The sequence below is a fragment of the Cricetulus griseus genome, chromosome 4 (genome assembly GCF_003668045.3).
Source record: "Cricetulus griseus strain 17A/GY chromosome 4, alternate assembly CriGri-PICRH-1.0, whole genome shotgun sequence".
In the NCBI taxonomy this organism is placed as follows: Eukaryota; Metazoa; Chordata; class Mammalia; order Rodentia; family Cricetidae; genus Cricetulus; species Cricetulus griseus.
In genome coordinates this window covers 194,314,561-194,602,918 of record NC_048597.1, presented here as the reverse complement: position 1 = coordinate 194,602,918, position 288,358 = coordinate 194,314,561, and the positions used below count along the sequence as shown (strand labels likewise).

General features: G+C 40.0%; 1 protein-coding gene and 1 non-coding gene across 7 annotated transcripts; both read right to left on the bottom strand.

Moving 5' to 3' along the window:
- Positions 1-40,789: 40,789 nt before the first annotated feature.
- Positions 40,790-40,947, bottom strand: LOC113835228. Its single transcript, XR_003484606.1, has one exon. It is a non-coding gene; the product is annotated as a U1 spliceosomal RNA (small nuclear RNA).
- A 48,972-nt stretch (positions 40,948-89,919) lies between these two features.
- On the bottom strand, positions 89,920-267,712 carry Bckdhb (branched chain keto acid dehydrogenase E1 subunit beta). 6 transcript variants are annotated; one of them, XM_027411032.2, is made up of 12 exons: positions 267,484-267,712; positions 257,862-257,939; positions 256,641-256,709; positions 221,198-221,331; positions 220,818-220,973; positions 218,592-218,700; positions 204,676-204,773; positions 202,459-202,569; positions 147,081-147,167; positions 97,220-97,312; positions 95,460-95,608; positions 89,920-90,818 (listed from the first exon to the last, which is right to left on the bottom strand). In XM_027411032.2, the coding sequence occupies exons 1-11, from the start codon at positions 267,671-267,673 to the stop codon at positions 95,468-95,470; spliced, it is 1,266 nt and encodes a 421-aa protein (XP_027266833.1). In that variant the 5' UTR covers positions 267,674-267,712; the 3' UTR covers positions 89,920-90,818; positions 95,460-95,467. The 6 variants fall into 6 exon arrangements, with proteins under 6 accessions (XP_027266833.1, XP_027266832.1, XP_027266831.1 ...); XM_027411031.2 differs by lacking the exon at positions 89,920-90,818 and adding an exon at positions 92,113-92,527; XM_027411030.2 differs by lacking the exon at positions 89,920-90,818 and adding an exon at positions 93,622-93,893.
- Positions 267,713-288,358: the final 20,646 nt, after the last annotated feature.

Below are 288,358 nucleotides of genomic sequence, written 5' to 3'. Positions count from 1 at the left end.
ACCATGCTTTATCAGAGCTGTTTTTAATGATGTTGCTCAGAATGGTTTCCTCCCAGATGATGACTGAGAAGCTAATTAAAAAAAAAATGCTGCCAAGTACCACAAAAGTAACAGAACTGCGCTGTTTTCTGGGATTTTGTTTTTTTACTTTTTTGTTGTTGCTGTTTCTTTGTTTTTTTGTTTTTGTTTTGTTTTTTTGTTTTTTGTTTTTTGCTTTTTAAATGGAATGTGCTGGATGTCTCTACAATTTTGTTAAAATGACTGCAGAACCTGGAAAAGCTGTTGCTGCTATTGATGCATATATATATATATATATATATATATATTATATATATATATATGTATAGTGCTATATATATATATATATATATATATATATATGCTAATTGAAACTCAAATATGTGATGAATCCAAGGTGTTTCAGTGAGTGCTCACCTGTGCATGCAAATTTGATTTCATCTTTAGTAAGTAGTAAAGTTATATGCTTGCCAAAAAAAAAATGACACACTGGAAGACAAATGTCACACAATTTCAATTTTATGTGTAACCTAGAAATGATGAACTTATGGGAACAGAGAACAGAATTGTGGCTATTAGGCTTCAATGTGGGTCTTTTAACAATGGGGAAACGATTGGTTTAAGGATATAAAACTGCAGTTGGACAAGAGGCATGGACTCTGTGAAGTCTTGAGGTCTACTGAGAGCATGATAAATATGGTTGATAACAATATGCTATATTTTAAAAGTTGTGAGATAGTATACTTTAAGTGTTCTCAAAACAAAAATGATGAATATGTGTGATATAACATGTTAATTGGTTTAATTTAGCCATTCATTGTGAACATACTGTATTGGGTATCATAATTGTGCATGACTTTATTTATGGGCTAAATAAATGAATGAAAAAAAAAGAAGGGACTTTGAGAGCCCATCCCACGTGAAGGGATGCTCTCATCTGGGACACATGGGGGAGGGCCTAGGCCTGGCCCAGGATGATGTTGTGGAATTTGGGGATCCCCCGTGGAGGGCTCTACCCTCTATGGGGAGTGGAGGGGGGAAGGAGATGGTGGGGGATTGGGGGGAGGGGGAGAGGGAGAAGGGATTGACATGTGAAATTATAATTTGTAAAAATTAAATAAAAAAAGAAAAAAATGAACAAAAAAAGAAAAGAAAAAAAGAAACCATAATAATATCTTAATATGTGGCGCCAATGGCAGATGTCACTATGTCTAAAATAGGTATAAAAATGTGGTCCTGACCCCTCTGGAACATGAATTCTGTGTATCTTGTACAGATAATGTATGTTTTACTAAACTCACATATGTTTAATACATAAGTGAACAGATGACCCTGTGTTAGTGCAGCACTGTCACTTCCCTGTACCTTCTGAGAATCACATAAAATGGTCTCACTGCACTGTGCTCTCCCTGATCATCCGCACCTTACCCCAATCCAGGAAACCACAACTCATTTAAGTATCTTTCCAGTTTTGCCTTTTCCAGAGCGTCACATAACTGGAATTTTCTGATGCAGCCTTTTCCATGGCATCTTTAGCTTGGTAACACACACTTAGGTGTCTTCCAGGTCTTTCCACTAGCTTGATAGTGTGTCTCCTTTTCATGTTGAATAATATTCCATTGCCTGAATGTACCATTGTTCCTTTCACCATTTGGCTACCATTGTGTTCTTGGTTGTTTCAAACATGTTATTGAGAATTAATGAAGATGCTATAAAATTCGGGTGATAAAATTTCATTTATATAAATACCAAGCAATGTAAGAGTTTCAAAAGACTGCATTGATATTCCAAAGTGATCATATACTGTATTCCTACAGAAATGAATGGTGTTCTAAACCTAAACTGTATCCAGTGTTTGCCAGTCCAGTAAGTATGCAGTGGTGTGTTATTGCTGCTTTGAAACCCTAATGGTATGATTTTCAGTAACTTTTCAAAATTTGGTTTGCCATCTAAATGTGTTCTTTGGCAAGGCAGCTATTTTCAATGTTTTATTCATTTTTAAGTAAGGTTGTATTTGTTCTAGTGTTTTACATTTTAGCTTTCATTTTTTAATACTATATAGAAAATACCTACAAAATCCCATTCATTGTGCCACCATTTAATCCAACCTAAATATTACTTTTAAAATTCTTTAGGTAAAATAAATCACATATTTACTTCCTTAATACTATAAATTCACTAACCAAAGTTCTCACTAAGTAATTCATTGGGAAGGTATTTCCTTATAACAACCCTTTTCATGGGATTCATGCAACAGTCTATAAACTCATTTAAAGGTTCTTTATAACCTAATTTACTGATTTTATTAGAACCTTTAAGACATTGATACAAGAGTTGAAGTTTCATATCACAAACTAACAATATTACATAGAATTGAATTAATTTCCAAAACCAAACAAAGGTTAGGAAGTATTACAAGGCAAAGGACAAACTACATTTTGTACATCTGTGCTTCTTTCTACATCATCTTAAAAAGAGCTCTCGAATTTATAAGTGGAAGTTGGGAAGAAGTGGTTGCAATTGCATGTTGATTTAGAATCATTTTGATATGTCAAGAATTGACAATTTTAAGTACCTAATTCTTTGTTGTGGGAAGATCATACATGGCCATCTGGCAGTAAACCCCAGATCATGAAATTCCTATATGATCCCTTTCCTTGTTGTGACAAAGTTTCCAGACACTGCCAAACACTGGGAATGAAGCCAATATTTGATTGTACTAAAAGCTAATTTCTCCTCCTAGGTAATAAAAGGTTTGGGGGGATTTGTTGTTGTTCAGTTTTTGAGAAGAGATAACAAGGAATATATACCATACATTTTATCTTTTATTCTATATAAGGCAAAAAAATAACATGAACTGCATAAAGAGTAACCAGTTGCATATAAATCTATTACTGTGTTCAAAAGACTGATCATGACAAATGTCAGTGAAAAAAATGTGCATTTTGTGGGTTTTCATAATCACTGTCTCAGAAGCACAGGAGAGGAGCATAAATCACACAATAGAGTCTATCACTGCTGAGCAGCACAGAACAAAATGGATCTTACAGCCAAACAAAAACGATGCTTCTCAAATCTCATCTGTTCCTTCCAGTTCCTTAAATGCATTCATTCTTAAGCTTTTGATGTTTATCCCTTTACCATTATTTTATTACTCAATGGAGTGCATTACAAGGGTGTTTCTGAGGACACTGCATTAGAGTAGATGGAAAGGCACAAGTTGGTGACTGGAAATTCAGGTCTGAATCCAAAGTTTGACTAGATCCTTGGATGTCATCTTCCCTCACATCTGGTTCTTTTCCTCTGCTTGGAAGAAGATAATACTGCATGGAAGGATGCATTGTGGTCTCCAGAGAACAAGAACCATGTGCAATAGGATTTGCTCATTGAGTAAGGAGGCTGAAGAGTCCACAATCAGCTGGAACAGGAAGGGGGAGGGCGATGGCATCGTTACAATTTCTGGAGTCCAAAGGCCCAAGAAACAAAGGTCTACATTATCAAGGTCAATCACATCACTGGATCAACTAATGCAAATATAATCTCAACTATCTCACAGACACACCCAGAAACACCTTCTAACCAACTAGGAAGTCATCCCTTGGCCCAGTCAATTTAATTTACGGTAATTTAACCACTACAATGGACATGATCTAGTGTTGCCTTAAAGAATTAAGTGTCCATTCACTTAACTAAAAAAATCTATCAAGAATCCATTGGTCACGTAACACTGTTCTTCTCACGAAATTTACGGGACAGTAGCAGATATTTGCAAGTAAGTAAGAATATAAGAAATAAATGAGAGTTTCAAATGAAGATGATAGAACAAGGTAAAATCCCAGGAAAGGAAGACCAGGTTGTGATATGTGTTCAGCCTCTGGTATTAGGTAGACCTATCTCTTGGAGACTACTAGCTGGATGCCTGACTTTGGATACATTTCTCTGCTTTCGATGATTCTGTATAAGTAACCAAATGAAATAAAAGGAGGAGGACATGACTACTCCTAAAGTATAGAGAATTATTGTACTGTAGATATAAGGGAAAAAGCAGGCAGAGGGAAGAGTCCAGGCTGAACATGGCTGGCAGACCAATCTGGAACATGAGAAGAGAGAGGGGGAGGAATGAGAAGAGAGGGGAAGGAGAGCTAAAGAGGTGGCCTGGGTCAAAATGGCTGAATTATATAGGGATCAGGCTAGGGGAAGGGAAGCAGAGCCCATTCCCCAAGAGGGAGAGGGGGAGGCAGGGTGAGCAGTGCTGGGAGGAGCCACAGGTACTGAGTGAGACTTGTCTTAGGTTTGAGACCTAACAGTAACAATAAGATGAAATAAACTCAGAAAATTGATACCACACAATAAAAGCTATTTTGATCACTGCATTAAAAAATTTATGTAGTTCATAGTGTAAGGTTTGAGTATTACCAGTCTCAATGCTTTGGTGCAGTGCTTAAAGTCCCAATCTCAAGAAACCAACAGTAGACTGAACCAAGAATTACACTTTTGATGCTGTGTTTAGCAGGGCTTGTTTCTAAAACTACACAGAATGCGACAATAACATTTACCACCAACCCCCCTAGTTGTTCTTAAGAGTTGGCAGACACCTTGACAAGCCCCAGAGCTTATAGCTCATTTCTTTTTTTTTCCTTTTTTTTTTTTGAAATTTATGTTAGAAACAAACTTGTTTTATAGGTCAATCCCAGTTCCCTCTCCCTCCCCTCTTCCCCTGGCCCCCACCAACTCCCTATCCCATCCCCTTTCTGCCCCCCAAGGAAGATGAAGCCTTCCATGGGGGATCTTTAAGGTCTGTCTTATCATTTGGAGCAGGGCCTAGGCCCTCCCCCATGTGTCTAGGCTGAGAGAATATCCCTCTATGTGGAATGGGCTCCCAAAGTCCATTCGTATAATAGGGATAAATAAATGTAGCTCATTTCTTGAGCATGTTTTAATTATTGTTGAATGAACCAAGAAGCCACTGAAGGTATATTTTCTACTGTTTTATTTAAGGCACCATTTCATTTTTTTTTCTAATTTTCTCTCCTTTTCCCTATTCCTTGCTACATACATCTTGTAAATAAAACAGACATAATTTGAAAGTAGACTGAACAGGTCTCTATTTATGTCCTAAAAATAATATACTTTAATGCAAAACCAGACATGTTTTCTAACGATTTCCAGACCCTACCAACTATGGTATAATGTGGCCAGTAAGGAGAAAAGACTTGAGTGGTATAGAAATCACAAGATGAATACAAATTATAAATGCAAAATCAGAATTTTAACACCATTCTCATAAAATAAAAAGAATATAGACAAGCTGTTCTGTGAGAATATATAGTATATATTGTTTTATACCAAAGAATTATTGTTAGAAATAGCACCCAACTGGGGTTAGTTAAGGATCTGAAGAACCATTGGTTCATCACTTTCAACAACCTCTTGTAATTTCATTAATTTAATTAATTAAATTTTAATACCTAAAGCATTCTAGGAAAATCCTTGCTTCAATAGTTTTTAAAAATACTGAGAATGGACAGTTTACCACATGTCCAGTACTCTTCTAAGTACCTTATATTACTTAACCACAGGCTAGATGCTGCTAGTATGACCTTCATTTTATACCTGAGAGCATGAAATAACAAATAACTTGGGTTGACACAACTACATAGTCATGGAAAGAAGACCTAAAACCTGAGTGTTTTGATTCCAGCATCCACCAAGTCAGCCCCTGTACTACTGTGCCTCAAAAAAGTAAACAATCTGCTTCAAGTCTCAGTGGTTTTTGAGCCACATGACTTTCCAAACTGGTAATAATATTGAAACGTGGGTCTGCAAAATCTCTAAAAACAACTCATACAATTTTACCAATTTATTACTTTCATAAACAATGTAGCAAGTCTCTAAATATGAATATTTCTAGACCCTCAAAAATATCTTATATATGGCCACAATTTTCCTTTGTGTTTTGTTTGGTTTTGGCACCGCCTTAGTGTAAACAAATTGCTTGCTACCATAAATGAGCCACCTTAGGAGAATTTCACAGTGGCCTTTAATAGAAGCTCCACACCAGTGCGTTGTCAGTATTTTTGTTACCTGCTAGTGCATGGGATCCCTGGCCTGGGAGAGAAGGAAAGAGGTGAAGTCAGCAGGAATATGATAGAAGAGAAAGTGAAATTCACCAGTGATTACAAAACCAGACACTTCCTTCAACACACATAAGAAGGAGACGGATCTGTTGCTGTGAAGTTAGTATTAGGGAAGGGATATAAAAAGACAGTTCACAGAAATAAGAGAAACTGAGAAATGACTATGAGGGAGTCAGGAAATAGGGGCTGTTTTTCGTTCCAGATTCACCATGCTTGATCATGTGTGTCTTCAAAGCCCTTGAGATCAACATAAAGAATGAGCGATGGTCAGTTTCCTCACTGTTGCCCTCCACCCAGTCATTATGTTTTATGAACACTTGGGCTGTGGAAAGGATGGAATGGCAGTACATCGTTTCAACAAATCCTTTTCAGTGTTTCTGGGGAAAACAGATACATTGGCGCACTTTGCTAAAAATGATCATTTTTTTTTTTTTTTTTTGCGTAAGTACTTTAGGAAAAGGGACATAAATTGGTCGGTTTGAAGAATATTCTGCATAAAGCAGCAAATTTTTATGTTATGCAAATATCACTGAGGGGAAAGATTTGTGCTGAAAGTGGACTGATTCTGATGACTTTGGAATAAAAGCACATTTACCTTTGAAAAATGTACTATGAAGTTAACTGCTAAGAATCCCACCGTTATTTGAGATGTTACCCTCCTCGTGGTTTGAAGAAATATCCAGGTTGAAATTTCCAGCTCAGTTAGAAGAAGAAAAAATAATGAAGCTGGGAACAAGTAAATATTGTATATTCCAAAGGAAGACGGCATTCTTCTCTGGAAATGGAACCCTTTTTGCTTGGGCATGTGATCTCTGTCCCATGCAACTTCACACTCTGATGGGTTGTGATTTTAACCATAGTCAATCTATAGATTTCAGATTTCCTAAAGGGAATTCCAAACCCTGAAGGTACCAAACCCCACTCTTCTCTAGATCTTTCATCATTTTATTCTGTTTCTGTTTACCGTACTTCTACAAAGAATGAAAAGCTACAAGAAAGCTGTTAGGCATGCTCAGTAGATCAGAACTAAAATTAGCTTTTTCCCTCCACCCTCACTTATTGTGTTTGTCTTTACTTTGGTGAGATGAAACAACATGAAAACTCAGAGTGAAATTTCCTACACCAGCTAAATCTCTTGGTATTGATTTAATGGTATCTCATGATCTTCCAGTGGGGATTCTTTGTTTATTTCTGATATTTTACTTTAGCAAACACTGTAGTGGATATTATGTATTTATTCTATACATAAGAATTCTAGATAGGAGGGAAAATGTTTATGTGTGTTCATTCTATAATCCATTGTATTTTATTAATGCATTCATATGCATTAGTGAATATCAAATTATCAAATATTTTTCAAAAGGATATAATAAGTATATCTGGAACATTTGTCTCTAGTGTTCTCACATAAGAGAGAACATGCAGAGTGTTCTTCACTACACAGTTTTCTGTTACTAGTGTAAGAAAACTTAATCTTCTTGATCTCATTGACAAATGTTTATCGGAGTTTTTATTTATTTTTTTAAGATTTTATTTATTTATTATGTATACAACATTCTGCTTCCATGTATATCTGCACACCAGAAGAGGGCACCAGGTCTCATAATGGATGGTTGTGAGCCACCATGTGGTTGCTGGGAATTGAACTCAGGACCTCTGGAAAAGCAGTCAGTGCTCTTAACTTCTGAGCCATCTCTCCAGCCCAGGAGTTTTTATTTTTAAAAATCTATTTTGCAAATCCAAAATGTTTCAAAGCTAGGATGATAACTACTGTCACTGATAACTTTTTTCTGGAATTAAGATAGTCTTTAATTTGTATTTGAGTCTTCTTTTAAGTCGTAAAGGCTTCTCTCTAAGTCTTCAGGTTCAGGCTCAGTTATGAACTCTGAACTTTGGAGTCCACTCTCTGACCTCATCATCTTTCCTCGTGTCCCTTATTACCGTATCATTTTGGTTCACATTCCTAGTTCCAAAAAATCATTTTATATTAGTAACTCAAAATTTTAACCCTCTCCATTCTGATCTATATTGCTTCCAAAATAAGTGTTGGATTCCTATATATTAATTCTAGTCTCGCTTCTTCAGTTTTCAGAAACTCTTCCCTATGTTAAATAGTAAATATGCCATTTCCAGAACCACACAAACAGCCTAGTCGAAGCTTTACCATTGCCTCATTGTACAAATATGAGAAGAAAATTTGGCTCTAAAGCTTATTGAAGCTGATAAAAATGGTACCTCCCTGACATGTCTATTGCAAGGAAGAAATGATGTAATGTTTGGAGAAGGGCATAGTCTCACACCTACCATGCAGCAGCCAGTTAGCAAAGCTAACAATGTTGACATTGTTACTATCAAATGTATTTTTACATTTCAGGGTGGAAGGTTTCTCCTTCTAGTTCTGCTGAAGAATATAGAATGCAACATAGTGGTTCTTTAATGGTTTTATTATTGTTGTTGTTGTTTCAAATTTATTTGGTTACAGAATACAAAAGACTGAATAATTCTGGCCTCTGTCTAAAGCATTTCTACCTCACCACTTCAGTGTGTTCAACTTGGGGTAAAATAGGAATTCACATTCTACACCACAGAATTCATTCTTGAAGAAGATGATCTGCGACCTCCACCACAATCATTAGGTGAGCACAAAGCTTCAAATAAATTAAAACAAACCTTTCTACCAAAATGAATTCCATAGAGTTGTAAATCATGGACTTCAGGACATACAAAAGGTTACCCAGGCATTCTTATTAGAGTACACAAGAATGTGTTATTTTGTTAATTAGCACTTATTCAGTACTCACCACAAGCCAACTGCTGAGTGAGATACCTGATGTCCTGGCTGTTTCAAGAGACACCTCTTTCCTGGTCTTTCTTGGTGGCATCAAACCACTTACCTGGTCACCAAAAAAAACTAACTGAGCCACTTAGAATTTCTTATATGATGAATCTCTATACACAACACACTATATGTATTTCTTGTCAGAGGGAAGGCTATCATCATGCAGTGAGTTTATTGATAACACACAGTAGAAAAGAACAACAGGAGACTAAGAGAAACAAAGCAGGGACTGGTAAGATGGCACTTCCACCAAGCCTGACAACCTGAGTTGGATCCCCAGAGCCCACATGGTGGAAGGGCAAAGGCAATTCCTGCAAGTTGTCCCCTGACCACATTCACACAATGGCATATCTGTGCCCACACACAGGATAAAAATAAGTCAAAATGTACTTTTATAAAAAGAAGAAAAACAACATGCTCTTCTGGAACTTGGCAAGCATAGCCTTCCTTACTTTTGAGTGACAGGAAGAGGTGAAAGTGGGGAAGTAAAACAGAACAAATTATAGTGTGCCATGTGGGATTTAAGGACTTACAAAGTGGTGAGGGCTGTAACAATGATAAAAAACAGAATATACCACAAGACAATATTTTCAAAGCCTAAAAGCATTCTAAATGTAACTGATGTCCAAAAATAAATTAAGTTTGCCTTGATTCTGATTTGAACACTATAAAAGCTTGAAAGAAAAACCCATGGACACCTTCTAAAAACCACAAAGCCTTTTATGCAGCATCTCTTCTACTAAGTCCATAGGCAAATCGGTAAGTAAAGAAGAATGGGAGAATGTCTGAGGGTAAAATGTGTGAAAATCTATCACAGCAAGATTGAACAATCTTACAGGACAGCTATACTATATACGAACATTTTTTTGTGGGGGCGTTCGAGACAGGGTTTCTCTGTGTAGCTTTAGAGCCTATCCTGGCACTTGCTCTGGAGACCAGGCTTGCCTCGAACTCACAGAGATCCATCTGCCTCTGCATCCCAAGTGCTGGGATTAAAGGCGTGTGCCACCAATGCCCAGCTATGTACGAACTTTTAAATGCTCACAAGGGAACTGAGATCAGACTGGATGTCAGAGCCAACATGTCTTATAAAACTTTTAGTCTGATTCCTTTATTTTGCAGATAGAGATTCTGAAGGAGTGCTTATGATAAAGTATTTTCCTAAGATCCTTGCCTTTGTCAATGGACCAGGACATTACACATCTGCTGGAGAATATTAGTTTAAGATGTGTTGTATTTGTTTATGCTGTGGAATATTTGTTTAATGATACAAATATGTGGTGCAGTCTTTTATGTTGCATTTGTTTAACTCTGTTACTTTGCCTAAAACCCTGATTGGTCTAATAAAGAGCTAAACAGCCAATAGCTAGACAGGAGAGAGAAACAGTTGGGGCTGGAAGGTGGAGAGAATAAATAAAAGAAAAAGAGAGAAAGAGGGAAGAGTGAGAAAGGAGAAGGAGAGGAGGATACCAGGAGCCAGCCACACAGCCATGCAGCCAGTCATAGAGTAAGAAGGAAAGAAAGATATATATAATAGAGAAATGTAAATGCCCGGAGGCAAAAGGTAGACAGAATAATTTAAGTTTTTTAAAAAGCTGGTTATAAATAAGCCAAGCTAGCCAGGTGGTGGTGGCACATGCCTTCAATCCCAGCACACGGGAGGCAGAGGCAGGCGGATCTCTGTGAGTTGGAGACCAGCCTGGTCTACAAGAGCTAGTTCCAGGACAGCCTCCAAAGCCACAGAGAAACCCTGTCTCGAAAAACCAAGAAAAAGAAAAAGAAATAAGCCAAGCTAAGGCTGGATATTCATAAGTAAGACTAAGCCTTCATATATTTATTTGGAAGCTGGGTGGCAAACTCCAAAGAGTAATAATAACCAACCTCACATAGTTTCAAGACAACCAACTGTAGGCTATACTTCAAACCACTGAACAAATACACACTTAATATTTGAGGGCATACTTGACTCATTACATATAAATGATTTATGATCAAACACTTCAGCAAAATCACTACAACCAGCTCCTGAGTTCAAGTGGGACTATAAAGAAGGACTTTCAGAAGAAATAGTACATTTTGATGGTTGGGTTAGAGTTTCAGGACCTTTGCTAAATAAACAGATGAAGCCAGTAAGTTGCAACTTATATGTGAGCCGTCTCGAGCTTGGATTTCTCCCCTGTCATTGAAATTGTAAAATGTTAACTGACAAGGGATGTCCTTATGTATATATGTTTTTCTTATTGGTTGATGAATAAAATACTGATTGGCCAGTAGTCAGGCAGGAAACATAGGCAGGGCGACCAGACCAGGAGAAGGCTGGGGAGAGGAAGGTAAAGAGAGGAGCTGTCAGAGAGAGATGCCATGTAGTAACTGGGAATATAGGGTGTACTGGGAGTTCTCTGGTAAGATAAGACCATGTGGAAATACTTAGATGAATAGATTAAAAAAGAGCTAGCCAGTAAGGATCCCTAGCCATTGGCCAAACAGTTTACAATTTATAAATGTCTCTGTGTGTTTATTTGGGACTAATTGGCTGTGGGACCAGCAGGGGCCAGTGACTTCTTCTGTCCTACACAGACACCTGCAAACATGTGGCCTATGTATACACAGTCAGACAAATATACATAAACTTTGTGGTGGTTTATGAGAATGCCCCTCTCATAGGGGGCATTCATATATTTGAAAGCTTGGCTCCCAAGTTGGTGGAACTGTTTGGGAAGGATTAGCAGAAGTGTCTTTGTTGAAGGGGGCATGTCCTTCCCATTTAAGTGTGTTCTCTCTGCTTCCTGATTGTGGATCACATGTAAGCTCTTATCTGGTGCTCCAATACCATGCCTGCCTGCTACCATGCATCCTACCATGATGGTCATGGATTCACCCTCTGAAACAGTAAGCCTCAAGCAAATTCTTTCTTCTGTAAGTTGCCTTGGTTTGGTATTTTGTCACAGAATTTAAAAGTAACTAAGGAGTTGATATTTGTAAGTAAGCTATTGCTGTGAAAGGCCTGACCATACTGCATTTTTTGAGGAACATAGAAGACTTTGGGACATTGGACTAGGAAAGTGCTCTAAGTGGGACTGGACAAACCATCCTAGTAGGATCTGGAAGATGTAGTACTGCAAACCATGTGGACTTTCGAGGCCCAGCTCAAGAAGTCTGAGAGAGTAACAATATCAGCAACTGGGGTAGAGACATGATATTTTAGTAAATAATGTGCCTGGTGTTTGACTTGTTTTAAAAAAAATCTACCTGAGACTAAATTGAAGACTTTTTAATTAATTTCATTGGCAGAGTAGATTTTAATAGATCCTAATATTGACTCTGTTGTATGGTTATTAGTAATCAGTCATGTCAGTCTGCAATGAAAAAAAAAGAGCAAGCAAAGCAAGAAGAAATACAAAAGATACAGTTTGAGGAGAAAAAAATAGCACCAGAAAATTTAATGTTGAAGCCACAGGTATGCTGAAAGACATGAATGGCTTGATGTAGAATGGAATAAAGGGAGTGGTACCCTTGAGGTAAAACCCAGATTCCTAAGCTTCCAACTTGTAAAAAGAAAATGCTTAAGTAATTATCTGGTCCTTTAAAAAGCATAAACAAGCCAAAGCTTATACAAAGGTAATTCAAACAGGGGGACAGATTCTATGCCTACCTGCCAGGCACACAGTTCTGGTTTTAGAGTCAAGAAGGGTACACAAGCAAACGAGTTGTGGACTCTTTCTCTGAGGTTAAGAAAGGCCAACTGGGCCAGGTATGTGGCAGGGGGGTTCTGCACAGAGGCCCAGAAAGACTATTGTGAAAAGCTATGACGGTGAATCCTGAATCGCATTGGAGGGTGTTGGAAGTACCAGAGCCATGAAATATCTTCCAAGTAGAGATAGCTGCAGACAGGGAGTAGAAACCACTCAAGAGAAAGAAGAATATTGCAGTTAGCAAAGCAGGAAGAGAAGAGCCATCTAAACCCTTTAACATGAGACTTAGAATTACATGATTTGGAGTTTCCCTGCTGTTTTGTTCATTTGTTTGTTTGTTTGTTTGTTTATTTTGGAATTGCTTTGGATGGATTTCATTACTATGCTCCCTATTCCTCCCTTTTGAAATGGTAATTGTGCTGGCTGATTTTATGTCAAATTAACATAGCTATAGTCATCAGAAAGGAGAGAGTATCAGTTGAGAAAATATCTACGTAAGATCAAACTTTAGACAAGTGTGTAGGACATTTTTAAATTAGTGATTGATGTGTGACGGCTCAGGCCATTGTGGATGGGCTCACTCCTAAGCTTCTGGTCCTGGGTTGTAGAAAAAAGCAGCCATGAGGAACAAGCCAGTATACAGCACTCTTCTACAGCCTGTGTGTCAGCTCCTGCCTTCATTGAGTTCCTGTTGTGACTTCCTTCAGTGATAAACAGTGTTGTGGAAGTTTAAACTAATTAAATCCTTTATTCTCCAAGTTGCTTTGGTCATGGTATTTCATCACAGCAATAGCAACCCAAACTAAGACAATATATCATGTGCCATTGTACGTTGAAAGTATGCAATCTGCTTTTTCACTTTACTGGAGTTACAAGTAAGAGATTGCCTTGATTCTCAGAAAAAACTTTGGACTTTGGGTTTCTAAACTATGTTGAGACTGTGAAAGACTATGGGGACTTTTGAAGTTGTACAAAATGCATTTTGCCTATGATATAGCCACAAGCCTATGGGGGTCAGGGAGTAGAATGTGGTGGTTTTAGTGAGAATGCCTGTCATAGGTTCATATATTTGAATGCTTGGTTTCCAGTTGGTAGAACTGTTTGGAAAGAATTAGGAGGTATGGCCTTGTTGGAGGAGGTGTCACACCACTGGTGGACATTGAGGTTTCAAAAGCATGAGCCGTTCCTGGTTAGTTCATGTTCTGCTTTGTGCTTATAGATTAGGATGTGAGCTCTCAGCTACTACTCCAGCCCCATGCCTGCCTGCCTGCCTGCCTGCCTGCCATGATATTCATGGATTCACCCTTGGGAAATGTTGCTTTGCTTATGGTGTCTTATCACAACAATAAGAAAATAACTAAGTCATACATAAAATAATTTAAAGAAGTAAGTCTAAATAAAAGAGCTAGTTATAGAAAAAAAATTCCTCATGACCCTGTGGTCTTCATTTCTCCTCAAATTTATTTTCCCCAAATTACTGACCATCATCCAGCAGACTGTCTACAGTACTTGTTGCATAATATGTCTCTTTCCAACTCATATCACCATATTTGAGTATACAAGTCAAATATTTTAATGAACTAGTGAATAAATGACTTTCTAACGATCTTGTATATGTATGAGCCTTTTATTCCATCATCCTTCAGAAGGTTGTTCATGAATATTCATTGATATGAGATGAATCTTCAAAGATGTGATATAGTATGAATAAAGGATTTCTCCAAATATACCTTTGTACATAGTCATATCACTTTATAAAGTACTGGGTATAGCCACACTATATAATCACACCATGATACTAAATCTTCACAGGAGAGAAAACTTCTACTTACAAGAAAAAACACATAGCTTAAAAGACATTTCTTCTAGTGTTTTTTCACATTTGACTCCTCTTGGAAGTTCAACCATCTATCTTCCAATTAAGATGCAATTGCCCAACCTATGACTTTATTCTTTGTTCATATGCTAAACCTAGCATTAGCCTAGAAATCTCGAAGTATGTTGGAAGAGATGGGACATGCAGAACTCCTTATGACAACACACAGCACACAGTGTTTCTTCATGCTTTGCCAACTCAAGTCCACAATGAGAAAACAGGAAGAAAAGAACCACTTCTAAAAATAATGTCATTCATTCTAAATGTCCATTCATTCTCCTTATTCATGCTAGAATTTGTTTCAAAGCACACTGTTATTTTGATTCACGGGAAATTTAATATGTTAGGACTCAGAAGATTAAATTTTCTCATGGTACTCCACCCCAGGCTTCAAGGTTTTGTCACAAATGCCCAAGCTTTGCTACCAGTGAAACCTACAACATAAAGGAAGGCTGTTGTTCTCCAGCTGGTTCTAAGTGAGTCACACCAGCAACCAAACTACTCAGATGTCATTACCTTTCTTTCTTTCCTTAATTTTGCTTTTATTATTTTCTTCTATAAAACACTCATGACAAGATCTTTCTGAGCAGTAAAAAGCAGCCAAGAATACACTATTGCTGAACTTTTCCTCCTTTAATTCTCTATTATGAAAACACTGCTCTTCTCTTATGTAAAGGGGAAAGCTTACTGTCCCATTTCATGAAATATGGTTCAGAGCTCAGAAATTCTCAGACATGATGAACAGTGTTATGGTTTGGATCTTACATCCCACCACCCTCCCTGCTCCTTACACACTCTGGTGCAGCAGAGTTCAGAGGTGGGGCTCCTGGGAAGTAATTGAATTACAAGGAGCTTGATTCATGAATGGAATAATCATCTATATATTCATAGGTTAATGAGCTTCAGGGGAAGGCTTTTCTATAGAAATCTCTCTATATATCTCTTCTCTCTCCATCCCTCCCTCTTGCTCCCTGTCAGCCATGAGGTCAGCAACAATAATCATTGCTCCTCCACCACATACCCCCTTCCATGTTTTTCCGTTAACAAGACATCCAAGAAACCATGGAATGAAAATTCTGAGACTGGAGCCAAAAGAAATCTTTCCTTCTCTAAGCTGATTTCCTTAGGCATTCTATCCCAGTGATGGAAAGCTGTTTAACACAGTTTTATGAAACAGAGAAAAAAATCATCAGGTTCTTGACTGAGATGGCATAGATAGGATTGAGTGAGGTCTGAATGAAGAGCAATTAGAGTCAATTTTGTGCTGCTGTGCAATGATGTCTATTGCAGACATCTGCATATATGTCTGTGCTGGGTAAATGGGCACAAGAACACTGCAATAAGAGCCAAGCCTCCTCTACACAAAAGAATGAAATGAAAACAGGTAACTTTATCAGGTTCTGGATTGACAAAGCAAAGCAGTTTATACACATGGTCATATTGTCTTCATATGATCTCTTGAAACAGGAACTGTTGTTTATTTTGTAAGTGTAGTTTATGTTAATCTCCAAAGTCTGCTTTAAAAGCATGCTACAAAATCGGTGACATAAAATAAAAGAAATCAGATCCTTCCTAATTCTAAAGACTAGAAGTCTGAAATCCAGCAGACATTTCTTGCTGGAGGTCATTAGTGGGGTTCTACTTCCCCTCTTTCCCAACTTTCCATCTCTCTCAGTAGTCTTTGGCATGCTGACCTCTAAGAGTAGTCAGACTGCTGTTGTCTTTAAAGAGAATTGTCCTTTTGTGTTGTGTGTGCATGACATCTGTGATGGCTATTCTTGGTTGCCAATTTGACTACATCTGAAATTAACTAAAACCCTAAAATGGAGAGCACACCTGTGAGGGATTTTTGCTTTATTTGAAGTGGGAAGATCTACATCTAATCCAGATCTTTGAGGTAAGAAAACACACCTTTAATCAAGATCTTTTGAGCTGGGAAAACCCACCTCTACCATGGACCACACCTTCTACCAGAAGCCTATATAGACATGGAAAAAGGAAGTTTTGCTCAATGCCTGCTTGCTCTTGCCTGGCTAGCATGCCCTGCCCTGCACTGGTATTAGAGCCTGCCTACTTCTTTGGAATTCTGACATATCTTAAAGATCATCTGAGACATGCAACCTCATGGACTGAACTACTGTACTCTTGGACCTTCCATTCACAGGCAGCCATTGTTGGATTAGTTGGGTCACAGCCTGGAAGTCATTCTAATAAGCCCCTTTATATAGAGAGTGAGATTCATCCTATAAGTTCTGTTACTCTAGAGAACACTAATTCAACATGCCTCTGTGTGCTTACCATAAAGTCATCATTCACATTAGATTTAGGTCTCATATTTGCTAGCATGGCTTGAATTCATCTTAACTAGGTGTATCCATGAAATTCTATGTTCAAATAACTGTCATATTCTGAGATTCCAAGAAATGTGTGATTCTGGTGGAAGAAGAGACTAGACAGCTCTACCTTAGGCAGTATAAGATTACTGAGACAACACAGACTTCAGGTATTTATTTTTAATTTGAAAACATATATAACAAATAAATGTGTGGTTTAATATACAATTACAGAACATGAGACTACTAAAAACCTGATGAGTTAGTCTTAAAAAGCAAAAGTATGAAACATAAGAATAAAACTATAATAACAAGTAAAGTATACTATTCACAATGTATTAGATATAATGAAATATTAAATTAACAAGTTACAACATGTAACTTAAAGTTTCTAGAATTTAGTACCTGTAAGTAGATAACGAAATATAAGATAAAAAGTCTATCAGACAATACTGAAGACAAGTATAACATCTCTTAAATGTATACTTAAAAAAGAAAATCAAAGGAATGGAAAAACATAGTAAATTACAGGTAACAATGACAATGCCTCACCCACAGTGAAGCTCTTAGGGACTGAAAGAGTAGCTTCATTATGCTAACAGGATATGATGTCAACCCAGAATCATTGGTGATAGGAGAAGTACTTCTGTGTATATTTATCTTATTGATTGTTGAATAAAATACTGTTTGGCCAATGAGACAGCAAGTTAGACGGACTAGAAGTCAAAGAGGATTCTGGGAAATGTAGTAGAGAAGTGGTGATTCAGGAAGGAAGTGACATAGCAAGGAGACTCATATTTAAGCGAAGGAGAAACGGGAAGGGCCCCTCTTTCCTGTTCGCCTCCTCCAGCGGCAGTCTGTGAGCTACCAGCAAGGAGGGACACTGATAAGATAAGTCTTATAAAATATATAGGTTTATGATAGTTAAGACTGAGCTAACAGATGTGCAATCTTAGTCATTGGCCAAGCAGCTTTGTACCTAATATGTCTCTGTATTATTTTGTCCATCCATGCGGAGGGCAGAACTCTGGCTGCTGGCAGAGACTACCCACGTGGCTGTAGGTCTCGGGCGGCTTTTGGTGGAAAGATTTATCGTAACACATCGGTCTTTACATGTTATGTATTTTTCTATTATTTTCTCTTCGACTTCGGTGTTCATGTTTCAGATGTAATTTTTAAAACAACAAACAGTTGAGTGCTACATTTCTCTCCAGCGTATTACTCTCCATTCCTCAGAACATTTCAACTTCTGCTTTTGTTTTTGTTTTCTGGTAGCTCTGAAGATTGAAGGCAGAACTTCGTACATGCTAATAAGGCACTTTCCTGATGAGACCCCCCAATCCCACTCTCACAAGCCCCAGCTTCTATTCCTTTCTCTAGGAAATGTCAGCACTGCTATGATTCATTTTATATTGCATTCCTGCTTGTTTGCATTTGTTTCACGTGCCTGCACTCATCTTTCGATTCCTTCTTTCCTTCAGATTAGCAAAATGTTTCCCATTTTCTTTCCCCTAGTATCTTATAGGTAGTACAATCATTCCTATTTCTTTACTGGATACCACAAACTCTACAATTTTCATATCCTCAAGCAAGGACACTAACAAAGGCTCTACCCAACTTTTCAGCACTAAGAACCTCCAAAGAAAGCACTGGGTGGCATTTGGCTAACCTCAGTTCAGCCTCTATGGGCCTCAGGTCTCACAGCTTGGCTGCCTGGGTACCTTGCCAATGCCTTCAACCACACTTCATATTTTCCCCAGCTCTGTGGTTTGTTCTCAGAATAAAGATTGATCTCATACAGGCTAATCTAAATTTCTAGAAACAAAGCCTTCCATTTCAAGTTGAATCCTAATAAAATTTTAGTTTTAAAAGATTGAGATTTAGAGAGTGGTAAACAAAAACCAGAGAGCAATGACTTTAGCAGAACATTGTAAAGTAAGTGTTATCAGTGGAGGAAAGGGTTTTCCTTCCAGACTCAGAGAGATTAAACAAAATTGAATGAGAAAAATATTTTAGTATATTTTAAAAGGCAATAGAGGCTTTAAAAAGAAATGCAGTAGAAGAAACATATTAAAAGAAAAATTTTAATGTTACAAATAAATTCCAATTTATCAACAACAACCACAAAATTAAATGTATCATTTGAACGAAAATGGTTCACTAGATCTTTCATGGCTCACACACAGACTATGGGAGTAGTAAAAGTGCAGGAAAAGAGACTGTACTCAACAAAGTAAAATAAAGTGGGAATGAACACATTTGAATCGGTCAAAATGGACTCAAGGTGAAGGCATTAAGCTAGATAAAATATCATTATGTAACAATAGAAGGTAACATTTGCCAGGAAAATGACACTCTTCTGTAGTTATATGCACCAACTAATATAAAAAGAAAAAAGTAGTAGAAATTCAAGAAGAAATGTAAAAAATTCATTTCACCACAGAATAGTTTTTTGGCCTTTTGGCAGTCTCTAGTTTAAACAGATAAAACACTGAAGACACAGAACACTATACTCGTCGGGTTGTGTGAATTTACAATGCAGAAACAAATAGGCCTTAAAATTGCAAGGATGATTCAATACAAGCTTGTTTCTCATCCGTCAGTCAGCAAGGATCAGAGATTATTGGGATCCCATAGAGTGTACTGGGCCTTCTTCATTCAGCTTCCCAAAAGGAGATGAGAGAAAAGGAATAAACTTCATGATAGCATAACTGTCACAGGCACAATTAATAAACTCAAAAAAAATGGGTAAATATAAGACCCTTCACTAAGAAGGAGGGAAAAATTCTTTGGAATTTAAACGGCCTTTGAAGGTCATTTAAGACATCTAGAATATGTAATCGCATCTCAAAAGTTTTCAAAATGCCATATAAATTAAATTAGAAATTAATGATAAAAACACAAAAAAAACACTCCAAACTCTTATAATTAATAAATAAATTCCTAAATATTCCATGCTGAAAATAAAAAAGTCAGCATCAAGGAAATTAAAAAATTTCAAAGAAAGAATTACCAATGCCAGTACTACCATAATATGACAATAGCATTCTTAGAAATAAACATATAACCTTAAATGCATAATAAAAGCATACATCTGCCTTCAGATGTTAGAAAATGACCAAAAATACTCTCAAATACCCCAAAAGATAATAAAGGAAATAGTAAATAATGAAGGAAAAAGTAAAATGGTGAAATTAATGGCCCAACCTACACAAATGTGTTTCTCCACAAGACTATTAAAACTGACAAGATTCTGGAAATGCTGATGAAGAAAAGGGAACACACATGTACACACACAAATGGGTTTTCCAGTCTACCAGAGAAGGTTTCAGATCATATACTCCTGGGTTCCTATCAGAATTTATAGGGGAAACTCATACAATGTAGACTAACAAGGAGTACCTCACCTTCCTTGCAGTAGGAACCCTGCTCTTCCAAGTGAAATACTATAAAGCAACAGTGATGGTATCTGAAGTACGACAGTGAAGAAAGCCTGGCACAAGCTTCTTGGGGTTGTGTCCTTAAAAACCAAGTTAGTGTCACTGTTCCATTACCCCAGGAACCTCATCTACAGCAGAGTCTGTGCTTATTCATACCAAATACAGATCAATTTACCCTTAGAATCCATACTCACCAGGTCTAGATGGCCTTCCAAGACCCACAGTTCATGGATGCTATGATAACTTTCCAAAGGGATGCTAGAACAATTGGATCTACAGCTAAGAAAAATGAAACTCAATGTTTAGCCCATAACACTCACATACAACACATGCACACATACACATTGCAGGTGAAGACTTCACTATAAAAAGTGAAGACAAAAACTCATCATCAGTTTTACCCAGCTGTGAGCCCCAACAGCTACAATAATAACTGACTTGGCAAAATGTGTCTATCAGTGCAGATAGCAGCATGGGTACTATGGGAGTAACCAGCCAATTTCTGGTTTGATTTAAAGCCCCTATACAAAACAGAACTCATACCTATCATATTAACTGGGCCAAAAACCTTTGGGTCTAAGCTCATAACTTATGGACTGATGTTGTCCCAATGACTGTTCTTATGGGACATATCTGCATGCTTTAAACACCTAGAATAAACTCCTCTCAAGTTCCTTGAAATCCACATCACTGGCTTCAGTTTGCCACACTTACATTCATTTAAGCTTGGAATCACATAATTAAATGTTATAGTGGGAGAGGTGCTAGGGGTTTAATATGAGTTTTGTCTCCCAAGGATAGATATATTAAAGCTTTGGTTTCCAGCATGGTGGTAATGGGACGTGTGGACCTTTGAGAGGTGTAACTTGAGAGAATATTGTAAAAGAGTTGGAGGATGGGAAGAAGTGTCATGAAAAGGCTGCCATCCAGATATGACATAGCATTATAATCATGAACACAAAGTAGCAATGGATGCAACATTGGGCATGCAACATTTCCTTGTAGAGAGAAAATGTGCCACTGAGGTGCCACCCCTCCTGGAGAGTTATAGACTACTAATAGCTGCTAAAGAAAGGGGTGTCATTTTAGTTGATGGTGTAGCCTCTGAGTTGTTAGTAAAGTAAAATGGTTCATAAGGAAAGTAATGGAATAACATAGGATAGTGGAGGATGAATATAATAAGGATGCATTGGACACATGTACGAAACTGTCAAATATTTTAAAAAGTAAAAGACAAAATGACATAGGTCCCAATGGGAGATCGTTAGATCCTTGGCAGCATGTCCTTGGAAGAAATTGTAGGATCTTGCCCATAATCTCTCTCTCTCTCTCTCTCTCTCTCTCTCTCTCTCTCTCTCTCTCTCTCTCTCTCTCTGCTTTTCTTCAGGATTCTGCCACTTAACTCAAATGCACTCATAATGATGCAACACCCTCACCAAAGACCACATAAATTAAGACACCTTTCTTGAACATAAACCTCCAAAACTGTGAACCAAATAAGTTTTCCTTTGTAATAGTTGTCTCAAGTTTTTCCTTATAGTACCACACAGCTGATGAATAAATAAAGCCAGTGATGTAGTTTCCTCTCTTGAAAATAACTTTCCTCACTGTTCCCACATTTCTAGTCTTGCTTACCATGCAGGTCCTAGAGCTAATTCTAACTCACTTATAGAGCTCTTCCTACTGCCCACATGCCAATAGCTACTAGACCTCCTGAACACTGGTTACAGATGAACCATTCTCACTGTCTATTATTTAAATTAGATTTCATAGTTAGCACTTGCAAGAATTTGTGTCATGTATTTGTTGTGCCTTCATGGCCTACCTAAGTGCACAAAACATGCACCGAAAGTGTTTTTAAAAATAATACATAAATATACACATGTCATCCCACCCTTAAGGGATAAATCTATGCCATAGTTACCTTTGTATCTTGATCTAAGTGTTGAAGGAATTAATGGAGTCCAGTTGCCCTCATCTTTAATTCTACAGAGATTACATGGTTTGCCCTGAAATTACAGCATCATATATTCACTAACAGTCACTCTCAGCTCCAACAGTTGCTGTATAATTTTTCTTTTTTTCCTTACCCTCCCCAACTCCATGCTTAACAGCATGCTTGCTAAGTAACAAGTTCAGCATCTCACTACAAAAGGGAAAAATTAAGGCATCAAGTCTACTTGATGACAGGTTCACTGAGAACATACATTTGGATGAGGTGACTCATACAAAGTACAATTTCCATGAGTGATCAGAAGCCTAGTGTCTTATTGGTAGAGAAAATTAGATTTTAATGGACAGTGAATATGTTACATAGAAAAATTATGGAACAAACATGACCCTAAAGTGCCCTGACCTTTAAAATCTGAGCAAGACACTTCTAAGCATAGTTCAAAAAATATAACATTTCTCGGTTCATTAGTTGATAAGTCAGTTTGAGAAACATTAGCACATGTATTTCTGAAGCTGATCCAAGAAAGAAATTGAAGTTTCCATGGCTACAGAGTTCAGTGGGAAAATGAAAAGGCCATTAGATACTTTGCAGGCAAAATATCACTTCTGAAGTCTAATTTTCTTTGTCACCAAAGAGAGTGTTCCTATGGGGAGATATTCAATAGCAACAGAAAAGAACCTGTGTGTCCCCTGGACTGCATTCCTGAAAAGTAGATTTTGAAAGTTGGAATAGAGATTATTTAATTTTCCAGCTTTATTGAGGCATGATTGACAAATAAGAATTACATGTATTTAAGACTTTACAGTGTATTTTGAAAGAATGTACACACTGTGAAATTATTTTCACAATAAATTCACAATAATAAGGACATATCCCTTACCTCTTATGTCACACTTGTGTGAACTTGTATGATAGGAACCCAGGAGATACATTTTTTTGAGAAGAGGTCTCTTGCTGTGTAGCAAGCTGGTCTGGAAACTGTGAGATCAAATCACCTCTCCAATGCCAGCCTAACTAACAAATTCCTGGATTAAAAGGCATACAGCACAATAGCTAGCTTTATGATACATGTATTGTCAACTACAGTTCATAGGAGAGGCTTCATTTACCTCTTCTAGCAGTGTCTAAAACTTGAAAGCTCCCAAATTTAGTTTGTGCATTCTCATAAAATTCCAAGCAATGGCATGTCTTTTTCCTACTTTTTTCCAAAATCCCATTGTAAATAATACATATAGAGAAAAAACCAGTGAAATGCAAATATATGTATGACTAATTAAAGGTAAATACATGTATATGTGGGAGAGAGAGAGAGAGAGAGAGAGAGAGAGAGAGAGAGAGAGAGGGAGAGGAAGAGGGAGAGGGAGAGGGAGAGAGAGAGCCACACATTGCTCTTGCTCTTTCTGGAACTCACCCTGTGCCTTGAAAGAGAAAGCAGAAATGATCTACTTGGAGAAACATATTTCACAAAATGTCAGCTCTGCAATGTGTATCAAAGGACCTCTAACTTAAATCATATATATTTTTAAAACTCCTTCTCTATCTTCCTGGTTCATTTCCATTGTCCCTTCAGTTCCATCCACAAAGTCAGGTTGATAAAGTTGTGGCAGCTGGAGCAATGGACACCCTTCATTTCCAGTCCCCCAGGTCAGGCTTCTGTGTCTGGTTTGGCTAGTGTACTATGAACTGAACTTGCCTTATTGCTTCCTCTATATCCCTCTCCACTTCACCATCATGAAATCTAACATTTACTGCACAAATATATCAGCAAACCAGAAAGTAAAGAGGGTCATTTGCCATATCTATACACCCCCTAAATGTGTAATTTGTGCCAGAGTATGTCCTTGCCACTACTGAGCAGATGGCTGATACATGCATGTGATGGAGCCTTCCTGTGTAAGGAAGGGGGCATAGAATCAGAGACAGCTCTGGTATTCTAAATTCAACCAAAATGAGTAAAAGTATTGGTGCTTCTGAAAATAGAAATGATGAAAACCAGAAATGGGAAAGCTCTCGATGAAAAAGTACTACATCTATTAGACTTCAGACATGTTGAACAGTGTTTGGTGTGCCAGCGTTTTGTCCAACAGAAGACAAAATTCTGGTATTTGGATCTGTTTCTTCATCATGGGTAAGGCCAAGAGGTTGGAGATTTGAAAAGAGAAATAAAAGATTGGCACAGAGTAAAACTACGTCAATGGGATCCACATGCCCATTCAGTGTCTCTCGGCCTTATCTGGTTGGGCCTTCTTCCTGTAGACATCCACCAAAGCAGCAGAAGGATTGTGCAGGACAATACAGTCATCCTTTTGAACCATTCTCATCCTTCCTTTTTCTTTTACATTTAGCAAGTTGTCTTCCTACATAGTGTTAAGGGGCTACCAAACAACCTGGATGAGCCACACTGAAATACAGAGTAGTTGTCTCCCCTTGATGTTATCTTGAACAAAATATGAGAGGAGGAGAAATTTAACAGACCAATGTCATTTCTCTCATCTTCTGGGGTATGCTGCCTAAACATGTGCTATGTGGTCTCGTGTAGGCAGCTACCAAATAGTAGGTAGTGTCTTTCAGCACCTCTTCACCAAAAAAAAATGCCTTCGATAAAGTTTTTACCATCAGTGGTTGTTGTTTATTCCTGATCATGACCCTTTCCTCTCGTACTGACTACCCATGGTATACCACCCTAAAAGAGTACTAGTACTTAATTCTACCCAAGGCACTATCTTCTTGATGACAGCTAGACCCACTAAAGCAATATGGAATATGATTATAAAGTCTAATGGATAGTATGAGACAAAGTTCTTCAGATACTATGTTATTGGAGTAGGATGGAGGCAACGTGAGAGCAAGGGATAGTGGTCTCCTTCCACTCATCCCAGAATAACCTCCATTCAGCAGTACTGGGGAATATAACTATTATGGGAGACTGCAATTTTCTTCTGTTTGCAAGAGAGCAATCATCCTTATCTTAAGGCAGTGCTAATTTATTGCTTTTTAACTTAGCAAATACTGTGGAGTCACTGGAGATGCAAAGTTGACAAAGCTCCAGCTGTGAACTGCAGCTAACAGTCTGGATGGTGAGCCAGACTAGAGAGAGATGCAGTCATGTATGCCTGATGGAGGCTGACTCCAGAGCATGCGAAGGCACCCAACTAAGCTATCAATAGAAAAATGGGGAAAGCCTCTTGAGAGAGATGAGTTTTAAATGGCATAGGAGATACCTAAATAGAGTAGGGGTGGCAAGAATCTTCTATAAAGAGGAAGGTACTACCAGGCAAATATTCCAGACAGACAATAGCAGACAGACAGAGACTGAAGCTTGCTAACTGTGCACTTTTGCTCACATCATTTTATCTGAGTTTCATCTGTGGTGTATAATTTCCAGGTAACCATCGTTCTTCTCTAAGCCTTGAGAGCTGCCAAACAACATTCTCTCTGCTATTTATAGATAGGACCTGGAGTAAACAACAATGGGGTTTGGAAAATGTAATAACTTTCAGATTTTTCAAACGCAAATATACTCAGATTATGACATGATAAAAATTCTCAAGGCTTTTGGTTAAAGTTGGGCCATACATGCCCTTTAAACACTGCATGTCTTCCTTATTTTGAGATGAGCCTTCTGTTCATCCTTTAGGTTCAGAATGCATCCATATCTGCATTCTGAGGACAAGTCTATTTGAAATCATACGAATCACATATCCTTTTTATTGCCAATGGAAAAGATGCTGTCAAACTCCAACACAGCTTGAGCTCAGATGGAATAGCCTTTCAGCTCTGAGCAATTTTTCAGTTTGACTGGAAAGACTCATATCCCCCCTCAAAATCCAATGTTTTCCAAGGAGAAAAATGCAGCAAACATGTCTCTTTTTTACTTCACACATAAGGATGAGACAAAATGGCTGTTTAATAACAAAACCATAATTCACACCAGATTACTCCAAATATGCTTGCACATATTTAAAGCCTACAGATAAATCTAATTTGCAAAAGTATGTGATTTGCTGTCCATCCCTTACTCATCCTTCTTTGTTTTAGTTGTAGGTGGGTGTCACTCCCAGCCCTCTTAGGAGTCCTGTAGAATTCAGAAAGGGCTGGCTCCAAGGCAGTTGACAAATCCTATTTCTCATGCAATAACTGCGGGATGGAGACCTGAGAAGACACTTGTGGTGTTCTCATAGCACTCTACAATCTTTACAGGCTCCTGGCAGAACTACAGACAAATCATCTCAGGGTGCATGTGGAAGAAGAGACTTTATGGAATGATCGAGTCCTCTTGGCAATCTGTAGTCACTGACAACCCCGATTTGATTCCCACAAATGGGAAGCATTAGGCCCAGCACTCTAGATTCCACATGCCTTCCCCAAAGCTGTGAATGTGGAGTTAAACATTTCCAGGACTTCAAATACCATAGGCGCACAAGGTCTCCAAGAATACTGAAAAACCCTCCATTCTACTTTAGAAATACATAGAAAAGACTCTTGGAACAACTGTGAACTTTGGAACACCAATTTTCAAATATCCCTGGTTGATTACCCACCAACTACCTCCATGAACAGAATAGGAGTAGAGGGTATATCATCTATAGAGAGCTGATCAGTCTCATCTGGCTATGAGTGGTTCTAAAATAAAACAAGATCATTGGCTTCCCTTTGAGTTTTTAATTAGACAGAAAAATAGTTTATTCTAATATTTATTTGTCAAATGCCAACAATGTAACAAATGCTGAAGAAGATACTAGGAACAAGATGTTGAAAATACATAATCCCTATCCTTAAATAGCTCTCAGTTGGGATGTGGAAGACTAACTGTGTTTACATAAATCCTATGAACTATAAACATATCAGGTGTTATTCTGCTAAGAAATGAGGTACATGTGAACCAAATCTTAAAAGATAAAGAAAAGGTTTTCAAAGCAAATGCCCTCTCAGCTCCAAGGATGGGAGTGAAACGGCAGATAAATAAGCAAAAAATTGCCTCACACAGAGGAAAGAACATATGCAATGTCACAAGGGACAAATAAGGGAATGGCCAGTTTAACAGCTAAGAATTCCAATACAATGGTTGGGTAGAGTGTAAGAAATAGGGCAAGAAACGAAGCTATAGAGAGTCTGAGAGCAGAACAAAGGAATCACAGTGTCCAGGGTATTTTATTCTGTGATCATATGTTTGAACTTTATAAGGATAAAATAAACTTTCAAAGGCTCTTAATCAGGTGAAATGAATGGTTGCATGTGTACTTCATAAAACTTTGGAACATAGAAGGAGCCAGAGAAAACACTTAGTAGTCTGGAGCAATGACTGAAAAAAAAGACACATGTTATGATGTTATGGTTTGAATCTGTAACACAGGTTTTAGGATGTTTTATTTTTAGGATGTTTAGTGAACTGTGGGTAGCAGAGCCTAACTAGAGAAAGTTGGTGGCTAAGGCTGGTCCTTCAGACTTGGTGATAATTAGTTATTGATTGGCATGCCATGCCTTCCCAGCCTCAAACTCTAAGCCAAAATAAAACCTCCCTTCATTAGGCTGCTATTGCCATGTATTTTGTCATAGCCAAGTGAACATGGACTGAATGCTCTACAACTGTTAGTCCAAATAAATCCTTCCTCCTTTAAATTTTCTGTCAGATTTTTTCAGTGATTCAAAAGTCTTGTGTGTGTGTGTGTGTGTGTGTGTGTGTGTGTGTGTGTGTGTGTGTGTGTGTGTGTGTACCTGAGCTATGACACTGACAATTAACATGGACAGCCATTCACAAACAGGACAGATGACTAGAACATTAAGAATTAAAGATCATTTGTAAAGAATAATAAAGACAAAAGAATCAAGAAAGAGGCCTAGGATTTAAATTAAGCAACTAAATGGTGCTTTTCATTGGTGCAGGAGATCAGGAGAAGCAAAGCAGAAAATAATGAGTTTGTTTTACATGTTAATTTGATGTGCCAAAAAGGTACCATTTTTTTTAATATAATAAGTTGTAAATACTGATTTTTAACCCCCATAAATATAGATGTCAGTGATTCTTCGATAATTAGGTGAAATCACGGAGGTCCATTTGTGCTGTGTAACAGGATCATGACAAAATGCAGAAAGGCCAACTACTGAGTGATCAGTCAGTAAATTGGAGCTATCAAACATCAGAGTAGAAAATTTACCCAAGAGAGGAAAAATCCCAGAAGCCAAGAGTTTCCCAGAGAAGGGTTCAGGCCATGATGCCAAAATGCTGCAGGGCAGTCAAGTGAGATAAGGTCTAAGAAGTGTCCATTTGACTCAGGGTTGTTTCTGGCCAAGATGACAAGTCCTTTTCCAAAGCTTCATCTCAGCCGACTTCGATTCTATCTGGAACACAGCTCATCAACTTTCCACATTAGCAACCAATGCATCGGGTCACTTGTTAGAACTGAGGCAGACTGTCAGGTCACACAGCTACAAGTCTCGTTGACATTAATGTTTTGAAGATAAACCTGAAAACTGAACTTTTCTGAACAAAAAGAGCTTGGGATATTTTCATTTTCCTTTGCTGTCATATAGTGAGCCAGTGCTTGGGCATTCTTCACTCAGAGATGTAATAAATTCATCTACTGTTTAGGGTGGGGTATTCCAGCAATCTCTCTTGCTACATGTCCTTGCAGGGAAGTTCAAATAGAGATCTCTGGGAACTATGACTTAGGCAAAAACTTCCACGCTAATAATTTTATTAGTATTTACATACTATGTTTTAATAAAGGAAATTCTTAGCCAAGTTTGCTTTTGAGATCTGCATGTACAATTTTATGATTAGCTAAAGCATGTGAACTTTGATGCAGAACTGTGTGAGGCATAATCATATTGGTGATAACTAAATTGGAAAATTAGAACATGTTTTTTTCCAATAAGTTCAAAGTTTTTTCTCTGTGCATCTTGGCACTTAATGTACGTAACACAGACAAGGGATAATTATAGTTTTCAACTTTTCACACACAGAAGCCATTAATGTAAGGCATTATTCCCTCTAATTCAATATGAATCTGTCCTCAAAAACAAAAAAATGGGAGCACATAGGAAAATGTGTCTCCTGCCAATTTTTTTTCATCTTGCATTCCAGTTCTACTGACAGTAGATGATCTTTATCTATTTGGGATGGCATAGGAAATGTCTTATGGATCCAAGTTGTCACAATTAATTGGAGTCACTCAACTCATCAAGGAATTCCATGAAGTTACATAAGCTTGCACTTCGGCCTTTGCAAAAGAATTAAGAATATTAGTTACATATTTGAAAATAAATGTGATGCCATAATTCTGTCTCCACAAACCCCCATTTTGCCATCTTTCCACACAAGTATTGTCAATGGTCCAAAATCCCTTAAGTTATAATGTATACTTAGTTGAATTTATTTAGTTTACAGTAATAAAGTTATTGTTGGAATAAATTATCTACTTTATCTACTTTGATGTCTGCCGCCTTGTTTTTAAGCACACAACATTTATGGCAAGCGATTGCTGCATAGTGGACCTCAAGGCTTGCCTTTCTCCACTTTTACCCATTGAATTGGAAAGCTCTATTCTCCTTAGCCCCTTACAGACACCATCTGATGCTCCAAATCCATGAATTAGACTGTCATACTAACCCAAGTGAAACTATGAAGTATTAGTGTCTTGGTGACTGGCACCATATTCTCAGAGTCCATCCACTCTGCTACAAATTTAAGAATCCCTTTTGTAAGTCTGAATAATACTGCAGCTTACTTCTAGGCCACATTTTCTTGTGTCCATCCATAACTGGCAGGCATTCTCAGTGTTTTCACATTGTGGCTGCGGTGAAATAGTGCTGAAAGAACATAAGTGCTCGTATCTACTGGAAACCCTTCCAGTTGAGGCTGCTTGATCACATGGAAATTTCGCTTTTCCTTTTTTGAGAAATCACTGTGCTGCCTTCCACAGCAGCTGGTATTCCTAGCAATGGTGCACCTGCATTGCACTTCACTCACACTCCATTGTTTGCTCTTCTTGGTGCTACTCATCCTGGAAGGTATGAGATAATAACAAGCTATCATTTTTTACTTGCATTTCTCCAACAATTAGTGACACTAATTGTGGTACTTTGAAATGGAATGCCCCCACATAGGCTCATATATTTGAATCCTCGGTCATGGGAGGGGGTGAGACTGTCTAGAATTAGGAGATGTGGCCTTGTTGAGGTATGTGTGGTCCTGTTGGAGGAAGTTTGTAACTGGGGGTTGAGGGGGGCTTTGAGGGTTCAGAAACCCAAGCCAGGCCCAGATCTCTCTTTCTCTTTCTTTCTCTCTCTCTTTCTCTCTCTCTCTCTCTCTCTCTCTCTCTCTCTCTCTCTCTCTCTCTCTCTCTCTCTCTGGGTGTGTGTGTGTGTGTCTCACTCTTCCTACTGCCTGAGGATCCAGAGGTAGAACTCTGAGATGCTTCTCTAGCACCATGTCTGCCTGAGTGCCCACCAGGCTAACAATGGACTAAACCTCTGAATCTGTAAACAAGCCCCAGTTAAATGGTTTCATTTATAAGAATTGCCATGGCCTTGGTGTCACTTCAAAGCAATAGAACACTGACTAAGATGAATTTTTAGCTCAGTTTTTTTTTTTTTTAATGAGAGTTTAGTGGCTTTCTGCTTTTCTCTCCCAGTGAACTACTTGAGACTTCTGGATATGGGAACAAATGAACACAAAGGCATGAGCAATTTGTTCACCTTCATTGCCACATTTAACCAAACACTATCAATAACAGTAGATGTCATTTATTGATTATGATGTACCAGTTGACCTTGTTTATTAGTAACTACAACCAAAAATGGACTTTCTACCACAAATTTTTGATATATGAAACACCCAAAGTTTAAAAGGGTTAAAAAATATACTTCCAGTTCACTCATCAAGCATCCTACCTTGAACGGCACAGGTCATACTATCTTACATGGCATTATACTGCTGTCTCCATAGGAATCTTGATCCTTTTCTGTCCACTAAAAAGTAACTGTCAAATGAAGACATTCACAAGCATGCTTAAATTTACATGAAATACTCAGCTTCTGTTCAATGCCAGGTGCCCACAAATGCTTTTTCTTCAAAACTTCATTCTGGCTATTTGCTCAGCCCATGATGTGAAATTAGGTTACTGCAGAGGGACTTATTATAACATCGTTCCCATCCAAGAATAAGAGAAGCTTTCTTTGATGTTGTAAAAGTGTGTGGAACAAATTAACACGACTGGCAAATCAGCGCTTCCTTCAACACAGTTGGCTTTTCCATGGGAGCATGCCCCATTCATTCTTTCAGCAAGCCCTGCCAAGTGCCAATAACTGAACCTACACTAGCTCCGGGGAAAACCAGAAAGAGGGTGAAGACTGCATCTTTGCTCTTTAAAAAGACAGTTCGTCATCTGGAAAGGGAATCAACTTACCTAAAACCAGTGTCCATGTATGAGCTAAATGCAATGCTTTTCAAACTACTCATAAATGCTAAGAATAGCAGAGAGGAGAAGGAACTGCCCACATTCCAAGATGTGCAAGATATTTGTTTCTCATCTTAAGACAAGATGAGAGGGGAAGCGCTGGCCTTTGATTTCCTGAATGCTAGCACTTCCGAATCTTCACAGTTTGTAGAGTCAGAAATGGGCCACAAATAGCAGAAGGAGACAGAGTAGGTAGCAATGTTTAGTTGCCCTGGTAACTGTGACAGGTCCCAGCCTTCAGCCAATGGTAACTAGAGTTTTATAGTCTTCTGCAGAACTTTACACAATTAGACATCAATTTAAGTGACTGCATTAGCTGAGTTGTTCCAAAGAAAGAATGAGTGAGCCAGTAGCTATAGCTGGCAGACAGAGGGGGGAAAATGTGTTCTGTATACTCAGTGAGTCACCATGCAGACATAACGGAGAGGGTGCCAATTTTGCCTGACAGTGTGCCAGAGTCCCAGCTCTGAGCAGGGGCAGGATTTACATAGGACTTAAAGTCTGCTGCCATTCAAGAGTCACCCAGCAGTGTCAGATAAGTGGTTAGGATTCCTTCCACTTGTGTCAAGGATTAAATTCTCATGATCCAGAGGTTCTATCTCTGACCTCCAAAATGCACAAGTCTGCAGTCCCACATTGGTGGCTGACTATCAGAGTTCCCATTCAGATGTTCCAAACTCACACTAGCACAGTGATATTCCATATTTCTCATTGAAGTCACATTTCAGCTGGGATCCCTTGGTGGCTCATTTCGTCTTATGGCTTAACATGCTACCAGATTCATCTATTTGCTTCTTGTTTACTCACTATTGAAGTCAAGGAGTGTGGGAAATAGGTTTATAGTATGTGTGGTTGGTCCATGAATCAGCATGTAGTAAATAAGTCTAGCTGAGTTATCCCCCAAAACAACAGAGTAATTTGTTGTGGAAAACATAGAAACCAAATGGGAAAGTGTATGTCTGCCGCCATAGCATAACAAACTCATCCTTTGCCCCACAAGAAAGCAGGTAGATTGTGACAGAAGACATAGCTGTCCCAAGAAAGGAAGAATCCTTTCTTTTCTAAAAACAAATAGGAAATGAACGTATGTACACTACATCTTTCATACTTTTAAGCATAAAATCTGCTAAGAATGCATCAAGAATCAAATAATCTTCACAAGGGCTGGAGAGAGGTGGCTCAACAGGTAAGAGTGCTAACCGGTCTCCCAGAGAACCCAAATTTGTTTCCCAGAACCCACATCAAGCAGATCACAGCCACCTGTAACTCCAGCTCCAGGAGATTCAACACCTTCTTCCAGTCTCTCTGAATGCACACACACATGGCATATACTCATACAGACACATACACACAAGTAAAAACAAATCTTTAAAAAGAATCTTCACAGATTCAAATTCAAAAAGAACTTGCATCTTATTTATTTGTATTTATGTGTATGTGTCAAGAGCTGTCTACCTTATCTTTTGGTATGAGGACCTTCACTGGAGCCTGGACTCATAGATTAGTCTAGGCTGGTTGTCGAGAAAAACCCAGGAATCCACCTGTCTCTGCCTCCCCAACACTTGGATTAAATATACATGCTACAATATCTGGCCTTTTACACTGGTGCTGTGGATTGAATATAGGTCCTAAAATTTGCATAATGAGCAATTTGCTGACTGAGTCATCCCTCCACTCCCAAGAGTATATACATTTTAAACAAGTGTTCAAAGTGCCACTGTCTTACTGTTCATTAGGAAATGTGGGATGTAGCATTTATGGAACAATGAACTGCCAAAGTATCTTCATACAGTACCATGTACACGTTTTTTGTTTGTTTGTGGGTTTTGTTTGTTTGTTTGTGGTTCTCTCTTTTCTGGTGGGTAATAAGGGAATAGAATGTTATGTATGCTTTAGTCCATTGTATTAGAGATATTGACAAATGAGTGAATGACAATCACCTAACAGCAGTCTACTACAGTTATGAAAGTGGAGGCCAGGAAAGGGGGGTGGGTGAGGTAGTACACAACCGAGGAGGTCCAAAAACAAAAGCTTTCCAACAACAAATCAAAAACAAACAAGAATAAGCACTCAATGGTCCTTAATTTCCCTTGATATTAATAGTCTTAAGTCACCTATAAAAAGACACAGGCTAACAGAATGAATATGAAGAGAATCCATCCTTCTGCTGCATAGAAGAAACACGCCTCAACTTCAAAGACAGACAGTACCACAGAGTAAAGGGATGGGATAAGATATTCCAATCAAATGGACCCAAAAAACAAGCTGGGATAGCTATCCTACTATCTAACAAATTAGACTTCTAACTAAAATCAATCAAAAGAGATGAAGAAGGTCATTTCATATTCATCACAGGAAAAATCCATCAGGAAAAAGTCTCAATTCTAAACATCTATGCCCCAAATACAAAGGCATCAATGTTCATAAAATAAACATAATTAAAACTCAAATCATAAATAAGACCTCACACAGTTATAGTGGGAGACTTCAACACACCACTCTCACCACTGGACAGGACCACAAGATAGAAACTTAACAAAGAGACAAAGGAACTAACAGAAGTTATGACCTGGGATTAACAGATATCTATAGAACATTCCATCCAACCACAGAAGAATATACCTTCTTTTCAGCACCACATGGAACATTCTCTAAAATAGACCACATACTCGGCAACATAGCAAACCTCAACAGGTAAAAAAAAAAAAAATGAAATAACCCCCTGTGTCTTATCAGACCACCATGCTTTAAAGTAAGAACTCAAGAACAACACAAAATGCAGAAAACCTACCAACCCATGGAAATTGAACTGCACCATTCCTGGGTCAATGAAAAAATAAAGAAAGAAATTAAAGACTTCTTAGAATTCACTGAAAATGAGGACACAACATACCCAAACTTATGGGACACTTTGAAAGCAGTACTAGTAGGAAAGTTCATAGCTCTAAGTGTTCACATGAAGAAACTAGAGAACAGTCACACCAGAGTTGGCATTACAACTGAAAGCTCTAGAACAAATGGAAGCAAATTTACCCCAGAGGAGTAGACACCAGGAAATAATCAAACTGAGGGCAGAAATCAATAAAGTAAAAACAAAGAAAACAATTCAAAGAATCAATGAAACAAAGAGGTGGTTCTTTGAGAAAATCAACAACATAGACAAACCTTTATCCAAACTAACCAAAAGGGAGAGAGAGAGCATGCAAATTAACAAAATCAGAAATGAAAAGGGGGACATAACAACAGACACCAGAGAATAATCAGGTCATACTTTGAAAACCTGTACTCCACAAAATTGGAAAATTTAAAGAAAATGGACAATTTTCTGGACAGATACCAAAATTGAATCAAGAACAGATAAGCTACTTAAACAGACCTATAACCCATAAGGAAATAGAAGCAGTCATCAAAAGTCTCCCAACCAAAAAAAGCCCAGGGCCAGATGGCTTCAGTGCAGAATTCTACCAGAAATTCAAAGAAGAGCTAATACCAATACTCCTCAAATTGTTCCACACAATAGAAGCAGAAAGTTCATTGCCAAACTCTTTTTACAAGTCTACAATTACCTTGGTACCAAAGCCACACAAAGACACAACTAAGAAAGAGAACTACAGGCCAATATCCCTCCAAAATACTCAATAAAATACTGGCCAACCAAGTCCAAGAACATATCAGAAAAATCATCCACCATGATCAAGTAGGTTTCATCCCCAGGTTGCAGGGATGGTTCAACATACAAAAATCTATCAATGTAATTTGAAGAAGAAAAAACACATGGTCATCTCACTAGATGCTGAAAAAGCCTTTGACAAAATCCAACACCCCTTCATGATGAAGGTCCTGGCGAGATCAAGGATAACAGGAACATATCTGAACATAATAAAAAAACTATATACATTAAACCAACAGCCAACATCAAACTAAGTGGAGAGAAATCCAACGTGATTCCTCTAAAATCAGTAACAAAACAAGCCTGTTCACTCTCTCCATATCTCTTCAATATTGTACTTGAAATGCTAGCTAGAGCAATAAGACAACAAAAGGAGATCAAGCAGATACAAATTGGAAAGGAAGAAGTCAAACTTTCACCGTTTGCAGATGATATGATAGTTTACATTAGTGACCCAAAAACTCTACCAGAGAGCTCCTACAGCTGATAAACACCTTCAGCAAAGTGGCAGGATACAAGATTAACTCAAAAAAATCAGTAGCCCTACTATATACCAATGACACATTGGTGGAGAAAGAAATCAGAGAAAAGTCACCTTTTACAATAGCCACAAATAACATAAAATATCTTGGGGTAACACTAACCAAACAAGTGAAAGAACTGTATAGCAAGAACTTTGAATCTTTAAAGAAAGAAATTATAGAAGATAACAGAAAATAGAAAGCTCTCCCATGCTCTTGGATAGGTAGGATCAATATAGTAAAATTGGCAATTTTGCAAAAAACAATCTACAGATTCAATGCAATCCCCATCAAAATTTCAGCACAATTCTTCTCAGACCTTGAAAGAACAATACTCAACTTTATTTGGAGAAACAAAAGACCCAGGATAGCCAAAACAACCCTGTACAATAAAGGAACTTCTGGAGGCATCACCGCCCCTGACTTCAAGCTCTATTATAGATCTATAGTCCTGAAAACAGCTTGGTACTGGCACAAAAATAGACAGTAGACCAATGGAATCCAATTGTAGAGCCTGATATTAACTCACATACCTACAAACAACTGATTTTTTACAAAGAAGCTAAAGATATACAATGAAATAAAGAAAGCATCTTCAACAAATGGTGATGACATAACTGGATGCTGGCATGTAGAAGACTGCAGATAGATCCATGTCTATCACCATGCACAAAACTTAAGTCCAAATGGATGAAAGACCACAACATAAATCCAGCCACACTGAACGTCTTAGAAGAGAAAGTGGGAAGTACCCTTGAACAAATTGGTACAGGAGACCGCTTCCTGAATATTACACCTGTGTAGCACAGACACTGAGATCGGCAATTAATAAATGGGACCTCCTGAAACTGAGAAGCTTCTATAAGGAAAAGGACACAGTCAGCAAGACAAAAACGGCAGCCCACAGACTGGGAAAAAATATTCACCAACCCCACATCCCACAGAGGGCTGATCTCCAAAATTTACAAAGAACTCAAGAAGCTAGTCTCCAAAACACCAAATAATCCAATTAAAAAGTGGGGTACAGAACTAAATAGAGAATTCCAAATACAGGAATCTAAAATGGCTGAAAGACACATAAGACACATAAGAAAGTGTTCAACATCCTTAGCCATCAGGGAAATGCAAATCAAAACAACTCTGAGATACCATCTTACTCCTGTCAGAATGGCTAAAATCAAAAACAACAATGACAGTTTGTGCTGGAGAGGATGTGGAGAAGGGGAACACTCCTCCACTGCTGGTTGGAGTGCCAACTCATATCAGTATGGTGATTCCTCTGGTAAATGGGAATCAGTCTACCACAAGATCCAGCAATTCCACTCTTAGGCACATACCCAAAAGAAGCACATTCATATAACAAGGACATCTGTTCAACGATGTTCATCACAGCATTATTTGTAATAGCAAGAATCTGGAAGCAACCTAGATGCCCCTCAACTGAAGAATGGATAGAGAAAATGTGGTACATTTACACAATGGAGTACTACTCAGTGAAATAAAAAAACAATGGAATCTTGAAATTTGCAGGAAAAATGGATGGAACTAGAAGAAAATATTCTGATCAAGGTAACCCAGTCACAAAAAGACAAATATGGTATGTACTCACTCATATAAGGATTTTAGACATAGAGCAAAGGATTACCAGTCAACACTCCACACCACCAGAGAAGCTAGGATACAAGGAGGACTCTAAGAGAGACATACATGGTCCCCCAGAAAACAGGAAAGGGACAAGATCTCTGAGCAAATTGAGAGCATGGGGGGAGAGGAGAGGGAGCTAAGAGAATAGGAAGGGGAGATGAGGAGGGGTGAGGAGGACATAAGGGAGCAGGAAGGTTGTGTAGAGGGAAGAATATAGGAGAGAAAAACAGATACCATAATAGAGGGAGCCATTATAGGTTTAAAGAGAAATCAGGCACTAGGGAAATGTCCAGAAATCTACAAGGATTTCTAACCATCTAACCAACTAACCATCTAAGCAACAGTGGAGAGGCTACTTTAAATGCCCTCCCCTGATAATGAGATTGATGACTAACTTATATGCCATCCTAGAGCCTTCATCCAGCAGCTGATGGAAGTAGAAGCAGACACCCACAGCTAAACACTGAACTGAATTGGAATCCAGTTGCAGAGAAGGAGGAGTGATGAGCAAAGGGGTCAAGATCAAGCTGGTGAAACCCACAGAAACAGCTGACCTAAACAAGGAGGATCTGTCTTCGTCCCCAGACTGATAGCTGGGAAACCAGCTATGGGACTAATCCAGACCCCATGAACATGGGTGTCATTGACAAGGCCTCAGAAATCTATGGGGCCTCTTGTAGTAGATCAGTACTTATCCCTAGCATAGGAATGGACTTTGGGAGCTCATTCCACATAGAGGGATACTCCCTGAGCCTCCGCACATGGGGGAGAGCCTAGGCCCTATCCCAAAGGATATGACAGACTCTGAAGACCCCCCATGGAAGACTTCACCCTCCCTGGGGAGCAGAAAGGGTATGTGATATGCAGGGTGTTAGTGGGTGTCAGGGAAGGTGGGGAGGGAGAGGGAACTGGGATTGGCATGGTAAAACAATCTTGTTTCTAATTTAAATTTTAAAATGGAGAAAAAAAGAAAGTGAATAACTATGATTATAAAGTTGTAAGACTCCAAGAATTTATAGCACTCTTGGGGGTGACCATGAACTCCCCAAAGGATGAGAGACAATGGTATCTCTTTCAGCAGATGAGATAACCTTAGCTTACAACTGAAATCCATAAAAGTACTTTTGCATCCATGTACTTCCCCTCCCACCTCCCACACAAACAATCCTGGTCTTGAAGTCCTTTATTCATGAGAGAATAGGAACACAATGTATGCTCATAATGTTAAAAAGCAACATGTTTATATGCGCATGAAGCAAATGCAAGAAGAAATAGGTGGATGAAAACTTATATAGACAGACAGAAGATGGGTGGATAGATGGATGGATGAATGGATGGATGGGCCCTTCCCAACAGGCATGATTAGAAATGATATACAAATTGAGACCCTCCCCCACGCTCAATTCTGCAGGACAACTAAAATCAGAATGATTTGTTGAAATTAAAAGGCATGTATGAGTAAGACTTGGAAGCTCAAATCATAATAGAGAGTCAAGGATATATACCTGGGGCACAGATAAAGAAGCACAATCCAGGGACAGACTGAAGATGGACTGCAAATATCCCTAAAAGCATGGGATGCTCTGAGTCAACACTGGAGGACCTGGCCTGAAACTGCAGGGTGGGGCTACTGCTTCTGTGTGGTCTCACAAATCTACACACATATTCCAAGGGTCTCCGGGCTTCACCTTCTGAGAACCCATCTGGAAAGTTAGTTATAGCATCCAGACTTGCAAATAACACTCAGCTCCATCCAGGTCTCTGTGGAAGATTAGAGGTCATGAGGTCTGTAGTCCTGACTTCTGCTATTTACCAGACTTACTGTGCTTCAGCCCATTTACCAAAAAAAGCTTTAAGCCTAAAATTCCCACAGCTTCCCTAAACACAAAGTGCAATTTTCAAGAGGAAAGTGGATCACACATGAGTAACAATGCCTTCCAGATCAATGAATTACCAGGCCTTGGCGGTGTGTGGCCAATGCTTCTGTCAGGCCACCAAAGGGGGGGGGGCAAGTGTGACTAATTGCAATTAGAGAGAACAATAGCCCAGGAACACCCTTGTTGTGAGGGAGATAACTCATGTTGAGGTTTTGTCTCGAGAGTCATGTTCAGTCTCTTCAGTCATGTTCTGTGCTTCAGACTTAGTGGGGCCCTGCTTCTTGAATTCTCTGTGTTTGGGTGGCTGTTCTTTCCTTTCTTGTGCTCACAAAGCTGCCTCTATGACATCCTGTGCACTCATTTCTGATCCCCAAACTACCTTCCAAATAAAAGAAAGGAAGGTGGATCTGATGGCCTGTGAAGCAGACTCTTAAATATGACATATAAACTCGTTTCTCTAGAGCAGTGGTCCTCATCCTTCCTAGTACTGCTACCCTCATGGTGTTCTGAACCCCAACCATAAAATTAATTTCCTTGCTACTTCATAACTGCAATTTTGCTACTCTAATGAATTGTAATATACATTTTTTTGGAGATAGAGTTTTGGCAAAGGGGTCTCAATCCACAGGTGGAGAATTCTAAAAATTGTCACACTGTAACAGAGCACCACATAAAGAAAAGAAGAAATTCCAAGAAGAGCCTTACTTCAAGTTCTGTTTTTGGGAAGCAAGACAGCAGTGTGGAACTGATCAAACTGGTATCCTGTTACCTCAGAGCCTTGCTTTTTGTTCAGAGTCAAGCAGACTATCCAACTAAGCTGTTCTCTGTTTTCAGGAAGCCTCGACCATGGAGCCACAACGTTGGTCTTTAACACCATCAACCAAAGCCAAATTTTTCTGAGACATGCAATGCAGTAAGACTGCACTTCCATGCCACTTGTTTGTTTGTATCATACCCCTTGAGTTTCTCATATGATTACCTTAGTTCATGAAAAATGAGAAATGTCATTCACAACTCAGGCAGGGACTTTCAGAGTAAACATATCTTCCCACCTTGTCTTTACTGCTCACATCACAGTAAATCTTGGGTTGCAGTGTGGCTAGAGGCAGTGAACAGATGAGGAGCAGAGCATCCTCCTCTGCTTATCCATATCAGAAATAAGCAGGAAAAGGAAATACACCTGTTCTCTTTCTAACCATTGAGATTTCAAGGAGCTTTGTTCCTGTAGCCTAAGTTGGTCTGTCTAAATGCCTCCACAGATTTCTTACAATACTAACTATCTTAGTTGCTTTTCTTTTATCCCTTTCTTGACTTTTTATTTTGGCTGGAGGTGGGGAGCTTGAACTCAGTCCCCCAACTATCACAAATTATGCAGTCAATTTTCTTGAATTTGGGAAAAACACAGAGTTCAACACATCTGGAACTCAATCGATAAGCCTAGCCTGGGGAAACCACCTCCATGATCATGACACCCTGCCAGGTAAGTATCTTAGTTTATTTTCTATCGCTATGCTAAAACACCATGAACATGGAAACTTATAAAAGAAAGCATTCAATTGGGCTCACAGTTTTAGAGGGATAGAGTCCATGATGGTGGAGCACAGGCATGGTATGGGGAGCATGTGAAGCTCTGAGTGAATGTGTGTTGTAGACAGGAGCCCACAATGTCAAGGACCCCAACCTAGCTTCAGACCCATAGGAAAACAGCAAAGCCTTCCCCCTGGGGTGCGACTCAGCAATGGCAAAGCCTTTCTCTGGCCTGTGTACAGATGTTGATGGTATACACAGAAAATTTCTACCATAGGTCTCTCCCCTTTCCCCCTTGATATTTATGGCCTGAAAACTATTTTTTTCCTACAGAGACTGCTCCCACTGAGATTAGCGAAACCTGCCCCCTCAATTCAGTTGTATGACATAAACCCCCTACCTCTTTGTTCGGCTCTTTGCACTAAGCTCACCTCCCTATTTGAATGTATGATATACACACCTGAGCTTCCTGGATGTTGAAGTCTCTCCATCAGAGAGTACAGTCCACCCAATCCCAGGTTTTTTTATGTGTATGTGTCTATGTTTGTCCCTTTCCCACTCCAATAAGGTCCATCTCTAGAGCCATGCTGGGCATGGCAGCAGGAATATCTAAGAGGTCATATATTTATCTCCTAAAACAGGCACAGGGGATGGTGGGACATTTTTAAAACCTTAAGCTTGCTGCCAGTGACACACTTCCTCCAACAAGGTCACATTCTCCTAGTCCTTCCCAAATGGTCATTGACTGAGAACCAAGTATTCAAATGCCTAAGACTTATGGGAGATACCAAGTTACTGCATTACACTCCCTGACTCTCATGGTCATATCATGAAACAATATGCATTCAGGTCTTCATAGTCTTTCACAGTCTCATCACTATTTAAAAGTCTGAAGACTTTTCTGACACTCCAGGCAATCTCTTTTCTGTAACCCCCTGCAAAATCAAAGGGCAAATCACATACCTCCAGCATACAATGGCACAGAATATACATTTCCATTCCAAAAGAAAAGCCAGGGAAATATGAAGAAAGACAGAAACCCTACAGGGCAAACTACAAATCCCGTAGCTCTATGTTCAAGGTCAAAGGACGTCTCTGCCCTTTTAGCTTTGTTGCCTGAAAGACCCATCACTCTCTCAGGCTTGTCATGATGTCTGTATGAGGCTGTCCTTGGTAGACATTCCACAGCTCTAGCATGTCCAACATTTTGGGATCTCCAACTCAATCCAGGTTCATTCAATGGCATTTCAGGGACTCTTGCCTCATCAAGGCCTTCATGCAGAAATGTCCCTGCCACACATTGCCTGGCCTCAGAAGTTCTTCTTTGTGTCCTTCATGACTGTAAAGCCAGAACCACATGAATAATGTTACCAAGATTGGCTGCCCTCTTGGGATGGAGCCTGCCCCCCTTGAACCATAGTTACAGTGGCTTTCTTTTGTTGTTCTAGGAACAGTTGGAAGCTTGGATGGGTGGGATCTTGTGCTGATAGCACCCTTGTTTTAGTCCATTGTAGGTCAGGTCTCTCCTCAATTTCTTATCTTTTTCTGCACAAGACAAGTCTCCAGCATTATGCTTCCTAATTTCTCTCTTCAAACAGTGTTTTGTATTTCTTGCTGTCCCCTTTGTATTTCCTTTAGTCAGTCCTTAGTAGATTTAAGTGCCAGATAGGCAATTGTAGTTTTGAGGCATAAATAAAATTATGAAAATACATTTAAATGTAACTTAAGGTTGCTTTTACATGATAAAACCCTAGAAATAAGTGGGTGTATTAGATTACTATTGCTATAATAAAGTACAACAACCAAAAGCAACATGGGGAGGAAAGGATTTATTTCATCTTACATTTACGTATCTCAGTTCATCACCCAAGGATGTCAGGGCAGGAGCTCAAGATAGGAGCCTGGAAGTGGGGACTGAAGCATAAGGCATGGAATATGCTGTTTACTGGCTTGTTAAGCCTTCTCTCTTATTCCATCCATGACCACCTGCCCAGGGTGGCACTGCTCACAGTGAGCTGGGCTCTCCTACGTCAATCATTAATCCAGAAAATGTCCTACAGGCTTGCCTACAGAATAATCATCTGGAGGCATTTTTTTCAATTAAAATTCTCAATTCCTGAATATGTATGTCTAGGTTTGTGGCAGGTTAACAGAAGTCACCCAGCACAGCAGGTATTATTGTTAATCGCTCAATGATCAAATGAGCAATATGTTCTTCATAGTTTTTACTCTATATTCTCAGTATATTTGTTTCTCAGATTTCTTTAATATGTGTGTAAACATATATGTGCATATGTTTTTAGGGATAAATATCTACATATGTGGAGACTTCAAATATTTTCATTGACTTTGATTATCTTCTTTGACTGCTTTCCATCTTATGTGTTGAGGTAGGCTCTATTCCTAAACTCACAGTCCACTGTTGTGGCTAGTCTACAAGGGCAAGGGGGCAGGAGGACCCCTGGGTCTCTGCTACATACATGCTGTGACCACACACCCACTAGGCTTTTGCTTGGGTTCCTGGGATCAAACTCCAGTCCCACATGACAAGCATTTACAGACTAATACAGTGTCTTTTCGCCTTCATGTCTGAATTCAAAGGACTAAGAATGGCTGTTCCAGGTGAATGCTTATATTCAAGACAAAAGAAAGGGTTAAGTGTAGCCCTAGCTACATTTCATACCTTACAGAAATGTAAATATCCTTAAACAAAAGTTCTCCTAGAAAATCCCAATTACATCTCATTGAACAATGGTTCAACAAAGATCTACCTCAGCCTGTAAAGAAGAGAATGGCAAGGATGGGGGAAGCTGTGATGGAGCTGGGGTTTTTTTTCTGTCCTTTCTTTGTGATTCCAAAGGTTCTGAAAATGCTGTCTAAAGTGTTATGGTACACATATTTTATTAAAATCATTTTTGTATTGTGAGCAACTTTAGCTTTCTTTTTTATCTTTCTTCCCCTGAATCCTTTCAGAGATCCATGACTGTGCTGAACATATGCCTGCTGTGTTACCTAGTTGTATGTCATCTCCACACACGCTAGCATCAGCAGAGACGAGGGAGCCTCAGTTGAGAAAATGCCTCCATAAAATCCATCTGTAGACAAGACTGTAGGACATTTTCTTAATTAGGGATTGATGTGGGAGGGCCCAGCCCATTATGGGTAGTGCCATCCCCAAGCTGGTAGCCCTAAGTTGTTTAAGAAAGCAGGCTGAGCAAGCAGAGAGGAGCAAGCCAGTAAGCATCATTCTTCCATGGTCTGTGCATCATCTCCTGCCTCTAGGTTCCTACCCCACTTGAGTTCCTTGCCCTCACTGCCTTTGATGATACTGTTATATAGAACCGTGAGTGAAATAAACCCTTTCCACCCTAAGTTGCTTTGGTCACAGTGTTTCATTATAGCAATAGTAACACTAAGTTTAATAATGAGCTTGCCCTTCAGGCACTGGGACAATAGGAGCTGCAAGTTGACTCTTACTCAGCTAAACGCTTCAGCAGAACGGGCAGAAGCACTCTTGCCATGTGTTGGTACCCCACAAAGCACACTGGGAAATAACTTTTGAGTGTAAGCTTCATTTAATTTTGTAAAATTAATCATACTTCCAATGCTTGCAGGTGAGAAAAAGAAGGTTTGGGAATTATTTTATTTGACTTGGTGACTATGCTCATTTAAAATATTTGATGTGATATAAGTGAATTTTTGAGATTTATTTATTTTGTATATATGCATGTATGTATGTATGTATGCAAACATGAGTTTCGTGTGCATTACTTTGATATAGATATTCATAGAGATCAAAGGGCATCAGATATCCTGGAACTGGAGCTATAAGAGTTTGTGGGCCACCTGACATGGTTGCTGGGAATCTTAACCACTTGCACATCTCTTGAGACACTGCAACTGAGCTCTTAAAAGTGTGTACCCCACTATCTCTGAGCTGTCTGTGTCATAGCCTGCCCTGAATAAAATCTTTTAAAATCACTTTAGGATATGAGCCTGTGGTAGTTGGAATGAGAATGATCCCTGCAGGCTCATATTTTTAAATACCTGGTCCCAAGTTGGTGGAATAATTTGGTAAGGATTAGGAGATGGGGCATGGAGTTTGAGGACTTGTGTCTAGGACCACCTTTGAGGTTTCAAAAGTCACAGCTCTCTCTCTCTCTCTCTCTCTCTCTCTCTCTCTCTCTCTCTCTCTCTCTCTCTCTCTCTCTCTCTGTCTCATGTTTATTGTCTCAAAATGGAGGCTCTCAGCTACTAGTGCAGTGTCATGTCACCTGCCTGTGGTAATGCTCCTAGCCATGATGCTCACTGCTCACTGACTAATCCTGTGAAACAAAGTCCCTCTGAAGTCTTTCTTCTATAAGTTGCCATGATCGTGGTGTCTTAGAATAGCAACAGAAAAGGAACTAAGACAGAGCCTTGTGCTTCAAGGGTGACATTCTCAGACACTGCTAGGAAACCTGATGTTACCTTCTGTTCTAGAACAATCTCCCAGCCATAGACACTGCTCTCAGCCCAGACGCTGAAGCCCACAGATTCCTTCATAATCCCCAAATTTACCGGTAAAAAAGCTGCACAAGTCCCACATGTTCTTGAAGACTTCCATGACGAGTCATATTTTACACTCGGATTTGGCTTTCTTTCTGACCCTGTGCTTTCCTTCTAGATCAAGGCTGATTTCTTTGAAGCCCAGGGCTTCAAAGTGGTAAATCCCACAGCCTCACCCGAATCTTGAAGACTCCTATGGTGGAAAGATTTATAGCAAACGGCTTTGGGATTCTTAATGTAATGTGTTGTTTGAATCAAGAAGTCATGGGACATACTTAAGGAGTCAAAAAAGAGCAAAGTGTACAGAATTGAAAAATGATAGTCCCCTTCACTATTGTTCTCTGCTGCACATCAATCACTCTTTGCTTTCCAGAAGAGCCTTGGAGCGTGGTCTCCTATGGTTGCCATACACACACACACACACACACACACACACACACACACACACACTTATACTCATGTGGATGCACTTATTGCTTATTGCACTACAGATGATAGAGGGGTGAAACTCATTATATCTGGGTCAACATCTGGCTTCCATTATATGTTGGATGCTGCAACAAATGAAGGAATTCAAAGATGAAATTGCACTCTTATCTCAGCCGTGCTTTCTTCCTCTGATCACACACTTAGAGTATCACATGGGAATGCATACACATTGTTCACTTAAATGGATCGTGATCATAAAACAAAACAATTACCTTTGTTCTGTAACTTTTTTATTACAGCCTAATTTTTCTCATATCTGAACATTCCACCACCTTATCCTTAATGAAGATGTCACAGAGTGGCTGCTTCTATAATTTATGAAGCCATTCCTATGTTGATCAATACTTAGCTTCTTTATGGCAGTCCCTATCAATGTAAGTATTTACAGTTCATATATTTTTGCATATATGTGTCATATATATGAAACTAATTTCAAGCAGTGGAAGCCAAAAGTCATATGTTTTTGTTTTCAATAGATAGCACCAATTAATTTTAATAAGACCTTAGCAGTTACTTTCCACACTGTACAAAAGACTCCAAGATACCAGTTTCACCAGCCATGAAAAATAAATCAAAAGAAAACAGGCATGTTAAAATATGCATTTGGTGTTTGCTCCTCCAATTAGTGAAGTCATATTTTAAATTCTACTACCTGATGAAATTTTGAAACCACAAAAACTTAAATACAACAAGCACACATCAAAGGTTAACTGGGATTATACTTGTGCTCTTTACATTGATAGACAAATTCCTCTTACAAAAAAAAAAAGAAGAAGAAGCAAAAATCCTCATGGGTTGGTTAATTTTGTCTTCGTTTGTCTGTTTTAAGGCAAGGTCTTGCTGAGCAGCCTGGAATGGCCTCAAACTCAAAATCCTCCTGCCGTAGCCACCCAAAGTCTTGAATCAAAGGTGAGTACCACCACTCCTGGCTGGATCAATGAACCCTGGAATTCTCTATGTATCTTCTCACATAACAGAATGGAAATGTATAGTTTGAATGGATGAGGCAGATCTGTGATGTGCAGTAATTCCAAGACTCAGATTCCTTCGAGCTGACTATTATATTCTGGAACACAAATAAAGCTATATCCAGACAGAATATTGAAGAGTTTTGCCTGAGCTTGATATTCAGACCCAGATAAGTTACTTCTACTCCCATTCTATGAATAAGAACTTAAGCAGTTATCTGCAAGGGAGGCTGGAAGGGAGGGTCTAGTTCATAGATCTGTATACAACTACAACTCTGGGTCCAGGAGAAAAGGCAGAACAGATTCAGGTGAAACTATCACTCTTACTAATTAAATCCCAAAATATTACAGTGTGATTCATATGATTAGACAAAACTAAGAAGATGGCATTTCTTAAAATTAAGTCAAGGAGAAGATAAAATTTCTTCTTAATACAATTTTTAATGAGATGGAAAGCTGGTGCAACGGTTAAGAGCATTTACTGAACCTGAGTTCAGCTCCCAGCAGCCACATTGGACAGCTTGTAACTCCTGTCACTCCAATTCCAAGAAGATCCGATGCCTCTGTCCTCTCCCACTGGAATCCACACTTGTGTGTGTGCACATATGTTGATGAGCTCACACATGCATGCACATGCACAATTAAAAGATAAAAATAAAATTTTAGAATATTTTTACATAAATTACATAGAATTCTTCAAACAGTGCTTCTTAATTGTGTTTACTACTATTGTGTGCACCTTGACTATACACATAACTAACCAGTTCTCCTAAGCTGTGTAAATGAATGTGGCAATGACTTAGAACAGAGTTGTCATGACAGACTACTGATTATAACTCTTTCTCCTATTTGTGTCAGATTCATCCTGTGATTTTTTTCAACTTTAGGTCAACTTTTCAAAAAGACTAAACAAAAACAAATTTGTGATTGCTTAGGATTTTGAAATCAAGAACATATAAGCTTAAGAGAAGTCTGGTATCTATAAATAAAAATTAACCAAATATGTGCTCTGCAGTAGGGAGAAGTCAATTCCAAAACCTGGGGTGGAGAATAGAGAAAGCCATAATCCTCTCTAGTTGGACATCAGCCTGGACTGTAAGGCATGCCTGACTCCTGTCTTGTTGGCACAATGAACGAATTTAACTAAAGCAACACAAAGGGGCCTTTGTTGTCTTCTGGAAGATGATAAGACCAGCCAAATAGTTTAATGCCGTTTCTGGCACTGGGATATGGAGCATTGGCAAGTTAAAGAGAGTAATAAAATGGCCACGTGAAACAGACACTTTGGAAATATAGTAAAATGATAGAAATACAAGACATAATGTGGTCAAGATTCACTGCTGGAGATGTTACCATAGCTCCAGACCTTTTGTCCCTCTCTCCTGGGGCTGGGGTGATAGTGCCACATGAGCAGAGTGCCCACTATTAAATGTTGGTGAAGGTAATGTCAGCATTCAGCCTGCAGCCTACTTCATTCTGCTCTTTTAAGCACAGTAGACTATGAGATGCACTCATGAGCCAAGGGCTGTGTAGAAGGTCTAAATGACTAAATACTCAACAGGAAACAGAGAGATGCAGGTACTTTAACTCTAGCAGCTGGCTTCTTTAAACACAGTCATAATAAGTGAAAGTCATATAAAAAGAACCAAAGGATAAGAGTGAGTGGATGGCTTCGTTAGTATGTATTTTTGAGAGCTTGATGTTTTACAGAAACTTTGCTCATTTTCCCAGAGATGGTTGTACCTCTCTCCCAGCACCCCTTTGGGTCTACACTGATCTGACTCTTCCATCAGTGGTTCTCTACCTTCCTAAAACTGTGACCCTTTCATATAGTTCCCCATGCTATGATGACCCCAGCCATAAAATTACTTTCATGGCTACTTCACAACTGTAATTTTGTTTCTGTGATGAATCATAATGTTAATATCAGTGTTTTCCTATGGTCTTATGTGACTCCTATGAAAGGGTCATTCAACCTCCAAAGGCTAAGGAACACTGTTTTTCCTTGCTCAAAGAAGACTACATACCTAGGGCTCTTACCTACAGATAGTATTTATTGCTACTGTTAGCTTGCTACTTTTGGCTTGCTAAGGTTTGTCCCGTAGGCTAATTTTTTTTCCTTTCAGCAGACTGTCACTTACCTATCACCAAGGGCTCATTTGTTACTTAATGAGAACTGTAGGAGAAGAAAAATATGTCCAGACCAACTGTCTGTCACAGGGCCTGGCTTCTTGTCATATCTTCCTAGTTTTTGATATGAGCTTGATAGTTCATTACAGATTACTGATTCATGAATCTAGTTGAGGGTCAGTGCAGAGAAGCAGGATTCAAATGGACAGTCCCAGAAGCATGTGGGACTCAGTCCATGCTGCAGTCCAGGTTGATGGCTTTGGAAGGCAGCCGGTGACTCTGCAGCTACACCTGTTCATCTGACACACCCTTTCCTGAACGCAAAAGGTCTGTTTCCTTTGAAATATTTACGGTGCTGAAACTAAAGGTCATTCAGTTTTTGTCTCTAATATCATATGATGACAAAAACAGCCACTTCAAATAATGAAATCACTTAAGGGAACAGTATTAATATTCAGGCATGTGTCCTGTGTGTCGTGAGAGAAATAAAGTGAGCATCTGGTATCTGAAAGATCAATAATCATTCAATTTTAAATGTTTGCTTTAAATATTCACACAGTCTTGTTTATGCAGCCTCATCAATGACTCCACATGGCCAACCTGAACACATTGTCTAACTGTATTAGGTATATATCTTTTGGGCTGCCAAGACTATGAAGATCTCCGAATAAGTTTGTTTACAAAACTGTAAGAGTATCTGTCCCTTGCAAAAGTCTCCCTGACCTGATTCTCAGAGACACATCAGTGGTCAAATTAATAAAACCATTTTTGGAATCTTTTACCCAATGCTTAGGTTTAAACAGTATATTTCTTAGTTTAAAAGGAAGAAGGAATAAAGCATAAAAGGAATTTGTCATTTTGAAGCACAGTTAGTGACTGTCCTGTTTTCTCCATGCCTTTTGCCATCTTTATCAGCTGAGATTTCTGTCTCACACTGAGCACAATGTCCTCACATTCATGGTCTTTGCTATTAGACCGAAGGGGCATTTCTCAGTCCCTGACATGCTAGACCTCTACCTACAAAGTATCAGGCTATACTTACTCAAAGCCAGGACAAACACTGAAATTCCAAGTCCCTGAACTAGTGGAGTTGACTGTAAGACCCAGAAATAATTCTTTGAAAATACTTGCAAGTAATTGTACAAAGAATAAATGTAGTCTGCAGTGAAGACCCAAAGTTGAAAAATGTAATTTGGTTGATGATGCCAGGGAAGTTTATCTGAGAAAATGATTTCAAGTTTAATATTTAAGCCATGTTTATTAACTAAAAAAAAATGATATACAACAATGTAGGTAACAGCTTCCATTCAATCAAAAACATGAACTAACCAGTATGCTCACAGATACAGTCCACAGTGAAATTAATATTTGAACTTTTCATTACATTTTGCTTATTTATTTTATGTGTGCATGCGTATGCATAGCAATCTCTATAACAATATGAGCTAATCTGCTAGTTAGCTTGTGTTGCTAACTACCAGAGTGGAGTGGTACAGTGACTATAACAGCAGACATCCTTTAGCTACCAAATTGTCATGCTAACCATGTAGACTGGCCTCAGCTGAGAAGTTTTGACCTCAGCCTATCTCACTAGATCTCAGGAGTATAAAGCAAGCACAGTGTCTGATACTAAATAGCTTTGGTGTACAGGGAGGCCCATTCCAAGTGATGTTCTGTATAAGAATAACCACCTTCTCTCTCATTCTGTAGGGTGCCAGCTTCAGACCTACTCACATGATAGACAAAGAGGTCCCAAAATGTGAATAGAAGACCAGAAGGTCTTTGGAGCCTGTCCTGGAACTCGCTCTTGTAGACCAGGCTGGTCTCAAACTCACAGAGATCTGACTGCCTCTGCTTCCCAAGTGCTGGGATTCAAGGCCGGCGCCACCACCACCTGGTGACCAGAAAGTCTTTAATGACCAGCTCAGGACACACAACTCCCCATTCTTTACCTCTGCCCTCCACCCTCCTACCATCACACATCCACCAGCTCAGGACATACTGCCTCACTCTTACCACCTGAGCCAGTCACAGGGGAATCTGATCTTGATGAGTAAAGGAATGGAGTCCTCTGATGAGACATTCTTTGGGGTCACATTTCAAGATCATTAGGAAAGTAGAAGAAATCACAATCATTTTCCACAAGAAGTAGTATGATTGGTTTCTATTTTACAAATGACAAACCAAGACTGAAAAATAGCACACAGTGTCCATCACGTTATAAAAATAAAAGAATAAAGTCATGGATTGGACAACTAATGTATATTTATATGGAGTTTTGATTCAGGCCTAGATTACTTGTGTCCATGGACAGATGATTTCACATTATTTTATTAGCTCCTAAATATAAACTCAGGCAGCAAATAAAAGTTGATGAATACCAGTTCAAAGTTATTAATCTGATTATGCCTAGCTGGCCTCTCCTGTTTCTGGCCTTGAAAGATCTATGAATGACGTGATAGCTTTAAGACATGTATAACCGTCTGTACAATTTAGGGCCTAGAAATAGTTTCCAGCTTATAGTGCTGAGAAATACCAAAGAGACTTGTTAGTCTTCCTAGGTGAGTATTAGAGTACAAAAAAAGACAAGACAACTACAATTTAGAGTCAAAAATTCTGAAAAGGAAAATTTGTATAGAACTGAGCATCCCAGAACTTGGAGGCAGACAGGAGGATGGCAAGTTCAAAATAAATGAACATGTAAAAGGTTGCACAGAAAGCAATTTCTGAATATCTATATAAAATACACTTTTATGTTTCAGACAACATATTTTGTGAATACATTTTTAAAAAATCCAGAGCAATAAGCACTGAAAAGCAGTAGAATGAACAAGTAGTAGAACAGAAGTAGGGCTAAGAGTCCATATTCCCACCAGCACTCTCATGTTGGTAGTAACCAACAACTGCTAAGTGGGTCTTAAGGCCCACTTAACAGAAGGGAAACTATGCCTAGTTCTACAAACCTAGCCATCTTTTCAGGGTTAGGGAGGCCCTGGCTCTTAGAAGAGATTCTCCCACTGACCAGCATAATTTCTTACTACATTCTAAATTTTGTTCTTATTCCTGCAGATAAGTGTAGCGACCATGCCTCATCAAAGAAACTTCTCTTTACACCAAGGGAAACCATCATGGAAACCACACTCGACACCATGCAGAGATCAACAGATCCTGGGAAACCCGTCCCAGTGGACACATCTGTAGCATGGCTCATGGCACATGAAAGAAGAGGAAGAAAAGATTGTAAGAGCCAGAATACCAGGAGGTCTGCTGTGAGACTGCTTCTCTTAGAAATGGCTGATTGGAGACCTGGACAATGCAATATCAATAGACATGATAGCAAAAGAAATATATATTCAATATGTTTATGCTATATAATTTAAGAAAAAGTTAATGGGGCCAGAAATGGAATTTTCAGGGAATAATTAGATGGTGAAAACAGTAAATATATGGGAAAAGGTATAATTCTTTTGATAATATTTTCTCACTGATGAAGCTCTTAAAAAGAAAATATTAATACAAAATCAGTAATAATGTAGTAGAAGTAAAGTGTCTGAGCAGGATAAGAAAACACTGGGAGGAAGAAGGTGAAAGGATACTTTTATAGTATCCTTTCATTTGGGGCCACAAAAGTGCCAATACATCTTTAGAAAACTGTTCACAAAAAACACAAAAATCTTAAGAAAACAAAACTCAAAATTAGTGTCGAGATTAATTTTTAAAACCCCCAAATACTTGGAAATTTATAAAGCATGCCTCTAAATTCCCAAAGGACCAAAATAGAAATCACAATAGAATTTTAATACATTTAATTTAACTAAAATTTAAGTATAGCATAGTAATCTTTGTGGGATGCAGCTACCAAATTATTAGAGGGAAATTCATAGCATTACACTTATATTCAAAAGAAGTTCTCAAATAAAATCAATTGTCTAAGCTTTCACCTTAATAAACTTGAAAGAGAATAATAAAAGTAAGCTGAAATTCAATAGAAAAAGTACAGTAACAAATGTTATAGGAGACATAAACAGAAAAACATAGAAGTGAGTGAAAGTCAAGCTCTCAGTTTCAGATATGATTGCATCCAGCTCACAGCAAAATGAATAAATTCTACAGACATGTTATCAAGTCATCTTCATGCAACATTCACTAATTACCAAGAGGTACTCTCAGGTAATGTTCTCCCTGTTTGTCTTTATTTGTAAGAGAAAATGACATTTTTCTTCTTGTTTAAAGGAAAAACCAGCACCAAAAAGAAGTCTGTATCCCATATATCCAACTGAAAAGTAGAGCACTCTGCAAACAGGACCTTTCTGTGGGATATATATTTAGATTTCTGTGCTAAATATGGCTTGGCAGGAAAAGGCTAAGCCATTAGGAACAGTGTAGGTGATGTCTTTGCTTGGAAAGTCTGAAATGAAGCAGGAGATTGGTTCTGTATTCCATCTGAAAGCAACTTTCTCCCAGTCTCCATGTGTGCAACTAAAGTAGTCTCACTTTAAGAAATGTTCGGATGAACCATTTTACCACTTAGAAGACCCTGCATCATAGGCATTATTGTTTTAAAAAGGAAACATGACTGCAGCCCAAACACCAAGGTGGTGGTCATTAAAACATTCATGGATGCTTGTAGTGAGCTGGTCCATTTTCTTAAGTTTCCCTGTCTCAGCTGCTAAGTGACTAAGCACCCAAGGATGTTAGGTCCTTGAGAACAAAAGATCCTATCCCAACACACACTATTTTAAGATCTTCCATGTATGATTATGAAATGCTTTTTATTTTCAGACACTCCAGCTGGAAACCTCCACTGACCACACAGTGGTTCACTCTGAAAAAACGCTGTCAAGAGCAAATTCCTTGAATCTATATTTCTTCGGTCGACAAGACCGAGTTGTTATGATTTTCTCAGTGATGTGTGGCAGCTGCATCTGTACCAAGTCATAACCAGAGGAAACTCACGTAGCTCAGTGGTTGCACAGTTTATACTTAACCATTGAGTAAGTTAAGCATTTTGGTCTTGAATTCCAGTGTGGCCTACGGAACGTTAGCTGTCTCTTTTTCCAAATCTGTGGCGTATATACAACCCAGTCGGAGTCCCTTACACTGGGCTTACTCACTATTTCCCATGTATTTGGAGAATGTTTCGTGTGTGGCAATTTGGTAAGCTCATCGTTGTTTGGCTTCTTCCATGCTGTGCTCTGTTAAGTTCCATATCAGTGAGTGGCTCCACTTCTTCTGTCTGGGAAAAGTCTTTCTCAGACAGCCATCTGTAACCTTGGCTATCCTTTTTATTTGCATAAATACAACCTAATTAGTAATAAACACCACAGGGACTGCATCCATACTCAACAGCTTCAAACAAAGAAAGAGCTTCCCTGGACTTGCTGTCCACTCCAGATATCTATCACAGAGCCATGAGAGGGACTCAGCCTTTAACTCCTTGGTTATGAAGTTCTCTTTGAACATGCTAAATAACCTAATAGCTTCCAAGACCTCCAGACATTTATTGAACTTACTGGAAACAATGTTTGCCATACCTCTTCTCACCAACAATGAATCCCTATTTCAAACGGGAGACTGATGGAAATCATGGTGTTTCCTCCAGAACAAGCCTTCTATACTAGCAAGTAAGAAACAAGAGATATCCCATCTTGAAATGTAGCCTTCAGTTAAACACAACAAGGAATATGCCCAGGACTTCTCTCTGTTGCTTGTTGGCATAATACAAATCTCTTTTAGAACATTATACCTCTGTCTTGTTTATAACTCAATTCTAATGAATAAAATTCCAGCTGGTAGGATAAGAATGAAATTCATTATTTTTATATTATGCTTAAATATCCATAGCATGCAACTCTTCTTTTTGTTCTATGAATTTGAGTCCTCTGGATACCCCATGTAAGTGAATAATGCAATATTTGCCTTTTTTTGGACAGGCATATGCTTTTCAGCATAATGTAAGTTTTCACCCATATTACACCATCTGCCATGGTTCCCATTCTTTTTAAGGATGAACATTTCTTGTAGACCATATGCATTTGGTTTGTGTATTTATCAGTGATAACATGAGTTGTAAAAAATTCCTTTAATTATCTTACTGTTGGTGGACTTACAAATGAGGTTTTCTGCTATATAGTGAAACTACCCAGAAGCTTCTAAAAATATGAAGTCCTACAATCAAACTCAGAACTACTCAGTAGGGAGTCATATAGTAGATAGAGTCAACCATCTGTATTTTCAGAAAACCAGTGTGGCATGTCTTTGCATAGGTTTCAGGCAATTGAACCTGTCTGGGATGGTGAGAGAATGAAGAAAAGACAGATACAGGCAAAAAAAAAATGTGGGATCAGATGATGTGGGCTTTCGGCTGGAGAGACCGTAGCAGCCTAGAAGCTCAGCATATAATAAGCTCTATATAAGAGTTGGACAAGGAAGAGGAGTATTATATAAACTGAACGGCAAAGCAAGGTCATTACATACAGATAAAGGAGGCAGTCTAGCTAATCTCCGAAGATTGGTCTTTGTCAGGGAGCAGTCTTCAAGTCATAAACATCCAAATGAGAAAGCTCTGGTGGACATTTTCTACACACACTGTCAACATACAAACATGGACCAGACAAGACGGCTTTGCCCTTTCCCTCTGAGCCTCATTCTGAGGAAAAGGCTTTGCCATTTTCTCTATAGGTCTGAGGCTCCGGGTTCCTTGCCATGTCAATAGCACACATTTATTCAGGACTTCACTTACCCAGCACTTCTGATCCCTACCTCAGTGGTCCAAGTCCACACTAACAAGCAACTGTATTGCTGTCATTCTCCTTAACGAGGGCACTATTAGTGAGACGACCTAAGCACTAGTCACTGAAACACCAATACATGTTTGGCCACATGTCTTAGTTAGGGTTTCTATTGCTGTGAAGAGACACCATGACCATGGCAACTCTTATAAAGAAAACACTTAATTGTGGTGGCTCCCTTACAGTTTCAGTGGTCCGGTCCATTATCATCATGACAGGGAGCATGGCAGATGCAGGCAGACATGGTACTGGAGAAGTAGTTGAGGGTCCTCCATCTTGCAGGCAACAGGAAGTCGACTGAGACCTTGGGCGGTATCCTGAGCATAGGAAACCTCAAAGCCCACCTTCACAGTGGCACACTTCCTCCATTCAGGCCATAACCACTCCAACAAATCCACCCCTCCTAATAGTGCCACTTCCTATGAGATTATGGTGACCAACTACATTCAAACTACCATACCATGGGAAATTGCATCATAAAGAATGAAACAGGAGCTGGGCGTTGGTGGTGCACGCCTTTAATCCTAGCACTTGGGAGGCAGAGGCAGGCGGATCTTTGTGAGTTCGATGCCAGCCTGGTCTCCAGAGCGAGTGCCAGGATAGGCTCCAAAGCTACACAGAGAAACCCTGTCTCAAAAAACAAAAAAGAAGAAGAAGAAGAAGAAGAAGAAGAAGAAGAAGAAGAAGAAGAAGAAGAAGAAGAAGAAGAAGAAGAAGAAGAAGAAGAAGAAGGAAACAGGGCATGAAAGGGGGCATGTGTGAAGAAAGTGCCCACTAGTTCTGAAGCACTGTAGCTGACATGGGAATAAGAAAAGTCTGGTAGCACAGATGTTAGAACACCAGGGTTTCACAGCATTTCATACATTTGTTTATGTTACTAAAGGCCCAAATAATGCCAGAAGGTGAGAATTGCTCCTTAATACCTCTGGTAAGATTTTGAGTGTAAAATAAGAAGAGAATCAGCACAGCCAACTAAAAATAACCACAAAGATCTTGTGTCAGCAACCTCTCTGCTGAATAATGTATTCTTCTTCAAAGATAAATGGAAACAAGTTTCCCATAGAATGTCACATAATGCAAGGGGAACTGGTGATCATAGCAAAGAATAAGATGGTACTCAGGGACAATGAGAGAAAATTGACCACCTCAAAATGATGCCAAAGACATAGATTTTTAAGTCAGAAGCCCCAAAGCATAATAAACAGATTATGAATGTTAATTACAGCACTACTCTATGACAAATTAACCCAACACATTTCAGGGGATCAAGAAAGTGAATTAAGCTGGGCTGTGGTAGCACATGCCTTTAATCCCAGCACTCCAGAGGCAGAGGCAGGTGGATCTCTGTGAGTTTAAGGACTGCTTGGGCTACAAAGCTACGCAGAGAAACCCTGTCTCAAAAAACAAAAACAAAAACAAAAAAGAATTAGAAGAAAGTGAATTACTTCTCTGGCCTGTGACTCTGAAACAGAAGTTTCTAATTAACACACATTTCTCCTTCACCAGGTCATTCAGAGAACCATAACCCACTACTGTCACCTCACAGTTGCCATAGCATGAGGAACACAAGAGGAGCATGTTTTATGAGCTAGGTCTGGAGACGACTTGAACTGATTCTTTGAATATTCCATTGGCAGACATTGACTTATGGAAATATCCAACTTTGAAGAGGACTGAAAAAAACATTGTCTCCTTGGTCTAAGAGAAAGGTAAAACAGATTGGAGAACACATAGTGTCTAGGAGACTGAGTTAAAGTCACAGGACTTTGAAGTACAATAACTCAGAGACAATAAATGAGTGAGATAAGGAAGAATGGGTGAAGATAAAAACAGAAGAATGTAATTGGGATGCCTCATACTTCCCATGACACTGAAGAAAGGCAAAGGGCCTAGAAAGTGATGAAAGAGATCGGGATCAGGAACTAAGGAAGGGTAATGTGTGGGGATGGAAAGGCAGTATGGGGTTTGTGAGAAGTTTTAGGTGTGAGGTATTATATTGTACTGTGTGTATGTAGGTGTCTGTGCATGCATTGTGTATTTGTATGTGTGTGTGCTATAGGGGTTTTGAGGGTTTAAAGAGATGGTGTGTTCCTGTGAGTGTATTGTGGTATGGGTGTGGATTGGTGTATGAGTATGGTTTGTGTGCTGTGTATATATGTGTACAGGGTGTGGGGGTATGTGTGGCATGAGTATGGTATGATATGGTGTGTCTACTGTACGGGCAAGAATATACAGATGTAGAAGCCCATGTCGGCATGCGGAAGTTGGGGGAGGAAGTTAGTGTCCTGCTCTATGCTACTTCACCTCTTTACCTTGAAACAGGGTCTCACTGAACCTTTTCTAAAATCGACCACATACTTGGCAACATAGCAAACCTCAACAGTTACAAAAAAATTGAAATAATCCCCTGTATCTTATCAGACCACCATGCTTTAAAGTTAGAATTCAACAACAAAACAAATCACAGAAAACATACAAACTCATGGAAATTAAGTAACACCCAATTGCACAATTCCTGGGTCGAGGAAGAAATAACAAAAGAAATTAAAGATATCCTAGAATTCAATGAGAATGCAGACACAACACACCCAAACCTATGGAACACTTTGAAAGCAGTGCTAAGAGGAAAGTTCATAGTGCTAAGTGCCCACATGAAGAAACAAGAGAATAATCACACTAGAGAAATAACAGCACAACTGTAAGCTTTAAAACACAAAGAAGCCAATACACTCCGGAGGAGCAGATGCCAGGAAATAATCAAATTGAGGGCTGAAATCAATAAAATGGAAGCTAGGAGTATAATACTAAGAATCAATATAACAAAGAGTTGGTTCTTTGAGAAATTCAACAAGATAGACAAACCTTTATCCAAACTTACCAAACAGCAGAGAGTGGACATGCAAACTAATAAAATCAGGAATGAAAAGGGGGACATAATAACAGACACAGAGGAAATCCAGAGAATCATCATGTCATACTTTGAAAACCTATATGCCTCAAAATTTGAAAATCTAAAGGAAATGGACAATTTTCTGGACAGATTTCACTTACCAAAATTAAATCAAGAACAGATAAGCAACTTAAATAGACCTATAACCTCTAATGAATTTGAAGCAGTCATTAGAAGTCTCCCAACCAAAAAAAGCTCAGGGCCAGATGGCGTCAGTGCAGAATTCTACCAGAAATTCAAAGTACAGCTAATACCAATTCTCCTCAAAGTATTCCACACAATAGAAGCAAAAGGGTCATTACCAAACTCTTTTTATGAGGCTTCAATAACCTTGATCCCAAGCCACACAAAGGAACAACTAAGAAAGAGAACTACAGACCAATATTCCTCATTAACATTGATGCAAAAATTCTCAATAAAATACTGGCAAATCGAATCCAAGAACACATCAGAGAAATCATCCACCATGATCAAGCAGGCTTCATCCCAGGGATGCAAGGATGGTTCAACATATGAAAATCTATCAATATAATCCACCATATAAACAGACTGAGAAAAAAAAACACATGATCATCTCACTAGATGCCCAAAAAGCCTTTGATAAAATCCAACACCCCTTCATGATAAAGGTCTAGGAGAAATCATGGATAACATGAACATACTTCAACATAATAAAAGCAATATACAGCAAGCCAACAGCCAACATCAAATTAAATGGAGAGAAACTCAATGCAATTCCTCTAAAATTGGGGACAAGACAAGGCTGTCCACTCTCTTCATACCTCTTCAATATTGTCCTTGAAGTTCTAGCTAGAGCAATAAGACAACAAAAGGAGATCAAGAGGATACAAATGGGAAAGGAAGAAGTCAAACTCTCACTATTTGCAGATGATATGATAGTATACATAAGTGACCCGAAAGACTCTACCAGGGAACTCCTACAGCTGATAAACACCTTCAGCAAAGTGACAGGATACAAGATTAACTCAAAAAAATCTGTAGCCCTGCTATATACCAATGACACATTTGTGGAGAAAGAAATCAGACAAACATCACCCTTTACAATTGCCACAAACAACATAAAATACCTTGGGATAACACTAACCAAAAAAGTGAAAGACCTGTACTGTAAGAATTTTGAGTCTCTAAAGAAAGAAATTAAAGAAGATACCAGAAAATGGAAAGATCTCCCATGCTCTTGGATAGGCAGGATCAACATAGCAAAAATGACAATCTTGCCGAAAGCAATCTACAGATTCAATGCAATCCCCATCAAAATCCCAGCACAATTCTTCTCAGACCTTGAAAGAACAATACTCAACTTTATTTGGAGAAACAAAAGACCAGGATAACTAAAACAACCCTGTACAATAAAGGAACTTCTGTAGGCATCACCATCCCTGACTTCAAGCTCTATTATAGAGCTATAGTCCTAAAAACAGCTTGGAATTGGCACAAAAATAGACAGGTAGACCAAAGGAATAGAGTTGAAAACACTGATATTAACACAGACACCTACGAACACCTGATTTTTGACAAGCAATCCCAATTTATACGATGGAACAAAGGGAAAATGTTCAACAAATGGTGCTGGCATAACTGGATGCGGACATGTAGAAGACTGCAGATAGACCTAAGCCTATTGCCATGCACAAAACTTAAGTCAAAATGGATCAAAGACCTCAACATAAGTCCAACCACACTGAACCTATTAGAAGACAAAGTGGGAAATACCCTTAAATTAATTGGTACAGGAGATTGCTTCCTGAACATTACACCAGTAGCACAGACAATGAGATCAACAATTGATAAATGCGACCTCCTGAAACTGAGAAGCTTCTGTAAGGCAAAGGGTACAGTCAGCAAAACAAAATGGCAGCCCACAGAATGGGAAAAGATATTCACCAACCCCACATCCCACAGAGGGCTGATCTCCAAAATATACAAAGAACTCAAGAAGCTAGGCTCCAAAACACCAAACAATCCAATTAAGAAGTGGGGTATAGAACTAAATAGACAATTCTCAATAGATGAACCTAAAAGGGCTGAAAGACACATAAGAAAGTGTTCAGCATCCTTAGCCATCAGGGAAATGCAAATCAAAACAACTCTGAGATACCATCTTACTCCTGTCAGAATGGCCAAAATCAAAAACATCAATGACAGTTTATGCTGGAAAAGATGTGGAGAAAGGGGAACACTTCTCCACTGCTGGCGGGAGTGCCAATTTGTACAGCCACTTTGGAAATCAGCATGACAAGTCCTCAAGAAAATGGGAATCAGTCTACCACAAGATTCAGCAATTCCACTTTTAGGCATATACTCAAAAGAAGCACATTCATACAACAAGGACATCTGTTCAACGATGTTCATAGCAGCACTCTTTGTAATAGCCAGAAACTGGAAGCAGCCTATGGATAGCCTCACTATCCAGGGGGAGCAGAAAGGATATGTGATAGGTAGAGTTTTAGCTGGGGGGGGGGTGCGTGGTAGGGGAGGAGAGGAGGGAGAAGGGAATTGGGATTGTCATGTAAAACAATCTTGTTTCTAATTCAAATTTAAAAAATCTGCAAAAAGAGAAAAAAATATATCATTCTAACAAACATTTCTTCCTCTACAACATGATATGGGAACAGGTAATGGGGTAACATTTTATTTGAAGAAAAATTTTACAAAAAGAATCAACTTATGGGGATGGAGAGATGGCTCAGCAGATAAGAGCATTTTCTGCTTTTCTAGAGGCCCTGGTTCAGTTCTTAGGTCCATATGATGGTTCACAACCACCTGTAACTCCAGTTCCAGGGTATCTGTTGCTCCATCTGGTCTCTTTAGGTGTCTGTATGCATGTGTTATACATACATATACATAGGCACACATATGTAAGCATAAAAATAAAAATTGAATGATTTAAAACAGAATCAACTTATCACTCATATGAATCAAAAGATTAAAATCCTCAGATATGCCAGAATTCAGAAATATTTGACTCAAGTAGAATGTCACAAAAGGAAATAAAGAGCAAAATAAATTTTCTTTATGTATTATATAGCTTAATGATTTGCTAAGATTTCAAAGCTTGCTAAAATGTTACCACAGCTAACTAGTCATGGTAATCATCATCATCATCATCACTCCACCACCATCATCATTATCATAGCCCCCAGCATCATTATCTCTATCATCAGCATCAGCATCATCACAACCACTATCATCAACATCATCATCATAAGGAATGAGAGGAATTTTTACATGTAATGGATATTGCAGTAATACTTTCAGAAATAGTTACATCTAAATTTACCATATTACATACAGTAAAAGTACACTGACTTTGTGTTAGTCATATGTTAATGCCATGATGCTTTCAAAAAAAGAAACCTCCAAAATTTCTCACTTCACAGCATATTCTATATAAAAGGGAATAAATCAATATTCTTGAGAGTAGGAGAGTAGGAGTCTTGTAAATAAAACTAGTGCTTAAAAATCAATATTGACACATGAATCACAAAGGAGTTTTAATGTAAATGTTTATCATATCGAATGCAAATGTCAAAAAATAATTATTAACCTATAGTAGTAGAAGATAATCACAGGGATAAGAAACATGATGGGATACAAATAAGTGTGTTTGGTCTTAACATTAGGAAAAATATCTGAGAATTATAGACTTAGAAGTCTTTACTAAATTAACATTTTTTATGATTGAAACACTTGTAACCTTAGGAAACACAATGTCTTCTCCTGACTCATCTGTACATTAGGCAATAATCAATCAATCCTTCTGACACTTTGAATCTTGTTGTTTTTTGTACAGTAGTTCTGTTCACAATTCTTTCTTCTACAAGATTCTCACTTCATTATTATTAATTATATTCTCCCTATTGTGCTATACACCAGACTTCATTCAGCCCAACTAATGGAACATAGTATCCATTAACCAACTCCTCCTAGCTCTCCTCTATCCAATTTACCACAGTGTCTGGTTGAAGTTTAAAGTTAACCACAAGAATATTTACTAATGGGACATAAATTTGGGCTCTAAGGGAATCCAGATGGCAATCCACCATCATCTTAGCTCAGCTTCTCACTAACAGCTGCAGAAGAAAAATGAAAATTCTCAATAGAATAGAAAAGACTGGACGACATCAGCAATGTAAAAAGAATGAGCACTAGCTAAAGGCAGTTCGTAGAGCTGTAGTTTCTGATATGCTAACTTTGCTTCATGCAAGAGAATTGCTAACAATTAGTAGAAAGAATAACAGAATTGTTACAAACCAGGAAACTGAATTATCTGTCTCTTCTAGAGCAAAACATTTTCTAAATCTGAGTATACTTTTTCTAACTCCAGATACTGCACACTTCTGAGAGACAACCAGGCACAAAACAAAAGTTAATTGCTGGGCACAGCACATCCTTAAGGGCAGATAGAATTCTTATCTGAAGTATTTGGTAGGGAAGAACAAAGGAGCCATAAATCAGTATCTACTACTTTAAGTTCACATGAAAAAGAAACAAATTACTATGACAAAGAGGAAGAAAACCCAGAAGAGAAGAGAATACAAATAATATGGAGCAATTGTTTACAGGGGACTAGCCAGCCTGGAAGCAGTGAGAAGACAGTGGGGTGACTTTGTGACCTAATTGGCTTCACCAAGTTACACAATGTAAGAGGAAGAATATACTAAGACAAAGGACCTGATGATGTTAGCCATTTCAGGGAGGTAGGTGCTTTTTGTCTAACATTTTAACACATAAAAATTACTGATAAGGTAGCTACTGCCATCAAATTCAAAGTGCATTACTGAGTTGGTAGTATAGAAATCAATTTTAATTATGCAATGGCACACACATACACAAATGAAGGCTCATTAAGGAATAAAATATGACATGTAAATTATGAAAATAGCATAGCATACAGGAGAATATAAGATATAAAATTCTAGAGTTTTTTTTACTCTGCAAACAAAATTAAATCATCAACTTAAAGTAGGATTTTATAGCTATGAAATGTTTTATGTAAAACTAATGGAAGCCACTGAGTGAGACCAAAAAACAATAAAGAGAAAGGAACTCAAAGCATACCACTACAAAAACAGAAAGGTAGAAAGAAAGAACAAGAGAGAGAGGGGGAGAAAGAGAAAAGAAATGTTACGATAAATCTTTCCACCAAAAGCCACCTGAGCCCCACTGCCACGTGTGAGCTTTATGCCAGCCGCCTGCCCTTATGAGTTAGGGACCAAATGAATACACAGAACTTGTATTAGGTTCAAAGCTGCTTGGCCAATGACTAGGATTCTCATCTGTTAGCTCAGTTTTAACTATCATAAACCTATATATTTTATAAGACTTATCTTATCGGACGCCTTATTGGTGTCCCTCCTTGTCAGTGGATCACATTGTGCCACTGGAGCAGGAACGAAGGGGAAAAGAGAGCCCTTCCTGTTTCTCCTTCGCTTAAATATGAGTCTCCTTGCTATATCACTTCCTGCCTGGATCAGCACTTCTCTACTACATTTCCCAGAATCCTCTTTGACTCCTAGTCCGGTCTACTTGTTGTCTCATTGGCCAAACAGTATTTTACTTAACAATCAATAAGATAAACATACATAGTACATTCCCCATCAAAGAAATAAAAAACAGGAACTAAAAATTGGCATCTCTATCAGTAACCATTTTAAATATAAGTGGCTCAAGGCTTCAAGAAAACATATTATTTTACAATTCTATTTTTTAAAATGTTTTTTAATTGAGATAGAATTATATCCTTTCCCTCCACTTTTTCCTCTCTCAACTCCCTCTATGAACCCTCCACTTTCAAAATGATAGTCTCTTTCATTTAATATATATATATGCACATATATATGCATACATGCATATAGATACAACCTGCTGAATCCACTTTGTTGTCTGTGTGTGATTTCAAGGCTGACTGCTCTGCACTGAACAACCAATAGCAGAGCTCATCCCTGAGAGAGGCTATTTATCCTTCTCCCAGAAGTCAAGAGTTGCCTGCAGTTCTTTGTCTAGGGTGGGACCCCATGAAATTTTTCCCATTTCACATTAACACTGCAATTTTTATTTCCACATTCCAATATTCCACACTGATAATGCAATTGTTCTGTCCTAGTTCTTGCAGCCATTTCTAGGAGAGAGAGTTTCCCAGCAGACTTCCTGTTATTCTGTCTCCTTCAGTCTTTCTCCAGTGATGTTCCCTGAGCCAATAAACAATAGAAGTGAACAAAATGAGTTTATCTTTTTAAAGAGATAAGTAAAAGTGGAAAGCCTTCATCTAACTAAATGGAAAAAATCAATATATTTGTAAATCGAATGGTTAAGATACACAGATTCCACAGAAACAGAGGCATCATGAGACTATTGTGAACAATTATATCTCGATAAATTAAATTACCTAGAAGAAATGAATTTTTAGAAGCATACATGATATGACTGAAGATATAGGAAAGTGAATGGACCACCAACAAATAACTGATTCAATCAGTATGAAAAAAAAAATCACCCACCAGAGGAAGACCTACGACCTGATGATGTCACTGCTAAATTCTCTCCCACACTCTTCTACAAATAATTAAGAGGAGCAGCCACCTTTAAATACCTAACACCAGGCCAGCATTACTGTGATACCACAGCCAAATGATGACTTTATGAGACATGAAAATTAAAGGCCAATACCACACATGAACACAAATGTAAGTATTCCCAAGAAAACATGAATAAGCCAAATACAACAATGTATTTATAAAAATCATACACCATAAGGAAGCATGATTTATCTCTCAGGAGCAAGAATGGCTCAATATACACATAAATTAATCCTAAAGGATGGGCATAGTGCAGTAATTGAGTACTAGCCTGTCATATACAAGGCTCTAAATCTAACCCCCAGCACTACTATGTACCATAAATCAATAAACATGGCAGGCAATATTAACAGGAGGGAAGACAACTACTATGCTGTCATCTTGAATAATGTATACAAGGAATATGACAAAATTCAACATCCCTACAGGGCAACAAATCTCAAAAATTAAGGACTGACAGAAGAGATGTACATCACAAAATGATTGTAGCCATATGTAAGGTACCCACAGCTCACATCATAAGTGATGGGGAAGGGTTGAAAGTCTTCCCTCAAGGACCACATAGACAGTGATGCCTGCTGCTGTTCCTACTCAGTGCCATACCAGAAGTTCCAGCCGGAGCACTTGGCCCCAAAAATCAAATTAAAAGTTTTGGAACAGAAAAATAAAATAAAAATAAAATAAAAATAGCATAATCTTATATACAGAAGCCTCTAACAATTAAAAAAAAATCAGTGACCAGATTGGTGCCTGGCCCAATTGTCATCAGAGAGGCACCATGCAGCAAATGATGGGGGCAAATGCAGATACTCATAGCCAAACATTAGGAGGAGTTTGGGGATCCAAGGAGGAGGAGAAGAAAGGATTGCAGGAGCCAGAGGGGTCAAGGACTCCACGGGAAGTTCATACAATCAACTAACCTGGGCAGAGTCTGAATCAACAACCAGAGAGCCTCCATGGAACTGACCTAGGCATTCTACATACATGCTACAGTTGTGTAGCTTGGTCCTCTTGTGGAAGCAGGGGTTGCCTCCAACTCTTTTACTGGATTTTGGGAATCTACTCCTTATACTGGGTTGCATTGCCCAGCCTCAATACATGAGGATCGGCTTAGTCTTGCTGCAATTTGATATGCCATGTTTTACTGGTACTCATGGGAATCCTGCCTTTTCCTGGATGGAGACTGAAGAGGACGGGATTGGAGAGTAAGAGTGGAAGGAAGGAATGGGGGGGATGGAGAGGAGGGGGAAGACTGTGGCCAGGATACAAAATAAATAGATGAAGAAAAAAATAAGTAAATTAATTTAAAATTCTGGTAGAGCTAAGGATAGAGGTAAATTTCGGGGTAAAAAGTCAACTGACAAAAAGTTTTATTTCCATATGTATGAAAAAGAAGTTAGGGCCAACAACATGGCACAGTAGGTAAAAGTGCATGTATCACAGGCCTGACTTGCTTTAATTGCCAAACGCAAGTGGAAGGAGAGAACCAGTGTAGTCTTCTGAGGGTGGCCTACTGAACTTCACATATGCACTATGGCATGTACACATGTGCACACTCACACACACTCATACACACACACTCTCACACACGCACATAAGTAATGAATTAAATTTTAAATGCTTCACACTTTAAAAAATTAATAAAACTGCCCCACTCAAAATAGCATCCAAAAGTTAGTTACTGGGTATAAACTTAATTAAGGAGGTAAATCATTTTTAAATTTAAAAAGTAGAAAACAATTAAAGTTGACACATATAAATGGATTGATACACAAGGCTCATGTGTTAAAATAATGGTATGGCTAAAACTATTCATGCAAATCAAGGCAACATGCAAATGCACTGCAATTTCCATCAAAATAGGGGAATAAAAGCAATTCTAAGATTCATATGAAACCACAGGAAGATCTCAAATAAACAAGATAAGGATGCATAAGAAAAAAAAAATCACTGAAGACTCCTCATTTTCAAAAAAAAAAAAAAATTAAACTACAAACAACCCAGGAAGTCTGGTATTGTACTTTAGAAGAAAAACACATAGTCCAGTGGAATTGAAAGGGACCCTGAAATAAGACAATGCATATATGGTTAACCAGTCTCTGAGAAAAGAATAAAACATTGGCAATGGAAAAAATAGTCTATTCAATAAACATTGTTGGCAGACCTGGATATCCACATGCTAATAAGGAAAAATATGGACACTTATACCATGCCCAAAAAAAGTCAAAATAGACAAAATTTTAAATGTAAAACTAGAAACCATAAAACCCCTAAAAGAAAACAGGGAAGATGTTCCCTCACATTGGTCTTGTAATTAGGGGCAAAGGGGTCATAGGTCATAACACCAAAAAAAAAAGAAAAAAAAAAAAAAAAAAAACAGGTAACAATGGGAAAATGAGGAGTGAAAAAACCCGTGTGTGTACGTCTGTGTGTGTGTGTGTGTGTGTGTGTGTGTCTGTGTGTGTCTGTGTGTGTGTGTCTGTGTGTGTGTCTGTGTGTGTGTCTGTGTGTGTGTCTGTGTGTCTGTGTGTCTGTGTGCACATGCATGCATGCACACTAACATGGCTCACTGGATGACAAAAAGTAATCAACAAGGAAGAAGCACATCCTGAGAATTTTTTTTTAATACCACAGCATGGGAAAAGGCTGTGTTTCCCTTAAAAAAAAAAAGAGTAGATAATAAGAATGTCCAGAGAACACTGGACATTAATTAATAAGTTAACTCTGAGTTTTTATAGCTTGAGATTGACTATTCTGACTCTAAGGTAGAGAGAGCGTTACTCTTCTTACCAGGACCACAAAACAGCTGTAACAAACTAGATAGCCTCAGTGGCTTAGAACCAAGGACATCTTTCTCTCATGACTATGGAGGCCAGGAGTCCAGAGCTAAGGTCTCCACTGAACTGCATCACCAGCAGAGGAATCCATTCATTGCCTTTTGCTCACTGATGACAGCTGCCTCCAAGCCTGAAAGGAACAGGAAAGTGGCCACATCCTCCAAACTCAGCAAATCTCTCACCTTTATCTTCAATGTTCATCAAAACTCCTGCTGCTACTCTAAGAAAACACCTAGAAAATTCTGGATTACTTCTTCCCGTTCAGATTCTCAACTGAATTTCACATTCATATGCTTTGCCACTTAAGATAGGGCCATTTCTGGGATTGCTCTGCAGACATATCCTGTATGCTACAATTCACCCATTATACATACATCTTTTGTTTGCTTAGGAAAAAAATCCAAAGAATGAAAAACTTACTTCCAGATGTTAAATGGATAACTCATGAATGAAAATAATAATAAATGTATAAAAGTATTGAATAAAGTATTGGCAAATAAAATGTTTTCTAAATACTTTTTTAAAAATACATTCTTATTCAGCTAAATGCAGAATAATAATTCTTAGTATAAGGATGACAAAGAAAACTACACTGCGCTCACATCGGCTTACAAAGGTTAGCTATTGGGTGGGGCATTTAGAATGAAGAGATGAGCTATGTTCCCTGGGAGGTGGCTCTGTCCCAGGACTAGCCCCCTTTATGGTATGTGATATAAGGCACAGGAGGAAAAATGCCAGAATTTTCCACCTTTTGATTTTTGAAGTGTGTTATGAATGTACAAACTGGTCAAAATCATTAGATTATTTTTCAAAAGAAGGACTATAAGAGATACATTGGGGGGGTCTTATATACATAATGTCATAAACGAAAGGTTTAAATGCACCAAATCTGTAAGCATAAAAGCTTAAGCTAGCAAACATTTAATGGGGAGTTGATGAATTTGCACTATGCACAATAGCATCTGTACCATAGGCATGTGGAGAATCCTTGAAGCATTTATGTAATAGCTATTTGTGTAATGGCTTCTAGAAGAGCTTAGATTCCAACCCAAAAAGCACGACCATCTCCTGATAGCACTTAATGTGTCTTACATCTGGACTTTGAATAATGTTCATGCTCCAGTAATTGAAACAGCATGGTACCGGCATACAAAGGAAGACAGCAGAGCAGTGTACCATTTGAGAGAGCTTAGAAATAAGCCTCCAATTTCATACCATCAACTGATTTTCAACGAATATGCAAAGAACACGACTGAAAGAAGGAACTGACTTCTGAGTAAGTGGTGCTGTGAAAGTGGATATTTTCATTCAGGAGAGGGAAACCAGGTCCTTAGCTCTCATCACAAATTCAACTCTAAGCAGACTAAAGACTCAAAGGTAAAACTTGAACCTGTAAAATTCCTGGAAGAAAGCATAAGGAAAATGCTTTAGAACAGAAAATTAAGGCAATCAAGAATGGTAGCATAAAGGAAACAAGAGTCAAAGCAAAGAGATGACCAACAGAATGGAAGAAAATACTTGACAACAGTATACATGACAAAGGGTTAAAACCCAGAACTCTGAAAAGCTGAGAGCAGTAGATAATAAATAAATAAATAAATAAATAAATAAATAAATAAATAAATAAAATGGCCTCTTATAAAAATGGGCAATGGGGCTCAACTTCCCTCAACAGAAGGCATGCCAATAGCAGGTGTTTGTGTAATATGCTCTGTATCACTCAACATCAGGCAAACAGCAAACAGCTGTTTTGGTCAAAACCAAAGTAATAAATCATTTTCAACCAGTAAGAATTTTTTTAACCAAAAAGAAACACAGAAGTGATAGCAAGTACTACTGAGGTTGTGGAGCAAAGGAAACCCTAGCACAGTGTTGGTGGGAATACAAATTAGTGCACTCATTATGCGAAATATCACTCTGGGGCCTCATAATATGTGAAATAGAACTACCATGTGAGCCTACAATCCAACTGTTGATATAATATAAAAGAAATGAAATTAACACATGAATAAGATATCTGTACTCCCATGCATATTGAGACAATATCCACAATTTTCAAGAAATAGGAATAGATAAAGTGTCCATTACCCTGTAAGTAGATAAAGAAATGTATGCATACAAAATGGAATACTGGAAAGCCACAAAAGAAGTGAAATCCTGGGATTGGCACGATGGCTCAGCCATTAAGAAGGCTTAATGTTCTTGTAGAGGACCCAGGTTCAATTCCCAGCATCTGCTTTGAGCAGCTCACAGCCACTTGAAACTCCAGCGTAAGCCCCCTCAGGCTCCTGCACACACATGGTACATGTAAGTTCCTTATGGCATGCATGCGTACACACAAACTTAAAAGTAAATCCTTTTACTTTGCTGGTTTCTACAGTAACTAACTCTGTTTTTCTTCTCACATCTGAAGATTTGGAGCTAGGAACTGTAGATGAGAGAGAACATGTGGTGTTTGTCTTTATGCTTCTGGGTTACCTCACTTAATATAATATTTTGTAGGTTCACCCATTTACCTTTTCATAATCAAAGCAAAGGAGGCTTGATATGAAAGGAGGTATGGGACAAGTTGGACAGAGGGAACATGGAAGGGGCTAGAACATTAAAATAGTGAAATTATTAGGAATAAATTTCCCAAAGAAGGGAAAATATAGTTTAAACACTGCAAAACACTAAGACAAAAGCTAAGTAAGGAACAAAGTAGTGGAAAATTCCCATGTACATGGACCTCTAGACTTAACCTTGTTAAAACGGAGCACTCTTCAAATTGAGATACAGTCCACGTCAACATCCCAGCTAATTGCTTTGGGAAAATGACAAGCTCATCCTAAAATCTGATTGTATTGCAAGAGGCTCAGAATAATCTTTTAATTTTTTACATTTATTTTAGGGGTGGGGGGTAGAGACCCATGAAACTTACGATGCTGATATAAGGATTTGATATAGAACAGCTACTCTTCAAAGTTTGTAAGCCCCTGCCTAACTGAGTATACCCCAAGTCTGCATTGCTCCTCATAATCACGTCTTTGCAACTGGCATATGTTTTCAAAGCTGAAGAAATGTGAAATGATGTACAGAATCATCAAACAGAATCATAGCCCAGGCCTTCAGGGGACAATAGCATGTCACATCCCCACCTCCAGAGCCAGTTGGTGTTTGACAAGTGTGCCCAGTGGTAGACGATACCGTGGTGGTCACTCAAGAGCTACTCACAGTAGAGGGCAGTCTCATTCTACAGCCTCGCATATTACACAAAGATTAACTCAAAGTGCACTCAAGGTGAAGAGGGAAGCGCTAAATTAAAACTTTCAGAAGAAAAAAGAGAGAGAAATAGTGTATGACCTCATTCTAGCAAAGGATTCGTCTGACATCAAAAACTAAGTAATGAAATAACGTATAAATTAGACTTTCAAAAATGATTTTATACTTCAGAGAATACCATAAGAATGGGTGTGTCAACAGCCAACCATGGATGGAGAAGGGGCTTAGGTAGCCGCACCCCTCCTTGTTTTTTACTACTGATAGATTCAGGAAGAGGGGGTACCATTGCCTTTCAATTGTGTTTCTACTAGTGACTCACCAAGCTGTAATGGAGATGGCGCTGCTTATACTAAGCGGATCACAAGACCAAACAAAAAGTCATGAATCTGGGAAAGGGGCTGATAGATATAACAATGGAGTTAAGAGGGATAGGAGGGAGAATAGAGAGTGTGTGGATGGAAGAGTCATCAGAAAACATTGTATATATGTGTGAAATTGTCCAACAATAAGACCAACTAATTAAAATGCTAAAATGAAAATATTTTACATGATAAAAGGCTTCTATCTACAGAGCTTTTCTATTGTTCAATGTTGGAAAACAAATGCACAGTTAAAACACGGAAGGCACAAGTGTACTTCTCCTATTCCTTCAGCATCTCATTCCATCTCAGAAGTAATTTCTTAAAGACAAGTTACTCTTCGAAGTTTGTAAGCCCCTGAGTAACTGAGTATGCCCCAAGTCGTCATTGCTCCTCATAGTCTTGTCTTTGCAACTGGCATGTGTTTTCAAAGCTAAAGAAATGTGAAATTATGCACAGAAACATCAATATCTGAAGCTTCTTGCATATTTTATCTTGCAAAGGCCCTCAGAATAAATGTGGTCCTCATCACGTTCCCCAAAAGAAAAGCAGTTCAAGCCTCCTCTCACCTCCTCTCCCTCTCGCTGTTCCTCTACCTCTTCCCTTCCTCTTCCTCTCCCTCTCCAGCCTTCTCTCTCTTGCTCCTGCTCTCCCACTCACTGTCTCTCACTATGCAGGACTCTAGTTTCTTCCTTCTCTAAATTGCTCTCTTTTGCAAAGCTACATATTATGCTGTGTCTTCCTTTAATTACTTATATGCATATACTCTTGTTACCTCAAAACGATTTATCTTTTGAAAGTAGGAGCTGCTCATTTTACTTCTGCTTTAAACTCACAGTGTCAAGTGCATCAAATAAATGAAAGTAATTTTTGATTGATCAATATACTACATTTTTGGCTTTGATGTTGTCCAATGTAATGTCACTGAACTGTTAGTAGTAAATGAAATAGTGCTACAAAGGAGATCACTTTTGAATTACATTATTACTATAATTGTCACTTCCTTAAAATGTAGAAAAGTCTGGAATCAAGTTTTATTTAAAAACAGTATTTTTGTTTCTACCAGAGAGCAGCTAGATGGAGAAGTTCGTTGTGGATTCTAAGCTGAATTTCATTTCTTGGATATAACACTTTCTGAGCCACTCAGGCAGGGTATGCTATTTTGGTATGTCTTTGGATTTATATTACAAGCAGTCCACTGTTTTCAGTGCCTGGGCCATCTGAATAAGGAAAATTCTTTGGTGTTGCAGGCAGTTAGTGACTGGATGAGCCTAGTCAGCCAAGAAAGCAGTGTTTGTGTTTCCATAATGCCAAGCCTAAAACAAAGATTTTCGAACTTGTCCTGGGAGGTGATCCCCAAAGAATAATCAACTTGAACCTCACTTGAATGCAATCCAAATAGCACCCTGAGGCATACAATTCCCTAAGCCCCTATTTTTCTTTATAAACTATTTGTCTTTATTTTTTGTCACTGCTGTTTTTATTACCCTTTCGGTTTTCCTAGTTCCTAGTTTAAATTGAAAGTGCCAGAAAAATACCACAAATACTGCCACCATACTTATGGTTTAACCAGAAGTAGTAAGCAGTAGAAATATCAAGACACCATAATTAAAGTCTGTCAACTTACAGTTCCTGCAAGATACAAACAAGGCAGTAGCCAACGTGGCCTTGACACGGACTGAGTGTAAGGCTCTTGGTTAAGGTTTTTGGGAGATATATATATATATATTTGGGAATGATTGAAAGGAATCCATTAGCTACTGATATCAGTGTTTTTCCTTTCAAAAGTTTTGGTTAGTGTTGGGTAGAAGTGGAGTTCAGTTTCACTCTCATTCCCTGCCTCTGTCCAGTATCTTAAAGATTATAATAAACCAATAATTTCAAAACATATGATCAGGGCCTGGAGAGATGACTCAATGGAAGCACTTGTTCTTCAAGAGGACGCAAGTTCGGTTGCCAGTATGCCTATCCAGCTCCAGGGTATCTGATGCCCTCTACTGCCCTCTATAGGCACCTGTACTCATGTAGATAACCCTGCACTCTCTGTGTCTCTCTCAAAAACAATAAAAAAATCTGTTTTAAAAAGGTATGGCCAATGAGATAGGGTATGGGAAATTTACAACTAAGATGAATTCTGGATTAAGTAAGGGTGAATTCTTGACATTTGTGACTCCAGGAAGAGTTTCAGTATGGTCAATAAACAAGTGCTCACTGAGCAGTTATTGTGTCCTCAACATCCTGCTGTCTGTGACCCCAGGGACAGAGAATTTTGGTTCCAGAAACTAAACCAAGAAGAACAGATTTAGGAGGAAAATGGCAAGTTTTATTTCCAATCTGGTATGTATTAAAATATGTTCAACATGCAATAAGATCGCCAGAGCCTGGGGAAACCCTGGGAGCAAGATGGGTGTTAATTTACTCTATAAAGGTAAGTGAAATCTAGGAGGGAAAGATGCCGATAGAGCTACACATGGCAGTTGTTGGGTGGATGGGGTGAAACTAAGCAGCCACAGTGAGTGAGTTCAGAGCCAGCTCCGTGAGTGTGTGAACCGCTACCTTGAAAAGCTCTGTGCTAGGAGGGCTCTACTATTCTGCTATACTTTGGATGTCCCCCAACGGTATATATGTTAAAGATCATTGGAGGGTGAGAGCGGAACCTATAAGGGGACCTTAGGACATTGGGACCACACTCTTAATTAGTTCAATAGGATAAGGTGTACACACACACACACACACACACACTTTTTTTTTTTTCTTTTTGCCTCTGGCTGGTAAGAGGAGTGTCTTTTCCCCCCAGAACACATGCCTTCCATATGTTGTTCCTCCAGGGGCCCAAAACAGTGAGATTGCTTGACTACACAGACTGGAACCTGTGGAATCATGATCTGAGGTAAGCCTTTTTTTATTGAAAGTTTATAACTGCAAGTATTTTGTTATAGTAATGGTAAACTGACTAATACACAAAGCAGGTAGCACATATCGGGATCATTGCTGGAACTATGATCCTTGTTGATATGGAGAAGTCTTTGGTTGTAAGGAAGGACTAGAAAAAGCCTAAAATGTAGTGAGCTGAAATCAATGGGTGACTCTGTTTGGGCCACAGGCAATTAGAATGCTATTAAGAATATGGGGAGTAAAGACTGTATGTACTCACACCGCTTACAATTAAATGAGACATCTACTAGGAATTAGACTAGAATGTCACTCTGGTTACACCCTAGCAATGTTTGGCAGCATCTTGTTCATTTGTTCATGGCTAGTTTATCTGACAGCAAAAAATTTCAAGGCAGTAAAACATCCTGCTGTTGCATGGGTATTACTGAGTGCTTTGGCCAAATTTACTTGTGACAGTTGGGAACAGTGAACACAGCAGAAAATTCTGAAATTTTGCAGAATTGCTGGATCTTATAAAGTTGCAGCCACAGAGGGTGTAGTTGTTAGTACCAATAAATAGAAGCCAAGTGCTTCAGATAGAAAAGATACCTGGAGGTCATCTTAAAATTTTTCCCAGCCCTGAGGTCCACTGAAGATTTCCTAGTACAGAAATGCAAATCTATGCCACAGAATTTACAGAGAACTGTTTGGGGGGAAAGCCCCAGGGTGCCCCAGATATCCAGGACTGTGGGTTTCTCTAAGGCCTATGCTTCCCATGTTGAATAGGCAAAGCAATGAGAAGCTATCGAGTCATCATTTGAGAAAGCCCAGATACAAGTGGAATCTCATGGCACTGTCCAAGTCATGAGGGTTTGCAGTCATGAGAACCACAAGATTTGGGGGTCTTGGAAGCTTCCAGAGGAAATGTGCTGTCATGTCAGAATCCCTGCAAACTGCCAAAGATACAGTGGAGACCCTGGGAAAGAAAGGGTACCAGAAACACACCACGCTCACAAAGGCAAGTATAGACAGCAGACAGAACAATCTCAAGCCAGTTACATGTTCTGTGTCTCTAGGGCTGTAAAGCAGAGCTACCCAAGCCTCTGGGAGCCCACATCTGCCACAGTGTGTCCAGATGCTGGACGTGGAACTGTAGAATGTAATCTGCCTTGCTGTTTCAGTCTTGCTGTGAGCTAATTCTATTCTTCCTTTTTGCACCGTGCTGTCATTGACTTTTATAAGCATTCAGCATCCTTCCATATCTTCACAAAGGCCCTCCGCTGAGTCCCCTCAAATCTTAGACAGATGGCAGCTAGACTGTTGAGAGATGCTGGAGCATTTAGTAGTTGGGTAACTCTTAGAAATGTGATGAGCGCACTTTACACTATAATGTAAACTTGAACCTCCAGGGCGGGGGGTTGGGGGGTGGAGGTGGTAGTGGCACACTATAATGAGAGAGCCCCAATTTTTATGTATTAAAGGTGTGGTGGCTGAGTGGAATTACTAGGGCAGAGTAGAACATCTGAGATAAGACCTCTGGGGGTCTCACCCTCCTTGGAGAGCAGAAAGGGTATGGGATAGGTAGGGTGTTAGTTGGGGGAGCAGGGGAGGAGGGGAGGGAGAGGGAATTGGAATTGACATGTAAAACAATCTTGTTTCTAATACAAATAAAAAATAGAGAAAAAATATATGGTATGAAAAAAATTTAAATAAAAATAAACAGTGGGGAGGTGGAGGTGAACATATTGAATCCCAGCACTTGAGAGGCAGAGGCAGGTGACTCTGAGTTTGAGGCCAGCCTGGTCTTTAAAGTGAGTTCTAGGACAGTCAGGGCTACACAGAGAAACCCTGTTTAAAAAAAATTAAATTAATTAAAGTAAATAAACCAAAAAAAAAGACCTCTCTAAAAGGTCCCTATTCATTGGAGGGGTACTTTCACAAGGTATTGTGGTTCTCAAGAACTTATGCATGCTGCATTTTGCTGCCTAGTTGATGAGGTAAGCCGTGTTTTCTTGGCCACCACTCCCTCTAGGAACTGCTGCCTTGAAACAGGACAAAAGCAAAGTCTCTTGATCATGAACTAGAACCTTCAGAACTGTGACCCCAAATAAGCTTCTTCTTCTTATCAGTTAAGCATCTTGTGCATTTTGTAGAGTGATGGGAAGCTAGCTAACATGATGGTTCCAAATATAGAAATTCTGAATAACTTTATCTTTGAGTCCATGCTTTGTAGGTAAAATTGCATGATGTGTTGATTAGAACACAGTCATTTCTAAGAGAAAAATGACAAGGAAACCAAAGATTCTTAAATGAGTTCTTTCTTTGTAGTAGCAAAACACTTAGAAAGAGATGGTAATGGCAGGGCAGTCCCAGGTTCTCTTCCTCCTGATGTTACATACTCATCAATAAGCTAGCTGCAATGTTGGTTGTATGTGTGCATATCAACTCACACATGTGTAATATATGCAGACGAACAGCACAACACAACATGTTTTGCAGTGGCCCCCTGTTCTTGGAGGAATAGAATACACCGACTTTGAGAGGTACACAGCAACAGCTTTCTGAGTTAAATAGTTTAACACTTGAATTTGAAGTTGGCATTGTAATGTAAAGATATAATTCCAAGCCCATGCTAATAATTTGCAATTTTAATTGTTTTCTTACTTAGATGGATATTAAATAACAAATAAAAAGTTGCCAAGACACATTGAGAAAGCAAGAAGGAGAGGGCTTTATATGTACATTATTTTTAGTGGTCACTTTTAACACATTTTGAGCAAAAGTACTTTCGTTTCTAATTTACTCTGGGCTCCCAATCATGGAGCCAGTCCAGAGAGAGTTATTAGCACAGACTGTGCAAATACAGTTCCATTTCTGAAGTAGGGGGGCAGGACTTTCCATGTTTGCCCTCCCAAGTGGCAGAGGACCAGGACTCCAAGGGACATTGTTCACTTCCCAAGTCTGCTCTTCTTGATGTCTGTCCGAAGACTGAGGATTGAAGACAGATGTTGAATGTGCAGGTTGAGTGGGCACTGATTATTTTGAAGAAAGTAGTATGTGGAGAGTCGCTAGTGGGAAGCCAGATTTTAGAAGGCCAGGGAATGAGCAAAGAGATGGTTAATTCCTCAAGGGTAATTTACAGGGTCCAAATCTGATGGGAGGATTGCTGAAGTGATGTGTTTCTACTCTGTCTACAGTAGGAAATGTGAAATGGGGAGATTGTCAGAAAAGAGAACTCAGGCTGGGGGTAGATGGTTCAGTGGTAGAGCACCAGCCTAGCATGCACAAGGCCCTGGGTTTCAGTTCCATTACCACAAAACAAAAAAGACACATGAAAACCAAGACTAATACTTAAAATCTTGGGCAAATCAATCTGTGCAGAACAAAACATCTCTTTTAGGTTGGATAGTACACTTGAGCAGAAGCTTTTACATTGTTTTCTTTCTTTTTTTATTTTTGTTTAGAATTTTCTTTGTCATCAAGAAAAAATGCTTCCAAATATGTCAATGAACACCACAGCAGGCTGCTCTTGGCACTATGGCATCTTTGGTCTTCTTTTTTTCCAAGTGTAGCTGTAGGCTTCGATACACTAAACACTCTCAGCCTTTCCTCCAGATCATATTGTATCCCATGATAGACATCTGCCTGTTGCTGCCTAGAAATGGAAATTTCAACTGTGTCTTGAGAAATTTTCTCTTAACAGGGGTCCAACTGGCCCACAGGGGACTTGGCTCTACAACCATTGCTTCATTAGCAGGTAATGAGTAAAAGCTCGGGGCCAGAGAGAAGGGAAATTCCTGCCTTCATGATTTGAGGTTCAAGGTTAAGGCATTAGTCTAGAGAGTAAAATTGGCCTGCAGAAAACCAAAACACACGCTGCACTAATAAAAACACAAACTGCACATACCATGAGACATCTTTGAGTGATTATACCTAAAAACTAATACCGTTTATATGGAGCTCATTAGATTTTCAAGTGTTTCCCAGAGTGTCATATTATAGCCTCCTACTCAGAACTTATTCCTGGATGAGGCTTTGCCTTTCAGCAGGTTTACTGATCGGACAGGCAAAGCCAGAGCAGGAGCAAATTTGTTTCTATGAATTGCCAGCACTGGCTGCCACCATTAGGAGGCTATTTCTACAGTGTGAACAAGTTGGGATTTCATCTCAGCCATAAGCCACAGAATTTGACACTCTTGACAAATGAATCAGCTTATTCACTCTAGTATAAGTGGTTGGAGCCAAAAGATTTGAAGAAAAAATAGTGGGGGAAAGGTTGTTATTTACATATGAGATAGGCTGGGAAACTCATTTGGCATGCACAATAATACTTGGCTCACAGTTACTTGAAAAATCAGAGAATCAGGCACGGTTGCTTGCACCTGTAATGCCAGCCCTTAGAATGTAGAGGCAGGGGGATGAGATGTTGAAGGTCATCTTTGGCTACATAGTAAGTTTGAAAGCAGCCTGGACTATGTGTCTACAAGTACGTATGAACTGTTGCTGATGTTTATGTCACCACCTGTCTCCCTATCCATGGAATAAAAAATATCAGTAGCCAGGCACAGCAGCACACACCTTTAATCACAACACTCAGAAGGCAGAGGCGGGTGGATCTCTGTAAGTTTGGCCAGCCTGGTCCACATATCAAATTCCAGTCCAGCCAGGGTCATCTCAGAAAAACAGAAGTGAGATTGTCTTTAGGAACAGTGTCAAACCACAAAATCTCCAGCAAACTAGGGGTTGTGCAAGTGGACCATTCATAAGCTACTAAACAATTTCCCACATTAATATAGAACTTATACTGCTAATCAATACTTTTAGTGTGGATCTCCTCAGATGTAAGAGAATCAAGACCACTTTACAAGAAAATGTTAAAATTTCACTGTGCTTCCATCTCACTGGACTGTGGCTTGAGAAGCATAAACAGTCTATATTTCTGTAATCTCATTGGTCCCTGGTCCAGTGTGATGCTTATATTGATAAAATCCACACAATATTCCTAGAATGGGCTCAGATTTTCTGACTTCACAGATTTTAGCATAGGGATAGTTTCTACACAGGAAGCCTGAACAATTCAAATTTTTGTGTGTATGAGAGAACAGGAATGAGAAGGCTTTGATGTTCTATATTAATCTATTTAAAAAGACATGGAAGTGAGTATCTGATAATGAAATATTCTTGAAAACACTGTTGCCTGCAGTAGGAAATATTAACTTTCAGGACGGGGTGCTAAGTGCAGCCTTCCAGAGATGCTCATATCAAGATGCTCACAATCAAATTCTCGCCAAAGATGGATGGAGCAGAAAGGGCAGAACCGTTTGTGCTCAGATTGAGGAACATTCCCTGTTTTCTTTGCTAATTTTTTCAAGTGCCATCAGACTGAGAACTGGGGGCATCTTGTTTGGTTTTGGGTAGAGAGTAATTACCAACTGCAAATGTGAGTTAGCCTGCACAGAAATAAGCCACCCGAGTCCATGACGAACATCAAAATTGTAGACATAAGGAGCAGAGCAGAAAATTGCAGCGTGACAAAATAGCTACATTTAATTATGTGAAATTACATAGAATTTTCATCTTCTGGAGAGGTACTTTATTTAAACTTACATCTAAAGGCACGTCTTCTGGGTAACACAACTTTCATTGGAAGTGAGGCAGTTGATGGGAAGGAGCAGGACTCCTTGACTTTACAATCTACATTACAGTTCCAAATGCTTAACCCTGCTTCAAAGTCACCCCTGCTCTCTGGGAGGGAAATGTTTAAAACTGCAAGCCACCTGGTAGCATTTTCTTGCTGTGTATTTCCCAGCCTGTAGAGGGCTTCTGTTCTTTCCTGCGGAATAAATGTCCATCTTGGGTTCTAACATCTGCTCAAAACTTTCATGCCTGGGGAACATCCTAGGAGAAGGCCTAGACCTTCCCCCATGTGTCTAGGCTGAGAGAATGTCCCTCTATGTGGAGAGGGCTCCCAAAGTCCATTTGTGAACTAGGGGTAAATACTGATCCACTACCAGTGGTCCCATAGATTGTCCAGACCTCCAAACTGACCTCCTTATTCAGGGGTTCTGGAACAGTCCTATGCTGGTTTCTCAGCTATCAGTCTGGGGTCCATGGGCAACCCCTTGTTCAGGTCATCTGTTTCTGTGGGGGTAAAAAACTTTCTTAAGAAACAATTTCCTCTTTCAGAGAAAGTGACTTGACAAGCATACTGTGTGGAGATGCCATCTTTCCCCAGTCTTCCATATGCAATATATCTGCATCTATTTCTGGTTCCAGCTGTGGTCCAGGACAAGGAGCCTGAACTAAGCTGGGCCCATTTTTCTCACTCTGGGAAACTTGGAATTAGATAGACAAATAATGAGTTTATTTGCGATGTGAGTCAAAGAAAGAAAGCCATTCTTCAAGGAGCAGAGTGCAAGGTGATTAGTGACTTGAGAAGCAGTCGGCAGAAGGACAAGAATGAAGTTGACTTGCAATGCAGAGGAGACATGGAGGGTCCAAGAGCTGGAGGGAAGGCCAGAAAGGGAGAGAGCAGAAAGACTACATGGTGAGTTTCTCCTTTCTTAGGCTTAAAGTTCTTCATAAAATTGGGTTTTTTAAGCCAGGCGTTGGTGGTGCATGCCTTTAATCTCAGCACTCGGGAGGCAGAGGCAGGTGGACTTCTGTGTTTGAGGCCAGCCTCGTCTCCAGAGCGAGTGCCAGGGTAGGCTCCAAAGCTACAAAGAGAAACCCTGTCTCGAAAAACCAATAAAAAAAATGGGTTTTTTAGAATAAATCCCACCTTCCTTTAACCAACACGAATGGGTTTGTCACCGTGAAAAGTTGGAGGACTCACCCATTTCTTCTAATAAAAATGGGATGACTCAAGAGCAAGGTATAAACATCAGGGTGTTAGCTTTAGTCACAGCTGACCGTCAGCTCTAAGATTGATTTACCAACTTGTTTTTATTTCATTCAAATCATAATCATTCTCACAGGAAGTCCCCATGTTGCACATTTTGCCCACAGTGATGAGTATATCAGGATGTCTTCCTGCAGGGAATGGATGACGCAGAAGATGATGACAGTATCATGTGAAAAATTTGTTCCAAAGGCACAGGCTCTTTAAGAGAGGCTTCAGGAGACACGATGTCATTTAACTTTCACTTTAAGTAATCAATGCAATATTTTAACTATGGAGCCACACAGGCTTATCTCCTCGGCTTCCTGAGGAGATTTGATGACGACGACGACGATGGAGAAAAAGGTTGCTTTTAAGTAGAAATCCCAATGACAAAACAGTGGAACACTCAAGTGTATATATCAGAAGTTAACAAAGAACTGTTTTAGGGGAGGAAATCCCAGTCTGTGACAGAAGGGGTGGTGGAGCAACCAGGGAGAGGGATTGGGAGCAGGTGTGTATTATTCTGCCAAACCTTCTTCGAGGCTGACTGCATCCTTGAGGGAATGGATGAAGAGCAAAGGAAAGCACGCTGTCTATCTGCCCCATGGAAGGCTATCCTGGCCCACCGGAGGAGCGAGTGGAGCCATAGGGTCAGGGAAGCCAAGTTCAGACAAATGGAGAACCCCAAACCATGCTAGGCCCCACAGCTGTGCAGGGCTTAATGGCCTAGCCTACTACCCAGCGAAGGGAGACTAGGTAAGATATTTTCTTTTGCAACAGTCCCAAAGGAAGTCCTCTCACTGAAAACATTGGGGCTATCTTGGAGGGCAAGGCTGGCTGCAAAATACTTGTGAGAACAAATAAAAGACTGAGACAAACGAAGGGTGTGGTATGAGAAACAAAACCCCAAAGCCCCAAGAATCCTGAGACAAAAAAATCATATAGGTTTCTTAGCCAAAGTATTGCTCAAGAACTACAGTCAGGTCTTACTGACATGAACTATTTCCCAGGACACTGTAAAGAATCTACTGTGTGCTCCAGCACAGTGACACATTAAGTGGAGGCACAGCAAGCAGCCACAAGCTCTAGCCAAAGCTGCTGAGTCCCACACTGATGGCACAGTTGGATACATCTTTGCTTGTTTTTTGTTTTTTCATTAAGAATGGGAACTGAGAGCCAGACATTGATGGTGCATGCCTTTAATCCCAGCACTCGGGATGCAGAGGCAGGTGGATCTCTGTGAGTTTGAGGCCAGTCTGGTCTCCAGAGCGAGTGCCAGGATAGGCTCCAAAGCTACACAGAGAAACCCTGTCTCGAAACAAACAAACAAACAAAAGAATGGGAACTGAGAACCAATGAACAAAGAGCTATAGAAGATCCTGCTGGCAACTTCCTCCAGCAGAACAGACCTGCCCAGGACAAGGGACATCGAGAAGGATCCACAGGCCAGTGAAATGATTCTGCTAATAAAGCCTGACAGCCTGAGTTCGATTCCTGGGCCCCACTTAATGGAAGGAAAGCACCAACTCCCACAAGCCGTCCTTTGTTCAATACAGGTGCACTGTGGCACATGACCCCCTCCAATTTAAATATAATTAGAGAATTAAAATGATCCATGGTATCCAGCAGGCTTCGAATAGTGAGCCTGTGGTTGAACAGGTACTGAAATCTGCCATGCCCTGTTTATTCTCCATTTACCCTTCAAATTCATCTCTATCCTGCCCAGCCCTGTTCCCAGAGGGGCTGGCATCTAGGAACCAAAGCACCAGGATCCATGGTTTCCCTGTGCAGGCAGGTTAGGCTGATGGGAAGCACTGGCACCTTCGAGGAATTAAGAGGGAGGACCAGTGACATGGATCCTCTTTGCCCAGGCTGTTTCCTCAGCTGTACCTTGTCTCATTGGTCACATCTCATCTGGCAGCTCTTCCCTCTTCCAGAGTCCAGAAAAACAAAACAAAACAAAACAAAACAAAAACAAAAACAATCCTGGCTCCAGCTAAGGTGCTCATTCCTGGGTGCCCCACCTTTCCATTCCAGTTCCTTTAACCTGATTATTATGCGTTTCTCAAAGGCCCTTTATTACGATCCATTCCATTAAAAACTATGAGTGTAGCCAGGCGTTGGCAGTGCATGCCTTGAGTACCAGTACTCGGGAGGCAGAGGCAGGTGGATCGCCATGAGTTCAAAGCCAGCTTGGTCTACAGAGTGAGTGCCAGGATAGACTCCAAAGCTACACAAAGAAACCCTGTCTCAAAAAACCAAAAACCAAACCAAAACAAAACAAAAAACAAACAAAAAACTATGAGTGTGACCTTTTCTGCGTGCACTGATCTCAAATAGTAAACATCTGCATCTGAATAAAATGGATTAAACTTACACCGCCTAGCTTAGTATTTGTAAAAGGTGAATTCTTTTCTTGGATTTTCCTTTCTGAGTCTATCTAGCAGAGCTCTTGTGGGTACATGTATGCATATGAGAGAGAGTAGGAGTAAGGAAACGGTTGTATTTTATTTCTTGTTTTTGAAGTAATCACATAGAAAACAAAAAGATGCCCTGGTGCTGATGTCCACTGAGAGTTCCTTTGAAGAACAGCAAAGCTATGGAATGGTAACTTTGGCAATGTTGTGTACAGTATATATCGGGAGGTACTTCGCTCTGTGAGTAACATAAACACTAACAATGGAATTACGTCTTCGTGTGGAATTGCTCATGATATGTACCCTAGCACAGCTGCTGTGCTCTTGTGACTCCTTTACAAGGAAAATCATAAGTAATAATCACTGTAATCACAAGAAATAGTAGTTCCAATCATAATATACATATAATTTTGAACCCTGATTTTTTCCACTTAAAGATACATAATGACCTTGGTTTCCATGTTTCCATATAATTTTCATAATCATTACTTGCAAATTCTGCATTGTATCTAACCATGTGACTACACCATGAATCACAGATCACCACTGTTCCAGTTTTCTCCTAGGCAGTTTCCCCATTATCTATATGAGATTTTACTGTGTACAAAACATGAAATAACCTGAATAGGCTTTCAGGTTCTTTCCTTATGGGAGTATGCTAAGTTGGGTCTTAGTTTGCTGTAGGACCACGCTGGCCTCTAGGATGGTGAAGTTACTTCTCAGAGGAAAGGGAGCCGGAACATTATGCTGAGCCCTGTAACAGTATCTGTGCCTCAGACAGAGACAGAGGTTCTGATATAATAATTGACAAGCTACTTGATGGTCATGACATACAACTCTATGAGTCAATAGAGGTGAGATTTAGGGGTAACAGTAGCTCACTGTTTGAGAGCCAACTGTCTCCACGGGAAAATAATTGATTCTTCTGTTCTGGAGAGATCCGAAAACCCACTGAGAACTAGTGTCAATCAAGCTCATCCTGTAAGCAGTTTGGAGGGCTGCTTCAGGCACAGCTACAGTGGTCCTTGTGGCAGGAGTGACATGAGGTATCTGCCCCTGCAGCTTCAAACTGTATATTTCTGCAGGCTGTCGGAACCAGAGGGAAGTATGAACTCTGTGCGTGTTCTCAGGCGCCAGGGTTTGAAATTCCCCCAAATAACTGTGGAAAAACCCTTGAGGAATTAGCCAGCTTTGGGGACAGATCTCACTGGGGACAAACTCGTGAAGCTAGCTAGCTGTCAGGACAGAATTTTTTTAAGTACTACTTATTTCTAGCAATCGGGTCTTAACTTCTTACTGGGTAAAGGAGGGCTGGGAAGATAAATCGTACTGTATAAGTTTTAGACTAGGTGCTAGGAACACAGAAACTTCATTGTTCTCTAACTTTTTAAAATCTTCATGTAAAAAAATAAAGAAACTGCGGTGAGAATAAACACTCCGTTCAGACAAAGGAGGGTGAATCGGGGCTTACACAAAGTTTATTAAAAATGTCATGCTAAACTGGCAACATCAACATTCTTTGTAAAACAAAATTTCCTAGGTCTGTGTTTGAATTCTCTGGTTAAGGTTAGTGACAGTGCTAAGAGCTCATGACTTCGGTGAGGAACATCATGGTAACAAGTCACCAATCAACAAGGTCTCCAGAGGACAGCTGCTGTGGAGCTACACTTGGGGGCGGGGTGGAGATGACAGTATGCAGTATTCAAGCTCACTCTGAGTTCACTTATTTTATGGCTAAGACTTTCAGCATTAACACAGTATCTGCAGCTAATTTGTGTGTCACAGATACAAAAAGAAAATTTAAGCACAAGACCAAACTAATCCCAACAGTGAAGGATTTCCTCAAATGTACATTATTGAAAACACGTGGGCTTCACTCTTCGGTTTCAATGTGTGCTGAATTACTGGGATGGTTGAATCAGGATGCTCTTGGTTGCAAGCTGCAGAAGCCCAACTTGAATGAAGGTAATGACGACTTATTACAAAGACCTTGAAGTGAACACTCAGAAAATGTAAGCATGGAACTCGGGAGGGTGACCCTAGCAGAAAGAAGCCAGCCTGGAGTGTGACAGCTGTCCCCTTACCCTGTCCCTCTCCTTCACAACAGTACAGGTTTCACCCCAAGGCAACTTATGGAAGAAGGGGTTTATTTGGCTTATGGTTCCAGGGTCAGGAAATGAAGGCATGGTGGCAGAAGCAGGAAGCTGAGAGCTCACACCTCCAACCACAAGCAGGAAGCAGAGAGTGCAAACTAGAAATGGCTTGTCTTTAAACTCTCAAGTCTTTCTCCAACAAAGCCACACCTCCTTGGCCTCCACACACAGCATTACCAACTGGGAACCAAGTGCTCAAAGGCCTAAAATAATGGGGGACATCTTATTCCAGCCACCACAAGCCTCTTACCAGAACAGTTTTGAATGAGCACTATATTCTATTTTGTCCACATATGTACGCACTTTTAACACACACTGTTGTCTCAGAGCCCTTTAACAAATACATTTCTAAATCTATCTGACAAAACAGACCTGAAACATAGAGACACAGTGCCCATCTCCTGGCGATTTCCAAGGCAGCATCTCTGAGGGGCTGAAGGAGACTATGGCTCCGCAGCAGATGGAATCTGGTGCCACACTGTTGAGATAACCTAAACACGTGCTGTTCACGGTATTAATGTCACATCGGATCTCTATCGTTTCTGTTCCAATAATAAGTTATGGCTCAAAGCATTTATAAATTTAGAGTCAGCAAAGACGGTGAGGCCACATGTGCATGGGCTGTTCTGGGTCCTGGTGCCTTTGCTTTTTGAGAGCTATGTGGACACAGTTGTTTATTGCCTAGACCACCAAAAAATATCATGCAAATTACCTTTAGGCTTTGCATATGAGGTACACATGAAATATAAATGAACACTGTGTTTCAACTTGTGTTCTCTGCCCTAAGATATCTCCTATTTCAAAGCTTTAAAATCCTAAGCTCTTAGGGTCTCAGCCTTCCAAAATGAGAAACCAAGAGCCTCATTATTCTGATGGAATCAATGGCAAAAGAAACGATGTTAAAACATGATCTTGAACTGGGACATTAAGTACAGCAAATGAAGTGCTACTTGGGAGCAGGCTTGCATTTCGACTCCTATTCAGCCAGGAACACAACCTGGCATCGTTCTAGGCTATTCTAGGCTCTGTGGAACCACCAGCAGCAAGGTCAAACTGCCCTTCTGGAACCCATAAAACTCCTGGGTCTGGAGGAAAAGGACAAATTCAACAGTAAGAAAAAGTAAGTGTGTGTGTGTGTGTGTGTGTGTGTGTGTGTGTGTGTGTGTGTGTAGGTCAGAGGTCAAACTTGGATTTTATTCCTCAGGAGTTTGACACAAGTTCAGTAGGCTAGTTTGGCAGGCAGATGAACCTGGGCAACCCATCTCCTCCACAGTGAAATTCCACCCTATGCCACCATGCCAGACTTCAGTTTTACAAAGATTTCGAATCCCCTTGCTTACACAGAAAGCATGATATAAAGTGAGCTGTCCCCTGCCCCAACCCCAAGAAAACAGTCCTGAAATAATTATTTTCTTTGTAGTATAGTCACTGACTCTGATGAGAGCTATTAGAACAAGAAGACCTCCATTAAGGAATTAAAAGATTTTCAGCAAACCAAGGCCCTGGTAAGTCATTTAATTTAAGCAGTAAGATATGGATACAAACTTGTCTGGCAATGCTAGGAGCCAAAACTATTCAATTTTGTAAAAGTATTCCCTGACTGCTAAAGAAAGAACCCAAGCAGTGTAAGTATCCATAGCCATTATGGAGTCCATAGATGCACATACCATGATTATACTAAAATAACTTGACGATCATAGGGTAAAAAAGAATATGAAAAAAGTTATGGGGAAAATTGACTTTATGTTCCTCATTGGAGTTTCCTACTTTTAGTTTTCTTTCTCTTTGTTCTTTCTTACTCTTTATTTTTGCAGTCTTATAACCTGTTTTCTATGTGAAAAATTTCAAGCCTATGAATTTACTGCCCCCAAACCTCAGTGACCCATCTGTGAGCTTACACTCTAAAGATCTGGTAACTGCTTTCCTTTCCACTAAGCTGGATGCAGTACTATTTCCAAGAAGCTGGAACCTTTGCTATTAATTAGGGATGTAGTGAGAAAATGTGGTGCTTTTTCACATGTTTTCCTTTGGGAAGGGTACTGTACTGTTATTTGTCGTGGGATGTGATTAAATGCTTTAATTGCCACACCCACTCCAAAGGCTCTGCAGTCTATGTGAAGACACACAATCTTAAATATACAGTCACCCCCCACCCTTTTACTTATCTAACTGTAACTGGTGGTCAAAGTTTTCTTCTGTCCATATCTTGAGGATTTATGTCTGTCTTACTTTATTAATGTTACCCTTTTAGAATATAAAGGACTTAACTGGTGTGTTCCTTATGTCAATAATAAAAATATATTTTCCTTTCTCTACTATCTTGATTATTATGAATTTTGTTGAAATATTTCACCTTACTAGTATTTTATGTTTTCCATGCTTAAATGTGTGTGTGTGTGTGTGTGTGTGTGTGTGTGTGTGTGTGTGTGTGTGTGAGTGTGTGTGTGTGTGTGTGTGTACCCATTCCTGTGTGCTCAAGCATGTGGGGGTGAGGTCAACATGGGGTAGCTTCCCTCTCCTCTCTCCCTCATGTTTTGAGACAGTGTCTCACTGAAGCTGGAGCTCTCTGAGATTCAGTTAGGTTGGTTGGTCAGGCAGCCTCCTCTGTCTGTCTCCTCAGTGCTGGTTTTTAAGGTTCACACCAGCACACACCCATACTTTTACATGGGTACAAGGATCAAACTCAGACCTTCATGCTTGCTGGCAAGCACATCACCAGCAGGGACATCACCCCAGCATTCAACATTCTAGCCTTTCTACATCAACTTTCTTGAAGACTTTACAAGATAAGCAGTGTTTAGGTGGGTTTTGGTTCTTAACCCAACCTAAATTCTTCCTGATTAACCAGGTCTATCCTATTCCATCCGTGGTCTGATTATTTTCTTTGTCCTTTCTTTACCCCCCCATCCCCCATCCCTTTTTTCTCCATGTGCTTTGTTTTTCTTGATTTTTATCCTGGTTGTGTTTTCTTCTAGAGGCTGTTGCTCTGTTAACTTTGCATTTTAAACTGTAACCCAGTGCCTGATAGTTGTGTAGCTCAAGTCCTGGGACAACAAGAAGAAATATCTACTCACCGCAGAGAGGGAACCAACAGACCAAAGTAACGATACTGCTAATGTCTAGTTTAGTGAACAAATTTGTTTTACTGGGTTACTTACAGAGTATGGGTGAGGGGTTATGTACAGAAACAGAAATAACACAGAAATAGCTGCATCACCAGCCACCCTAGCTTGGGTGACAGTTCATAAAAGCTAGAAACCTAGAGCACACTGTGCAAACTGCAGATGTCTTAGAGAGTGACTTTTCTAAGTATTTCAGGTGGCTTGAGCCTCTTTCCAGGCTTGAGTTTCTTCTAGGTAACTTGGATAGTCTGAGAGTATTTCTCAATAGTCCTTACTATTTATATATGCTTGGGGAGAGAGGAGCCAATGAATCTGGTCAGTTTCAGGGACTCCTGAAGCCTTTGGATTATGTATGTCCTGAGTGTAATATACTTTCCTGCAGGATGGACTGTTTAACCTCTACATGGAATAGCCTTTGTCTTAACAAGCTTCCCTCCAACATGAACAGTTTTATTCCCAAAGAAACTGCTACCCAACACTGGCCATACCCACTATAAATTTATGGGAAATTAATAAAGCATAAAGTATGCAATGATGTGGAAAATACATATATTGGTTTCAATTATATTTGTGATTGTTTTTATTTCATTGAAAATGTTTTTTTTTCACACAATATATTCTAATTATGGTGTCCCCTCCTGCAGTTCCTTCCAGTTCCTCCCCAATTCCCCAGATATACTCCCTTTAGGGATCTCATTAGAAAATTGACATCTAAGTGACAATAATAAAATATAAGATAAAACAAAACAAAACCCAATTAGAATAGAACAAAACAGAAGGAAAAGGGCCAAAGAACAAGCATAAGAAACACACAGACACAGACACACAAATGTTCATATATACAGGAATCCCATAGAAACACAAAACTGGAAGCCATAATATATATGTGAAGAATCTGTAAGGATTATAAAAGGAAAAAAATCCTGACACAACAATATAAGGCAAAGAACCTCCAAAGGGGTTGAGTTAGTTTTCTGTTGGCATCTACCGCTGGGCGAGGGGCCTACCCTTAAGAGTAGTTTGTTTCCCTGCTGCAACTCCCTTATAGAATACTAATTGTCTCATTTGCAAGTAGTTGTCAATTGGAGATAACTTCTGGGTTAGGGCTGGGGGCTTGTGTCCACTTCTTTTGGCTCAAGGACCCCATCTGGAACAGACCCATGCTGACTCTGTGCATGCTGCCACAGTCTCTGAGAGTTCATATGTGCATCAATCCTGCTGTATAGAGAAGGCCTTGTTTCCCTGGTGCCCTTCATCCATGCTCCATCTTACATTCTTTCAGCCATCTCTTCCACAGGGTTCCCTGAGCCCTGAGGAGAGGGATTTGACGGAAACATCCTGTTTAGGACTGAGAGTTCTGATGTCTCTCGCTGTCTGCTGTGAATCTCTGTATTTGTTCCCATCTGCTGCTGGAGGAAGCATCTCTGATGAAGACTGGGCAAGACACTGATCTATGAATATAGCAGAATGCCATTAGGAGTCATTTTATTGCTAGGTTACTTTAGTCAAACAGTGGTATTTGGTTTTCCCCTAGGTTCCTGGCCTAATGTACACAGATCTGTTCACATAGGTTATCTATCAGTTTTGTAAAGCACTTATAATTTCTAATTTTTTGAGATTATAATTACATCATTTCTCCCTTCCCTTGCCTTCCTCTAAACTCTCTCATATACCCCTCCTTACTCTCTTTCAAAATCATGGCCTCTCGTGTGTGTGTGTGTGTGTGTGTGTGTGTGTGTGTGTGTGTGTGTGTGTGCATGTGTACATGCATACACATGCATGCACACATTTGTCAGTTGGAACTGGGCTCCATATCCACAACTCTACATGTTGATTGCATGTAGTATTATCTTACACTAATCTTCATCTGTTACAAAGAGAAGTTTCTTTGATGAGGGGTAATGACTATGCTTATCTCTGGGTAATTGAACGAATATTTAGAATATTGAGAATGTAGTTCTGAAGTATGTTTAGTAAAGTGGCAGCTGTAGGTTCTCCAAGATCATGACTTCACTAGCCATGGGTAGCTGGCTAGGTTTCTAGTACCCAGCGTGATTTCCCTCTTGTTGAGCAGTTCTTAAGTCTAATTGGAGAGCTACTGGTTACTGTCAAGGTATGTGTGCCACTACTACACCCTTGGGGTTATTGTCCCATGATGGTTGTTGTGGATCATAGAATAAAACTGTTGGTTGCTTTTCTTCTTTGGAAGCTTACATGGTACCTTCTAGTTCCATACAAACTAGTCCTCAGGAAAGAGGCTTTCATGTCAGTTCTAGCTGAGAGGCCTCTGGGCCCACTGTCTGAAATGCATGGTGTCTTCAGCAATAGGATATTATATTTCAAAGAGACTAGAGCAATTGGAACTATGGTTGTTGTGGATCATAGAATAAGACTGTTGGTTGCTTTTCTTCTTTGGAAGCTTACATGGTACCTTCAAGTTCCATTCAAACTAGTCCTCAGGAAAGAGGCTTTCATGTCAGTTCTAGCTGAGAGGCCTCTGGGCCCACTGTCTGAAATACACGGTGTCTTCAGCAATAGGATATTATATTTCAAAGAGACTAGAGCAATTGGAACTATGGGGAGTTAAATTAGCATATATATCCATGCTGTTACAGGGAACAGACTTATGCCGAAGATTAGATTGGCATTTACCTAATACCCCATGTGCTATTTTGACACTATTTTCCATATGAGTACAACATACATTTGTTTGATGAAAAAAGAATTTGCAATTACACAGATGTGTTTGTTTTGAGCTTCATATTGGATATTATCTGTAAACCGTCTTGGAAAGGGGTTATTTACTGCTAGGGCCTGCAGGGCCAATTAGAGATGGTGTTCTCAGATGCCACACTTGGTGCACAAATTGTCCCCAGACTCATCCTGTACTTTCCATTTGTAAAATAAAATTAAAGCAATTAACTCTTAAGTAGCTAAGGGAAAATTATCAAGATACCAATGAGTAAAAAATTAGTATTAATAGACACAGTAGCAACATGACTATTAAAGAAATTCATATAATCCTAAGTAACATCAACTGAAGACAAGTTCAACTAGAGACATTGTGTTCTCATAGGATGTCCTTGGGCAACATGTGGTTGATTGTGGCACGTATCTTGTTCTGCTGGACCAGGCCAGTAGATGAGGCCTTCTCTTGAGCCTGCAGGAGAATAAAGAGCAAAGCCAAGGTCTAGACAGAGTTCTGGCGTCTTAAACCCAGAATGTCCTGTTCAGCAAGCCAACTGGACTTGCTCTTTTCCAAACTGTGGCCAACAACCTGCATCTTTTCCCATCTTATCTGCACAGAGCTTTCTATTTTTGACCCAAAGACAGGGCTCTGTTTTCACCCATAACAAACTGCCAGCCCACTGCACAGAACCTGTGGTAAAGGGCCTTCACTCTGCCTCCAAGTTAGGGACACTCTACCAGTTACCTTCTGTAGCCTTCTCCAGTTATTGGCAAAAATAACTAGGGTGAAGCCTTTACAATTACAGTTCTAAAGAAAAATATGTATATGTAATTATAAGGAAATGTCCATTTTTCTAAGTGTTTATGGACAAAGTGAAACAGAAGAATACAGTTCACCACTTTTGCATGGACCTTTCTGCCAGAACCTAAAAGAGGAAGTCATTTGGGACCATAGGAGGGGAGAGAGTCAAACTGCTCAATTTCCAAGAGTAGGCCTGGGCGATGGCTCTGTGGGAAATTCCTAAGGCTGTTTTCAGATCTTCTAGAACTATGATGAGGGGCAGAGAAGGCAAAATGAAGCCCTTCCAGTAACCCCAGGAAAGGCTCCACTTGGAAGAAGCCATCACTGTTTGCTAATATTTTTCTTTTATCTACACAGAAATAGAAACAGAAATACAGTCTGTTTTGCAAAGTCTTAGGGGGGAAAAAACACCTACAATTGCAGCTAGAGCTTAACAATTTTATAGTAAACAGGATCACATTACCCACCTCCCCGAGGAAGAAAGGATAGTAACAGGGATGATCCAAACCCAGTAGTCTAGAGGAACCAGGACCACTCATAAACTTGCTGAACCAAGAGGCAGGGATGGAGAAGAAAGATTCCAAAAGTTTGCCAACCCCCAAACCATCTTAACCATAAAGAATTAAACCAAATACAATAAAGTGGAAAAGTCAGCATTTCTAGAATAAATATTTTACTAGAACTCAAATTCAGTTAGCAAGTTAACAACCCATTATTCTGCAGTGAGAATCTTTTTTTACCAACTGAAGAAGACACACACAATGTGAAGGCGATGTGAGTTTGCTTTATTGAATACAACACCACCCAATACTTATAGTTATGAAACAATCATAAGGCCACCACCCACGGTGCACTTTAAACTGTTACTCAACCCCCAATCCACTTATATTAACACAATAAGTAATTCGCAGCTCATCAGCCAATATCCATGATAGTTCATTTCATAAAATGATATGTAAGAAGAAAGAAGTCTAAGGAAATATAAAAAAAAATTCAGAAAAATATTTCCATATCTAGTCATAATCTTCCAGATTTTCTGTAAAAGAAACCAGTAACAATAATAAGCATTCTTAGTTCCAAGTACACTTAATTTCTTTAATAGCATATTTAACTTTCTACACAGAAAAGCTATTTTATTCTTTTATCACATTGTTGGTATAGGCTAACCTACTTTGCTTACATTTAGAATAAAATGCACAACCAAATTTAAAGCCAACAAAAATTATTTTCATGTATTTTAAAACTAGAAGTAAGCCATCTTGCCACAGTTCCTTGACCCTCCAGCACCAGAGAGACTCCTCCAGAGAGGAGGAAGATCTCCAAAGAGCCTAAGGGACACTGACCACAGGAACCCACTACTTTCACAGGCAGTAAGAGGCATCAGAAATACAGTCTTTGGACCTGCAGGACTGTGTGGCCAACAACCCTTAAATGACACCTGTAACAATAGTCTCAAAACACAGTCATGAAACTGTGGGGATTGTGGGGATATAGTGACAAAAGGGGGGGGGACATTATTTACATAAGTGCTTTCTCTGGTCTTCTGTAAGCTAGCTCTGCAACCGACTAATGGAATTTAAGAACTGCATCATTCTGTATTGTAACAGGAAAAGGCGTTGCCACCATGCTGGATTTATTTTCCTTTTATCTTCTAAAAATCTTGGTTCCTCTAAATGCATTATTATTACTTTCTGGAAAACTAAGATATTAAAATATAAAGCCTCTAATCTCATATCCTCATTTTGGAACACACTAAAAGCAGGGTGTCAGTGTTGGCAACTTCTATATTGAAAACCAAATAATTCTTAACAATATCCTTTTTTTTCCCCCTAGAACAGCACTGCTGACAGGCTTGATAAGTTCAACTTAGAAAACACTATGAATAAACAATCTCTCATCCAATATTTATAAGACATTCACAAGCTGGGTGTGGTGGCACATGCCTGTGAATCCAGCACTTGGGAGGCAGAGGCAGGATGATAGTAGACTTAAGGCCAGCCTGAGCTAGAATTAAATCTCATTTCAAAACCAAACAAAGGAGCCCTCCCTCCTACCAATTAAAACATTCACTTGTCATAAAAGGTCCTGGAAATAGCAGCAATGCTGGGGTTTTGGTCTTTTGTTTTGTTTATTCCTTAGTAGAAATCTGTCTATACCAAATAGGTTTTCTCTTAAAAGAATGTTTTCTGGATAACATAAATATAAATGTCTGAATGTCATTTAAAATATTCCAAACAACTAGCGCCTGAGTCAGGGATCTGTGAGAGGTCCCTTTCAAGCAACCGAAATTATGCTTCTACACGGGCAATTTTAAAAAGCTGGAACCATACAATATGAAGGGGAAAGCTGGGACAAGAGTAGAAGAGAGTGTATTTGATTATTTAATACCAGCACACTGGGTACCGTCTATAAATCTTAATACTATCGACACATTTCTATTGGGTATAAATATGCTAGCAGAAACTTGAGCATTTTTATGAAGTAAATACTTATTCTGAATGTTACTGTTTATCAGAATACAAGACACGGGTGGGAGCTGATCCTAGGTAACAGGACGAAAATAAAGACCATTTGCACACATCTACAAGTGGGTAACACCTACCTCTGTGGTCAATAGTTGATCATCTTCCGTAGGGCATCGTAGCACTTCCATTTGTCTGGGATATAAAACGGCTCAAAAATGTGAGGAAACGGGGTGTCATATCCACACACTCTTGATATTGGAGCCTCTAAGTTCAAGAAACATTCTTCCTACAGAGAAAGATCAAAAATGGGTGACTTTAACATGTTTCCATTCACAGAGATAAAACATTTCCACTCAAAATAAATCGACCATCTAAAACACAATTACAGCTGTGGAGATCAAAATGTCTAAGTATATTGTTACTTAAAAGCAGGTATGCGTAGCATGTTGGCATAATCCAAACTTTCCTTGAAATGCTTTTGCATACACATGTGCTGCTTGCTACAGCCACACATATCTATCACCAGCACCAAAGTAGGATCATATCAATCATACTCCAATGAGTGCAAATGGAAAGCAAGGCAATACAGCAAATTCTCATAGCACTGAACCCTACTACTTGCCATTAGTGATGATGCATGATTTCTCATGTTTCCTTTATTTTTGCTTAAATTTACAAAATGGCTTGTGTATTGCTTTCATGAGTTCATGTCTGGGATTCCGCTGTGCACCTGTCTACCAAGGTACTTGACTGTCCTCATTACTCTCTTAACCAGGCCTCTGAAGATGCTGCTGGCCCGTGACTACTTACAGCCCAAGTTCACTGCATGACTGGAATGTGCTGACCTGTCAGGTGTTACCTTTGAGACTCCTCCTTTGACTATAATTTCTCAATTGCACACACATGTGACAGACTGACTTCTGCCCTGAGCTCCCAAGCATGGCCCATGGCAGTAGCCAGCTTCTTTGTCTGGGATAGACCATAAACTCCATAAGGGCAGACATCTAGTTCAAAAACAAAATCTAAATTTCAGTAGAACAAATAGTATACAAAATTATTCTTAGGCAAAACTGTTATACAAGTTTTTTTTTAATCGAATTTAAATAAAACTTTAAAGGTAAATGATAGAAGACGTAACAAAACTACTATGAAGAAAATATCATTAACTTTACTAATCGTCATTATCTGAAATAAAACCCTTGGATTTGAATTAAAATATTCACAGTCTTGCTTCCCATAGGATCAGCTGAATTCTAAATATTCTTACATGTCACAGTGTTTCTAAATTATCATTTGAACAAATATTTCATATGAAAATACCATGATACCATATTTAATCTGTATCCATCATGGAAACTATTATCATCAGTTTAAGTGTAATGGAGACAGAAAAGCATGCAAACCAGGTAAGTAAACTTCAGAGAAAGCCAGCTGGACAGCTACAGATCTCCCCGTGATCGAATTAGCCACAATGACTTGCAGTATCAAATGCCAATCCAGAGTTACACTTCCCAGCAACAGGAATCTCCACGAACAACCCAGGAATTTCACCACAGAAGCTTACACAGCCATTGAAGAGATTCACTGATAACAACAAACCAGGACAACAAACAGGGTGGACAGTCCTCCACTGTCTGCAGGAAATTTTTAAGAGGTTTAGAGACCCAGTTTGGGATGTTTTCTTTAGAGGACTCCGGCTGTTTCCCTATCTTCCTTGAAAACTGCATTCTTTGTGATCAACTTAGCTGCAGACACAGCATGGGTACAGGAAATGGAAGACAACCATGTCTCTAAGTACCTTTGATTTTACCGGTGTTATAACCAGTGATTTGGAAAGCCAACCTCCCTCAAAGTCACCTGGCAGTGAAACTAACCTCACTCCGTTTGGTATACCTACAACAGCAAACTTGATTGTTGTCAAACAGCACTGCTCCTGACTCAAGAATGTGAGCTTGGCTTTTTCCAGGAAGTCATCTATTACATGTTTGCACTAGCACAGAAAAAAAAAAAAAAAATCCACAACCTAGTCATACTTGAACTATACACAGTATACACACACAGTGTTACCCTCTGAGGCTAGGAACAGCAAGGAGAGAAAAAATTTCACTTTGTATTTTATAAGATCTATGTCAGGCTTTATGAAACAACACTGGGTTTGTTATCAAGTGACAATGAAAAAAAGAGTAACGCATCTTTCTGTCTGAATTAAAGTCCCTATTTCAGATTTCAGCAATTTATGATTATATGCATAGCTTTTCCTCACCTCAGAAGCCATGACTATAAATTAAATAAGATAGAATTAGATGATTATATGCATAAAGCTTCATTCTACAAATCATGGATGAGAGCTCAAGGATGTTGAATGGAATACTACAAATGGGGCTTTCTGTGTAATTGCATGTGCCCTAGAGAGGTGATCCAGTTTGGAATTCTAATGCTTTTGCTAAATTAAAGACATTAACCAAGAGCCTTTAGTTATTTCTTCCACAAACTTCAAGTGGAACATATTGTAAAGCAATTGGAAATAAGATATCCTGATCAATCAAGCAGCTGTACTGGTGCCCAATCAACTGGTTAATATGCAAATTACTTATACAACTACACTCCTTTAAAGCCCATCGAAACAGCACAGCCTTGCTCATCACCAGACTTTTCTTTCTTTTTTCTTTTTTCTTTTTTTCCCCATTTTTTAATTTGTATTAGAAACAATATTGTTTTACATGTCAATTCCAATTCCCTCTCCCTCCCCTCCTCCCCTGGCCCCCCCAAGTAACACACTACCTATCCCATACCCTTTCTGCTCCCCAGGGAGGGTGAGGCCTTCCACAGGGGGTCTTCTGAGTCTGTCATATCGTTTGGGATAGGGCCTAGGCCCATCCCGAGTGTCTAGGCTTAGGGAGTATCCCTATATGTGAAATAGGCTCCCAAAGTCCATTCCTATGCTATGGATAAGTACTAATCTACTACAAGGGGCCCCTGACACCCACTGGAGCAGTCCCATGCTGGTTTCCCAGCTATTAGTCTGGGGACCAAGAGCTCTCCCTTGTTCAAGTCAGCTGTTTCTGTGGTCACCTGACTTTTCATAAAGGTGTACACACATACCAAGACACACACACACACACACACACACACACACACACACACACACACACACACACACACGAGGAAAAGAAATGCCTGAATCTCATTGTCAGAAATACAGGCAAATGTATGCAACTAATCCTTCAAAACATCTCTCTCCATTGTAACCACACAGATACCATGATGTGTGCTAAACTTTCAGGACAATCTAAGTAATTTATTTGTCCATTGGCTACTTAAGTAAAATCATTTGTTTTTGTTTTACTTTACTCTAGTTTACTTTGGTTTTCATTCTTCTGAGCCAGGGTCTCACTGGGAAGCCCAGTCTGACCTTGAACTCACTGTATAGACCAGGCTAACCTTGAACTCTTGCCAATTCGACTGTGTCAGCCCCAAGTGCTGAGATTACAGGTATGAGATGCATGCCCGGCTTAAGCAACACATATTTAAGATTGTATTTGCTGACATTCAATTCAGAAAAAGTACATAGAATGAGGAATTAAGTAATGGCCTAGCCCTCAGGGCTGTAAAGGAGATTATTTGCAAGCACATTCCCAGTTGTTTACATAGTAGCCATCTGGAGTGCTCTGCACACCACACAGCCAGGAAGGGATGCAAACACCATAAAATAATTCCAAATCACTAAAATCATGGACTCCGGTAAAATATATCTTCATTTGCCCAATTCCTATAGTGTAAAATACACATTCATTTCCTTGTTTTGTTTTTTGGAAAACAAGTATCATGACATCAGAAGTGACAGAGATTCTTCAAATTTTTAAGCAGATAAGAGAAAATAATTATTTAAGTTCATAGAGTTGGATCCATTATAGTTGAAGATGAAGAAAGTACTACCGAGGTTTCAGCTATCCCGCATTTATGTCTGTTTTGCTAGATGTGACTGCAATTACTTGAGTGTGTCCCCTAAAAGGCATTGGCATCTTCCTTACTTCCTATGTCAGTGACATTTGGACACAGAAACTGGAAGCAGACTAGGGTTAGATGAAGTCATGAAGATAACTCCATCATGGCCCCCACGTGACAGCAGCAGTGGCTTTGGGAAAAGAAGAGAGACTGAACTAAACATAGCACTTTTGCCAGGTCTAGCCATGCTATTCTCTAAGATGCTAAGTCATAATACGACCCGCAGCAGATGCCAAAACAATGCAATTAGACTTTCCAGCCTCCAGAAACAAGAGCCACTTCATCTATTCCTATAAATTCATCAGTCTCGGGTATTTTGTTACAGCAATAGAAAACAGATTGAGGCAGTAATAAATATTATAAGATATATACACTTGCATAAATGCATGTGTTTGGAAGGAGGTGTTCAGGCTTGGACATCTCTTTCCAAACCCAACCCTAAACAATAGAAAATGAACCCTAACCAGGTGTCCATTAAGACCCTACATAAGTTACTGCTTTCATGGAATCCCTGAATACCTCACAATATATAACGTCACTTTTCCCCCACTAATTTTCCTGTCTCACTGAAAGGGCTATGTGGGCATTCCAGAACACTGTTGCTACTTCAGTAGCCCTCAGTAGCCCTTATATTGTTTTTATGGTAGGGTTACATAGTATAATTGACACAGCATGGAATTGTATCTGAGGAGAATCTTTATTCTAGTATGATTTAATTTTTCCAAGTCTCCATAAGCAACAGCAAAATTAAAATATTTTTTGAAATTTTGCATTATTATAGCTTTCCACTATTCTGTAACTCTTATCTATCTACCTCTTTAGATGAAAAGTTACTTGTTTTCATGCCTGACATGTCAGAATGTTCAATAATCACTGGGTTTTTGTTTTCCCCTTAAGATTTTCCAAGTTAAAGAAGTCTCTTTATCTACAGTAAGACAAGGATTTGAAACAGCATTGAAGAAAGAGTCTGCTGTGCAAACAGTCAAGCCTGAGTTATGGCATCCATGGCCCAGCAGCTCCTTGTAAGGCTTTAAAACACATAAGAAATTATCCCAAATACACTGAGTGCTCCATAAATGAGGGTGGAGGTGGCTAAGCAGGACCACTGAATGGGTGGCACTCAGCCCACATGGCAAGTCAGAGTCTAGTGTTGCCACCTGGTGGGGAGCACAGATCCTGGTCCCTAACTCCTAGGCCTTGGAGCTAGTGACAAATGAAAATATAGTGAGATTGGTAAATCAAGACCTCAGGAAGTGGTTAAAATATCCTGCATACCAAAGGAGCTTCTTTTCCACATGGTGAGGCCATGGTGAGACCATGGAAACATGATGTGTCACCACACAGAAGATTATGAGTGGAGTCCAGTGTGTTAGAGGATGTCATGTAAGGCACACACTTGGAAAACTCATCAAGAAGACCATACAACACTATCTGGTATGTCTTTAACACACCCATTTGGCTTTTTGTTTATATTTTCATTTCAAGGCCATCCCAGGCTCATATTTCATATTCTAGAGGAATTCTGGAATAATGTATACTAAGTCCTTCTAGTGACAGAAAGTTGGACGTAGCCCATTATGCAAGACACTCTGCCACCACGAGCTGAAAAGCTGTGAAGTCAAGTCCAAAATGAGTGTAGAAACTACAGTCCGTTCTGTGTGTTCTGCTTCCTCACAGCTGGTATGCTGGTACTGCCTGGATGGATGTGTGTGTGTGTGTGTGTGTGTGTGTGTGTGTGTGTGCGCACGCGCGCGCACTTAATGGGATTTGAGGAAAGCAGAAAGAGTGGAGAGAAACACCTGGTTAAGTCAAGTATCACTTGTAGGGTCTAATAAATCAGGCTTCCATGTTCTAACAAGGGGAAACATTACTCTACAACCTAATTTCAAGGGAAAAGACTAGATTTCATTTTAATTGACTTTGTTAACAAACAGGCCCAGGATTGATGGCTCTTCAATGACACCCACGTCACTGTAACAATGTGAACTGTAGACTATATCTCATTTGAGGGTGGGAGTACTTAGGTCGAAGCTGTCAGGAGCACTAAATAAGACAGACAGATCAAAGAACTGTGATCCGTTTCTAGGAACGAGTATTCTGAAACATCTTGAAGTGATTTGTGAGTATAGTGGCATTCACACTTACATCCCAATCTCATTTAGTCTGTGCTAATTTACTTGTAAGTAAAACAATAGATTTCCTTCTAAATAGTTGTCCAGAGGTCATGACTAGAAGCACAAAAGAGTCAAATACTAAAAAATACAAGAAAGGCTACACTAGTTTTCCAAAATTACACATAGTGAATAGCCTGAAAGTCCATGAACCTTATATTAATCCCACTTATGTAAGGTTAGACATCACCCAGCTTCCAAATATTATCACAGAATATTTGTTTTAAATCTGCCATGAAGACTTGCCCACAGTCAAAACATGAGATTTAGCAAATGAGAAAGAGAGGCTGATGGCTAGAATCACATTTCCTCAGCGCATGAGTCACAGAGACCTGCAAAGGGCCCTGTGCCAGCAACTCCTAATTATTGAGCTAAATAAATACAACTTCACCAACGTATGGTGTTACGTTCAGTTAAGCTAATGCTTTAAACACTATGCATAATGTTTTTAAAAACGGGGCTTAAACAACATATATATTACTATGTGCTGATTTTCCACGGGATTAGAATCCTAAGTCATTCTTCAGTAGTCAGGGGTCCCACCCTAACCCCAGGTCCACAGGATACCCTCAGGAACTAGAGGTATATTTCATTGTCCCGGTACTATGCACAGGTGATGCAGCCCACTAGCACCAACACAACAAAACAAGACAGTCCTTTTACCCAGATTTATAAAATGCTGAAAAATATTCCCATTAAGCCAAACTATTTTGGCAAAATTTATAAGTGTAAAGTCATAGTCTTAACTAAATTCAAGCCTGAGCTCTCTGTTACATAACTTCAGGGACACATCTTCAACAGTTGGCATTAAGACACCATGTCTTCATCTTTAATGCAAATCACTGGCAATTTGATATGAAAATTTACATTTCCTTCAGCTACTTAAAGAATGAACTGAATCCCAAATTAGTGGGTTTTTAAATTTAAAATATATATACATATATATATTATATATATATATATATATATATATATATATATATATGCTATTTCAGACAACCCTGGGTTTCCCTGGATACAGCCAAGCCTCCTAACACCCAGTTGGAAATGACATTAAATAAGCAAAGAAATGCTTCATGATACAGAGTCACAAGATGCCACAATATTAACATCTTAATATGAAAATCTCAGCAACTCTGGAAAGTAGCACAAATTTTACAATCATAAATATAATATTAAATCAATACCTCATATACTTATCTAAAAACTGTTGAGCTATGGAGATTAGATTCCTGCTTTTCAAATCGAGTTTTTAAATTTTGCTATTTTAAAATAAGAGCTGAATGAAAACAAGGCTATGATAACCCAGTCTTTCAGTTATATCTAAAAGTATTTTTTTAAACACCACACTATTATAGTCTAGGGATCCAGGCATTTAAAAATGTTAGCTTGTTTTAATTTTCATGAATTCTAAACTAGGCAAGACAGACATAAAACCAAGCACCTCATCAAGACCACTTTGGTTTCCCAGGTAAAACCTGCAAAGGTTTTGTCGGACTTCGGAATTCTCCCTGTAGTCCTGAACCATGACCCAGGATGCTCACAATTTTCAGTAAATGGCAGAGTAAAAAACAATGATTTAAAATTAATTTCCTCGTTAAATCTGCCTGCAACACATTTACAGCCTCTGAGGGTGAATTGGGGCTTCACAATTTCACAGCCTGAGACTGAGAGGCCTTTGAGATAAACTGTGTGCAGTTTGACATGTAAAATGCACTGGGACACGCAATGCTTTTGTTAAAGTATGTTATATGCAGGAAAGGGGGAGGAAGGCAAGGCTCTCAAATTTCCACAGACGCCGAAGCTTCTCAGATTTTATAGTTCAAATTCTTCCTATAGAAAGGCGCGTGGAACAAGGCAGCGGCAGCATGAGAAGGCGGAATTTCCTTAGGATGTGGACACACAATGATAAACACAAACGAGCAGCAGCCTGGCATCTCCTTGGGAGCAAACAGCTCTGTTCTCCGTAAGGTAGGATTTCCAGTGTGCCTGGCACCTGGAAATTAAAATCCTCCTGAAAAGTGACTTTGGGCGATCTCAAAAAGCCATGCTTCTGCATGTGTTTTCCATAAGCTTCTTGGTATGGCAGTCTCCCACCACCAGATGTTCCAAAGCAGGCATCAGACATCATCCCAGCTAAAGTGACCTTTGTCTGATGGGGAGATGTGCTGTTTAGGGTTTGAGCTGCAGAGGTAGTTAGGAGTTGTCACCTACTTTTGCAACCTGTTCTGAAGTTTCAAGCCTAACGATAAAGTGAAACTAAAAAGAACAGATGGATTCCCCCTCCAACTGTCCCCGTCCTTCTAAAAAGAAAGCTCCAGAAACTAGATTTTAAAAAACAAACAAAAAAAGGTGGCTAAAATGTTTGTTATTTCAAAAACTGATCTTGATAAACAAAGTTTTCAAAAACTATTTTTCCTTCTCTTTAAACATGTTAAATCTCTATATTGTTGTTTATGTTTAAATGAGTGTGAAAATAACTTGCTAAACACACACACACAGACACACACAAAGAAAACAGCTGGGGGAGAGTGACCACGTAACATATATAGATAATACCAATAGACAATGTCGTTTTATGAAACACTTCTCTTAAAAATTAATTATGGGTACCATAGCAACATAACCTTTCAAGTTTGATTTTGCTGAAAATAGTAGGCTGAGTTATTCTTCAGCAGTTTGACTCTGGCCACTAGATAGATTACTTCAATTCTGACAATAAAGCATAGCAGAAATAAATGTTACATGTTGTCGTCAATCCTTTGGAAGATACTTGGTCAGAAATGTGATGCTGTTATTGTCTGCTGCTACTCGTAAAGTTACCTTTGTCCTCATGAAATTTAGCCCTTGAACAACTAACAAATTAAATTTTTGGTAGAGATATGGGACAAAAGCTAGAAAGGGGCAGGTGAAAACCCTCATTAGTAAGATGCAAGTTGAGCCTGTTCATGAAAACAAATGAAGCGATTGCAATGACTGCTAACCTCTAATTCAAAGAAAGTTCGGGATACAAAGTGCATTTTTCTCTTCCCTGATGTGTCTGTCTTTACAATTGGTTATTTCTTACAAAAACAAAAACAAACAAACAAAAAAATGCTTTTCAGGTTGAATGTCTGTGAATTTCAAACACATTTTCCTGCTACTATTTCAGGAGTCGAGAGATGGTTTACACACCCATGGCTCAGTCTGTACTCCCGTAATTGAGAAAAATTGGGCACGGGTAAGATGATTTCGACTCTATACACAGCCTTACGGGGGCTGTGCTGCATGCTTCGTGCGGATAAACTTTCAACGAAGAGGGAAAACAATCACAGATTTAACAGAGGGGTGGCTGGCGACTGACATCTGGCTCTTTTTAACACTTTTATACGTAAGTGTAGAAACATATGACGAAAGGCACTGTTAGCAAGGGGGTTGAGGTGAGTTAAATAGCATCGATGTAAAAGGTAACAGCCACGTGTTTTATTTAGATGGGTCAGAACATTTACTTGCTGCCATTTTAGGCTTTTAAATCTACTTGCTTACTTGCAACTGAGTTCCAAAAATTAAATCAGTTCTGATGAAGAATCCGTGGCTAAGGTACTGACCCACCCCGACCCCAGGGGTCACAGGGGTTCACATACAGGTCATATGTCATAGCTAATGATATGCCTAAGTACAAATGTCCTCAAAAAAAAAAAAAAACCTGACATATAATCAACATATGCAAGGAGTAGCCAGAAAACCAACGTCAAGAAATGCGGGGGGGGGGGGGGGGGAGCTGCCTATGAGTTTAAAGAAGGAGCATGCATATGTACACAGAGAAGGTAGGCTGGTACTGGTACGAATGAACCCAAACTAAACAGTAACTAAACTGATACTCCTATTTGATAACAAGCTAGTAATAACTAGTATTAACAGTTTGACTTAATCCTTTTGTTACCTCTGTGTGGTGACAAGTAAAGAGTCTGGGAGAGGAGGGGTGAAGGGCGACCTCACAGAGATATGCAAACATTGCTGGCAATCTGAACCAGCTGCGCTCACCCATCGCAGGTGCATCAAGAAAACCTCTAGAGTCTCGAGTGTTCAGGGACCCTTGTTTGGACCCAAAGAAATTCTGTAGTTACTGCTACCCTTGCACCTGTGAACAGGATGCATTGTTTCTTTCAAGTTGATTGAGACCTTTTTTTTTTTTTTAAACTTTTATAAGAAACAGAACAGTTGGAGACAGCAGTGAGGAAGAGGGCACAGATGGGGTGAACTAGACGGCACTCCAATCTGAATTACATGAAGGCAAGTGAAGCTTGGGTTTGCAGGTTAGGAGACTGTTGAAGAGGCTTTCTAGGGAGATGTGCACGGGAGGAATTTGTAGTTAATTATAAACAGCTTGCGCTATAGCGAAGCATGTGGACATGAGACCTCACCTTGATTTCCTTGTGTCTATCCACGAAAGTTTGACGGTTTCTATAGTGAGTTTCAAATCATTAAAGCACTTCTTAGGAAAATGAAACCTGCTCCTTGTTCATTTATTTCCTCATTTACAAGATAGTCTAGAATAGTTTATGTGACTAAATATTTTCATTAAACTATGACAATTTTTTGATAGGCTGGTGAAATACTTTAAACAAACATAGTTTGCAAGGCTTATCTTGGCTTCACCTTAAATTGGGGGATAAAATTTAATCTCCTCACAGTAAATATTTTACAGTTTTTCTCTACGATTAACTCATTTTTTAGGACCTTACCACTGCAAAATCAAATGTCTAAAGTATTTAAATAAATGCCTTTTAAGAATTAAATTAAATTAAATGTTATGCCTTTTTTTTCTAGCAAAACACCAGGCAACAAAATAAGCCATTGAAATCACAAGTCTTAAACTCAGTGTAAACATAGGTGCTGCATACTGTCCCTATCTCAGAGTACATGCACCAGCCATAGTCCGTGCTTATTGGCACAGCCCCCACCGCTGACATGGGGTGGTTAGTAGGGAGCTGCAGGCTCCCATTGGCAATGGAAAACTAGCTTAATGTATACATAAGTTCCATCAAGTGGACACTGCCATCCTCAGCATGAAGCAAACAAATTCTAGCTCTCTGAGCAGGCATTCCAGTCACTCCTGTAAAAGTTTCCCTTTTAAAAGCTCTCTCTCTCTCTCTCTCTCTCTCTCTCTCTCTCTCTCTCTCTCTCTCTCTCTCCTCTCTGTGTGTGTGTGTGTGTGTGTGTGTGTGTGTCTACATATATGTATGCATACAAACATATATATGTACACACATACATGCATATATATGGTGTGTGTATGTGTGTGTGTACGTATCAGAGTTTCCAATGCATTCAAGTCACATTACTTTAATTCCCAGACCCCAAAACGAGCATGCTTACATTTGATATAACAAATCACCAACCCACAAGGATTTTCCCTAGGTTTCCTCCAAGGCTAATTACGTAGCAAATCTAATTAAGTTCATATGATTTAACTCAGCAGCAGGTACTTTAGTTACTTCAGCACTGCCAAAAGGGGGTCTGAAGTGTGTGTTCTCCCTCCAAAATAATCACGCTGCATGCCAAACTGATAACCGTTAAACACAGCTGCAGAGCAAATGTGAGGTCTTGGTCCTGTAAATACAGTGTTCGCACATCAATCTGCACTCTAAGCCACTGCTCGTTCAGAACTACCGACTGTGAACTTACAGAACTGCTACAGAGTGCTCCGTGCATGAGTATCTATCTGTACTTTGTTTCACAGGTGGTTTTGTACAGACAGGAGGGGTCTGAAAGTCTGAAGAACACAAATACTGCAATGCATTAGATCAACACCTTTGTTGGACTCGTTTGCTTTCAGTTTGACAGTCTAATATGAATAAGAACATAGGGTTTAATGTGTGTTTGAGAGTACATCCATGGACGTGTGAGCATGGAATATAGTTAACCTCATTCTTGAGGAAAATAGCAAAAATTCATCAACACAAATTAATTGGTTTTTGTTATCATTCTTAAAAGTACAAACCAAAGCTATGACAAACTTGCGCTGCAGAAATGAAACTCTGCATTTCAGTAACTAGAATAATTTCCATGGAAGGAAATCCACTGCAGAGGGGTGCTCCAAACTCAGTGGGTTGCGGGTTGTTTAAGGCCATGATCATATTCCCTTCAGAGACTGTGAGATCACCATGGCAACTACCCTTCCCCAAGATACGCAAGAACCAGTGTTCTGAAAACATGCTCGCCCTTCGGCAGTGATAACAATATGACCTAGTTTTAAGAACAAACTCTACCTATTTTTTGTGCAGAGCAAACCATGTTTGCTGACTGAATCACTGCCGCAGAATTCAGCTTTGTTAATGAATGCAGAAATAGTGAAATCAGCCATTGTGTGCCAGTTTCTAAACAAAGCAAAATCTGTGACTTAAGTAACTCGGGATAGTACAGCTGGAATAGCTAAGTGTGTAGGCCCAGGCGGAAGAAGAATGGCCGTTGGAGAGCAAAGGGCTTATCAGAAGCAAAGCTGGCAAGAGGAAACACCATATGCTTCCCCACAGCTCTTGGAGTTTCTCAAAAGAGGCACACATTTCAAAAGTTGTACTAACTATCTGTAGTTGTTACTAGCTACCTTCACTCTTGATGTGCAGGGTAACACAGAGTTTAAGTATCCCAGTGTTTTTTTTTTTTTTTTCTTTAATGGCTCATATATCAGTTGCTAACTGTCTAAGTGTTAACTCAGTCAAAGTGTGAAAAACGAACAGGGCAGAGTCATACACTGCCTCACAAGCCTTTGTATTAGTGGTGCGCAGCTTGACAAGAGCTTCACCTTGAAACAGTAAAAAGCTTAGTTACTGCAGACACACACACACACACACACACACACACACACACACACACACACTTACTTTAAAAAGGAAAAAGGAGCCTGGGGAAATTTTCACTCCTTAGCAATGCCTAAACACCTTCTCCTTCATACAATAGATGCCACCCTGTGGCCTCCATGATCACACCCCCTGAAGGAGCTTCCTAGATCCCAGAGATTACTCTTCCCCATGGCTCCCCAAGCCCAGAACAAATAGATATGCATGTGTCAAGAAAAGGAAAGGGGAAAGGGGAAGAAGGGGGAAGGGAGAAAGGGAGGGAGGAAGGGAGGGAGGAAGACAAGGGGAGGGGAGAGGAGGGGAGGGGAGGGAGGGGAGGGGAGGGGAGGGGAGGGGAGGGAAGGGAAGGGGAAAGGAACAAAATCATTGTCTTCAACAAAGCCTCTTTTATCTAAAATTGTCTCTTGCTTTCCTGTTTCCTGCTATGGTCACATAGTCCACCTTCCTAATTTAGCTTAAACATACTTCACCAAGAAGCCATTGGAGAACTCAATATTGAATTTTTTTTACGAATGTGTTCGTTTTTCTCAATTATTATAATTAAACACAAGACCGTACTATATTCCTCCCTTCGTGCACAGGAAACACATTTGAGGGGCACTGAAAACAAAGGGGATTCCAAAGGAGGGGTGCAGAAGGAAGAAGGGGACTGCCTGCCAGATGGCCACCAGACCAGCCATGACAGGAAGACAGCTACAGGTGTTTTTGATATTTCTCACATCGACATTTTACGGAGTCCATGCATGTAGCTATGGAGCTGCACGTGGTTCCCGGGCCTCCTTCATAGGGAATCTAAAGGTATCAGAGATGAATCATGGCACTGCTGATAATTCAGACTGCATCCGTGATGACAGGAGTAAGTGAAGGAAGTTAGTGGAAGTGAGCAGGTCGCATGCATTTGTAATTTGAGGGTAATTACCTCATTCTGTTAAAAACATAAGGATGAAAACTAAAATGTCCCCTTGAAAAAGTTGAGAAAACAAAATTGGGGGATTTTAGAATTAAAAAAGATTTCCCTATGGTTTGTGTCTACGTGGAATGCTGTCTTGGCTAACATTCAAATATCTTTTCTCTGCCAGTAATCTAATATATTTATTGTTGTATCCAGTGTCCTAATGCTAATATCACTCTCCCATTTACTCAAACCATGCTTTCCTCTCTCTGCTTTTTCTTCCTCAGTGCTGAGTCTTTAATGATTATCTATTGTAAAGGAAAAGACTCAAAACCAAGTAACCTAGCAACGCACACAGAGGCCGTACATTTAATGCCGCCTGCTGTTCTTCTGGCAGAAGTATGTTTCTACCACGCATTCACTGGTATCCATGTGCTTTGGTGAGTGGCACCAGAGGAAATCCATTCTCTCTCACCGACACCCTCCGTGCTTTCAGCTGCCAAGGCTGATTACAATGGAGCAGACTGTGAGCTGAGCCCATCAGAATATTGTTACCTAAAAAACTCAAGGGAATCAGTAAGTAATCCAACAAATGAAGCCCAGATAGAAGCAGAGAGTTTTCTATGGGCCCAATTACATGAAGTCCACAAGGGCATGCTTGTTTTTCCTTAGCATTTAAACATTCTGATTTATAAAAAGTCTGGCTGCTTGAAAATTCTATTATTTGATCTCTGGGTACACACCCATTTCTTAGACCATTGAAGTAATTTACAACTAGCTTTCAGTTCGTGTTCTGAAAACATACTTCTCTGGGCCAAAGACCGGCAAGCATCTCAGCATCTTTGACTGTACCCGGAAGCAAAAACCTGAGTCCTTATCCTCAATCTGCTGTCAACTAGGTGAGTGACAGCACGGCTCTCCCTTGACCACTCAGTCGTGCATACTGCAGATTCACCAAGAGAAACAGATGGCAAAGGAAGTCACACTTGAGGGATGGGCAAAGTGAATGTCCCAGTATCACCACACACATATTATGGTGGGGTCCCATCGGCCAAAGGCACACCAGCACCCAAACTCTGGCAGCCAATAGGCATGCAGCAGTGAATGAGAACTCCGAATTCTCACTTATCTTTACACCTCTTGAGCTGAGAGAACAGCAGAGGCTTAAGAGTCTTTAGCCCATTAATAAGGGTAAGGAAAGCCAACAAGATTGGAACAAAAAGAACCCCAGCCTTGAATTCCTGGCAAAACATTAGATTCTCGGAAGATTTTCAACATCTTAACACTAAAATGGCAGGAAGAGGAGGAAGGGGGAAAATACGAATGGCTACAGAATGAAGTCTACAGAGTACCCAGGTCACAATGCAAATCAAAACTGGCCATGCTGGGAAAACGATCTTAGCATCGTAACTAAATGGGAGGGGAAAGGCACACCCATGGGAAAACTAGAGAGAAACTGCAGAGATGGAGGAGAAAGCACTGTCTCTTTCTATGAGAAAAACACATAAAGTTTAGCAAAAATCATCCATAACAAAGGGAAGGAAATAATATAATGTCTGGAGGCTAAAGCCGGGTTCACTTTTTTGTAGGCAGATGACAATCTCTGGGAAATTGTAAGATGCTGTACATTTAGTAAAAAGAAGGCACAGACCACACTAGAAACAAGCATTTATAAGCCACAAATCTGACAAGGTTCTTACATTATAAAATGTATAAATAGCTCTCAGGACTTAACTGTAAACCAAAAAACACAAAAGGAAAACATAGAAAAATAATTAGAAAGTGGAGGGAAAAAATTAAAGGAACAGACATTTCTCCAAAGGGGAAAATATAGATAGCCAACAGTTGCATAAAAAAATGTTTCACACAGCAAGACCTTAACTTGTATGAGTGTGAGTGTGTGTGTGTGTGTGTGTGTGTGTGTGTGTGAGAGAGAGAGAGAGAGAGAGAGAGAGAGAGAGAGAGAGAGAGAGAGAGAGAGAGAGAGAGAGAGCGCATGTGTAGATGTGTAGTAACAAGAATATGAAATGCAAATATGCTCTGGCAAACATTTCGGCAGTTTGGGCAATTTCTTATACAACTAAGTGCACACTTCCTATGACTTTGCAGTCAAACTCTTGGGCAGTTATCCCAGAGAAATGAAAAGTTATGTCCACACAAAAACATCCACACAAATATTCAGGACAGCCTTTTTATAACAGGAAAAAAAAAAAAAACTGGAAATGACCCAAATGTCCTTCAAAGGGGTGAATGGTGGAAGGACTACGGTGCAGTCACACCATTAAAAACTAATCAGCAATAAAGAAATCTACTGATGCGACCTGGGTGAGCCCACAGACATAGCTTACTGGGAAAAGTCTCAAGAACAGGCCTTATGGTTCCATCTGTATACATAACCTTAAACTGACAAAGCTGTGGATATGGAGAAAAGACATGTAGCTAATAATAGTGTGGGCAGCTGGGTGCAAATACATGTGTGGAGTAAATACGGCAGTTCGTGTGCTGAAACAGTTCTAGATCTCATGGCAGGAAAGGCTACTTAAACTGCCATGTGGGATAGAACTCTATAAGGCTTCATGTTTACACACAGAACATACAGTTAGACACAGAACATACAGTTGCATACAGAAATGCATGTTCAACAAATGGTGAAATCTGAGAAAGGCCTATAGTCTAGTTCATATTTTTATATGTATGTCAAATGTCAGTTCCAACATTTTGATAAAGTTCCAAAATTACATAAAACAACTGAGAAAAGTTGGGGGAAAAGGTACTCAGGACTGTACCTACCATATTTTTTGCAACTTCCTGAGTACCTATAATTATCTCAAAACCTTTTACACATTTAAAAAATGTATGTATAGATGTTTTAAATACCAGTTGATCTGTGGCTTCTACAGCAAAGGAAGCAGGTGCATAAGAAAACAGGGAATCCCTGGGTCTCTCCTGCAGTCTTTCAGTAGCATCTAGAAGACCATACACAATATATTTAGTCTTCCAGTCTCCATTTCATCTTTTTTAGCAATGGTGAGCCTATCACACAGGCTTCTAAAACTTGGGTGTATTAATTTCAATGCAGCCCAGTACACGCCTGGTATAAAGTAAATGCTGAAAATACATGTATTCTTATTCAATATGCTGTAGTGAAGCAATGAATGGAAAAATGAACAGCAGGTCACAAACTCACAGTTAAGGTATAAATTGCCAAATCCAAAGGATGATCTGTTCTCCATGTCCAAAGGAAATCCCCCCAAATGCAGGAGTTCTTGTCTTAGTAACATTAGGACTCTGCTACAATAGCCTTCCAGAAGAATCTCCCCCTTTAAAATAACCACTTGTCTTAAGATGGTTTTAAATATACAGCATAATTATAATAGCCCACAGAATGCCTAGAAACAACAGGTTTTACTGTCAGTGTCTAACAGTGCCATATCTCTGATGCAGTGGATGGGCCAGAACTGATACTTCAGCTTTGACTATAGCCCAACCTTCATCCATCTTGTTCTAGTGCCTTCTTCCATTCCAAGGGGCATCCAAGAAGCACAGTGTCCCTTCTTCACTTCTTTAGCATGCCCTGGGCTGTAACCATGTCTCAGACTTCCCTTGTTGTGATGATTTTGACAGTTTTGAGGTACATCAGGCACTCTGTATAATGTCACTCAGTAGGATTTCTAATGTTTCTTTCATAGTAGGACTGGGGTTATAAGGTTACCACCGAAATAGTTAATCCCAAATTGGACAGAAAGAAGTTTAACAATGTAAACTTCCAGAAACCAGGCTCACTGTGCTTTTAAGAAACCACATCAAACTACTGCTTCAGAGCACGGTCCTTTATCATTAAACAGAGAAACTCTTAAAGTGTACCAATCGCTGTGTGGGAAGCAGCCACAAATGGAGAAACACAGGTTTTGTCTCACGCAGTTGTCACTAAATACCTTGCTTTATTTCAACTGCTAATGCCACTTGACAGTCCTTTCAAACTCTTGATGGCCTTTGTTTCTCTACTGAAAGAAAGTCTGTAGACACTAGGGGCTGGATAGATGGCTCAGTGGTTAAGGGGGTTCAGTTCCCAGCATCTACATGTTGACTCACAACTGTCTCTAACTCCAGGTCTAGGGGATCTGATGCCCTCTTCTGACCTACATGGGCCCCAGGCATGCAGGTGGTGCACAGACATACATTCAGGCAAAACACCCACACACATTAAAAGTAATAAGATTTTTTTTAAAAAAAGAGCTTTCCTATCTAGGAACCACATTTTTCTATTATAAGTTGGCAGCAGAAAATAGCTACATATGTGTCTGCCATCTAAAATGCCAGATACTGTAGCAATGGCACCTTCATGAGGCAATGTGCTTCCCAAGATGGATTGCTAAGACATGGCACCCAGTGCTATCTCTAACATGGTAAGTTCAAATTTGGCATGTATGTTAGATTTGAAAACCCCACAGAACGATGGTCCTCCTTCAAATGTTTGACACCTCTGCATAATAGGAACACATATACTCTTTCCTGTATGTTCTATAAACCTTCCCCTTTTGTTAAAAAGCACCAATAACTCATTATATTGAACGTTAAATGATCTGTAAATCTGGGCCGGCTGCACATAGAGAAACTGTAACTATCACCCATGGATTCTGAAGCAAGCTTAAACCTCCCCCAGCTCAGGGGTGGGCCTCAGGTGACTTAGCAAAGCAGCATTTTCACCCCTCGGCACTGGCTGATGAAATATGGCCCTCACGGTCTAAGCAGGATGAATCTAGAACACTAGTTTAGAACTGTTGGAGCCACATGGCCAGGCTTCTGTACATCATTCCAGCCTACAGGACTGGAAAACGTTGTTACCAATGATACATCTGACAGAGGGTTAGCACCTTGAACATACAAAGAACTGCCCCTTCTCCCCCAACCAACCCAACATTACAACAACAACAACAAATACAATAAAAAATGAGGTATATAGCCGGGTGTTGGTGGCGCACGCCTTTAATCCCAGCACTCAGGAGGTAGAGGCAGGCAGATCTCTGTGAGTTTGAGGCCAGCCTGGTCTCCCGAGCGAGTACCAGGATAGGCTCCAAAGCTACACAGAGAAACCCTGTCTCAAAAAAACAAAAACAAAACAAAAAAAAAAATGAGGTATAGAACTGAACAGAAAATTCTCAAAATGATGACATACAAATGGCTGAGAAACAACTAAGGAAGTGTTCAACATCCTTAGCCACCAAGGCAATGGAAATTACAGTTGCTCTGAGATTTCATCTTACCACAGAATGGCCAAGACCAATAAACGGCAGTACATGTTGGGGAGGATGTGGTGAAGGGAACACTTACTCATTGCTGGTAGAACTGCAAAATGATAAAGCCACTGTGGAAATCAGTATGGAGGTTCCTGAGGAAGCTAAAAGTCAATCCCCGACAAGATCTAGCTATACTACTCTTAGTCAACTACCCAAAGGACTCTACATCTTACCAAAGAGATACTCGCCCATATAAGTTCATTACTATTCTATTCATAATAGCCAGAAAGTGGAAATAGCTCAGATGTCTATCAACTTATAAAAGGATAATGAAAGTGCGGTATGTTTACATGGCGGAATATTACTCAGCTAAGAAAAATGAGATTTTGAAATTTTCAAGTAAATGGGTGGCGAGCTAGAAACAATCATCCTGAGTGAGGAAACTGAAACCCAGAAAGACAAACATTTTGTGCTTTCTATGTGTGACTGTTAGCTTTTAAGCTTTAGATATATGTGTTTCATTTAGAATAACCAAAGAGGTTAGAAGTTACCAAAGGAACAGGGTACATATGTGTGGGCATGAGTGTGTATCTGTCTTCCAAGTAAGGGGAAATAGAATATGTTATGATAAAAGAAAAGGGGGAACTAGAATACAATGACAAAAGTGGGGCATCAGACAGCAGAGTAGAGGACAGAATATGGGGAGGTACTGTAATTTAAGAAAAGCTGTGCATGAAAGAAAGATGCTGTGTGACAGGGTTCAAGCAGGGGGGGGTTATTAAGGAAAGGGATCATTAAGAGAGAAGGGGGGACTGGCCTCCAGAAATAGGAGCAGCAGGAGAGAGGAAAGAGGGGGATCAGGAGAGGGAGACAGAGGGGGAATAGACAGAGAGAGGAAGAAAAATAAATGGATGATGGGAGGTGGGCAGGGCCCTTTTAAAAGGGAACATAGTGAATATGCACAGGTGGCACTCTTAGTGGCTACAGCTGAGGGCGCATCCTATCAGAACTCCAAAGACAGGTCGGTACAGATATGCCTGAATACTAACAGGCATAACAAACACTAACCGCCACTTAAAAACTTAACTGAATTAAAAAGGGAAAAAATAAATATGATTGCTGACAGAAAGAGGTATTGGGCATAACCCGGAGTGTGAGGGTTTGAGGAAAATGTGAAAACTAAAAGATAGACAAAGAAAAAGTACCAAATTTACCCAGGAGCTTCTGCTCACTTCAAACCTAAACTCAGACTCACAGCCCTTTGTGTGTGTGTGTGTGCGTGCGTGCGTGCGTGCGTGCGTGCGCGCTCACACATTGCTCCTTCACTAGTATATTCCTACTGGCATGAACATGTTAATTTCCTATTACATTCCTGAGCAACATCCCATCCCTCTTATTCATTTCAAACCTGTCAGAATGGCGGTCTGCACGTCTTGGTGTTCCCCAGCCTGCCCACTTCACTCCTACAAGTCTACCTTCTACCCCGGCAGCTCTTATACCTGGCTACACATCTTAGCTTCCCTCGCAGATCTGAAAACACAATCTGTGGTCCTCCACACAAGCACTGATATAATACTTATTCCAGGGTACAGTCAAGGCATAGGATTTTAAAGGACATTTGAAAAGTCCAAGGTCAGTAATAAATTATCACCTCTGAACCTTTGTAGTCTAACTTTCTTCAACTGTGTGTGCCTCAAGCAGGAATGGGGCAGGGGTGAGCCACACCGGGGAGTGGAGGGTGGAGGCGGTGGGGGTCGGGGATTGTTTTCTCCTAAAGTTCCAAACTGCTGGAAGAAGATGAGAGACAGAAAATCGGTATGCAGAAAGAAGTCCTAGAAATGAGGTGGTTATGACTGACACGAGGATTTTAAGGAAAAAGGAATTCTGGATAAGAAGGCAGATGCCAGGGAAAGACTCAAGGGGGATAGTTAAGAGAAGCTGCCAAAAGCAAAACCTACCTAGATAAAAAAAACTCTCCGTTATAGAACCATCTGGACCGTTTCCACATGCTAGAGTGTAAACCTACTTATTGAACTAGGATAAAGAAATTTTCCATAAGGGATTTTAATGTCTCAAGACTCATGTATATGTGGAGTTAGTGCATATGTAGTTAAAACTCAGGACTAAGCATTTTATCACTTTTCTGTGGCGCTTAAGGAAAGTGATAATTCTAAAGCAGTAAACGTCAATTCGTATTGTGTTTATAAGCAGCACAGTGATCCAAAAAGCATTGCTGGAAAAAAAGATGGACCAAGAAAGTGAGTTTGTTTAACTAAAGTAACACTAAAACTATCATTCCAAATAAGAGACAGCCCCTCACACACCCACTGATCACATACAAGAGCTGTGGAGGAGGGAGATGCATTTACTACCTGAATCTTTTGGCAGGGGTTAGTTTTCCTGAGACAGGGTTTCTCTGTGTAACAAACCTGGTTGTCCTAGAACTTGCTTTGTAAACCAGGCTGGCCTCTAACTCACAGAGATCTGTCTGTCTCTGCCTCCCAAGTGCTGGGATTAAAGATGTGTGCCAACAACGCCCAGCTTTGCTACCTGAATCTTAAATGAGGACAATAAAGTTACACAGTTCCCATGTAACTAGACTGGCAGGACAGGGTTTAAAAAGCAGTTCCAGGGGCTGGGAGGATAGTTCAGTCAGCAAATGCTTGGCTTTGGAGTATGGGGCTCTGAGTTTGACCCCTAGAACTGACATTTTAAAAACATGGAATGGTTGACTGGAGAAGCAGAGATAGGCCGGTCCCTAGGGTGCACCCTTAGCCTGCTTGATGAAGTCCCTGTTCCCTCAACATAGATTGATGGCACCTAAGAAATGACACTTCAGATAGCCACTGGCTTCCCACAATAAATGTGCACACATGTGAACTCACATGCATATACACAAAACCATTTCTCTCCAATTCCAGAGCATGAGTTCGTAACTGCTACAATCCTTTTCATAACCTATACTTAACCTAGCAGGTTCAAAGCCAGTCACTGGGTTTCTCCACAGATGCTGGTCGGTGATGAGGGAGAAATAAGACTTTTATATTCTTCTTGACACAACCTTTTCTGCAATGTTTCAAGTCCTCTCTTGGTAAAAACCACATGCCCTGACAACTGCCATTCATTTACACACCACCAAAAGTGATTACACAGAAGTGCCCTCTCACTGAAGGTGGAGGAACAGGTACCAGTTTCAAATGAACGCTCCTCAGGTTAGAGGGCATCACAGGCAAGCTTCCATGAAAGGTAATTTACAGTAAACAAAGAAGAAATGATGACAGTTTCCTGTACTGGGGCAGACCTCTGGGCTGCTCAATCATGCACTATATATATATACACTCTATGTCCTGAAGATCGAGGAGGAGCATGGTCACTCATCTGCACGCACACACCTTGAAGGTGGGTACCGAGCGTCACACATCACCCTTCCCTTCTGCTCAACCTGGAGCCTCTTCGACCCACCACATGTGACTAAGCTTCATGAGAATATTCATTGGCCTTAGTTATTAGCAGGTGACATTAATCCAAACCCTTACAATACACATGAAGTGAGAAGGCATCCCTGACTTGACTGTGGCATTTTCCCTAATAGAATATCAGGTGTAATGGTTCACAGTTCATGAGATACAACTGGGATTAGAGAACAACAGGAAATCAGCAAATGAGCGTCCGTGTTGTGGTTATTATTTACATCTGGGGAGGCCATTAGACATTGCTCTTCTGTTTCCTATAATGTGTGTGTTGAGGTGAAATCTTCTTTCCCTGCTTCAAGGGGGGAACAGGGTGCTCATCAGGCTGGGGCTGAAGAACCAGCTATCACAGATAAGAGATCATCACCAGGGAGGCAAAACCTCATTGTGCTTTATTGAGACAATAGGAAAGGGTATTTCAGAGTTGGCCCACAGACACCCATTCAGCCATGGTCCAAGGAGGTCAGGCTACACCTCAAACTTTTAGCAGAACTTGGAAATGTAATAGTCAACCATTTGGTACTGGTTTTTGAAGGCATGAGGGGGTCATGGAGAGCAGCTAAGACCAGGCACCATGTAGAAACAGAGTCCCCGAGGAAGGGCACCAAGAAGCCAGTGGTGAAGGTGAAGCCTTGGTTACAATGGAGACCCCCCAGATATTGAAGATGCCAGGACCATGAGGTGTTCACCAAAGAAAACTGTCATTATAGAGAACTGGAGAGGTGGGGACAAGGCATGACTTGCTGCTTGAATTCCTGCCTTGACTTCCTCAAAATGCTGTACTGTAACTTCAAATTGTTAGCCAAATAAACCCCTTTCTTTCCTAACTCGCTTTTTTTGGTTAAGGTGTTTATCATAGCCAAAGAAGTAAAACTGGACAGTGATATACATTACAGAGATGATGTTAAAATAGAAATACACTCTTAATTATTTCTTTAAAGTATAGTCAAGTCCATGTTCTCTGAAGGTTCTATGGAGTCACAAAAAATAAAATAAATGTAGTCACTGATGAAATGTTTATTTCTTTAGGTATTTTTAAAAGAGCTACTGAGGATAGACTACAGAGCCCCCATCAAGCTCACAAAAGAATCTAACATCTTCCGCAAGACATGTCAGCAAGCTGTCAATGTCCTTAACTGTCAAGTACTTAACTTACCCATTCCACAGGAGCCCAACTCAGACTGCCCTCCCTCACAAGGAATATGGTTACACAAACACTACGTGTTCATAGAGACTTGTGGGGAAAATACAAGTCACAGTTCAGTAAGGTCCACTGGTATCTGTGTCCCTATTTATCCTGGTTGCTCCTGGTCCACTGCTGGCACTGTGTACCCATGGTAGCCACCACTGACCCATCACAGCACTCTTCCCAAATCAAGTGCTTTCCCACAAGCAGTCTAGGTAGCTCCTCACAAGAGGAACTGGGGCTGCCCATGAAGGGGACCTGTCGGCCTTCAATACACTACACCTTCTTAATGATTTATGAGAACATCGTCTTTCCAAAACATGAGCTTGACTAAGCGGAAGTAACACTGGCCCCAGAGTACCGCCTTTCTAGGTAGTTTTAATTGGATTATTGCGCACTTCATACTTTAGATGTACTGAATTCAGGATATGATAAGAAAATACTCCACTTCTGTGATGCTCAATATTCAATCTCAGTCAAAACTGGTATCTTATGTAGAAGCTCTTCTTGCAGTTCAATTTACAGTTCATAAACATGGTCACTATTGCACGTGTATGAACATAAGATATTCATTCATTTTAAAAAGCAGGAAGACAACAGGAACACATCCCCTATCATTCACTGTAGTCAACAAAACTAAAATCTAAATAGAAAATAACTTATCAAACTTGGTAGGAAGGGGATGACATCATACTTTTAATAATGCCACAGAAGTTTAATTCAATCTTGTTCTATGAAAATGTTTAATCTGATAAAATACATTTTGTCCATTTGAGACTAACAAGAAATGCTTATATTTAGTGCATAATTTTAATAGTATTTGCATGTAATAATGCTCATAAAAATGTTTGCTAATTCATTGACGATTTAGAAGTGATACAAACATGTGGCTGATTAAGTCAATCCTAAAAATGACAAATGATTTATTTCATTCAAAAAAGATTTTAAAAGAAGTATTTTCAATCATTTTTAATTAGATAAAATGTATTTTAAATTAACACTCTAAATTATCTCATCACATTTACCAACAATATACATAAACACATTAAAGGACAACATGAAATCTTTGTTGTGGAAATTAAATGTTAAAAATTATCTTAATAGAAACTAAATTCTTATCTCTCACATCAAGAAGCTGTAGCCACCTGGTTTCCCCCACACATCCACTTCTGCAATACAGTCAGTATGCAACTCTTTGGCCATAAGAGAGAAAAGCTACCTTGAAGCAAGAAATCCTTTTCACATAATCACAGTGGAAATGTGTTGAACAGAGAAAGCTCCTGATGTCCAATGGTAGTGATATAGTCTAATGATTTGGCTGAATGTCCTCTATATGGGGACTCTCCACTCTTCAGAGCTCGTAACAATTCAATGAGGTAGAAACTACCAGTGAAGAACTGAGGATTATAGTTAGGAATGTTGCCTAAGGCCACACACCTAGCATGAATCAGCCTGGATCCTAATTCCTCTTAGTTCCTTCCAAAAGTATTAACTGGGAAGAAGCATACAAGTTGTGCCATATTCTTTTCAATATCAAAAACTTCACCAGTAGAACTACCAGTAGAGTATATTCTGCAAAGATTCTCTGAAAGTTGAAGGCTTACCAATTGACTAATGCGTTTCAGCTAGATAATCCCAGAGTCCCTGCAAAGAAACCTGGGGACTTAAACTTTGGTGTCCTTCCACTAAAACATACACCACACACACACACACACACACACACACACACACACCTGGTAGATAGCAATGACAAGTAGCAATGATTAATTGCAAGTCTGTCTCCCAAGCAGACAACTAGAAACCTTAGGGCAAGAGCTTAATCTTTTAAACTACTGATTGTTACATCTTGCAAACCTAAATGAGTAACTGAAATGAACTTAGTCTGGTTTTAAGAGCTCAACATTGATTGCTGGGGTTCTACGGTCATACCTACAGAGCATGAACAATACACAAGAGGATTTGAGGAATGCCAGAGGGGGAAAAAAAAAACTGGCAGAAGAAGGACTATGAGGGAAATACCACAAAATAAAACCTGGGGCTTCTGGGAAAGCAGGTGAAGGCAGCAGCACACTCATTTTGCAGTTAGCAGGGAAACCCAATTCTAGACATAGTTGTACTGATCTTTATGTCTTGAGAGTACCTCTGCCCTGGGCACACTGTCATGAGGAAGAATGGCTCATCTTCTTCAAGTCACTAGACTAGCACAGCCTGATGGGAAAAGTGAAGCTAACACTGCAGGCAGAATACCTACCTGAAAACACCCATGTATATTTTTTCCTATGAGACCTTGCCTTACATGACAAAAGTGACTGTGAAGATTTTACTAACATTAAGGGCATGGAAACAACAGCTTGAATCATGCGGGTAGGCTCCATGTAATGTTAAGTCCTTAAAATTGAAAAATATTTCCCTAGGTGTGATCAGGGGCAGGAGACATGATTACAGAAGGTTCAAGAACACAACCTCACTGGCTTTTAAAATGGACAAAATCATGAACCACAGCATGTAGTCAGCCTCTAGAAGCTATAAGGAAATCATCTAGGAAGGAATATTGCTCTGTCGACATCTTTCCTTTAGTCCACAGAATCATAGACTAGACTCTAGTCCTACAGAATTATAGGAAAGTACATTTATGTTGAATAGAGCTACTAAATTTGTGGCAATGCATCAGTGATAGGAAACTTGCATGGATATCTGTATTCTAGGGCAAGGCTACCCCTTAAGGGTGAAGGAGCGAAACTACAGAGGAAAGTGAGAGTCAGCACAGTCAGGAAGGGAGACCACATCTGACCCCAATGAGCAAATCCAAAGAAAACAGCGATGGACGAGGCTGATAGGGCCAGCCCTTTTGTCTCTAGAGAAACAACATTCTAGTTCTAAACCCCACCCCAAGATTCTGTCCTGAGAAACCTAGTGAGAGCCAACTCAGAGCATCTAAGGACAGCCAGAGTAAGAGTGACAAGAGTTCTTGATGGCATCTCCTCTCAGTTGCTATCCAAGGTCTACAGGATCTGTGCAATAAACCAGGCCATCCTCAAAGCCCTTAGCAAAGCCCTATGCCCACATGCAGACCTCAAGCTACTGAGAGAGGGCAACAAAAGTGATGCGCTTTCTCTCTCCCAGATTGGCACACGGAAGGCAAAACTCAAGACAGGTTTCATGCCCTTTAAGAACACTATGGGATATACCTTGCATTCAGGATTCTTTTCTATTAAATGCAGAGTCATTTATGAGTGGTATTAATAAAATGTACTATAATCCATCAAATACTCATTTCATACCGTTCTGGTTATTAGGAAACAATGTTCTGATAGAAAAGAGTTTCTCTTTAATCTTGAGGCAAACTGGAGTCCAGGTGAAGGGGAGAGAGGACTGATGCAAAATGAAAAAGAAAAACAAGAAGAAAACCAGCAGATCGCACTGAAGTTCTGCTGGCTGTGTTGTCACATGGTACACAAGAGCGGCTGTTTCTCACATACACACTAAATCATTACAGTGTACAGAAAATCTAAGATAAAAACACAACTACAGCTTAAATACTGAAGGTGATCAGCCTGCCAATTAAAAAGCAACTCACTGGGCTTTGCAAATGTTTTAACATCTGTTTTATGATTTAACTGTCAAACTAAATTATGCTAAACTTAAAATTACACTACCTATGGAAACCCGCCAGCTATCTCCACTCTTCCAGAATCTGGAACTCACAGCGCATGAAGGAAATCTTAGAAGCTACCCGAGTCTGACAACACGCTTGACGGCCGAGACGGCCCGTATGGATACTTTCACTTTTTAAAACCCTCTACTGTGATTTTGCTTTACAGACCAGTTTGCGCTCTAACTTCTGATGTCATCTGGAAGGGAAATAATGTTCCACTCATTCTATGCCTTCTATAAGGTGAGATATGGTAGGGGCTCTACATTTGTTTAAATAAGTTATTCTTTACATTGTCCCAAGGAAGAACTATGTCAAATGAACAATAAACCACTGTTTACACTTCGATTGAAACTACCAAAATTCAGTTAGACAGTATTTCGGAGACAATATTTTAATAAACTCAAAGATGAAGCATGAAAGTATAAGACAAAACCAGTAGATAAAATGCACTTCTGAATTGCTCCAATATCCAAATATATTCTCAATAACCCATGTTATTAATAGTAGACAAAAGTATTTCCATAAAGAAACATGGGTGATATAAAATAATGGCAGGTATAAAGTATGTTATTTCACTGAGCTTAAATTATGCATTTATGTTTATAACAAATAGTAAGAAACTCTACCCACAGGGATTTCCCCCCATTTATTCTGAGGAATAATATTTAATAATTGTGTAATGACAGATGCTACCTCTGATGTGTGACATGAAAGGAAGGCACACTTAACAGTGAATGTTTAGTAAAAGTTTATTTCAATATTCTGCTGAGGCTTGAAGTCCTGAGAAAGTTAACTAGTCAGCCACCGTGTCAAAGCTTGCAAATGACAGACTATCACAACCACTAAAGATTTTTAACAAAATTAGGATATGCAATGATATGCATAATATGTAGGAAACAAAACATATACACAGCACAATTTCAAAATTATAAAAATGAAGTGATACAAATAAACACTTAGGCATCTGAGAGAAAGTGCGAAAAATTAAACTGATGGTTATTTGTGCATTTATGGTTCACAAGATTTCTGGTTTTCTAGACATAGGATCTTCCTATGTCATAAGTAACTAATGTATTTGTTTTTTTAACTATTATTAAAAATAGTTCATGAGATCAGTGTCCATCCTTCAGCCAGGAGGAGTCCTACGTCCTTTGCAATATTGTGGATTTGAAAACTCTTAGCTCGATTAAATTAACTACATTATAAAGTGATTTGTAAGTTTACTTTGGAAATGATTTTTATATTTAATCATTTTTATTTTAATCCATCACATGAAGTCTTCAAAACTCAACTGAACATAGCTCCACAAATGAATTTCCTAAAACTTTAATAGGTTTTTCCTTTAAGTGTTTTACATACAAATAAAAATTTTCCTCTATTATGAAATGCATGCTTCATATTCTGTTAAAAATGAGATAATCATATTTAATATATCAACTTGGACATTTACAGCATGTTTTATAAAAGAGCAAGTATGCCTTAAGTAAACAGTATGTTTTCTATAACAGCTAGATACATTCTATAATTCTGTTGCCTTTCAATGATGGTCTTATATTTTCCACAAGACTGGAAGGAACACACCTAAAAACTATTAAGTTTCAATTTGCTGAACTGAAAATTTCAGCTCTTTCAAGGCTGTGTGTGTGTGTGTGTGTGTGTGTGTGTGTGTGTGTGTGTGTGTGTGTATGTATGTATGTATGTATGTATATGTATGTACATATATGTAACAGAGAACCTTTAGCCCTAAAAGCAAAAACACTGGCATAGAGTCTGGATGAGTCCAGCTTTGAGGAAGGAATAAAGGAGATACAAGCTCATTACATCACTATTACTGTGCAGTGTGATGACTCCGCACACGTTATTGCATGGATCTCTGTCTGTTGGGCATGACCATCTGTTTTCCAGATAAAGAAATCATGATGTAATATAAAATACCTCAGAAGAAGACACTGTGTTAAGTAACAACTTCTAACCCTAGTCCAATTGAATAAAACTGATTTCCCCAATGCCATTACATTTCTGGGAGAGAAAAGCTGGATGTGGAAACTACTTCTAAGATAGAGAAGAGAGCACATCTCTGACTCCACTGAAGTTACATAATTTAACTGACAGGGGAGGCTGGGGAGCCCAGTGCTCTGTGGCAAGCTCAGAAGAGCCGTTTCAGCACTGGTCTGGGATGGGCTGGAGCCTGACTGTACGAATCTCTGGAAAATGGCCTTCCCCTCCCAGGAACAGCCTGTGGTTTACTTATACCAGTTGCTCATCTATTCTCATTAGCCTCAACAGTGTCCCATAGGACTGGGCATGAAGCCAACCCACAGGAAGAGGTGAGGGTCAGGAGGAAGGCAAGAGAGCGCTGACTTCAATTTACAGCATGGGACTCATGGGAAAGTTACGGCTAAATCCCCACTACCTGGTTTATCTGTTTCTAGAAATTTCCAGATCACGTACCATTTTTTAAAAAATCCTTTTATGTGCTTGGTGATGGTTTTCCATCAACATACACATTGTCACAATCTTGTAACCTATATTAAATACTTGCATTTTCTGTAATGGCTGGTTTATTTAGATACCTATTGGTTTAATGTCCAGGACACTTTTACTCATTCCTTGAGTTGTAGAGATAATTCTATATTTTCTATGAAATCTTCAGGCACTGCATCTCTGTAGAGTTGACAAACTTTGTACTAGTAAATCATGTTTAGGTTAAGTGTGTTTAAGGTATCTCTCAACTAAACCAGTAATTCTCTTTAAAGACAAACACACAGCACTTTAATCCCTAGCTGTTCCTGAGGTTCAGTCTACACTGATAAATTAAATCTGCTATATTTTTTACACTTATGGCACAATTAAACCAAATGCAAAGTATTATCAGAAAGTAACACAAAACAAAGTATTTTGAGCAACAAAACAATGCAGAGAAATAGTAACAACAATAGCTAATATTTACTGGGCAATGGATGCCAGGCGATGTTCTGCCAGCGTTACCGCGCTGATTCATTTTATTGTAACAACTGCTTAACCCAAGAGGCACTATGGTTTTTCTGGTTTTTTCCATGAAGGAACTGAAACAGAGATTAAATAGCCATCGACAGTCATCAGCAGAAAGGGGGCTGAACAGGCCTAAAGCTTCCTCTGTATCGCTCATTATAGATCTATTCATACAATACCTGACGGAAGCAGCTCAGGACCCAAGAGGAAGATGCTAAGAGCATCAGTAAAATTGAACCAACTTGGCTGGGTGTCCTGGCTCTGCAGATAAGGGGCTGAACAGATGCCGTCAAGGCTATAATGTGTCCCAAGTCATGTGAGGAACATGCAGAGGTGCGGGCTGTCCCCATACTCTTACTGCAGGCTGCTCCTTCTACTTCAGCATGCAGCAGAAAATTCCTCTGGAACAGAGCTTGACTATATGGGGCCCTTACTCACTTCTAAAGCATTTAGGATCAACTCAATGCACTCAAGAAAGGGGTGGCAAGATGGCTCTGAGACTAAAGGTGCTTGCTACCAAGTCAGATGACCCGAGTTTGATCCCGGAAACCCACATGGTGGAAGGAGAGAATTGCAAGTTGTCCTTTGACCAAGGTACATGTGGCACACACACACATAAATGCATATGAAAAATGAAAGTTAAAAAATATAAACTGCAAGAAAAACAGGCTAAGATTTATTTGCGACAGGATGAGTCTAGAGATGAATCAGACATTAGCTTACTACCTGATGAGTCCCCAACCTATAAACTTCCTTAAGAATCATTTTTAAATTATTTTAGTGTTTTTCATTTGTCTTATAATCTTCCATAAAAGTCTCAAATGAAATTTTAAGCATTATTAAGCTCCTATAGTTGCTACTATAAACATAGACTTGTGTTTAGGAAAAATGTATTTTCAAGTTCTAATTGGTATTTGTAACATCATTATTAAAGTCTTAGATTAAACTGAGTCTTCTATGTAGAAATCAATTTCTCTGTCAATAAGTGACACTTTTTATTTCTTTATTTCTCCTATCCTTTTAGGTTTTTCAATTCTCTTTTGTGCTAGTGTGCTGGTGAGGACATGAAACATGACAACAAATATAATTAGAATGACTTACCTGCTTTCTGATTGTAAAGCTAATTCTTTTAATATTTTGTTATTACATGTTTTTGTCGTAGGTTTTTAGAAGGTATCAAGTTGCTAATTTGCAAAGAATGGCTCTGTTTTCACTGCTAGCTGCTTAAGATTACAGAGCAAATCTTCATGCATGCAGACTGGGAGCCTCCCTCCTTCTGCCACCTAGTCTACCTTCTAGTTGTAAGTTATTTAATGTAAACTAACCTGTCACTGCTAGAGCAATTCAACTTGACCTTGAACAACCCAAGAGACAGTTGTTATATATTCACCTATGTTTATGAATGAGATTCATCTATGCTTGAGTGTTCTTAAATTGGCATTGCCAGGATTTGAAGTTATACTAACTTCATGATTTAATTTAAACTTCATAAAATGAAATGGCTTAAGTTCTCACTTCTAACTTAGAAGATTTTATATGCCACTCTTTGACAGTCAGTGGAACTTAACAAAAACATGCAACTGGTTCTTTTTCTACCTTCAAAGACAAGCTACTGGCCAGATATCATCATTGCTATATGAAGATTTAGATTTTCCTTTCTTTTAACAGAGTCAATGTTGGAAATTTTACTTTTCAGAAAAAAATAAAAGTCAGAACTCCACACTGGCATTTATGAAATAAAAAAAAACAGTAAGTTCTTAAGGACATTAAAAGAGAATACATATATTGCATGGTAACTAAATCAAGTCCAGAAATTCAAAGTCACAAATGAAGGAATGGTAACAATATATTATCCATTCTTACCTCATCTCAATCCTAGTGATGACATCTACATATTTGCAAACCCCTTTCATTAAACTGTTTGAAAGAGAACTTATGAAAACTGAACTTCTGTTAGTATACAGACTTTCTTATACTCTGTTGAAAGTTTGGGGGGGTTGTTTATATCATTATGATAGTTAACTACTTTTGAATCATTCACTTATAACCATAGCCTTTCTTATTTTCAAGACAGCAGAGACTGTTTTCTGAATCTTGTGTCTCTTTAATACTCCTTTATGTTTATTTAAAACAATCTTTAATTCTGCATTTCTACCATTAAATTACAATTCTAAATATTGTTTAATATCATTTATGTTTATCTAAACAATCTTTAATTCTGCTTTTTATTTCCCCTTTAAATTACAATTCTAACTTTAGCAAGATGTTGGTCAAATTGATTAAAGCTATGACACTAATGCATGTTTCACTGTAGGTATTCAGCATCATCTATGAGAATCAAAAACATATTCAATCTCCTCCTTCAACGCCCCCCTCATTTAATAGCACTTTAAATTCCTGAAAGAGATGTGAGGCAGAGAAAGCATCCCTGGGGAGCCTGACTGTACATGGACCTTCTACATCACACTCCTAGGCATTCAAAGTTGTATGTCAGAGATTTGTTCATTTACCTTAAACAGTCATTTACAATTCTAGAAGAAGAAAACTGCTACACACACACACACACACACACAAAAAAAAAAAAAAAAAAAAAAAAAAAAAAAAAATCAAAGCTGGCAGGGCAGGGAATAGAATGCAAACCTAATAAAGGACATTTAGGTGAGGAGTTTCCCTCTTCATCCAGATGGAGCCACAGGGTCTACCAGCCCAATATCCAGACAGCAGCTTCACCTACAAATTGACAATCCCCCAACTCTATTCACAATAATGCAAATAAAACTACCTCTAAGAAAACTGAAGACCAAGCACATACAAGTGTGAAACCATGACCAAGTGACAAAGACTCAGTTGGCACAGAAAATTAGTTGCATTCCCAGTTCTGCTACTGTAAAGCCACACAACTGAGAAACAAGTGTAAAAACACAGCCTTCAGAAACATCACCACAGTGAATTTTATTTCTGAAAGATTTCCGTCTCTGTTTTTCCACAATGAGAAAAAAAAATGAGAGAACACAGCATTATCTTGTTGTATATATTCCTATTTTATATTTAATATTTATTTTGTATATTCCTCCAGAATGCAATAAATAAAAGCTTTGAAGGACAAAAAAGATATTGTTAAGATCCCCTGTGTCATAACTCCAGTTATTCAGCCAGGGAGCATCTGAACACTTGGAAACACCAGCCGAATAGCAAAGTCAAGATCAAACTCTCCACACGCAGAACACAGCCTCCAGTCAGACATCTATGTCTTTGAAGAACTGAGCACTAAGGAGCAGGCTCTCCAAGTTTCTCCTGCCAGCAGTATGGATGTTTATTGTGATTTGAAAATTTAGGTTATTATCTATAAAATCTTGAAATACACAATATAAAAATCTAGCTCTTGTAAACACAGTGAAATGACACTAAAAATCCTTCCTACTTGTGCTTGTTAAAATGGATCAAGTATGACAAAGCAACCTTTATATTATTGGATCATTTTATAATCCTTGTAAAGTTACTGGGATGTTTAGCCAAAACAAAAACAAAGATTATTAAGCTAAAGATTATATAAAATGTTGGCTTCTCTGTCAATACAACTTACATCAGATATACTTAAATGACTGAAAACTATCACAGGATTAATCCCAGTGTTCAAAACATAACATGATAACAAATATTTAATTGAAACATTTTTCAACTTTTTTAAAGGCAGATATTGCATCTTTTCTATAAAAGACATATTTAGAGCCATTCAACTATGTAGAATTACTTGGCCACAGTTGAAATCAACTACCTACTTGTAATGTGAATTTTTGGTTTAGCTGTACACCCTTTCTGGACATGACAGTAGTTCCTATTTCATAGTATTGTTTTGGTTGTAGCTTTAACAGTACTAATAATAAAATAATCCTGGTAAAGAACTTAGAGCCTGATGGCTGATAGTTCAATAAATATTGGCTACATGTCCTTCACTATATTTTAACTCAAATGGTCTCCATCTTCTCTAAACAGAATACTGGCAAATCAGTGCCTTGTGGGTTAACAGAGAAATAAAGAAACAAAGTTTTTAAGAAAAAAAAAAAGGTACTACTCTGCCTTAGGGTTTTTAAACATGAGGTATTCAAGATCAAGTAGTTGAAAATTCTCAGACTCTCTTCTCAGAGCAGAGTGTTCCTGTGCAGTGCCTTCTGGGAGACTCACCTAAGTGGGTCTTGTTGTATAGAAATAAACAGCAATATAAAAACAGAGGCAGCTTTAAGAACCTTAGCTCTCTGAATGGCAATGGAAAACACTATGTGGTGCCATCTTATGAACAGATCCTGAACACAAAGAAACCAGCAATGGATAGAATTGGCTGTGCATAGACAAGGGTATGACAAGAAATAGCAGAAGAAACCATGTTGATAAATCTTTAAGAGAGACAAAAATCAGACTAAATGACTGAGCTTCTTAGGGAAGCAAATTGCTTATTGTCTATTTCACGGGCATATTGGGTTTGATGAGTACATGGGTTTAACCAGCTTTGAAAACAGTGTCTTCAGTCTCCCAGACAGGGGCATTGTCTCTATACTAGAGGATTCTGATGTAGATGATGAAAATCCAGCTTCTGGAACCATGGGATGAGACAGAATAAGAGCTCAGATATACCAAGTGAACACGTTTCTCTCTATGACTGTATCGGCTTCCTAGAAGTCCCTCTCCCAGGCACACTGGCATGTCCATTTCTTTTGAAGGCATCACTGTGACACACATGCCTGTGAATAAACACAAAGGGTAGCTGCTAACCCTACAGATCAAAGGTTTCCAATAAATGCCACATCTCTCCACACAGCCACACTACATGTTTGCTCCCGGCACAGCTCAGCAAAAAATAGTGTAATATATTTCCTTTAACAACAAAACCAAATAAACCCAAATTGGAAATTGAAGTTAAACATAAAAAACACAATTATGGAAAGAGCCTGCTGCTTGCTTCAAGTCTGACCAGCCAGAGAGTCTGGGCTGCTTCTTAGGCACCAAAACCTAGCAAACGCTGTTTTCCTTTTCCTAGAAAACAATTTTATCTTCTTCTTGACAACATTGCTTTTTCCAGAAAGCCAGCATTTCAAACGCCCAGCCCACCAACATTTCTCAAGGTGACCATGTTAATATCAAAAAAAAAGTGTGTATTAAACATTTGGCATTCTGAAGAGATCATTTACAAAATTATAAAACATCTATGATTTGCTTTAAAAATAAAGAACTGTGATAGCTTAATCATACTATGAATGTGGAATACAGTTCAATCCATGCATGACACTTTCCTGAAGACTTTCATCGTGACCTTACCACACAGGTCTGAAATGCACCACTGATGCATGACAAACATTATCTAGCTTATTTTTCTTATGCCTTTTTGTTTTGAGACAAGAGCTTGCTATGTTACACAGGCTACCCTCAACACTACTCCACAAACCTAGCCTCTCAGGGGATTAAAGTACATGCTATCATATCCAGCTCACTCTCTAATGTTAATAATGTTAAGTAATATAGGATGAATTTATAACATAAAAAATACAAAAATATGTTGTTTTATCACTCTTTTTATACTTTGTTGAGACAAGGTCTCTCTGTGTTCTGAAGCTACCCTAGAACTCTTGCTAAAATTATGAGATTACAACATATGCCACATCAGGCTGACAATTTTTTCTCCCCCTATTGAGATGTGGTCTAATGGAAGCCAGGTTGGTTTCCAACTCACTCTCCAGATGAAGATGACCTTGAACTACTTCCCCTCCCATGTGATGGGATTACAGATGCATGCTACCATGCCCAGCTGAGAAGTCTCTTTTCTGAATATTGTCTACTTTCAGATACAAAGAGATATTGCCCATTTGAGGGGAAAAAATCTTTTACCTATTGGAGGAAAAAAGTGTACATATCTGAGGGGCATTTAAGATTTAGAAAAACTGGTGTTGCAGAAAAATATGAAGCACAATCTTTTCCAGATACTATTATACCCCTCCCATCTAAAAGGACCATTGGATTACCATAACATTGCTTGTGTCAAAGCACATGGGACTCTGTGACTGTCCTAGCAAGACAGAAGATATTCCAAAAAGACACAAAAGCACCCCTCCTCCCTTCTTAAATTGGCTGTCAAAACTATTGACATAATGGCCCCCAAGTAACTGGAATCACCCCAGGAAATCATTTGCTGGGAAAAGATAAAGGCTAACGCCTGTCACCAACCTATACTCCAGGAAAAGCCTTCACACAGTTCTGACAACTTACAGCTACTTTGCAGGAAAGCCTAGAGTGGAGACAACAAGGGGTCAGTGGTGAACTGGGCTACACCTTGACTAGGCAGGAGTGCATAGTTATGCCCACCTGTGTCCTCTATTTAAACCCCAACCTCATGTCAGAACCCTAAAGATGAACTTGGAGGTCACTGGCCCTCTTTATCTCTACCTCCAGATGTGGCCACATGGATGAATCTCTTTCTCAGCTTTTCACTATTTCTTGTCTCTTTAATAAATGAGAATATTGGCTTAGACTGACATTTGAAGGCTTCCAGAGCTTAGACTTTTACTCCAAAAGCTCAAGCAACATACTTTCAGATTTCCTAATTTATATGAGTTTCACTATAAAATTTATGTAGGTTCGAGAATACTGAACATGAAAATACGGGTTCCTTTGAGATTGAATGTGTAAAGAAGGGAACAACCTCACTAACAGTCAAGGAGGTCACTTCATATGCACCCATGTTAAGTACAGACTGTGTCCCACCAAAGTTCTATGGTGAAACCTAATTCTCAAGATGATAAATACTGTGAATAAGTGCAATTTTATTATTTTTCTGGTATTTTTTAGGAGAGTTCAACAAATGTAGATTTAGGGCAGGATATTAATTTTTCTTCTTTTCTTTTAAAGATGTTACTGCCTTCTGGCCTCCATTGTTTCTGAAGAGAAGTTAGCTCTCATTTGTCTACTGTCCCTGTATGTACCGTTGTTACTTACTTCTTGCTGCAGGCTAAAGGTGAATTAGGTAACTTAACTTTCATAAGAACTTAATTCAGTATAAACCATATTCCTATTATAAAGTCTTATTCAAAATATGGTGTCCTGAAAAAGAAAACAATAACAAAACACCTTAAGACATGGAGTCACATGCCTAAGACATCTTTGTGTTCTCTGGGACGTGTGTGTGTGTGTGTGTGTGTGTGTGTGTGTGTGTGTGTGTGTGTGTGTGTGTGTGTGTGTGTTATCATATTCATTTGTTCATAAGCCACTATTTTTCATACAATTTTTACCTTTCCTACTGTTTTCTTTCACTGAGGCTATGTGATACTAAACAAGTTTCTATAGACTAATTGCAGACCCTTGGTAACAGGATTAAGTGCAACTGAAAGTTTGCTGAAAGAATAAACACACAAATGGTTAATGATTCTCCGCACAGCTCTGATTTGCCGTGAGAGAATAATGTGGTCTGCTTTTTCAGCAATTATTTTAAAAACCCAGCCTCATAAAAAGAGAAAGTAACTACTAATAGGCTCATTTCTTTTCTGCAAGTGCTGATTTGTAACATTATTAAAAAGTTAAAGGCATATTAAGTCACAGAAATATATTTTTATATTCACTTTGTGCATAATACTAGCTACTATATACCCAACCAGGGAGAAAAAGTACATTTTAATTTAAACACAGAAAATATTGATGTTCTGAAACTATTAAGATCACTTAGATTCCATTACAATAAACAGGCTATTCGTGACTCCCAAGGAGTTTCTGCTAAGCATATGAAGGAGCAGACACTCATTTCCAGAGTAAGATTTCACATTTAAAAGGCATGACCACTGAGACCAAATCTAGCATTTAAGTTATAGGTGATGTGTCTCAGGTTATTGGGCCATAAGAGACCCAAATGTGATTTACAAAAAATGCTACCTATCCTTACCTTCATCATCCTGGACCCTTTACTTAAAATGAAATGGCACAATGTGGAAGGTGGCGTCTTCTATAAAGTAGTTCAAGGGGATAAGTACACAACCCCATTTGCATGAATGAACCCTGGTTTGTGTTGGCTTTTCTAGTTTGGAAAATGAAGTAAAGGATCATCATTATTCCACTACCAGTCAGGTCCTCTATGTGCCCATGCCTGGTCAGGCAGATACATAGAAAGTTACAAACTTCCTGGAAATGCAAACAGCATTTTCAGGACCTGAGCCAAGGTACTGAAGGAAGCAGCAGGTGCAGATTCTCTGCCACCTTCAGTTCAACTCTCTGACACAGGAGCAGGGACCCTGCAGTCACTCACTGTGCACCTGAGCATCTCTCCTTCAATAAAGGCCCTTAGGAAAGACAGCACTTGTGTGTGTCTACGTCCCAATAACTTAGGACTCATGAAACCAATGCAGTAACAAAGCCATATTTGAAATGCTTGCCTTGCAGATCTCCAGAAGAAAAATGTGATGGTCAATTTTCATCATCAACTCCCCAAGATTCAGAGATGCTTAATTATTAGGAAAACACAACTTTCTAATTTCTGTGTGCATGCAGTGTGTGTGTGTGTGTGTGTGTGTCTGTGTGTGTGTGTGTGTGTGTGTGGTGTATCTGTGATGATGTCTCCAAATGTAATTAGATCATCAGGGTTCTAACACACAAACACACACAAATTAAGGATTCAGACCTTAATACATCATAATATGATGCTAAATTTGGCTCTCTTATTGCCTAGGGACCTAAGACAAAAGGCCAACAGCATAAAGAATGGTGGTGAAAGGCAGGATGTGGGGCCTTATAGAAAAATGTAGGCTGCAGAAGGTGTGTCCTTGAAGGGTACATCTGGCTTCTCCTTGTGTTCTCTTCTTTGACTATATTTGGCCACCACAATTGGAACTGCTCTGTTCTACAATGCCCTCCCACTATGAACTGAACTCTCTGAAAACACAAGGCAAAAGAAGACCTGCCTTCTTTTAAGATACTTATGTCAGGCTTTCTTTCCCAGAAACAAGAAAACAAGCTAATACATGAAGTATATTTGGGTTGATTGTATTTCACTACACACACACACACACCACAGTACTAGAAACTTTCACTAATAATGACAAGCTATTATCTACAAAATTTTAAAGTGCTATAGATGGTAGAGAAACTGATAATCCCACAGTCCTAAGCAATAGACTTTCAAAGACAAACTGTCCTTCACCATATATGCCTATCTATGCTTCCCCTAAACCCACAAGTATAATGGACTCCTGTTCTTTCCCGTAATCGCAGACAACATGGAGAGCCAAGGGCCACTGTTCTAGCAGTGAGCCAAGTGCTGGTTTTCAGGGCAGGGTTTTCAATAAGATAACACGATGATGGACAATAGATCATTAACACAATGCTTCCTTAGCAAAGGACAAATAACATTTTCCCTAATCTTGAGTAACAATGCAAGGGGTAAGAAAAGTCACACCAAACGAATGTGTAAGCACTTAGGCAATTTCTTCAAATAGCGCAACCAGCGTTTCGGATTGAGGCCTTTTCTAAAAGGAAATTTTACTAAGTAGCAAGTTTTAATTTATCTCAGTCTTATGAAAACTTGTTTTAAAATGTTTTATGGATCCCTGTCTGGTGTTTCTTTTCCTTCATTTCATATGTTGGGAATAATGTTCCTCTTAACCATGTGCTGTGCTGACACTGCTAGTTTTAGCGTTAGGAAAATAACCCCCTAACAGCATCAGTTAATCTACTACTAGCTATGATATCCTCAGGGAAAATCAACAGCACAGATAAGTCCTGTATCCACCCTCTCAATAACACCTGTTTGAGAAAATCACCAGCAATGCGTTAGCTCACATGTTCTTTATGACAAAAGGTGATGTAGGGAGAATCACCCTACCTTAACACACACACGACTCTTACTGACAGAAGATCAACTTCTAAAGGTGCCATTCAAATGATAAGGGTTTGTATATTGTTTTAAATAAGACCCAACTTTGACCAACCACGCAGAGGAAGGATTGCCTGTATCCAACTTTATTCCTTAACTTCTATCCAGTACTACCAGGGACTTCTATTTCTTGCCTAGTTGGGTACAGAAAGTTCTCATAAGTACAAACTACTCAATATTGTTTAGTCTACCTATGGTGAGAAATGATCTATGAATTTTCTTCAAAGATTTGCATGCTTGCTATGGCTGGCATGGAGACAGAAGGACATGTCAAGAAAGACAGAGGGAAAAGGTGGGTATGGAGAGACAAGAAGGAGGAAAGGAGGCAGGAAAAAGCAAGAGAAAAGATGGGATTCTCTCATACATGGTCCCCCAGAGAAAGGGAAATGGACAAGATCTCCTGAGCCAATTGGGAGTATGGAGGGGAGGGGAGAGGGAGCAAGAAGAGGAGGAGGGGAAAAGAGGAGGGGAGAGGAAGACATGAGAGAGCAGGAAGATTTAGTCAGAGGAAGAATAGAGGAAAGCAAGAAAAGAGATACCATAATAGAGGGAGCCGTTATAGGTCTAAAGAGAAATCTGGCACTAGGGAAATGTCCAGAGATCTACAAATTTGATCCCAAATAAGAATCTAAGCAATAGTCAAGAGGCTACCTTAAATGCCCTTCTCTGATAATGAGACTGATGACTACCTTATATGCCATCCTAGAGCCTTCATCCAGTAGCTGATGGAAGCAGAAGCAAACAGCCACAGCTAAACACTGAGCTGAACTCTAGAATCCAGTTGCAGAGAGGGAGGAGTGATGAGCAAAGGGGTCAAGACTAGGCTGTTGAAACCCACAGAAACCTTGGACCTGAACAAGAGGTTGCTCATGGACCCCAGACTGATAGCTGAGAAACCAGCATAGGGCTGTTCCAGACTCCCTGAATGAGGAGGTCAGTTTGGAGGTCTAGGCAATCTATGGGGCCTCTGGTAGTGGACCAGTATTTATCCCTAGTACAGGAATGGACTTTGGGAGCCCACTCCACATAGAGGGATACTCTCTCAGCCTAGACAAATGGAGGAGGGTCTAGACCCTGCTCTAAATGATATGACAGACTTTGTAGGTCGCCCATGGAAGGCTTCACCCTCCCTAGAGAGCAGAAATGGGTTTCGGTAGGGTGTGGGAGGGAGGGGCAAGGGAGGAAGAGATGGAGAGGGAACTGGGATTGACATGTAATAGAAGCTTGTTTTGTTTCTAAGTTAAAATTGGTCTAATTAACTACAATTATAAAAATTAAAATTAAAAAAAAGAACCTGAAAGAGCAAGAAAGAAAAAGAACTCATTATAAAACAAAAAAGATGGGGTTCTCTGAACAGCCCAAGACAAGTCCATGTGGCATCTTTCTATGGGAGAATGAAGCTAACACCTGTGGTTCCCAAGACTCAATTTAACCACTGGTCAATCTGGGTCCTATTTTGTTAAAACTATGTAGGTTTTGCTAAAACAAATACTGCATTTAATTTATTAAGTTATTAGCTGCCCACATAATTAAATATTCCATCATATTTGATATTCTATAATACTTTATCAACATATTGCAGCACTTATTTTAATGTACTTGAACTTTTTTTTGGAGCTGCTGCATGAAAGGTGGTTTTAATAAAATATATAGGATTATGTGATGTTAGAATATTAGTCACAAAATACATTCAAGATGGTCTGTCATGCACACTTGGGTAGAGAAACCCATGCCCAGAAAAGTGCATGGTTAAACAAATAAAGAGTATAAATTTGGAGGCTGAGTGCAGAGGCAGGAGACTGTTAAGAAATTAGATGGAAGACAAAGCTGCATTTCAGTTTCTTTAACTGCTGCTTAGAAGTATTTGCATCAAAAGCAAAGAGTAGCAGAACACAGGAGAAAAATGATTTAAGGACAATTGGAAAGTTGGGTCAGCTCAGCAAAGACTAATACACGACGGGTCTGTTTTAAAATATGTATTGTATACTATCAAAACCATCAGCTGGGAATTTAAAGTTGATCCAAGAAAGAAATGGAAGGGTGAGAGAAATCTAAACCTATCAAAACATAGGAGTAGCCATGACTTGTTTCAAAGAGTGACCTCATCACAATTATGCTAAGCAGTCCTGTCCAGTGGGCTCGGACCCTGGATGAAGTAAAAGGTGGGGGAAGGGGAGATAATAGAGCAGCAACTTTTCCCTTTCAGCTTTCTGGCCTGTATTACATAGAGACTCTCTTCCCATTCCTTCTTTCTGCCATGATCTCCAGCCCAAGTATGTGGGGCCAAGTAAACCACTCTAAAACAGTAGTTCCCAACCCGTGGATCGCGACCCCATTTGGGGGTCACATATCAGATCTCCTGCATACCCGATATTTACATTATGATTCATAACAGTAATAAAGGTACAGTTATGACGTAGGAATGAAGTAATTTCATGGTTGGGGGTCACCACAAATGTGAGGAACTAGCTGGATTAGAGGGGCGCAGCATGAGGAAGGTTGAGAAGCACTGCTCCAGAACCATGAGCCAGAGTAAACTTCTTTCATTATTTCTATTCGGCATTTCATTCAAATTGACAAGGAGGCTGACCTATAAAGAATTATTGTAAATCATTTGTAATTTTCTTCAAGGACACATAGTCCTTTTGAGGACTATAACACTAGGTAAAAAATAAAACTCTTTGGGTATTAAAAGAATTATTTAAAGGTACCAATTTATAAAAGCCACTGTCACTGATGATGTAAAGGAATGTCTTCCTTCAGATAACCGACTCTATGCGCCTATGAAACTTCAATGGTAAACACATGAATACAAATGTCTCCCTTAGACTCGGAGAAGAAAAAAAAAAAACAAAAAAACTCCTGCAGTGTATTCAAAAGAAACGGTTGAAAGGTCACAACGCAGACAGGTGAGGCACAGAAACACATAATGTCAGTGCCCACTCCACAGTTTACAGGCACAAGCCACAATGGAGTTTTTGTTCAATGGAGTGGTGATGTAAAAGCAAGCAGTTCACCTACCGGTTTTTCTAGCAGGAATTTTTATGTGCAGCAAAAACCCAGCAAGAATATCACTCACCTTCAAATAAATTGCCAAGAGTGATGCGGAGGCACAAACAATTCATTTAAATCACTTACTGAATCTTTGCTTTATGCCCTACATGGCTCTGAGCACCGGGCTTGCAGAAGGGAGCAAAGGGGCCCTCCCTTTTAAACTCAGGAAGCTTGACTCCCATAAATTCACTGACATATTACAAAGACCATAAATTAGGATCAAATTGGCCTCATTCCAAGGATGTACAGATGGTTCAACATATTCGAATAGATCAAAATAATACGTCACATACACAGAACCAAGCACATGTATCACAATGCTGTCCTGACTGATGTAGAGAAAGCCTTTGACAAAACCCAACATGCCTTTAACATAAAAGTTCATAGATACTAGAAATAAAGGAGTATGCCTCAATATAATAAAGGCCTACAGTCAACACTATACCAAACATGGGGAAGACAGGAAGTTATTTGTGTTGTCTTAGAAAATTCCCACCTTAATGGCTGCTATTTTCCACGTTTTTCTTTTAGGTTTTATAGCTCTCTGGGATCAGTTAGAATTTATTGGTGGAAACAAAGGGAAGACAGATCTGAGAGATATTAAAAGTTTGACTCCATGAGCTAGCAAGGAAGGGGAGAAGGCAGCGAAGATGGGAAGCTAATGAGCTAAACCAATAGCATCATAGAATTAAGCCTATTTCTAACCACAGTAATCCTTCCTTAACCTCACAGAATGTTCTAAATCTTCCAGTGGATGCCAAAAGTCACAAAGGGCACCAAGTCACAATATGCTATCTTCCCTCTATATGAATGCCTTCCTTTGACAAAGCTTGACTCGGTGAGATGGACAATAACATTTTGCTCATAAGGGGAAATGATTACAGCAATATCCTGTAATAAAATCCCAGGCATGGCTACTACTGAGCTTTGAGGGTACTATTATAAACATAAGAGAATGGTAGAAACCACAGATAAGAGGGAGTGATGCACCTCACCTCTCTCCTCATTGAAATGGTAACCTGCATTTGTGCTTTCAAGTCTTGGCTCACATGCTCGACATTCTAAAATTATTCTTATCTCAGTGAAGTCACACCCTTATCAATACAACTAGTGTGCATTTTCTTTTGGCTCCTAGACATTCCACCAACTACTTCAGTCCTTCCCCCATACCTTTCTCTTGAGTCAAATCTTCCTATCAAATTCATCCTCCTACTCTCTAAAACCCACCTTTCTTGTCAATCCTACCCCTAGGTGGTTGGCATGAAGACCCTCAAATTCCTCAATTAGATTATGGAGATAGTTTTTTCATGAACCTCTCCAGCCTACCCTCCCAAACTGGAAAAAATCCATCTGCTAGTCCCCTGCTTAAACTCCTTTAATCATATGCCACTGCACTATTTTTTTTTACTTCCTACTGTTTTCTATTTGCCAAGTCTATAAGGTATATTCTATGCATAGTATACAGGAAAATTGGAATTGATATCCAGGTGATCCAGGTTGGTCCTGCGATTTCTTCCATACACAGACAAATTCTTTGGGTTCTAAATCCTACTTGTCAACCTTTACCTCAGGCTACAGCCTTTCATACTGTACTCTAACCATACCAAAACCATGCTTATCCCTAGACTTGCACTCCCTTCTACCCAAATTGAATCCACCTTCATTTCCAGGGTTATGCTCACCCTTGTGCTACATTAGCTACCACGTATCAATTACATAGTCAAAGATTTTACAATCTCACAATGCTCTTGACTGTGTCATATTATATTCTATACTGGATCACTGTTTATCATCTATTCCTTTTAGTAAATTCAAAGTGTCTAATGCAAGAACTCCCAAATGCCCAAATTAAGGCATTGCCAAAGTACTGAAGAAACACAAACACACACACTTACTTACAGGACTAAGTTATCACTCAAGAATCAGTCAGTGCCTTGAGCTAGTAGGAGCTCAGGGACTATGGACTGACAGTTGGGGAACCTTCATGAAACCAAACTAGGCCCTCCAAATGTGGGTGACAGTTAGGTGGTTTGATCATTTTGGGGGGGACTGGCAGTGGGACCAGAAACTATCCTGGGTGCTTGAACTGGCTTTTTGGAGTACATTCCCTATGGTGGGATACCTTGCTCAACCTTAATACAGGGGGGAGGGGCTTGGTCCCTCCTCAACTTGGTATGCCAGAGTTTGTTGACTCCCCAAAAAAGGCCTTACCCCCTCTGAGGTGTGGATGGGGGTGAAGGGAGGAGGTGTGAGAAGGGGAGGAAGAAGAGACTGGGGTTAGTATGTAAAATGAAAAAAAAAATAAGAAAAACTAAAAAGAATCAGTCAGTGAAACCAACACATAGGGATCACACAAAGATGCAAGACACCTAACTGGACCCACTCTTTTAGGTCTTATATAAGCAACTTACTGCTGCAATGAAAGAGCATCCTTGGAGGTTTTCAAGCAGAGGGTAGGCAACTTGATGTTTTGAAAAAAAATAAAGAGCAGGATGTGATAAGGGGTGAGAGGCTGGGGACAAAGAAGTAAAACGTCCCCCAAAAAGCTTCAGGAAGCAAGTGTTCACACTGAGCGAAGCTGGTTTCCATGAGCTGACAAAAACCCCACCTTCACAGCTTCCTGTTCTCACTCTTTACTGTTTAAATCCTTCCAGATAAAGCATTCTATTATATTTTGTATCACCTCAAAAAATAAGCAAGGAAAAAGAATTTTATGTCTAAAGCTCAACACTAGGTCAGAGCCGAAGATTCCAAGAACAGCCATGCAAACTTAAGACTGCCTCCCACACCCCTAAAAAATAGAGTGAGGGCAGCGAAGGCGGGTGGTGGGAACTAGCACACAGAAGACAGAGGGAGAAATGGGCCAGAGTGCAATGGGGGCTTCACTCCAGATACTCATGAGCAGACCTGTCCTCAGTACAATCCGGGGAGACTCAGATGTGACTGCTATCTATGGCCGCAGAAGCCACTCACAAAAAGCACTCATCAGGCTTTGGTGCAAAACTGCTCTTTACCGAGTCCAGCTCCAGCTCCCATTTCTGCTTCTCTGAGAACTAACCACCTTGTGGTTGTATCACCCTGTGATGGACAAACTGGTGACCTCTGAGAGTCACCAATGCCATTCATGAGGGACTACCCTCATCACATTCTAGATGCCTGGCATCCTAATCCAGTCACGTATGTATGACATCTACATAAGAATACTGTAGGAACTCAAGCTCCAGGGGCAGCTGGGCTTGGATGCAGCCCCCTCTGTCTGGGAGAAGGTAGACAATGCCTGAGGCTGAAGGATGATCAGCTGTTTCAGCACAGGTTTTCTGTCTGGAATCTTGAAGACTTTATTTTTACATATAATATATCAGATTTCTATTTTTCGGTTCCCCAGCACACTTTTCATTTATATTTAGAAATATATATATATATATTTCTATAATAATAATATATATATATATATGGGATGTAATACGTATACATGTCATACATGTAATTTTAAACAGACAAAAAAAAGTCCAGCTCATAGTCAAAAGCTATATGCTGACTGGCTCCATCTTTTAGCAATGAGGTATAATTCCCCTGACTGCTTTGTCTGTTGCTAACATGTCACTAATAAGCACTTTAAAAAAATTGAGATGACAAAGTTAATAAACTACTCTTCAAATTAGTATCTTTATGACTCTTAATAATAATATATGTACCACAGTGGCAAAAACGCAAAATCATTTAGGATCTGTCCTCTCTTTCATACTGGCATGCTTAAATACAGCATTTATATATTTGGTAGTAATGGTTTTATATGGGAAAAAAAACTGCCAAACCAACCTTTCTAACATGAAACAGTTAAGAAAGGCAAAATTCCTTCTGTTAAAAGCTACAAAACTTTCCTTTCACACAATGATTCACGAGGGCTCTGTAAAAATCTTCCAAACTATCAGGATCCGATCACCTTACAAAAGTGTGTGTGTGTGTGTGTGTGTGTGTGTGTGTGTGTGTGTGTGTGTATTTGCATGCGTGCCTGTCTGTCTGCATGCCTGTCTGTCTGTCTGTCTGTGTAACAGTTCTTATTCTCAGCAAGGAGACCGCACAGAAAGGATAAAAACAATGGTATGGAAAGTTACCATCCTCTCCAGTTGGATTCTCTATTGCAAAGTTATTGCTTCCATGTGTTTAAAAAAAAAAAAAAAGCCTTAAGCAACCACAATCCCTAAAATTTTTGGCATTCTTATTAAGTAATTGAACGGGGGGGGGGGGGCACACGAAAAGGCCTATTTTTTATTATCACACAATTATATCAGAGTCAGAGATTTGTCATTTTGGGAATGTGAGGGAAGGTAATAACAAAGGTTGGCTTCTAGAATGTTTGCAGGAATCACACTATGTATCCAAAGCTGTGAAAGTGCCTCACACTATTTGATCTCAACATTTAAATGTGTAATTACTGTGCTGGACACCAGATTCACAAATATATAATACAACTTAATTTGGAGGGAATTAAAAGGGGTAAAGTTAATGCTCTTTTTTTGGTACAGTAAAGATATTGTTTTTGAAAATCTGGGGTTATACAAAGCTGAGGAACACAAACACGACATAAAATTCATTTTCTGCAAACACTGAAATCGTGGCTCAATGCCACAATGAAGAGGTCAATGAATTATTTAAAATCTATTGTCTGTGTACTTTTTTACATGCTGGAGTTCAAAGGTAATATCTTCAGGACTTCAAGTTTCAGCGTGTGTCAAATGAAAGGGGAGAGCAAAAAAATGCCCTCACCCTAAAGTGAGAACAGATGGGAATGTAGAATTAGATGAAAAGAGACAGTGAGCCTTTGAAGGAAGGACCACAGAATCTCTCCCAAAGCGGGACAAATGTATCAAACCTCAGCTTCTTCTGCCTCCCACTTAACGTCCAAATTAAATCTAATGTTCTTGATGAAATACTTTCCTTTAATTCTTATCAGCATTTTTCCATACATAGGAATTTTAGAAGAGACTATTAATAAATGTGTGAATGATTTCTACAGACTCAGCATAAGGTAGTCATTCTTCTGATGAATTTAGCATTATTTCACAACAAAACTATAATAATGCTAGTAATAATTTAAGGGGCAGTATGAGGAAGAAGAAACAGTTCTGAAGAGATTGAAGATGTAGACTCTAAAAGTCTTGCCTGATTGAAGAGCCATCTGCTGCAAATTAAAGTTTTGTAAATAAGTTAGGTCTATATTTTATATTCATTCTTCTCATATTTTATTTGTATAACTAAAAATAATCTTTCCATAGTAATGCCAACAATACTAAGATATTGTCAAGGTGTTTTTCTGCCAGATATTTAATTTTTGTAGCATACTCTGAAGCTTCTAATAATATCAATTACAAAACTTAAAAAGCTATTTTTCATGTGATGCTAAAATTCTCAGCATTTTTATTTGGACTATAGGTAATAACTTAAAATATAAATGAAACATTTTCTGATTTCCAAGAGTTTTCAGATTTTTGTGTATTTAAAAACAGTAATTTTACTATTTTATAATTATTCTCTTAAGATATAACCAATTTTAAAGAATAAGCCATGGGTTTATAAAGAGCTGCCATGTGTGTTCCACATAACAACATGTGGGGAGCAATGCCGTAACTTAAACACTTCATATAAAACTTAAGATTCTTTGATGCAATGAGAACCGGATATATCAGCAAGGAGTAAGCAAGTCTAGAGTCCATTCTCATCCGCAGTTTCAAGCTGCTTCCCTCAACAACAATGAAAATGCTTTCCTCGGACGTTTCCTTTCTCTTCTGCCAAGAAAGATGACTTTCAATACCATAACCCTATTTTATGCTTTCTAACCTTACAAGGTTCAAACATCAAAAAGAAATATAGAAGTATGAATCACTCCACGTGGTGAAAGCAACTATAACTCACTTCAGTGACTTCATTTAAAACAGCCCACAGCACCAGCAACCTGATGCAGGTCTCACTGGCAGGAGGCTGAGAGCTCCCACCTCATTTAGCTAGACAAGTGCATAAAACAATTGCTGAAAACACTTTGACCTATTTTTAAACATGACTCCTAAAAAGGAAGAGCCCGCATCTCTAGCTTCCGTTTTTTAAAATCTTCTTTACCAATAGGGAAAAGGCAATAAAAGGCAAACACACTTATTGAGATTTATTTAGATTCATTTTCTGTGTTCTGTGCTTATGTAAATAAAGCTTAACTTAAGACGAAACGAAATTCTAATTACCCAAAACATTAAATGCAAATCCCTTACAATTTTACAATATTACCTAATTCACCTTGTAGTTTACTAGTTGAATTTTTCGATAGAAACATACAATTTTATAATGAATTCAAAATTTCTATGTTCTTCTTGGGGCTGACGGACTCCCAGAAATGATTGTGTATTTATTCTCCCAGCATTGACTCAAAATTCCTGGGCTAGTTCAAGACCTTTCCCGTCTTCATAAGCCTGTCAGTCACAACACTTTAGTAACAAACATGCATCTGGTGAAAAGGTAACTGGTTGAGGCTATGATGTCTCAGGTGCCTGTGAATATCTAAGGAGCTATGGTCAGTCTGTGAGCATCTGGGTGTGGTCCAAGCTGCCTTGCTTTGCTGTATTCGTCTCATGGTACAAATACGATTACACAGTGGGTAATCTCTCTGTCAACTTTTACCACCATAAATCATCTCACATTTTCAGGACCTGACTGTGACACACGCTTTGTGATTTTTGGTGCTGGCAAGCTGCAATGGCAGTGTTTAAACTCTTAACCCTGTGTTTCTGAAATGAGGATTTGCTAATGTATTCGTGGGGCTGAAGAGTCATTTTTCCATAAACATGAGTCCACATATTATTTAAAATCTAAGAAACACCAGATTAGATCATCTTTCTAAGTCCATTTCAGTCTGAAAACTAGTATTCGACTCTACCGCAGCCTACCAATACAGACCACATTTTAAAAGCAAGCCCGGAGGAAGGAATCTTTACAAGGAGACACAAGTTTCAAGTCCAACTACCTTCTATTTGTTTTCCTTGTACAATTATATGCAAATGACATTTGGCATAAACCATGAGCCTATTATCCAAGCAGTGGGTTGTTAGGGTTCATTCTGCAATCATTCTGCTCCTGGAGGCTTCAGTACATACACTACAGAGTTATCAGGAGTCAGAAAAATCCAGTTTCTTTTGCCAACTCTGCCTCTGCCTTGAAATAACATCTTGGCATTATGGTGACTATTCCTAAAGCTTCATTTTAAAAAGATTTGGCACATTATATTACTCAATAATTAGTGTATAATGCAAACCGAGTATTTATGACACTTAAATGGTATTAAATAAACAGAAAATCAAAACACTGACAAAACTCAGTCACTTTTTTCAACCCTTCAGTAGCTATAGACAACATACATCTTCATTTTCATTGTATATAATTATTAGATTTAGTTTTTAAAATCCTTTGTTCAAATCAGTTTCACAGTATTATTTTTAAAAACTTATGTAATTTAACTAGCACATAAACTATTTTTTGGAAAAAGTCATTTGCTGGTTAGAAATTTTAAAGTAATTTACAGCATTATTCTTTCACTGTAACTTCTATGAAACTACTAATACCACGCTTATGCATTCTCTACACAGATGTATTTTAATAATTAAAGAGTTGTGGTTCCAGAAAAAAGAACAAAAGCTTTTACAAAATACAAAGACATTCTGAGTTCAAAATGCATGTAGTTTACTTTTGATTACTTAATTTTTAAATTTAAAAAATAAGGAAAACTATAATTCCTTTACATGGTACATATTTATGACACATATATGATAAAAAATGTGAAGTAAAATCCCCTTCAAAGGGGTTTTCCCCTGTTACACAGTATCTTAAGTGACCATTTTAAAAATGAAAGTGTTCAATTCATTTCTCAAATATTTCCAATAACACCCCACACTGATTACTAATTAAACTGATTAGTATTTTGAAATTAACTACTTTTGACAGATTTAGGGGTGAGTACGCTAAACTTCTAAGATGAATTTCATAGCCTGCCTATTTCATAACAACATTAAATTTTATTACAAGGGGATTATTAGGTTAATATGGAAAAGAATTCCTTTTTCCTGGTAAGGTGGAAAACACAACTTATTTTATTCAATTCATCTCAAGTTTTTCTTCTTCCACCAGGGTTGTCTTCCACTTTGATTAATTTAAATTGTCTTCTTTGGCACTATAATTACACCATTAGCTGAGGGACGGGACCGTCTCAATGAGAAATGTCATATTCCAAAAGTTCACACTTCAGAATTTGGCAATAAGCAATCTTTCCTTCTGGAACAAACATGTACAACCGCACAAAGGTTACTGCGATACTCTACCTGGACTGTGGAACTGATCTCAGAGGCAAAGCCGCCTGTCAAGGGAGCCTCGTGGCTGATCAGCAGTCGTCCGGTTTTGACCACAGACTGAAAGAGAAAAGGGGAACCTGATGTTGAAGAAGATACATATTTGAAGCATATGATGGCCTTTTAATTCACTAATAAAAACAAACTGCTTAAATTCCGTAAATAAAAAGCAATAAGCTGACTTTATGTTTAGTAAGTTCTTACAAATGCCTTTCTATTGGGTGGGTTTTTGTACTGTCAAGAAATTTTAATGTAGCTTATAGTCTTAGCATGAAAATGAGATTTATAACTCCATGTAGTTATAATTTAAAACGCATGCCTATTTTATAGGACTTTTTTTTTGTTATAAGTGAATAACTGTTTCATATGTCCGTATCTTGGTCTGATTTTTTTCCATCTTTTTATGTTAGGATTTGAAATGCTTTTTTGGTTGGGGGCATATGACACATAAGCACATACAACAATCATCTTAAAAAATATTAGTTGTCCAAAAGGGAAACAAGCATGAAAACACTATTGTGAAGGAAAAAGACACATCATCGAGGGATTCGCCAGTAATAAGTCACTCTGAAAGTGAGGGATTACAACAGTCTTCATGTGGGCACTATAATCTGGTTAAGGACCCGAGTGCCACTTCAACACGAAAAGTGTCACAATGATGTAATCCTGGTGCCTTACAATGGTGTGATAGACTAAGTACAAACACGAGGCAAAGGGGGAGGCTACACTATCACAGCAGGGTGCCAGCTATGTTGGGAGGAAAAACTACTAAAATTGATGATATTGCTTAAAATACATTAAATCATATTGGCAGAGAAGAGGTAAATTCTTCTCTAAATTGCTATTACTCCTGTTTTAAAAACTTCACTATTTTATGAACTTTAAATGAAATCTTCACGGAAAAAGATAATTCTAGTTTAGAATTCAAAGAGAATGGCTGCAGCTTCAGCCAACAGATGTGAAGCTTCAAGATCTGGGCAGGACCCACAACCAAAAAAAGTCACGATAGTTATTAAGTAGTAAACAACATGAGATAGTAAGAACATGAAAAAAACAAACAAAAAAAAAAACACACCTACCACTTTCAATGATTTGACAACCTGAAGGACTGGCATTTGGCTTTCTATGGCTGCAGTAATTTTGACATTTTTAAAAATCAACATTAAACTTCAATGTGCTAAGCTAGAAATGATGGCACACAAACATTCTATAATAATGAAAAAAAGACAACTATGTTTTCAAAATATCCTCCTAAGAGATCTTTCTGCCTTGGTTAATCAGCTTGAGCAATCCATTTTTATTGGACAGATCTCTGTGAAAGCTCTGCCACGCAGAGTCCTGCCAGGATAACAGGACCAATGAAGCAGCTAACATCACCCAAGCTGGACGCTGTAGGTAAATGCCTAACAGGTCAGAATGAGAGAGTTCTCCAAACATGCTGCTTTTATCCCAAAACTCCATATAATGTACTAGCGCTTTATAAATCAGGTTTGAACCTATCCAAGATCAAATGACAACATTTAGAATGAACATTGAAACCCAACAAGCAATCAGGGCAGACAGTCTATGGTTCCAGCAATCTACAGAGGGGAAAGACATATATAGAGAGAGATTAGAAGATAGATAGACAGATGATATCTATGAGGCAGGAGAAATGCAGGTGATAAATACATATACATAAATACATAGTACATACATAATGATATAGGAGAAATATTTCCAACTCTGACACTTCAAGCAGTATGATATGCAAGTATACAGAACCAAGACCTTCTGAGCATCCCTCAGGAGGAAAATGGCTACACGGATGCACCCTTACACCATAGAGTACTGTGGGGCCACGGAAAAGATGGACAACATGGAAAGATGTCCGAAGTTAATTAGAAAAATAAGTAACTTGAAGAACAATGGCTCATTTTTGTGAAAAATGATGAGACACATACCCTTTTAAGCGGGTATGTTATTGGAAATATTCCTTCTACATGATCAGAAGTTATTTCTCCTGAAAAAAAAATGGTAGTTAAGGAGGCACATGCAAGGTACTTTAAACATTTATCATATCATTTAGGTTATTGAAAATATTCCCAGTAAGCCTAAATAAATAAAAATAAAAGCCCATGGATTAACACTAAATTGACAAATCACTATGGTCACAATCTCCTCGAGAAATAGAATTGTTTTAAATAATATCATAGGATTCCTTTCAAAAACAGAGGAAGCCTTGGGTCACAGACTGCAGAAGCAAATGGTTACATTAAAATCAATGGAGGCCAGCCTCCACCTGCCACCTTCTTAGAGATCTGTTCATGCAGAATCCATGTGAAGCTCCTTGCTGAGACTTCAAGACAACGGACCTCAGACAGTGACAAATAGCCCATTGGTGTGAGAGGGTCAAGTCCACTATCTCTGACTGTGCCTAACATAAAATGTGCTGCCATTCTCAGATAGAGGATGTCGCTATCAGAACTGCAGAACCAACTCCAGAAATTCCTGAAACACCAAGAACTAGAGGGCAGATGAAGCAGAACATAACCTTACTTTGCATGTGTGGAGATGCCAGCTTGCACTCATACAAGTAAAAGACAGCATGCAAAGAAGAGGCATACAGAAGCAATTATCAGAATCGCAAGTTATCTCAGCACCACTGGGGCCCCTGCTCTGAACCACGGATTTTGTGCCCACTAATTCACTTAATTTAGAATGTAGTCAAGTTTCATTATTTTATGCTAAAAAAAAATCTCTGAACCCTGGAAATCATTTACACGTATAAAATAAAGAAGAAACACTGCTATTTTCAGCCATACTCCCTAGGAATTAACATCTATTTGATTGTCTGGATCTAGTTCAACCATTTCGTGAGGCAATCAGAAACCCAATGTGGCATATGCTTCTCACCATTCATATTTTTTAATTTGCTAAGACTCCAAAATTGTTTTTCCTATTCCATTTCATTATTTTCACTTTATTAATATTGTGATCAATATTGAGATTAACCCAAATTTATAAAACAGAATTCTGTCATTTGTGGCTCGATTAAATAGCTGTTAAAATTAAGTTTAGTTTTCAAAGATCATACATACACCTAGGTAAACTTTAAAACACACAACTACCTAGAAGTTTCTTTACAAAGTTGGCACTTTCCTGAACTACCTTAAAATCAGTATGGTGCTTTCTAAACGTGGTTGTTATTAACTATTTTAAAATACAAAACAATAGACATAAATGATAATACTTTTCTTCTAAAGAAAAAGAAGCTTAAAGTTGTCAAGTTCCCATCTGCGAGAAGTACTTCTCATCTAAAAGAAATTCAAGTGTTTAAGCAACTTTTCAATATGAAAGCTAAACCAATCAAAGCCAGGAAAAATCACATAGGCTGGATTTTCCAGTTCCTGCTTCCCCAACTTTTTACCACTTAAAACTGCCCCTGGATTATGGTCTGTGGCACATAGGGCACCGCTGAGTCAGAGGCGACAAATGGCACCAGCAAAGGCTAAGCCAATTAAAGATTAGGTCTGTGAAAAGCTTCTCCATGTTTTTCTCCATATTCCAAAAATAGGAAACTCTGTTCCTCACCTGTTAAAACCTTAAAGGCTGCCCCCTCTCCCAGCAAAGTTCCCTCACTTCAAGATCTTTCACTAGACACCAGCAGCCTCCTGTCATAGGAGAGGAGAGGCAAGCAAAATGCGGGCATGGAAAGTCACAGATAAATACGATACCCCATTTGGATAAAACCCTGGCTTGGGATCTATGGCTTTACCCCACCTGCTATGCTCTGCCTAAGCATCTATAGGAATGGTAAGAAGCTAAGCCTATCTATAAATGACAGCTAACACAAACACAGTGGTCTGAATATGGGAGACACTCCAAGCAAGTCAGATCAAACTCTATGACAACAAATATTTAAAGATATTGCACACATCATCTTTGTGCCTTTATACTATTATAAAACCCATTTGAAGGTAACCTAAAAATACACCTCAGCACAACCTGCAATGGTTTGAAGTAAAAGTCCAAATCAGTGGAATTTTAACATAGCTTTTATCTGTTGATGTAAAGCAATTTTTAGCTGTTAGAGTAAAGCATAAATTTCATACCTATATACAGGTCCCCTGTGATGTGCCATACCTGCAGGCTATGTCACTTTAGCAACAAGACACCAGTCACCGAAGAGCTAAGCTGTACGCCTCAAAAATGGTCATGCAGACGCTGGCTGCCCAAATGCTGGACATATGTTTTAGTGAATGTAGCCTTTAAAGATTTAACACCATCCAACCAGGAAAATTATTAAGCTGTCATTCCAGGAGAAAATGATACAGACAGGCAGACCTTTAAGCTTGCATATGCTTGGAAGTACAACACCAGAATGCTGTGTGTGTGTGTGTGTGTGTGTGTGTGTGTGTGTGTGTGTGTGTGTGTGTGTGTTATTTCTTATTCAAAATCTATAGCAAAACTTCTCCTCAAGACAACTCAAACCTTATCAGCACCAAGGTGAGAAAGATATTCAAGTTGGCAAGATGCAGTGAGAATGTAATATTCTGGATAGGCAATTTATCAATTCCTATCAGAGTATAAAGATGAGGACAGCAAATGAAACACCAAAGCCAGTCTTCACCAGTAACCACAATGATTGGCGAAGTCATAACACATTTTCACTTATGGAACATGTTACTCAGTAATTACACAATCTAGAATTTGTTAAGGACATAGTACCGATGAGCTTCAAATATCAATGGGAATGAATTAGGTAAGTATTTTTGAAACATTTTCATGTATAGTAGCCAAACACATTTCACAGGAAGAAAAAAAAGAAAGAAAACTGGGGTGGGGGGCGCAATTAGTCACAGGCTGACAAATGTATCATTAGATGCCTGGAAACCAGTATTTATCAGCATGCCTGCTGCACATGACTGGACCACTGGCCAGCGTTCCACTGGAGAAATACCAACACTAAAAAGAGCCGTCGAGAGCTCTGGGGAGAGTTCTGAAAAGTCCATTTTGGCAAAGATAGTGCTGGCAGGGTTACAAATATTTAATATTGTAGGAGAGTAGTGTAAACTGAGAAAAACTGAATCCCTGCGGCTTTGTCACCCCTGTGGGAAAGGAGGTAAAGGCACAAGCAGAAAGAAGTAACAGCTGAAGGGCATCCAGAGGTGGAAGACACAAGAGTGCACCCCTTCCGTGCACTGTTGTGAAATCTTCAGACACTCTCCATGGTTCATTTTCCTCCATTATTCTGAAAAATCATAGTGGAAATCCTGAAGAACTTTAGAAAACTCAATTCTGACAAAATTATGAGTGTCCATGATTCTAAAAGCTACTTCACAATACTTTGGGTAAGCCTGCCGGTGCCAGGCAACCTTTTACCTCTGCAGTTAGCTTTTACGCTGCCCTCAAAGCCTAAAGCATGTGAGCCTGGGCTACTCTGAGAACATGAGCTATGCTCTTCTACATCTGCCTTTCCCTAAACCAGCAGACATTCTACCCTCTCTGGAGACCCATCTCTCCAACCCTGCCTGGTCCCCACAACAAGCTGGATTTCCTCTTGCTTTAAAACTCCATGGTACTACTTTCTCAGTTTATCAGATTTTTCCATCTGACAATACTAGGACCTTTTATAAGACCTAAAACCAAGACACAGGGGCAAGCATCAAAGAACAGGATCCAGGTGGCACACAATTGCTACATCCCTCCTAAAAACATTACTGATTTACTTTGCAACTCCCTGCAGCTGTCCTAGCCAGCACACCACATTCTCAACACAAGTCAGAACATAACGCATGGCACATTATGGATTCAAATTCGATGGGCTCGTTTAATGTTGTTTGGGGAGACGTATATACATTATTAAAATATAGCAGTTTAAATATTTATTTGAGTGGGCTTTTTGGTTTTTGTTTTGTCTTTTCCTTTTGAGAAATGTTGCTTTTTTTATTGAGGAAGGAGCTCTATGCTATCTCCTCCCAACAAATTCAACACCACGAAATTATCTATGTAATGTTCCGTCTCTAACCAAAACATGTCACACACAGCTGAAGCTGAGTTTGAGGGTGTTCGGCACATTGTGTTGTGTTGATTTTAAATATATGAACAGAGTTGCTCTCACTCTGAAGTCTCCAATAGTCTAGTCTCTAAGGAAGGACCCTGCTGTTACAAAGGTAGTGAAAGGTAACCCTGAAAACAAACCTCCGATGGCCCTAATCCTGGAAGACTAATGGCCAGCACACCCCACCTCTTTTTCCTATTCCAAGCAAAATATATTTCTATTTTATGCGCCGTTTTCAAATGTACAAACACAAGGTTGGTACTAAACACAAGTTTTCTTTTTCCAGTTGACAAAAGATTACTATGAGGTAAAGGCACTATTGTGGACATTTTTAGACATGCAGTTGCATGTGGGAAAGTATGTGAGCCCCTTGGCTTTAAAGTGTTTTATTGTGTACATTTGGTCCTGTTTGCTTAAACATCATACAAATCTTAACCAAATCTAAGGAACAATGCTTTCCTTTTTCCTGCCAAAATAACTCTTCCAAGATGAAGCAGCAACTGCTTATGTTCTCTTCAATATTACCATGTGCCTATAGTTTTCTCAGCAGGTTTTGAAAACAGGCTGAGCTTGAACTCAAGAGATCTGACTGCCTCTGTCTTCTGCCTTCTGCCTTCTGCCTTCTGCCACCCCAGAGTAGAATGGCTGGATTGTACCATAAACCCATACTTAGCTATGCTGCACCATTTCACATATCCACTAAGAATGGCTTGAGTTCTAATCCCAATGCCAACTGTCTTCTGTGTTTTTTTTTTATTGCAGTCATACTTATGAATGTAACGTCATAACGATTTTTAATTTAATTGGCATTTTAAACATGGGGACAGTAAGCAAACTGCTTCAGATGAGGCTGTCCTGAGGGGAAACTCTCTACTGTTCACTATGTCCATTATCCTTAAACACCCGTCATCTTCTCTGGTTTCTTCACCATGATGAAACAAATACAAATAAACATTTCCCCTAATATCTTCAATATTAATCTTTTCCCAGACTGAATGTCCATGACAGCCCTTCCCTCCTGAAAACCATCACTGGAGAGCCAGCTACTCAAAAATCTCAGTCATAACAAAAAGAGAGTGGGTGTCCACTCTCCATAAAAAAGAGTGCAAGCTTATTCCACGACACAGAACCCACTGAGCCTCGGGTCTGTTCCACCAGTGCCAGTAACTAGAGACACTGAATGCCAATCAAGAAAGCTTAGAACATTAGTGTAAACCAGAAAATCACTTTCCTCACCATTTTATTTAAGTATCTATGTAATTTCTCAATAAACTTTTAATGTTGTATAAATTCCAAAGGACACTAGCTCATATCAAAAACAACCTCTTGAGTCATGAGCTAGTACTGGGGAAAACAAGAAAGTTAACTAAGGTCCCCAAATGGGTTATAATTTCAATTGCCACAACCTCCTAGGGGAAAACATTCCCTCAAAACTAAGAATTTTAAAGACTGTTTTAAGAAACAGTAGATTAAAAGGAAAGAAAGAATGCTATTAAAATGAAGTTCATTTGTTCATAAAATCTTTGAAGAATTTTGAATTTCAACACTTATGTCCTTTTCTAAATTAACAGCAAAAAAAAAAAAAAGGACTTTTTTCTCTCCTTAAAACAATTACTAATGTCTTCTCTTTGCAATTCATATTTCCCTATTTGGCAAACTTTTCTCGTGTTGAAAATGGGAAAATACTATGTCTGGCCATCATAAGAATGATAACTGGTAGAAACTGACATCATTCATCAGACTCCCAGCTTAACATGAAAACTATGATAGTGACCCAAACCCAAACCAAGGCATCAGCCAGTTACATTTCACATGGTTGCTCTAAGCATGTATCAAGGGTGCAATTCTCACAGAAGCCAGCTGGTTGTCTACCAAGGTAATACTTCTCCACAAAATGATCAAAAGTATAAACATGGCTACACTTCTGCATCACCATGGATAAACGGTTTCATTTCCTAAAACTTGGTCCAACTCTATTAGAATAAATGGATTTTTAGTATATTACAAAATGAAAATCATGTGTAGTTCATAATCCATGGTCAAGGCTAAAAAATCTTTTGGATTTTTTTTGGATGCAAACAGTATTATAGGTGAACTTCAAGAATGTTTCAGCAAAACTACAGACTGAGCATATATAACAAATAAAAGAAAGGAATAAACTATAAAACCTTCATATTTTCTTTAAAACCAGAGCCATAGAAGTAAACTGTTACTATGACAGGTGGGCTCAGGGAAAGAAGCCCTTCAGCAGAGAGAGTATCCTGTGCCCACAGAACACTTGCCTACTATTGGGGAAAAAACGTTAAAAACACAGAAGCATGGAAACTTGGAGGCCAAGAATGATAGCCTCAAAACTCAATGTTACTGAAATATTAGTACTATGTGATAATGATAGTTACCAAGATGATTCAGTATTTTTAATCAATTTATAAATTTCCTTTTTTTCAGAAAATTTTACTTCCTGCAATGTCAATACTTTCCTGTTTGATTTCTAATTCTCTAGGTATAATGTTTTATGGGCATAGACTGGTAAAAACATTCAACATAGACTATCTCCCTTCCTTACTTTCCATAAGAACTGATCAGAAAGAAGGAAGTCCTGCCCATTGCTGGAAATATAGCCAACTACCCTAGGGCTAGTGAAATCATGAATTTTGGAGGAGAACCTATAACTGCCCTTTTACTAAACCAGCATAATCCTTAACAACATTCTAAGTATTTGTCCTTATACCCACAGTTAAGTGTAGTTCTCACCACTCATCAAGAAAATTTCTCTTTGCAACAGATGGAAGCCATTACAAAAACCCACACCCAATCAAAATGCAGAGTTGTGGAGCCCAGTCCCAACTGATACGTCTGCAACCCAACTCCTGCACCTAAGGCTCAGGGAACACTGCAGAAGAGGGGGACAGACTGTAAGATTGTAAGAGCCAGAGGGAGTTTTCTGGGAGATTATCTCCTGAAATGTCAGAAGCTACACCATGAAGTCTCTCCAACGTGGCTACCTAAAGATGCCTCAACAAGAATGCAAACATAGACGTGTAATATGAACAGGGGAAAGTTCACAAGGCCTCAACCCTAGAAAAAGAACTATAGGCAACGAAAGAATACTGGAGAAAAATAGTCTTCCCCGGGGGGAAAACACACCAGTTGGCTATCCAATACTGAATGGTCAGCCCTGAAAACATAAACATACAAGCAGATTACATGAGTAGAACAGGTTGTATTTATAGGTTTAGAATACAGACACATACACAAACACACCACACACACACACCACATGTATATGTAACAATGATTAAAGAAAAAAGAGGCCCCAAATTTGAGAGAAAGCAAGTGGGGGTGGGTGCATGGGAAGGTTTAGATGAGGAAAGGGAAGGGGAAATTATGTAATTATAATCTAAGAAAAAAATGTAATGTCATCGATGAATTTCTGAATCCAAGAGAAAAAAAGACAGGGATATTTCAGGCAACATGACCAGGTACACTTTGAATGCTTAGGAAGAGAAGAGAGCACCTTCCAAAGCAGTAGACAGCAGAATATGACATAGCTCAGGCTGGCAGGAATCAACTGGAGAGCGAGAAAACAAAACAAAGGGTCAGAGAAGCTAAGAGTCTCCTATTGGGAAAGATGATCATCCTTTAACGCCCAGCTCAATACTTACTGAGACAGAAGGTCTAATAAAATCAGATGGAAGAGTAGTTGACAACAGACACCCCCAAGCCCAGAGTGTCCAGACTGGGGAGATGGTTCAGGAGTTCAGAAGATTAACCACTCCTGAAGCAGACCTGCATACTTCTCAGGACCCAGGTCACATGGCTCACAACTATCCTCACTCCAGCTCTAGGAGATCCTACACCTCTGGCCTCTGAGGGCACCCATACACACAAGTACACTCACAGGTACTACACAGAACTTAAAATTGTATTCAAATACTTTGATTACTCTTTTATCTATAGGACCTCGAAGGTCAGAAGAGGGCATCAGATCCCCTGGAATTGGAGCTACTGTTTGTTAAGATCCATCGTGGAAGTCCTGGAAGTCAAACCAAGGTCCTCTGCAAGAACAGTACATGCTCCTCCAGGCCACTCCACCCCCAAATAAATCTGTTATTTTTTTTATTCTATTGTTCTAAATGTCTTCAGTAGATGAGATGCATTTTCATTGGTGTTCTGTAATAGCTTCCCCTGAACATTCCATCCTGTAGGGATACAACTTAAGAAGTTAAACAACTCAAAGTAGCTTTAGGAAGTCCCTAAAACTGAACAGAGTCACTAGACCCATCACTAACAGAGTAAATAATAAAAAAAAAACTGAGCTGCAAAGAAGACTCTCAAAGTCAAAAAGCTGCAAAGAATGCTTTGAGACCAAACCAGCTGCCTGAAGAAGCAGAGACCAGCTAACTTCCTGGGAGAGGTTTAGACCAACTGAGCCACTTAGAAAGGACACTCTCCATCCTGTTGAGCCACCTACAGGCTGTGTAGTGTGCTCCAGATTCCCAGCTTTTGTGAGCTGTCACTCATGTTGGCATAGGCCCCAAAGACAGATGCAGCTCTGAGTCTGCTCCTGTAAGTAACCTCTCACCCATATTTCTGTAAGTAACTCCAACAAAATTCATTGAGTTACCAAGTTGGACTCTGATAGTATCCAAACTTTGGTCTGTCATGGGTTCCCTGTCTGGAGTAAGTAGACATCTGTGTTGCATCTACCCAAAAAAAGTTTTGTCACATAACAACTTGCAAAAATCTAAATTCCTTTGGTAGACAAAATTCTCAAAACTATTTTATAAACTTCAATTACATTTATAATACTTAAGTGCGCCCAAGCTAAATACATAATCCCCCATGCATGTCGCTCAGCAAGATGGTTACCTTTAAATGTCAACTTGCCACTATATTGACACCGGGCTAGAGTCTAGATTATGTTGGCCTGTGGATGTCCGTTAAGGACTGTCTTGAGAGTACATTAGCTGATTTGAGGAGATTCAGACTATAGATAGGCAGCATTATTCCCTGGGTTTGGGTCCTGGACTATATAAAAAGAGAAAATGAGAAGAACAAAAGCATAATACATTCATTCTCTCTGATCTTGGCTATGGATGTAATTAGCTGCTTCAAGTTCCTGCTGCCTTAACCTGTGTAACCTGGAGGTGGGAGCTAGAAGATATCCTTTCTCCCCTAAGCTGCTTTCATCGAGGTCTTTTATCACAGCAACAGAAATGAAACAAGGATACATTCAGATACAACCAGAAACCAAAGAAATATCAATATATCTAGAAAGGACAAAAGAAAAATCCTATTCATGTCTTACCCTTAGTCTTAGATTTTAAAGATGTGTCAAAAAAAAAAAAAAAAAAGGAAATCAGTGAACTGTTTCTACTGACTTAACTACCAGGTTCTAATAGAGTCCAGAGAAAGCATACTCCTATGCTCAAAAGGCTAAAACAAAAGTTGTTAAGACAATGGACAGGTAAAGATCTTGGTGGTACCATTCCTAGTCTTCCTGACAACACGACACTACCCCTGCCCCAGGACCTCTTATATGAATGGTGTTGTATTGAAAAAAAATGCAAACAAACTAGGAGTCATTACAACCTGGGAGAAGGAACGAAGGACTTCGGGAAGGACTCAGAACCCAAAGGATACAGGTAGAAACTGATGCTTGTGTCAGTCTGAGCATCAGTGACAGGAATGTATGAGTGCCACTAAACTTTCATTTTTTAACTAACTTTTGCCAAATAGCACTTGAAGAGTAAATATCCACACTAGCCTGTCTGCTCTCCTCACCAGGACACTGTCCCTGCTTAAGAAACGGCCACCCAACCAGGAAGAAAGCCCCCTGCTGCCCCAGCTCAGGTAAGACACTGCACCCCCAAGGTAGCACAACTGTGCTGCTGCACCCTAGGCCCTGATCGGTAGCTCAGAGGCTTCACATCCATCTTTCGCTGCTTGAGAAAGCTTTATTCAACAAAACAGCAGGCAGGCTAACGATGAGTAGATGTCTACAAGCTGACTTTTTTGTTTGCTCATTTGTTTTTTAAGAAAAAGTAGGACTTTTAATTTTTCCCCCTAAGATGCATTTTAGCAAAGAAGGAAATGTCTTAAACCCTGCCAGGCCCCTCTACTTGAAATCAAAGTCAAATTTCTACTGGTTTCCTGTAAGCCTGAGTGAACAATAAAGTCCCTTCAAATTCCTCAACATGTGAGGCCTCAGCTCAGCTTGCTGGCCTTTCATCCCTAGATGACTATCTACCAGAGGCGACCAGAAACTGGTATAAACTGTTCTTTGACACTTCTGGACTTCCAGGTACTCATCTGTCACTGTGCCGTGTTCTTTTTCAAATATGAAAGGGAAGGGTGGAGCCCACAAGGGTCAACAAGTTAATATGGAAAATGGGGCTCAGTGCAGATTTAAAAAAAAAAAGTTAATATGGAAGATACAGCCAAAAATTTAAATGAAAAGCTTGGGATAATAAGGTATGTGTGTACGGCAGTATTGCAATTCTTAAAGTGTGCATTATTCCTGTGCATAATGAATTAATTCTTTGACTTATAAGATATGGGTAAAAACAAGTATGAGTGTGTGTGTTGCTCTACATAAGACACTTACCACAATATATAATATTATGTGTATAATTCGTGTGAGGGGTGGGTGTGCGTAGATATTTCCTCTTTGCATATTTTTGTGGATGGGAGCACACAGTAAGAAAAAAGAAACTAAGATTCTGAACACAAAGCAATGAACCACCTCAGTGTCAGCATAGAAGAGCAACTGTTCTCAGGCCCTCAAAACATTGAAGACAATTAATTGTCTCATCAAAGGGGTAAACACTATCTACTTTTCCTCTTTTTAAAACTGTCTCACAGACATAACTCACTAGTAACTCCAGGGGGAAATGTACTTTGGGCATTCACATTTGTAAGCAGTTACAGAAACTCAGAAACTCATTGCATCAGGAAACTACAAGACTTTAGAGCAAAACCATCCACCACTGAGTCCAAAAATCTGAAAATATTCTTTCCTGCTACCCAATAATTATTTAATCAGAAGCCTCTGTTTGGAACTATGTTGCCATTTTTAAAAATGTACCCAGACAACTACATTTATTATGAGCAAATCATTAACAACTATACCTCCTTTCTGAATATCTGTGAAGATGCCAGACACAACATCTTGTTTAGAAAGTAGGACTGAAGCCGACAATGAAGAACCACAGACTTCATTAGCACTGGGACCAATGCTACTTAACTGAGCCAAGGAAGAACTGCCTGAGACTGTTCTTTCCAAAGTGTGACTCTGGATTTAAATCAATATCTTCACATTTACTCTGTGTGTGTGTGTGTGTGTGTGTGTGAGAGAGAGAGAGAGAGAGAGAGAGAGAGAGAGAGAGAGAGAGAGAGAGAGAGAGAGAGAGAGATTTAAAGACTAAATTCAATAGCATGACACTTTTATTGACATTGAATTTTGACTTAAACTTATTATTTGCTGCCAGTCATAAAACCACAGGGAAAAAAAACAGTTTCTAAAAGACAAGCACAGGAGAGAACTTCCAGCCTTGACGATGAAATAACAAAGGCAGAGCACACCAGGTTGAACATCTTTTCCTTATGGCAGTCATGCTACCAGGCACCTGCACTCAAAGCCCTGCCACTGGCTTACTGTCCTATCAGTTGGCCATAAACAACCTCAGTATTGGACATGTGTATGCACTAGGATGAAGAAATATTAAACTCAGCACACTGGTCACATTGTTTCCTCAGGAGCCTAAGATCCATTCCACAGGAAATCACACACTATATCCAACGTGGGAAGTAGACCCACAATGTGCACTGAGCACATAGAGCCCATCCCACAGTTTGAAACAGCTCGAACCCACGTCCATGAGACTGAGGAAAAAATTCTTGTTTTTGTGATCCTGTAACACACAAAACTGCTTGCAATTTTGGGGTGCCTCTCTACCATACACTGGACAATGATGTTTCAACTGCTAGTTCTAATGGGTTGAGGTAACTCAAATTTTTGTCCTTTATGTTTTTATGAATAACAATACTTGAGGACTTAATCCCCAAATTGTTTTGTTTTTTAACAGAAAAACTGGAAGCTGGTACCAATAGAAACACAGGAATGAAATATTTTCCACAGAAGGTTAACTATGCCTACCTTCAATAGTATGCTAAAAAAAAAAAAAAACAAAGGCACATCAATTAGTGTGCTATGTTTCTCACAGATAATTACAGTCCTTATTTCAATTCCATGTTGTAATTTGTGATACTACAATGTATTGTTGGCAAAAAAAAAAAAAAACAAAACAAAACAGTAAGGGACATAGTCAATAGAAACAAGGCTTGCCAGTGCCTTTAAGGAGTGTACAATCTAGATTACTGAATCTATTTATTAAAGTGTACACAAATTAATGCATACTGAAAATGTAATATGACTAATTTTTAAACAAACAATAATCACCCTTCAAACAACTTAGACATTCATTCCACAACAAAACACTGGCTTTACACATATTCAGCTTGCAATTATCTCACATGCAAGAGAAAGGACAATGGATGCATTAAAAGAGGTGGTGTTCAAATAAGTGCCTGTAAAACATAATAGTGACAGATACAAAAACATAAACCTTATAAGCCCTAGGATGCTCTTCAAGGTCTGTATGTACTCAAATTAAAACCCATAGATAATCTTCCAAAGAGACTGGTCCTATGCTTAGCCATAGTCTGCTTCTGTTGCTTGCTGCTAGATTTCTAATGCTAATGTCCTAAGGAAAAGGATTGTGACAGTGGTCATGGCTGCTGTGGCAATGATGATGCTGGTGTGAGGAAGGAATGAAGAGGAGGAGAATAAAGTATAGTAGGTAAGGTATGGGGGATGACACATGTGAAGCTGCTTAACTAACATTGGTTTAAATGTGAGACTATGATTTTAAAGGTCCTATTAATTTTTTAAAACAGTTTTACTTCTTACTCCAGTTTTATTTACTAAATAATTCACAAATTTTCTATGTTAAGAAATTGTATATGGATTATTTAAAATATTGGCCAGAGAGATGCTTAGAGGGTAAAGGTACCTGCCACCAAGCCTAGTGGCTTGAGTTTGATCCCCAGGACCCACAAAGAAAAAGGACAGAACTGACTCCTCTCATGTGCACACTCATGCACACAACCACCAAAAAGAAAAAAATTAATAAGAAACAAAGACAACAGTATTCTTATTAAGAATGAATAAGTAACCACCATGGACACCAGCATCCATTGCCCTTGTTTGATGCAAGGACGCAACTGATCTCCCACTTTAGCTCATTTGATGCTTTTAAACACAATTTTACATTTTATAGCTTCCTATTACTTCAAAACTGTAAATTCAGAAAATGTATTAAAATAGCTACAATGACCATATCAAATTCGGTATTGCAAGAGACTCACCACTGAGTCACTCACCACTGGAAAACTAAGGCACATTTCAGAAAACTTCTTTCATCTTGTTCAGGTCATGGCACAGGTCTCATCATCAAATGAATAACGATATAAAACAATCTAAATGATCTCAGTAGTAACTCTTTGGGCCTTAATTTCCCAGAAACCACTGAATTTGCCACAACTTGATCGAGACCAAAAAAAAAAAAAAAAAAATGCCAGGGCTGTAATATAGAAATTCGGATTATTAAACTGCAACTTCAGCATGGAATTTGGAAGCCTGGGTTCAACCCTACCTTCTGTGCTCAACCCATCAGTTATGTGAGCTTGACTTTTCTATGATTCAGATTTTACATCAACAGACTGGAGGAGTCCCCTACTAGTTCTGACGGGTGTTTGAATCTGAGGTATTGTATGTGGCTCAGAGCATGTTGCCTACAGTGACTAGTTTATGACGTTATCTTTTGGGGGGGGGGGCATAAAACCGAACTTTTTGTTCTGTGTTAATTTGTGTTCTCTGTTTGCTTTCAGGTTTTAGTCATTTGCAAGACAAAGTCCCCATTGCCTTTTCAACAAAAGTCGAACAAGTTAATAACATAACCAAAGAACTGCACACAGCTTGTTAAAAGTACATTTTGTAGAAGCACATTCATACAACAAGGACATCTGCTCAACGACGTTCATAGCAGCATTATTTGTAATAGCCAGAAACTGGAAGCAACCTAGATGCCCCTCAACTGTAGAATGGATAGAGAAAATGTGGTACATTTACACAATGGAGTACTACTCAGCAGAAAAAAAAAAAAAACAATGGAATCTTGAAATTTGCAGGAAAATGGATGGAACTCAAAGAAACCATTCTAAGCAAGGTAACCTAATCACAAAAAGACAAACATGATATGTATTCACTCATATGTGGGCCTGCTTTATGATACATAGTAGTGACCATGCTTTATCAGAGCTGTTTTTAATGATGTTGCTCAGAATGGTTTCCTTCCAGATGATGATTGAGAAGCTAATTTAAAAAAAAAAAAAATGGTGCCAAGTACCACAAGAGTAACAGAACTGTGCTGTTTTTCTGGGATTTTGTTTTTTACTTTTTTTTTTTTTTTTAAAATGGAGTGTGCTGGATGTCTCTACAATCTTGTTCAAATGTCTGCAGAACCTGGAAAAGCTGTTGCTGCTATTGATTCATAACATACTGCCATTATTGGTCTTTTTATATAAATATAAATATATACACATATATAATTTCAATTTTTGGAAACTTTAGATGTGCTGTCAACTTTGGAAAAAAGTATCCCAGTCTACCATGTTGAGTTGGCATTTACAAAAATTAACAGCCATATAGGTCTAGAAATGTTGAACTTAATTTTTTTTTCCATTTGTACAGGGGTAACGCACTGTATTAAATATGTAAGGTCTTAAAAAAAAAAAAAGGGATTTTGAGAGCCCATCCTATGTGAAGGGATGCTCTCTTGGCCAGGACACATGGGGAAGGGCCTAGGCCTGGCCCAGGATGATATGGTAGACTTTAGGGAGCCCCTTTTGAGGGCCTTAACCTGCCTGGGGAGTGGAGGGGGGATGGCTAGGGGCAGGTGGGATGTTGGGGGGTTGGGGAAGGAGAGGGAGAAGGGATTGACATGTGAAACAAGCTTGTTCCTAATTTGAACTAATAAAAGAACAAAAAAAAAAAGAGCTTTGATAACAAACAAAAGTGAAAAAAAAAAGTACATTTTGTTTGCTAGATTTGACATTTAATAATGCTATATCACAACTGCCTAAAAAAATAAAAAATGTTGGGGGTTGATGTGATGATTCAGTGTTTAGAAAAATGCTGGGGGTGTTCAGTGGTTAGAAGCAAACACTCTCTTGCAGAGAACCCAAGTTCAAGTCCCAGCACTAAAGTCTGGTGGCTCACAACTGCCTGTAACTCCAGCTTCAGGATATCCAGTGACCTCTTCTGGCCTCTGTGGGCACCTGCACTCTACCCATACAATTAAATGTGTTAAAAATAAATCTTTAAATACTATGCTCTCATAAATATGGTTGATAAAAATATGCTATATTTTAAAAGTTGTGAGATAGCATACTTTAAGTGTTCTCAAAACAAAAATGATATGTGTGATATAACATGTTTATTGGTTTAATTTGGCCATGACATTGTGAACATACTGTATTCTGTATCATAATTGTGCATGACTTTATTTATGAGCTAAATAAATGAATGGAAAAAAAACTAAGCTCTCATACACACAACCAAAATTAAGGAATAAAATGTAATAAAAAGTGTTTATATATGGAGCCAGAAAGATGTCTCTATAGGTAAAAGCACTTGCCACCAAGCCTGATGACCTAAGTTCAATACTCAGGAACCATATGGTGAAGAATGAACAGACTCAGCAATTTGTCCTCTGATGTACACATGCTTGCTGTACCACATACCACTCTACACACACACACACACACACACACACACACACACACACACACACACACACACAAAATGTAAAATAATTAAGAATAAGATGGTCTTTCAGAGAATAAGGTCAGTTTCCATGAGAATAGAGAATACAAATGGCAAATGAAAATCTATGCCTGGAATAAGGACTGTTCTTAATTATATATAATATCCTTGCTTAACACAATGAACAAAAGAAAAGTCTAAGCACAGAAAGAACACAGGATTCACATTCCTTTTTGTGAAAAGACTGAGTGGCAAAATAAAAGAGAGAGCATTGGTTAAACATATTATCTTAATAGAGCTTTAACTTTTTCACACATCCCTGCTATAGACTGTACACTGGAGTGGTCTTACATAAGTTTATACTACCTTCTAACCTTGACCAGGGATCTCTAAGATAGAATTAAATTGTAAGACATTTATTAAGTTAGTCCTTCTATTTACAAGTACTCACCAACAAACTGTAAGACTTGTGAAAAGGTTTTTACTCGAATGACTGTCCAGCAGATGAGTCAGGATGCTACCTAGTTAATGTACTTGTTTTTGACAAAAAAAAAAAAAAAGGTTTCCAAACAACAAAATAAAACACAATACAGCTGAAATCTGAAATGTCCCAGAGGCTACATCCTGAAAGCTTCTTTCTCAGCCAGTGGAACTGTTTTGGAAGGCTGTAAAAACTTTCGGTGTGGGACCTAGTTGGTAGCAGTAGGTCACTGGGGAGGGAAGGACCTTTGAAGGTTAAACATAGACCTGGTTCCAGCTACTCTGTTTTGTGGTCTGTTGTGATGGGAGGGGCCTCAGCTCACATTCCTGATGTCATGAAGGCTGGGGCCCCCTGAAAGTGTGAGTCAGCATAATCCCTCCCTCAATTTAGTTAGTAATGCCAGATACTTTGATCACAGAAGTAAAAATAACTAATATTAAAGATATTCCATTTCAAAAAAGTGTAATATACAAATTCCAGGGTCTTTAACTAAGGACAGTAATGAAAACTAAAGAGGAATCCTAACACTCCAGAACAGCCAGAAGAATAATTCTTAAATACTTCTCACATAATTCTAGAGCAAATAAGAAATCTATAATATATTTATTAAATATATTATTATTAAACTATTAAAAACTACTTCCTGTGGTTACCATATTACAGTGGTCATTGGGACCAGAGTGAGTAAGGGACCACCATAGTGCATTCATGGAGTCAGAAAGACTATGTTATCACACTCAAACTCTTGCACCAGGTAGAGTCTTGTGGGGTTAATTCATACTAACCATGCTATATTCAGCTCATTGCTTTTAAGCTATCTAAACCTACAGGAACCCAAACTTAATTCTGCACTGAGTGAGTGAATAAAATGGGAATTCTGGTCCCAAAGTGACCTTAGTCATTCCAATCAAAGCACAACAGAGAAAATTCACAGAGGCCTCCATCTTCCCTGGCCTCCAGTCTCATTCCTTCCTGTCTACAGGATTAAAAACAAAAAAAAAAAAAAATGAAACTCCATTGTTGTTTCCTTTCTCCATTTTCCCTCCCACGTCTATCAATCAAGGGCACCAAGATCCATATTTGAGAACATAAGCATCCCCATTTCAGTGAGGACTGAGTACATACAGCAAAAGGCTAGAATTTACCTCCCTTCTTTGCTCTGTTTGATTCAGATTGAAACTGGAGCTATGATTGCAGCCCCATTAGCAGGCATATAAAATGTCAACATCACCACTTTATGGGCTTTAGGGATAACTGCTGGATTTAAAGATAGATCCATGAAAAAATGGCACCACCACAGTCTTAACTCCTTGGCTCCAGCTCACTTTCCAAATGGAGCGTCCAGAGAATACTAGCAGAGGAGAGAGAGTGAAGAGAAAGGGCAATGATGGAAGAAGCAACAGAGCCAAGCTGAAACAAGATCTCAACTGATTGCTTCCCGAGGCTGCTAGAGCCCACTCAGCATCATCAGTCCACCACATTATCGACCAGGTGTGGGCCATGGATCAAAACTGACACAACTGAGCCTCTGCCTCCCAAAGCATCTCAGGAAGCAAGGCGGCAGCACTTCATTCACAACCATAAGCACACGGGGCGGCACAACTTATAAATAATCCTTGAGAACAAGAGGACAGTTTAGAGTTCTAAGTCTATTTAGCTGCAACAGCGGGGAAGAGGGAGCTAATTAAGCTACCTTCTTATATTCCTGCTCTTCATGAACTGTAACCGAGACGGCAAGTTTAAAAATATTATGCACTAGCTCTCAGGGTTCAAACTTTGTACATTCACATTACTACTGCAAGGTTAATGTGGGTGTCACTTGAAACTCGCCCTCCTACTTCTACCCCAAGGGTCCTATCAGGTAACTTCTGGATGGCCTCCCTTGGTGCATTTGACATGTAAAGAACTGACAGCAATTCCTTTGAACTGGCTGAGTCATAACCACAAGCCTATTTCACCATTTGGAACACACCATCTCCCAGTCTCCCTGTTCTGTTTACATACGATATACACATGCAGAAAAGCAAGAGCGGATAATGGACCATCCATCAGTGCTATTGTGCCACAGCAGGTAATTGAAATGAAATATTATCAAATACTCAACTGACCCTGCAGAGTGACTAAGCTGCTTCTTCCTAAATGCAGGTTAGGATAATCACAGACATAGCTGTATTTTTCTCCAATCTCAATACTAATACCTTCCAAAAGTCAGATAACACATTCCGGTGGTATTTTCTCACTCCCCTAAGACACTGAAGGATGTTTGAGACCTTTTGAATTGCCACAACTGGCAGGGGAGGGGGCAAATTGCAGAGAGGAGAGTGCACACAGGGGTACAAATAGCATCAGTGAGCAGAAACCAGACTCACGTCTAAATATCCCTCAATGCACACGGCATCCCCCATAGCAAAGCATTGCCTGGTTAAAGATGCAAATAGTGCCATGGTCCTCATCAATTTTAAAAGTGTAACTTTTATACAGTTCACTGATATACTGAACACAAGAATGCCCCAGTACTGAACACAAGAATGCCCCAGGTCACCAGAGCTCTTTTCAGACACAAACTCCCACCTCAAAACAGGATAGCCTTTTACGGGATAGTCTAAACAAGTCAATCACTATTCAACAGAGAATTCCTCTTTGCTCACTTTCATTCTTGCACCTGTCCTCACCATCCCCCAAATGTCCTCTCCTCCTATTCCCTCACTTCCTGCTGGCCTAGCCATGATGCTCAGCAACCTGGGCATCTCCACTCAGCTCACTGAGATTCCACCAACACCACATTTTGCTCATAATTGACACTTGATTGAAACATTAAATGTTGAGAAAACTTAATCTTTTTCAAGCCAATTTATAAATAAGAACAAACCTTAATCCAAAAAGGATTTGAGGAAATAAAAGTCGTGAAGCCTAGAAAAATGAAGTAAAAAGAACAGTGGCATATTTGAAAACACACCCACATTTAAAACACACAGTCTCAGACTCTAAAAGAACCAAAGCAACCCAGCTGTGGACTCCAAGGTGGACATGGCACTCAGATGACTAACAGCTGACAATGTGTGGGGTGCCAATGCTCAGGCGAGATTTTCATTAAAAAAGAAAACCAGGCTTTATGAACATGGGTATCACCAAGTATGGAGTGGAGGACACAGGAAGCTAGTGGGGGCAACTTGGGAGAGTTTGTACAAACTGCTCACAATGACAAACTAAGGGTTGCAATGAGCTGCAGGTCAAGTCACCATGTGTACAGTCATCATTGCAATAGAGCTGCGGGTCACTCCATGTGCAAGCATCATTCCTTCTGAAAAGCCACAGTGAAGCAAGTCTTCTCGTTACTGGGCAATGATACCCATGGCACTCACTCACAAGAGATGAAGGAGTTTTTCATAGCCATTTGGCATGCGCTGTTGATGCTACTTAATATTTATTGGTGCTACTTAATATTTATCACGATAAATATTAAGTAGCAGAGCACATGGGAAGACCCTGACAGAAAGTGATCCTCCTCTCCTTATTCCAAAGAATCCCACCAATACAGCCATCATGGGGCAGGGCATGTGGTGATGACCAAAGGAGCTGCTATTTCAAACTGAGTATGGACCACTTCAAGAGCCACTTTATCACATACCCTGATAACAGAATGTGGCTGACTGGTGACACTGTTACTTTGAGTTTTGGAAAGTACAGACAATACACTGTATTTTCATGAGTCTCTACACCTGTCTTAAAGACAAGATTCCAGAATTTAAATCAATGTGAATATATCCAAATGACTCAGAGGAATCAGAAATTAAAAAGTTTCCTCACTAAATTCATCTTTTGCTCACCTGTAATATATCTTTGAAAAAAAACAAAAAATGGCTATTCTGTTCATAAATATGTGTGGAAATCAGTCTGACTTATCACCATAGTGTTCAGGGTAATGCAAGTACAGGAAATAGGACTGAACAAGCTCCACTTTGCAAAAGTGACTGAGTTCATTTTCACTAGCCTAACCATTCTCCCCTCCAAAGCCTTAGCAAGTTCAGAAGAAGGTAAACATTGCTAAGAATAGGGATACTAGTGTTCCATTCCCATATTTCAAACAGGATCTGAAACATGAGAGCAGCAGGAGTAATTAATTGTCTTGAACCCAACACTCCATTGCAAAAGAAGAGAGAGATGGTTTTGCTTCAATAGCCCAAAGGCTTTTGGCTTAGAACACACAAAGTTGAGAGTTTAAATGGCCAATAATCATAAAATAGAGGACAATAGCACAACAGGCAAGAGTCATTTCCCTGGTTCAAAGACATAAAAGCTTGTTTGGCTGGTGATAAAAAAAGGTTAAGAGCCAAAGAATTAAAAACATTCTTGGCCTGTGGCCTATAAGACACACACACACACACACACACACACACACACACACACACACACACACACACCCTTCACACCCTTCAGCATGGGGGAGGGGTAGACAATAGGTAAGGTAGTAAGACTAAGGGAAGTTATCCACAAATGTTGGATGTTTGTGCACTGCTCCAGAAACAACTGGGAGCCTGTCTGAGGAGACGGAACAGAACAGCACTGGAGGAGCCAGGTGCCAGGGCTGTATTGCACTGAGAATTCTTCCTTGTCTTCCAGGCTCCAGGGCATCAGTGAGACCCAAAAGTAGCTGCCAACCGCCCTCAAGGGAGGCCTGTGGGGTTTTTGTTGCTGCAAGAGAGGTGAGAGGGTGGAGCTGCTGCATGGAAAACACTGGGGCCAGCCAGTGAGGCCCTGCTATGGTTTTGCCTCACGGTGAGACTCCTCAGCTATTGGCAAAGCAAACACAATGACACAATGAGGGAGGCCAAGGCTCAAATAGGATGAGCTACAAGAAGCCACACAGGACCAGTGGATTACAGGCTGGGTGGACCACATCCTTCTCTAAGTGTGTCCACTACACTGACAAGGTCAAATTTGCCCTCATCTGGAACTACATACACTCTGTTCTAGAGTTCACAGTTCTTGCAGGTCATAGTCTAAAAGGTGGTCAGATGCAGTGTCACGACCAGTATGAAGGGAGCTCAGTGAAACCCTTGAGTGAATATGACCTATCTCCAGCTTTGCTCACTTCTTAGTTTCTGGAGTTTGAGAGAATTCCTTTCACTGTCCTTAAAGAAAAGCCTGGGGTTTTACTCCAGAAAACTAAGGTGGTTATTTTTTCAACCTTTACATTCTCTCCATCTCCTCTGAATAAATATTTTCTTAGTATCACCAGAAAATGATGAAGTTACTGTTTGCTTACCCACTGGGATCTCGTGAGGAATTTTCACCCCCAGTTCTAACCCAGTGGATTTTCTGTGTCAAGGTGACAATGTCCTAAATACTCGATATACATTAAAACAAAAGAATAACAGAGCTAAGAATAAAATGGGCTATCCAGCATCAGAACAAATGCTCAATAGAAGTTTTCTAAATCAAATAGAACCCACACTATAAAACATATGACCCAGAAATCCAAAATTCTTTTCTCCCAGATACTGCCTTTGGGTCAGCACATTTTCAACCAGTATGTCATGGGAATCCAATTAAAAGAACACTGCATCTTTTGTTTAAATAATGTGTCTGTTGTGTTAGGGGTATCTTTCTTCTGCTGTCATATTTCTTCGCTTTTTCCAAGACATCATTATTTTCTCTGGCCAAAAATCATTATAACATAATGACTTTTGTCGGCTTCCATAGGCTGGCTTTTGGTGGAGAAGAAACTAATTCTTTCCATAAGCTGTTAAAAGGCACTATCTGCTACGATTACAGTACATGCATGCATACATAGTACAGACCATACAAACAAACGCTTGTTACCCAGTCACCCTTGGAACAAAGACAGTTCTGTTCCCTGTTTAAGTAATAATGAAACAACCAAAAAAACAACCGTATGCCGCATTCCTTTAACCGTCATTTTAACAGAGCTATTTTCTTCCTTATAATTACATTGGAGCTTTTCAAGGTTTGATTTATGAGCAAACCCTTGTAGAATCTCTATGGGATATTACCTCAAAGGGAAATTTAATTTTATAATGAATGTTTTTGAAACCATTCATTGCCTAGTTATTACTTCTACTACACATACTTTTAGCCATGCCGTTTTATGACTCAGGGAACACACACACACACACACACACACACACACACACACACACACACACACACGTGCGCGCGTGCACTCGCAGCCTCTCCTGTGCCATCCATCTCCACTCCCTCCAGCCCTCCACTTCCATCTGTCATCAGACCCCTCAGCCTTTCCCACACATTAATATGTAACATATGCTTCCCAGTCAGAGTTTCCCAAATCTAACAAGCCAGTAGCTTCTGCTATCAAACTTTTATAGACTCGGGTTTATGGAGCAGGCATCGGGAAATAATAGGGCATTTTCTTAGATACTTGGCTCATAATTAGGCTTACAGCATCTTACTGTCAAAGATGCCCCTCCCCCGAAAAGTGAGCTATTCACTCATCATCAGACAGTCTTTCTCGAAAGAAGCAAATATACACATAATTCTTACATCAAAGCACATTTTAAAGTGAGGCTCTTAAAAATATATTGGTACTTGAGGAGCTTTTCCATTAGTTCTAAGCTATTGTCAAACACCACCTATTTTAACCCTGTTTTACCCCAACAGGGTATTTGTAACATGTTTTAGCCACCCTGAGCCTACTGCATCAGAGTTAGGCTAATCCAGAACACACTCTAGCTTGCTCTTGCCTCATCAAGAAGCAAAGACTAAGGAAGCATGGGGGTCCCCACTTCTAACCAGCTCTCCTGACTGAGAGAGCCCCCCCACCATTGACACTGCAGCCTTCCTGTCCATGGAGAAATAAAGTCTGCAAAGCTTTACTTGGGAGTGTGCGGGCTCAGTACCAGCCCCCTCCTTTCCCTATACCTCTAGCTGGGTCTCAATGAATAAGACCTAATGCTTTGTACATTCGAATCCAATTTTATCCCAACTGTGCAAAGGTTTAGAAACTTGATTCTGACCACACTGCCCAAGTAGTCTGTAGCTGAGAGGTGGCTCCCAGGCCTGGGTGTTCAATTAACCCCCCCGTCAAGAGGGAGAATCTTGTCTAATGAAAGGCAATGGCTGTATTAGCTACTTTTCATCATAGTGGCCACCTGGCATAGATGGCCTAGGGGAAGAAGGGTTTTTTTGACTGAAGGTTTTAGAGACCATTGAGGCTGAGGGTACTGTAACATAATAAATAAAAGACCCAGAGACACATATTGGGGTTCAAGCTGAAGATCAGAAAAGCAAAGCAACTGGTCACCAGCTCTTACTCTACCTCAGAATGAAAGATGATCCTGGCTCCACCCAATCTCAGATGGTAACCTCTCCTCAGCATAGCTAGAGAATTCTGAGACTTCAATATCTTCCTACCCTCAATGTGGCTGGAGAATGAATGCCTGATACTGACTACTGAAGACCCTGCTCCTATCTTTTATACCCCTCTAGTGTTGGGATTAAAGGCGTGTGATCCCAGGCACTAAGATCATCTTTGTGTGAGCTGTTTCTCTTTAGGACTGGATCAATCTTGTGTAGACCTGGGTGGCCTTGGACTAACAGATCTGTCTACTTCTAAATCCCGAGTCCTACGATTAATGGCATGTACCACTACCTCCTAGCTTCTGGCTGCTGGGATTAAAGGTGTATATCACCCCTGCCCAATCTCTATAGCTTGAGGCAAGCTATAATGAATCATAAATAATATATCACCATAGGGTACGGCCAAGTGCTGCAGACCACGTGAGGGCACATCAGGAAGCAGAGGAGAGGTGAGTGTGGTCCACTCTAGTTTTCTCTATTTTCTTTCTATTTCATCTGCCCTTTGTAGAATGGGGCTGCCTACCTTAAGGGTAGATCTTTCTCCCTCAGTTAATCCTAGGATGAGGCCCACAGGTGTGCTACATCACTGCCAAACATTCCCTACCTGAATATTCAGCCTAGGGAACGGCCATCACCCCTGACGAACTGATCCCTAAAAACATCAACCCAACTGTCACACTCTATCTGTCTGTTCTCTTACATTTACCCTGACAGCTGATTACATAGCAGAGGTTCAACTTTACCATTACACTACCCGAGGCATATGAGGGTAGCTCCTGCTTGCGGGATACACAGTCACAATGCAGAGACCCTGTCATCTCCCAATAATATAAACAAATAATGTACTATCCAAACTAAAACACTTTTCAGGGAAAAAGTGTATTAACAATTGTTCTGAGGTAATAATGATGCTGAGAAAACTGGGATTGCTACAAATGACTGAGTCAATGGTGAACACCTACCCAAAATCAAAACAAAAGTGGGAGGGTTAGCAGCCTCAGACCTGTGAAAGGGATGAAAAGGATGACTGGGCCAACTACATTTACAGTTTAGAACTTAGATACAAGGAAAACTGCTAATTAGTGATAGGGTGTGTGCATTGGAGCCTAACACGGGGCGATCAATCACGATGCTGGTCAATAGCAGATAGGGAACGGAACAAAGTCAGCAGTCATCAAAGCCATTCTGATGAGGAACTTGAGATCTGGCTGTCCTACCCATTCAGGCGGTTTGCATCCTCCAGTTCTACCCATTACATCCAGCCATGGTCCACAGACTTTTCCTGAGCTAGCTCCAAGAATTGCAGTTCTTAAAACCAATTAACTAGAAACCAGTCCGAAAATGAACTTCAATAGCCTACTTCAACCCTTTTTCTGATGCACCAACTCGCACTGGGTAAGATTTCTGTCCACTTGTTGCCTTCTTTCTAAGTCGTCCTCAGTCCCCTAGGTTAACAAGTCGGAGAGGCTGCCAAAGTCAGTGACAAAGCAGCCAGGGTTTCACTCTGACTGAGGAACTCTGCAGCCCTCACTGTGGTCTCTCCATTTAGGAGCTTTGCTAGGGCAAACTGCCCTTTCCATTACTAATCCATGCAGCTTCAGATAGCTCTGAATTTAATGATAAATAATGTTCCTCTGGACCAGTAATAGGAAAAGAAAGAATAATTGAGGGGAAAAAATTACATTCATCAGAGCAATTAAATCTCTAAGGTATTTTGGAATGAACCTAGCCAACCATGAGCAAAAGGTTTGTAGTGGAATTTTATAGAGAAAAGAAGAATACAAGGTTTGACAAACTGAAAACATACAGCATTCACAGAAATGAAGAACTGACATTGCCAAGATTTCATATTCCCTGGGTTATCTATAAAATACCAATAGATCATTTATGTATGCACGCTCACTCTCTCTTTTTCTTATGTGTATATGTGTGTGAGAGAAGAACTTGTCAAATTAATATTCAAATTCATATAGAAAATAAAAGAGAAAGATTAAAAGTGATTAAAGATTTGGCTTGAATAGTAAAACATTACAACTGCCCTCCAAAATATACAAAAGCCTGTCTCTATAATCTTGTGATAAAATTTCATGATAAAGAGAAATATAAAACGTAAGTGAACAAAATGAATAAATCTAGTCATAGCAAAATTTAAAATTACTGTGCATCTAAAGATATCATCATTAAAAGAACAAACCCACAGGCTTCAAGCTGAGACCATCACTACACATAACTCATATTACCACGCAGATAAAATGAAAATCAACGAATGGGTATGAGGGTTTTTTTTTTTTTATATTCCCCCATTTAGTAAAAGGAAAGAAATTTTCCGAAGCAGCACAGGATTGATCTACATGTTTAGAAAAGGTACAATCTGAATAGGTTATGGTGTCATCTCGCACACGTCCAGAGAGGCACAGCCACAGAAAGAACAACCCAACGCTGTCTGTCACAGTTGAAAATGCAGACGATATGGGACCCAGAAGCAGCTTTCCCCGGCATTTACCAGAGAAACACTGCATATGCACATAAAAAACAGTCCCAGAAGCATTGTGTAAAATGCAAGGATATGAAAAACATCTTAAATACATGTTAATAGGGAAAGCATAAATTTTGAAACACTCATATGATTTTACACTAGCAGGATGAATTAGGAGAGATGTGTATGTGCAAATTAATCAGAACCATGCTCTCACTCCATTCTGATCACTCTGCAATATGCGTCACACATTTTATAGGAAGTCAACACCACCATTCTCTAGACCCTATCTCCAGACCCTGTAACATCCTCCCTTACTTCTCTTTGCTACAAAACTCTGGTAATTTTCCATTAGTGGTTTCAATTATTTCTCTCCTCTCATTTTCTCTTACACACCCTGTGTTTGGATCTCTAGATTTCCATTTAAATTTGTCCATGACTGTGGTGTTGATAATCAATTGTTCAGTTTTCCACATTCTTCTTGGAGACCCAGGCCCTTTCAGATGGTCCTGCCTTCATTCTGCTCTCAGACATTCACTCTGCCCTGTATGCTCTACCCAGCAGACACTGCTCAGTGTCGTCTGTGGATCTAAGATCACAGTGTTTCTCAGGGGCCTTTCCAGACTTATCTCCTATACCATCTATACTCTAATTAAATTATTGATCTTAGCTGTATTTTCCATACACTCCCACCATTAGATACCACACCAAAACAGGCACTTTGGACTCTGGAATCATGAGCAAAAACAATTATTTTCTCCTGTAAGTTGTTATCTCAGTTATTTTTACAATAGCAAATGAATGATATATATATATATATAATATATATATATATATATATATATATATATATATATTACAAACACAGAAAATGGGTTTATGTGACAGAAAAAGGAAGTTCTACTGTTGAAAAGAAACATACAGTAAATTCCTTGACACAAGAATAGACCTCTGGAAAGTTACTCATAATCAAATATTCAGGATCAATATGTAGGTAGGTCTAATATGGAATCACAATGTGTTTATTATCTATAATGAATGCCTCTTTTTCAACTAGTTGGTAGCTCAATAGAACTGTGAAATCACCATGGCTAGTGTAAGGAACCCAAGTTATCTTTATGTGCTCATAGGATGGTTACCACTGCTGCTTTCTCAACTAAAGCAGAAATAAAAAGAAGGTAGGAGAAAAGAGATGTGGTGTGTTAGATATGACAACACAAGGAAGTGATAGAGGCAGCACAAAAATGCCAAGAAAACGGGACACCAGTAACAGCCTAGGTGTCTGCAGCAAATCTCTCTGTAGCTGCCACAAAGCATTTTGTTACTTTAACCCAGGCCAAGGTGTTATTCGATGATGAGATCAAGCTCAAAGGAGAGAGGAACACAGATGACACAGACACAGGCAAGCAGGCAGCAGACACAGAGACAGAGACAGAGACAGAGAGATGCTGATTTGCTATATATGTATATATCAAAAGTGTATGGGTAGAAGGCAGTGAACTAGTCTTTGTATTGTATTATCAAGACAGTGATTCTGAGTACATGGACCAAGTATACTGGCAGTAAGTGTAAACATTTCTAAGGACTTCTGACATTTTATAAAACTGAAAATAAGGGGCTAGAGAGATGGCTCAGAGGTTAAGAGCACTGACTGCTCTTCCAGAGGTCCTGAGTTCGGTTCCCAGCAATCACATGGTGGCTCACAACCATCCGTTATGAGATCTTGTGCCCTCTTCTGGTGTGCAGATATACATGGAAGCAGAATGTTGTATACATAATAAATAAAATCTTTAAGAAAAATGCTGGGCGTTGGTGACGCGCGCCTTTAATCCCAGCACTCAGGAGGCAGAGACAGGGTCTGTGAGTTTGAGGCCAGCCTGGTCTCCAGAGCGAGTGCCAGGATAGGCTCCAAAGCTACACAGAGAAACCCTGTCTCGAAAAACAAAACAAAACAACTGGAAATAATACCTTTATTTTTGTAAAACAAAACATACTCAGTGGTACGTCATCTGACTGTCAGGTGTGAGGCCTTGAGTTCTCTGCCTAGCATCATACATGAAATTCCCCTAATAATAACATATCATCTTCCCACTGACAGGTCATTCCATTTGTTCCCTGTTATTCACAACATTCCATGTCAATCTTTGTACACCCACACTTTTATGCTCTACAGACAAAAAAAAAAAAAAAAAAAAGAAAGAAAGAAAAAGAAAAAGCACTGTTCTATTGAGCACATACTGAGAGCCAAGCACTTCCTTATTGTTCATTTGCATTTTCTAATCAGCCCCACTGTAAATATCCTATAAGGTGGGAACTAATGTCCTGCCTCCCCTGAAGGATGCAGCTTCCAGAAATACTGAGTGTAATCTAACATAGCCACCCACTTTCTTTTTCGGAAATTCTATTCTTTGTTCTGTTTTCACTGAGTCAGCCAGAGATATACTTTAAATACTGAGGAATTTATCCTTTCTCTCCCCCCCCCACCCCCGCATATGTGCTGTAAGTTTTTTTTTTTACTGCCTGCCATTGTATTTCTTTGTTTACAGTTAACTTGCCATAAGAAAAATTTCACTTTTTACACAGTCAAATGCCTCTGTTTTTCTTTAACACTTTTATGATTTCAGACTTGTTTTTAAAAATCCCTTGATCTCTGGGTTATAAAAAAAAAAAAAAGTGTCTTAATTCTCCTATGACTTTGTTGTTCAGTAGTGTTTATATGAACTGGGAATGCGGTCATGTGGGGTGAAGGGAAAACGGAGTGTGTTTTGTCTTCAGATTAATGTATGTTTCTCCAGCACCATTTAATAAATCATCTCCCCAAATGATTTAAAATGTCACCCTTGACATACACAGCACTGGCTCTTTCTCGGGACTGTCTTACCATCTACATCAGCAACCGTCAAAAACAGTTGTGGATTTTTAATTCACAAGTTATCTGTCACTGCTGTTGAACTAGAAGGGCAGAGTTATGTAGTCAGACAAAGAGCATGTGTCACAAGGCTGAAATATCCATATCCAGCCCTTATAGAAAAAGCCTTCTACTCCCCATTCTGCAACTAGTTTCTAGCCACAGACTATTTACAAGGCGTTACACTAAATTTTAATTTCACCGAATATAAAATCTTCCTGGCTTAGCTGTTTTTGATGATTTATACTTTTCTGCAAAGTTTCAAATGCTTTAGGCAGTTTTAAAAAATGAAGGCTCCTTGAGGATTTAATTTGGATTTGTGTATAATGGTGTTTATACGACACTGCTTCACCATCCCGAAACACAGTATATTTGGGCCTAATTTGATGGCCTTCCACGGGGCTTTATTCTTTTCTTCATATATCCACTATCATTCTCATAGAATTTATTCTGAAACATTTTTGATTCCACTATGAATTAGACCTTTTTTGTCATTGTCCATTTCTGGCTATTTATCAATAGTATAGAAATGGCTATTGGTTTTATAAAAGGAAGTTTGATACAGCAAACTTCCTTTTAAAGATTTTTAATGTGTGTGTGTGTGTGTGTGTGTGTGTGTGTGTGTTTTCAGAAGTTTTTGCTATGTTGACCAGGCTGATCTCCAACTCTTAGAGTCAAAAACTTCCCCCACATCAGCTCCCTCAGTAACTGGGCACAAGTACTGCCACCCCACAGCCCAAGCATAATCTTGTTCTTTAATATACAAATAAATTTTTCCATATTTGTTCCAACTCTTTAATCATTTCGTCTCTACACAATAGCACTGCTGCCTGCAGCTAGCCGAGACACGTACAAACCTAGACATCTTGAGCCCTGGGCTACAGGCTAAATGTATATATAATATATGGTATATGTACTATATATTGTATATAGTATATTAGTGTGTGTGTGTGTGTGTGTGTGTGTGTGTGTGTGTGTGTGTGTGTATAATAGTATGAACTGACACACATCGTTTGGTCCTCATCTGGCAACTGATTACTTCCATGACTGTGGTGTTCAGCAATCCTTGTTCACACTTGTGTAACCACGCCAACTTCATGCATTCCTCCAACATGCAAGGAACATTCCTGTCTCTGGCCTTGTGCACATGCTACTCATACTGTTGCAATTTAATTACGCAGCTTCCTTCCTTCCTTAACTCAAGCACTCACTCCTAAGGCACCATCTGAGGGCCATGTTCACTGGTCAGTTGAGTGGCACTTTTCTCTGCTCTCCCTTTAAGCTGATCCTTTTACTTCACAGTATTTACCATGATCTGACTAGAAACACTAGTTTATTGTCTCTCAAAATGGAATCTAAGCAACAGGAGTACAAAATATTCCCTGTTCTGTTCCCTACGGTGCCCTTTTTTTCTGAGGCACCTGTTCTAAGAGGTTCTCAATGAATATCTATTATAGGAATAAGCATAATGAATACAGAGTTTTAACAAGAATGCCTTCAGGGGATCCTATTATGGTCATATGTTATCTACAAATTTTGTACCCAGTCCTTGCTGTAGAATCCCTTGGCAGATATTAGGCTTCCCTGGAAACAGACTTCTAGGCTAGTTCCCTTTAGCAACTTGAAGGTATATGGCCCTCATACTCTGTCTCCAGTATTTGTGAGGTTTTGTTTTATTTGATTTTTAACTCACATCTAGGAGAAAGAGAAACAACATTCTGGAGCCTTCGGAGAGCACAGGTTGGCTACAGGCTAGGCCAGAACTGACCTCAGGTCTCTGAACACACACCTGGGAACACAGCTCAATCTGTTGGAGAACAGTGGAGAGCTGCCTGCAGCTAGCAGAGACACGTACAAACCTAGACATCTTGAGCCCTGGGCAAACATAAAGCCAAACTCACAGCACTGTGTGCAACAAAACTAAAGAAAAGTCCTCCCACTGTTCCCATCCCTGCTCCCAAGGCCCTCCTCCTGAAAATTCTGAACTTAGGTTTGAGTGCCTGGGAAGGCACTCAGGGACACGGTTAGACTGCCACCTTCAAGAATCCCGCCAGAACTAGATTTCTTTCTACACCATGTAAAGGATAATCTAATATACCAAAATTAGATCAGTTACAGGAAAAAAAAAATCACACCAGTTACTAACATTCAGGGAAATGAACCACACCTACTTACAAACTCTGCTTTTTGAATATTGAAAATGAAAATTCAGTACCAGTTGTAACCGAGTTCACTGAAGTTCTGAGGCTTCATTTCATCCGTGTATTCTCTAAGAAATCCCAGAGATCGTACAAACAGAAATTCAATGAGGTATATCCTCACCTGGAAACGGAAAACGAAGCCTGCAGTTCTAACAGCATGACTGCTTTCTTGGTCCAGCTAGCACTTCCAAAGTTTCCTGTGGGAGGGCACTGTAAATTTATTTCTCTACTATTGAACATTACATCTGGCTGAGGAAATGTCTTGCATACTTTATTTATTATATGTTATTTGGAAGGCTTTCGCTGTTTGCTCAGAGAGTACCCCAATGTCATTCCAAGCAATCTAGTCACCACATATGGTGGTTGGAAAAAGCCACTGCTCTCTCATCCCACATCATAGGGATGCTTCTGACTCCCTCAGTGGGTTTCTTTTGCACATGAAGAAAAGGGAACTGAAGTGAGCTGCAGGACTCCCTCCTAGAAAGACTTTGGTTCTACCGTCAGGAGACGCCAAGCAATTGCCAAAATTTCTCCCAATAGGCTCCAGCTCTGCCTTTACCACGAGCATAACACTTGCAGATACACAAACGCAAAACTCCCTGTGAGGTGTTTTATGGTCACACAACTAAGAACAAATCATAAACTTCAGATCACAGCACAAGTTACTAACATGTCTGTGAGGCTCAAGTAGGATGGTGGGAATGTCAAGCTAACCGGAGTTGAGAGACAACATAGACTTCTGAAATACAAAGCTGAAGTTGGATTTACACAAACTGGAACCCAAATACTTTTCTAGGGTAACCATAATTTGTCCACCACTTTCTTTGATTAAAAAAAAAAATAGCAAAGTAAAAAAGACATGAAATAATCCTGATGTAATTTTAGAATGTGGTTAATTAGATCATTTTGGAGAGTCCACATGAATTAACTAGACCTCCCAAAGGGAGTTTAAGGGTTCAAGTGACTAAACAATCTTTCGGTGTCCTCTAAAGCTCTCGAAGACTACAATACAACTTACACAGACAACATAATAACTGTTTTCCCCCAAAAGAGATTGAAGTGATTTATACAAATCCAACACGACTTACATCTTTTATTTAACATAGACCATCTGGAATACATATTGAATGCATTTGGTGCATTTTCTTTAATTTACTTTAATAATCCAAGAAGTCATTCTATCTATACAGCAATCCGCCTGCCCGCCGCCTTATCCATGTTTCTCCTTGCTACGGTTTCATTTATCCATGGTCAAAGGACAACAGGTTAGAAGGTCAAAAGTAGCCTAATGCCATGCCACAACATGGCACTCTCCTCACTTCATCTTAGCACAAGAGACATCAGGGAACCTACCAAACAGTAGGGTATTTAAGAGAACATCAAAACATATTGCTGCAATTATTCTGTTTATTAGTTATCGTTGCTGATTTCTTATTATTCCTAATTTGTAAATTTGCTGATGGCTGGGATGTTGTATAGGAAAAAGCCCAGAATCATGGGCTTCGGTGACCCCTGGGGCATCAAAAAGGCATCGGCTGGGGGAATGGAAGACATTGCCATTGACAAATGAGAGGCTTGTATATTATCAGAGGTATCCACAGAGGTGCTAACTCACTGAAGAAACATGTTTATCTTTTCTTAACAGTCATGAATTTTCATGTTTCACTACTAGAGAGAGAAAATAAAGCCTCAATTAGGAAGTGGAAAAGAAAATGGAGAAGAGGTTGACTCACTAGCTCAAAGTCATCCAGAAACCAGTAGAAATGGCAGGGGCAGCGATCGGATTGCTCTCTCTGCCCCAAAGCTCCATGTGCTCACCCGAGCCCAGAGCCTGCCTTGCCTTCTGGAGCCTACATAGGCCAGGGGAGTACACTTAATGGTAGCAGAGGAGGCAGGCACATATCGGGTTATCCTCAGGTTTGGCAGGAGCCTGCTGCAGTGGGGGGGAAACCATGACAGCTCCAGCTGGAAACCTTTCTCACCCCTTCTCCAAACAAGTTTTGTGATCCAAGCAAACCCGAGGTCTTGCTGTGTATTTCTGGTAAGGAACCTTGGGGAAACAATTGGTAAAATGAAGAAATGGGGAATAGTCATGACGTATACTTGACTTGTCAAAAGACCCAGTCCACAATCCAGCCAATCCTCCATCTTTACTCTGGTTAGTGGAGCCAAAAGGAATGCAGATTGACCCCACTTATGTAGTCCTGCCTCGATAAGATGACCAGAGAGGTCTCCAAGGACACCATGCACGCTCTCCATCAAAATTATTAGCCTTGGAAGTTCCAATGAGCCTCCCGTCCCCAAGGGGTGGGGCTGTTACAGACCACAATTTACTTGAGTGATTCTGACTTTTTAACATCCTTGTCTCATAACCAAAGAAACCTCTCCTCAAATTATCTTTCCATGCAATATACTATTGGACTAAATCTCTTAGTAGAGTCACACACTTAAAAAATGTCTCATAGGGGAAAACAAAAGAAATCATCTGTATACTACATAAACTGTTATAAAACACCTACTGAAGAGTTATGCATCCTAGAACAGACAACACAAAAATTCTTATTGCCGTAATTTAACAAAAATCCTCTATCTGGCACCAAAGCTTGATTTTAAGATTAAGCATAAAGAATGGTCCCTTTACAAGATTGTGATGAGTACATATCCAAGAACATCTAACAGAGTTCAGCTAATTACTCAGTAAAGACAAGGAATGGAAAGGGGGGTAACAGTCAAGGCACAAACACAGCACTATAGGTGCACTGCCTCAAATGCTGACCATATGTAGACTATGTGAATAAATTCGGACCAATGTGGAAGGAATAAAAACTGCCATGTGATATGGAGGGCGCAAATGATAGAAATTTTGTGATATAAATTTTTTTATAAGAGACAAAGTTTTCCACAGATCAAAATATGTTTTATTTGCTGATTGACTAGAAAACAAAGTTCCGAAATGTCCTTCTAAAAGGAGATTTACTCAGGTGTGTTCCTAGAAATGTACACTGTCACCCTATATTTTATGATTGGTGCTATATAAACAGCTACAATAAAACAAAAAATTAGCCCCGCAAGATGTCTTGGGGAAAAGGTATTAGTTGAGCAAGCCTGGCAATCCAAATTCAATCTTGGAAAACATATGAAAGGAGGAAAAACAACTTGGTAAACAATAAAGTTGTCCTTCAACCTCTGCAAGTGCGCCAGGGGGTGGGCATAAGCATGCACGTGCATATGCACAAGCACACACACACACACACACACACACACACACACACACACACACACACAGAAAACGAACCACTCTGAAAATAGATTTTAAAACTAATATCATTTGAGGTGTTTGTCAAGATCACTACCCTCCAAACACATTTTCTATCGCTTTATGTCAATAATTTCTAATATTGTGGGAGGGTTTAATGTAGCCGACAGTAAGGAACTCACTGCCTTTTCAGGTTATTCCAAAAAGAAGCATAAAAGGCACCAGCCACCTGGGTCATAATAGACCTGAGGTCCTGAGAGGCTTTCACATATCTAGAGTCATCTCTCTCTCTCTCTCTCTCTCTCTCTCTCTCTCTCTCTCTCTCTCTCTCTCTCCCGGCATGTTTCAAAACAGGGTTTCTCTGTGTATCTCTGGCTGTCCTGGAACTCACTCTGTAAACCAGGCTGAGGCTGACCTCAATCTTCACAGAGATCTGCCTGTCTCTGTCTCCCTAGTGCTAGGATTAAAGGTGTGCACCACCACGGCCCAGTTCTAGGGTCATTTTTTAAAGCTCTTTTAACTGAATAGAGCCACCAGATGTTGAGACAGTGTTCAGGGTCCTTGGTTAACAGCTGAGATGAATGAGGAACAACATTGGCCTCCCTCCCTCACCCAGAGGGGGCATCCCACCTTCAGGGGACATGCAATATCAGAAGCCCCAGAAAGACTGCCATTCGTCCAACATGCCTCAAAACATATTATTACACGGCACTGAGTTAACCCACCCCTCCATGTTCTAGGCCTTGGTACCTCATTTGTAACACTTTACCCTCCTTTGCTTCAGGGTCATTGTTAAGGAACACACTGCAATATGGTACAGTCCAACCCATCATCTGAACAGTTAGAAAGTGACCAAAAGGTGAGTACAGAACCTATAGCATGAAGAAGCTGGCCAGAGTATGATTCACACCCTGGGTGGACAGTGTGTAATTTCAACATACTATTGAGAATGGTGCACAATTTAAACATATTATTTCTGGAATTTTCCATTTAATAATTTCAGACCCTGAGTAACTGAAGCCACAGAAAGGGAAAGTAAAAATGCAGAAAAAACGGGAAGGGGGCAAAATGGGGCTGGATCTATACAACAGACCTAGAGAAGACTATCTATGAGGTCTGGGAGCTGTGTAACTGTTTCCATGGAGGCTGTGTAGAAGCAAAGCCTTCCGAGAGGAAAGAAGTGAAATGGGTGAGAAAAACACCTGTCAACTCACAAAAGTAAACCCTCCCACAGCCAGAACTGCACAACAAAGGAACTGGTTGCCTCATCTTATAGGAAGAGGGAAGAAGTAGCTCAATGGCCATTTGTCAGAGTGTCATACTTCTGGGCGCTATGGCTACCCTTCCTTATTTTCCAACTGGCTCCTGATCAAAACAAGCAATCTGCCTGACTCTCTGTGGTAATACAGTAGCATTATAATTTTGTGGCAGTGTACAGCCTGGCAAACAATATTTCTAATACACATAGTAAGGTGTCACACAGCCCTATGCCTGCAGCCTGAGAAAAAAAGCACAGACAAAGGAAGGAATGCAGATAACACTTCGGTACACGTGATAGGAGGGCAAACCCCATGGGATCCCCTTGAACTACTGAAGAGGATGAAGCATAAGATCTCTGTGGATGCCAGGCACTCTACAGAGGACCCAGACCACTGTGGCCTGGAAGCAGACGCGCAGGTCACCCATGCTTCTCAGTCCCTATGATCAGCGAAGCCATGGGAAAGGCTGGCTTGAAATCACAGTTGTGAAACCTTTCTCAGCTGCCAAATGTTTTCAGTCACATGGAAAGTAGGGTTGTCAGGCTTCCTTAAAATTCCATTCTTCAAAATAAGCCTCTCATCATCCCTAGAGAGACTAATTAAAAACACAAACCCGCACGCATTCCCAACCAGCCATCCTTCTGCTCAGAAATACTAATGAGAAACTAGACTTGAAGATAAAAGGCTATTTAACAGATTAGTCAATCCCCCTCCGCCCTTTGGTTCTCCAAGCCAAGCTCCTCTTGGAAGAACTTAACCACACGGAGACACAGAAGCGTGTCTCCAGTGACTCACACCACCGTGCATCACTCCAAGGCCGAGCACAGGGACTTGTAAGAACTGAGACTGAGGCGTCCCATCTGTCACACCTCAACATCTCAATCGACACAAAGTGGAGGACCAGCCTCCCTCCTTACCCCTCCCCGGAAGTGTAACTAAAGAAAAGTTTGGATCCTGCCAAGAGGAATTATTCTAAAGTTGTAGCAGAATTAGCAGCACACAGAGGTTTGATCCAGCTGAGCTCTTCAGCAGTTAATGACTAAAAGGAAAAAACAAAAGGAAAAGAAAATAAATACTACATAGCGCCAAGGAGTTATTGTTAATTGATGGCTACTAGAGGGAAAATAAATCTTCAGTGTTGTGGCCCTGGAGAGGCTACCCATGCTCCAGCAGACAGCCCTACACTCATGCACATATTGGTGACACTGAGAGGACTTGGTGGCTTTAAAGACAGAGCACATTTAGTTGGGAGAGAAGGGAGGGGTTTCTAAGGGGAGACATAAAGGAAAAGGAAGGGGTGTAGATTTGATCAACACATTATACGAAAGCATGGAATTCTCAAACAATCAAAAGGTGGGGGGGGGGAATAAGAACCAAGGGACACAGTTGTTTTTATTATTTCTAAATCTGATGCAATAAATTAGAAACTAATAGAAAACACCCTAACAGAAGATCAGTTAATGACATCATTAAAACTGGTGTAACCAAAAGAAAATGAATGATTAGAAGCTAAACACTGGTACCATGCAAGAATCCAGCAAAACCTGTTTATCTAACGGGGGGGGGGTGGTGGTGGTGAATAAAGCAACATACTTGACACTTCACCCAACTCACACTGTCCGACAAGCACCTGTCATACACACCTCACAGGAGAGAACTGAACGTCTTCGTGGTAACGATATATTTAGAACATCGGGCATAATGCCATGGTAGCAAAACAGGTGTCTGCCCTGCTTCCACATTAAGTGCAGAGAAATGGTTGTGGTTTAAAGACAATTAAAAATGCTGACATCTTTCTCATGTATCTTTTCCCCACAGGCTCTCACCCCATCACCTCCTATCATCAGCAGCTATCAATGCATGGGCTCTGGGTCTTTCCAACACCTGCTGTTGCCAGCAGAATGCTCCCCCATCTTCTTATGTGTTGCTTCCTATCTACTGTGGGCACCAAGTACGTGAGTCAGCTATGATTCTGTATACAGAAAAGCTGATGGGGGAAGATCAGGAATGCTTTCCTCCCCGACAGAATGATAGTGTATGCTCTTATGCAAGGCTGTTAGCAACTACTTCAAAGTGCTTAGATAGCTTATTTTTTCCTACTTTCTCCATAATTCTTTGCCAAATGCTAGAAAACTGAGACTCTAAGAAAAACCACCTCTGGATAAATACAAACTTTTACTATCATGGGACGAGGAATCAATTTTCGAGCTGAGTGTGGTAGCACACTCTATCACCCCAGCATTCAGGAAGCAGAGACAGAAGCATCACCATGAGTTCAAGGTGAGCCTAATCTATTTAGTGGGTTCCAGACCAATAGAGCTACACACAGCAAGCCTGTCTTAAACTCCCAACAAGAAAAATCTATTTCATGTCGTGTACACCATGCTGCTACATGTACTAGTTGTGAAGAAGAGAGACAAAGCACAGAGTAGGAGAAATGAAATGGACGAGGAAATCAGAAACTACGATCACAGTGATCACAAACAACAACACACAGCGATCACAAACTACAACAAGCAGCAATCACAAACTATAACACGCAGCAATCAGAAACTACGACACACAAAGAGACGCCTGATCCTTCAGAGCTGGATGTGAGGAGCCTGACAACATGGGATGTCAGACTGAACACAGACTGGAAGACAATGGGAAAGCCAGTCAGGAAAAGATCTCCAAGGAGAAAACCCGTTAGCTGTGGTTTCCAAGACTCATCAGATCTCAGCTCCTCCAAGGGAGAATGTGGACTTTCTTATTTTTAAATGTGGACATGCTCTACCTACAACACTGGAAAAACAGCACTTATCATGATTGGAAGAATGATACAGCTAGCAAAGAAAGGGCTAAGGACACAAGGCATGTAACTTCAAAGAGAAAGAACACCTATATAAAACAAGAGGTAAAGAGGAACTCCGTTATTTGCAGTCTTTGGTTTGACCACAACGTGTGACGGCATGAGAGAGGGAGACAGAGTGGGAGAGAAAGAGAGCCATAGACACAGACACAGAGACAGAGAGCTGCCCTGAGGTGGGGGGGGGCTGAGTGGGGGGAACCTGACACAGCTGACCTCTCAGATGTGCACAGAGAAAAGTCAGACAATGATGGGAGACAGACTCTCCATGGCAGACAACAGCTGACAGTAGAGGACCAAGCACATCACAGGTTTTACATTCAGTCCCGAAGGCCACCCCAAACCATGAACAGACTGGAATTAATTGTTCAGTTAAGAAAAATCACCCAATGGTGGCATACATTGCTAGCCACAGCACTCAGGAAGCAAAGGCAGGCAGGTCTCTGTGAGTTCCAGGCCAGCAAGACTGCATAATAAGACCAAAATTATATAAAGTGGCAATAAACATCTAAAAACACAAGTAACAATTTGTTAGTGGTGGTTTGGAGAACAGCTATGATCAAAGTGTGGGGAGTACCCTCTTCTGGTTACCCACTGTCCTAACCTCACATGGCATTAAAAGCAGGGAGTTCCGTGGGGCCCCTTATAAAGGCGATATGCCTTTAAGTTATAAGTTCACCCTTATGACTTAAATAGGCCTTGCCCACATCCACTCAACATGAGGACATTAACCTGTAAAGGGTTAATGTTTGGGGGACATGAAAATACTCAGTCACTAACCCCAGGACAGCAGGAAAGTCTTCAAAGAGGCAAAGGACAGAAAGGCAAGAAAAATGGCACTGGCTCAAGTGAGGAAAACAAAGAGCATGTCCCCCGGGTGGCATGGCTTTCAACCAGGGCTGCAGCCCGACAGACAGGAGGGAAAATAAATGAAGATATGACAGAGATGTCACTGAGAAAGTGCTGTGTCACATGGCTAGCAGGTGTAACCTACCTACAAAGCTAGAAAAATAACCCATTACTATTTAGGGAATGATTTAGAAGACAAGGAATGTTGAAGTAAGTCTTAAACTACAGACTTAAGAGAAACTGTGTATAAAGCAAAAGTAAATGGAGAGCTTCACATTTTATCAGTACTCTGATTTTTCCCATATAATATTAAAATACAACGCTTCTATTTCAAAAAGCTAGTGGATAGCCTCCCCTTATTTTACACAGTTTTAGAAGGAGGGGAAACTTACTGGGTCACAATTCCTAATCTTTGAAGACTCTGCCAGCAAGTTTCACCTGTTAATACAGAAGTCTCGAAACTACAAAAGGCAATTCATTTTATTTTATTTTTTGGTTTTTTTTTAATTCCAAATGATTAAAAAAAAGTCTCTTATGGATAAAACTGGTAGAATATCTTTATGCTGAGAAAAAAAAATATCACTTCCCTACAACTTCTATCAAGTACCAAATGCTACAGTCTGGAGTTTTCCACTAAGAGTCTTCCTCAGAAGGCAGGAAAGGGGCATGAGGGGCAGAAATGAGGCTTTAAGGGGGAGGATAGTGGGGCAAGAGTGATACGAAGTGGAAAGGAGGGGTAAGGTTGACATGGCAATGGAGAAGAACAAGGAAATTGAAGGAAAAGTAAACACAAACTAGAAATAAGTAAACAAATACTATTTATTTTTTTAAAGAGAAAAAAAAACTATTTTTAAATACTTGCAATGCAATCCTTAAGGAGCTTTTAAAAGACCAAAATGAATCAAGCAGTCAACTTCCACGTGGTAACAATTACCAGACTTTCTGCTGCAGTAACAGCCTGTGTCACCCAGGTAGGTAGGATAATGTCATACACTATCCCAGGCTGACTAGTTCTCCATCAGTGATGGTCTCCCTGGGTCTTCAAGGGCTTTGGAGTGGGAGTCCTCGGACAGTAGCGTTGTGTGTAACACTGTTATCTCGTACAGTATTATGAATGACTTAATACTAAGCTCGCTGCCCACTGGTGATCTATGACCACTGCTACCTAAACTTTATAAGTTCTCTATAAAGGAGTCACTTCCCCTTGTTGCCTATCAGTAAAAGAACACAACAGAGTGGTTTTACTTTACCAAATTCTTTGCTTTAAAACATAACTGTACAGGGAATTTCTGATTTTTTTTCTGATAAGCTAGAAACTTATGTAAAAGTTAATATTTTCCATTTCCTCTAAGAATTCAAGCTTGGACTTTCCAGTTCCAGATAAATAAAATGGAATAAGTTCATACAGTAAAAGCTACAAAATCTGACTTACTTGCAGAATATAATAGCAAGCTAGAATAACTAGGGGGGAAAAAATCACACAAAAAAATACTAGGATGAATAAGATGCTGGTAAGAAAACACTACATAGACCAAAATACACAAATCTGGAAATGAGGAAACATCCAAGAGAGCCCTCCAGCTCAAGGTGACAGAGTGCATGCCTTTGACAGGAAATGACTGCAAAAGGCAGGTGGAACCCTGCTGGTGAAAACATCAACAACACTTGGGAGGGGAAGTGATCATTGGACACAAGAGACTGAAGCATAATGAAAACGTAAGCAAGAGCAGAAAAAACTCAATTCCTGAGACAAGGAGAAGCCAGGAGAGGAAGCTAATGTCTCCAGGGGCAAGCTCAGCAGCAGATGTACAAGGTGGGTGCGAAAACAGAATATTGCCTTGTTAATCTCTACAAGTTTTATGTTTTATGGATCAGTTGAAGTTACATTTTATTTTTAAAATGATAGAAACCAAGTGCAGTGGCACAGTGCTGAATCCTAAAACTTGGGAACCTAAGATTGGAGGACAGCTCAAAACCAGCTGGGACCACATAGCAAGAACCTGCTCCCACACACACACACCCACACACACAAAAGTTTAATTGAGAAAGAATAGCAGAATTAAAGAGAGCAGCTGTATTGCCCCACTCTTCCCTACTCCAGAGATAGTCCAAAGAAGCCAGTCTCTGATAAAGTCATTCAAACTGTTGACAAAGATGAAGTTATCCTGCAAGAATGAAGACCACCCCATCTGAACATCAACCAGACCCTCCTGAGTAAGGAAGAAATTTCTCACCCATTACCCCAAAGCAGATGCAAACCAAGAGCATGGGGGGGGGGGGGTTAATATACAGGGAAAACACACCAGTCAGAATGACTACAACAACAAAAACCAAAAAGGTCCAAAATTTAAATTGTATAATCAGAATTTCCTAAGAGGATTCAACATAAAATGATTGGGGATGTCCTTCTGTATACATGTTTCTCTTTTTGGTAGATGAATAAAACACTGTTTGGCCAATAGAGGCAGGAAGATAGGTGGGACTAGGAGATGAGGAAAATTCTGGGAAAGGTAGGCAGAGGGAGACCTCGAAGAGACGCCATGTAGCCAAGGAAGGAATAACAGGTCCAGACTCTCCTCTGGTAAGATAAGACCATGTGGAAATACATATATTCAGAAATGGTTTAATAATTAAGACAGAGCTAACCAATAATAAACCCCAGCCATTGGCCTACAGTTTAATAATTAATATAAGTCTTTGTGTGTTTATTTGGGGCTAAAGTGGTGGTGGGACATGGTGGGATAAAAGAAACTCCAGCAACAATAAAACAAACATCTTACAAAACAAATGAATGGAAAGATTTGATTGCAGAAAATAAAATATTCAAAGAATGAACTAGAAGAATGAGGAAAACATAAAATATTGTAAAAAAAAAAAAAAGAAAAAGAAAGAAGGAAGGAAGCTAGGACAAAAAAAGATAAGAGACAAAGAAAATCCAATGTAGGTTTTCAGGCAGCCAAAAAGATTAGGTTTTCTTAAAGAAAATATAAAAAAGGATTTACTTATTTTTAATTAAGTAAATAGGTCCCAAAAGGAAAATGAACAAAAAACAAACAAACAAAAAAACAAGATGAGTAAAACAGACTTTCATTTATACTCATACCTGCAGCATTCAGTATTAAACAGGGGGAAGGAAAACTATAAAACATTCAGGAAAACAAACACAGAGAAACCATTTACAAAAGAATAAGAAGCTTGCAGATGTAAAAGTTTTCTTCTCCAATATGACACAAGTGTAGAGCAAAACGATTTTCAAAGTACTGAGCGGAGCTTGCTATGAACCTAGCAAGAAATGGTGCGAGTGAGCACAGTTTAAAGAGGTCAGTCCTCTGGACCGCCTAGCAACATGAGGGAGAAGCTAGGACAGGGCAGGTGGAAGAGGAAGCCAGGAGGTGTTATCTACAGCACTTCCCAATCAGGGTGATGAGGGCTAGGGGGAGGTCAGGAATCAGAATGGACTTTCAAGAAGGATCTTCAAGACTACTGAAAGGTATGTTAGGTTTTTAAAGGCAGAATAAGTCATCAAAAACTCCCCTAGAATCCAAAAGAAGCTAAAAGAATGCAATAGCCCACATCTCACTTGTCAGATGAATGGCAAGAATGGACAATTAGCATGCGCTGTGAAAAGCTAGCCATGTGAGGCAAGCACATCTTCTTTTAGGGGCCCAAGAGCAGAGACACTGGTGGTACCATCTCAATGGTGACAAATACATTATCACAGTATCTAGAGCAGCTACTGGCTCTCCAGCTTCTAGAACCATTCTATGCATAAACAGTACAAGATGTAATTACTTAGGACTAAGGAACAGGATGCAATGTCACCAGTATCACAAAGCCAAAAATGAATAGCAGGCAGAAAATGGGAAGGAGACGTGACAACAAAGAGGTGGCCTGAGAACAGAGCCATCTTCGGATGTGATAAGATATCAAGAGATGCTGAGAATCAGGCATGGTGGCTCCCACCTACAATCCTTGCACTTGACTAACCACCACAGGAGGATTGCCCTGAGGTCCAGGCTAGTCCGGGCCTCAGACTAAGACTCTGTCCAAACAGCAAAGGGAAAGGAGGGACTATTGGAATGTAGTGACACTGACAGAGCATCTGAAACAAATAATTTAAAACCAAAAGGTTTTAATCAGCAGAAGAATACACTAAGGAAAGACTGGTGACGTCGGCAGGACAGCGGCATGTTAAATTGGCACCATGGTCCATTTCAGCTTGGCGGGACTGAGAAACACGTAGGGCATTGCAGAGGAACTTCCTGTGCACGATAAGGGTTTTTCTCGAGAGGATTATGTGAGCAGGGAAGACCTACTCAGGTTATCAGAGGCACCATCCTATAGCCATAGTTCAGACTGAGTAAAAAGAACAAGAGGAAGCAAGCTGAACCCTTGCATCCCCTTCCGCTGCCCTCTGGTCCACTGAGATGCGAGGAATCAGCTTTGGGTTTTCACTGCCAAGGAGCAACCCCTTGCCATGCTTTCCTCACCATGGTGGCTGGAACCCTTCAAACCCTGATCCAAAATGAATGAGTTGTTTTTATCGGATATGGGCTCACAGCAACAACAACAGAGGCAACTATATAGCTGTAGCAATGAATAAAAGTTTAAAACTGGCCAGTCAAAAGATGACACAGACATTGAAAACTATGCACACATGCCTGTGTGTGTCCTCTGAGTGCACATGCTCATGTACAATGGATCTCTGACCCTTATGAAACCTTTTAACATATTCTCCAAATTTTACTAGCTCCCTGGTTACCACATACCCTCAAAGGTAAAAGGGAAATTTAGCATCATTGTGCAAGTGTACCCCGAATAAAGAATGACAGATATTTATTTGGGGAGCACTCACACAATGATGGTAAATGACTGCCGCAGTCTTCTGCCACTGGAGGTGCAGGGTCTGCAATCCAGGATGATGAGATCACAGCCCAAGAGAGCACCCAAGTGAGCCCCTCTTATAAGGGGTCACGCCCTCACACCAAAGCCACACCCTAAGGCCATTACCTCAAGTCTATTGTTGGAACAAGAGACCACTACATTCGCCGATCTCCATCACAGTCAAGATAAAAACATAACAGCAGACTCTGGCCATGAAACCTTATCCAGCATGAGCCACAGGAACGAAAGGACTCAGCAAGAGGGGTCCATTTTCCTTGCACTCATCTGAAAGGCACTTTTCAGAAGCTCGGACAGGGCGGCAACTAACAAACCCATGCTGGCACCATGCAGTTTGCCCCAACACAGAAATGTTTTATGCCACTATGAAGCGAAGTTAAAAAACAAAACAGAGCCAGAGTGCTGACTGGAGCCCTGAAGTAATGGTGCTATCCACTCTGCTGCTTGGCGCCAGTGGGCCCATTTTAAAACAGCGCTGTTTTACAAGTGTTTATTACATGGCGCGGCCAACTCAAATGCATTTTGCCCTTTGCTACATAACACAGTGGGCCACATCCTGGCCTGTCCAGCCTTTGTTTGTTTGTTTGTTGTTTTTGTTCCCACACACACAAACCCTGTTATTTCTAGTGAACACTGGTGGGAAATCCAGGGCTTTGCAGGAATCCTTCATTTATATTACACCAGAAAGATTTGCCCAGCATATTACCAGCTGTCAGAAGAGCAAAACAGAGAAGTAACTAAAGGTAGCTGCATGTTGAGAGCCAGGACAGGGAGGGAAAAACAGGGCTTTGCATTATAAGCTCCACTGCACAATGTATTTTGTCCCGTGTATAACTCTGACTCTTTTATTCACTTCCATGGTCACATTAAAAAGAGGAAAAAACAGCAGCAATAGAAGAAACAGCAATAAAGATTGGACCATGATGTCCTAGGCAGGGCTTCTAGTGCTGTGATAAACACCATGACCAACAGCTACTTGGGGAGGAAAAGGTTTATTTCACCTCACACTTCCAGGTAACTAAGGGCACTCAAGGCAGAAACCTGGAGACAGAAACTGAAGGACAGGCAATGGAGGAACACTGCTTTCTGGCTTGTGCCCCAGGGCTTGCTCAGCCTGCTTTCTTACACAATTCAGAACCACCTGTGGCAGGGTAACACCTCCCCAGTGGGCTGGGCTCCTCCACTTCAGTCTTTAATCAAGAAAATGACACACAGGCTTGCATACAAGCTAGTCTGATGGAGGCACTTTCTCACATGAGGTTCTTCCTTCCAGAGAACTCTAGCTTGTGTGGAAAAAAAAAAAATCCAACCGGCACACATGACATCATCCAAAATAAAATGTTGAAAAGCAATGAAAGAATAATAAGCCGAGAGAAAAACCAAATTTCAGAAAGAGACAGCTATGAAAGAATGTGCAGAGGAGTACATGTACATGGAAGGACTGGGGAGGGTGGCCTGCTGGCAGAAGAAATTTGAGGAATCACTAAACAAAACTTTTATGAACACAGTTTCATAACTATCCATGCTAAATCATCACAGTTACACACTGAAAAACCAGGGTCTTATTGTACTAGGGAAAGGTGAGAAAAATCTGTCTGTGACAGCTTAAGTGCTACTTTAGTGAGTGTAAGTGCAGGGCTAGTGGAAGGCAGTGAGCTCAACTGCCATCAAAGAGAAGAACAAAGATCAACAGACATCTTGGGCCTGCAAGATGGCTCAAAGGCACTTGCTATGCAAACCTGGCTACCTGAGTTCAATCCCCAGAACTTGCACAAAGGTACAAAGGGAGAACCAACTCCCCAAGACTGACCTCTGACCTAGAATGTGCTGTTTCATGTGTGCCCCACACACACACAAGGTAATAATAATAATTTTAATTTAGATTTCTTGCATTACACCTAAAATGCTGAAGAGAGAACACAGGGAGGTGACCAGTTATCGCTATCATATCAAGTGGTAGATTTCTTTCTGGAACACAGTGCAATAGCCTCCAATCAGTATCAGGTGAAGAGGCAGATTTCTTTCTAAGAACACAGGAGATGAGGTGGTAAATCTTTCTTTCCATTGCTATTCAAAACAGCAGCAACCAATACTTTAAGCAAAGTTAGGGTTAACCTAGCTGATGAGTCTTCACTAGGGATGTGCTCCTCTACTAAAATGCACTGGTCAGCCCAGGTACAAATGGGAAGGCTGTTGTAATGTTTAAAAAGCATCATGACAGAGAAAGACACCATGTGACAGAGTTCAAGTCTGACAGAAAAGGCACAGCTTGATAGAAAAAGGTCTGAACAGTAAAACATGGGCTTCTGTTCTATGAGAAAATACCATAGACCAGTCCTGAACAATGTCATCAAGCACGATCAGACTAGCTAGGCAAAAATGCAGTGGAGACAACATAAAAATTAAATCAAAAAAAAAAAAAAAACCTTTAAAACTAAGCACAGAAACTTTTTTTAAAACCCATCAAGATCAGTTTGTGCTGCCCAAATAAATATTCTTGGATGTGTGGCCTTCCACTAGAGCATGGTGAACTTAGCAGGAACTACTTATCAGAACACTCATGGGGAAAATTAACTCTCCCTTACTCTCCCAGAAGCTAACAGCTACCAGGGGTGGGATTCATGTTCAACTCCCCTCTCCATTTTGGAGTTGTACTGGCTTGGGCTTGCATGGGTCTTGTGCATGCTGTCACAAACCATTGTAGACGCATATGTACATCTGCCCTGCTGTGTCCAGACACTCTCTCCTTGTAGTCCTCCATCTTCTGACTCTCATAGTCTCCAATGATCCCTGAGCCTGGAAGGGGGAATGATGATGCATATATATCTTCCATTTAGTGATGAGAATTCTGTAGTCTCATTCCTTGAACCTTGGCCAATGGTGGCTCTCTGTGTGGATCTCTTTCTGCTGTGAATAGAAACTTCTCTGGTGAGGGTTGGGAGAGGCATTAATCTAAGGATATAACAATAAGTCAGTATGAGTCAGCCTAATACTAATGTCCTAATACGTCCACTAGCAGAGTAATAGTAGGTTTCCCCCAATGCTGCTGTTCTAGTAACTTATGGACCACTTCTTAGGAAATTTACATGAAAACCATCTGCAGATATACTGCCATACAATTGCAGAGCAAGGTGCTCTTGGAAGAAAGTTGTATCATGAATGAGTAGATTTGAGATTAGCAAGAGTTTCCAGAACTCCAGTCATACACTTGACTTGGTTACAAGTAATTTTTGCACTATCTTAAACCCATGTGCTTGTAGTTCACATAATTAAGGACCCTGTCTCAGACGGAGTTATTTATCATTGGATGAAAATAATTGAGGCTTTTTGAATGCTTTGTCAAATCAAGTTAGACACTGGGTTCTCTCTGACAGAAGGATCAGAACCTAGCTAAACCACAGCTAGCCACTTATTTGCAACATTATCTTTCTGATATATAATCAGGTAACATATTTTTGGAATTTTATTTAGCTCTATTTACATCTTCTACATTCAAAACAGATTTATAGACCCTTAAGAGCAAACGACAAACATGACACACCAAATTGGTATCATGACATCAAAGAGAGGCAGGCAGAGGAAGAAAGGAAAATTATTGATATTTCTAACAATTTGGTTTTGCCTTCCTTTATTAGATGTACCAGTTGCATTTGTATGTGATCCTAGATTGCAGAGCCACTGTCCAGAAGGCCCCATTCACCTCAGGAAGATGAAAGACAAGGCCAGAGTTCTCTGCTGAATGAGGTCACTGGCTTGTTAGTGTCATTATCTTGGTTTTGTGCTGGGCTGCTTTCATCAGGCTGATTTTCTGGTTGATGGCCCTCCAATTTGACAGTGGAAGCCAGCTTGGCAATTCTTGATGGCTTTGGGTGTTTGTGTTTTCCTTTCATGATATCAAAAGGGGAAAATTTTTGATACTTAGCCTTTTCTCCTAGGAATTAGAGATGATTTATTTTTACTTTGGAAGTGTTCTGAATGTATATATGTGTGCCACATGTGTGCCTAATAGCCATAGAGGCCAGAAGACCTGGTCCAATCCCCTGTAATTGGAGTTAGAGGCTGAGCCACCATGTGGTAAGAACAGCAAGAGTTCTTACCCCCTGAGGCAATCACTCCAGTCCCTAGAGATGATTTGAAAGAGGAGAACCCTATAACCAAGCACACTAAAAATAATAGTTTTGAGGGTTTTTTTTTTTTTTAGGGGGGGTTGTTTTGGATTTTTTATTTATTTTTTTTTGCCTAATTCAAGTTACTCTTTTCTTCATCTTTATGAATTCATTAGTTATCAAAATGTAGTCATATTTTTTTAGTAGCTGTGTTTTGTCAGAAGACAAAATTGGATTCCTCTGCTTCCGTCATTATGTGTTAACGTAGTATGTGTCTTTCGGAGCACTGAATCAGGAAATGCCACTAAAAGTAAAAGTGATCTATGCAGCGCATGGCTCAGCACCGTGCATACAAAAGTGACTCTGGGAGAGTGGGAAGACTTTGATCTCTGTCCTAGTGTTGCCCTATTGTTTATAAGGTGGATGAGAGTGTGTATCTGTACAAGAGTGCTGTGTGTGTGTGCACTTATGTGAATGTGTGAGTGAATGTACGAAAATGTGTGTGTGTGTGTGTCTAAGTATATATGTATGATTCCATCTATGTATGTGAGTCAATGTGTGTTGTGTTTGTATAAGTGAATGTGTTTGTATATATGAGATGTGTGAATACTTATGTCTGCATAAGTACATTTGTGAGGATGTATATGTGTATGACTATATTTGTGTGGATGTATGTGGTACTTTGAATGTAATAGGCCCCCCCTAAGCTGATAGGGAGAGGCTCTATCAGGAGGTGTGGCTTTGTTGGAGTAAGTGTGGCCTTGTTGAAAGAAGTTTGTCACTGTGGGGGGTAGGCTTTGAGGTCTTCTTTGCTCAAGCTTCACTCAGTATGACACTCAGACCATTTACTGTTGCCTGTGGGCCAAGATGTAGGACTCTCATCTCCTTCTCCAGCACCATGTCTGCCTGCATGCCACCATGTCCCACCATGATGATAATGGACTGAACCTCAGAAAACATAAGACACCCCCATTAAATGTTTTCCATTATAAGAGTTGCTAACTAAAGCAGTGTGTGCCTATATGTGTGAATATATCTATTAGTATACCCGTGTATGTGTGTGACTGAATGTGTGTGTATTTGTCTGAGTGTATGTGTACATGTCAGTTAATGTATTGAGTGTGTGTGTGTGTGTGTGTGTGTGTGTGTGTGTGTGTGTGTGTGTGTGAAAGAATGCATATAGTGGGTTAGTGTGTGTTTGTGTGTGAGTGGATGTGGTTATGTGTATATACAGGAGAGTATGTCCTCTGGGTACACAGAAGAGTTTTGGAGGTTGCCAGGGCAATCACAGCACTGGAGTGTATCAAATAAACTCAGAATTAAAGAGAAGTTTAAATTTATGGCAAAAAAGTCAACTGTCCAGTTTTGAGATTGTAAATGAAATATAACATGTTTGTGATGCTGATCATGGGTATAAGTTATAATCTTTAGTGTAATGAGTGATCTATCAAACCAGTAAAAACTGTAAATTACAAGTAGAGGGTCAATCCAAAAGAACAGATGAAAATATGTACAAAATACAGTTTGGGTCAGTAAAAAACAAACAATAGATGATAGATGTAAACTCACATAGAAGCAGTTAAATAAATAAATAAATATAAACAGATTAAATAATCCTAACAGTTGTATGAATAAATTCTGGATAAAATTCCCATAAAGACACAAAATTGTTTAAAATTAACAAAGAATTAGAAAACCTTCATTGTCATTATCTGTGTGAGGAACTGAGTTCATTTCCAGTAACCATATATAAAGAAAACCCTAGGCCCAAGACCCATGTGACTTTACTGTGAGCTCTTCACTATGGAGCCAGAAAAAGTCATAAGAAATTAACAACCTAAAAGTAATAATAAAAAAGTACAAACCTGTAATACATATAACTCTGTGTATAAATATACATATAGTTTAAATGAAATTTTCTCATCTGTGCTGTCAATATCCCCTCCAAGAGCCAAAAATCATGTAACAAAAAAAAAAAAAAAAAAAAAAAAAAAGTCCTGCACCAGACATAAGAATCCCTATTTTGAGTCAATGGTCAGGATTGTCCAAGAGACTTCCAAAGCATGACTGTTGCTCTTGCTTGCCCCACAGAGAGGGGAGGTAAGTCCCTATTGCTAAAGACACCATGCACATCAGAAACAGGGTCCAGAGGCCCCTGGGCTAAAACTGATCCAAATGTCTCCTCCCTGAAGACTAGCTTTCACGGCACCAGGAGACACCATGCAATCTTCCAAAGGAAGGAAGCAACCAACAGTCAACACAGCTATGATGCCTATGAGTCACAACAACAACAGTGCAATGATAGCCCTGAGGGTGCAGTACAGGCTCACATATCTTGGCAGTACCCAACAGTTCTTCTAATTGGACTAAATACCCACTCAACAAGAAGGAAACCTTGCCTGGTACTGGAAACCTAGCCAACTACCCAGGGCTAATGAAGTCATAAATCTTGGAGAATCTACAAGCACCACTTTACAAAATCAGCATAATCCCTAACTACATTCTAAATATTTGTCCTTACACATATAGAAAAATGTAGCCCTTACCCTCATAAAGGAAATTTCTCTTTCCAATAAATGGAGACTGCTAGAAAGCAGATGCTCTCCCAGGCTGCCCTCAGGGATTCAACCACTCAGCAGCTATGTCATCACTAGTTGCTAACTCTTAAAAATGTCCCTGCCACCCCAGATCATTCTCTTGTTTGTTCTCTCTGTCTTCTAGTCTGTCTGTTTGTCTCTGTCTCTATCTCTCTCTCTCTCTCTCTCATCTCCCCATTCCAAGACAATCTTTCGATCTCCCTGCCCCAATAAACCTCTTACATGAGATCTGCTGCCTGGTGTGATCTCTTTGCAGCACACCTTGGCCCCAACCTGCCAATGTGCTCTGCCACTAAATCCTATCAGAGAACACTACAGAAAAACTACAAAGCAATCAAAATGCACAGTTGTAGAGCTGAGTCCCAATAGATTCAGCTCTAAACAACTCCCACCCCTAAGATTCAGGGAACACTGTGGAGCAGGGGCACAGAAAGATTGTAAGAGCCAGAGGAACAGGGAGTTTGCTGTAAGATTGTGTCTCCCAGTAACATCTATAAAGTCTCACCAACATGAAAGACCAAATGTGAGCTGAGCAAGGGCAATAGACATGCTAATGAGGATTTAGGAAAGCCCAAGAGGGTTCAACCCAAGAGAAAGAACTCTAGGCAATTAAGGAATACAAGGAGTAGGAAAAACAGTCTTCCCTACAGAAGAGTAATCCAATGGAAAAATATAAGCAAGAAACATTATACAGACTGAGGAGGTTGCATTTTTATATTTTGGACTATATATATATGTATGTAATGATAACTCTTTTCGCCAGCCACCTGAGTTCTGCCACCACGTTAGGGTCCCCAAATAACACACAGAGATTAATATTAGTTACAATGCTGCTGGTCAATGACTAGGATTTCTTATTTGCTAGCTCTGTATCAACCATTAACATTAATCTATATATTTTATAAAGCCTTATCTTATCGAGGACACCAGTGGCATGCATCCTCTCTTCCTGGGATCACAGGGCAACCGTCTCTCTACTACATTTCCCAGAATCCTCCTTCTTTCCTAGTCCCGTCTGTCTTGCTTCCCTGTTGGCCAACAGTGTTTTATTCATTAACCAATAAGAGAGACATATACACATAAGGACTTCCCCCATCATATGTATATACATACACATATTTGTATGCAATAACAGTTAATGAAAAAAGAGGCTATGAATTTGAAAGAGAGCAAGGAGGGTTATGTGTGAGGATTTGGAGGGAAAGGGGAAAAGGAGAAACGATGTCATATTACAATCTCAAAAAATAAAGAAGGCAATTAAAAAAGGACACAATGTTCATGGATACAGAGAGGGGAAGATTGTGGGAAGAGTTGTGGGGGTATAACCAAAACAAGTCATATGAAATTCTCAAAGAACTAATAACAATATACTTAAATTTTAAAAATTAGTAAAGGTAAAATATTTTAAGTCTTAGGATTTATTTGCTATAGCAGCAAACACAGAAAAAAGAAATACCAGTAATTTTAAATTAGTCTTCACTAGATGACATCATCACAAAACAGAAGATCTAAACTCCCTTGGGCACTCATGTGAGAACTGACATGATATAAGCCACACTGAAGTCAATGCATAGGATACCAGTTATAAACAAGTATCTGTGCACAAAGCTCTATTCTTCAAAGACAACTACGTGAATTTACTTAGTAATAAGGGCATCAGCAATCCAATCTAAATTATCAGGCCAGAAACTATAATGCAGAGTAGCCATAATCATACAATATAATATTCAATCTGAGGTCCACAGGATCAAAGGGATAAAACTAGAACTATTTCCTAAATAATAATGTGATGGATTATAGAGAAAAGACTTTGAAAATGGAGCCAAACTATTTACCTTACTAAATCAAGCCCAGCTTGCTGAACCTAGCCAAGGAGAAGTTAGCTGCACAGGTGACTCCAATGGTCCTGACACCTGCCTCTCTGCACCATTCTGTTTCTCACAGATTCAACCTGAGTGGCCTGTGAAAACAATACTGGGGTATTTTAGGAAGAGAAAAACATAGGAAGGTAAAGACAGTCTAACTGTATCTGATTGTTTGAACATCAAGCTCATTACACAGCCCCTATTCCACTCACATCACACATTCAAAAGTTTGAAATGGGTTGAAAACGTTCATGCAACTCACTATTCCAAAATGGTTCTTTGTAAATATTCAAAAGTGAAATGACACTGCATCAGTTATAGACTTATACCTTGCAAACTGTATCCATATCCCAAGGCACAATCGTCCGCAGATCAATGATTTCACAAGACACTCCAAGCTTTTCTTGTGCCATGGAAGCCACCTCCCGGATGACATGAACCTGAAGATGAGGGAAAATACACAGAGAATTATTAAAACAGTTCAGACCTGAAAGTCTAGTTGGGTGTCATAATGATATGCTACTCTCTGCAGTTGGACAAGTGATCTGCTGGGAGAATTTAAAAATGTGTTCTAGGCATGTTGATCCCCATGTCACAAAAAACAAGCAAGGAAAAATATCTTGATTATCAGTTAGAAATAAATGCTAGTAAAAGGGGAGAAATACTTATTCCAAAAGCTCAGGAGGCAAATAAAGGCAGAGGCAGATGGCTAGGGAGCATACAGAGAAAGAACACCCACAGACCACCAACGTTTATTAAAAAAAAAAAAAAATGGTAGAACAAGAGTTCTAAAAATAAACAAATAGCTAAAGAAACTGAAAGGGAAAACAAAAAAGTCACAAAAACTAAAGGCAAAAAGGGTTCATAGACAAAGTAGCCAGTATCCACGCCAAGTAAGATGCAAGTGCTGGGTTCAATAACTGGAACAGGAACTGGAGAGAAGGCTCAGTGGTTAAGAGCACTTGCTGCTCTTGCAGAACATCTGGGTTCGGTCCTCAGTATCATACATGATGGCTGACAACCAGCTCAGGGAGGGAGGGAGGGAGGGAGGGAGGGAGGGAGGGAGGGAGGGAGGGAGGGAAATGGTTTATAAGTAGAGAATTAAGACACCAAGCCCGGCTGTTACAGCTGGGGCAAATCAGATAAAAACTATCACTAGGAAAGACAAAGATACATAATTCTGTTGCTGGGTCATAGGAGAGGTGGTCCACATGGCCAGTAACACACTCATGAGAGGGAGTACAAGATAGGAGGAGAAAGATATCAATGCAGCATGTAACATGGAAATGCAATGTGAGCTGCAAAGGTGTTCTGAACGGACACAGCTGTGTACACCCACTGAACGTCTCAGTATGACTGAACAGGCACTTCACCTCCACCCAAAAAGTGTTACTAGAAACTTCCAGTCACAAAATGAGTAAATTCTGAGGAAGGGATGTGCAGCACAGTGACTAAGCTAATAAGACTGTGCTGTTTATGAACTGGGCCCGGTGGCAAGAGCCTGGAATCCCAGCACTTGGGAGGTACAGACAGGAGGATCAGAAGTTCAGTAGCGTCGTCAGCTGCATAGCAAGTTCAAGGCCTGACCTGAGCAACACTAAGACTCTGTTTGAAGACAGTCACAGCTGCTCAGGGTGCACAGGATATGTGATGGATGAGTCCTCAGCCCTTAGTAAGACACTCCGCCCTCTCTAAGGCAGAGGCAACATGGAAGAGGGGGCAGAAGGAGCTGGAAGATGGAGAGAAGGGCTGCAAACAATGCCACCTTCTAGGCAAGACACACCCATCGAAACCATGAACAGCTGTGGATGTCTGCACTTATCTCCACAAGAATGGACCTATCAAGAGCCAGTCATGAATGGAGGACGTGTTTAGGGGACCCTACATCTCATGGTGGGACTATTTTCTACTGATAGATTTGTGGAGAGGAGGAATCTCTGTCTTCAGACAGGTGGCCCCACCAGGCTCCAATGGATAGATCCAATCCACAGTTCACATGGATGTCCCTGTGGTTAAACCAAATGGGTCACAAAACAAAACCAAAACTCTTAAGTCTAAGAATGAGACTGAGGGGCATAAAGGGGGTGGGAGGTGGCAGCAATAAGGATGAAAAAGAGATGAGAGGATTAGGGGATGAGAGTAATCAGAAAGCATTATATTCATGTATGAAACTGTCAATACAGAAAATTAATCAAAAATAAAAATAAACCCTTTGTTTAAAAGAAAAGTTCAATCATTTGCTTTAACTTTGCTCAGAGTAGATCATATGTCTCACTCTACACACACACACACACACACACACACACACACACACACACACTCATGCAGTAAGGAACTATGAATTAACTTAATTGGGTCATCATTTGACAGTATACACACATATGAAACCATCATGCTATCCACCTTGAGTCACTCTTGTCTATCAGTTACACTGAAATAAAGGTGGAGGTGAGGGTGGGTGTTCTGTGTCTGACAGAACACACCAGAATTACAGACAAAAGCATCCCAGCACAGTGTGGCCTCAGCTGGTGGTCAACAGTACTGACCTGAGTGCCCCAGGCAACCAGAGTCACATCACTGCCCTCCTGGATGACTTCAGCCTGAGACAGAGGAATCTTGTAGGGTTCTACTGGGACCTGTTCCACTTAATACATAATGAGAGAGAAAAATGAAAGTTAATTAATGTTACTCACATGACACGTGTGTCTTAAGACTATAAGAATCTCTCCATGACAGGATCTCATTAAAAGTTTCATATAAAACATTTTTATATAGCTCCATGACATCACTATAGATAAACACATGCAATATATATGAAATATATCATCTATCCCGAAACATGAGAGACTGAAGCTAGAAACAGAATATATCTTAATGATAGAAATTGAATAATTTTTTTTTTTTTTATTCAAGACAGGTTTTCTCTGTGTAACAGCCCTGGCCAACCTGGAACTCACCCTGTAGATCAAGCTGGCCTCAAACTCAGAGATCCACCTGCCTCTGCCTCCTGAGTGCTGGGGTTAAAGGTGTGAGCCACCACCTCCTGGCTGAAACTAAATAAATCTTATTGATACATGTTTTAGTCCAACTTAACTCAGCAGTATTGGCTAAGTATAAGAATTTAGCATACAATGGTAAGATGATGGCAAAGGAAAATGGACTGTGGTGAATGGGATTCTCTGGATTTTGTACTTTTTGTGTGAATTTGAAACTGGTATTTTTTAAGTGTTTGTAAATGTGGGTGAAATGGTATAGCAAGTGAAAGTTCTTGAAGCACAAGCCCAGTGACCTCAGTTCAATTCCCATAACCTACACAAATAAGAAAGAAGAAAAGCACCTGGATAATGTCCTCTGACCTCCACTCACACACTGTCATGCACACACAGAATAATTTAGAAGTTAATTTTAAAAGAAACTTAAAAGTTATTAACAAATCTGCCAAAACCCTATTTGAGAGCCTTAGGTTCTCGGACCAGTTTTCTTTCAAGCAGGAAATTTATGAGCATTTGAAACATGGGGAGAAAGCACGTAGTAGGATTAAACTTGTTGTTTCATTTCTGTACCGTGCATCAGTGAACAATATTACCCATAAGCGACCAACAACCTACAGACCTCACAAAGATTAACCAAATCAGTTTCAGCAGGCCAAAAAGAAAAGACTAATCCACTGATATCCCTAGGGAAACAATTCTATGATTTTCCTATGTAATCAAGCACAGGAAATTGTCAGGTGAATTTTCAAATGAAATTAAGTAGGGGTTTGACAAATCTGCCCAGCTTAGCTACGAGGTTTTTCTGTGAGAGCAGCAGTGTGGTAGGAATGCTAGGGAAAATGGCTGCTCTTTTTTCTCACCCCACCCCACTATTTACATTAAACTGATCTGTGTACTTCTGCTCTGCATTCAAAGAGCAAAAAGGAGGAAATGGAATACAACCTTGCCTCTGTTCCCCTATCTCTGAAACAGCACTGCCCAGTAGTCATCAATGCTAACAATATCCTGGCTGTCTCCAATACACAGCACCCATTTGTTTTTCCTGGATGCTCTTTCTGCATTTGATTCTATTCCCCTTCTTAGGAGGCAGGCTCCCGAGTTACACACACACTCCCTCTCCCCCACAGCTTCCCTTGCAGCTATATCACACGAAACTCTCTGCTGATCTGCAGGTTCTAATTTGGAAGCTGAAGAAATGAAGGAAAAGCAAGTGATCAGAATAATTCTAAAGTTCTGCCTGCAGGCTCGGTGATATCAATAAGGTTACTGCAGTGCAGCAGCACCCAAGGACGACAGCTAATGCGCCTATGCAAAAATCGCTGCTAAGAATGGCTACTAGACACACAGCCTTAATCATGGTTACCAACCATCTCAAAGAACAAGGTGCTACTCAAAAATCCTGCAATAGATGTTTTCTACTTTTATTATGCAAATTGGCATCATCTGTCCGGAAACTCCGAACTCTTAGGATCTTTTCTGATATTAATAGTATGCAAGTACACAAACATGCAAACACCTTGCCTTTCTACTTTCACCTTATATACACAAAAAAAACTACATCCACATTCTTTTATTTACTTAGCAATATATCTTGACCATCTTTTCCACTCAATATAGTTTTTAAGCCATATTAATAAGTTTAAAAAAAAACAGTTAAATGGGTAGAGCTATTACCATTACCATTGATGTATTACTGAGCATTGTCAATCCTTGTGTGTATATTTGTGCTATTTCCAACCAATCACATATCAGCAACCAGGACCTAAGACAGTCATGTAGTCTTTAAATGATTAATATATCTAAATAAATTAAAAAATGGTGTAAAAACTATTAAAACTTCTTTTATAGGTAAATCTCAAAGCAGATGATTATTAAGCTAACAAACACAAGACATAAAACAGTAGTAGAAAACTTATAAGCACTTGAGTGTTTTAAAAGTTAGTATGTATCAAACTATGTCACATCAAATGGTTTTAGAGACTGGCACACTAAAGTTTACAAGTCAATTTATTTTTAAAGAGCATGTCTTTTGGCTTATAGCCATGGCAATTATTTATGTACTGAACATGGCTGTTTTTACCCTACAACAGAGCTAAGTAGCTGCAACAGACACAAAATTGCCTTAAAGCTAAAATATTTACTATCTGTTCATTTACAGAAAATAGCAGCTACAACTGTACACAGCCCATTAGAGATCAATCTAGTTTACTCACTAATGGTCTAAACCCATATTGGATGGATGGATGGATGGATGGATGGATGGATGGATGGATGGACTGGCGGGCGGACGGACAGACAGACAGATGCATAAATGAACAAACAGATGGAACGATGGGCAGACACAGGGACATACTTGACTAGGGTACTATATTCTACTTACTTGGCAGCTAACCTACTTAACCATGAAGGTCAAGACCACACTGAGGACACCTGGCCAAAGATAGCACCCTGGCCCTCTGCCATTACTCCATGCTCTAGCAGCAAGATCACAGGCCAGCAGAAAAGGCATGGAGCCAGCACACATTCCATTCTGCTTGTGAGTCAGTGACCAATATGCAAGAACCCTGTCTTCCTGCCTTGTAAATCAATTGTCAACTGGTGAATTGCAAATCCCTGGAATAACGACTCTGAGGCTGGCACTTACATGAATGGGTTGGAATCTTGGCACATCTTCCATTGAAAAATTGCCAGCAATGACTGCCTTGCTGTTTTAAATACATTACTCAGAACAACAAGGCCTCATTATTTTAGCAATTAAGGAACAGCATGGGAAACAACGCTTTATTGTCTCTATTAAGACCAAATTGGGGCAGTGGACCCTCTGTAGGAAGCAAGTAAAGTCCTGAGTGAATATCAAGGACCAATACCTCATCCGTCTGAGGAAGGCTTTGTTTGCAGTATTGTGCTTATGCAACTCCCTTCAAAATATAATGTATAATTAAGAAATACAGATTAGTAGTCATCTATAATAGTCAAACTTTAGTCAAGTTAGGTATGTTTTCAAGGTCATACACAGATAGATATAGATGGTCTTCAAATACTTCAAAGATCTACAGAAAATAGTATTTTAAATGTTTTTATAACATAATGCTCATGACAGTGAGACATGTCTGCTCCTAACAGTACCAATTCACTTCATAAGAAGATAATGGGCATCAAAGAACCTCCTTATGGAGTTTGCTTTCTTTATGGCAAACACTAGCCATTTGAGCAAAAAACTGCCCTTACCTAAATTGCTGACAGTATACTATTCAAACTGGACCAGCAGGTGGCATAAAAAGTGACTGCCAATCTTTGCCAAGACACAGTAGGACAGTCCGTCAAAATTACCTGTTGCACAAAAACATTTGTCAGATGTATGAGGCCTGTAGGCCAAAGATGGATGCCCCAACATTACAGAAGAACTTAGGGTGTCTGTCCAGGCAACCAGATATCCCAGTCGCTAGGTAACATTTGGAGTCTTTGATGGAACTCAATACTAGGCAGTCATAGTTAAAGTTTTCCTTAGTTATGATAAAAGATAAATTGGGTATAAAATTTTAGAGTCAAGGATAAAAATAGAATATTTCCCTAATTGCCAAATACAAATGAACTAGATATTGTAACTGTAATTCTTACTTGATAACTGTTTTTGTTGTATAAAATTTTACTATGTTAAAGGGGGAATGTGGAATATTCTTACACATTGTGTGAATATATGTCACTGTGATTGGTTTAATAAAGAGCCTGACTGGCCAATAGTTAAACAGAAAAAGGTTATATAAGAAAGCCAAAGTGAGACTGCTTGAAAGAAGGCTGCAAAGAGAAGCAAGATGGGCATACCATACTGAAACTACCAAGCCACGTGGCAAAGCATAGATAGAAATATGGGTTAATTTAAATGTAAGAGTTAGCTAGTAACAAGCCTGAGCTATTGACCGAGCATTTATAATTAATATTAAGCCTCTGATTGGTTATCGGGGAGCAACTGGTAGGACAGCCTTCCCCAGGTAAGGCTCAGAGGGATGGCAAAGCCTTCCTTTGGTCCGAGTGTAAATTCTGATGTGTGTACATAAAATGGCTTACTGGTTGTACTTTCTACAACCTCACCCTCTCCGGTGTTTTACAGCCTGAAAATTACTCCCTTATGCAGACTAATCCTATTGAGATTAGCTAAACGTGACTCCTTATTCAGCTGTACAAAATAACCCCACCTCCCTGTTCCACTGTATATAATAAACACACTGAGCTTCAAGGTGCTGCAATGTCTCCATCCAAGAACTCAGACCTCCCGATCTCAGCTTTTCTGTACATTGTATCTATGTGTAAGATCTTTCTTCATGACTTGACCACTCCAGTCAGGTCAGTCCCTGGAACCATAATGAATGCAGCAGGGCTCTTCAAAGTTATTTTCAGATGGGCATCAGTTTAATCTTAAACATGTAAAAGTGGGGGTGCATCTCGAATATACTCATTTATCAATGAGCCAAGCCAGATGAGTTAGTGAAAATTACAGGTATTTTGTAGTTACAGTAATTTAAATAACACATTTCAGGAGAAGGTCATTTCAAATAAGGAAGTGTATATCCCTACCCTGTAGCTATGTGCTTTCTAAAAAGGGACAAGCAACGGGGGTCAGAACACTGGCATCAGAAGCTAAAGAGTATCATGTATGCACAGATCATGGAAAGCAACTAAATCTACTCCCCTCTCCTTCATGCTGATTGCATTCACACCCAAATGAGCACTGCACAGAGAAATCAGCACTGGATACACAGTGATGACCGTACAACTGAGAAAGTAAGGAGTGAAACAGAACATAAAAAATCATTAGGCAGGACAGGTTTTTATAAAAGTATATTATAAACTTCTTACTTCCACACTTGCTTGCTCATGAGAAACCATTTGCATGCACAACACATGTTCACTTACAGATTCCTGGCATGAATAAGTTTATTTTATTTCCAAATAGCTCATTTCCCATACCAATGCCTTTTCCCCAGTTTCTTTTTAATAAGCCACCTTAAACAGAGTTTTACAAGAAACAAAATACATAAATAATATATACACTATGCATAATATAGTCAGTTAACAATGACCAAGCATCCAATGTATCCAGGTTTCAAGTAAAATGTTGGACAAGGGAAAGAAGGAAGGGAAGGAAGGGAATGAAAGGAAGGAAAGGAAGGAAGCCACTCATGCTATTGAGAAACACAACTTCACATAAATATGAAAGTTACTATTAGCCAAGAAATAAAAACATGATATTGACAGCCTATCACCAACCATTCTAGAAATTAAGAAGGAAACAGCCTCCTTACAGAACTCAAGGAGGTCTCACCAAGTAAGGCACAATGGAGGGAAGTCTTGGAAACAGAGACACTTGACATGAGAGACAATAAAGAAGAATTCTGTGAGGAAATAAAAGGCATGAAGTGTGTAGTCAAGTGTGTGCTTAGACAGACATCTAAGAAAACAGACCGACAGTATTTAGATGAGGGATGTTGTGGTTTGAATAAAAATGGCCCCCATAGGCCCATAGGGAGTGGCACTATTAGGAGGTGTGGCTTTGTTAGAAGTGTGTCTCATTCTCTTCCTGCTGCCTTCAGGTCAAGATGTAGAATGTCTGCCTGTATGCCACCATACTGAGTGCCGTGATGATAATGGACTAAACCTCTGAAACTAAGTCAGCCCAGTGCAGTGCTTTCCTTTATAAGAGCTGCTGTGGTCATGGTGTCTCTGCACAGCAATAGAAACCCTAACTAAGACAGGTAGTGGAGTATTGCTGTGATAGACCTGACCATGCTCTTGTCTGGAGGGATGTAGCTTTTTGGTCTTTGGATTAGAAGAGCTAATGAGCCATCCTAGTAGAAGCCAGAAGACAGTGGTGCTGGGGGTGATTTGAACTGTGGGGGCCTGACTCAAGAGATTTCAGAGGAAAAGAACATTTGTATGTGGCCTGCTTTTTCATTTTGACTTTATAAGGGATTACAGTTACGAGATTGCCAGGTGTCCCAGAAGAGACTTTGAACTTTGGACTTTTAAACAAATTTGAGACTGTTATATAGATTATGGGGACTTTTGAAGTTGTACTGAATGCATTTGGCATTCTGATATAGCTACAAGCCTTGGGGGTCAGGGAGTGGAATGTGGTGGTTTGAATAAATATGGCCCCATAGGGAGTGGTACTATTAGGAGGTATGGTTTTGTTGGTGTAAGTGTGGCCTTGTTGGAGGAAATGTGTCTCATTCTATTCCTGCATCCCAGTGATTCCCTTTATACCTGACCATTAAACAAAAGTCATCTGAACAGATACTCCAAGAATCAGCACATATCTTGCGTGTGCCCAGACTTTTTATGCAAACACTTTTATATATAAGATAATATATAAGATATAATAATATATAAGATAATATATAAGATATAATACATAATATATAAGGTTGTAAGTATCCATTATTTCATATAATAATACATATAAGGTAATATATACGGTTGTAAGTGTCTTTATACAATACAATCTATTGTTTCTAATTCAATGGCAATATTACTTTGGAACAAAAAGAAGCCTATGCTTTTTCAAATTAAATGCATCTGTTTAATCTTCTCAGTGATTCTTGGAGTAAGTTTTTCTATGCAATCACCAGTATGCTACATTACTAGGTTAGCAAAAGTGCTAACAAATCAATTGTACAGACAACTGTCCCCTCTTCTTTAAAACATTTTAATTCCTTTGGGTATTCCAAATGAAACACACATATATCTTAAGATTCAAAGCTACCATTCACACACGAGAGAAAATGTGAGGTTTGTAGTTCTGAGTTTGTAGACTGGCTGTTCCCAGCTCCATCCATTTACCTGCGAATTTCATTTTTCTTAACGGTTGAGTGATACTCCATTGTGTAACTGTACTATATAGAGGTCAAGAAATTAGTAAGGCTTCATGGGAAGGAGGGAAGAACATAGCAATATATGGAGGGAAGGGTGAATAATGGAACAGGAAGGGTTAAATGGGGTGGTATTTGGAAGAGAAAATGACAGACACTAAAGACTTTCTGAAAAAGACATGAAAAGCTACTGCAGAGGCTTCCTAAAACATAAACATTTTCATATACAAAAACAACTCAAATGTAGCTATATTTTACTGGGACAACTACCTACCTACTAGACACCATAAACTAACTGTACTGGCTGGTTTTGTGTGTCAACTTGACACACAAGCTTGAGTCATCAGAGAGGAAGGAGCCTCAGTTGAGGAAATGCCTCCTTGAGACCCAGCTGTATTGCATTTTCTCAATTAGTGATCAATGGGGAGGGCCCAGCCCATGGTGGGTGGTGTCATCCCTGGGCTGGATCTCCTAGGTTCTGTAAGAAAGAAGATTGAGAAAGCTGGGGGAAGCAAGCCAGTAAACAGCACTCCCCCCCCCCCCGCATGACCTCTGCATCAGCTCCTGCCTCCAGATTCCAGCCCTGCTTGAGATGCTGTCCTGACTTCTTTCAGTGATGAATAGCAATGTGGAAATAGAGGTCAAATAAACCCTTTCCTCCCCAACTTGCTTTTTGGTCATGGTGTTTTGTTGCAGCAATAGAAACCCTAAGTCACTAACCAATAAAAACCCAATGTCAAGAATGGGTTACCTCTATCAGATCTGTCAGCCAGTTAGGTCCTATAGACTCCCAAGTTTTACAGATTGCCACTGTTCTTAGTTACTGTACTGGCTGGTTTTGTGTGTCAATTTGACACAAGTTAGAGCCATCAGAGGAAGGAGCCTCAGCTGAGGAAATGCCTCAATGAGATCCAGCTGTAAGGCATTTTCTCAATTAGTGACCAATCGGCGAGGGCCCAGCCCATGGTAGGTTCTATAAGAAGGTGGGCTGAGCAAGGCATGGGAAGCAAGCCAGTAAGCAGCTCCCCTCTATGGCCTCTGCATCAGTTCCTACTTCCGGGATCCTGCCCTGTTTTGAGTTCCTGCCCTGACTTCCTTCAGATATGAACAGCAATGCTGAAGTATAAGTCCAATAAATCTTTCCTCCCCAATTTGCTGTTTGGCCATGGTGTTTCATCGCAGTAATAGAAACCCTGACTAAGACAGGCAAGACTGATGGCAAGACTCTATTGCTGAAGATGTCACAGATTACTATGTATCCCTGCCTGCCCTTGAGCTCACCGCAATCCTCATCCCTCATTTTCCCAAATGGAGAGATCAAGCAGGTACTGACCTGGAAGCTTAATCCTTCCCGGCTAGCATTCACAGGGAAAGTGCTATGCACGCTACTAGAGGAATGAAGTAAAACTCAGTCTTACCCAGTTGTAAACCCCAGGAGCTAAACTACAACAAGCCTGGCAAGACATACTGACTGGTCCAACAGCGGCACATATGGCGAGGGAGAAACCAGCCGTGTTAGATTTAAGTAGATTTAAAGCCTGTCCCACAAGATGGAACCCATACATGGCAGTTATCAGGGCTAAACAAGTCACTGACCCTGGAGGAGAATCTATTCCTCTGCTAACGTGGCACCCTACTGAGCCGACTCCTAATGAGGTCTGATTAAACCCACGGATTTGCACATCTCTCAAACCTTATCCATGAAGCTTCTTTTTGCAATCAGTGGTGATTAAGGCAGAGATTCGCTACTAGTCAAGGTGCAGAGAACAAGTGAATGCAAAGTGCCCAGTGATATAAATATACATATAAATATACAAATATAAATATATCACACTGTCCTCCTCGCTAGGTTCAGGGGTTGAAAGACTTAAGAGTCAGAGGTGGCAGATAGGGAAACAGTGTTTTCCAGACACAAAGGGCGGTTGCACTTAAGAAATCACAACGGTTGTGACAGCATGCACAAGACCTATGCAAGCTCAAATCAAGACAGAATTCCAGCATGGAGGGGAAAAATGGGCAGGAGTCCCATCCGTAGCCTTAGGTCTATTGGTAATTTAAAGATGCTGAAGAAGAGAGAGTTAGCTTTCTCTAAGGGCATTGTCCCAGCAGGTCTCACATACTCCAGTAGGTGCCCACACACCTAACAATGTATAAGGAACATTAATGAGGCTTAATGGTTTATTTAAAAAAAAAAAAAAGACAGGAAACAGGTTGAGAGAGTAAAATTGGGGGGCGGATGGGGAAAAGGTTGGGAGAGGAGTTGAATATAATCAAAATACAGTGTATTAAATTCTCAAAGAAATAAATATTTAAATTTGAAATTTTATTTCCAAATGGATTTTCTATAGGAACAAACAAGATGTGAACTTCACACAAGGAAATTGGCAAAGAAAATAATTAAACACTAAATTACAGCCACTACACATCAGCAATAGAGAGCTGGGAAGAGGAGGGGGGGGAATCACTTAACACAATTGAGGTTTAAAAAAATTATGTTAATGTCAATTTCAAATGGATCACTGGTTTGTAAACTGATAAGAAAAAAAAGCACTAGAAATTTGATGTAATGTAAGTAAATTTATTCTTATTGAAGAAAAAATAGGGGCTAGAGAGATGGCTCAATGATTAAGAGATCTTAATGCTCTTGCAGAGGGCCTGGTTTTGGATCACAGTACACAAATCAGGCTGCTACTAACTGCCAGTTCCAAGAGATCCTCACCTGGCCTCTGCAGGCACATGGTGCACAAAATCATACAGGCTCGCCCACATACAAAAGAAGGAAGGCAGGGAGGGAAAGAAAAGAAAATTAGACATAGAGTTTTATTGTCTACCACACTGATACATAAAAACAAAAAAGCTTAATGTGTTTCTTCCACATTTACAGCACAGTTCTTGTCAATCACTCATGCAGTTACAGTCATGGGTATCCAAGTTTCTCCAGAAAACACAGGTTTCTGCATTAGTGACACATCACTTTTAAAAATGGATCCAAAAGAGAATTAGATGGTTGCCCCTAGAGGCTCATGTTACCTCAGTCATGAGGTACAGCCACCGGGTTGACTCTTGCTTCTGAAAGTTGGTAAACCTTTCTGGACTTTTCCACATGCCTAGAGCCATTTAGACCTCATTGTCAAGAGTAGGCTTCTGGTGCTTCTAGAATTTTTGTTTGTCATGTTGATTACATTTTTAGAAGTTCTTACTATGTATCCCTGCCTGCCCTTGAACTCACAGCAATCCTCATTCCTCAATTTCCCAAATGGCAGGCATGTGTAAGTATGTGCCACCATATCCAGCTTTGTGGAACTTTCTCCATCATGGGTACATGAGAGGCAATAGCAACTACTGGCCCCTGGAAAAAATGACCACAAGATGCTACTGACTTCAAGCTCCATGCACCACCATGATGCAACCAAAGAATACATGGGGAGTAAAGATAACAGAAAAGGGCTTAGTACAGATTTTGTGAGCTTCTACTTTACAGAACATTTTTTTATTATTTCCATTAGTCAATTAATTCTCTCAATGAACTAATAGAAATACATTTTACAGAAAAGTTATTCATAGAATATTTACAGTTTGCCCTTTACTATTTGCCTATACAGACTATACATTTATAGATTTTTGTACATAGACATTTTTAATACAGTTCCTTCTCCCACATACTTAAACACATATGAACCTATGTTTCTTGCAACACTGTTCAAAACAGACAGAATTTAGAAGCAATTCAATGTTTCATTAGCAGGGGAAGGATGAGGGTATGGTATGTATTCTATGAAGTAAAAATCAGTGAGTGACACCTATGTTAACTGACAGAAATATATCCAAATATGTGGCAAGTAGGGAAAGTTATTTGATGGATTTGTGGCTCCAGAGGCCCCACCCTTAACTGAGGAACTATTGATAGCTGATGGCTTTTGGGCAAGGTTTTTCCTTAAGGGTATGGCCCCAGGTACATCCACAGTGCATAGCTCCACAGCCAGGAGTATGTAAGCATCACAAACTGAACCTGATGGACTTTTAAGAGGGTAGGGGAGTCACAAAATTAGGAGAGTGGGTAGGAGTGGAGATGAATATGATCAAAATACAATGAAAGAAATTCCCAAAGAATAGAAATACATTTTCAAGAAAAGCTATTTGTAGAATATTTATGGCTTGCTCTTGATTACTTGAGTACCTAGATTATGTATTTACAGATTTTGGTAAGTATATAGAAAAAGATTTTGCAAAGAAAGTTACAGGAAACTGCTTCTTTCGTTTTTATGTCTTATACGTAAGCAAGTATGTTCCTCCTAGTCACCTGTGAAGATAAATATAAATATACAGAACTGGGGCTGAGGAATGGAGTTGGGAGCGAAGGAAGTGAAAGGGGAGCTTTTGCTATTTTTAGTCTGTGTATAATCTATACATGGCTATGGAGCTGAAATGGATGAACCTGTTACAAAGTGCCATGACTCACGATCCTAAATTCTATACAGAAGCAAACATGCATCACTCCGTCACATGGCATCAGCTTAGTCACTAAGACTATAACTAACTTAAGGTTTGAAAGACAGATACACGCATTCAATGTCCAAACTAAATCTGGAAAGTAGGAAAATTCAACTTTGTCCACGGCTATGAATGGCACAGTTTATCGATCACAGAAAATGTCAACAAATTCAAAGGTAAGCTTTGCACTTCAAGTCCCCTGAAACCTCTGACTCTCCTTCCTACTCAATGTGGAATCAAGGCACGCTCTGCGGTAATTAAATAACTTAACGGCAGTCCCGCTTGTTTTAGATGTACAACAAAAGTTCTCCCATATGGCTAAGACAGAAACAGAAACCTACATGAATAATCCATAAGAGAACAGAGACATATAAAGTATGAAATTTTACTTGCGATCAAATAAATGAATATTTCACTGCGGAGAAACATATGCTTCCTCAGTAATACACAGATACAGGAACTGAAATGATGTAGTATAGACAATACATTTACAGATGAAATTATATCTACCAAGTTCTTTGTAGAGATAACAGGTAACTTTTTAGATGACTGACATTATAGCTTCCTAATGAAATCTATGCCTAGAATTCTTAAAATGAATTGTTTCAGGAATTATATAAACAAAACTTCATATTTAGAGAAATCTCTTTCTTAACAATGCCATACAAGCCAATTTTCAAAAACAAAACCAATAAAGTGAAATAGAAGCCCAGGGCATGAGCCTTCAAAGAATGACAGTGGATTTGCACAATGAATATTCACTTAAGGTAATACTTATGCAACAAAACTGTATACGCCTCAGATTTTCAGGGGCTTTTTTTCTTCATAACCAAGATGCATTTCCTAATTAATTCATTAGCAGTCATGTTAGTAGCCAAAACTAGAGGTGCAGTGTATTAATAATATTTAAAGGTCATTAGCTTGCTGAAGAAAGAGGAAGTAACCTACTTTCCTAGGTAGAAACAATTATTACAATAATGACAAATATACTCAGTAATAATAATGATGAACAATAACTATTCATACAATTTAAGGGCAATGTTCATTCTCTGAATAATGCCCTAATATTCTCCACGACTGTGCAGTATCATAATTGTTATAATAATGAATTAGTATTCACACAATAGACTGTTACCCAGCAATACAGATGAACTAGACACAGACAATAACATGGATGAATCTCTAACAACTAGGTTGGACAAAAGAAGACAAATACAGAGAATATATGTGAAATTCCACTTCCACGAAGCCCAGAAACATGAACAACTAATCTAATCACAATCAAAAGCAACTAGGCTTAGAGCTGAGGGAATGGACAGGCAGAAAGCAAACCGGAAAGGGAGTGCAGTCATGATTAAAATGTCCTGCATTTTGTTTTGTATAGTGGCTATATGAATATATGAGGCTGTCAAAAAAAACATCAAGCTGAACACAATAGCTGTGTATTTTATTGTATTAAAATACAACACAACCAAAACATGTGGTTTAAAGTTAACTGTTCAAGAGTGATTTGCCAAAGTAATGTTCTTGAACTGGGGGGGGCGATACGCTTTAGACAGTATAAATCATTTGATATTTAAATTTTCCATTACAGCTGAGAAATAAGCAGTCACAGATGTGTGCTTATAGAACTATGATTGTGAGCTAAAGGGAGGGTAAGCAAGAATCTTGGTTTACTGTGACAGATGCCCAGGGGAGCCTGATACCATAGCACCTGGTTAACAGTACTGTACCTGCTTTACCACAGAGTCCTCTGACTTAGAGGACCTTCGGGGTCACCTATCTAAAGTGAACTTTCAATGTCATGAATTGAAGTACAAGTGCCTTCACTTTCCCATTCCACCCACAATGACTAAACAAAACTCAACATGATCTTTTATTCTTGTTAACGTTTTACATTCCACAATCAAAGTCTAACTAAATGGGTTTCCCTGAAGTTTACATCTGAGGACAAAATTAAATGTCACAGAACTTGATCTGTAAGGAAAGTAGAAAGCAAGCTTAGGGGAAAAGACCTAAAAAAATAAAAAGTAAAAAAAAAATAAAATAAAAAATTAACCACATAAAAGAATGTAAGGATAGTCACAAATACAAGATTTAAGAAATCTTTACCTGCTGCCCTGTAAAGTATTTTAGGTTCAAAAAATATACATGGATTTTTATCTTCTATGCATGACAATAGAAGTCCCTTGGCCTGGAAAGGGCTTCTGGGTATAACCACCTGTAAAAACATACAATTTTAGTAAAATACATCTCCAGTAAACCCACTTCCAAGGGTTGATACTTAACCAATCAAGTGTAACTAATTCAACTAGACCACGTATTTGTACTTATTATAAAATGTAAGCGTTGGCTCTCAGAAATCTCTTTATCCACAAGTATTTCTAAACTGATTTCCACTAAGATGCTGAGCTTCCTTTGAGGACCTTACCTTGCCTGTGGCAGAAAGAGAACCTGCAGACGGAGGAGGAGGAGGAAGAGGAGGAGAAGAAGGAAAAGAGGTGTCCACCTTTAAGTGCCACCTCCTACTAACATTCTGCTATCTCTTGCAAATGAAAGTGCCATGATCCCCTTCTTTCTGACGGGCAAATGCAACCTGCACTTCATGAAGGAAAAAAGCAACCCACTGAATTTTGTGGACCAGATATAGAATCCAGTTGCACAGAAAAAAGACCAAAAAAAAAAAAAGCATGGTTATTCCACATCTCCAGTGGACAGGGCAAGGGCTCCGAGACCTTCAGGAGGAGGCTGGTGAAGAGGACTGACTGTAAGAAACGCACGCGATAACTTGGCAAAGCACTCTGAGGGGGTCATTTCATCTGTCCTGCACAGTGACCCCAGGAAATAGCTACTACTCTTTTTCCCACTTAGAAACAGAGACTGCGGCTCTTACTGGGTAAGGACACTACCTGAGGTCACAGTACTTGAGAGGACAGAGATTCTTACTCTGTTCTGATGCACCCAGAAGACCACACTCTTGACCATGGCTCCTCAAATCACAAATTAGTACCTAAGTTTTCATGATTGTAAAATAACTGTCTGAGAACAAACTTCACTGGAAGGATTACTAGAATAAGCCTGGATCTATACAAAGATCAAACAAGACTCCTTGAAGCAAACCACCTTTGAGTTTCAAACTCACTACTGTGTTTTGTTTTTGTGGAACTGGTAATCAAATCCTTAGCTTGCACATACCAGGCAAGTGGTCCACCCTGAGCTACATCCTCAGCCCTTAATCTAGTTGAGAGAAAGACATTTTAGGTAGACTGGACTGGCCTCAGACTCTTAATCTTACTGCCCTGAGGGAATTGTGTCATTTTTATCAAAAGAATTTTGTTTAAAAATAAAACACCATAAATCTCTTTATTAGCCATATCACACAAAGCTGTTATGCTTCTGTCCTTTAGTTTCTCTTTGCTTTCTTCAAATAGTTATTTGTATTCAAGTTTATAAATAAGAAATAGGAAACTGACAGTAGATGATTAAAAGTTCTGTTGTTTAAAACCTCTAGGATATGGTGTAACATTAAATATGACTAACATCCAGCTCAAGATCAGAAGTAAGTGTTGCTTCAAACTGGCTCTTATCCAAAACTACCACTTCTGGCTTGTGTCAGAAAAGCATACAGCCTCCCTTCAACTGGGACAAACCTCATGAAAAAAAAATTAGGAAAAAATGTAAACATTTTTACAATTGATTTATGTTGTCCAAAAAAAAAAAAAAAACATGCTTCTCTGGCTAACACATCTGTGAGTTTCTATGATTCCCTGGAAAGCTACTTGATGAACATCAAGAGACAAAACACTCAAAATATTTGTAACATCAAAAGATTTAAGCTATTACAGGAGACAGCTACAAAGGGAAGACTCGTCCAAGCAGATGAAGCAGTTCCCTTACTCTAGATTGGAAAAGATTCCCATCTATGTAGGAGCTTTCTCTCTGTCTGCTTAAAAACTGAAAACCTGAGCTAAAAGCAGACACCTCTTTGAGGTAAATATTGGTAAACAGTAGGTTTTGTTAAAAGTACCCCAAAATCAAAATGAGAAAAACCCACTAGAAAGAAGAAACTAGAATTTTAGAAGAATGTCATACCCTTTAGAATCTATGGAGTTAATGAATTCCAACATCATCCCGGTGCTGCTTCCGGAAGAACATTCTAGAAAACTGGGCATCAGCAAGTTAATCTGAAAAGGAATGCTAACCTCCCTTTCTCAAATATAGTTAAGTTCCTATCAACTGCAAAGCCCTGGTTGTCTTCCTTCAGGGAAGAATACTAACAGCGTAAGCGAAGGTGGAAACATCAAATGACGATCAAATAAAGGAACTAAGCAAGAATACCTTGATTCCTGGGCAGTGGGCAAAAAAGGCTTCAGGACTCTGAGAATGGTAGAGGGCCCCGTGGCCTACACAGCCCCATGGGGCCCGGATGGTGAGGCTCCCACAGTTGAAAAGATCCCCAGAGCGATAACGGTACTTGGCAGCTTCGTTGACAATCTGCAGAGAGAGGGGGCATGTCACAGTGACTTTCCTACCCAATGCATGTCCTAAAAACATGCGGTTGGATCTTCAAATGCATTCCCATTACAACAGCAAAGCACCAACACGATGCAACAGGTGTTGCATCAGGCAAGGCGGAGACGGGTGGGCAGAGCCTGTGTTTAAACACTCAGGGACTGACCTGAAGAGATGCCTTTCCTGGCAAAGCATGTGGCACCTACCTGATCAAAGGCAGGGAAAATATAGTCGGCAAACTGGATTTCCGCAATGGCCGTAGCACCAGTGACTGCGATTCCAATCCCAAATCCAACAATTCCTTGTTCACACAACGGGGTGTTGAACACTCTATCTTTTCCTTTAAAATAAATTAATAATAATAATAATAATAATAATAATAATAATAGGAAGAGAAATAGAAGACAAATCTAATGTAGATATTAAAGCAGTGAAATATACAGGACATCTGATAATTGGGTAGGATAAGAAATTTGGGACAGGTAGAGGAAATTGTAAATAGCATTATGATTGATTCAGTACATAACTGCATTAGACATAAGAAATCTAAATATGAGATTTTTGAGCTAATATCTGGGCAACAACAGATAAAAATATCCCCCCCCCAAAAAGGGGACCTTTAAAGTACAGCTATAACACAATAAACGATGTGACTGAATGGCATACTCAGGATGCTAGCGCCTACACCAAGAACTCTAATACTGACAGGAATGGACCAACCGTATGCTCCTTTTAAACCAACTAGATTTTAAAGATTTAAATCAAATTCATCATGTCTTGAAGCAAACGACTTGGATGTAGGAAAGAGGCTTGTTGGGGGAAGTGGAGGTAGCAGGTGGGAGGGAGCTGAGAGACAGTGGTGAGAGAAGTCAGCATGCACTTTGCACATGTATGAAATTGTCAAACAGCAAATGCAGTAAGAATTATTTATAAGAGTATGTGCACTGGCCTTGGTGGGATTATTCTGGAAATCAGTAACAAAAAAAAAAAAAAGTAAGATAATGTGTGTGGGGCAGTTGCTGTCCGTAGCTCTTCCTAAAATATAGGAGGCCCTGGGTTCAAGTCCCAATATTCAAGGAGAAAAAAACAAAAAAACAAAAACAAAAACATATGAAAAGGGGAAGGGGAGTGGTAGGGAAGGAGGAGGGGAGGGGAACAAGAAAGTTAGCTAATTATCTTGCTGTGGTTTGATTATAAAGTATCCCCTATAGGCTCATGGGTGAGCACCATCACCCCATCCCACCACCAACATGCCCAAGCTAGCAGCCCTGTTGTGGAAGGATGTAAGACCTTTAGGAGGTGAAGGCTTTCTACAGGAAATAGGTTCTTGATGACAAGCTTTGAGGCCATCCCCACTTCCTCTTCCCTCTTAAGACAAATGTGACCAGCTAGCCTTCCCTGCCTGCTGCCATGTCTTCCCTGAGCCAAAATACCACCGAGCCAAAATAAAGTCTTTCCCCGCTAAGGTGCTTTTATCAGGTTATGTTATCACAGCAACAAAAGAAAAAAAGGGAAGGAAGGGAGGGAGGAAATGGAAGGAAGGAAACACAAGGGAAAGAGGAGGGAAAGGAGAAGGGGAGATACAATAAAGTTTGTGCTAGGTCTATGGCCATATCACCCTGACCATGCCCGATCTCATCTGCTCTCAGAAGTTTATGTTAGAAAGCTTACTAAATGCATATACATAATATATAGCTCAAAAAAAGAAAAACTGGATATTAGAAAAGGTGTTAGAATTGAATAACGAGACTCTGTCTCAATTCAATGAACTACTGAAGATAACTGCAGAGTTGCTTCTTTCAAACCAAGCCTCCACTATTCATTAAAGACTTTGAGGATCCCCCATGGGAGGCCTCCTCACCTACCCTGAGGAGTGGATGGGGGTAGGATGGGGGTATGGTGGTGGGCATGGGAGGATGGGAGGGAGAGCAAACTGGATTGGTGTGTAAAATAAAATTGTTATTAATTTAAATAAAAATTAATTTTTAAAAATCCCAGGGAAAAAACAATCAATTTCTAGAGGCACTGGCAAGCTACAATGAGGCATTAACTAAACACTTGTACCCTGAAAGAAGGAACACAGAGTGAATGGTGACAGCTGTAAGACTCGCCCAAAGGGACTCTCCACATTTTATCAGAGACTGCTAGAATCCAGACAGACAGAGTATATTGATGGGCATCAAATAACATCAACTGAGGAGGTCAGTGACTGAAAACCAAGCAAGTATATTCCATTTATGCACAAATTGGTCCAGAACTCACTGACACCTGTACCTGCATAACCCTCTAAAAAGAACTCAGTAGAAAATAACCTCTGGACATTAAAAGAGCTGGTCAGAAATGTGTCCTGTGCCCACCAAAGAGAACACAGGCGTATGGAGTCCTAGTCTCATTAAGTCAAAGGAGCTTCATGGAATGGAAGGAATACACTATTGGATAAGGAATGGGTCACCAAAGGAACTAAGAGGAAAATCTAAACATTCCTAGAACTAAACAAAAGGAAAAACACAACATATCTAAACTTACAGGACACAATTAAATCACAAAATCAATCCCGAAGAGGGTGGTTTCTAGCTACAAGTGTCTATTTAAAAAGAAAGAGACAGAGAGACAGAGAGAGAGACAGAGAGACAGAGAGACAGAGAGAGAGGTCAAATCTCAAATAATGCATCCGAGGGCTTTGGAGAAGCAAAAACAAACCAACCCCAGAAATGGTAGCTGGGAAGACAGAAATTAATTAAATGAGAGAAAGAATCAAAGAAACCAAGAGTTGGTTCTTTGAAAAGATAAATAAGATTTTCATATCCTTAGATAAACTAACCAAAAGAAAAGGGAGAAATTACAACAGATGCTGAGAAAATTCAGAAAATCATTATGACAAACATTAACATATCCCATTAGCAGCTTGACATGGTCACAGAGACCTTTAACACCAGCACTCAGGAGACAGAAACATGTGGATCCCTATGAGCTCAAGGTCAATGTGGTCTACACAGCAAGTTCCAGGCCAGCTAGAGGTATAAATTGAGGCCCTGTTTATAATCAAAATATATCTTCCTAAATTGGAAAAGATAAAAGAAATGAATGAATCTCTGAATGCATACAACCTACCAAAATAATCCAAGATGACATCATTTGCATCTATTACATCTATAACAAACAATGAGATTGAAACTGTAATAAAACTTCCAAACTAAGACTGGGGGGACAGTCCAGTCAGTAAAGTGGTTGTCTTGCAAACATGAGAACCTGAATCAACTCCCCAAAACCCACATTTTAAAAAAGCCAAACATGAACCTCCATACCCTTGGGACTGCTACTTGGTGTGGATCCAGAGTCCCCTATTTCTTTCCTGCCACCCCTTCCAGCCATGTCTTCTAGACTATCTCCATTCCTTTGTGACTGCCTCTGACCCAGAGAACAGCTTTCTACCAGGAACCCATAGCTGCCACACTAAGTTGGGTCTCGGGTATGCTATATGTGTCCTCCTTTCCCTCATGCTAGCACAACTCCATCCCCCTGAGACTTGGCCTCTTGCTGCAGAATTAGGGTCATCCTAGCTTTTGACTGCCACCCTTCTCAATCAATCCTTCCAGGCCATCTCCAATACTTTGTAAACCCCAGCAATCCACAGAACAAGGTCTCAACAGGGACCAACAGCTGCATACTTAGCTGAGACTCAGAACCACTCTCTATCAGGGATCCCACAGTCACCACACTTGGCTGGGACATAGCCACCTCCATTCTTTTGTGACTCAATACCAACTCACAGAACTGCTCTCTACCAAGGACCCATGGCTACCACATTTGGCTGTGACCCATATTGTGTTAGCAGCAATTGTCTTAGTTAGGGCTTCTTCTGTTGCTGTGAAGAGATACCATGACCATGGAAACTCTTATGTAAAACATTTAATTGAGGGGGCTCACTTACAGTTTCAGAGGTTTAATCCATTATCATCATGGCAGAAAGCACAGCAGCAGGCAGACATATGCATCTTGCAGGCAACAGGAAGTCAACTGAGACACTGGGCAGTATCCAGAGCATAGGAAATCTCAAAGTCCACCTCCCACCATGATGACAGACTTCCGGCAACAAGGCCATATCCACTTCAACAAAGACACACCTCCTAATAATGACACTCCCTGTGAGATTATGGGAGCCAATTATATTCAAAGTACCACAGCAACCAAAGAAATGAACACCCACCCAACATAAGCAAGGTTCACCCAACATAAGCTACACTAAGAACACCATAAACATCACAATTCCAGACGTCACAATTTCAGCTCAAAACACAAACATGAACAACCAAGACAATATAACTCCCCAGGAGCCAAAAATCCTGGCCCTGGGAAAAGTGACTTAGCTGGAGCACTATAACTTCAAAATAACAGTTACAAATATATTTCAGGACTTAAAGAGGACATGAGTAAATGCTTTAATGAACATTATGAAAGCACAAAAAGTTGAATGAAATAATGAAAACAATTCAAAACATGAAAGTAGAATTTAACAAAGAAATAGAATTGTTTAAAAGAAGCCAAACTGAAGCAAAACTCAAAATGAAAAACTCAGGAGGTCAAACAACAAGTTCAAAGGTAACAGAATGAAGTGTAAGAGAAAATTTCAGATCTTGAAGACAGAATAGAGGAAATGTGATGGGGAAGTACTTCTGTGTATATTTATCTTATTGATTGTTAAATAAAATACTGTTTGGCCAATGAGACAGCAAGTAGACGGGACTAGGAGTCAAAGAGGATTCTGGGAAATGTAGTAGAGAAGTGTGATCCAGGCAGGAAGTGACATAGCAAGGAGACTCATATTTAAGCTAAGGAGAAACAGGAAGCGCCCCTTTTTTTCCCCTCCTGCTCCAGCAGCAAGATGTGATCCTAGCAAGGAGGGATGCCAATAAGGTGTCCGATAAGATAAGTCTTATAAAATATATAGGTTTATGATAGTTAAGACTGAGTTAGCAGATGAGAAGTCCTAGTCATTGGCCAAGCAGCTTTGTAGCTAATACAAGTTTCTGTGTATTCATTTGGGCCTAACTTGGGCAGGCGGCTGGCATAAAGCTTACACGTGGCAGTGGGGCTCAGCGGCTTTGGCAGAAAGATTTATCGTGACAGAAATGGAAACATTAAATAAAGAAAATGTGCAGGGGGTTGGTAGTGCATGCCTTTAATCCCAGCACTTGGGAGGCAGAGGCAGATGGATCTCTGAGTCCGAGGCCAGCCTGGTCTCCAGAGTGAGTGCCAGGATAGGCTCCATAGCTACACAGAGAAACCCTGTCTCAAAAAACCAAAAAAAAGAAAAAAGAAAGAAAAGAAAAAAAATAGGCACAAAACATCCAGGAAATCTGGGACACTATGAAAATAGTAGGTACAGAGGAAACCCAGGTAACAGGCACAGAAAATATTGTCAACAAATTCATGGAACATTTCTCCAATCTAAAGAAATACCTATCAAGGTACAAGAGGCAAACACAACACCAAATAAGCAGGACCAGAAAAGAAACTCCCCACATGCGGAAGGCCTGCACAAATTCAAACCAGACAAAATCCCAGCATGGAGAAAGATGCCCCACCACTTACCAAGAAGTTATTTGTGACTGGCACCTGCTAGGAAAGGGGAAATCGGTTTTCTCCAATTGAGTGTCACTGGATATATCAACCATACTCCAAAGCAGGCCCCATGCCAACACACAATGGACTCACAATTTTTGTGTGCTTTTTGTTTGCCCACCCCACCACCATCTTATTGGGTTCATTTGTTTGTTTGATTTGATGGGGGGTGTTTTATATATTTTAAAAGAGAAAGAACATGAAGTAAGGAGCTGGGAGGAGCTGGGAGGAGCTAATGGAGGGAAAAGAATATAGTCAAAATAAATACCATGAAAAAATTTAAGTAAGAATTTTAAAAGACAAGCATACTGATATAATCCCCAATAATCAATAGGCAAAGCTAGGAAGATCCCCAAAACTCACTTGATAGCTAGGCTACCTTATTCGGCAAGCTGCAAGCCAGAAGAAGACCTTATATCAAAAAAAAAAAAAAAAAACAAGGTGAGCAATGCCTAAGAACTGACACCACCCAAGGCTGTCCTATAGTCTCCAAACACAAACACCCACAAACACATGGGTGCATACATACAAACTTCCAAGTAAAAAAATGGTCCACGGCCAAATGGATTCACTGCACAATTCTACCACGTCAGGAATCTGATCAAGAACCAGGAACCCAAACATTCAGGGACAAACCTGGTTGGTATTCATACTCCATTTCTATAACCCAGGATATCAGTTCATCTTGGTATGCAAAATTCACTTTCAGCTCAATCACTCCCTTTGAACATCAGCCACAAATAGGGCAGGTGCTGGGAAATGCCGACTAGACACATCCTGCACTTTGCAACTCTAAAAACAGCTGCAGAAATTTAACAGTGTGACTCACACTCATAATAATTGGAGGCCGTCTTCTGAGCATATGACATCCATACCTCATCAGTGCCCTACTCCACTGGAAGTACCTGGATAATTTAAGGGGAAAAAGTGACCCTATTGCTTGAGTGGTAGCAAAGAACACAAATCCAGCTGCCCGAGGTAGAAGCCAGACCCAGCAAGTATGAGCCACCTTAACCTAACAGGCAGCACTCACTCGTTCACTCCTTGCAGCTTCAAGTTCACAGGGCACAGGCAACTTTTCATCTTGGTAAGGAAAGTGCAGCCTTTTTTGCCACTACAAAGCAGACCAGGTGAATTTCTCAGAATTTTAAAGTTTAACCGATGACATTTTTATACGCTCCAAGAGAAAGTGCTTCAACATGAACTGGTGGTTAGAAATCTGTTACTGGCTTCTGCCTAATAGTGACTGGTGGTCAAAGCACTAATAAGACACACAGTATTGATGACTTCCTCTTTCCCACAGGGCAGTTAGCCACTGTAAAGTTCACGTACGCATTATCCTGATAGATGAATCAGGACAAAGCGCTGTGAGGCAGGGCAGACCAGGATAGCTAGCTCCACAAATTGCTAAATTACCTGAGGCTCTGTTCTTATCTGTAACAGAACAATCCTGATGCAAAACAGACTAAACTTACTCACACCATTATGTCTCCTGTGTTCCTAAAGTGTTTAACATTACATTAACACTTTTCTATATGTCAGGGTTGCCCTACCTTGCTTTCTATTGCTGTGATAAAAAAAACACCATGACTGAAGGGACTCTACCCAGCATAGCATGGCAAACATAGCTCTAACTGGTCTTGCCCTTCTCCCCCATTCCCTCTGCCTTGAAAAAAAAAAAAAAAAAATGTTAGATTACACTCCTAAACACCAAGGTCTTACTCCTTAATTGGCCACTTCTTCCCTCTGGGGCTGACTACCAATGTCCAGCTATCAAAGTATTGAAGTCCAGCAATCAAAAGCCCCCTTCAGCTGCCCTAATAAACAGGCCCAATTAAAATTAAATACCTCATCCCCTTTTACTTTTCTTTATAAACTGCCATTTTCTTATAAGCCACATCTGTCTCCTGTCTATCCAGAGGCAGTCCTTTGTCACTCTGGGACAAATATACTTGCCTCCTCTCCTTGTTTCCTTCCCCTTCTCCCTCATCCTCTATCCCCTGTCTTTGTCTCTTATTCCCTGCCCTCTGTCCCCCTAGGGCAAATAAACCTCCATTGTGCTGAGAACTTGGCTTTTAGGGGTACAGAGCTGATACCAATCCTTTCAATGACGAAAAGCATCTTGGGGAGGTAAGGCTTTATTTGTTGTACATGTCCAGATCACAATCCATCTTGAAGGGAAGTCAGCAGCTCTAGGCAGGAACTGAAGCAAAAGCCAATGAGAAACACTGTTTACTGGGTGGCTTGCTCAGCCTACTTTTTTAAACAACTTAGGATCACTGGCCAGGCTATCCCATATCACTAATCAAGAACACATGCACACACACAAAAATAAATAAATAAATAAATAAATAAATAAATAAATAAATAACTTCATTGGTGGCATTTTCTCAAATGAGGTTTCCTCTTCCCAGGTATGTCTATGTTTATATGAAACTGACCAAACCTAACTCGCACTAGGTAAACAAAAACCCATCTCCTCATGGATGAAGCTTCTATTCCACACAGGGAAAACTACAATGAAAACAACTGAGTAAGATATTTGACGTGTGTATGACAATCAGTGCTGTGCAGGACAGCAAGAAAGGAATGGGTGATACGAAGCTGGAACTGATGCAGCTTCAAGTGGGCCATTCACAGTCTGGAAAGTAACCACTGAGAGGTGACATTTAAGAAAAGAGTTGTGTGCCACACATGCATCCACAGAGATGTCTGGGCAGAGGGACGGCAATAGTTAATCTTGTCAACCTGGCTGGGTTACCATCACCTAGAAGACTGAGACACACCTCTAAGTGCATCTGTGAGGACAGTTCTCACCCACTAAATGTAGGTTGGGACCATGGGCTAGAGTCTCCGATAGATGGGATGAAAAAGAAAAGCCAGCTTAACGGTGGCATGACCACTCTCTGCTTCCACCTACTGAGATGGGAATAGCTACGCTCCTCCCCCAGCTCCTGCCATCATGAACTTCTGCTGAGGTACCTGAGCCCCAGAAATCATGGGCTGAGCCCGCTAAAACCAGGAGCCACAGCAAATCTTTCTGTCCAAGTGTTCTGTCAGGTGGTTTGGTAACAGCAAGGCAAGATGAACTACTATGGGGGCCAAGAGTGGAATGACCATCACAGGGATGCAGGATGAACTAATATAGGACCAAGAGTGGAGTGACCTTGGAGACAGAAAGGCTTCAGGAGAGCAGAGAAAGGGCACAGAGGAGAAGCACGAATCTGAACATGAAAATATAGTGGCAAAAGATAAGCCAAAGCATAAGGAAGAGGCTACAGAGAGGCAGTCTGGGCCAGGCCCTTTGTCTTGGTTTCCTTCCCTATTGCTGTAATCAAACACTAACCAAAGCAAGTTAAGAAAATAAGGTTTATTGTCGATCACAGTTCCAGGTTACTGTCCATCACAGCAGGGAAGTCACAGCAGAAGGACTTGGGAGAGCCTGTCACATCCCACTCAAAGCCAATAAGTGGAAAGTGAGAGATGCATGCCAGTGCTCAACTAGCTCTCTACTCACACAGGCCAGGATGCTGGGAACACAGAATAATCGCACCCAAAATCAACATGCTCTGCCCACAGGTGTGCCCAGAGGCCCACCTCCAAGGCTGAGTCAAGTTCACAGCACTAACCATCATACTCTCCCTTGTAAACACTAACTTTTACTGAGGATGAGTCAGAAGGCAGGTGAGCGGGAGAAAGAGGAAGTCACAGAGCAAAGCCAGGCCATGCAGAACCTCTTTTCATCAATCTCTTTCTGACTGGTGTTCTATGAATAGCCTATAAACAGCAGAGGGAGGCACAGCAAGATTGATTGCAGGATACTGTAATACTGCAGTAAAAGACAGAGGTGGGTAACAGAGGAGGTGGGAAGAACGGGCAAGACTAGATGTATTCTAAAACTTGAGTCAAAGGATTCACTGATGAAAAGAGCCTTCAATGACTCAGACGTGCAAAGAACACTCAAAGCCTTTGGGCTTGAGTAACTTTAAAGATGCCATAGCCAATAATTGTGGAGGAAAAATAGATTCAATGCCATGAATAAGCTTCGTGGAATGAGATTCCAAAGTTTTGTTCTGAAAACGTGTGCCATGCCTCAGATATTTAGGTAGTGGATCATGGGGCTGTTGAATAGGAGAAGTATTCCGAGTAAGGAGCCTTATGTATTAATAGCCTGGGATGGAATTCATTTACTTAGTGGATTTAGGGGGGCAAGGGAGGAAAAGAAAAGAGAATAGTGGTTGGTATGTCTTAATTAGGGGTTTGCATTGCTGTGATAAAACAGCATGACCAAAACCAACACTGTGACAAAAACCTTTCATCTAACAGACTCCAGTTAATAGTATCTCCCTGAGGGAAGTCAGGGAAGAGGCCTGGACATAGGAACTGACTGATACAGAGGCCATGGGGGACATCACTTAGAGGCTCACTCGTTATGGCTTGCTCAGCCCGCTTTCTTATAGTACCCAGCCTGCTTGCTCTACATAGGAGTTTCAGGCCAGCCTGAGCTACATCATGACATCCTGTCAAAAAAAAAAAAAAAAATCATTAAGATGGAAGAAAGAACAAATTTGCAGGCCAATAAAAAATGAGGAGTAGAGAAAGGGAAGCTGATCTGAGAAAAATTAATGAATACATAGAAATAACAACTAGGACCATGTTTGAGCAGGTGACTGGGGAGGCTGAATGGCACCCTGGTATCCCTCAAGATCGAGAAGGAAGCAAACAGCCCATGATCACTGAGGCCCACACAGGTATTCACGCAGCAAGGAAAGGCGAGCCTGCCCAAGTTCTCACAACATCCATTTATCTCTTTACTAAAATCCTAAAGTAGACAGAGCCTGTTTTCCTTTTTGCAGTGCTAAGGATCAAACTTGGGGCCTCATGTGTACTAAGCAAGTGCTCTCACACCCACAAAATAAGTTAGCAGAGTGAAGATGAGGAAGGTGGGGTTGAAGAAAGAAAAATGAAAGAGTCAGGAGCGTGCCTGCAAGAGTCTTCAGAAGTCACCAGCAGCCTTGAGCCCAAACTGAAAGCACTGGATATAGTGACACAATTTGTAATAGTAGCTCACTCAGTGAGCCTAGGATTTAGACATCCAGGCCGACTTAACTAGAGCTGGATTTCAACAAGCAAATACTAGGTAGGATTCAAGATGGGAATAAAAGCAAGAAAGAGCATCAGAAAGAAACAAGAGGAGAAATTTGTGGTTTTAAGAACCAAGAATGCTAGCTGGGCTTTGGTGGCGCATACCTTTAATCCCAGCACTCGGGAGGCAGAGGGAGGTGGATCTCTGTGAGTTCAAGGCCAGCCTAGTCTACAGATCGACTGCCAGGATAGGCTCCAGAGAAACCCTGTCTCAAAAAACCACCAAAAAAAAAAAAAAAAAAAAAAAAGAACCAATAATGCCAGGCTTGGTAGATGGCTCAGTGGTTAAGCACTCTCCCGGAGGACCCAAGTTCAATTCCCAGCAATCACAATGGTGCCTCTCACATCTGTCTATAACACTAATTTCAGGTAATCCAATTCCCTCCTCTGGCTCCCACTGGCACCAAAACTGAGTCTAGCAGTGAGTCCTGTCCTTGCCCAGACAACCACAGTTCGAGCACAAATAAGAATGAGTCCTGTCCCCACCCCAACAGTCACAGTGCAGAGCACAAACAAGGCAAAGAAGAAGAAACAGCTAGAGAAAGGAAAGGACCATGGGATGATGGCTGGCTAGTCACCTCCAGGAATAAGGAAGTCAAGGAGCAGCTCACTGTCCTCTGTCCCTAGATGGTTTTCAGAACCATCCCCAATTTTAGAGTTTACTCTGAAACCAAGTGTTCCTACAAGCTCTTGGGAGCCACCTGGGATAAAATTAAAATTTTCTTTTCCCATAAAACTTTCTTATAAGACAGGACTAAAACTATCCATCTCTAAGCAGCTTCTATCACCTCAGTACCCAGAATTCAGTGGACCAGAAGATTTTTTCAAAAAAAAAAAAAAAAAAAAAAAAAAAAAAAAAAAAAAGGCCCGCTTAATCTCCATCTGTTCCGGTGTACTTGAGCAGAAAAAAGGAAAGACATGAATGTTTGTGACTAAGCCACAAAACATCAGAGAACAAGACATTGTCACAGGCACAATCTATAAGATGCCTGTTTTATTTTGAATTATGTGTATATGTGGTGGAGGTGTTGGCAAGCAGGTTACATGCATGTGAATGTAATTACCTGAAAAAAGCCAGGAGATAGTGATGAATGCATTGGAGCTGGAGTTAGTGGTGATTGTGACCCACCTGACATGTTTACTGGGAACCGAACTCAGGGCCTCTGCAAGAGCAGTATGCACTCAGAATTACTAAGCCATCTCTCCAGCTCCTACAGGTATAATTTTAACAGTAGGGAAAGAAATGCTGTATCTTTATCATCTTTGTCATAGACCTTCTGAAATATGTTGTGATTGTTCAACAATTTTTACACCTGTCCAATGCTTTGATAAAGATGAAAAGCATTTTTTAGGGTTGACTGAGGCCAATACAGAGCTAATCTAGATCGTTCTCCTCCCATTTTTTTCCCTATATTAAAAACAGAAAATGGGATACCCTTAAAGAATTGGGTTTTGTTTTGTTTTTCCATTCTAAAATGAAGATGACTATACAATGTGTCTTCCAAACTGGAACATTTCTCAGGTTGTTTGACATTGTTTAAAAACAATAGATGTTAATTATCTTCCAAAGCAGTTCTAGACAAAAAGACAGCCCCAGGTAACAAAGACTTCCAGTCCCCTTATTATGAAATGTCAGTGATAGCAACACCTCTGAGAGCTAATAAAGGAAAATAGGGTGTTAACTTCCTCCATGAGATGCTCATTATCCAGTCCTAGAAATGAAGAAGAGACGAGGAACAAGCAGCCAGCCATGGAGGCAGTGTCCCAGTCACTGCTGGGATGCTCACAAGACTACCAGGTGACACTCTCCCAATGTGTTCCTTTGACTGCTAAGAATGTTGCTGGGTGAGAGGCACCAACTGTTAGCCCTTCCTCCAAGGACTGCTTCATCAAGAGCGACCCACCCCGCCCAAGGTCACATGTGCTGATGAACTGTATGTGAGGGCAAAGGCCTGGTCATTTCAGCCCAATTGAGTATAACTCAGAAAAGTCCCTCTGACTGAACATCCCACGTGGCTGGCTGTAGATGCCATGTGTCCTACACCATGCCTGGCCATTTTCCACTACCCAATTCTACTTTCAACAGGGAAAAACACTGTGTCATCATAGAACATGTCAAGTTTCAAGGCTCAAAGTGTGGGAAGTTTACTTACATTTATACTAATCACACAACAGTCTTCAAAACACAAACTTCAGGAAGCAACCACTGCAAATGACTGTGAACCTGGTCCTGGAGATTCTACATCATATCCCAAACACTCAGACAAGGGTGCTAGCGAATGACTCAGTAAGAGGAAAATTAAAGGAACTCAAAGTCAAATAGGGGCATATGTATATGCTCAGGAAACATCGGTTGAATGACATCAGCTAAAACACAAATGTCCCTTTGTGATCAATGAGTCTGTAATTCTGGGTGTACGGGTAACAGCGCTGACAACCAGAAAAGCCCAAACCAATTCCAATGAATGACAAAAAAAAAAAAAAAAAAAAAAAGCCATAAGCTTCTCTACTCACAATGCTGACTCCTGTCCTCGTCACCTTTGGAAAACCAAACAGAATGGAGTATGAATGCCTTAAGTTTAGCAGTTATTTGATGTTGCCTAAGTGAACAGGCTTACATGCACCAGGTATTGAAAACTAAAGATAATCACGTCTATGGAATTCATAAAGTAGTCATGTCCCATATCCCACCAAGTACTAAGACATACAGATACAGCAGCAAGGCAGACAGGAGTTGAGCTGGTGCCTAAGTGGGAAATTGAGGGAGTAATATATACATGAAATATTTCACCTAAATAATGGAAATGTGACAACAAAAAGGCCACAGTCACCCAGGCATATAGTTAAGAATGTATCCAAACTTTCCCTGGTGCATAGAATAATACCTAGGATACACAGAATTGTGAAGATGTTTGTTCAATGGATGAATGACCAACACAAAAACAAGTATCAAGAATGGACATTGTTTAACTGATAAGAGGATGCTTTATATGCCCACAATGGCAACTTCAATCAGGTTTAGTATGTTATTTGAATGCATACCAAATTACACTTGGCAACAGTGTAGCTTCAAGTCTGATTCTACAGTTTACCTCTCTGGTTTGTTGGGTTTTGTCTATTTACTTTAATCACTGTAAGGGAGGGAAAAAGAATAAATTCATGACTACACTTACAAGGATTCTAGAAAATTCAAATGTGTTCTTTAAGTTAATCACAAAGAAAGAAGGCAGGCAGAGGACCAGAGAAATAATGTAATGAGCCGTAAACATTACAACTGAGCATGAAGAACAAATTACAAAATCCTAGCACTAAGGAAGACATTCCTACCAGCCGTACATCCTTCAGATACATAACAAAAGTCATAGCAACAGCACTCACCCGGAGTCCACAGGCAGTGGTCTGGATCCCTCAACAATAGATATGCCCTCCTTAAGTTTCCTATTGCAAACTACTCAACTCATAAGTGTTAAAACATATCAAATTAGACCTTAATTATCTGGCCACAGACAGATACAAAATAACTTTAAACACTGACTCCAAATGTCATACATTCTCTGTGAGCATCATCCTAAAACCCCTCAGATGTGTCTCCAAAAAGTTCAAATAAACAGCTCATTTAAACTTTCACAGTATGTGACCTATTTCCCAACAAGAAAATAAAATAAAAAGGCTCTTTAGACACAAAATAGTGTTTAAAATGGTCAAGAAAACTCTTAATTGGGAACATGTATTAAACAGCCTTTTCCAAAAAGGCTTGCATTAATATTGACTGCATAACAAATTGCATTGGACTGACATACTGATATCCTATAGACATGTTAGCAGCTATGCTATAGAGATGGACACACATCTACATCTAATAAGAGGTATAAACACTCCAAACTTTGGGCAGAACTAAGACGTCATAGGTCGTAAATTATCAGGATTTTTTGTTCAACCTAATTTCATGTAGAAAAATAAAAGTAGGATGGATATGATAGAACACACCCAAGACCTTGCCCTGAGGCAGGAGGATACAGTACAGAGACCACCTAAACTACTGAACAAGTTCAAGGCCAACCTGGGCAATTTAGTGGGTCCATAACTCAAAATACAAAAGGGGCTGGGGATACAGCTTAGGGGTACAGTGCTTGACTATCACTCTGAAGGCCTTAGCGTCCAGTCTCAAAATTGGAAAACAAAGAGTTGTGGGAGGAAGCAAAGGGATACAAAAGAAACTTCAAGCAAGTCCTCGTGTAAGTTCAGAGTCTCAGGAATCTCCACCCATCCTATCACTTGTAGAATTCAGTAAATGAATGACCACAATTACAATATGGTGGTTAACAACATTGAGCATTTCCAGCTTGAAATCAGACTTAGCTCAGCAGTTCAAAGTAGACCTTCTGAGTCAGAATGTCTGGGTTTAAGAGTGGCTCTACCAACAACTTCTCAGCTAGATGATCTTCCACGGTGCTTCTATTTTCCCCATCCATAAATTAGGATAAAAAAAGAATTAACCTGCCGGCTAACCATGGACGATCTAAGGAAAAGGCAAGCTATGGAATGCAAAACCAGTGTGGCATTTTCATCTGGACAGTAACAAGAAAAGGAGAAAATGTGAGAAACACATTTTCTGGGTGGAACTGAAGGGATTTAGGCACATGGAGCTGAGATTTCTGTGAGACTGAGAGATACCGGGGCACACAGTCCTGAAGGTCCCCAGACCATCGGCTGGAAGGTCCCCAGACCACCACTGACTACATGATGCCTGTCCCAACCTGATGTCCATGGCACCTGAGCCATCAATGACAAGCACTGTCTTTCCATTTTGAGTGAAGGAAACTCACAAGTGATGCAGAGCCCGACAGGCTATTCTAAACCAGGAGCCTCAGTTCCTGCTTGTCCTAAGAGCCCACATGTAGAAAGGAGGCTTCGATGCTAGCATGAGTTCATATTTGGAGATGCTAGAATCTTCAGGAGGTAGGGCCTGTTGGAAGGAAATCAGGTCACTGGGGATGTACCCTGCAATGGGGGCATTAAACTCTAGCCCTTTTCCCTCACACTTTGCTTCCCAGACTATCCCTCCTCGGCTGCATTCCACGTTTATCATATACCATACCACCGTAGGCCCAAAGGCACCATAAATAAAGCCAAAATGAGCCTTGCCTCCTTTCAAGGTAATTTCCCCAACACTGAGTCACAGCAGCAGAAATCTAACATTGTTCCAATGCCAAGACGATGGATGGGCACGAGGAGGCTGGCTCTCAATCACCTTCATCCAGATATCATCAAGAGGCTCAGACATGGATGAACATGTACAAAAGAGATACTGAGCAGCAAGAATGAAGAGCCAAAGGCAACTCCGGATTAAAGCGTAAGTACAGCAGTGCTGCTGCTTGCTACTGTGTGTCTGCCAAGAGGCTAGACACCACACAGGCCAAGAGCTGAAAGAGGGACAGACAGAGACCCAGAGCACAAGAGAAAGAGCAGTGATCCCGGTAGATGGGCAAGCCCCACTTAGGCTACTGGTCCCTTGGAGGCATGCATTCCTTTCCCTCCAATGGCAAGCTGTTTGTCACACGCTTGAGTAAATTCCTTACGCCAAGGTGGTCCACATGGTAACAGCATGAAGGCGAAACTGGCATGCCCAGGGCCTTGGAAAACTTCAGGAATTTTCCAGCAGTGGTTTTGATAGGTGCTATTATCCCACAGAGGGTACAGTATTAGTTAGTAGTTAATCAACTGCTAGTGTGATAGGCTGGAATTTTGCTTCTATGCATGATCTGACCAATGTGATTGAAGGAGACGAAATTCTCATTTGTGACGAAATCAGAGCACTGTGAATGACTCAGAGTAAAAAACCACAGTCTAAAGGCTTAGTGTTTAAGAATTCACACTATTATAATGGAAACTTGACAAGAGAAACACAGAATTTCATTTCTGTCAAACTGATGGAGAGAGAGAGAGGAAGTTAGTGACATCTTTTGTCTTTTTGCCCACTACAGGTGGAGACAGGCCTACTAATGCCTGTTAAGCACATACTCTAACACCAAGACACCTCAAGTCCTAGTTCTTTTACTTTTTCCTAAAACCAAATGGAAACATTTATTGATGGGATAATGCAAACTCCCCTAGTGCACTCAACTAAAATGTACTAAGGTGGCCTAGAAATGTAGCTCGGTGGTACAGTGCTCACCTCCCTTCCTTTAGACAAGGCCTGGGTTCTATTCCCAGTACAAAAGAGAGAGGAGGTGGGGGATTAACATTGGAAATTAAAGAAATCCACACTGAAACTCTAATTTTTCAGATAAATGTCCACAGAGCTGATGATGCTGGTAAACAGATTCCAGAAAATGAGCAGAGGGCATTTCTGAGTGGATCTGTGGCTGTTTCTTGGTAGCTGACTATAACCAAAGCCTGTCTTTCCATAAACAAAAAAAACAGATTTGCATCATCCTTGTGATACCAGCTGGAATTTGAGAGCCAGCCAACTCCATTTTTCTTTTTACTCTCCCTTCATCTATATGGAAATGAGATGTTTCCAAAAATGTATCCGTACCCAGTACCTACGTCAACAGCAAGGCTCCGAGCGCACAAATTCCTCCAGCTGATTCCTGACTGTAACTGAAACCAGCCAGGCAGCATCATCTGCAACCCGTGTGCGTCATTCAGCAAGAGGACATTACCAAGCTGTCAATTTCCATTAACCTGCCTCGCTTTATAAATAGCCCAAACTTCCCTATCTAAATAGGATGCTGCCCTTTTCTCCGAAGCAAAAGGAACAGGACATGGAAGTATAAAAAAATAAATGAGCTTTCCCCCTTTGTAAACAGGAGAAGGTTGACAGCAAACCAATTCTACATCCAAACTGAAGAGCTATTAATAAAAGAAAGCACAAGAAAATGAAGAATCCATTTTAAGCAGAAAATAAACAGTGTTCTCCAAATGTCATCAGCCATTTTTAAAAGATCTGTCCGTTTCCCAGCTAGGAACAAGCTCAAGATCCACATGTGAGCAAAACCAAACACAACCTATTCCATAATTACGATCTTTAATATAGCCCCAAAGCACCACAGTGTAAAATGCCTCCAAAGAACTGATGTTTGGCCAAAGAGGAAAAAAAAAAAAAATAGTGGTGAACAATGTAAATTATCCTCCTCCAAATCTGGTGTTTTCTAATTTTTATAGCTTATCACATCATCATTTCCTAAACTAGTTCCAGATATATTTTTCCTCTAAAATCAATTATAGCCAACAAACCCTACAGCCCATTTCTACAGCCTAACGGCTAGTGGATATCACGTCTCTGTTTTGCACGCCAAGGAACAGATAAATGTAGAGTCTGGAAAGCATCAACAAGAGCTGGAGAGATGGCTCGATGATTAAGAGCACAGACTGCTCTCCCAGAGGACACAAGTTCAATTCCTAGCACCCACATGGAAGCTCAGAGCTCTCTGTAACTCCAGTCTCAAGGAATCTGATCTGGAGAGGCTACCTTAAAAGCCCTTCCTCTATATTGAGATTGATGACAACCTTAAAGGTCATCATAGAGCCTTTATCCAGTAGCTGATAGAAGCAGAAGCAGAGATTCACAGCTAAGCACTGAGCCAAACTCCTGAAATCCAGGTGTAGAGAGGTAGGAGTGATGAGCGAAGGGGTTAAGACCATGCTGGGAAAACCCACAGAAAACAGCTGACCTGAGCAAGTGGGAAGCACACAGACCCCAGATGGACAGCTGGGGAGCCTGCAAAAGACCGAACCAGGCCCCCTGAGCGTGGATGTCAGCTGGGGTCTTGGGCAGTTTATGGGGCCTCTGGCAGTGGAACCAGTATTTATCCCTAGTGTATGAATGGATTTTGGGAGCCCATTCCCTCTCTCAGCCTAGATGGGATGGGGGGGAGGGCTCAGTCCTGCCCCAAATGATGTGACAGACTTTGATGATTTCCTATGGGAGGCCTCCTCACCCTCCCTGAGGAGTGGATGGGGTGGGATGGGGAGATGGTGGAGGGCATGGGAGAACAGGAGGGAGAGGGAGCTGGTATTGATATGTAAACTAAGATTGTTTTTAATTTAAATAAAAATTAATTTCAAAAAAAACAGAAAGTAGGCAAGAGAAATCATTAATCAGGTTAATAAATGCATGGATATACACAGTTAATATTCCACTGGGTGGGAAACCCATTTTCCCCATTTAATTTTGGGTAATTTGTGTTTTCTATGCACACATATTCACATAGCATCCACGCAACACTTAAGTTTGTCAAAAACAGAATTAACACAGTGAAACCTCATATGTTAATGATTGGCATCAGTGCAACTAATCCAGGGCATAATCAAAACCTAGGAATTCAGTTTGAAAATCACTCTGAGCAATCAGAAGAGATGATAGGGTTGATCCACCGCATGTACTTAGAGGTCCATTAAACCCTCAGCCACAGCAATGTTAGAAAAGTTCATCAGAGTCACTCCCAACACAGAACACACTATCGGCTAAAATGCCATTTCTTTTATTTGCATGAAATCATGACAACTGGCTTCCCATTCTTCCATTCATACGATCGGTGTTCATGTCTGACGCTGCTGTGGGCACTGGGGACATGAAGACAAACTATATAGGTAAGAAACAAGCAGACTAACTTCCAGGACACAATGACAGATACATCCAGAAGAAACCATTTGGGAGGATTATTTAGAGGCGTCAAAGGTCACATGAAGAATGGGCAGAGTTTGAAACAGGTTGGATCTGAAGCAGAGGACGGGCTTTCTGAGAAGAGAGACAGGAAAGCTGGACACAGTTAAGAACATGATGGCTAAGACAAAATAAATAAATAAAAGCTTGAAGCCTGAAGCGAAGCCAGATTGCTGAGGTTCTAAATGCTAAGCTAAGAACACAGATATCCACTGCTACACTCGGGAGATTTTAAAGGAGGTGCTGACCAGAGCTGCATTCCAGAAAAATTAATCTTACTGATAAACTAAATTAGGAAGGCAAAAATAAAGATTCTCATGGGCCACGGATATTCAGATGAGCAGTAGTGAGAGCATGAACTATGATATTGCCCCCAGAGACAACAGGAAGAGAACCCCAAAGAGAAAACCACAGAACGCGGTGTCTCTGAAGTCATTCCTGAGTCCAACAAGGTCCAAGAGGCAGTCAACCTTAGAAGTCACTATCTATAATTGAACACAGCAGAAAGGTTTCCGTGTTGGTCCCTAGCCAGTCAGCAAGAGTGGGAGAGGTGTCACTTGAAATGAGGGGGATACAGACACTTCTGTTCAGTGCCAGAGACATGGGGGGGGGATCTTTTTGAGATAATAATTACATCATTCCCCCCTTCCCTTTCCGCCCTCCAAGCCCTCCCATACATCCTTCCTTGAGCTCTTTCTAATTCTTGGCCTCCTTTGTTAATTGTTGTACACATGTGTGTGTGTACATGTGTGCATTTTTTCCCAAACACATACACACAATCTGCTCAGTCTGTCTAATGTTACTTCTCAAGGCTGACCATTTGGGATTGAATAACCAGTTGGAGTGCTCTTTCCAGAGGAAGACTGTTGTTGTGAGCATGGGTCCAGTCTGTTCCAAATCAAACAGCCAGCTATAGACTCTAACCCAGTGTTCTGAGATTAAAGAAAACCTCCATTCATCCTCCATGACATGAGAGGATTTAGTCATGACGTCTTGAAGCCTTAGTCATCTAACAAATTTCTGACCGTGTTTTTCCATGAAAATTGCTTTCATTCGGGTCATCAAGCCACCAATGACATCTAGTGGACTCCATGGAAACGCCTCAGCCTACCCTTCATTCATGATTTCAACCCTCACTTTCCCCAGCCTCATTCTTGCCCATTCTTCTGAATTTCCAAAGTCTCACAATCCCTATCAATTTACCCCGATGAACTCCATCACCCTTCCCTGTCCCGTGCTGTAGCAAAGATACACGATGCGTTTTACATGCCCAGTTCCACCTCCCCACCCGCTGATATACTGTCAATACTAACTTACCAGTTTCAACATTTAACTTGCTCCTTCCATGACAGTATTCAAGATATATGAGCCTCTTTTAAACAGAAAAGAATAGACCTCAAATGGTAAATTATGTATAGCCTATTGTTACTTGGATTTGTGCAAATGAACCAAAAAGAAAAAGCTTAATAAAGTCAACAACAATGTTTTTTGTTTATTAAACATGTATATCAACAAAATTCTTTTTTATGGGGGAGGAGAGGAGGGAGTGGGAACTGGGATTGACATGTAAAACAAGCTTGTTTCTAATTTAAATTTTTAAAAAAGGAAAAAAATTTATGAAGAAAACCTCTGTGAAGTACTTGAGCTCATTGTGCCTTAGTTTCTTTTTTTATATTCATATTTTTTATTTGAATTAGAAACAAGATTGTTTTACATGTCAATCCCAGTTACCTCTCCCTCCCCTTCTTCCCTACCACCCCCCCCCAACTAAAACCCTACCTATCACATATCCTTTCTGCTCCCCAGGGAGGGTGAGACCTTCCATAGGGTGTCATCAGAGTCTATCATATACTTTGGGATAGGGCCTAGGCCACCTCCCATGTGTCTTGGCTCAGGGAGTATCCCTCTAAATGGAATGGGCTCCCAAAGTCCACAACTATGCTAGGGATAAGTACTGATCTACTACAGTAGGTCCCATAGATTTCCAAGATCTCCTCACTGAAACCCATGTTCCTGGGGTCTGGATCAGTCCCATGCTGGTATCCCAGCTATCAGTCTGGGGACCAAGAGTTCCCTGATGTTCAGGTCAGCTGTTTCTGTGGGTTTCACCAGCCTGGTCTGGAGACCTTTACGCATCCCTCCTTCCTTCTCTGCAACTGGATTCCAGTTCAGTTTAGTTTCTACATCTATAAAGTGGGATAATAACAGAACTAAGCTCACCGGGTAGAGAGGATGGTACTGAGCATGTAAAAAGCATCATGAGGACTGATCTGCTGACATAATCACCGTCTCGATCATTGTCATATGCTATATTAAGGCAGCAAGTAAATGGGTATGAAAGCATAATGTTTAGCTGTCCCCAGTGTTCACTCCCCTACACCTCTACATGCTAGACCTCTGATCCCTGGCTAGCCACCTAACCACAAAACACAGAGGACATCTTCCAGCCACCCCTATTTCTCTGTGCGTATTACCTTTTCCATACAGAATCAACCTGAGGATTCTGCCAGCTACCACAGAGAAGCTGAAGATCTGAGAGCTTCCTCAGAAGACTTTCTAACCATCGCCCTTATCCCACTGCCTCCCCAACACTCCATATTTCCAGAGGTCTCTGGTGTTATCAAGACCAGAGTCTTTGGGCAAGCCTGTGACACCAACCAGGCTAATTCTGTTTTCCCATGCCTATGAGGCCTTTTACCTTTGACCTACCAACAGTCTTATCAAGGTTACCCCTGGTGTCTTAGGTAGAGTTTCTATTGCTATGAAGAGACACCACGACCACAGCAACTCTTATAAAGGAAAACATTTCATTGGGGCTGGCTTGCAGTTTCAGAGCCTAAGTCCATTACCATCATGGTGGGAAACTTTGCAGCCTGCAGGCAGACAGGCTGCTGGAGAAGGAGCTGAGAGTTCTACATCTTGATCCGAAGGCAACAGGAAGTGAACTGTCACACTGGGCATGGCTTGAGCATTTGAGACCTCAAAGCCCACCACCACAGTGACACACTACTCCAACAAGGCCACACCTCCTAATAGTGCCACTCTCTGTGGGCCAAGCATTCAAAAACATGTGACCATTGGGGCCATATTTATTCAACACCTGATCCCACTGTTCATGTCCAGACGATTCCTTTGCAAAGAAGACCCTTAGATTTCAGTGGCGCTTAGGGAGGAAGAGAACTAGATCCCTACATTAAGTAGTGTCTTTCTAAAGAGGTCTCAACTGTCATTTGCTATCAAAACTCTTGGTGCATAGTTTAACTTCAATTTAACCCACTCACTTTTATTTAAATTCTGTCCTGGAGAAAAGAAGCAAAGTTTCTTGGCATTTCGTAAATGGTTTTATATTGCTATTTCATAATTAACTATTTTACCCTCTATGTAATGTTGTATTGGCCTATCCAGAATGCTGTGATTTCCTTAAATGCAGAAATAACATCTTAAAATTTTAGTACCTCCAAGGGCATCAGTTCTCAGGCTTGGCTACATATGTGAATTGCCTAAAAAAACTCCAGTGCCACATCCTACTTCTCCGGGAAACCCAGCATCTCTGAGGTGAAGCTGAGCATCATTGACAATGAACATGAGCAAAACCAGGAAGTGGTACTCAACAGGCCAGTTCTGGATGTTCGCCCTACACATGTACACACACAACCAAAAGGCATCTACTTTCCTCAGATGGCATCACCAACAAACTCTGATCCTGACAAATTGACCCTTAAGCCAGAAAAATAACTCCACTGAAGTACATCAGCCTAGACTAAGTTTTTCTGCTTGGTAGAAAACTCTGTCCAATTAACTGTCTACTTCCCATGACCACTAGTCAAGGTACTGATGGGACCAGTCCATGCCAGTGTTTCTCTACTCTGTGTACTGCCCCATCACTCACTGCCTGGTTATTTCTTCACTCCCTGTGTTCGACAGCCCAACAATCATATCACATGCATGAAGAGAACGATAGATACTTTGAGTGGCAACCTTCCAGTTCTTCAGATACTATAAATCAGACACAAATAAGCAAAACAGACCGAGTTGCCAGGCAGCAAGGGTTCCAAAATAGCTATGCAGCATAAGCTCAGGAAACTCAGTCCTGCCAGAAACTAAAGCCAGAGGGCTTGTGTTGAACTTACATTTCCATAGCAGGCCTGTTGTGTTCACCGAGATCTAATGTACTCATAAGGTAATACGGGAGAATTACTGAGGACACAAGCCCCCCTCAAGCATTCCTGAAAATTCAATTTCTAAGGTGGGAAACTTAGATGCCTATGTCACTGACCTAGCAAAAGACACCTCATTGTCTCCCTTTTTCCTAAAAGATAGACAGTAGTCCACTGAAAAGAGTGAAGAGAAGAGTGAAGCAAGTCAAGACACTGAGCAATTGCTAAAAGCCTTCATAAGAGTGACTTAACAAGAGAAACACAGACTCCATGTTCCATGTGGTCTAGATAGAAGAAAATACTTCAAAGCCTAATTATTGAGCCTCATCCCATCAGTGGTCAACAGAAATTAACCACCAAAACGGATACCAGCAACACTAGGAGGAGATCTGAAAAAACAAAACAAAACAAAACAAAAAAACTGAGCAGGGAAACCCTACTGCATCAAATAGTGTCCTCCATGGAGTCACATTGGAAATATTATGCTCTGTGATCCATGCCTCCCTGGGCCCTTCCAGGTACAATGAGAGGTGGACACCATAATGAGAGCAGTGGCGCTATCCGTTGACAGCGACTTCAAGCAGTGACAGATGCAGCCTTCGCTTCCTTTATTAATGGCGACTGGGGAGCAAGTATCCTTAGGCTGGAAGAACTGGGAACAAAGTTTACTTGGCTAAAATCTTTAACTGTAATGGGAGCTAACGCTGAGAAATGAGCTGCCTTCTACTCCATGCTCCAAGAAGAAATGTGATGCTACCCATGCAGCCAATAAAGGTAACTTTATTCTGGCAAGAATGGAAGAGCAATCATCTACTGAAATTATTCCGTTCTAGGTTTGCTTAGGAGTATCAGGGAGCAACCAGGAGAAGATACGTAGGTCAGAGCCTCCCAACAGATGGGACTCCTCCCAGTTTACCTTCAGCATCCTGTGTGGTGAAGGAAGCCATTAAAGAGAACACAGATAAGACAGAAATCGCAAGTGTTTCTCTTTTCACATAGTCACACCCTATAAACATACTCCATAGCCAAGGAAGCACAGGACAGTGTTACTCATTGGTATGTATGGACAGAATAATTAAAAGTACTCCTTGAACAAAACTCTACTGAATCTTTTTTTGAAGATTTATTTATTTTGTATACAGTGTTCTGCCTGCATGTATGCCTGCAGGCCAGAAGAGGACACCAGATCTCATTATAGATGGTTGTGAGCCACCACATGGTGGCTGGGAATTGAATTCAGGACCTATGGAAGAGCAGTCAGTGCTCTTAACCTCTGAGCCATCTCTCCAGTCCCCTGAATCATTATTTTAACAAAAGGAATAGTACTCATATGATATGCATACCTGTGATCCCAGCACTGAGGAGACTGAGGCTGGAGGATCACAAGATTGAGGCCACCTGGGATCCTGTGAAAGAAGGGAACAAAAAGAGGAAAAGAGGGATGGAGAAAGAAAGGGAAGGAGGAAAAGAAACAAAGGAAAGCAGAAGGGAGAAATGGACATACCATCCTATTGTTTAATTTTAATTGAAATAAACACAATGGACATGGCATTTACTATGCTCCATTTCTGGTTTTAATTAGAGAGCGAAGATGCTCCTGCAGCAATTTAAAGTTTCCTCCTGAACTTGATAAATTCCCACGTTTTCTAAAACAAATGCTCAAACTCAATGAAGGAGAGCCCTCGTCTAATTCAGCCTGCGGGCGCTGGGTTTGTGTGTGTTCCCTTTTGGCTCAGAACAAGTTTCTTGTTTGTTTCTACCAGCCTCCCTACTAGTGAGGACCAGGAAAGAAAGAGATGGATTAAGAGAGCAACCTGCCCAGAAAATGAGCAGAAACGTCTTATTACTAAAGACACTTGTGCTTCCAGGAGCCAGAACAAAAATACGAATCCTTTGGCTAATTTATGGCTGGCCAGATGCCACTACTTCTGGCTGGGGGCCAGAGGACTGGGTGGCGGGATGCCATAGAGAAGGTCACGCACTGCATGGCTAATGCTGCCTGTGGGCGTAGCTGCTCACCAGGAAACTGAAAACTTTCAGTCCAGTAAGCTTCCCAAGTGACTTCTTAGCTCATGACATTTGCCAACCTTTACCTAACTGATCTGCCTCAACCCTGCCAATCAAAGCAAGCGAGTAACCCCATCTATTTAAATGGGAACAGAAAACAAAGCCATGTTCTCCATCCTTCCGTGGCTCTCACAGAGGAGTCTCACTCAGCAAATACCTGGCAACTGACACTCGTGCTGTCCCCTCCATCCAAGGCTTGTTTTTCCTGGCTACGCCTAGTCTGAATAGAAAATGACTTTTTCCTAGTGAATTTAATAATTATTACTATGTGATCTTAGAGCTGCATTACACACACTAAGCAATGAAATTAGAACTGGAGGCAGAGAATGTGCCTCAGTGTATAATATAATGGCCTGTACATTAAGATTCCTGGAGGGACCAAGTAAGTGACAACATCAGCTCCGTGTCAAGCTGCCCTGAAGTTGCTGTGGCTGCCATGCATACAGCTTTGACATGTTCTCAAATGAACTCAGTAGACTATGTGATCTGTTTCATGTTGGACAAAATAGAATGGGAGAATCCAAGCGTTCAGAGACACTACAGGTCAATCAGAACCATGCAACAAAAATGGCTGTACCTTAGCCTCTTAATCCAGAAGTCTAAATGAGCTATTGCAAACGATAGTCTTTGGTTTTTGTTGTTGTTGTTGTTGTTTTATTTTGTTTTTTTGAGACAGGGTTTCTCTATGTAGCTTTGGAGCCTATCCTGCCACTCGCTCTGGAGATCAGGCTGGCCTTGAACTCACAGAGATCCACCTGTCTCTGCCTCCCAAGTCCTGGGATTAAAGGCGTGCACAACCAACGCTGGCTGCTAACGATAGTCTTTTACTGGCTGGTGGTTTTCAATTTTAAAGAATTAATAAATTGTTAAGTTGATAATCCCCAAGGATCCCTGAGCAATTGAAGCCAATGAATCCACAATGCTATTTGGGGGGTGTATTTTGTAACTAGCCTGACCCTACCTAAACTGATCTTTGAATCTCCAAGTCAGCAGTGACCACACATCTGTTTTTAATTCTTCAACACCCATGGTTTTTCTTAGAAAAAAAAAAAAAAGGAAAATGATGATGGCAGAATACATAAACAACCCTGAAAAGTAAAGCAAGGAAGCACAGAAAGCAAGTGTTGGCCTCTCCCAAGCATAGCTTGTATCATGGTACAACGATCCAAAGGGTAAAGAATTAAAATTTGGACTTCTTTAATGTTTTGTGTGTGTGCCAGATGTGTGTGTGTGCGCCAGGTGTGCCAGGTGTGTGTGTGTGTGTGTGTGTGTGTGTGTGTGTGCCAGGTGTGTGTGTGTGCCAGGTGTATGCCAGATGTGTGTGTGCCAGGTGTGTGCAGATGTGTGTGTGTGTGTACCAGGTGTGTGTGTGCCAGGTGTGTGCCAGATGTATGTGTGTGTACCAGGTGTGTGTGTGCCAGGTGCGTGCCAGATGTGTGTGTGTGTGTGTACCAGTTGTGTGTGTGTGTGTGTGCGTGCCAGATGTGCGTGTGCCAGGTGTGTGCCAGATGTGTGTGTACCAGGTGTGTGTGTGCCAGGTGTGTGCCAGATGTGTGTGTACCAGGTGTGTGTGTGCCAGATGTGTATGTGTGTGCCAGGTGTGTGCCAGATATGTGTGTGCCAGGTGTGTGTGTGTGTGTGTGTGTGTGTGTGTGTGTGCGCGCGCGCCAGGTGGGTGTGCCAGGTGTGTGTGTGTGCCAGGTGTGTGCCAGATGTGTGTGTTGTGTACCAGGTGTGTGTGTGTGCCAGATGTGTGTGTGCCAGATGTGTGTGTGTGCCAGGTGTGTGCCAGATAGGTGTGTGCCAGGTATGTGTGTGTGTGTGCCAGGTGTGTGTACCAGGTGTGTGTGTGTGTGTGTGTGTGTGTGTGTGTGTGTGCCAGATGTGTGTGTGCCAGATGTGTGTGTGCCAGATGTGTGTGTGCCAGATGTGTGTGTGTGCCAGGTGTGTGCCAGATATGTGTGTGCCAGGTATGTGTGTGTGTGTGTGTGCCAGGTGTGTGTACCAGGTGTGTGTGTGTGTGTGTGCCAGGTGTGTGCCAGATGTGTGTGTGTGTGTACCAGGTGTGTGTGTACCAGGTGTGTGTGTGTGTGTGTGTGTGTGTGCCAGGTGTGTGCCAGATGTGTGTGTGTATGTGTGTGTGCACCAGGTGTGTGTGCCAAGTGTGTGCCAGATGTGTGTGTGCCAGGTGGTGTGTGCCAGGTGTGTGTGTGCCAGGTGTGTGTGGGGGGAACATGTACATCTTGTGTCTCCCCATGTCTCTTCGTGTCTCTTTGTGTGTCTGTGTGCTAGATATGTGTGAGTACTCTCAGTGGCCAGAAGAGGGCATCAGATTCCCTGATTGCTGGAGGTACAAGCAGTTGAGAGCCGTCCAACACTGGTGCTGGGAACCGCTGACCCATCTATCTTATCCCCTCACTGTATTTTTTAAATGTATTAAATTCACAAGTGTCTTAAAATGGTTGCCTTCACATTTCTAAATGGGAGTCCCTTCTAGAGGGGTTCTCATGGTCCTAGATATCTAATTACTACAACTGAAAGTAACGTGTAACATACAGAAGAGTAGTTAAGACTCTGGGTACCATATTCCAGTCTTCACATACAGGTCAGCCATCCCAGGAAGGGCAGGCAGTCACATGGCATTCAACAATGTGGCTTTAACTCTTAAGATTAATAGAAGTCATCTTTTTTTGGTGGGTATTATATTATATTAAATCTCTCTTAAAATATTACCAGGCAGCCGAGTGGTGATGGCACGCCTTTAATCCCAGCACTGGGGAGACAGGGGCAGGCAGATCTCTGTGAGTTTGAGACCAGCGTGGTCTACAAGAGCCAGTTCCAGGACAACCTCCAAAGCCACAGACAAATCCTGCCTCGAAAAAAAATACCAAAAATATTACCAAGCATGATGGGTCATGTCTTTCATTCCCACTCAGGAGACAGATGCAGGTAGATCTCTGTGAGTTTGAGACCAGACTGTTTTACATAGGGCATTCAGGCCAGCCAAGGTACATAGCGAAATCCTGTTTTAAAAGAAAAAAAATCAAAGTATTGTGCTACTTTGATTCATTTGTTCTTGTTTGTCTTCAGTGATGACTCAGCACAGGACCTCACTCTTCAGGTCTGTCCCCAGCTTTATCTATTGCTAAAGCAATAGATAACTATATCTATACAGTTAAAAATGCTTTATATCAAATACTGTATGAGTCAAACAATTATAATACATAAAGAAAATGAATTAAAAACAGTTCAAAGGCTTTCTATCAAATGCTGTATGAGTCAAACAATTCTGAATATATAAAAAATGAAGAAAATGAAATAATTAAAAATATTTAGCACATACCAATACTAACTACAAAGTAACAAACCATACTTCCATCTGATAAAAGGTATCCACATGAAGGAACACATTCCCAAGCTCTGTATTCTAGATCCAGGGCGATACTGTAGCAAATCCATCCTGAAAGGGGCATGTGAAATACCTTACAGCCAAGGACACATGGCATGTCAAACTGAAAAATCTGAAAGATCTTTTCTCGTTTAACATATGGCTTTTCATAAAACACAAAGTCTTGTTTTGCTACTCCTAAATTGCCAAGTTTCAAAGGATCTATGAGTCGATGATGTACTATCAAAAATCATTAGCTGGTCACTCTGATCTCAGTCTACCTCTTTGTGCTCACATTTGAAAATTCTAAAACTGCCACTGTCAAATAGAGAAAAAGCGGCTTAAGGGCATCACATTCTGCATGGTGCTTAAAATGTCAGAGAGAACACCTGGCGGCAGCTCTAACATTTAGTGTTTAATCAATTAAGGAAAGAAAAAGCGGTGAGAGCACCGCTGCCAGCAAACGACTTAATACACTCCGAAAAACCTGTTCGGAAGACAAGCATGGAGTTCTCAAACTTTTTAACATGAACTTATGGTAGCTGCTCCTCACTCCACAGACAAATCAAAAAACCTTCCACTCTGCTGAATTGGAATTCCTTTTTTCTCCTTCTCCCTCTCCCCCGCCCCTCAGACAGGAGCTCATGTAGCCCAGGCTGGCCTCAAACACATCAAGTAGCTAAGGATGACTAAGAACTCTTGATCCTCCTGCCTCCACCGTCCATGCTGGGATGAGTTTATGAAGAGCTGGGAGAGGGAATTCAGGACCTCCTGCAAGCTAGGCAAGCACTCTGTCAACTGAGCTGCCATATACATAAATATATATGACATACAGAAAGAGTTCTCTAGCTCTAGAAATGTTGGCATTTTTCTCCCCTCCTCCAACCCCTCCACCATGGGGAGAAGTCTGACTATATAGGCCCTGGCTGGCCTGGAACTTACTATATAGACCAGGCTGGCCTCAAACTCATAAAGGTCTGCCTGCCTTGCTTCTACCTCCCAAGGCTGAACCAAGAATCTCTGGCACACACAGCCTTCCTTCCTCTCCAGCTCTGATACCCTATAAAGCATTAAGCCCCGCCTCTTACCTATGTTTGCTAAACCGAATATGTACGCCTAGTCAGGAGAGCACTCACTTGATTTCTGAGAAGTTAAAGCACAGCGGCCACTTCTGACGATTGGAACTTCACTCCTGACAATGGGAATCTCAGTAGATTCTAAAGTCATCATTTGTAATAAAAACTGACAAATGTCAACAAGGTAAATAAATGTGGGATGTCAATATAAAAGAAATATGGATTAATAAAATTTCGTCTCATTTCTGAGGGTAATTCGTCCAATGAACGAAAACAAATTGATAAAAGACACACACACACACACACCTCAAAAGGATAAACAAATCACATTTCTTTTCTCTGAAGAATTCATGTTTTTATAAAGTGTTTTCTTCAGCCAAATAAACTCTAGTTTTCTAGACACTGAACCCTCACCTCACCAATCACCATCCTTCAGTGGAGGCCTGACACTAACTCCAAAGGCATGGCTACCAGTCAGACAAGCCTTTCCACAGGAAGAATATATAGCAGAAGACCATTTACTCTGTTGAAGATATTAATATCATAATTCAGATAAGAATATAAGACGTGTCAAAAAGCTGTGTGAACAACCCTCAGGTTTAAAACTTACTACTCTGAAGAAAACACTCCTTAAAATAATTTTAACAGTGCCTTGGGTCTCTCAGGAAGCTACACATTATGGAGAACAGAAGTAAGCACAATTGATTGCCTGATAGTGTCTAGAAGAATCCATGGGGTTCCCCTGGCCTTCCCTCTTCACTCAACCAGTGAGGACTGATAACCAAAGTCAAATCCCAAAAACAGGTATGTCACAGATGAATGTTTTCCCTCTCCTTACAATTGCCCTACTTTTCCTTCCTGACTTCAACATCCCTAAGTATCTGGTTATACAATTTCAGTGGCATTTACAGAAGAAAACAACTAAGTCCTTCTATTAGCTCTCCCAAGCTGCCAAGGCCACCGCACCTGTATAAAGGAACGGATACAGTCATGGAAAAAATCCTCCAGGATGGAGAAAAGGCAGACATTCAGGCAGGAGACTCCTTCAAGTTCTCTTTCTCACCTGTTTCCTACAGTGAGAGGGCCAAAGACAATCTAAGAACCACAGCCCAGCAATACTTACAGCAGTGCAGAATGGTATTGTGCAGATTCTAGCTTTAGTAGTCATGTGTTTATGTGGGGGGGGGGGAGGTAGGTAGAAGACAGAGAACTGGAAAGTGGCCCATGAGGGATCGAGGCAGGGGGGTTCCAGGTCAGGGTGGGGGAGTAGAAGAATCCATGGGGTACGAAAGTGGACGTGAAGATTCTGGTGAGGGGAGGGACAAGCAGAGACAGCGATACAGAAATGGGGAGACCTAAAAAAAGGTGGAGAGGATGAAGAGAATCAACCAAAGCTAAGTATTATGAAAATGCCATTAACCCAAGGGGCTCCCTCTGCTCTGCACCAGCCAGCTTCAGGACCTTCACCCGAACCTCTCAAGCCACTAAGCAGCTTTGTAACCTCCTTGGAGCCCCTCTCAGGTCTTGGACCAAGAAAAAATAAAGCTTTTGAAACAGCAAAAAGAAAATGCCATTAATTTTTAAAAAAAAAAGTATTTTAAAGGAAAAAAACTTAAAAATGCGCACACCAGTCTCATTTGCACACATACACCTGGTACACCATCAATGCTACATAGCCATGTGACCTTCAAGAGAAAAATCACTCCTTCCCCACAGACCAAGTAACAAACAACTTCCCATCCCTTGCTTCCCCAGAAGTCCACTAGATCCATCTAGCAGATCTCAGTGCTTACACAGGTCAAAGCTGCCATTTAGTACACAATGAGTTGCTAGGGGCATATCATTCTATTGCTTTTAACTTCCAAGGCACTCCGACTGTTCTATCAAAGGACGGAGAAGGAAAGGAGAAACCGATGCTTTTGAATTCCCCTTCATCCTGACCATCTGAGTACAAAATAGCCCTGTAGCTTTTGGTGTAGCCTGGGCTCTAATCATATACGGCCCTTTCACTGTAATACAAAGCAGTGCCCAGCTTTTCAATACTATATCAGTAAACCTGCAAAACTTCAACCTTTACTTCCTGGTGGAATACAAAATGCTTGCCCACAGTTCCAAACCAGTACAATACCCAAAGAACCAGCTCTCATTGCAAAGCACAGGCTGCCACCTACAGGCCATAAGCCTTCCAGCACCACACACAAGAGGCTTCCCTGAACAAAGAAGAGATTTTCTGGGGATCTTGGTTTGCTTTCTATTACTGTGATAAAAAAATAAAATAAAATAAAATAAAATAAAAAACACTGAACAAAAGTGACTTGGAAAGGAAAGGGTATATTTCACCTTACAGTGAAGTACCTTATGAAGGAAAGTCAGGGTAGGAACTCAAGGCAGGAATCTGGACGCACGAACTGAAGCAGAGACCACGGGGAAAGCCGGTTAGTGGTTTGCTCTCCATTACTTGCTCAGCCTGCTTTCTCACACAACCCAGGACCACTTGCCCAGGGATGGCACCGCCCACAATGGGCTTTGCCCTCCAACACTGATCATTAATCAAGAAAATGCCCCACAGGTGTGTCCACAGGCCAATCTGATGAGGGCAATCAAGGTTGCCTCATCTCAACAAGAAACCAACCAACACAGCCAGCTCATTATTTAACAGTGTCTTCAACTGGATTATTACAATTTTTTGGTTCTTATAAATTATTTTTAACATAAAATAAAGTGAAACTAGTTTTGTGGATTTTTTTCTCTTTTTCAAGTGGTGTTTTGTCATAGCAAGGAGAAAGGTGTTGTTTGCTTTTTACTCTTTGGCTCTTTTGGGGTCTTTGGAGGGGCCTGCCACCCAGCTCCCAAATTAATCACACACGGAGTCTTATTATTACTTATGAGTGCCCAGCCTTAGCTTAGCTGAAGAAGAACCCCTTTGTTTGGACTCAGTTTGAGGAGCCACAGTCCATTATGGTAAGGATGTCATGGTGGTGGAAGCATGAGGCAGCTGGTCTAGCATCTCATCAGGAAACAGAATGATGAATCCTGAAACTCTGTTCTGCTTCTCCTTTCTCCGCCTTTCTTCAGGCTCAGACTCCAGCCCATGGAATGGTACCAACCACAGGCAAGGTGGGTGGGTCTTCCCGCCTCAGCTAAATGAGAAGGGAAATGGCCTCACAGGTGTGCCCAGAAGTGTGTCTCCTATGTGATTCTAACTCAACTTGACATTCAAGCTAAATCCCATAATATGGGTCTTTAACATGAACATTCGGGTTAGAACAGTGATTCTCTGTCTCTCAAGCTCAGAGAAGAGGGGTAGATGAGAGCAGAAATTTGGAAGCTGCTAGTTTGTCAACCGCAGGTAGTATGGATGAAATGCCCCCAAAGTGGGTGCAATAAAAAAAATCACACATGTGACCTTGTGGGAAAAGCCAGAAAACTCTCTCCAGCTTAAATACATCACACTGAATCAGACATGAAGGGACTGCCCTCAGGAGCATGCTACTGCACCACACAAGAGAAAACATCAAGCTATAAAAGTAAAATTCTGTATTTTAAGTATTAATATATACAGACCTATGCAAATAGGCTCCAGAAGCCCAAATACTCAGATGCAGCCCAGTGATCACCTCTGGAAATACCTGAGCACTGTTTACTTTCTCCTGTGGGTTTCCTCAACTTCCTGAAATAGTCCACAATATATAGATAGGCCTTTCTCTGAAATCAAATGTACCAACGTTTTCTTTCATTTTATTTTCTAATAATATAAAAGTTTCCAGGAGTCCACAGTATGGAAGACAGCCTTTTGACCAACTTTTTCTGTCTCTCAACAGCTCACCGAACACACAGCCAGGAGGAAGACAAGGACTGGAAGCTTGTTATCATTGGGAGATACAAGAACATATTCAGTGTTCTCAATACATCACATGGACCATGACACCACGTACCTCAGGAATGATGAAAAGCAAAATACAATTGTGGTTGTTTTTCATTTGTTTGTTTTTAACTCTTTCGGGGCTTACCACCCAGCTCCTAAATAGATACACGGAGACTTATAGTTACTTAACGATGCCTGGCCTTAGTTTGGCTCTTTTCTAGCCAGGTTTTCTAACTTAAATTATCCCATTTCTCTTTATGTTTTGTGCCTCTAGGCTTTTTACCTTTCTTTATTCTTTATATCTTTCTTTCCTTCTTATGCCATGGCTGGCTGGCTGGCTGGCTGGCTGGCTGGCTGGCTGGCTGGCCGGCCCCTGGTATCCTCCTCTCCTTCTCCTTTTCTTGTTCCTCCCTTCTCTTGAGCCTAGATTTCTCCTATTTATTCTCTCCTGACAGCCCCACCTATCCCTCTCCTGCCTAGCTATTGGCTGTTCAGTTCTTCATTAGACCAATAATGTGTTTTAGGCAGGCAAAGGAACACAGCTTCACAGAGTTAAACAAATGCAACATAAAAGAATGCAACACATCCTTGCATCCTTAAACAAATATTCCACAGCATAAACTAATGAAACACATCTTAAACTAATATGAAGCCCAATAGTTGTGTTAAAGCTCTTAAAGGCCCATCCTAAACAGACCTGAGCACTCCAAGGCAGAGGAGTGCAAGACTATGAGCAATATCAACTCCTCCTAAGCCTTGCTTGCTCTGAGATTACTTTGCTCCCTCTGAGATTAGGTAAGAGTGAAAGAAGAAATAAAACACAAAGGTACCAAAGGAGTCGTTAATGATAAGGGTAGACACACGGAAGCATGTTCTGATGGTTCTACCTCTGAGTGAAAAGACAATGAAAGCAGCATGTCAAAAGGAATCATGTGCCATGCAGGACACAAAGCAGCTGTGAGTTCAGAGGAAGGAAGCTACACCGTGGTGACTTTTAACGCCAACCTGGCCAGGCTACAATGCTGTAAGTTTAATCAAACACAGGTCTAGACCCTGTTGCAGAGCTATTAGATATGAATAACTTTTAAGTCATTTGGCTCTAAATAAAGTGACGACACGTCACAACATGGAGTGGACTTTCACTGGTCATCCCAAGGTTTTAAGTCAGGTTTCCAAAACAAAACTGAATTTGGCTTCAAGTGTGAACGATAGGAATCCTGCCTGGATTTCTCTACAGATTGGCCAGGCCCCACAACCATGTAATGATGTAAAATAAAAGTTAAATTTCCACCACCAACAACAACAGCAACAAAAATACACAGACAAATGGGCAGAATCTTGAATTAGAGACAACAGGGTTTAGCTTGGCTACAGTGGGTGGCAAGAGGAAGCCCAAGGTTCTTGGATAGATGAATGATGTGACAATTCATGTCTTGAAACGTATTTGTCATGAAGCGTTATTTGTGTTTTGCAATTTATGATATATGTGATATAAACTCCATTAGAAGATTCTAGTTAGAACAGATCTGGAGAAATCCAGGCCATAGAACTCTGCAGCATGTTACCAAAATAAAAGGAGCCCAACCAAACAATAATATAGCAATGTTACAGACATGTTTTATATTTTCAAGACCTTTGAGTAAATATTCCAGAGTACTTACCATATTTGTCTCGCAAACCAACAGTGCATCGGAAGACTCCACCAAAGGCAACATCTTCACCAAATATTACTGAAAAATGATGTTCAAAGAATATACTTAGTATATCAATCCCTAAATTTTAATTCATGAAAAACAAGGAACTTAAATATTTAGATTTGAAGTTATACATATACATATTCATATCTGTGTAATATAAATGTGATATATATGTAAAACCTTTTTTGCAGAATTTATATGTGCACATATAAATATGTACACATAATCTTGTGTATATGTAATACACACATGTGTATACACACATACACACATATATGTAAGTGTACATATAAAGTCATGCATGTAGATATAAAGTCAACCAAACTTTAGAAACACAGCAAGATCAAGATTCAGCTACTGGGATAGAGAAATGGCTCAGCATTTAAGAGTGTACACTGAACTTGCATGAGAACCAAGCTTGAGTCCCAGCACCCACATAAGGTGGCTAACAACCACCTGTAACTCCACCTCCAGGGAGATCTGATACCTCAAGCACCTCTTAGCCTCATGGCCACTTGAACTGAAATGCACATACCCATACACAGACATGTACACATAACTAAAAATAATGAAACTTAAAAATAAATAAGCACAAGTTTCCTACAAAATTGTTTAGAAAATGTGATACATATACACCAACAAATTTTACTCATCCACAAGGAAAAATGACATCTTGATATTGGTAGGAAAATAGGTACAACCATAAATCATTACCAGACTCAGAAAAAGAGGGAAAGTAGGTATGGGGAAGGAGACAAATTAGAACAAACTTGGACACCCGTGGATGAAACAGCTGTAGTAAATCCCACTGCTTTGTATGGTAACTTAAAAACTGATTTACTAAACACTAAAATTATTATTATTTCCAAACTACTAACATACTCAATGTAAAAACAACTATAAATGTATACAAATCGAGTCTTTATGCTATTACATAAATATCTAAACAAAATGGCATTTCCTGTTTTTCCTACACACAGGAGTAGCCAACAGTTGTCAGTCAGAAACCAACATATACTAAGGGGACCATACATGCTGTGAAGAGCCAGTTAACAAAGATATACAGGAGAATGTGTCAGAAAAAAATGGGGTAAATATGTGTTAATAACTCCAAGCAGATCCTTTGGCTTTAATGATTTGCTCAAGTCTCCAATTCTGGAAGGAACAAAGCTGCATTAAGTTTACCTGCAGTAGGGTCTTTGGCCAATGAGTTATCCAAGGCACTTGTTATTGACTGAAAGAGGTTCATTTTCTGAGTTTGCCCTGTGAAAAGTACAGTTACATTGTATCAAAAATTGTAAAAACAAAAACAAACAAAAAATAGTTTCTTAACAGGTGATTATAACACGGCAAAATAAGCAAGATACAAAGAAAGTAACAGAATCTATCTAGGAATTTACCAAATTATTTGCAGAGATGACAGATTTATAAAAGATACAGATGAAGTAAACACCCAGAGGCAGTTGATGAGGTAAACCCTATATATACTAAACAATGTCTCGCCTTTAATCCCAGCACTCGGGAGGCAGAGGCAGGCGGATCTCTGTGAGTTCGAGACCAGCCTGGTCTACAAGAGCTAGTTCCAGGACAGCCTCCAAAGCCACAGAGAAACCCTGTCTCGAAAAACAAAAAAAAAAAAAAAAAAAAAGCAAGCAAATGAAGAGAAACAACCAAATGGTGATGTGTCTGTAGATACACACTACAACTTTCCATAGAAAAGGATCCAGTGGGAGCCAGACAGTGCTGGCCACCCTAAACAAATATTAGGAACGAAAGGGGCATAAAGAATGTACATAAAGAATGTTAAGACTGCTGACAGCCACAAATGCCCATAGCTCTTCAGACATAAGGAAGGCTGAAGATAAACTGGTGTGCCAAATCGCTGGTGCTTGGAGAATACTAAAATCTCTTCCCTGAACATAATAAGACTCACTCCTTCCTACTGTCTTATTGCTTAATTAAAATTCCTTCAGGCTAATGCCTGTCTTCAGAAACAGACTTTGGGAGGGACCATATGATGCAATACATGGAAGGAAGTTAGTGCCTCAAAAACCAAAAAGTGCATTGGAAGGCTCCACCAAAGGCAATGCAGCAAAACAATGTTCAAAGAATATATTTGGTGACCCCTAAATGCAGAGCGAAAGCTAACTAGTGATGGTTAGATCCAACGTAGTTCATGACCCTCTCAACTTCATTATTCTGAGTGGTACAGCAAAGCCTTATCTGATAGAATTTCTAAAGTTGCAAATTAAGAATAAGCATGACTTTGGCGATTTGAGCAAACCAAATGCTGGCCAAGACCCACAGTTACTGGGACTTTAGGTCAACTCCTCTCCAACAGCATTCAGTGTACAGGCAAACTTCCCATGAATCACCTGGTAAGCAGGCCTGCCCCAACCTTAACACTTTATCTACCTCTAAAGGCTGACCCACTCTGGCCTTTGTCCCTCTAACATCCATGATCCTAATGTGAGGCAGTCAGGGTCTAATTACCACCATGGGTCATAACAGCTCCTGCTGTTGGCTTCAAACCTCTGACGCTGAAATGCTAGTCACTAGCCCTTTCCTCTTAGCCCAACCAGACTCCTCAGTGAGCTCTGGCCTCTGCCATCTTTAAACCTCCCATGATTCTCTCTCAGCCTGGCCTCTGGCATGTTCCTGCTTGACCTCAGATGTCTCTCTAATCACTTCAATAGCGCTGCATGCCCAAACTGCAGGCGTTGGCAGTCCCCTATCAGAATATCTCACTTCCCTCTTCACCCAGAATAATGGCCTGTTTATACTCTTGTTTCTGAAGGCAGTAAGAAATCATTCAGAAAGTGTCGTTACATCACCCATGTCAAAGAACACACGATCACACCAAATGTCCCAGAATTACTTCATAAAGTATTTTCCCACAGGCTACAGTTGGATCATTTAACAGTCACCGCCCTTACATCTTTCTCTACCCTGCTGTTCTGGTTTGCTTTCCTGAGGCTGCGACTTAGGGAGGAAAATGTGTATTTACTCTTACAGGTTATAGTCCACCCCTGAGGAAAGTCAGCGCAGGGCCTCAGGCTGAGGCAGGAAGCACAGAGGAAAGCTGCTTCCTGGCTTGCTCCATGGCATCCTTAGACGGGCCAGGACCACCTGCTCAGCCTTCGACACCAATTAACAATCAACCAAATACCCCACAGGTCAATCGATTGAGGCAATGCCCCTAGGCTCAGTCAAGTTCACAGCTGACATAAAACCAGGAGACCTAGCTATGCTCTTAAAGTTTTGGTGGTACAAAATATGAGATAACAGTTTAGGACAAACTTTTTTGCCTAATGATAATAATATACCCACTTCATATATGTAATAACATACATACTTCATACATGTAGTAAAATAATATTGTGCATAGTTAATAGGATTTTCATAGTTAAGAAACTAAGATTAAAAGGCCTTAACAGCTAATACCATTTTTATTATAACTTTGCTGACCATTTGATATAATAGCAAATGCCCCTACAAGATCTTTTCTTTTCCCAGTTAGGGATCCAACCCACATGTTAGCCAAGTGCTCCACCTTCAAACTCCACCCCCAACCATCTTGATTAGTCTTATCACATTGCTACTCAGCAAGTTTTTAGTAGAAAAAGAGTAGAAACTTCAACAAAAATCACACAACATTGAGATGGGAGGAAATGTGAGTTCAAAGCCACCCTAGGACGTGTAAGGAGCTCCTTATCACAAAATAACCAAAAGTGACAGCAACAATCACACAAAGTAAATCTTGAATGTATTGAGTGAAAGCTGCCACTGCTAACTTTCAGTTCCCTCCTCTATAAAAACAAAAACAATGATATCTAATGTACAGAACCATTGTAAGAAACCGGATGTCTATCAGGTACTATTAAGCAGTCAATGTCTAGTTTCCACTCCATGTGGGTATCCACCTCCCCTTTCTCCTCCCTACAGAGACTTATTCTAGTACCTCAGCTGTTGGACACCAATAACTACATGGATCATCTCACTAGGTTCCCGAAGTACAGATGAGCCTGATAAGATATACAACGATTAATGAGCAGGGACAATGTCACAATGCAAAGCTGTCAAGGGATGAATAAAATTCAGGCATGTGCTGGCTCATACCTATAACACCAGCACTTGGAAGGCTGAAGCAAGAGATCAGCACAAGTTTGAAGCCAGCTAGAGCTACACCGTGATTTCTTGGCCCATCTGGGCTGCAGTGTGAGAACTTTTCTTTTTAAAAGAGAGGGAGCCTTGATGGGGTGGTGGTGTGTGCCTTTGATCCCAGCACTCCGGAGGCAGATCTCTGAGTCTGAGGCCAGCTTGGTCTACTGAGTGAGTTCTAGGACAGCCTCCAAAGCTACAGAAAAACTCTGTCTCCAAAAAAAAAAAAAAAACCCAGAGAGGAAGGAAAGAGGGAGGGAGCAGAAAGCACAAACCTACAGCTCCTAACTCCTGGGTGATACTGCCTCTGGAATGCCAAAATCTCCAAAATGAGATAAAGAGGAAAATAATTAAGTTCCTGAATGATCAAAAGAAACCTGAAGGTAGTAAATGATTTGAGCAGGAAGGGTGAGTTCCTGCTGAGATACACAAGAAGCAGCATCTTCAACAAAGGCCTGATGTGAGCAGAGCAGAGCAGAGCAGAGCCGAGCCAACAGGTATGGAGCCTGTGTTAAGGCACCCGCACAGTGCGTGAATAACATTAGGACACTGCTCAGTGGAAATACACCTGGCAGCCAGGCTGAGCTAGTATCCTTGTGAAGGGCACGCTCGGTCCCATCTCTTACATTTAAAGGCCTGAAAATAGAAAGGAAATGTCTTTGTGTCTCAACTTCTTCGTTCTTAAAGTGTGGATGATAATGCGACCTCCATCACAGCCTGTCTCACAAGGTCACATTTTGGGCAATACCAAATCCAACGGATCAAGAGGGATTATCTGACCTCAAGGGTTACCAATTTTTCCATCAAATTGTTTTAATGGCAGACTAACATTCAGATAGACTGCCTCACGGTACTATCCACCAATACTTCATGCTAAAATTTAAGTTTCCTTCTTGTACCCTCTCTTTCTCCGAATGTGGGAATGTGCCCCAGAATTCCCTACTCATATCAGTGGTCCTGGCACCTTACCCTCTGTCTTAGTTAAGGTTTCTATCGCTGTGAAGAGACACCATGACCACAGCAACTCTTATAAGGTAAACATTGAATTGAGGGGACTTGTAGGGAGCCGTCCCTGCATTCTCCATTACAATGATGGCGCCTGCAGGCACTGAATGTAAATTATTGCGCAGGCGCTGGGTAATTTTCCATTCCTTGATCTCTGCCTATTCCGTGGCGTCATATGGCCTGATGAGCTGCAGCCAATCATAGGGTGACACGTCCCAGGCGGCGGCTGCCAGCCTTTATTAGGGGACGGGATTCTTGGCTCGGGGTCTCCGCTCTGGTAAGCTTATGCTCTCCTCTCAAGACGCATTAAAGCTTTCCTGCAGAAGGATCCGAATGTCCTGTGTGGTTCTTGCTGGCGAGACTATTGCGAGGGACAGGGACTCGCTTACAGTTTCAGAGGTTCAGTCCATTATCACCATGGCGGGGAGCATGGCAGGGAGCAGGCAGTGCTGGAGGAGGAGCTGAGAACCCTCATCTTGCAGGCAACAGGAAGTTGACTAAAACACTGGGTTAAGGTTTCCTAAGCATAGGAAACCTCAAAGCCCACCCCCACAGTGACACACTTCCTCCAACAAAGCCACACCTCTAATAGTGCCACTCCCTATGAGATCATGGGGACCAATTAGATTCAAACTACTACACCCCCAGTCATAGTAAATCCCAACTGTCAACCTGACAATATCTAGAATCTCTTAAAAGGCAAGCCTGGAGACACAACTGGGAGGGGTCACCTAGAAAAGGTTCATTGTGGTGGGAAGGCCCACCCTTAATGCCAGCAACACAAATGCATGGGCTGAGTGTGGACTGCATTAGAAGGAAAGAAGGACTGAGTACTGGCACTCATCCAGCTCTGGTGCCTGACGGCAGACGGCATGTAACCAGCTTCCTCAAGCTCCTGCAACTATGACTTCTCCAACATGATGAACTGCATGCACCCTTGAACTGTGAGCCAAAAATACATCCTTCCTTCCTTAAGTTGCTGTTTGTCTGGGCAATGTATTCCATCCAAAAGAAAAGTACAGCATCACCCTTTTAGACTACTTCACTACAAATGATTATGTCATCTTCAATACCCTTCCCCAGGACCCACTGGTAAAACAGGGCTAAATTGGATCAATGTGCCCAAAATTACTATCACCCACTGGCACTCCAAGTTCAATTTCACCCTCTCACCTGAGGAATAACAGTACCCAAAGTATCTCTCAGCTACTCACTACACATCCAGAAATACCTCCCACTAACTTTTCTAACAACACAAACACATCTCAGCACAAGCCTTTAATCCCAGCACTCGGGAGGCAGAGGCAGGTGGATTTCTGTGAGTTCGAGACCAGCCTGGTCTACAAGAACTAGTTCCAGGACAGCATCCAAAGTCACAGAGAAACCCTGTCTCAAAAAGAAAGAAAGAAAGAAAGAAAGAAAGAAAGAAAGGAAGGAAGGAAGGAAGGAAGGAAGGAAGGAAGGGTAAAGTCATAAAAAGTCACATAAAGATGGGAACTACAAAGGGTGTCTGGATCCTGTACGGCGCTTTATTGACTTTGAAATTTTTAAATGTTAATGAATAAAAAAAAGTAGCTGCTGATTATGTAAACTGCTAAATTAAACAACCTATATATGTTAACAATGTCAACTTTAGAATGGAAGTCAGAAAATATGTTGCACTGGGGGAGAGGAAACAAAAAGATACCGATTTGTTAACAAAAAAGACCCGATTTGATTGGGGAAGACCTCATGAAAATCTTGGCTAAAGGCATGAAGGTAAAAGCCAAGAAAAACTACAAGACAGGGGACACATAAGCTGATCCCTGTACGTGGGAACAGCTTTGAGATTGGATGAGACATGATAAATATACATGGCTACAAAGTCCTCATGTCTTACTATTGTATGCCATCTTTTTATATGGCATGGATAGATAAATGTAACTTTACATTTTTTAATGAGCTGTATAGGTACAATACCTTAACAGTAGAAACACGGCCGGGCGTTGGTGGCTCAAGCCTTTAATCCCAGCACTCGGGAGGCAGAGGCAGGCAGATCTCTGTGATTTCAAGGCCAGCCTGGATAGGCTCAAAGCTACACAGAGAAACTCTGTCTCGAAACCAAACCAAAAAAAAAAAAAAAAAAAAAAAAAAAAAAAAAAGAAGAGTAGAAACACATATACGGAATAATAAAAATAACCTTAAATTTGTATAAATATACAAAGATTAAATAGCTATAGTTACAGTTTTCTGTGTTACCAAATTCAGAAAAATAAAAACTTACATAAGAGATGTAAAGTTTATAGGGTTGGGAAACAAAAGCTTAAGTTGTTGACCTAAAACAATATTTTAAGGTCTAAAATGATATTTTTAGGATGACAATATAAGTTATAATAAAAAAGGCATATGCCAAATACAAATGGACTGGACACTATAAATGCAATTCTTACCTGATAATTGTTCTTATTGTATATAGTTTTACCCTGTTAGAGTTAAAACCTTTCCTTTAAAAAAAATAATAAAATTTTTACAAAACTTTCCTTTTTATTTAGACAAGGGGAAATGTTATGGGATATTTGCACACTGTGTGAAGATGTGTTGCTGTGATTGTGTAATAAAAGCTGAACAGCCAATAGCTAGGCAAGAGAGGATAGGTGGGACTTCTTGGCAGACAGAGAACTCTGGGGAAGAAGAAAGGCAAAGCCTCCAGTCAAATGATGGAGGAAACAGGACAGTCAGCACAGAGATGAGGTAATGAGCCACACAGAGTCCGTAGATTAAAAATTATCGGTTAATTTAAGTTATAAGAACTAGTTAGGGCCAAGCAGTGGTGGCACATACCTTTAATCCCAGCGCTCAGGAGGTAGAGGCAGGTGAATCTCTGTAAGTTTGAGGCCAGCCTGGTCTACAGAGTGAGTTCCAGGAAAGCCATAGTTACACACAGAGAAACTCTGTTTTGGAGGAAAAAAAAAAAAAAAAAGAACTAAGCTAAATCGTAAGCTAAAGCTGAGCTTTCATACTAATAATAAGTCTCTGTGTGGCTATTGTGAGCTGGTGGCCCAGGGAAAATCCAACTACAGCTTTCTCTGTTGATACAACATAGGATGACTTCACTCAGGACCTTAAGCCTACTCTGTCTTGTTTCTACCTGAAAAACAATGTTCCCGTGGTCTTTGCAAAGACAAGCCCTTGTCCCAGTCCACTGTATAGCTTCAAAGTCACCTATTTGAAGTTGATCCTGGCCACCAACTGAAGCAGTCCCTTTTCCATGTGAAGTCAAAGCAGATGAATGACAGGCATTGGCAGCACACTCGAAGGGCAGAGAGTCGGTCTCTTCACTAACAGCCATAAAACTGGAAGTTTTAGCACTGTCTGTGAGGCTTTCAAGTCAGACACAATGGGGCTTGAGAGTTGATTCTGCTCTTTACCACACTTGGAAAGGCCACAGACAACTCTGAGCCTCAATGTACAATGAACATAATCCCATCTAGCTCAGGTGATTATGTAAAAAGATAGCTGACGGATGCCCACCACAACACCTGGATAAAAGCAATTCCTTAATAAGGGAGGATAGTGTCAGCACTGACAGGAGAAAAGACACAGGGAACAGCTTTCCAAAATATGCACAAAGAAATACTCAAGTCACACAAGAACATAGACTAGTGAGCAAATGTATGGGGAAAGAGTCCTCAGCAGAAGTGAAGCAAACACCAACACAAGGGTGCGTTCCTGGGATTCCCAGCATTGACCCTAACACATTCTTATATCCTCTCCTCTTACACTTAAAACACCAAACATCTTATACAGACTATGTGTAAACAGGGGATTTTAAAACTCCTTTAAGCCATTCATGTTTCTGAGAGAGAACTCTAATCTCTGGGGCTCTATCAGGAGGTGGGAAGGGGGGTTACATGGGATGTATCTATCTGCATATTTTATAACACTATGAAACTTAACAAATGCATGACGGTGGCTATTAAAAGTTGCCTTTTACTGAGTTAGTGCTTCCAAGTTGCCACATACTGTGTTAAATATATTAGTGACATTCTTACTCAGCTCTTAGCTCCCCCTCCTTTTGAAGTAGCTATTATCATTAATCCCTTAATCATACAGAAACAGAGGCTTGTAGATCTAATAACTTCAAAGTCTCAGGTGGTAGGGACAAGACCAAACTCAAGAGACCCTCACTACTGAATTCTACCGGTTATCAAAACGCTACAGCATTATAGGAAAGTCTGTCTTGAATGAACTTCAAGGGGCTTAACAGCATTTCCCGTGAGTGGTACAATCACTATTTTTTACTTTTTTCTAAATTATGCCTTTTAACTGTAATACCCTTGTACCTTCTTTATAGTGAAAACATAGAGACATGACATCACTCGGGTTTTAGTAATTTCACAATTGTGGAAGAGAGAATTAGAAGACCTGTGCTCTATTTCTCTATTACTAGGCCAAAGTTTCTTTGCTGTGAAGACAGTATTGAAGGCTAGGAGGGGGGAAAAAATCAACTGCAATTCATCTTTCTAATCTACTATTTCACAAAACTGGGAAGATCGGTAAATTATTTCTAAATGCTTTTGTTGCCTTATGTAGAATGGCAGTTCTGAGGTCTAGATTACTAGACTCCAAACTTTGGAGCTACCTGTCAACTTATATCTTGTGTACTCTTGAATGACCTGCTTCAAGGTTTCAGGCTATCTAACTGCAAAGCAAAAAATTAAACCATGACCTATCACATGAAATTAAAGCTTGTCCTATCAACCAAATGAGTTGAGGAATGCAAATTTCACCAATAGCAGCAAGCTCTCAACAATTACTTTTCACAAGCAAAGACAGGCTTCCAAAAACACCAGCCCCAGCGTGGGAGCAGTCATTAGACAAGAAAACCAGACAGGTGTCCTTACTGACTCCTGATATTCTGCAGATAGACCTTAGGCGATTACACAAAACTTGCAGGGGAAACAGAGTGTAAGAAAGGCGGACAACAGGAGCCTGGCCCGTTCCTTCCACTTGCTCTTTCCTGTCACTTGTGTGCATTACCTCTGCTGGGCCAAACGGCAGCAGAGCCCAGCAGGAGCTCAGTATTGGGTTCAAATAGAACTCTGGATTCTTTCCCATATCCAGGCAGAACCTGTTTCATGACCTTGAGAAAATTAAATTCCACTATTTACTCCCTACGTTTACTCTTCCCTTCCAAATGAAAAAAAGAAGAAAGAAAGAAAGAAAGAAAGAAAGAAAGAAAGAAAGAAAGAAAGAAAGAAAGAAAGGGAAAGGAAAGGAAAGGAAAGGAAAGGAAAGGAAAGGAAAGGAAAGGAAAGGAAAGGAAAGGAAAGGAAAGGAAAGGAAAGGAAAGGAAGGTAGGAAAAGGTAGGAAAGTCTTTTTCGGGCTGCTGCCTCAAGTTGGTGACCCAATCCTGGCAAGGTAACACCTAAGGGGCCTGATAAGGAAAAGCAGGACTGAAGCTAAGAGAAAAGAAGGGCGCTCTTTGGACACTTTTTCTGCACCCTCGGGCCCTAGCAGAAGTCAGGGTGCCTCTCACCTATCTTGAAGGTGCCCGGAGGCAGCATCTGAAGGGAAGAGTCACCAAGAAAGAGCAACAAGATCGCAAGCCGACCCGAGGCAGGGATGGACCCGGGATGCAGGGAGGTCGCCCGGTCTCACCATACTGCAGGGACTCCGGGTCCGGCTGGAAAGTGAAGTGGGCCACCCGCCGCTTCTGGGCCGCGTCCTCGCCTCCGGGTTGCAGGAAGCCTTGCACCAGCCCAGCGCAGCGCGGTCCGCACCACCGCCGCTCTGCTCCCGCAGCTCGGAGCCGCAGAATCCCGGCCGCCCGCGAAGCCACTGCCGCCATCCCCGGGTCTCAGGCACCGCAGCCCACGCTGCCGGCAGGGAGGGCGGAGCTGCATGGCGGGCCTCCTCATTGGGCGGTTTCGGGGGGCGGGTCCGTGAAAGAAACCAATCGGAGATGGAATTTCGGGGGCGGGGATGGAGACGCAGTGACCTGGAAGCCGGTTCAGACGGAAGCTAGACCTAGGGCCCTGTAGCCTGAGATGCGCGGTCCCTGAAAGTGGAGCCGCCCCAAATTCAACAGCGTGGAGTGCGGTGTTACACACCGCGACTGGCTGTGTTGGTATCCAGTATCATTTTTACAGTGTCATTTCCTGTAGCTTTTTCAATTTTACAATTATACTTCCTCCTGTGTTTCTCATAGTGAGTGCGGGATGGTAAAGGTTAGTGATTGCTGGGACAGGCATTGGTTTCCAGTTTCAGAAAACTGTAGAATCCCTGGGAAAGCCTTCATTAATTTTGAAATAATAAATATAGAAATTTTTATTGATTTTTGTTTTCCCCGATTTAGATAATAGCAAAAAAAAAAAAAGTAAATAGAGATTTCTGGCTTCAAATCCACTAGGAATTCTTGCCCAAGTACAGCAGAAATTACCTGGTGGCCTTACTCTATGTAAGTTAAAAACCTGTAAAAGTTGAATAGTTAAATTAGACAAAATAATCAGCTTTATAAATTTTATTTTAAAATATTCAAGTATTTTAAAGTATATATCCTCCTTGGTTATGAATTGGCAGGTAGCCATTTAAAAAAAAAAAAAGAAAATCAAACACAACAGAGACAAACAAAGTGTGTCAGCCACAGGAAGATTCCAGAGTGGAGGAAGGATTCTGGTGACAGACTGAGAGAAAATGAAGATGAAGGACCCAGGAAGGATCATTCCTCTCTTAGTATGTGAGACCTTCAATGGCAGAGAAATGTCATCTATTGCTTGTCCTGATGAGACTTTCTTTGTGAATTTGACACAAGCCAGCAGGGTCATCTGGGAAGAAGAAACCTCAATTGACAAGATGTTTCCATTAGATTAGCCTGCACACAAGTCTATGGGGCCATTTTCTAGCTTAGTATTTGGTGTGAGTGTCCCAGCACACAGTAGGCTTGCTACACTTGGGCAAGTGGTCCTGTTGCGTAAGCAGGAGAATACCACAGAAGGGGAGGAAGGACTGGAGAAGGCAGAGGGGTCGGAGGGATCGAGGCGCAGTCTACAAAAATCAACTAAGCAGGGCACATGGGAGCTCACAGAGACTAAGGCAACAATCACGGAGCCTATTTGGGGCTTATCTGGTCCTCTGCATATACATTATGGTTGTGTAGCTTGGTGTTCATGTGGGACTCCTAACAGAGGGGGTGGTGAGCATCTCTGCTTCTTTTGCCTATTTTGGGGACTCTTTTCCTCCTACTGGGTTGCAAAGTCCAGCCTTAATATGAGGGTATGTGCCTAGTCTTATTGTAACTTTCTATGCCATGTTCAGTTGATATCCCTAGGAGTCCCTCCTGCTCTCTTTTTGGAGGGAAATGGAGGAGGAATGCAGAAGAAGGAAGGTTGTGGGAGGGGACTAGGGGGGATGAAGGGAGTGGAAACTGTGGTTGGGATATAACGTATGAGAGAAGAATAAAAGTTTTTTAAAAGGCCCTTTAAGTCACATTAATAAAAAGGAAACAGATGGTTTTAAAAGAAAAAGGAGGAGGAGGCCAGCTGAGAAAGCCAGAAGAAGCAAGCCAGTAAGCAGCATTCCTTCATGGCTTCTGCTTCAGTTCCTGCCTCCAGGTTCCAGCCTTGAGTTTCTGTCCTGATTTCCCTGGATGATGGAATGCAAGCTATAAGCTAAAATAAATGCTCCCCTCCCCAAGTTGCTTTTGGCCTTGGTGTTTTGTTACAGCAATAGTACAGCAATAATAACCAAACTAAGACAAAGATATTACTCATGAGAAAGCAAAATCGCATAGCTACCTTGGGAGACATCCCAGCCCTGTGAACTGAACAGCTATCAGATATGTGGACCTTCCATTTATAGCCAGCCACTGATGGGTTAGCTGGACCTCAAGCTGTGAGCAATTCTAATAAGTGTGTGTGTGTGTGTGTGTGTGTGTGTGTGTGTGTGTGTGTGTGTAGAGAGAGAGATTCATTCTATAAGCTCTCTTATTCTAGAGAACCCTGACTAATACACAATCCAACCTAAAAAAAAGCAACATAACTATGCAATTCCAACTATATTACATCCTAAGAAAAGAAAAAGATGGTTAAAAAATCAGTAGTTACCAGGGCAAGGGATAGATGAAAAGTTAGAGTACAAAGGACTTTCAGGGCAGGTAAAATATTCTCTGTATTATAATGGTGAATAAATGTCATTATACATTTTCAAATCCATTCAGTCTATCACCACAAAATTAGACCCTGAGGTAAATTACAGACTTTGGGCAAAAATGCTAGATCAAAGTAGTTCTTCGGTGGTAATATTGTGCCAGTGTTGAGGATCAGTGTTGACTGTTGGGAAGGCTATATGTGTACAGTGAAGCAAATAAGAATTCTCTGTACCTTATCCTCAATTTTTCTATGAATATAAAAACCATCTTAAAAGATAGAAGATTATACCAAGAAATGAATGGCTACTTCTTCTAAGATATGCCAGTTGTCACTAAACATTTAAAAAGTATTCAATATCATTAATCATCATGGGAAGTCAAAACAAAACCAAAATGAGATACCATTTAATGTCATTTATGATGCCTAAACTTAAAATGAATCTAAACCCAGTGTTGGTGAAGCTCTATTCGCTCCTGGTAGGAAAGCAAAATGGTGAGGTTGCTAAGGAAAACAGTCTATCTCCCACCCAGAAATATTAAAATAGTTAGATAATCCATCAGTTCCACTCCTAAGTTTTATGTGACCATGAGAAAAGAAAAATACATGCACAATCTGCTAACAGACTTTCACAGTGGTATTATTATTATTATTCATAATGGCATATAATCAACATTATTCATAATGGCAAAGACTGTAAGCAGTTCAGCAATCAATCAAATCAAGTGTGGGTAAATGAAATGTGATACAAAAACAGAATGTTAATTACTTGGCAAATAAAAAAAATGATGTACTATTACATGGTTCAATCTCGAAAGCATGCCAGAGAAAAAGAAGACAGAGATTAAAGAACATAAATCATTCCGTTTGTATGAAATTTTACACATAGGCAAGTAGACAGAGGTAGAATGTAGATACATGGATTATAAGAGGTAGGGAGAGGATAATGAGGAAGTTACTGAGAATGATTTTGGATTTTGTTTCTTGGGGTGAAAAAAAATGTCTTGATAACTTTTCTATTGCTATGAAGAGACATCATGATCAAAGCAATAGATAGAAGAGAAGAGTTTATTGGGGGCTTGCTTACAGTTTCACAGGGTTAGTCCATGACCACTATGGACAGGAGCATGGCAACAGGTAGGGAGCCATGGTACTGGGGCAGTAGCTAAAAGCTCACATCCTTATCTGAAAGCACAAGGTAAAGAGGGAGAGAAACAAAAAGAGAGGGAAAGAGTTAACTAAACCTTTGAAACCTCAAAGCCAACCCCCAGAGACACACCTCCTCCAACAAGGCCACACCTCCTAATCCTTCCCAAATTGTTTCAACTGGCCAGCAGGTATTCAAATATATGAGCCTGCGGGGGTCATTCTTATTCAAATCACCACAGAAGTGTTCTAAAATTAAATCATGGTAATGGTTGTACAACCTTGAGAATATACTAAAAGCCATGGAAATTAATCTGTATGGATTAAATTCAGTTTCTCTCTCAACTAAGCTCATGTGGAAATCTAATGCATTGATACAATTCTAAAAGCCAGGCCTTTGAGAGGTGATCAGGGTATGGCAGAGCCCTCAGGGAAAGATCGGTGTCACTATAATGAGAAAATTCTTACTCGGAGAAATGGACTAGTTACCAGAAGAGTGGAATGTTACACAGGGAGTTGGTGTCCTTGGTTTTCTCTTGCCTCTCTCTCACCAGGCAAATTCTTTACATAGTCACTTGCTCTGTTATTCTCCTACTATGATAAAAGTAACATGAACCCTTTACAAGAAGCTAAGTCGATGCTAGTGCAGTACTCTTGAACCTACAGAATGGAGGTAAGCGTATCCATCTTATGATCCGGTACACAAAGAAGGAAGGTTCTAGAGAGAAGAGCACTCTTGTGGACATCTGACACTTGACTAGACCTGGCAGGCTCCAATCTTAATCACTCAGAAAGAGACCTTTCCAATATCCCTTTAAACAAACATTTTTTCCATCTATCCCTTTGTCTCTCCAGTAGTTATCCTTGGATAACATTTTATTTTTAAAGACTTTTGTGTTTTTACTTCATATTACCCTTCTTACATTTATCTAATTTTGTTCATACATTTTTTTCTTTATTTGGCAATGAGATGTTTTTATGTCTGCTGTACTTTTCCTTTCTTCACAATACCATTCTCTATTCCTCTTTACTTTTAGTTCCTTCCATTCTCCATTCTTCCCCCATCCCTGTTTCCTTCTCATATTTCATTCATTTACTCGTCTTAGTTTTATCTTAGTTTTTATCATGATAGCACACTTACATTTCTTTTGCCATTTTCTATTCTAGTGATCATCCGTTGTGTGTAAGCTGCTTGAATCAATTTTAAGGGTATTTCTACATTGTGTTTGCTGTGATGTTTTGCTACCACAGCAGTTTGTTTTCTTCTTTCTGAATGTGTGGTAGTTTGAATGTAATTGGCCCCCATAAGCTCATAGGGAGTGGCACTATTAGGTGTAGCTTTGTTGGGATAGGTATGGCATTGTCGGAGGAAGTGTCACTGTGGAGCTGTGTTTTGAGGTCTCGTATATGCTCATGCCAGCCCAGTGTCTTAGTTCACTTCCTGTTGCCTGTGGGTCAAGATGTGGGACTCTCCGTTCTTTCTCCAGCACCATGTCAGCCTGCATGCCACCATTTCCCACCGCAATGATAATGAACTAAGCCTCTGAAAATATAAGCCACCCCAATTATGTTTTCCTTTATAAAAATTGCCATGGTCAGGGTGTCTCTTCACAGCAATAGAAACCCTAAGATAGAGGGTTACCAGGAATTGGGCTCTCCAGATTAGACTAGTTACTAAGAAGATCCTAAACCAACCTGTAAGACATAATCAAAACCAATACATGCCACATCGCATACAAAAACACAAGAAAATGAAAAACAAGCAAGGCAGCACATGAGGTCATGACTTCTCCGTTCCTGAACCCAAAGATACAGAAATCATCAAATCCTCAGAATTCAATATCTTCTTCTAAAATAATCACTGACTTCAAAGGTTAAAAAAAAAATAAGTAAGCGATGTGAAAGAAAGTCCCCAATAAAGAAGAGAAATACATCAGTAACCTGGGTAAGAAATTCAGCAAGAAAATTGAGATGGAGGGGCAGAAATTTAAGAAAGTAAAAGCTTGGTCAACTAATAAAAGGAGTGGAAAGTATCGCCAGTAGACTATAGAAAGAAGACAGAATACCATGGATGAAAGACAAGCTTGAAGAAACACGACACTCAAACATCAATACAGAAAAAAATTAGACCAGTATGACCTCAGGATTCATCTACGGTTTGACCAAACAACTAAACCTAAGAATCCACAGGATATAGGAAAGAGCTGGGATAAACGCTAAACACATAGAAAAAGTATTCAATGAAATTATAACAGGAAATCACCAAAAATCTAAGGAAAGACACAGACATCCAAACACAAGATGCATTTGTTACCCCAAAGAGACATGACCAGAGAAGAATGTCTCCATGACATATCATAGTCAAGAGGCCAAAACCACAAAACTAGGTCAGAATAAACAGAGATGTGAGATATTTTGATCACGTTCGGACAATAAAGTTTGCTTTGAGTCAGAGGGCAGATCTAGCCACAAGCTGACCACAATTAACCATAGAGGTCTTGGATTTAGGACAGATAGGAGACAGGAAGTAGTAAGGCAGGCTGAGAGAGGAACTCAAGCCTTTTGGAATGGAAGAGAGAAGAGGTGACTGGTGCCTTCCCCACTTCTCTGATGATGCAAGTTCTTACCCTGATATCTACCTCCTGATACTTTATTGATAAAGAATGATGAGATGAGCACTTCACCTGGCATTCCAATCTGGGGCTGGAATTTCCACATAAGACCTGACAAAGCTTTAAAAACAGGATTCTAAACACACAAAAGTGGAGTCAAGCTCAGTTTCTTGGTAACTGTCTTTTCTCAGGTGGACTAAAGAGATGGCTTCCTGGCTCAGTGCTGGCAGCAAAAACAGGTGCAGCTCTAAGCTACAGAACTCTTAAATGAGGTTTATGAGCAGCAGGTGGCACACTACTTCCCAACAACTCCCCAAAGTTAGGGCAGTGAACACGGCTTCTGCTGATATCTCTGCCACGAAGCGAACCAACTGAGGGAGAAGCCAGCTGCCAGAGCAGAGGCAGAGGCCCTACACACACCACTTAGCAGTTTAAAGTCTCTTGCAGTCAGAAAAGCTTACAGATGTTCAGTAACGACAGATCCAGATGGAAAAAAAAAAAAAACCTCTAATCAGGATACAGTGGTTTAAAAATGTACAAAGGCTTGGGAGAGAAAAGAAAAAGGAATACATATAGTGCGTGTGTGTGTGTGTGTGTGTGTGTGTGTGTGTGTGTGTGTCCTTTAAAAGCAAGTGAAGTAATTGGAAAGAAAAAAGCCACATAAAGTTGGAGAGTCCAGATCTGTATGTTATTGTATAATATACATATATATATATTTGACTGCTAATGAATGAGCAATAACTGCTAATAAAAAAAGAAAGCTGGATTATGGAAACTGCTAGATTAGACCAATTTATATATTTTAAAAATATCTTGACTTCAAATATTAAGTCAAAGGGTGTGCTGCTTTTGAGGGAGAGGTTATGCTTTTATTTCCACAGTAAGTGAGAAGCTATGGATTCACTCTGGGTTAATGAAAATCAGGTTTGAACAGGGAAAACCCCATGGAATCCAGGCTACAGACATTAAAAAAATAAAAATAATCCTAGAAGAACTACAAGACACATAACATATAGTTCCCCTGCTCAAACATAAAACAAAAAATCACCTTTAACTGACTTGTGCACTCCACATATTCCATATGTGTAATGTGCGTTAGCTTTAAAAGTTTCTGTATTTCAGAACAAGGGGACAAAACACCAAAGAAAACAGTTGACCCAAGTGATCCAACATCTCAAAATGACTCTGTTACAGTCTTCTCAGAATTATGCATACAAAACAGAGTTAAGGCTGCTGGCTGAGATGATCAAGCCTCACAAACTACTCCAGTCAAGACCTAACAATCATCCTGGTTTTCTCAAGGTTCTCCCAAAAGATACCAGTGCCCTCAGACAACAGGAAGTAGCCTAAATATTGGCACCCACATTCCCAAAATATTGGTTATGGAAGTTTGTTATCACTTAAGGGAGTTGGTTATAAGTTGTTATAGGTAATGGTCAGAAAAAAAAACTGAACAAAAGGAGATTAGATTCAGAGATCCTGTTCTGAATAGAAAAATGGGGGATATGGTATAGAAATGATAGGATAAAATGATAGATTATTGAACCTACTTTAATCCAAAAAACAACTATTAATCTCAAAATAGTTTACATTGGTATGGATTTTGGTTTATTGATACAAATTTAAAGTTAATTTTGTTATGTTGTATGTATGTTTCTACTCTTGTTTGAGGTATTGTGCTTAAACAAGTTGTTGAAGAATGTAATGCATAATTAAGAAATACAGATTAATAGCCGTCCATAATAGTCAAACATAATCATGTCAGGTATGTTTTCAAGGTCACACACACACACACACACACACACACACACACACACACACACACACATATATATATATATATATAACCTTTCATGACAGTGAGACCTGTCTTCTCCTGGCAGCACCAATTTACTTCAAAGAAGATGATAAGCATCAAAGAAATTACAAATGGAGTTTACTTTCTTTATGGCAGAAGATAGCCATTGGGCATAGAGACTGCCCTTGCCTCAATTGCTGACAGTATATTATCCAAACTGGACCAGCAGGATAAAAAAGAAAGTGACTGCCAAACTTTGCCAAGATAAAGAAGGACAGTCCTTCAAATTTCTGTGCTTCTCAGAAATGTCTGTCAGATATGCTAGGTTTGTAGCCCAAAGATGGATACCCCAACATTACAGAAGAGCATAGGGTGACTGTCCAGGCAGCTAGATTTCTCTGTCATTAAGTAACCCTTCTGGAGTCTTTGATAGAGTTAAAGACTAAATAATTAGGCTTAAAGTTTTCCAGTTATGATAAAAGGTAATTAGGTATACTTTAGACTCACAAAGATAAGATGAACAATAGAGTATTTTCTCTAATTCTCTAGGTGTAATTTTGCCAAATACAAATGGGCTGAATATTATAACTATAATTCTTACTTGATAACTGTTTTTGTTGTATATAATTTTACTATGTTAAAGTTAAAACCTTCCTTTTTAATTAGACAAAAAGGGGGAAATTCAGTGGAACAATCTTTGTACAGTGTAAAAATGTATTACTCTTGTTGGTTAATAAAGAGCTGACTGGCCTATAGCTGGGCAGGAAGAGATTTGGCAGGAATTCCAGATTAGGAGGATTCTGGGAAGGACAGAGTATGAGGAGTCGCTAGGTAGATACAGAGGAAGCAGGACATGTAGAAAATGGGGTAACAAGCCATGAGGCACATGGTAGAACTTAGATAAGAAATGTGGGTTAATTTAAAATGTAAGAGTTAGCTAGTGCCAGGCAGTGGTGGCGCATGCCTTTAGTCCCAGGACTTGGGAGACAGAGGCAGGCAGATCTCTGTGAGTTCGAGGCCAGCCTGGTCTACAAGAGCTAGTTCCAGGACAGTCTCCAAAGCCACAGAGAAACCCTGTCTCGAGAAACCAAAAAAAAAGGAGGGGGGGTTAGCTAGTAAACAACCTGAGCTATTGGCCAAGCATTTACAATTAAAATTAAGTCTCCAAGTCGTTATTTGGGAGTAGGTGCCAGGACAGGAAAAGAAATATACCAACTCACTTCCAAAGGCAGAACCACATCAGATCTCTTTCCAGCAATCCTAAAAGCCATGAAAGCATAGAATGGCATGTTTCAAGCCCTGAAAACGAATAACTGCCAGCCAAGATCCAACAAGGACCAAGGCCAACTTTGAAACTGACAGAATAAACAGGAAAAAGCAAGCTTTCACTCAATGTAAATAATGTCTAATTGGATGTTCTGTCTTGAGAAGTAATAAGTTACCCACAAATAACAACAGCCAAGCAAAGCTTGTGGCATGTACCTCACCAAGGCATGTACCTCACCTACGACCTCACCTCCAGCTATCTGAGAGGCCACAATGGGAGGAAAACAAGTTTAAAGTCAGCCTAGGCTACACAGTGAGACCCTGGGGATTAAATAAAGAAAGAAAGATAGACGAACACTGGAAATTAAATAAATAAATAGAGAATAGATGAACAGTATCAGGGCAGCCTCCAGGAGAATTTATCTAGGTCCTGCTAATTTTTCAATGCTTTTGTTATTTCTGTTTGCTTTTTTATTTTGGGCTTTATCATTTTAGTCATCTGAATCTGCTGTTCAGTATATGCATTGAGTGCATTGCTTGTGCCAGGCACTGTGTTTTTGCCAACACAGTTGTAAGCCAACCCATGCATCTGAGCCACCTATCCCACCCAATGTATAGGAGCTCCCACTACCACCAACCTTCCCATGCATCTCAGAAACCTCTCTGCATTCTTATGTCCTGTAGGGCTTCAGGGTGGATGGTGGTCAGTTCTCCAGGCATCTGACTCATCCTGCTCACACAGAAACCATAAGTGCTCTCACTGCAGAGGTGGTGTCCTTCAAAGTGGTATTTTCTGCAGTTGGTGCTTAGCCTACAAGGAAGATTTAAGCAGGGAGGTGGGGACCTCCTCTCCAAATAGTAGTTCTGCCTAGGTATATGATCACTGTTTCAAGGAGACATGTTAATTTGTGGACACTGGTGATTGTTTTAATTCCAACGACAATTTGTGAGTACTGCCAGATTTATAAAATCTTAATGAAAATTAATGCTTATACAATAATTAATACTGAAATCAAGTGGCATTTTTGATTATGACTGCCAGCCAAGATTGCTACATCCAGCAATGTCAACTTTAAAATCAACATCTTACTTTTTTACCTCCTACCCACTGATTTCGTTTGAACTAGCTTGTGAGGGTGAGGAAGACCTAGTGGGGAGCAGGGTGGAAAAGGAGGGAAGAGCACGGGACCAAGTAGGTCATGGTCACCACTAGTGACTCCTGACAACTTCCCCACAGAATGTAAAGCCACCCCAAGGCCAAGGTGAATAGTCATTCCCAAACTTTGTTTCACATTAGAGGCCATACAGTATCCATGCCCCCTGTGATATAAGTAAATAATAGCAATAAAGTTCTATTCCCTCCATTTTTTATTCTTTGCACCTTTGGGAACTGAACCAAGGCCCTTGCACATGCTAGTCAAGTGTAAAACCACTTAGCTTTATCGCCAGCCCTATTCCCCATTCGATTAAGAACTCAAGGATATTGTATTTTCTCAACCAACTGACATCAGCCACAGCAATGAGATTTGTTTTGCCAATGGATATGGACATAGTGTATACAGATACTCCTGGATAAGAAATGGAAAAGCTAGGAGTCAATTCTCTGTGTTCTCTTCTTCTGCCTCATCAAATAATAATGTCTCAAAGACTATGGCGTCCACCACATGCTCTATGCAGTCTCCCTTGTCTGGCATGGACCAGGAGTAAAAAGAAATTTTTAGATGTGTCCCTGGATTGTGCTTTTTTGTTTGGGGTTTGGTTTGGTTTGGTTTGGTTTGGTTTGGTTTGGTTTGCATCAAACATCGTTTCTCAGTACAAGCCAAGTCCTTTACCTGTTCAGCAGACCTAATCTAGTGTGATCTTTGAGGGAAAGTTCTCAGTAATATACTTAATGACAGTAAAATCTCTATAATATGGTACATTCATAAGGCCACACATAACTGCAGATTTAGATTATTGAGGACTCTGTTTTGGTTTCACACAGTCTTTACATTTTAGAATCCCCACACTGATGCCACTCTCCCGTTTTGACAAGAGGAAAATACCTTTGGTCGGCATAGATCCTCAGAATGAACAGGCTCTTTCTGCACCCGTGCTACTGGTGAGAAAATAAGACCAAAGAAACTCATTGACTGACTTCAGTTTGGCAGGATAAAGCTTTCCAGTAGGTGTGTTTTAGCTTCCAAAACCTGTGCTGCTTTCCAATTTAATTTTGTAAGGTAATCCCTGAGAACTTTGTTCAAATGTTAGATGACCTAGGCCTCCCACTGAGAAATTCTTACTTATTGGGCCCAAAGTAGAGAAGCATATTTTTAGAGTCTGCTTGTCATAGGCAAATCTGTAAATACCTTCAGCCTTTTCACACACTATAATGTATTCTCCCTACACGAAAGATTAGCCATGGCCTTCTCGAATCAGTCTCTTAACATTTGGAATTATTGGGTCACAACTATGGAAATAATGTCTCACTAGGTTAATGGCTTCTGGAAATATAGGATGAACAACATGAATTAAAGAAACAAACCACTTCATAAATAACAGAAGCAAGAACACCTCCAGAGATGCAGGAGACGATGCGGGGATGGTGTTAGAGAATAGTTAGTCTCAACTACCTAATCTATCTTTGACTGACTCCCTTGAAGATTCAGTTTCTGGGAGAAAACTTGACTGCCCTTAATTGCTATTTCCTCACTGGGGAAAGGAGTATCCTACTGGCAAAGACTATATTCAAGGTGAAAGCACCCCCAAAGAATAATTCAGGGAACTACTTCCCACCTAAGAGGGAACTAGCAATTGGAAGCTCAGACAAAACGGCCAAGAAACCACTCTGATACACAGCACCTATACAACCCACAGTGAAAGTCCTTCCTCTGACACTTTATCAGGGGCAGCAACCATGTCACTAGTGGGCTACTCTCTACCCTTTTATATATAGTGGCCTTCCAAATTCGAATCACTGACAGCGTCTATTTAAAGCTATTTTTAAGTGTTTAAGTATGTGTTTATCTGTGTGCCTGGGTTTAAGTGTATGTGCACAGATGACAGGACAGATAGCCAAGGGTCTAGAGAGGACATCAGATCCTCTGAAGCTGAAGTTATAAGCAGCTGGGAGTCACCTGATGCAGGTGGTGTGAACCAAACTGGGGTCGTGTGCAGGAGTAGTAGTCACCATTAATAGCCAAGCTATTCTTTCACCCTTACACCTTCTCTTAAAAAAAAAAAAAAGTAGCCTTAAAAGGAAGCACTTAAACATGTATAGTTTATATACACTCCATAGTTAAGGTTGTCCATGGTATACAAACTATAAATTTGTGTATGCAGAAAAGATAAACAAACCCAGTGGTAAGCATCAAACAAAGTGCATCATAAGGAACTTTGCTTAGAGGAAGAGGGTAAAATGAATAGTCTTCTATTTACTGAATGAGCTAAACCCATGCTTTAAAAGTCACAACAATTTTTAAACCCTATAAGGTCAGAAGGCTTTATGAGTAAATTCTGACAAAAATTTAGAGAGGAAACAGTGCCAGCTCTACTTTCAAAACTTCCAAGCAGTCCAGGAGTAGTGGCACACACCTGTGATCTCAGCACTCAGGACGTGGAAGCAGAAGGATTGTGAGCTGAAATTTGTTTTGAGCTATTTGATGAGGTCAAGGCTAGCCCAGACTACCTAGCAAAACACTCTTATAAAAAACAAAGATATTAAACATGCAATAACATTTGCTGACTCGTTTTGTGATGACAGAATTGCTCAGATATTAAAATCATGTAACACGTTATAAAAAGAAAAACTAGCTGGGCAGTGGTGGCTCCACGCCTTTAATCCCAGCACTCAGGAGGCAGAGGCAGGTGGATCTCTGTGAGTTTGAGGCCAGCCTGTATGTACAGAGTTACATGGAGAAACCATGTCTTGAAAAATCTAAAACTAAATAAATAAAAAGAAAAACTAAGGCCTTTTCTTGTAAATATACATATAAAACTCTTTGACAAAATGCTAGGGAATAGAATAAAGCAATACATAAGTGCAATTTTATGGCCAAATAAATGCCACATTTGTTTAATATTTTAAATCAGTCCACATGTTTATTTATATTAATGTAATAAAAAGTCAAACTATGATCATTTCAATAGGAACAGAAAGAGAATAAATGACTAAAGCAAAAAAAAAAAAATTGGCTCCCAGCATGCACAGTGGGTAATTCTTGCATCATCCTCTGGCACCGGCACACAAGTGCAGATACACAGATATATACATAAAATAACATCAAAATAAAAAGGAAAATACACAAGCATGTCCTAAATAGTGAAGTTTCAGTTATTGAATTATCAGTGGTCTCATAAGATTATAATGGAGGTGAAATTTTTCTATTGCTTAATGATGTCTTAGTTTTTGTAATGTTGTAACATAACACTTTACTCACATGTTTGTGGAGGTGCTATGTAAACAAACCTACTAGACTAGAATACAGTTATGCACAGCACATAATCCTTCATAGTGATGACAAACAACTGTGTGCATAAGATATTATACTGTAATCATTGTGGAATATAGTTATGTAAAACAAAACACAGTACCATGCCAGCAACACACGTCCTTGATGGGGGATGTCCTTCTGTATATATGTTTCCCTTATTGATTGATGAATAAAACACTTTGGCCAATAGAGGCAGGAAGATAGGCGGAACTAGAAGATGAGGATAATTCTGGGAAAGACAGGCAGAGAGGCTGCACAGAGGACACCATGTTGCCTCCAAAAGGAGTAACAGGTCAGGGCATTCTCCAGTAAGCCAAGACCACATGGAAATACATAGGTTAATAAAAATTGGTTAATAATTAAAACAGAGCTAGCCAATAAGAATCCCTAGCCATCAGCCAACAGTTTTATAATTAATATACATCTTTGTGTGCTTATTTGGGTCTGAAGCAGCAGGACCTGGTGGGACCAGAAAATACAGCAACACATCTTCATTGCACTGAGGCCACAACAAATGACTGACCTATGCCATCTAGATTTGTGTATGCACACATGATGTTCACACAATGCAGGCATTCTCTAGTGATGAATTTCTCCAAATGTATCCCAGGCATTAAACAGCATGAAACTATATCATGCAGACAATAACTATAAGAAAGGTAGAATGGATGTAACAATATCAGAAAAACTAAACTGCATACTAAAAGTTGCAACACATGAAGAGTGATATTTTAAAATAAAAGAGGGGTTTTTCAATCCATCTGAAAATATAATAACCATAAGCATTCATGCACCTAACAACAGAACACAAAAATACATAGGCAAATATTTCCAGAAATGAGGGATCTATTGGAAATTTAATAGCAATAGTAGAACCTCTAATACTTTTCTTTCAATAATGGATAGAACATTTAGGCAAGAAATCAGCATTGAAATCAAGGACTTGAAGAAAACTGAACACCAGTTAGACCTTTTAGGAAATACTCTTCTTGAAAACAACAGATGATCTCTAAGATGTTAATTTAATAGCTTATTAAATTAACACTGTGTGTTAAGGCCACAAAACAAGTCTTACTACATTCAAAATAATATAAAATGTGAAGCATGCCCCCTAAACACAATGAAATGACGTCAGAAATTAATAACAGAAAGAACTTTGGGAAACTCAGGAGTGTGTGAGATTAAACAACACACTCCTAAATGATGAAATTGAAACTAGAGAATATTTTGTCATGAAGGAAAGTGAAGACACAGCACATTTAAACTCAGCGCATTTCAACAGCACAAATAATATTGAAAGGAGAATGTATGGTTGAAAATGTCCCACTTAAAATAAAAGCAATCTCTCGGACTGGGGTAATGGCTCAGCCGTTAAGAGTACTGGCTGCTCTTCCAACAAAGCTGGGTTCAATTCCCAGCACCCACATGGCAGTTCACAATTGTCTGTAACTCCTGATCCAGGGGATCCAACACCCTCACACAGACATATATGCAAGCAAAACACCAATGTACATAAAATACAAATAAATAATTTAAAAGTAAAAACAATCTCAGAATTCCTTCCTTAAAAATAGGAGAAAGAAGAGGAAAAACTAAGCATAAAGGGACCAGAAGAAAGGAACCAGTAAAGTTTACAATGGAAGTTAGTGGAAGACAAGAGAAAAGCCAATGAAACCCAAAGGTAACTTCTTTGAAAATATATTTAAAAAAGAAAACTTTCACTAGAAATAGATGGATAGATACATAGATAGATAGATGTATCAAATTACTAGAATCATAAATGAAAGAAAGAAAATGATACCAAAGCCGGGCGTTGGTAGCACACGCCTTTAATCCCAGCACTAGGGAGGCAGAGGCAGGTGGATCTCTGTGAGTTCTAGGCCAGCCTGGTCTACAGAGTGAGTGCCATGATAGGCTCCAAAGCTACACAGAGAAACCCTGTCTCAAAACACAAGAAAGAAAGAAAGAAAGAAAGAAAGAAAGAAAGAAAGAAAGAAAGAAAGAAAGGCAAGAAAGGAAGGAAGGAAGAAAGGAAGAAAGAAAGAAAATGATATCAAATACAAGACGATATGTCTGGCAAGAGGGCTCGGAAACTAAAGGTGTTTTCGATGCAAGCCTGAAGATCTCATCCCTGGAACCCAACCACATGGCAAAAGGAAAGACTCAACACCACTCAGTCATCCTGTAACTTCCCCCATGTACTCAGGCATGCACACATGCAAAAATAATAATAATAAAATAATAGTAATTTTAAATTTTTAAATATAAGAAAATAGAAGAATCAAAAGCAGTCAATAGATGAGCAAATGTAGAAGCTATCACCTTATTTTCCTTTTTAATACTAAAAGACAGATGCCTGTTTTAAGTAAAATTTATTATAACCTTGTGTTGTAAGGGTTCTAAATGTAGATGTAAAATATGGGACAATGTTACAAATTCATACAGTTTAAGGCTCTCATTGTTTCTGTGAAGTGGTGGGACACACAATCTAAGTCATTGGTAATATGTTAAGAATGATGATTACTATCCCGAGAGTAACCTCCAAAGACCTTTCAGGAGGCACAGATAGAAAGACAGTAGAGAAATGAAAATGGAATATTCCGTTAACCGCAAAGAAAGCAGCTGTATTAAAGGATTATTGATAACATTGCCACATGAGGGGCTGAAGAGATGGCTCAGCCACTAAAAGCTAGACTCACAACCAAATATATAAAATTGCTACATGAGATAAATTATCTTATAAAAATTGCTACACGAGTGATCTAGAATAGATTATTACTGTATAGAGGCAATGAACGGTAACTGTCTCATGGGTCAGTATTACAGTCTCTGGCTGTGTGACCTTGGGTATCTACGTTAACCAAGAACATTAAAACCCACCAAGATAGATGCCATGAGGATAAGGTCATACACTGCCTAAGTTACTAGAACACAGACATTTCTCAATAAGTATTTATCAAATTAGTTCATTAACAGGCAAACAAATACAACAGGTTTTTACATGTGCCTGGCCCAGGGAAAAAGCCTATAAAATATTATCCATGTATTTCAATTTTATTAAAAATCCACAAGTATCAACCAGATATAGTGGTGCATGCCTGTGACTTTAGCTGAGGCAGGAGAATCACAAGCCCCAGCTCCAGTGGGACAAATAAAAAACCCTCATGAATGTAGGCTGTAGTAACTTGCAAAAGACGCCAGGTGGCGTCAGATAATAAAAATTATTAGCACTTTATAATCTCCAGGAGGCAATGGTATTATAAATTGCAAGCTTCATGAAATGTTAAGATTTAGATTTGCTAAGTTGATGTAAAAATCTCAAATGTTTTTTCATTAATTCCCAGTTCAGGGTCAACTCCGTACGGTTTATCTATCTTTGCCCCCATCAAACAGCCCAAGGCCCACACAGTGCAGCCTATTTTGTTTTAGGCTCACCACTCCCAGCAAGGAGGCATTAACACTGGGTAATGGATGAGAAAACTGAAGCTTAAGGTCAAAACTAGGATTCTTTTTTGTTTGTTTACAATGACAAGCACCCTCCGTTCCCACACTCCACACCTTACCACTCAGATCTGTCCCAATGGGACTTTCCTACCTTTGTGAACCAAGGTGGCCAATGACATGTGTTTCCTCTGACCCAAGGTAACTCTGTGAGGTAGAGAGAGTCTTATTATTTTCCAGAAGAGTAAAACAAAGTTCACAGACGCTTGATCACTTTGCAAGATGCACACCGGATTCAAACCCAGGTAGTTTGAATTCAGTGCCTGACTTTTTGTTTTGTTTTGTTTTTTGTTTTTTGTTTTTTTCGAGACAGGGTTTCTCTGTGTAGCTTTGGAGCCTATCCTGGCACTCGCTCTGGAGACCAGGCTGGCCTCGAACTCACAGAGATCCGCCTGCCTCTGCTTCCCAAGTGCTGGGATTAAAGGTGTGCGCTACCAACGCCCGGCCAGTGCCTAACTTTTTGTCCATGTTGACTTTCATGCGAAGTCAAATCCTACCTACAACGGAGTGGGATGGGCTAATAAGTATTCAGACAGGACAGAAAGGAAAATTCAGAAACAGCTCCTAGCATACCTAAGTAGTGATGGGCACACAGGTGGCATTTCAGATCTGTGAGGGTGATCTTTCCAACTGACTGTCCCATGACAGCATATTTACTTCATTCCACATGCCAAGCCCCAACTGGTCCAAAACTTTTATTTTAAGTAAACATATATATATTTTGTAATATTACTTTTATTTAAGTAAATATATATTTTTAAGTAAAGATATATATATATATATATATATATATATATATCTTTACTCACATTTTCTGGCACTTTCATAGATGTATATATCTTAAACATATCTCCGCTAATTCCTCCCTTCATCTCCACCTGGCCCAGTATATCTCCCCTCCAATTAAAGTCCCCTTTACCTCGGTTCTAACAATTCCCTGAGTCCAGGTACTGCCGGGTTCTGTACGGGTTCATAGGCAGCCTGCCACAGACGGCACCTCAAAGAAAAGCAACCCTCCCTCCTGTGGCAACCACTAAACCAATGGCTCCTCAGCCAAGGCGGAAACTCAAGGACCCTTCCCACTGTCATGCTGAAAGTTTTAACTAGCTTAGCTTAACCCTGTGCCGGGCTAGGTCAATGTCCAGAGTACAGCATGTCACAGCAGCCCTACCCACACTCTGCCTCTTACATTCTTTCTGCCCACTTTGCTGAAAAGTTCCCTGAACCTTGAGGTGGGAGAGTCAATACAGATTTCCCATCTAAGGCTGAAGACTCACAGTCTTTTCTTTACAGTGCTCAGAACAGTTCTAAAGCTCTTCATTACCCATCACCCACTAATTTGAGAAACTTCTCTGACCAAGGTTGAGAGTTACATTCACCTATGGATAAAACCACAGATATTTAAAAGGCCTTTGACAATATGACCATTTAGTAAGGCATCAAAAGCCTTTGGTCTCCAGAGCGAGTGCCAGGATAGGCTCCAAAGCTACACAGAGAAACCCTATCTCAAAAAAAAACAAAAACAAAAACAAAAACAAAAACAAAAACAAAAAAAAAAGCTTTCCCCCTTGGACCTATGACTTCCCCAGCCCATGTTTTTGTTTTTTGGTTTTGGGTTTTTTTTTTTTTTTTTTTTTTATCATGTTTACACCGCCAGGCATGAGTTCTCTCCTGTGGCACAGGCCTGGAATTCAATCAAGGGCACAGTTGGTTGATACCATAAACAATCTTGCCACTATTGCGCCATCCTGACTGGCAGGATAGTATTATAGCATGAAGGGTCTAATGCTTGTTAAGACCCCTGATGTCTTTATTCTCCCATCAGCCTACATAGCACCTTCCAACTCTAAGAAAGCTAATCAATAGGGAGAGTTTTCTGGTCAATCCGGATTGTTTTCTATGTCCTGTGCCTGATACACTCTCACCCTAAATTTTCACTTCCAATTGCTCACACTGCTGGCTCATTTCTGCTGTTGTTACTTTGTTTTTGTTTTTAAGACAGGGTGTTACTCTATAGCCCAGGCTGGCCTTGAACACACAAACCTCCTTCCTTAACCTCAGGAATACTGAGATTAAAGGCACATATGACCAAGCCTTGCCAGCTGGCTTCTTATTCATGTTTGTTTTATCAGTTGTTTTCCCAACACTATCTAACCCATAATCAAGTAGGAGAAAGATCCCTGGGATAGATCCTCCACAACTGGGCTGCAATTATGACCTCAGATATTTCAAACTTTCAGGAGCTCAGAGTTTTCTCATCACTAAAAGAAGCTGAACTGGGGGGTCGAGAGTCCAAACTTCTAGGATTCTCCTTTTCCAGTCCCTCCTCTGTCACCACAGTTAGATAGAGGTCATAAATAACTCCCCTTCTCCTGGCTTAGATAGAAAACAGATAAATAGTAGCCAAAGCCATGAGGGCTTTGTTCTGCTTTTTACTGGTGTGAAAACTGACGACATGGCTGTATGTCTGATCTCACAGGAGCATGGCAACATTTTCCTCCCCAAGACAGACATGAATACTCCCACCCAGTCAAAGACTATCAGTCTCAGAGAAGAGTAAGAAAGACTGCAACACCGAGCCAGCAACCACATCACATTAGCTGAACATGGACTCTAGTCATAAAGTTCTCCAGTCCTCTCAGTAAGCAGCCTTCTTCAAAGGCTTTCATTTAGAAAAAAAAAAAGTATAAAATTATCTAAACCATCACCGTGTCTATTCTATGTGCCATTTCCTGATGAATCATCCACATGCAGGCTGTCATAGGGGCTGCTGCACATAACCTTGATCTGTGACTCAGCAATCCTGAAGTCCTGGTTCCTTTATCTACGTGAATGGGGGTGAGTGGGGAAGGGGGGAGTCTCCTGCCACTATGTTCATCCACAGTATGGCATTGTTAGATGATCCTTCCCTACATCAATTCAAGTTTCAATTACTTTAACTGTAGTTGAAACTCCCTTAGTGTGCAACTGTCCCTAAATGACTGGTGAAGATGGCTTCCCCTTCTGTCTGGCAAAACAGACTTCTAGCCCATCTGGTACTCTCTCCGTTACTTTATCACCACCCTCAACAGGGCTTTTCCAGCTGCTGTTTCCTCTAGGATATCCATCATCAACAGTACATCTCTCCTCTGAAGCCTTCTGGATCTTTCCAGAGAGAAGTTAATAGCACACTTAGGTGTAGATAGCAAACCTGTTTGTCATATTCTCACCTGAGCCAGAGCTGTGCGTTGCCCTAACCATGTCTCTTCTTAGTCTCCTAGGAGGCATAAAAAAAAGTTCTAAACAATGGGCAAATGTGTGAAAGGGATGTATGGTCCTTTCCAGGCCAAATCTCCTTCCGTTTCTTCCCTGCTCTGTTGTATCAACTTGGCAGCTATATCTGTGTGTCTGTTTCACAACATCAGTGACGTGGAAGACATAGAGGACTACTGCTTCATTGAGCAAGTGGATTTGTTACCACAGCACAGCCTAGCCCCATCTGACTTGCCTGCAGAAAGACGGCTGGGGGTCGCATGGCCAATTGCTATTTTCTCAGCTGTGTACAGATATACTGCAGAAGCGTGGTGCTGGAGGTCCAGCATCTATCTCATGTAT

Bases quoted from the DNA above. Each gene is read 5' to 3' on its own strand.
- Bckdhb (XM_027411032.2), bottom strand. From the start codon at position 267,673: ATGGCGGCAGTGGCTTCGCGGGCGGCCGGGATTCTGCGGCTCCGAGCT. The intron at 220,974-221,197 runs GTAGGTGCCACA...CTCTCTCTGCAG, and splicing joins TTTTCCCTGCCTTTGATCAG to ATTGTCAACGAAGCTGCCAA. The intron at 97,313-147,080 runs GTAGAGTATCGC...TTTCTGTGCTAG, and splicing joins AGATCAGTTCCACAGTCCAG to TGCAAACATGTAATAGATGA.